Consider the following 277,715-nt stretch of genomic DNA (forward strand, 5'->3'; position numbering starts at 1 on the left):
GCAATCCCCTGTGCCACTCCCCAGGGGTATCTGATCTGGGGTGTTCTGAGTTTTGTGTACATGTTTTTGTGGTGTGTGAGAGCAAATATGCTGCTTTGGGCTACATGGGGCTATGTGGATATATTCAATCTGTGTGTAGATCCACAGATTTCCATGGCAGCAAGAGGTTACTGAAGGGAGTGCAAGAGTAACACTAGAAATCAATTCTCTGTGACAAAGAGAAAAGGGTGATGCAGTTCTTCTTTCAGGAAGACCCTAGGACATGTGATGGAAATCCAGGAATGACCTATCCTTTTGGTTCCTCTGAGGGTTTCAGTTTGTTTTCCTTTGTTACAGATCAGTAAGTGTGTTTTCAGAACAAGAAGGTCCTTTCCTTTATAAGTTTCCTGCATTTTTATGTTACTTTTCTGAGTTGGTAGTGGCAGGTTCATAGCATATCTTATTTGCTGGAGACAGTAAAAGTATTTTAAAATCCTATAATTTATTACAGAGGACACTGCTACAAGCAGCAACAGCAAAAGATATCAGTGAAGCTGCTGTCATTTGGACTTCCTCCCAAACTCTGGCATAAACTTTGGGGTTTTAGGGAAAAAGTGCAACGGCTCCCAGGACCCAGGGAGCCAAAATTACACCACAAGAAAGGCTATCAGCTGTCACAGGGTAGGTCTCAAATCTGCCTACAAATGCTCTCTTTTTGGTTGTATTCATGGCCTGCAAGTTCCATGCTGGGTATCTCAGAGGACAATAAACCATCATAAATTGAGAATTGCACTGTTGAGGAAGGAATGAACAAGAAGAATGGATGAATTCTTGAGCAAAATGTGAGCAATATTGGGGTGTGATGAAAGGCAGAATTGGGCACAAAAACCTTCATAGCACCCAGCTCTGCCTGGTCTGGAGAGGACTTTCTACTCAAATAACAGCTGAGGTGAGAAAAACCCTGATTATTTCCTTAAAACACAGTTCACAGCAGTGCTCTGAGCAGCTCTGAGGGAGCACCCATGCCAGGCTGCACTGCCCTGGGAGTGCAGGGCACACAGGTGTGATGGTAGAGGCAAGGGCACTGTGGTGGGGGCAGATAAAGCTGGAAATGGTCCCTTGGCTGTGGTTTGGCTTCTCCTGGGGATATCTGTGGTGTGAGCCCAGCCTGTGGCTGGGATAAGTTGGAGCCCATGAACAGGGAAGCTCCACTGGATAGGTGCAAGCTAGTAACACCCCCTTTCCCAGCCTGCATTCCTACCCCACTGACAGAAATTGTTCCCAGCAACAAAGGGCAATAACTGGAAAGACAGTGGTGACATGCAAGGAGGGAAGGCTTTCGAAGCAGAGCAATAGAGACATTTTCCAGATGACTGTGCTGCTAGCAGACCTGCAAGTTGAAGATCTGACTGCCTTAGCACCACTGCAAAGAAACACTTCCAGGCTGTCAGTAAGAGAGGAGAATATTGACCTGCAAGAATATTGACCCAATTCCCCTGTGGGTAGTGACTCCCCCATCCATGCCTGTGCCCTATTGACTCTGGAGTGCCTGCCAAGCCAGACAGTGAACAGTGTGTTTGGGGGTGGTCCTTCCTACTCATTCTTTCCATCAACCTATTGCCTTCTTCTCAAAAGATACTTCATGTGGGAAATCATTGGAGGCAATTTTGTGGACTGTATGGATGATATCCTTATTCACCCACTCTGAGCTTGTCCCTTTTCAGTAGCTCAGTGCAAGTGCTCATTATTTTCACAGGCTCTGCCAGTTATCTAACAGCAAGGACCTCTTTCATCTTCAAGGATCTCAATTTGTTGTGAGATCAAAGGTATTTCCACTTCAAATTAAGAACACTCATTACTAACACTTTCTAAGTAATATAGGTTCAGGAAAACTTTTCCAGTTAAAATAAATTGACTGGTTTATGTATTGAGTTGCCACACAAGAGGTTTCAACCAGTGCTAACAGACTTCTAAAAACTCTGAACCTATTGTTCTAATCTATCTGGACCCAGTTGACAAATAGAATAATGTTTTTGTTTGCTGTTATGCTTGCAGGCCATTTTCTTAGTAATGCTGGCTACATGTTTAGTTCTGGAAGGTTCTGCCTCTACAAGAGAATGAATTTCAGCTTAAATTAGTGTGATTTTTGTAATAACAGCTAATAAGATCTGACAAAGCAAAACCAAAATGCACAGATGACAGGAGGAAGTGTGTCTGGAATAAACTTCAGTGTGACATAGTCACACTCTCTTAGACTTTCAGAGGAGTGAATTTGTGCAGCGTTGTTTATTCCATGGCTAAAATGCTGTACTGGGCATAGCTGTGACAAAATGAGCTCTCTGTACGCTGTACTGCAGTGTGCAAGATGGTTGCACTCAAAGGAAAAGTTTCATTTAGATAAAATTAAATCAAATTTATGCATACCCCAGCTAAAAAAGAAGTATTTGTAGATGAAAATATTTTAAAGCTGTTGGAGTTTGTCAAAATTAGGTAAGTGGTACAAAGCCTGTTTTTCTGAGTCTGTGGAAGACCATGTATACAATCTATAGAAATTAGTTGTTTGGGTTGAAAGAGGCAGTGTTTGACACTGATGTGGAATTCCCCAACATACAACACACAGGCTTTGGGGAGGTGATCCCAGGTCCCTCACCTGGCCTCAGAAACCACCCCAGAGTATCACATTTGTCTTAAGTCATTGCCCAGAGATTGCTGATATTTTCTGACATGTGTTATTCACACAAAATGCTCCACTTTTGATGTTAATGCATCGTGATGCTAACTCCACAATGTTAACAGGTTGGTTAACTCCATCCCTTGGAGATCAGTGAATTTATAAGTCCTTGGAGTTGCTCTCCACCAAAGGCAGAATTTTTTTCTGGAGAATAAATGATGAACCATGGGGTTTCAAAACACTCATCATTAAATTATTCTTAATATCATCATCTAGGTGGGGCTTTAAAGAGAAAAACAAAAAATTCAGAGAAGAGAAATAACTTCCTGCTGCTGACCAGTAGTTTTCTGGGAACTCAGCAACAAAAGACATCTTCCTCTTGTGTAATCCATACACCAGCTAGTGTCTATACCCTCAAGTATGTACATTTACAATAGTAAATATTGCCATAAAAATGTGCCCGTGGACCATATATGATTTCTATCCTTTTTTGAGTGAAGATATCACAAGTTATTAAGCGCACTTTTGATTATTGCCAGCGCTTCCTAGACCTATAGGGAGAAAAAAAAAGAAGAAAGAAGTCTTTCAGAGTCTTCTTCAAAATTGCAAATGTTACCCTCATTTTCTCAGTTTTTCTTTCATAGTAAAAACATGTGAGTACCTAGCACTGACTGTCACAAGAATACAATATTAAAGAGTCTTTTTCACTTTGAAATAGCAGATAATTATTTTGGCAGTGGGCTACCTGGTTACTGTGCAAGTGAAACTATTTATAAAGCTAAACAGTGGAAAACCACTGGTGTCTGTTTGGTGCTTCGATGTCTCCTGTCTGGATGAATCATGTGAAGTAAACTGAGTATTTGCCCTAGTGAATGGGACAGGAGTTCATGTCACCTGAGTCGTGGTCCAGGTTCTGCCACAGGATCACTCCTTACCTTGTCCTGACCTTTGATTTTCACAGTCTCTCTTCCATTCAACTCCAGTGGGATTTTCCTCTGGGCAGGAGCCAACTGTAACACATCAGTTCAATGTCCAGTAAAATGAACCTTTCAGTCCCAGAGAACCAGTGCTGTTTTTCATGTTGCAAGAGCACAGCATCACATCTCATTTCTGAGTCACATCTCCATGGCTGCAGCCACCCAATCTGACAGGCCTCAGGACCAGGGACCTGCAGAGGAATGCCCAGCTCATTGACAGGCACACACTTGGGCTGGTGGATCTGCTTCCTTTTCTCTGTTTGTCCAGGAACCAGTAAGCCTCTGTACCCAGGAAAACATTATCATAGCAGATTTTCATCTGCTCATCAGTGCTGGAGGATTCAGGTACTCCTGTTCCCATACAGCTTAGTGCTCCCTGATTTGGACACAGCAGAAATGCAGATATGCCTTCCACCATCTCGAAAAAACCTCTGTGCACACAGGAACCTTTCAACTGGAAGGCATCCTTTATCCCAGGCATGGCAGAAGCTCAGTACTAGACTCAGTCTTCAAAATCATCTGTCAGTGACAGGAATCCAGAGCAGCTAGATGCTCCATTTAATTGAAGTTATCCAGGGAACCAGTACTCCTTTATGGGTGTGTTTTTCTCCTTAAGGAGGCAAGGAACCAAATGTTGTTTGTGGATACATCAGCATTTTTTTTTAAAAACATCCTTTGAGAATAGTCAGCCTAATTTAAGACATTTCCACAGCTGCCTTATGAGGAGGCTGTGGATCCATATCTGCATTCATCTTGGAGTAAAGCTGCCTTTATCCTCACTAGCCTCAGGAGGAATGCTACTGGAGCCAATTGGATTGCAACTGTGTAAAGCCAGCATATGCAAAGCCAGACATAGAATGCAAAGCATCATGATTCACTAGCTGGGGGAGCAGAGAGATGTGCAAGCTGTAAAACTAGTAAGGAATCAAGAGCCATGAGTTGATTCCCAGATCAGCTTGGGTGGTGGGAGCAGCTTGCTCTGGAGCAGAGAAAATGGACCAGAAAGGAGCCCTGTCCAAGGCAGCTGCTGGTACCCAGTGACTGTGCTGGGAGCAGGTTGGGGATCCCTGCATCAGCTCTGCCCTGGGTATCCACAACAGCAAAGTGTGAGGGGAAGTGATGTAAAGTTCTCTCCACGCTGGGATTCGGGACTTGGCTTTTTTTTTTACAGTTTTATCTATATATCCAGAATGAATGATAAGACAAAGCACATTCCAGTCTTTAGGGCATCTTTTTTTAAGTATCTGCCAGAGTTTCTTCTGACCTAGAAAGTGAAAAAGAACAAAATAGAACTAACAATCCCCACTGCACAAGACCATCATTTAGTTGAAAGTATCTCTGTTCTCAGGCATTCAGCTGAGAATAATAATATATGAAGTAAGAGAAATAGGGAGAGAACACATCTTTTCACATCTTTCACTATATGAAACTCTGACATTTTGCACTACATTTTTAATTAGCTGGTTTTCAAATATTTATGTTTTATACCAGATCTGGATTTTGGAACAGCTCATTTTAAAATGAGCCTCAAATCACCTCATAAAATAAATAGTGATGTAATATAAATTCTGCATCTCCCTGAAAGTTCTATGTAATTTCAGGGAAAAAAGAGCCCAAAAATGTTCTCTTGAAAAATGTAAATTTTTTTTGCTTTTGGAAGGCAGAAACCCTCTCTGCTTATTAAGGGACCTCGTAGAAACACTTAGATGGTGCTCATGCTCCATGATGGATTATGCCACTGCACCAGAGCATTATCAGCTCCATGGCATTCTGATAATGGATTAGTACTGTAAGACACTGGCACTTAAGTGCAGATTTTCCTTGACAAAAATGAAGGTATGATGTATTGCTCCAAAGTATGGTACCAGGAAGGATATACTAGTTATGATTGAAAGTATGTGAGGAAGAAAGCCCTTCACACTGTGCTAATATTTTCTACTATATCTTTAACTTCCTATTCCAGGGAGCCTCTGCAAACTGCCAGTTTCCCTGAAGATATAATAAGTATATAATAGAGCCAAGTCATGCTCTTAGCTGGCATGGTTCATGTATTTTACAGCAGAGTAAAAGGAGTTTGAAAAGAAAAAAATACCATTTCATGCATGTATGTGAAAAAAGTTCATTGATTTACATATGATCATTTCACAGTCTGTACTGTGTGTTTAACAGACAGCACTGTCTTTGTGATTGCCTGCACTGAATGGCTGCCTTTCATGGATGAGATGGCTGAGGTGAGGTGGCTTCAGCAGCATCACCTTTTCCTGCATTTGCATTAAAAGCTACAACCTGTCAGCTTTTATGTAGTAAAAAGGCTTATGGGACAGTGCAACTAACTTTGTTGAGCTATGTGTTTTCATAGCAGGCTTCCCCCTGCAGAGTGAGCACAGTAAAACTATTGGGGAGACTGATCAGCTGCCCAAAGCATTGTTTTAACAGCTAAGACAAGATGAATAACTGGGAAAGTGTTATCCTGTAAAAACCTGTGTTGGGCTACATGCTGATCTCATGCTACTGAGGAATAACCTGAGGAATAGCAAGGGAACCAAACTCAGATCTGTTTTCTCAAAAAGATACAACTGCAACGCTGTAAAATTCAAGTCTGGCCCTCTCGCTTCAAACTGGAGATTATTCTGAAGGCACTTCCCTGAGGAAACAAGAAATGTCTTTTAGGAAGAGTTAACACACTCTGTGTGTGTGCAGCAGCAGCCTGGACAGTGATTGGCACATGGATTTTCTACCAGAGGAAGGACAAGGGAATAATTTCATCACTAGTACTCTTTAACTACTGTAGGGAGAATATGAAGGAGCTGTGGATTCAAAATCCAGTTTAACCAACGCTTATGGTTTCAGGCAAATTCCAAATTTGCATCCAGGTGAGGTTTCTGTGTTATTGGATGAAAGATGTGACACAGTGCATCCAGACAGATGGCAGAAATGTAGGCAGAGAAATGGGCTCTACCATGGATGACAAGGAAGGAAGCGAGCACTGTGATGCTGAAAGCTTTAGCAGTAGACAGCCAGTGTGCCATGATTTCTGGGCTGCAGCTGGCCTTAGATGTAACCTGATGGAAGAGCTTTCCTTCTGTCTGAATCAAGAAGAAATTAGGTACTTTTTTTCCTTCTGGAGTCTTGGCTGGAGAACAGTGTTGCAGCCACAAGGGACTGAGCACAAAGTGTTTGGGGGAGAAGGACAGGAAGCTCTTCAAGCCCCAGCTGTGGAAGTTTGGGAGCTGCATGGATGAAGCCATGTGCAGGGAAGCAGAGTGTTCATCAAGAGAGGATGGGCAAAGAACTTGGAGAGGACCCAAAGGGCATGGCCCAACAGAGCTATTCCTGGTGCAGGCTGCAGAGGCTGACAGACTTGAGGAGCAAGGAAACTGTCCTGGCTTGGTTCAGTCATGCTCAGGGGAAAGGAAAGGATTTTGTAAAATAAGATACTTCCTCAAGAAATCCCTGATGGCTGCTAACTTCCCAAGAGAATCAGATGGGACACAGAACAAAAGTCAATAATCTACAGCATCACAGCACTTGGTAAATCTTGTATATTTTAGCAAAATTTACAATATTGGCTTTTGTGTTTTCTAGGCATGTCTTTGAAGTCACAGCTTCTAAAACTACTTAAGCACTGGCTGCCATGATAACAGACATGCTTAGACTTTTATGCAGCTTGGCAATGAATTTAGGTGTCAGATTTTAGTTTGTATTAATTGACAATGTTCTATGAAAACCAATGGAACTGCACAGCTTTGAAACACTTGAAAGCGTTGCCCTTCAGTAGCAGTTTTTAAGCAGAAAGAACAGTGCTCTGGTATGAAAAAAATGTCATACATGGGCTTTTTACTTGTTTCTTTCTACTATTTTGGAAATGTATGGTAAGGAAAAAGTGATTTCTAGAATAACCAAAGTTATTTATGTACTCTAGCATTAAAGGTTTGACAGTACTGGGAAATGCCTTTTTTTTCTACAGCAATCAAAATAGGTGTCTTAAGGGAGAAAAAAACCCATGAATGATGACATGCAAATCTAATTATGCATTGAAGTCCCTCTGCCATAATAGAAATGCAGAAGTCTCAAACTTACTGGTGTGCACAGATCCCTTTTACCAGTGCAAGGAGCCAATCAGGGAAACCATAGGGACCCTTTCTCTTTCTCTGTGAGTTTCTTACTGAAAGTTTTATTTCTAGAACCAAGGTTTTTTCAAACACTGTTGGTATCTTCCTGTGGATACTGATGCCTTGCCAAGAGAATTTGCTTTGATGTTGCACCAAGGAGAAATATGGTCCACAAGGGGGAACACTATTTCACAGTGTGCAGCTCAGCAATACCATACTTGTACATGGCTTGCCTACTGTATAAAAAAACCTTATTTTCAAAAACTTGCTATGTGCCTCACACATTTTCCCTATGCCAAGAATCAAGGTGTTCTGAAACAGTTCTCTGTTAAGGCAAAAAAGGTGTGCAGACCCTGAGTACTACTAATGGACCTAATGGAAAGATTGTAAAATTCTGCAAAAAATGCACGTATCTTATAGTTCATGGATTTGTGTGTGGCAAATTTAGTTGACAAAGAAGTTAAAACATGAGACACAAGGAAATTTAGCTCCCCAAAGTATAAAAATATATTTGATATGGAAGCATATATGTCATTGGGATTTCTATCCTGCTAATTCAATATTATTTTCCTATATACATTTTAGGATAGTGTATTAAAAAGTTGACGTCTGATTACCAAGTTTCTACTCAGTTTCAAAATAGTCTGATACAATGCCACCGAAGAACATCCCATCATACCTATATTTCACACAAGATAACCTGGCAGGGTGACATAAATTAGAACCCAGACCTCTTTGAAATGCCAGTGAGCTGTTCTTTTTATCCAGATCAGTGGAAGAGTCTAATTAATTTGGCAGAATTCTTGTGTCCTCGATTACAACATCTGCTCTGCTGTGGAATGATCCAACACAACCATCTGTCTTTCACCATGCAAAGCAAGTGGCTGAGGGAAGATTTAATATTTTTCGACAGCAAAGGTTAGAAATGAACACAATATCAGATTTAAAGCCGTGTTCTTCAGACAGTCAAGGTTAACTACTGGAGTTATGCATAGACCAGCATATTGGATTGGGGAGAGGTGGTTTGTGCCAGCACGTCATTAGAGAAGGACGAGCAGCAAAGGCACTCTATTGGAGCTCACAGGGTTCATTACTATTTTTGACTTGACTAGCTAATCAGCATCAATCCCAATATTATGCCTGAGGAGCCTTTTTGAGGCTCTCTCAAGCAGAGTATAATCTTGCAATCCTAAATGTGGTCTTCACTTTGAAATTAGCCAACAGCTCAGTATCAATGGAAACAGCAGGGGGAAAAAAACTTCCTTCTCCCCATCATGACAGCCATGCCAGCAAAACCCACAGTGTATATCGAATTATGCAGGCAGACAAGTAGTTCTGTCAGCTTAAATATCCTTGTTTTGAGAGACAGCTTTACCTTTACCAGTTTAGGGGGATTCTCCTGTGGCTGCTGGGTTGCATTACCCAGCAGAGCCGCATGTCCATGGAGAGAACATACCTGAGGTGAGCCTGTGCCCTTCATAGCTGTGTCCTCCATCAGGCTTTGCTTTGGCTCCCTCACAGCCAGGTGTGAATGGCCAGGTGTGCAGTTTAACAGCTCCTGTCAGAATGAACATGTGTGCTTAGTTCTTCTTTTAGAGACACAAATCCTGGTTTCCAGGAGCTATCAAGCGCTTCCAGTGGGAAAGTGTTGCTTGCACACACTGCCTGGAGCATTTTTATTGTAAAATTACTGGTGCAAAATACCTCTCTGACTGATGTGGAAAGTCTTGCAGTCTGTAGGGCTAATGTAGGGTGGACCTATTAATTTCACTGGTAGGAAATGCTGACTGCTCACAGAGCAACAGCATCACAGTTCTGCAATCGTTCCATGACTTGCAGCACCAGTTTGGCACTGGTTATGTAAAATGCATTAGCCATATGAAACTGCATCTTGTTCTGCCTGTCCACTAAAGGTAGACAGAGGCTTTAACAATAGAGCTTACCATTAATAAGTGTCTTCTTACCACATCAGACCGATGACAGCCAGCTGTGAAGTCACTCTGCTGTGCTGCCAAAAGACGTAAATTTGGGTTTAAGATAAAACAATCCAGCATTGTTCACTGGTGTATCCATACCTACCATAAAGTACTGATATGGAAGGGCAACCTGAGGCTTGTTTTGTCCATAGATTCAGTATTGCAACCTGTTCTGCAGGGATATAGATCCTGTATCCTTCTCTGATTTTGTCCTGTCACACTCAATTTGCAGCAGTGCAAAGTTTTATCCATGCAGTTCATTGGACTTTTTCCATGCATCTCATTTTCTTTCCTCTTCTTGTTTCACAGTTGTGCCTTTATTTTACTCTCTTACTTTGTGAGAGTTCTTTGCTTTTGCTGGGGTTGTTGGAGTTTTTTTATTTATTTGTTTATTCATTTGGCTTCTAAGGAGGGCCAGTGGCTTTCCTTGGTGGCTGCATTGGAAGCAGCATGAGGAGATGAAGGCAGCAGTCTCCTTTGGAGTGATCACAGAAAGCCACTGGGTTTATTTACAATTCAGTCCACCACTTTCATATATGTTGGCTCCAAAACAGCAGTTCTATCTGCCAATTGCTGCTGCCCAGACTAAAGAGGGAGACAATCTGGCATTTGCTGTGCTTTCCTAATCACATCACAGACGTCACCCAAAGTCCACTGAATTCAGTTTCTACAAACTTCACTGGTCTTCAGGGAGCATGGCAAGGTCCTCACACCCCATGGCAGGAGCTGCTGTACATGTACCCCCATCTTATTCAGCCTCACTTTTTCCTCTCCTCTTCCCAGAACAGGGAGACTGTGCAGACCTTGCTGCTTGTTAAAGCTCTGAGTTAACATTTTGTGGTAATTTGTTTGGCCTGAAAGGTAGCTACAGTAAATGTGTTACTGGGAACATGCTCCTTTTATTCCTTCCCTCCCCAATGCCTCTCTAAAGCTGTGGCTTGCACAGACTTTAATTAGAGAAGAGGAATTTTGCATGCTTTCCAGCTGAGCTTTCTTGGATTTAATTGTCATTTTAGCTTTTATTTTTATTGAATTTTTAGCAAAACAAATTGGTGTAATCCTCCAATCCAAAATAGATATAATCCTCTAAACCAAAAGGGAATGTAGTAATGGAAGGAGAGCTATGATAAAAATAACCCACTTTTCTCTGCCAAATACCTCCATCATTCAACAGAAGCTACCTGCTGTTATAAAGACCAAAATTCCTTATTTCCACAGCACTATTTTGCTTTCTTGAGTTTCTAGGTTTACTAAAACTGTTTGAGTGACACATTTTATCTGTTTTTTAACTTATTTTTTAAAAAAGGTAATAACATTGGTTTCAGTCCAGAGTTCAGGGTCATTGCTGACAGCCACAGACTTCAGCAAGATTTTGGCTTAGCTGTTGCCTTCATTCTGTGGTAATGAAAATCCCCCTTCTCCGGAATAGTCATTCCTCTTAAATCAAGCTGCCTCTGTGCGAGGGTCTGATGTCTGCATCAGTGACACATCTGGCAAGAATGAATGGGCTTCATTAAGGGACATCATCGGACAGGTGACATGCCAAAGCCATGGCACACAGATTACTTGTGGCCAGTGTCAATTCTTTACGCTGCCAGTTCAAATACAGCCCTGCTGGGGATGAGGGTGACACACATTGACACCTGGCATATGGCAACAAAGCTTCTGCATCTCCAAGGAGGGAAAGGTGAAAACATTTGTGTCAGCTATAGTGGAGGTAATCAAAACTCTTGTGACAAAGTGAATTAGCTTGTTTTTCAAATGTGGATGGCAGACATAGGTTTAGTAGGCACAGAGATTAAGATCTCGCTTAACAAAATTTCCCCCCGTGGTGGGGTTTAGGAAAAATTTAATCATCTAGGCCACAGGCAGCTTTCCAAACCACCCTAAATAACTCCCTTTAACCACTGTGTGCCATGGTGCACACACACACTCACACACAGAGTCATCCATCTGTCTGCTTTACAGACTGGGTGCTTGATATCCCAAATTCACCTGAAGAGTGTCCTCTGTCCCAACAGCCCAAAGCCTGTAGACTGAACTTCTGGGTGTGGGATCTGCGCCTGCTCTGGTTAAGGATCACCTTGGTCATAGCATCACATGCCTCACAAATCCTGCAGTATCTTCACCAGGGTATTTTTTGAGACATCATTGCTAATACAGATTAGTTCTTAAGTAGTCACTCCCCTTTACCTGCTCTGGATCCTGAGCACCTGGTGGCCACAGAGGGTGACCTGGGCATTTGTACATACTTACATTAGATATGAAGGGCTTTGGTGTCACTAGGGACTCATCAGCTCTCCTAACTCATGGTAGGTGTCTGCATCACCTACAGTAAGCCTACATCCTAAATCCCAGATATTGTACCAGCTGCTGCTGCTGCCAAGCTGGGAACCAATGAGACCTGAATTTGCATTTAGAACAGTCAGTGGTTCTCTTCGCCGTCCCACAGAACTAGTAAGAACCAAAGGCCTGTGCTATTTGTACTAGCACTGGCTGGGGCTCAGACAGGTGGAGGAGTCAGCTCATTGTTGGGGTTGAATAGCTCCTGGCCTGTGAGCAGCCCAGGGACTCTGCACCACTGTTACACACCAAGTTAAGGCTGGGGACAGAATGAGGATGGTGGCCAGAAAAAGATGGAAAAGTAACATTGGTGCTGGACCCTGTATGGTCTGCAGGCCTACTACAAGGTGTGCTGCCAGCAGTGTACAATGTGAACAATGTGTTGTTCAGCCTTGAGGAGGGGTTGGAGATAAGGCAGTGACACAGCGACATGTGTCAAAATTAGAGTGTAGGCTACCATGAAAGGATGACATAAGTTTGTTGGACAACCATCAACAGTTTACTATGGAAGGAATTATTTCCAGAAACAAATTACTTTCATTTAGGTATCTGGTGAAGATATACCCAGTGTTCAGACAGCATTTGAGTAAGAATTTAGATTAGTTTAGCCTTCGGGGAAAAAAGGCCAGAGGACTTTTTGATAGATTTTGAAAGGCCTGCAGAGACAAGGTGATGTTGGACAAATACAAGTGACTTTTGTTTGATTCCAAGATGGGCTGTGGCTAAGACTGGACCTATATCACTATCCCCATCCTGCTTTCAGGCAGTAGAAGTCTGAAGGAGGCTTGTTGGCAGGCCATGCCCATGTGATTGAATTGCTTTGGTTTTTGAGGATGCCTGTCACTTGTCTCTAATATTAAAGGTAGATTTTATTTGGGGCTATATTAGGCTCTGGGCTAGAGAAAATGAAAAGGTAGGTTTGCAGCTGGATTTCCATGGAAAATGGAAGGCTGGTAAAGATAGGATGAGGTGTGGTGTGGGTGAATTAAATGGTGTTAACAAGAGTCACTGGAGTGTCAAAAAACAGGTCAGAGAAGGCATTTAAGAGCACACGTAGTGTTAAAAGGGCTGAGCTACCAGATTTGTCACTGGGTTTTCCAGTTACAGATGAAAAGAGCTTTGTGTTAGATTGGTTTAATGAAAAGTCAGCCTTATATCTTTACATCTAAAGTTAGGACTAGAGAGAGATTTTTTTAATGGCAAAGACAGAAGGTGCAGTGTTATGTTTGGGCTCTACATTGTCCATTAATGTGTCTGGGCTTACTAAAATTTTATTGTACGATGTTATTTTCTTCTTTTTTTTTTTTTTTTTTTTTTTGCAAGGATTGCCAGTCTCTGATGTTAGAAAAAAGGTTAGATTTAGCTTTAAAAGCAAAGGTTTAGACCAGCAGAATTGAAGAATACAGTTTATAGCTTGTTCCCAGGAGAAGTGATCAACTTCAGTGAAATTCTTTCAGGGTGAACAACTTCACAGCCATTGCAGAATGTTGTCAGGTTTTGAGAGAGCAAAGGTAAAGGAGAAAGATTTGCTACTGTTACCTGGCAGGGCAGGTATTGACAGGCAAAAATGGCATCATCTTAGCACAGAAGATGGTCCCTGGAACGTAAAGGATAGGGTTTGTTTAGGGAGAAGACTTGCCAGAAAGGTTGCTACCAGCAGGGGAATTGTGACATGCAAAGTTGGGTGCTAAATGTGGATAATGGTGAGATGAACAAACACCCAGAATCTGCTAGAGGCCACTGGGTTAGAATGAGAACCGGTTGTAGTAGGATCAACTGGTGTGGAAATACTTTTGAAGCTGTTTGGTTTATGATAGAAAAATTTATAAAGTTTTAATATTTGAAAAAAAGTTAGGATTCAGTTTTATTGTTGTTAGGGGTTCCTAGAGCATTCACTGGGATATATTATATATAGGCTTATTACAAATGAGGTTAAAAAGCAAGGTGGTTTTATGTCTGCTGAGTCCCTCACACTACACAAAGACTATAACCCCAAATAAAACCTACCCTGAGACTGTTAACTAACCCACTCAACCTCTTCCACCTCTATCCTGACTGGATTCTAAAGACTCATTAGATCTTTATCCAGGGTGTCCAGACACCTGTAAGCCTTACAGTGTCAAGGATTTTGAAAAGGTCTCAGAGTAACAAGGCTGCAAGACCAGTCTGTTTTCTTTTTTCTGGTGGAATTCTGAAAGATTGGTTGACCAATGATATCAGCTTTTCTCATTTTTTTTAATAGTGTTTCAAAGATACTGAGCCTGGAGCCTTCAATGATTTATGGCTATGTTTCTCATTTCAGTCCATGGAGGTTACAGCACTGCTTTTTTATGAGAACATTTGAAACTAGTACTGCTATTACCAGGCATGGGAAAAATGTCTTGACTTTTGTGGGATTTAGGTCAGTATTCAGTATAAAAGGACTCGAAGAACAATTTCCTTCATGATTCCTCAAACTCCGGCAGCATAACAAATTGAACAGATTGTTGGGCTTGAGGTTGCAAACCAAACAGTGGAATTGCAAGATTTCAAAATGGAGAAACAGGGTTCAGCACAAAGGTGTTGAGCCAGATTAGGGTCTGTAGCTGAAGGTTGTGATTAAGTGCATTCTTTGAGAAAGCAGTTCTGATTATTCAACATTGTTCAGTCCATTAGGCCAGGCCGGGAGGTTAGTTCCCTGTAGCTCGTGAGAGAAACTTTATTTAGGGTGAGACAGATTTCAGATTCATGTTTAGAACTGGTTTTGTTTAAACAGAACACATTAACATTTTTTATGACAAAGATGAACAATGTTTTGGTAACCTGGCATTGACCATAATCTTGGTTTTGCAGTTAGGTTTTGTTAGTTGCGATGTGCTAGTAACCCTTGATGGAATCAGGTCACCTACTGCCCTGGTGATCTTGGAGGACAAGCTTCTGAACTACCCCTAACCCTAACTAGAGTCCAGTGGAACTGCAAGCCTGGGCTGAAACAGCTACATTTAGTACATACCATTTAGTCTTCAGTTTTCTCTTGCCCTTATAGCTTATTCCCTCTCCTCCTGCAAAGTCTTCAAAAAAAAAAAAAGGCTAGGATTATACCTCAGTTTTCCTAATTTTAGTCCCAATCCCAAAGATGGTTCAGTCACAAGAGCCACTTCTGCTGCAGAGCTGCTCATCAGCTGTTCTTCCCCTCCAGCACCAATCTTCACTCTGGCTTTACAGGACTTCCTAAACCAAATGGCTATATGGTATAGTTGATATCTAACTATTAGTTATATTATTTATATAACTTACTAAATTACTTATATAACTATATAATAATAAGTAATAGAACTATATAATATAATAGTTATATTACTTATATAACTATAAGTTGATATCAGTACTAAACCCAACCCTAAACAGAAATTCAAACCTGGCCCATGTCACATATACTATAGATTAATGTCTGCTGCACTGGGCTCATTAGGATTTTGTATCAAGTCTAGATTTTGACATGCACTTGTCATTCCCCCTTATTCTCCTTCCCCATCCATGGTACCATGGGATAGACAGTCTAAACCAGATTGTGGCCAAACCCAGATGTGTAACAAAACCAAAAACAAAACCATCAGAACCAGCCATGGAGTTTTCCACCTTTCTTATAAATTAAAATTCAGGAAAAGTCCTTTCTTAACGTTAACCTTTTTAACCCCTGTTAAACCTCCAGTGATTTTTCAGCACCTAATTGTCTTGGAAACAATATTTTCTTTCTGCCTTATAAAAGAAGATTGGGTACTGGACAGACACAGAGTCTAGCCTGTGAGGAATAACTCAGCAACCACCTGGATGCAAATGTGACATACAGTGTAGGAGTCCCAGCATCCCATGTTAACTTCAGGAAACATGGTGAAGGACAGGATGGGAAGAAAAAAGGTGGAGGAGAAACAGAAGCCTTCCAAGTCCCTCTGGTTCAACACTAGGATGTTTGAACACAGTTCAGTGTTTTGCTTGTATCCAAAAATGTGAGGTGAGGCTACTGGGCATTTCCATGGTACAGTGCTTGAACAAGGCTGGTCACATAATTTTGAAATTATTATTCTTTCTCCCAGGATGGAAAGGGGAGAAGCTTTGAAAGAGAAGCTGCATAAACCTTGCTGCACATCTTGCTCAGATGTATTATTCCAGGCAGTGTTAGATGGGTGCAATGGATAACACAGCCTTTGCTGTACATGAATTAATACATATTTTTGGAAGTGCAGAGGATGTAAAGAGAAAAAAAACCAAACAAATACATTAACTCATGTCAAAGATGAATTTGGGTGAGAATTGTGCAAAACCTAAGTTAGGTTTCAAAAAAAGACAGCCTTTCCAAAAAGAATACATGCAAACTTTCTGTCTGTCCTGTTTTGGTAGTAGTTGAGTCTTGAATGTCTGTTGGATTCTTTGTGTTACAGCATCCTAAAAGTCCTTACTCCCTTATGCATGTGCAGCCAACACCAAAACTTCCATTTCCCCCAATGTATAATTTGCATTGTAGAGATCTATCTGTAACTAATCCCTTAAGACCAAAGCAGGAATGGATTTGTGGATCCTGTTGTAAACATCCTGTTAGATAATGCTTAAGGAAGCCCTTTGCCTTTCAACAACGGGAGCCAGCTCAAGCATGGAAATGAAGGATGTGCTGCTGCTCTTGTCTAGCCTGGATTCTTGATTCCCAGGTGAATTAGAGGTTGAATCATTGTTCACCTTACCTGATGGCAGCTGAGAAACAGGCCTAAGGCCTGTAGAGTTTAGCAAATATTTCAATTTTCATATTTTCACCCAATTTTTGTGACAAATGAGTGCTGCACAGCTAATGTGGAGAATGTTCAAGAAAAGCTATTTAAATACTCTCCCTGATATGCAATTTTTGAAAGCCCAGAGGGAGTCCCTATGAATTGGAGACTGGGTGCATGAATGGCTGGAGTGCATGGCAGCCTTGGGGTATTGGAAGAATATGTGTGATACCAAGAGGGAGTGCTTTTCTGTGTCTTTCAAATGGAACTCTCACTGCACACTGCAAATGTAATACACCACAGAGACCTCTTCCTAATCCAGTTCATTTGGAGGAGTATTCCAGGTGGATATTTTCTTTCCCTTGGGATGCTTTGCATTTTCTCTTTGCTTGCTAGCTTTATGGCTTTGAAACAAAGGCTGTATTTTGTTCTGCACATCTCAGACTGGAAACAATACTGCTTGTGAGGAGTCAGAGAAAATCTCTCTGGAGGAGAAGACATCCTCCTCTCCCACTGTGGCCTCTGTAGCAGTCTGTGTGCTAAGGGATGGTGAGGGGTGCTGCTGTTCTGGCTGCTGCTGCAGTGATAAGCTGTAGCTGCACACAATTCACCTGGCTCATGGAAGTGTGTGTCTTCCTCAGGGATACTGGGAGGCACCAGCAGTGCACCCTGCACACACCAGCACCTCTCTGCTACCTCAGACAAAAGCACTTTATGGATGGACCATATGCCTTTTCCTTGTGGTGGTTTTAAGCTGTTGCTTACCACCTCAGCTCCTGCATGGTGGGAAGCCAAATAATTCATTATACAATTAATGTAAGTCTGACACTCTTGGGGGAAATGCTGTAATTAATTGGGAGTAATGTAACTGTTGTGTTACAGAGGAGAAATTAGCAATGTTTTGTCACTTAGTGTAAAGAATTATCAGAGGGCAGCTTATTACCATACTAACTGCTGTACTTTAGTTATGAAGTCACAAACTGTCTGCAACATAATTTAGATATTTTCTGCTGTAATGCACCAATCCTATTGTCCAGATGCCAAATTCTGTTTCAAAATTTTTTAGTCTAAATCCTTCAAAAGTCCTCAGATGACATTAACATTGAGACTCTGTCAAACACAGTTTTCTCAAGATGATAAATTATTTTAATGACATATTGACTGACTAGGAGAACTGATAACAGTTCAGTTTTATAAAAGGGATGCATACAGATATTGGGACAATTACTGCACACAAGCAGGTGTTACTCACACCCCATCTTTTCTGGATTTACTGGATAATTATGTGAAGATATGGATATTTCATCACATCCACAGAACCTTTCACTCCCGTGTTTTACTTTATCTAGCTTTGAAATGAAGTTTATTGTACACTAGGTATACTAATAAATACCAATAAACATCATATCAATGCTGGCACGGCTGAAGTTGGTTGATGAGAAATGGTACATCTCTGTACCAAGTGATGAGGCAATGTGAGGTCAACTGACCAGCTCTGCAAAATAGATAAGGAGAAAAATTAAGAGGAAGGAAAACAAGGAGTCCAGCACATGCCACTATGCACAGCTGATGGTGAGAGCATTCCTGTGTGCCACCCTGCTCTCCTCTGGGAAATCCCAGACTGCTTCAGCCATTGAAAAAGCTTCTTTTGGTTGCTAAGATTTATTTGTTGTTTTCCTTGTTATGCTGTTTCTCTCAGTAAAGACTCTAATAATATTCAAACATCTTCTGATATAGGAATTATTAGAGAAGGCAAAAGCCTGTAAATGAATAAAGCCTTGCAGACAAGAGCAGTGGCACTCAGTCCTAATGCTTCCACTTGATCTCCATGGTATCCTGTTGTGCCTAGTTATTAGTGTGTCAATAGATATCTGCCAGGGAGAGCTCTAGCTGCTGCAAGCATGAGCATGCTACTACACTTCTAAAAGACCTTCATTGCACATTTTTAAAAGACCATATTTTCTCCCTCCTCACAAAATCCTTTGTAGATAGAGACCCAGGGGATCAGTGGCCTGTAACAAGACATTATTTCTCATGTCTGTCTTCAGCTGCTTGTGCAAATTCACTACTCTGATTAGCAGTGCTTGAAATTGATATCCAGATACACAAGGCACAATTTAGTTGCTGAAACATGGGCCTCAGGGGGTTCCTGCCTGACCCTTAATGCTTCCCTCACGAGGACATGGGTGTCCCACATGCCTTATGTCCTGTGACCACATTTTATGCCAAAAAGTCCTGGATACCCTGGCTCATCTCCAAGGGCAGCAGTCATCTCCGTGCAGGTAATGGACTCTTACCCATGGTTTGGTGTCCCTGGGCTGGTGATGGCCTTGCTGGGCAGCTTTGCCACTTGTGCTAGTGGCAAAAGTCCCCTTCTCTTTGCATGGCCTGGCTCCACAGCTTTGCCTCACGCTGACTTCCAAACGCTGTTTCCATGCCAGGCAGCTGTGGCACAGCCCCAGCCTCCAGGGCCAGCTGTGCTTCCCCCCGAGGGCGCTGGGACCAGGGGCTGGCTACAGCAGGACATCTGTGATGCTGCTCCAAGGGCTGGGCACTTCCTCATCTCTGCCCCAATTACACAACACCACTGCAAACAGATTGCCTGCACGTGTCTGTGTTGTACCTCATAGCACAATCAAAACCAGAGCATCATCACAATAATATATGTTAACAAAAAAAACCAAACCAAACCAACTCTCAGTAGTGTAGTTAAGAGTTTTAATGGTCTAAGGGTAAAGGTAAATATTTTTAGACTAATTCCGTTGAAAGCAATGACAATACAGATACATAGATACTAAAAAAAATATTCTATTACTTTATTTTTCCGAGTCTTAAGTATGTCTTTACCTGTGAAATTCCCTTTGTAAAAATTACCTGTCATTCTTCTCAAGACCAGTAATTCATTTTGGCATGCATTTTTTTATTGCCCTTCCCATGACTTGATGCCTGCACATTGAGGAAAATATCCAAACCCAACAAAATTTTTATGCCCCTTGCTGTGCTTATTTTTATTTATGTTGTGCATATTCCATGACTAGCAGATACTATTTCTGCTAGTCATGGAATATGTGTCTACCACAGCATGCTACCAATGATCTGTCCAATCCAGCAGGATCAAAGGACTCACAACACTTCTTCAAGGGACTGCAAGGTCTAATGGACCTCTCAGGAATATTAAGGAGCCAGGAATGGGTGAGACATTTGTCTCTCCATTCTCAAATTTAGCTCATGTAATGACAGTCTGGATTTTTTGTAAGAGATCAGTATATAAAAAATTAATTATGCTTAGCATTTAGATGCACAGACATATGATAAATGGTACATGAGGTTTCCAATATTTGATATTAGAGAAGACATTAAATTTTTTTGTTATTACATATGAGGAATTGTCAAGTTAATTAATCTAGCCCCAAATGTCACAGAAGTTTGTTCCTTGCTGTCTCCTTTTCTTAAAAAATTTACTTGAAGGTGTTTTCACTGGAGTCATTAAGGTTTTCCACATAGTTTTGTGATGACAAGGACCTGTAGTCAAGAAACACCAACATTACAGTGAGTAGTCATTGTTTTTTATCATCTTTGCTGTAGGCCTGGTGAAAACAGCTCCTAAAAATGATAGCAGTGTTGCTACAGAAATCAGTGACATATCCCACAGGGAACAGCCTAGGAAAAGTCTTCCTTTGATCCTGTTAATATAAATCAACCTGACAATCAATGTCAAGGATGACTGTCAGCCACAAACTAGCATATAAGGGAAAGAAAAAGGCTTCTTAGGAAAAAAAATTGTGATGGACAATTCAGCTAATGTTGATATTATCCCTAAGGACAATTATTTATAAGTCTAAGGTCAGGCATTTGAGAATAAAATATTAGAAAATTCAGCTTTTATTGTTAGTGTCAAATCCTGCTTTTTTCCTTTGGGGAATAAACAGATTTTCACACATAGAGTTAAAACTGTGTGACAGCTAAAATGTAGGAAGTAGCGAAGTCTTTGTTTATATTACCCTGGGTTATTTGGTGTTCTTATTGCTAGTTATATAATAAAATAATGAAGTCATATTGCTTTGTTTATGTTCAGTTGTCAAGGAGAAGGAACAATATTCTCTGAGCTATCCAACATGCCTCCCAGCCTTTTTGATTAAAAAAGACAATTGCTCAAGATTTGTGGAAGCACCTCACCACCTGTATTAGGAAATATCTCTCTCTAACAAATTCTGTTGTGAAACAAGTTCCATTAAGAAACACCTTCTCTCCCTTTCCCAAAGAGGCAGTGGGGCTGTAATGAGTGCAGGTTGCCACCTTGTTCTGCACCTTGTGCACTGGTTCTGGTCCCAAAGGTTTTGACTTCCAGTTGTGATGCTGTTTATGGCTCATGAGCCAGGTAACTCCACAGCAGCACAGATCAGCCTGGTTTTTTGTTGTCTCTCAATAAAAATTAATATCCTTGGATGATAATAATTTTTCCTGGACTTACAATACTGTCAGTGATTTATTGTGACTCTCTGTAGAGATTTATCCAGGTGTGAGACAGCAGATATCCCCAAGCAGCACATCACAAAAGGTAAAAAAAAAATACAAAGAAGAAATTATGGCTTTTTTTTTTCACAATATAGCAATAAACAGAGGGTAAAGTTTTGAGCATTGAAACTTGCACTTCTATGACATTATCAGAAATCTAATGGCTGATGCTTGTATGTGCCTGCTTTTTCAGATTATGGCTCTGCCTTTTGGGTTGTCACTGCAGAAGACATTGAATCAATTACTTGTCTGTGGAAGCCATGAAAAGCAAAGGCAGCCTGGTACTCAGAACAGTGTGGTGAGCAGAACTCAGTCTAGGGACAATCTGCAAGCATTCCTCTCCTCCTGCCTCTCCCTTTGATCTGGGACAAGGGGTGTCACTTCATTATTGCCAAGAGGGTAAAGCACATCCTGAACACATGATGAACAGTTAGAAGAGGTGATCATCCCACTGTGGTCAGAGCTGGTGCAGCCTCACCTGTGTGCTGTGTGGAGTTCTGGGCCCCACAACATAAAAAGGATGTGAAGGAATTCAGATGGGTTCAGAGGAGGGCAGCAAAGATGTGCAAGAGGCTGGAAGCAATGTCCTGTGTGTCATGGCTGAAGAATTTGCGCTTGTCTGGTTTGGAGAGAAGGATGCTGAGGGAAAGTTTGGTTGCTCTCTACACCTTCCAGAGAAGGGGAAGCAGTGAAGGGAGGTGCTGATCTCTTCTTCCTGGGTTCCTGTGACAAGATGCATGGGAGGGGTTCAAAACTGCACCAGGAGAGGTTCAGACTGAATATTAGAAAGCATTTTTTTACTGACAGGATGGGAAAACACTGGGACAGGGTTCCTAGAGAGATGGCCAATGCTCCAAACCTGTCAGTGCTTAAGAGGCATTTAGACAATTCCCTTAAAACATGCTTGCTACATTTGGTCCACCCTGAAGAGGTCTTGCAGTTGGACTAGATCATCCTTGTAGGTCCCTTCCAACTGAGCTATTCTATTCTATTCTATTCTATTCTATTCTATTCTATTCTATTCTATTCTATTCTATTCTATTCTATTCTATTCTATTCTATTCTATTCTATTCTAATTCTAATTCTATTCTATTCTATTCTATTCTATTCTATTCTATTCTATTCTATTCTATTCTATTCTATTCTATTCTATTCATATTCTATTCTATTCTATTCTATTCTATTCTATTCTATTCATATTTTATTATGTTTCTGGTTATGTTCTATGCTATTCCCCAAATTGTCTGAGTTAGGAATTTTACCAAGCAGTTGGCAGCATCTTTCACAACACAGTTTTCCTCCAACTTAATGAAAGAGAGTAATGCTGATGTTAGAAGTGTTTAGAATGCTTTTCTTGTGGCATCATCAAGTGAGCAGATTTTACTCCATGTTTTAAACTGTATTATTGTACACAACACATAAGTACAAAATTCTGTACACAATACCCAGAGCATAATTTTGCAGAGTTCCTACATTTTAAAATTTTGGATTTATTTGCATCTTATACATTTTAGTAAATCATAAACATATTTTGCACAACTAATATTCTCACTTGTTTCAAGGTTACAAAGACTAAATGCTTTATTCCCTGACAGAGTCTTCCACACCTCCTCCGTGCCAGCAGGACACTGAGTGGACAAGACTGGACTCCTCATAAAAGGGTGGAGATTCACCTCAATTAGTCACTGGAAATGGAATTAAGTTTTAAATTACTTCAGCCTTGTGAATCTAAAAATTACCAATGACTCTAATATGCCTAAGCAGTTTGTAGAGCAGAACCCAGAGCCCAGTTCTTTTCCTTGGAAAATTAGTGGAGTCACGACAGTGCTTTTACTATCAAACTGCTGGCAAAGATTTGGGAAATGTTTCTCCTCTCTTTTTTTAACACACAGTTGGATATAGTTATTCTTGGTATGACCAGTGAACTTCCTTTGGCATCCTAGGAATTTGGGCACCCTCCTTTGTAGATCTTGGTAACCTGAAATAAAGCTTCTGACCATATTGGCTGACTAGACTTCACCAAATCTCGCATGATGTGTCCTAGAAAAGAGGAGTTCTTACCAAGTTGCAATGAGTTAAAGTTCTGCACTTTTCAAAATGTTTCAACACAATCTACTGACAGAGGTGATATCCGGGAAAAGTGGAAGCCAGAGCACAGAGATGAAATAAGCTCAGTGAGGTCTCACAAGAAGCCACAGGAATAGATGCAGAGGTTTCTGATGTGCAGCCCTCTGGTCTGATCTCTTGATGACATTGCCTTCATCTTCCTTGACCCAATATTATTTTCAAAGTGTCCTTGAGCTTCTTCTCTTTCAAAATTGATAACTATCGTATCCTACACAAATCAATGAAATTTAGACAGGAACACAAGACAAAATCCTCCTGATATCCGGACTCTTTTCTTTTTTCACAAGGATGCTGTTATCTTGTGCCCAACGAGTTTTCCCTCAGTTTTCCTGTTATTTTTTAAATGGTGTGTAAAACTACTCTAACTATGTCTCAATGGTGCTGCCCCAGCCTATAATCCTTGCTAGTAATATTGATTGCATGGTCTTTTTGGCCATTTTTGGTCTCTGGGGCTGCATGGCCCAGACTACTCTTTTCCCCCACATTTTGTGACCAGATGCATTTATATGCATCCATGTAACAACAAAAAATTTTTTTCCACAGTCCCCTTTCCCTTGCTGGTATCGCTATTTCTCATATTATTCCTCTCTGATTTTGTATCTGTTATCTGGTAATGTGCATCAAAACCAGCACTTTTAAAATTTTGTAAGATATCTAAAGTAGAAGTTATATGCATTAGGATATGGAATATTTATATTTTAATAACATTTTATTAAAAAAAAAAGAAAGAAAAAAAGAAAATATGTGTTACATGATTTATATAATTTTGTTTTCTATTTTAGCCATATTTTAGCCATATTTACTCTCTCCTTTTAGCTCTATTATAGATTCTGTTATCTCTGATTTCTCTCTGAGCAAAGTCTGGACACCAAAGAAAGGCAATACACTATCAGATTTAGTTGTGTTAGTTACAAATTACAGTTAGCCAGCCAATCCAAATACTGAAAGATCTTTAAAGTGATTATTAAGAGTATAATTTCAAACAAGCTCAAGTAAGCACCACAATCTTGCCTTTGTATTAAAATTCACATTTTGAATACTTTTCTTATCCAAGGGACACTAATGATTTCTTTTTCATGAATTTGATTCATCTGTCAGTGACAAATATTTCTGAACATGAAATCAAATACACTTTGCTTTCACTCATTAACATCAAATTCTGCCACATTATGAGTATCAGCAAGGGAATGGCTGTCCTTGTCCCCTCTACATTTCACACAGTTGTCATTTTGCCTCTCTGCTTCCCCTCCACACACACACACACACACACACCCTTTTTGCATTTCTTTTGTTCTTTTCCCATCTGTTCTGAGTCCAGTGGCTGCTTTTAGCACTGCTTTTAATGACTCCTTTGAAGTCTGACACTTCTATTAGGAGAACCAAATTGAAAGACATTTAACACCCCCTATTTCATTTTCACTAGTAAAAAAAGAGCATTACATGCAGGGAAGCACCAGAGAAAGTCATGCTCAGATCCACATGGGACTGATCCATGGGTCTGTGGCTTTAGTGCTCCATCTCCCTCCCAGTCTGGCTGGGGGATACAGGAGGCAGCTCTGGCCTTACCCATTGCCTTCCTGTGGCTGCCCTGGCTGCTCTGCTGTCTTTTGTTCACTTTAACGTAGAACATGTTTTCCAGTTAGACTTGTTCCATCCCGGGAGGTCCATCAGATCGCTGTGACTCCTTCCCTGTCTCATGCCTCTTCCCACAGCATCCCAGTCTGCAGTGGGACATCCTCCGCGGAGCACTCAGGCTCCACACCTGGCTCATCCCTGGAGCCCAGCCTGCAGAGAGATGCTGCACTCCAGCACCCTGTGGACAACAGCTCTTCAGCTGACAGATTTCCCGTGTTCTGCTCAAATATTTGATGCTCAGAGTTTCCCAGTAAATCCTTGCTTTAGGGGGTGAAATGAACAACTGTAGTGATAATCCTGCAACTGCCTTGCCCAGAGAACACTAATGGGATTGTAAATGGAAAACAAAAACAATGCAAAAAATGTGTTGAATGGCCACTAGTTCCACAAAAAATGCTGTAAGACACAGCTTTTGTTATTACAGCAAGCAAGAATAAAACCCCTACTGAAGATTTTAAAAACACCAGTAAGTTGCTTCTGAAGCCAACCTCAGAAGCAAGTATGCATAGGAAATATTAAAGATTGCCAGGAAGCAGAAAATACCTGACAAGGATGGTAGAGGCCATTCCCAAAGACAACAAACTTTATGTTCCTGAACTTGCAAGTGATAAAAAATCCACTAGAAGAGTATTGTGAAATAACTTACAAGCATCAGTGCAGAGGTCTCTGATGTAATTTTCCTGTCACTTGCCAGGCTTAGATAGAGTCATTATGCTGTTATAAACACTCCTGTTTAAGAAACAGGTTTGAACACATCCTTTTAGGGAAAGTGCACGAGGAGGCAGAGGAAATCACAACCTGTATTTGGTTTGTTTTTAGCTGGGTACATTCTTCTCAAAGTACCACTCTTGCCAACCAAGGGTGAAATATTGCAGGACAGTCAGAAAAAGAACAGTCATGACCCTGTTTAGGTGACAGAAGCAAGATAGACCTGAGCTATAAATTGTGAGAAACCCAGGATGGTTTTCTTTGCTTAGCTGATTATTTTTTATATATGTTTGCAGTTACTGCTTGGACCCCTCTGTGTCTGATTAGGATTGTCAAGCAACCAGAGCATCCAAATACATTCAGCTAATAGGATGTGCATGACTTTGCAAATAATGATGTCAGGTTGTCAGAGGAGAGATCATAATCCTAGAAATGTAATATTGCCCTTTCTCAACGTTTTGATTTTCATTTTCCCTCTACACTGTACATTAAATTCATATGAACTTGAATGATATTTCAATTTGGTGAAAATATAAATTATAAATAAGTCTGTGCAGCTGGAAGAAAATTATCCCATATAAGTGTCATGTTTGAGGTATTGAAATAAGGGAATTTGAACTCACTCTCAAATAAGACAAAATTATCAAGGTCTGTTCAGTAGGTTTTTGTAGCACACTCTAATGTGAAGCAAATCTGTGTGGCTCAGGCCTTTCCTCATCCAGTTGGAATCTCTATCCTTGGATACCATGTAAGTGGTTTTGGGTCATCCTGTGGAAAGAAAACCCCGTGCTTGCACTCACCCCTACATACCAGACTGATTCATTGATCTAAACTCACTTTCTGGTCTCCAGCTGTCTCCTTCAACTTCCTCCCATCTCAGGAGTTGTCAGTTCCAGCCTGCATCCCTGTGTCCAAAAGGGCCTGTCCCTCGCTCCTGCTGAGATTCCCTCTCCCCACCCTGCCCTCCATTTCACCCTTTGAAGAGAAGGTATTCTCACCTCCATTTAACACCCTCACCAGCTCACCCCAATGCCTTTGAACCTGTCTCATTGCTAAAGCTCTCCTGCTAAGGCTGTTCTCTCCCTAGCAATCAGATTGTCCTTGATGCCTCTTGAGACAGCAGAACATGAAATAAAGGGCTTCAGCTGCAGTCAGAATCACGTAAGGAGTGAGAATTGTGAGTGTCTCCAGAGGCCCTGGCATTGTTTGATTCCCTGTCATCACTGCAACCCTGTTAGACCAAAAATGCTGAAGGGACCTGTTCCCACCAGCCTCGCTGTGGGCTCCCAGGGGAAACAGCACAGACACAGCACAAACCTGATCGAGCTGGTGACACACAATTCTGAGCTGGTCTACAAAGCTGTTTGGGGGAAGGCTGGTTTGCATCTGAGAACAGCAAGAAAAGGTCATGTTTTGTGTCTGGTGCACTCTGCATATTTCTGCACCTCCTAAATAGCAGCAAGACACCATGAGTCTCTGTTATGAGTCTCTTGAAAAGGGATTTGAATGCTTTTCTCATACAATAACAGCAGAACTAGCGTGGTGTCACTGCAAAGGCATTTTCAGAGATACAGCTATTTCCCAATTTTTTCTGCTGATAGACAATGCCAGAAATCACTGACATTTATGCTGCAGAGTCTGTTGAAATGGGTAAAAATTAAGTATCTATACAAATAGAAGTGCACAGGTAAATAGAGACAGACAGATAGATATATGTGCATGTACCTGTATAATCATGAACAGAATGTACACAACAGCCTCGATGTAACTCTTCATTTCTTGCAAAACTGTAAGTTGATATGAGAAGAGCAAGGTTTGTTCAGGGTCTGGGGAAGAGGAGACTCCTTAGGTGTCAAACACAAGAAAGGATGAGCAGGATTACTTGGAGGTGCTGAGCATCCTCAGATCCAGGAGCAATAAACGTGCTGAGATATGTCAGCCTCCACCCTGGGCCCAAAGACCTTCATGTACTGCTCTGTCCTGGCACAAGCACCAGCAGTGCTGGTCACAGGTCATGCTGTTGAAAGGGATAATGGGAGCTCCTTCTGGCCACCTGTTCCACTGGGAGAGCAGGAGACATCTGACATGAGAAGAGGTGTGGATCTCCTGTGAGTTTGGGCTGAGAATTTCCACTCTTTCTCCCTGCTCTCTGTTCCTGTTTCACAGCCCCACTCCTGCCCTGCAGAATTTCAGCTCCTGCCAGCTCTGGAAGCTGCAGGACATTCAGTGAGCACTGAGCTCTCTGTGGCATGGTAGCACAGCCTGCAGCAGTGTGAAGAAACTCCCTCACTTTTTGTGTGTATGCTGGGAGTCTCCCCTCCAAGCAGATGCACGGAGTGTCTGGGGGAACTGCAGTCCCTCTGGAATGGAGCATGGACTTTAATCTGGTCTCCACAGACTGAAGATCGGTGCCTTTGCTGGGTAGGCCAACTTTCCACACAGCAAAACCTCATTTGTGAGCACCCATGTCTGAGGCAGTGAAGAGAAACTGTTCTTTGCCTCAGAATACTCAGGCTTGGATCTGAATGAGTTTAAGAGGAAGAAGTTTCATGTCCTAAAGTTTGTGGGGAAAAAAAAAAAACAACAAGTGATTTGTATTGCTATGTGGAAGTCTACATATTTTTGTGAGAGAAGGAAGTACCTTATGCAGCACTGCAAAAGGCAATCTCTCCCCTGGAGATTCATATTGAGCTCACAAAAAGAAAAAACAAATATTTGTGAGGAAAGGCAGCTGGCTTATCCACTCTTCATCTTCAAGTAGCCTGCAGTCTTCAGCACATTCACTCTCCATCAGAAAATTTAGCACTGGTTTCCTTAGTTGCTAGACTTTCCAAGAGCTGTTCTCTTTGACAGCCAACAAGGATTGCAAAGGAGCACTCATTTCCCCAGCTTGTCATTTTTCCAAATCTCTCTGAAATGAAATGCCTTCACACAGACTTTGTTGATTCAACAGAGAGCAGTATTTAAAATGTTCGTGAAACTCGCTTGGCACAAAGAGTCTCCTGGTGGACGTGGCAAGAGTACTACCCAGCTTTGGGTTTAAACATTTCCAGTAAAGCAACTGAGTAATTTTTGCCAATGACGCTGGGCATCCCATCTGTGCAAATCCCATCTGTCTAATTTAGATCAATCCACTTAAAGAACATTACTGGCTGTCATGCCTTTGAGAGATTTCCTCCGTTCTTCACACGTGTCAGAGCCCGCGGTCAGAGTGCTGAGCAATGGGAGACCCAACAGCTCTTCATCATACCAGAGTTTTCAGTCTCACACTGAAGAGATTCAGCAGCATCATGATTGTTATAAATTATGAATAGTGCTTATCCACAGCCAGGAAATCTCTGATTTGTGCTGACAGACCGCTCGACATCAATATATCACTAGTGTACATGCAAGTGTAATCCCAGTTGTTTACCAGGTTTGTGGGAAAGGGAACACTAAAACTGGGAGGTTCTACTTCACTCCTTGAAAATTTAGTCATCTGCAAAAATATTTTCTCTTTTGTGGCAATAAAATGACTATTATATGCAATATCTAGATAGACTGTTTACAGATACAGTATTAACAGAGCTCAGTCCTGTCTCCTTTGGAATTTTATTAAGACTTAGACCTTTTAGTCATGCTTCTTCCTCCTATACAATCAGATTACAAAGCAGACCTGATAGGATAGTTCAGATCTGTTTCAGCATGGATTTTGGAAAATTGCTGAATTTTACAACAGCACTACTGTGGCATGGATGTCTGGAGCTGTTCCCTTTCTCCAACAGGCACCAGCTTTCCCAGGCAGGGTAAATCACTTCCTTGTAATGTCAGCCTTGCATTTTTAAGCTGATACATTTGATCACCTAGTAATTATAGTACAATTTACATAAGTATGATGCAGAGCTATCAGGAAAAAATATTGCAGGCAACTCCCTTGCCTGCTGGGCTCCTTGTTCCACATGGCCTTGTGCTGCCCCCTGAGCTAGGCATGGCCAGCAAAGCTGCAGCCAGGGCCATTAGCCCCCATCCTCCCTGGGAGCCTGCCCTTTGCTTCAGCATCACCAAGTGCCCTTTGGCTGAGAGACATGGAACACAGGTGCTTATTGTTTTTATTTCAGCTGCTAAACAATTTGTCCTTTAGATTCAGTAAGCTAAAATTGCTTTCCAACCCCAGAATTCTTAGAGTACCTACCACCTTTACACAAGGCCTTGGAGGTCTAAATCCTAGCAACACACTGCCTTCAAGTAATCAAATATTTTCTCTAACTCCATAGTATTTTGATTCCCTTATCCTCCAGCACTATGTTGCAAACTATATTGGGAATTGTCTATCAGTTTCTCCCACAGCTTCTGGCAGAGTTGCTCTGAGTTATCAGATGTGTTCTGGGAGGAAATCCGATTGTAAATAACAGCAAAATATATCCCTAACTTCAAAGAAGACACAGATCCCTGCTCCAAAGAAGTATGTCTCTAGATAAGAGAGCTGGCAACTCATTTTCCTGATTCAAAACTCTATACCTATGCTCTATTTCCTGGAGAAGAAATACACCAATTTAGAAATTTTACTCACAAAAAAAAACCCCAAAACAACAACAACAAATCCAATTTAAAAAACCCCAACCTAATAATATTTAAGATATTTTAATATAGAATAAAAAACCTAGAAATAAGATTTGCTTACATTTTTGGCTATCAGTTCATATGAGGTTTAGCTTACTTTTTGGTATCAAGTTCTTAAGATGAGTATCAGTTTCAGGCATATCTCTCTTTCCAACAGCTGAAATGTTTCTGCAGTGTAAAATTACTGTAAAATTGAAAACTCCCCATTCATATTGTAGCTTGATGTGAATAACATAAGTATAGGAACCACCAGCTCTGCTAGTTACTGCTAAATACTACTATTTTTCTTTTTAGCTGAGTTAGATAGAAGTGTCATACAATTTGCAGTACTTACAATTTTTGTATGATTTATTTTTTCTTGCAACAAAAATTGTAGTCCTCTGTAGTCCACAGGCAGGTTTTTGTATCTAGTTATTACCTGCACTGATTTCAAGAAAATACTGAAAAAATGGCAGTTTGGTCACTAAATAGTCCCCTATTTCTGTTTTTACTTCTCCTGAAGATCAATTCATTATTCAGCCTAAAAATTGCCCAGTATTCCACATGTATGAATGTATTTGAAGCATCATCCCACTTCCAGGCTGAAATTTGTCTGTGAGAAAACACAAGAGCAGCCCTTCCCCCAGTGAAGCCAGGCTGTGTTTTGGGAGCACTGTAAGCCAGGTGTCCTGCCCACTGGTCCAGACAGGTTGGCAAGAAAGATCCTTGCAGTGATGAGTATGGTTGATAACCCTAACATGTATTTTGCTTTGAGAGACAACAAATTTACCTGCTAGGGCATTCATATGGACACCTGCCCATTATTATACAGAGATAACTTTGCTAGCCAAGACAGCACTTTCACAGCATGGATCAAAACAATTTTCAGTTTGGCTACTGAAGCAATTTCCACTTTTTTTTTTGTGACTGCTGCTTCCTGGAGAGTGTTTGATTTGCTCCACCAGGACAGCAAAGCTACTTTATGCTTGCACACAGCAAACATGAGGTGTCTCTTTTTCTTGCACCTGCCTTGGGCAAGTTTGAAAGCCTCTGTCTCAGTCGTGCATGAGGCCAACAAGCACAGGGCACACTCTGCCTGTGCAGGGACTTTCATAAGCAGAGCCAGACTAGGACATCTGGTGCTGGGTCCATTCCCAATGGAAACTTCACACATGTTGGCAAAAGAGTGCTTGGAACAGGTCCTGTAGGCTGGAAGGAAAGTAGGAGTCTCCCCTGTGCTGTGATAATTCATGTGATGACCGAATCCCAAATTACCCAGTTTGATGTAAATCTGTGTATGTCTCCTCTGTGTGGCCACTCTTCCAAGAACACTGTTTTCACTATTTTCAGCCTCTATCAGTGTATTATAACATAAACAGGAGAGGAAGAGGTTTTAGATGAGTCAGGTGGAAACAAAAGTTTCAGCAATAACTCCCTGCCCTGTGTCACTGGATTACAGGTCAGGGCATTTCCTCCAGTCTTTCTCTAACTGGAGCAACTTTTTCATGGTTTTCTTTGCATTAAGTCAACCAAATGAAATTCTTCATCTCCCCAGAGACTCCAGTTCCTGCTCTGTCCCTCCATGCCTGTCCCTTCCTGCAGCCCAGAAGCCCCCTGTGGAACACACACTGCAGTGGTACCACCGCTGCAGGCTCCCACCTGCCCCAGTGAGCAGTGGTCAAGCAAAACATTGAAGTACATTAGGTGCAGCTTTCCAAATAAGTTCATTTGTGGCTTGATCATAATGTGATACGCTCTGCTTACACTTTTTCTGTGAGATGGCATCCATGTGATTAAGGAACTTGAGATATTTTTCCAGAGTGAAATGGTTAATGGAACATAAATCTCACTGAAAGTGGACAAAGCATAAAATCAACTTGTCTACTGTGTCTTTTCAAAGTGCAGCTTAAAGTAGGTAATTCATTGGCTATTTCACCTCTTGTTGATCGTGTAATTCTTCAAGTTTTCCAACAGATGTGCTTAGGGAAAGAAGTGAAATTAAGCAGATACTCTTTTTCTGGTGCTTTTGCAATTCCTTCTCAGTTAGGGAACTTGGTGGAGTAAGTGAATGCTCTCTCTGAAGATGCTCAGAACAGGGTGGCTGTACCAGTTCCCCATATTCCTCATCCATATACCAGTATGGGGCAGCCAGCATAGGAATACTGGAGTCTACTTTCAGTGTGGGCTAGGAACATATGATTTAACACCTTCTCTCAACTTCAGCACACACCCAGAGTGAGAGGTATGAGGACACATCATGGCAATCACAATGCCTGCAGGAACAGCAAAATCTAGGGTTTTATATACATCAACATGCATTTGTTCAGGATTGTAGTTAAAATTTGCAGCAAATTAGAATGAGTGAGCTCTGCTCTTCAGAGGTGTCCCACCTAATCCCAGACTGCACTCAGGAGCCACATTTATACATTCTCTTTGCAGAAGAAAGCTTGTTAAAACATGAACTCAAGAAGAAAATACTACTTTCTTCAGAATGCACTAGAAAATCTTTTTGTGAATCATCACCATCAGTTGCAAGTTTATATTCCAAGCAGAGTTGTAAGAAAAAAAAAGAAAATATGATAAATGCTACTTGGGTACAGGAAAATGTACTGCAGAGCATGGAAATTATAATAATTCAGATACCAGGAGGTCAAGCATCAATCTGTAAGTTTTAGTTGCACCAGATTAATGAAGCATCTGTGGTGTTTGCCCAGATTCACTTTTCCATTCAGCAAGTTATCACTTACAGCATTCTAGCCAAAAAGGTTAAAGATATTCTATTAATGCTTCTTTTTCACATTATTCTTGTAACCTATGTTTATTTAAATGGTGTTTTTATTTTTTTCATTTTCCCTGCAGCTTGAAGAACAGGTGTTCAGATATAGCTCCAAGCTGTCAAAAATAAAACTGGCAATGACTTTTACAGACTCAGGGCTGAGGAAATATAAGTTGTAATTTTGAAAAATTAAATGCCACAGAGAATTTGTTAGACCACATCATGGTTGCCTAAAGGATATTTTAATTTAGATTTCATCATAAACACAAAATGGGATTGTGATTATGGTTGGGCTGATAGTGGAGACTTGGACTTTGGTCTTTTGTCTTGCATTTCTTTGCAAATTTAAGGAAAACACAGCGGATCAGAACCTGTCAAGATCGCTTTTGATCCCTTCCTGGAGGCCTAGTCAGGGGTGCACTCACTCTAGAGAGACCTCTTAAAAAACCTGCTGAGGGAAGACCATATTCTTATGTAGCATCTTCCACTTTGCCCCCCTGACTGAATGGGAAATATTGACCTATGGGGTCAGTTTTCTCATTGAGCAGCAATGTGAGTTTATTGTGCAGCCACTTCTCGGTATCCTACAGAGACGTACTGGAACAGTATGAGTAGATGAACCCTGCTATTTGTACCTGGGTCTGTAACAGAAAGTACTTATCCAGCTATCTGTTCCTCTTGGGAAGTTCCCACAGGCCAAGTTTTTCACTCCTCAGTTGAGTAAATTTGTGTAGATTCAGGAGGAAGTTCTTATCAGAACTAAAGAAAAGAGAAGCACAGTGAGTTGTGTTGGTAAACATGAAAAAAAAGAAAAATAATCTTTGAGTACTTTCAAAGAAATCACTGCTTCTTGCAAGCTGAATCACCAGCAGGTGCTGGCCTACCTTATGGATTTATCAAGAAGAATGAAACACATAATGTACCACCATTCTAACAAGGTATTTTTCAAAATACCTTCAAAAATTCTTTCCGTGAAACCACCAAGTGACAGTAAAATAATGAGTACATTCTATTGTTGCCTAAAGAAAATAAAAGATAAATAACCAAAGGTTACAGACTCTTGCTTCATATCCAGCTTTTCCAGCATTTCAAACTACTCCAACACAGTATAGCACAACTAGTATTAGGAGAATTAGAACTGAATAAAGAATTACTAACAGACCATGAGACCAACTGATAAATAGTTGGGTTTTTTCCCTTGAAGGGCTTTGTATAAGCACTTGATTATTAACATCAGAAGGAATTGCCTAATGCAATCTAAAAACAAGTGCTACTAGCTGCAGTCATACAGCAATAATTGAGCACACAGTGCTTCTTTCAGTGTTTGGGAAAACAGAAGTGACTTAGAACACAACAAACAGATAGGCTGATGCAGCACTCTTGGGAATAAAGAAAGCCAGGAGATGAGATACCTACTAGCAAAAATCTGTCCAGCTGCTTACTTTTTTGCTCACATAACCTGGGAATTTCAGTGCTTCTGCTCAGAAGTAGCAAAGCAGTAATTGCACAGATCTACCAGGAAACTGCCTGTATCAGGCCCAGAAAAGGCCAGCACTTCAGTCAGTTCCTCCACAAAGAAGCAGAACTCACCCCGCCATGCTCCTGGAGAGATGGATTTCCTGTGCTTTATGTTCTGAGTTGTGTCTCTGCATTCTATGTATATTGTATTACTGTGTGCAACCACTATGAAAGTGTCAAAAACAAGAATAGTGAAGTTCCAACTGAAAAGTGGCACTGAAACTATTGAGAAAACTGAAAGAAGGAGGTTATGTTTCTCATCAGCTGCAGGAGCACAGAGCCAGAAGCTGCTGACACTGAAATGTGCCAAGGAAACAGGGACACTGAGAAGCCTAATTGGAATCATCGCTTACCATCACATACCTGTGCTAGCACAAACATAATGGAAATGTAGCAGCTGCACAACACCAGGCTGGTAATTCCTCAGTGAGCCATCTTCCAGGGAAAATAAGACATGCACTGCAGAAACTGACTGAAATGTCTTACTTAACCTCAGAAATGAGGACACAACCTGCTCTTCCTGGCTGATTAGAAGTGATTAGTTCTCCCCAAATCAATACACATGCTGTACACAGACACCCTCGTCTCTTGACCACAACACCCTAGGGGGCTGTACCAGACCCAAACCAGTGAATTCTTACAGCAGCACGTGATGGGCTTTGCAGAATGCTGTTATTCTCACTGCATGCCTGCTTCCACAACAAAGCCATAGAAAATGAGTGAACTAACACTGTGCCCATCAACAGAGCAGCATTTCCATCCCCATGCTGCCTGTGCAATACACAGGACCACCAAGACATTGCACAGACTTCAAATGCTCTCCAGTAAAACCCCATAAAGTCAAAAAACCCCACAGAAATGAGCAGCCTCTGGAAATAGGGACAAACTGAGATTCCGAAGGCAAACAGCAGAGACAAATTAGTTACAGCAGGGAATTACTGATGAAATACAAAGGTAATTTAAAATTCCTGCTCCTGCCCCTGCTGCCCCTCATCCCCATGTTGGTTTTGGGTTTTTTTTCCTTTACAGAATGTCTGATATTTTAGATAAAGTAGAACAATGAAACTCAGAAGAGAGTACAAAAATTATTTGCTAGGAAAGAGATTATGTGCTCTTTTGGAGCACAAATTGCTGATTTTTAGGATTACAATCTTTTTTGTCTCTTAATTGTCTATAAAAGCCAAAATTAACTGCCAATCTGCACTGAGGGAAAGGAAAACTAAATCTTAGATCTTGATAGTTCATGTAATCAAATCTCATTTTGTGAATTGTCTATGTTCTAAAATGCGTCAGTTTTATAAAGTAAATTTCCCATACTGAGAAAAAAAAAATGTTTCTTTTGTTTCTTCTCTTGATTTTGGGTATAAATCATGCTGCTCTGTAACTTCAGTGTGTGCTAAGTATAAAAATTCCTATAGTGAGATCTTTTTCCAAGGGCTGTCAAGCAAAATCTGAAACTATTAACAACTGAATGCTTTGAAAATACTGGGAAAATACTTTGTGATGGTGGAAACAATCATATTCTCAAAGAAGGAAAACGCAAATTTACTCTTGTCCATTTCAAGTTAAAAAACACTATTGTTACTTTGCATTTTTTTTTTTTAACATATATTTTTCCATTTTGTGTATGATGTTTAAACCATAATTTTACCAAGATCCACATATATGTATTAGCATTGTATGGACTTGCATCCCTTGTGCCATGGTACCAGTGACATGCCAGTATTATGTCTATGTGGTAAGTGAGGCACTCTGAGAAACCATCATCAAACTATTTTACATTTGTCTGACAGGTACCACCACAACTTCTGTTCCACAAAAGACATGGGGTCATCACCATATTGATCCCTCCCACATTAAATACCTGCAGAAAGCAAAAACCTCAGGAGATGCAACTATTTTTAAAAGACTAAACATTCAAGATTATGTATTTCCTTATATTTATTTTTTTAACTGTATTTTTCTAAAACATATTAAAATAGAAAAGATGTTCATCTGATTCATACAAAGAAAATACCAATAATAAAATAAGTAATAAAATACTGAAAATATATGAAAGCACCAAAACATTAAAATATTCATATTGGCAAAGACTCTAAGAATATATTTCTGGTAATTTTACAGTAAAGTGCTATTCAATCCACTCAAATTAAGGAATTGGAATTTTAATAGCATGGTTATTATTATCTTAAGGTTACAAATTACTTTGTTACTTTTCTCACTAAGACAACAACCCATTTTGTTGGAAGCAAAGCATTTGAGTTGCATGCACATAAAAATAACCCAAGCAACAGCTTCGTTATAAGCAGTCAACAATATAAATTGCCAAATCATTAGGAATACAAAATACTGAGAAACAAACTAGGCAGAAATGAGATTAGTGAAAAATTAAGAAAAAAGCAGATGTGGTAAACCATTGTATAAATTAAGAGAGGACAGAAGACTGTGCACCAAACATTTCTGTAACCTTACTTTTTACATGGCATTTTTTTAGTCATCATATTGCTGTCTTTATTAGTTATTATTTTATTAGTTTATTATTTTAAACTGCCCTTTTCTATTTCTTTGCAATGATCCTACATCACCAACATACTGTGAGCAAAAAGACAGAAGCAGAGTATGACCTCTATTTTTCCTTAATAATCACTTCTCATCTATTGAAGTCAGCAGACAAAACAGATAGATATGTTACAAAGCCAATTTGTAGCAAAAATTAATTTGAGCAACATAATTATTTTAAATTTTTTAATCTCTTAAAGAGTGAAAATTTTAAATATATGAAAGATACCATCAGTCTCCTTTTAAGTTTTTATCATTTTAATATACATATTTACAACAATGAGTACAAAGAATCCTTGTTAGCAAAGTTCTTTCTAGCTTCATGCACCATTTCCACAACAACTTCTGTGAAATGGCAGATATAATACTTTTGTTGTCTTCAAGTGTATTTAATCTTCCTGATTTAACTTGCTTTTTTCATAATTTCATATGTAATTTAACCATATTACACAACTCAGAGTACATTCTTACACTGACTATTTAACAGCCTTTTTATGAACCAATAATAGGCCATCACAGTGAAGAAGTCAGCTCCCACACTCCTGTAATTTGAATACAAGTTACTTTTCAAGAAAAAAAAGAGAATAGGAAGAGTGTCTTATCTTGTGCGTATATTACTTGGTAAGAAATGTTTACAATAATTTTTTCATTTAGAAGAAGCACAAAAATAAGGAATTTAACCAGTGAGAGCAATGAGTCTGAATTACCAAAGTAGTTACTAACAACAAATATCTTCCTTTATGTGCATGTACATACACAGATTATATAAAAAATCCATCTGTACTACGTAATTTCTGTAAATTTTCCTGGATGAAGAGATTAACCTTGGAACACACTAAGTTGACTACTTGCATTTTCTGTGGGAGTGATTAAAAATGTAAGAATGAATATGATGAAAAGAAATGAAATACCATATTTAAAGTAGTTGAATAGAGGGGAAAAAAGCACAACAGTCTCAAATAATGTTGTATTTGGTTTCCTCCTTCCAGTTCAGTGATTTTTATTGAGTTGTACAGTGAAAAGCAGGTCCTAGCTTTAACATCTTCCTCATGCCCTATTGTAAGTGTCAACTTAGACAACAATTTCAGTAATTTTGTTTGCTGGTCATTCATTTCTTCTATCTTTTTTTCCCCCCAGTAAACTGTTCCTTGTTCATTGTTGTAGGCTCATAAACCTCATTTTGGCTGTTACAGAATCCAAGTGCAGCACTGCAATCTTCTTGACGCCAACAAACTGTGATAGGCAGCAGCACATCCAGGGCACAGCAATTCTGTTTAGCTTCTCTGGGCATAGGCCAGGTAGAAGCAGAAGGCAGCAACAGTAACTGATAGCAGTGATAAAACAACTGACAGCTGCTGGAACCAGAGGCAGTGATTCATCTGCTCTTCAAGTCTTCTGTTAATCTGCAGTAAATGAGTTAGCTGAAAATAGATCAGTTTCATTAAGTTAGAATTACTGCACTTGAAAGTACTTGGCAATTTTGAGCTATTTTGGCAATAAGAATAACCACAGAAAAGAAAAGAAAAAGCCTTCTCTCAGCGCTCCCAGCAATACCTTTTCTACCACTACATACTTCAGGTATCTGTTTCACTAAAGGAGCTTCAAATCTTAAGTTATGGATAATCAATATGGCCTGCATCAAGCAGGTGACACCCTTACAGTCAGAAGCAAAAGATACCACTGATACTCACTGATATGCCAGATCTGTATATACACAAGAAGAATGAGCAAACTACATTGAAAATTTAATGATTAATAAATCATTATCATTAAAAAAAATAATTAAATCACTATCACTGATGCAGTTACTTTCAATTGCTGAGATGTTCAAATAGTATAATTTACAAAATACCAAAAAGGTTCAGTACATATTATTTTTATCTCTAGCATATTCTGTAATTTTGTTGAATATTCAGCACAAAGGAATATGCTATTACCTGTATATGTAAATCTTCATTAGTTTTTGCTGGAATATTAAATGCATTGTCTTTTAATGTTAGAGAAGAGGGCTTACTACTTTCTATGACATGACACCTAAGCCTGTAAAAAGGAAACAGGAACACACACCAAAAAACACAAATTTAATGCAACATTGTATAATTCAGAGTAAACAATCCATCTTAAGTTGATAAAGTCCCTGCACTTTTAAAATTAAAGAGACAATAATTATAATTACACTGCATTTAGTTTAGGTTTACCAAAAAGTAAAGGTCAGGTTTGCATTCATCAGTAACTAATGTACACAGCATACTTGTAATTAAATAACCTCTATTGTTTCAGGATCTCTCTTAAAAAAAACCCAAATAAATTGCACCACTTATGCAAGGAAGCTTAAGGTCACTCACATGACCAAGATTTTATTCAAAAGGGAAGTAAGGGATAAGCACTTGAAGCAAACACAGAACAAGATTTAGGCATCAAGACTCACAAAATACTTTTTCCAGAGTAGTTTCGGCCATGAGGGGGTAAAGGCAGTTCCAAAAACAAAACAACAGAAAAACTCCAGGAACAATTTAAGGCAAAAAGCCAGTCAAAACTGTAGGGAACTTTTCCTAGACATGTTCAGTGATACCACCCAATGTGACTGGATGAGAGAGAACAGCAACAGGTGCATTTAAAAAAGTGTATGGTGAAATGTATTTTTCTAGATTACTTTTTTATCACTAAGTATCAAAAATACACATATGAACACGTGATAGGTTTTACAGGAATTTTCTAGAAAATTCTGGTTTTCCCAAGTATAAAATAAACATTTTTAATATTATCTAGAAAATAGTTTTGTATTTACTATGTCTGCTTTTCTTGATTGCTTCCTTTTAGAAAACTCAAGAGACACATTCTTATCAGAAAAGAACCCCTATTGTCCATGTGTATTGTCACATGCAGTCATATTTTTCTACTTAACTCTTAATCAGCACAAGAACAACAAGAAAAAAAGAGCATGTCCAAAACACCATTTTATACATTAAGCCCACATTTAATCAGTTAAAACAGAGCAAAAGTCTCTGTAATGTATTTTTGGTCTGTAACCACACAAGTGAGTTTGGAGAATCCTTCATTGATTGTGATTACACAAGTGCTACAAATCACCTAAATAATAAAAGCTAAAAAACTCCAAACTCCTGTTACCAGAAAACCATATGCTTACCTATGTTCCATCACTTTGGTCCTAGGGACTTCTTTCCAAAACTGAGTCAGTTCTGGCACACCTGCTCCAGAAGACTGGTCCATTTCTGCTGCCATTATAAGGAAACGATCCTGCAAAGAAGCTGCAAAACCTGCCCTCAAGGAAGACCAAAAAAAAATACAACAGTGTGCTTAGATAAAATGACAGTATTACAAGGATAGAAGTATTTTGCACAAAAGTGCCATAAAATGAGAACTTTTTTATTGCAGAACACCAGACACTGACTTACTAGAAATAAAAATAAGGAAATAATTCTCTAAAGTTCAGTAATTCTAATTACAGTTTTTCCAAAATTATATGGGTTCATTTTAACAGAACTAGTTTCATCTGAATAGTTCAAAGACAACCCTAAATTTTGTAAAGAATGTGTTCTCCAGCAGATTCACCTGTCCTTGCAACAATTTAGGAAACTGATTTACTGCAGATAAACTCCCACTGTAATAATGAACCAACGAGACAATTGCCACTCAGACTTTTTGTTTTTTAGGACAAGAAACAAAATGGGTTGCAGACAACAGCTGCTTATGCCTGAGTGGAGCAGTAAATCAGTACAGGCAGTTACTCAAATCCTTTCTGACATCTGTGTTTTTTTAACAAATGGTACCATTCTCAAACGAGAGTCAAGCAGACATGGGCATCAGTCAGTCCTACACACCAGCAAGCACAGCCAACCATCAGTGTCTAGAGCATGTCGAGTAATGCAACCTGCCCAGATCTCTTACAAACCCTATTTTACATTTTTACTTACCACCATGAAGAGAAACTATTATATCTAATGATGTGCCAGGCTCACAGCTGCTGTTACTGGGTTTAACCCTATATTTTTCAGGTGCAGTTGTTCTCACCTATAAACAAGAAATATGAAGGATACAGTGAGCAATGCACAAACTATGATTGCTTCATAACTTCTCTCATTCTGCAATAAAATCAAAATTTTATTCTAATTCTAATTAATTCTAAATCCCCAAAAGCTTGACTAGTACCATGAGTCTCTAAAATACATCATTTTGTAGGCACAACAGGACTCTTGCATATTCCTTTCTCCTCCCTCTCAGCTGCATTTGTCCTTTGTTTTCTTACATTTGCTATTTTTTTTCTTGAATATGTATTTGAGACCAGCCAAGAACATGTTACAATAAATATAAAAATATGAAAACTTTAAGTTATTTTAATGTACAGAGAATGCAAAAGATGAGAAAAACCCCACCAAGATGCAAGCAAACTCCGTATTTCTGAAGCAAATATAACTACTAATTTCTTTGATATTGACATTTGCAGATGGATCTGCATCATCTTGGAGCATTACTAACTTGTTTCCAGCCAATATTTTAAAATAAACATTCTAAAAAGATGACTTTTCAATGCTCAAGACTTTCTTTTTCAAGAAGTATTACTTTCACTAAAAAACTAACCATCACTTCAGCTCTTTTTTAGTCAGTGCTCCAAAGATCTGTAATACTAATTATCCCTTCTGAGGTGGTACATCACAGGCATAAAATCAGATAGATTTCTTTGATCTGCCTCAAACATCACTATACAATAATTTTTTTTTGTCTGTAAAATGGATTTAATAGTATTCTTCCTCCTTATAGAAAAAAAGAAAAAGTTACACAGTTAGTAAACCAAGCCACACATAAAACACTTACTTTAAAAGCCACTACATTTTTAGTGACGTTTGTGAGAACTATCAAACATTTTTTCTCTCCAATTTCTTTGGATCCAAAATACAGCTCTTCTGCTGGGCTAATAGGAAATATAAAAAGAGTTAGTTTCTTCAGATTATCTTTACAATAGATCAGAGAAAAAAACCTGACCACACCTCCAGGAAAATGAAATACTTTTTACCCTGCAGCTACAGTCAGCATAAACAGATTTTCATCAAAAAAAAGCTATGAAAACAATAAGCAGAAATTTTGTAGTGAAGCTTAGGGTTGACTCATGACAAGCAGAACTGGCTGCCTCAGCTGATTGCTGCCCTTGACTTTTGCCATCTGTAACAGCAGGAAGCCAACAGGTACACGGAGTCAGCCACTGCATCTTTGGGCAGTGTGGTAAGGGAAAGCATCACTGATTTATGCTTATGTTAAGGAATATAGGGTGTCACAGGGAGTAATTTCCACCTTGAACATCTATCCTTGTCATGGATATAGTGCACACATAAGAGAAGGCAGCCACAACTGGCAATCAATTCAACCATGACAGCTGAATTCACTTGTCCTTATGAGTCAGTCTTCACATACTTGTGGTACCACATGCATAAATAAAGTTATTGCTTGTTTTAAATATTCTTGTGCAATTAAGAGTGTCATGCATGAGATACTTTAAACCACATCAAACTAACACAACTCATTTTGGATAAGCATTCAAATCAACACTGGTAGGTAAAAGGTAGGGCATGCTCATATAATACAAATTGAAAGGAAACTTGAGTAGCAAGGGAAGAACTTTTCTTTCATTATGTCACATGAGGAGCACGCAAAGAACTGCTGTTCTACTCCGTGCTACTGAACTGCATATTCTTTTTCAAAACACGTGATTTTTTTTCCCCATGTCCTCTTTTTGCAATGCCAATTTCATGTTAGTTTGACCTCCTCCTCAAAAGACTTCCTTTTATGGTCCCAATCCTTCCTTCTTCTCCCACTTAAACCAGTGTATGAGCTGAGAAGAAAAACCCTTGGCACTGGAGGGCAAGTGTGAACGCCCATGCCGGAAGCAGATTGTGGTGGTGACTGTGATGTTGGGGTGCTGATGTTATAAAATGCATCAGTCAGTCCACATGACAAGACTACTTTTTGTGGTGGGGATAAGGAAGTGTGCCAAATGAGGCAGAAACCAAAAAACTGATGGGTTTGGAACAGCTTCATGGGGTAATTCTCTCCTCCTCTCAGTATTCTTTCACTTCCAAACTGTCAATTTAAGTAACCAGTGCCAGGGAAGGGTGGGATTGTAGCTACAACATAGTTTAGCTATCTCAATACTGTACTACTGCAGCTGTGTGCAACAGCAATTATAAGATGATTAAATTAAATAAAATAAATTAAACGAGATAACATTACTCAGCCTCAAAACAAGCCACAAACATGATCAAGGGAAGGAACATTCTGCTAGAGCCTGATCTTTCTTGTTCTACCAACTTTGACCATTGAACAAAGGGAGAAAAAAAAAGCTTGGGGACTACATGTGTATGGCTTTTGTCTGTGAAATCAAGTTCCACAGCGTTGGGGGCAGGGGGCATGTAGCTATTAGGAGGGCAGATTGTTTAAACAAACACCCAAGCTTTTTAATTTTTACAGATGCAGGAATTTCTTTACTCTGATGTATGTGACATAACCAGCTTGTACTAGAAATCCCTGTACCACAACACACCACGAGCTGCTCTTCCACCAGAGTGCAAGGAAACTGCTGCTTTTTGTCTGACCAAACAAATTCATTTATTGAGGAGGAAAGTCAGAGGCAGTCTTTCATTGTAAGGTATACAAGGCAAATACAATTGTGGTCGAAATGAGGGAGTCAGCTGACTCATGAGCATGACTGAAAATACAAGAAACAAGAGAACAAGGACCCAGTTTTGGCCCATGATTTTATGCTGCCAGAGCTGCAGTGCCTCAGCTGCGTGCTCAGGCTCCAGGCTGCTCCCTACAAAGGACAATGCTGGGAGATGAGCAAGGATGCAAGTTAAGCATGGTGGCAGAGCTTATGGTCTCTGTGATAGGTGCCTACAGCTAGTTATGAATGGCACTATATAATTATTGGTTCAATCACTTTCAGTTCTATGTCCTGAGAATCAGTGGAAGAAAATTAAAACTAATTCTAGCTTCTACAGAGGGAGAGCATTAATGAAGAGCAACAGCTGCACTCAGGATTTTACTTTAAAACAAAACAAACAAACAGCAAGGACAATGGAGAGACCAGTATTTTATTTTCCATTGACAGCAAGACTACAAATACTAACACCCCTATACTTGACTAAATTTACTCTTCCATGTGTTGCAGTCCATGTTAAGTTACTTCTATTCAATGACAGCTTCAAGTATTTTAAGAGGGAAAAAAGGAAGTTTCTGAGGGTGACAGCGGCGTTCTGCGTGTTTGCTTTTTTTTTTTTTGTTCTTGTTTGCTTATGATTTGTGTCCCTTTTTTAATTAAAAAGTGGTTGGAAAAACACATCTAGCACTTGTGATTGTCACAGAAAATGTTTAACATTCTTTTAGAATCACAGTTCTGCAATCTATGCCTTTATGTTGCTATACAAGAAATTAACGCTATACAGAGGAGGTTTTTAATTTCAAATTAGGAAAAATTTACACATACAAAAGTATATTTATGCTAATGAGCATGTCATTATCCAAATTAACTCCAAAACTAGTTCATTATAGCACTTAAAAAGTTAGCTGAGAAATTACCTAAAAATTAGATATTTTCTTCATTCATCTAATAGCAAACTGAAAGTGAAAATAAAAGTTAACATCTAAATCAAATTCTAAACAAGCATCTTAACCTAAAAGGCTCTAGAAAAAAAAGTGATATTGGCTAATTGATTTCTTTATTCTAATTTAGTGATAAAAATAACTGGGAGATGTAGCACCTTGGATGACAAAACTTCCAGGTAGATATGTCATTGTAGAGCCCTTTGTACACAAAATAAATTGGACTCATTCATTAAGGTTAACTGGTGGAAACTATCAGTGTAGACATTTATAGCATCATAAGCCAAAAGAATGCAAGCATGAATTAACAGTGAAAACTGTCTTGAAAAAACATTGGTTTTCCTTGAGCCAATGAAATCAAACAATGCCAAACCACTGCTCTCATTACAGATAAGGACAGGCTTAACTTAGATGGTTTCTCAATATAAACAGAACACTCCTACAATTCTATGAAATATGCACCTATTCATACAAAAAGTATGCCAATCTTTGGTGACACCAGAAGATTCACTAAAAACGTGTAAAATCAGAAAAACTGTTTGAGCTTTGTAAAAATCCTTCTTAAAAACTTGTTTATCATTTGTTTTCCTATAAAAATCTGAAAAAGTTTATTCTGAAAACTAACTAGTTCAGTACTCAAGTGTCCAAGGCTTATTCTTTTCTTAAAAAGAAAATTAAAGAAAATTATTATTACCTGATATGTAATAAAGGTCCTTTAAAAGTGGTTAATGCTTTCTTTGCAATTTTTGGTTTGACCTCTGTTTTGTCAGTTTCCTCTGATTTGGAAATTTGTTCTATAGAATTCATCTGAGTAAAAACGATAGTTATAATGATTAACTAGAAACCCAAATTACATGTTACAGAACCAAGCAGGTATTACAAACAATATGATGAGGCTTATTTCAACAGTTTATATATTACAGACCAAGCTTTAGATATATTCATTCCCTGAAGGTGCTTGAAGTCCACTAAATAAAATTATTTACTATAGAAGTTACAAAACACATTAAACAAACAGCTTTGGTTTTTTTCCACATATTTTCCTGCTTCTCAGGTCAGTTTTTGGATACGCTTAGCAGAGTTTAGCACTTCAATTATCTAATATTATAAAGCACTGGTATTATTCATCCATTGCAAATTAAAATTAAAACAGATGCCCCAGTACAATCACTGTACCACTCTAACAGAAAACACAGTACCAATTCCACACTTCATTGCAGGGTAGCTAAACATATCTTCATTGCTCACAGATGAAACTCCGAAGTATTGCAGAATATAAAAGAAATAATGTTGATTGAATTGGTGCTTTCAAAACTGCAGGTACATCTTAGGTTCTGAGGGTTTTCTTCTATAACATTAGGAAAATACATGCAAAACAATGCAGGTGCTAGGTGGGTACAGAAGACTGAAAGAATTAGTGACATCATGATTCCAGATCAGATGGCTGAATAGTTTGCTTAGCCTCCTATTTAATCCACTTTCAATACAGAGAAAAGACATGAAGAGAATTCAGTTCATGCAAGTCTGAAGTATGGGAATGAAAGGAATACAAAACTTTATATGAAATAAGCTGTATAAAAAGAACCCACACAGCAACTTTTTTTTATAATTATATAAAAGTAGTAGAAAAAGATTAGTGTGTAAATACACTGCACTAGTTATGTATTAGGCTTTGTTCTACATAAATTACAAGAAAAAGATATTACTATAGAGCACAAAAGTGGAAGTACCTACAGGACAGGCATTTACTAACCAAATTTATCACTCATGATTCTCTGTACTGAAAAAAATTGAGTAGCACCTTGGTTACATTGAGTAAAAGTGAAAACAATTATTTGCTTTATGTCATTTCAAGAGTAAAAAAAGCAAAGAAACTAAAATACCTCAAGTAGAAAGCTAAGTCACCCAAGCAAATTAAAAGCCAACAAACACTGAGACTTATTAAGCACCACAGGCAACTGAGACATTGAGCAGAAATTCTCCATGTTTCTGTATATGAGAATGATAGCTTGCAAAATGTACCCCAAGCAAAACAACCTACTGAGTCTAACCATGGTTATGTAATGCTTCCTTTTGACCTTCAGGTCAGCGAAATTATCCTTTTTTTGTTATAAGCTGGCCAAGTTGCAAATAACAGCTGGACTACTTAGTGAGCTGCACATTTCAAATTATTCTGACAAACCCGGAACAGTAAATGAAATTGTATTCTACTCCATTAAACAGAAGTTATGCAAGTAATATTCCAAAATTAATTATTAAATAATTAATAATAAAGTAGTGAATTTTAAGTTTTTTTCTACTATTTAAGAGCAATGTCCCCAGTTACTATCACTGCACGTTCCTAAATATCTCTTCATATGAACTTGTGTAAAATAATGCCTTTATTTCTGGATAAACAACACTAAAGGAAGATTATGTTGCAAAACATGATTGATGGAGTAGGAATACAATTTCCCCTGAGAATAAATAAAAACATTTATATGTTGAGATTTTATCAATAATTTAAGAAAACAAATTAACATCCAGTAGTGCATAAATATTTAACTTAATATTTTTTTCATGTGCATACTGATATAAGCACTGGAGAAAACCAGTTCTATTTCAAAATGGTCACCACTAGATATCCCAAGATTACAACCTTTGAAAACAAAGTACAGAAACCTTGTCCATTTTACTGTACAATTCACTATATTCCAAGAGATAGACTAAATACTTGGTGCACATTTTATGCATTCTGAAGCATGAAACTTGTCTTAACAGACCAAGAGCCAAGGCTGGAATTGCAACTATGATTTTTAAGTTTTCTTGTGTTCTTTTGCCAAATTAGAAGACAGAGAAACTTAAAAAAATACAACACAAAGATAAGTAACCAAAATTATATGCCACTTCATAACCATCTAGCTAGTCTTGCCTAAATCTTCACTTAGATACCTTTTTCTGATTAAGGTTTTGTGCTTCATTCAGCTCCCCAGCCTCCTTGGTGTCTGCATCTATCTCTTCTTTACTTTCATGCTCATCTTCACTTGTAATGGGACCATTTTCACATAAAGGAGTTTGAAAATCATCATCAACCAGTGGAGGATAACTGTATTTGAAAGAATCCTGAAAAATAAGGGGATTTATAAAAAGATGAGTTATTTGAAAGTATTAGAAGTGCCTTCTCTAGGGTTTTTTAAATGGAAATACTGTCATTGTTTCTTGTTTCACATTACTCTTATGTTTCATTTATCCATTTCAAGTTGCACCCCTGTACAGAAAGCTGACACCAAGAGTTTTTATTTTATCATTAACAGACAAATAAATACAATCATCCAATGAAGCCAGTAAACTGTAACTTTTATTTATATTTGCAGTAGAACTGCAGAAGCTGGTCTATCAAGGATCAGCATTCAGAGTCTTTTTGTTGAAGTTATCTTCTTAGTTCTCAAAAATGTGGTTTGAAACATATGACAAGCTATTTCTAAAAATATTTTAAAAGTGATGAAAAACATCAGTTGTTCCTTGTATGTTAGTTTCATAATGGCCAGTTTTAAAAAAGGAAATAAACCCCAAAACTATGAAACAATAATCCCTTATTATTAATAAACCAAAATAATCCCTTAAATTTAATATAATGTGTGGACCTTTAGCCAATCCTGCAATTCAGACCTCTAGTGTTTGGAATGCCAAATCAATTTAAAGACCATATTGAAGATACCTGAGTAATGCAGTAGTGTAATACCTAAGTTCTCAATGACTCTCCAATAAAGGTACCTTTTTCATTGGAAGATCAGTAAAAAAGAATTTTTGCTAACTAGAATTTCTTTTAGCATTCTCCAAATAATTTTATTACATGTAATGTTAGAGACAATGTTTGAATGGGGATTTCTATTCCTACTGTATTTTCAAGCAGTTTTAAGCATCAAATAAACTGAATTCGTCTGTCAGCTTTTCCAATGGAGAAAAATAACATTGCATTGATTCCTGTCCTGCTTCTGAATCAGAATGGAGCAATGCCCCTGCTTCCCAAATGATGCCTCTCTTAGCAGGGAGTTATAGAAAGGTGTTTCAAGAGAGCTCTCCATAAGCAAGTACATTTTCTCAAAACAAGGAATAACTTGATGTTAAGATAGATTAAGAGGGAAAAGTCTTAGATGGACCCATTCAAAGAAAGCACAAGCAAAACAGCATACTTCATGCTCATCTATAATCAAGGTCTAAATCTCATCTACTGTTCAGGCTGTAGCAACAGTCAAAGACCTCTAGGTGAATGAAAGAGCTATTCCCTGGCTCAAAAAATATCCTATTAAGGGCCTGAAGAACAAGCTTTAAGTATAATTTACAGACTAAATCACTATTAGAAGAAAAGACTGCAGTCTGCTAGAAATATTACGGTAGTCTTACAGAATACTGACATCCCACATTTGTCAGAAATATCCAGCTTCCCCTTCTCCAAACCAACAAAGCCTTGTCACTCCCTTCCAGCAAAGGATGAGGGATGTGTAACAAAGTGACCTTAATAGAGGGAAATTATTTTGCTGCACGCTTTACTTGGCCTTGTTAATCCATGCTGCTGGATAGGAGCTGAACAGAATTGCATCAGTGGGACAACTCAAAGCCCCACATTTCAGTCACAGTGCCCACATTTCAGTGGCATAGGTGTATCTACTAACAGGGTGAAAACCTCAGCTACCTAAACAAGACAGTTTTAGTCAATGCCTGATACATCCATTCTATAGACTTATGGATCCTTTTTATAGCAAATCTAGAGAATTCATACTACTATTTTTGACAGTTTTTGTAGAGGTGTCTTAATCATAGTAGTGATATTTTCTAAGATTACATGTACACAGTGGCCATGAAGGCATATGCAAGCTTAGCCACGTCTTAACTTCAGGCCACTTACCTATATAAGGTACTTCCAAGAAAACCTGTGGGCTATCAATTTTGATACCCAGGTGAAGAACACAGCAGTTGAACATATTGTTCAATACTGGCACCAGTTGAGAGAACCTTGATCAATTCATCCTTCTTAAATCCATGCTCTGACAAAGACTGGGCAAAACAACAAATCAAAACCCTACTGTGTGTACATGTCTTGCAGCTAAGTGTACACTGTATGTACATCAGTTTTGAAGAAAATATTACTGAAGAGACAACAAATATTCCTGCTCAGTCAGAAATGTGTATGCCTTCAGAACCGAACTGTTCTGACAGCGGAAATGGCAGAGTGTGCAGTACAACAGATAGGAAAGCCAGAAAACACCAAGTTAGTACACAGTTATTACTACATGAAAAATATTACCAAGTGGCTCTTGTACACCTAACTCTTATTTTCCAGGCTGGCTAGCATTAACGTGCTCCTAGATATTCTTTGGGCAATTTTGACAAGCCCTCCAAAATAAACCTGCTATAAAGAAAATGATCTCTCTGCACTATGGACAAGAACAACTCAAAGCTACATACGTAGTATGTAGCATGTATGGATTACAAAGATGGTAACAGCCACAGGAAACAGAATGATGAGGACTTGAATAGAACTTAGACCAAATTCATATTCCAAAGTCCTGCAAACCCAAGTTTCTGTTTTCCATAATTAGTTTTAATGCTCTTGGTACTCTGGAGACACCTTTGACCATTAGTTGTCTAAAATCAAGCATGTAATATTCCTCCTTTTGCAGCTGGCTGACAGTCAATCAAAGGATTTTAAAGCTATGGAAAGTTTCTGATTCATCTTTTAGTGACCCTGAGACCGACTTGAAACATGCTTAAAGGTAACTTCGTTGAGACATTGAAGCTTGAAGACTTCCAACAGAGACAAAGAACAGTTCCCTTAATTAACCAAAGTAATCATTAACTCAAAGTTCAACATTATTAATTCTATGGATTTGTTTTATTACTTCCAGAACTAGTCTCTAACATTCTTCTGGAATACAAAGAACATAAGTGCAGTGGAATCTAGGTATGTCCCCAAATTAACCTGCCAAATAATCTGCTCCACAATTTGCTTACATGTGGCCAGACCTGGCTCTTTGAAGTTGGATCCCAGTAGGGGACACAGCAAAGGATGCACAGATATGCTGTGCTCTTCACTGGCATTATGCTTGCTGTGAATATGAAGATCTGTAAATAAATGCGTGGAAATCTAAGATGACAGAGAGAGAGAGAGAATTTGAAGGAGGAAAAAAAAAAAAAGAAAAGAAAAAAAAAAAAAAAAGTCCTTCACAAACGAAACAACACTTGAGAGAAAAATGGAAGTAATCAATTTATGCAATTCAGATAGTGCATTTAAAAGAATGCCAGGCCTGACAATACTAATAATGGTGAATTGTTCTCTAGCTAGATGCCTCAAGAGAAGCCAAGGTTAATCACATCATTGAAGTTAAATTCTGAGAAAGGTCATTAAGTTGTCTGATCAGTGAAAAACTCCTTGCTATCAGATATGTAAAGATCCACTGAAAAAAATCTTGGGAAGAAAGATTCAGAGCATAATTTTGGAGTCTTGGTATTTGCTAACAATTCTTCCAAATTATGCCAGTTCTAAGGTTAAAAGCTCAGAACAGCCATCAAGTGAAATTCAGTAGTTAGATAAAGAATGTGCTGGTTCAAAATACAGATAATGTGCTGGTTCAAAATAATATGCAGAGATAAAGCTATTTTTCTGAAACTGTCAAAACCTCTTGAGTCCTTGTCAGGCAAGTTTACTACTTTCTACTACCTTATTTCTGCCACTGCAACTGTTTACCCCAGAAAAATTATTTGGATAAGCTGCTTCCATGATTCTGAAACGTGTTAATGCTCAGGAGATGGCCAACATGGAGCCAGCTTGATCAACGATCAGCAGGCAGCAGTGAGACCTTTCAAGCTCTAGGCAGGATGACAAATAACTCTAAGATTGTGTGTTCCATCAGATGATTCAGGAGGATACTTAGCAAAGCCACAAGTTCTTTCTTTAAAGACATAATGAACTATTAGGTGAGATAGTCTAAAAAGCAGATGGGAGATACTTAGCTTTAATGAAGAAAAAAAATTGACTCTCTATTGCAGCAACAGGACAATACCACAGGAGCCAGGCCCAGAACCACTGTTAAACAACATTCAATCCCTTACTGAAGCCACTTCAGACATTACCAGCCCTTGCCTCCATGTTCACTCTTGTGGTGCAGCAATTTCAGGTTTCTTCCATATGAGAAAGTTCTTACATGAGACTGAAAGCTGGGGCAGCAATTTTCCATAGAGAAAAAGGGTATATTTTCTTCAAGAGTAGCATGCACTTTTTAAAGGCTGCAAATCTCAGTCAAATGAAAATCAAGGTAACATTCTTTTATGTTCCCCAAACAAGTTTCTTATGTTCTGGCCACAATAACACTGCCCTGAATTCATATACAGAGAAACATGCCCTTCTCCACTATTGCTGAAACATAACCCTCCTTTTCTCCATATTACTGCCGAAAGTACTTTTCTAAAGTAGAAAAAAGTGGTGGAAAGAGAACAGAAAAGGTGGGAAAAGAACACTGAAACGTAGCTCCCCTGCAGTGGGCTTATTATACTACCAAAAATGGCCTATTAACACTTTAAAGCACAATTTTTCTGTGAATTTATTTTAAAGATTATGCAATACTGATCTACTAGCCTAGTGAAAAGTGAAAGCTGTTGTGCAAGATGCCTGTGCTGTTCCACTCTTTGGATTGCTCTAGAACTGGATTCTGGTTTTCTGTGAAACTGATGCTGCTTGTAGCACTTTGGAGCTCTACTATACTGTTTGAAAAGAATCCTCTACAGCCATGTCTTAAAATGCAGCCCTAGAGACAACAAAGGAGAGAAATAGCTACAATATAACTGTCTTTGTTGAATCATAGCAGGACTAGAACTCTCAGAGGACCATGAAACCTACTTTCTGTTCATAGAACTTGTTTCATAAAATAAACACCCTCTCTAATTCATCAGGGAGGGAAAAAAGTACAGGGGACAATGATACTTAGACGATTTTTCTTGAAGGTTTGAAAAACTAAGTGGTTTTCAGTGATTTATAAGGGGATGAATGATTCAAAAAAATTGTTCTGTAATTAAGAATGTACTTAAGAATGCAGATACCAAATTCTCATGGAGTTAACCTATTTTATATTATCGTGATTTTGAAATTATCATTGGCAAAACAATTTCAAGAAATCTCCCATCTGTGAAGAGCCAATCCTCAACCCCACATATGGAATTTATATAGATATTTCAATCTATCACAACAGGAACATGAAATTTTATACTTACAGTTCCACCCATGTGAGGTGGCAGATACTCTCCACTGATGTACTCCTGCACATCATTCTTATTTGTGAACTTTAACATGCTTATTGCATCTGGGCCAAGCCAACCCTTCACGATTTTAAAAGCAGCTTTAAAAAACAAAACAGAACACCAAACAAAACAAAAGGTACACATAAGTTAAGAGAGAAGTTTTGTTATTTTGTTTTTGTAGGTTTTTTTTAGTGTATTGGTAGATCTTACATAACACAAGTGAGCTACATCCCTCAAGATATTGCAAAACCTGCTCTGAAGTAAATATTATAATTGGAATGTGCAATGCAAGGGAAACAATGTATTATTTACAGAGAAAATGAAAAGAGTGTCTTTGATTTAATAACTGACAACTCTGTTGTCTTGGAATTTAGCCCTAGAAGTACTGAGGAGGTAAAAGTAATTGTGTTTCCAAATCTGTGTGAGGGAGGTTGGGAAAGATACCTACATTTCACCCTTGCTGAAATGTTTTGCTGATTTAAATGATATTTATTTAGATCTATGAAGCATTTACAAAGACCATTGTTATTTCAGTGATAGTAAAACATGAATATGCAGGAAAATATAAAGCCAACATAAAAATATGTGTTCATATGGCAAAAAGAGTACAAATCCTGTATATTATAGTAAGAGATAATTATTGATAGAGATAATTATTGAAGTACCCATATCAGAACAAATGTAGCCACATGAGCATCTAGTGTCACACATCTATCTTAAACTGTGTATTCTAGTTTTGAACTGGTTATAAGTCACGATCATTGCTAATGATAGGATTCCTACAAGGATTCTTCTTAGAAGCATTCAAATAATAGACTGTTTATGAAGGTCTCTTAACCTTTGAAAACAACAGGATGAGCACAGACTTCCTGTAAAGTATGATTCAAAATACAGTGATAGAAGGAAAAATTAAAGGTATGCAACCTTTAAACTGCCAGCTTTAAAGATGCATGTTTAACAAATTCCATTATTCATCTGTATCTACACAGAGTAGAAGAATGCTTCTTATTTATGCTGCTAAATTTTAAAGGTTATCACAATCCAAAAAGAAAAAAAACAAAACTTACCATTCATTATCCATGGCATTTCAAATATTACTATCTTCGCTGAAAAAAAGAAAAAATTAAAATCTGAATACCAAGTGCTGGGTATTTCTCCATTTAAAAGCAAGTACAGCAATAACATTCATGTAAAAAGTAAATACATATCACAAACCTCCATGTTCACCTCCCTGTAAAAGCAATTTTGTACAAACTTATTGCTATTTAGTAACATTAGCTGTTTGCTTGGAAAACAGGCAATAAAATTCCAAGTTATACATATAACAATATAGTTATATATATTGTTTATGTACTTCCTGGGATACTACTTTTCTGACATATTGTTATTATTAACTCATCTCAAAAATAAGGCAAAGAAAGGCAAGATCTCAACCTGACCTAGAAAAGCAGCCACTGAACAGAAAAAAGTTTAACAAGTATATTCAGCACCCCCTCCTTCACAAAGAAACAAATAACTGTAAGTCTTTGTAAATAATTTTTCTTCCAAATATTCTTTATTTAACCATAGAAGTTTGAAAATACTTTAGTGTCCCAATTTTTTTTCCTCCTGAATGTCAAAGTACAAAAAATAATGTTGCACTTGCCTTTGAGTTTGATATTTGAGCAAAGCTTTGAACTTTGATCAGCAAGCTAAAACCTAATATTCAGAGTTTAAGCAGTTGCTGTATGGAATTTCAACATTCATAGACATTTTCACCTAAAATTTACAACATATTTAAGAAGAACTAGAATAAATTACGCAGTGTTTGCCTATGCATAAAAAAAATAGCAGCCAAGTATGCAGGGTTTTTTAAGTGTGCACACTAAAATGCCTTTCCAGAATAATTTTCAGAATAAACCATTTTAATTTTCAGAAGAAATCAGTGATCCCCATAAATTTCCAGAGCCATTCATTCTTTGATCCCTGAAGACTCCTAAGGGATACAAACTGTCATGAAAGTTTGTAAAGTTTCCACCCAAGTAACAAGTAGCAAAGGAAAACAGATCAATTATTTTCTATTATATGCTTATAATATTTCTTACTATATATAAACATAGTAAGAACTATTACTTAGTAATAGTAATAAACATTATTACTTCACAAAAAGACAGTTGATTTTTGATGAAAGTAAAGTTTATTCACAAACAAGAGTTGTACTGATTTAAGAACATCTGAACTCTGTAACATGCGCATGTTTCATGAAGTTACCCCAGAAAATACATGAAAAAGAATCCTTATCTTTCCCATCTTCTATCATATAAAGAAATTCTCTTGTTACCACAAGTCTACAATGCTTGATATTTAATATACAATACTTACTGAGGAAGTTTGGGTAATAATCTGTAAAACAGTTGACAATAAACCGGACAAAATCCAAGTCCTAAATAAAAAAAAATCACAGCATAAATGCAAAGCAAGACAAAACATTAAAAATTACAGGCTAAGTTAAGGCATTTAATGAAACGCACAAGATAGATATATTGTAGCCAACCACGTTCAAATTTTACATGCACTACAAACATCCTCAAAACACAATGCAAGGCTTTTTCCTCCATTAAACCGCTGCAGGATTCTGGTCACACTGCCCCTTATAATCTAAGAAAGAAGGCAACAGACCTCTGATCAGTGCAATAACTAAGATATTTAAACTACTGCAGAGTATCAACATGACTTAAGATGTGCAGGAAAGATACAGGAAAAAATACCCTTTAGCACTAGAGAAGCTTGACAGATGGAAGAGTACTCAATATATTGAAATCCCCCTTCAATAGTTATCGTACATACTGTTCAATATACTACTGCACTCAGTGTTATATTTCCAAAAGAAAAAAACAGGTTTTCCTTTGAAGAGAATTGTTGAGTTTAGTATTAGTTGGTGGCATGCAGAGAAAATGTGGGCAGAGACAGCACACAAAAGAGCTGCTTCTATAATCACCCATTTTCCGAATGCCTCTATCCAATGAACAACTATACAGAAATAGTACAGTCAGTCTCCTTTGCAAAATCCAGGTATAATGGAACTGGTTACACAGTAAAGGGCAAGGAAGGCTTTTTGTGGAACAGGTACAGAAATAAAGTAAGAGATACCTCACCACAATAAGGTACTCAGGTGGGAAGCCTGCTGTGGGTTCTTTCCCCAGTCCTTTTAACAGAAGCAACCACTACTACTACTACCTTCAGAAATAGTACAGAGTGTTTTTGGCTATGGATCCAAAGCCTGCCATAACAGTAAGACTGGGGAAGGGGCTTCTAGATGCAAACACTACCAAAATATTTGTGGACGGAGTAACAAAAGCCCAAAAAATAACACTGTATAAGAGAACTACACACAACCTGAAAGCTTTTTCAGTGGCTTCAGCAACTAGAAACCAACTGAAAGCTTGACATCTTCACAAGCAGAAGGTGGCCTCTAACAGAAGTATTTATCTCAACTGTCTGTTGCTTGCACAAAATGCAAGATCTTTCATTTAACAGCACAAACACAGTGATAGATTATAATGATTAGAATCTCCATTAATCAGGATGCTGCTCTCTATTCCGCTGCCTATCCAAAAGAAGCACTACCAGACAGGAGAAGGATATATCCATTATTTTGATGAAAGTCTGGAATTAGAAGTGCAGATTTCACAGACCATTCAATAACTGCATCTATTCTAGTTACCTGAACTGGTGCACCAAGCCATGATCCATCAGAATTATCTCCTGCATACCAGTGATAAAAGTGATATAGTAGATGTCCATAGCAACTTAACAAACAAATGAAGCATGCTCTGGAAAAGAACTCAGAGATCCAAGTTCTTTTTCTTTTAGGATAGATTTATCAATTACTCCACAAGGCTACAAACAGCCATCAAAAATATTCCTGTTCTGTGATAAACATACTAACTACAAAGCAAGACTGTACAATGGGACAGCTACAGACAGCACTTGCTGCGATTTCGTCTCCGAGTCTCTAAGACACAAGGGGAAAAAAGCTGCTTCAGAATATAATCCATAAATCCTGAATCAAATCAGTCTTCCACATCAAGGAAATCATTACAATCCTTTACTCCTGCTATATAAAACTGTGGTTCCAGTATTATTTTAGGAGCATGAACAGATAGCTCTGTTACTGTACAGGTAAGAGCACCAACCTTGCAAAACAGAATCACACTGTATTTATTTGTCAAATTACCTCCTCATAAGCTGGTGGTCCTGTACTGCACAGCTGCAAGGTCCCAGTGCAACATTAATAATCTTGCCTGTGTTAGACATAAACAAGCTTTGGGAGTTGGGTTTAGGGGTGGGGTTTTTTTGCTTACATTAATTCTTGTCGTACCACCACCAGCAGACAAAAAAGAACAAAGATACAAGTTTCAGCCATTCCTGTAATAACAGGACAGCATGGCATTCAGTAAGAAAAATATAATTATTCTATACAAATACATTTTTTAACTTATAGACAATTGGTGATATTTTTAGTTGTTACATTAAATCAATATATATGTCCTGATAGGCAAGATCTCAACCTTGCAATCTAAACCAGCTCAGCCACTAAACTATAAAGCAAGTTTTCACCATGTTGCAGAAGACAAAGTTTAATATGTAACAAAAGGTTTTGGAAACTGCTCATGTCACGGGAAAAAGCTCTATCATATCACTGATCTGAATGACTGTTAAGTTTTTTATGTGTCAAGGACTGTAGAGTGATTTCCTTTTTCCTAGGAACATGGGCAAAATTCTAAAAGCAATCAAAACAAGACAGTAAAAATACTTACTATGTGACTGATTCCAGTTTCAGCCATGTCAAACACTACTGTCAAGGGCTTCCCATGATCTCTCTTGGCATAATGTTCCAACCAAAAAGCAACCAGTTTCTTTTTGTCAAGTTGCTGTTTAGGATCTCTTGTATGATGCTTCACTTTGAACCAAACTTGGGAAAAAAACACAGAAGAAGTCAAAACAATGACCCAAGCTAACAGAAAGCATCATAAAAATAACTATAGAGGATGCATTGAAATGTATTAATACTTTTGAGTTTGTATCTTACATTTGTTCTGATTTTGTGACCACTGAACAACCACAAAAACAACTGCACACTTCTTCACATACCACACTTTTCTACCTCACATTTTTTTACTGTAAATTTTTAAAAATTGAAAATCTAAAGAATTACACCCCAGAAGAAACATTCAAGTGGAAAGCCACTTTTTGTGTATTTAAGGCTACTCACCTAGATTAGCATTTCATAATTTAAAATTAAATCACATGGTCTTCAGACAATATTATGTTCCATACATATTCTAAGTATTGCTGTAAAATTAATGTTTCCTTTTCTGCTTAGGTTTCCTACAGCACTGCACTTGATGTGTTTTGAAAAACTATTTACACACACCATAAGAATTATATAAAAAGCAACAGATCCTTTGAAAACAAAATGAAAAATTCCAGGAGGTGAGCAACACTGTATAAATGAAAGCCTAGTATATTTTCTTCTGGGAAAAAAAAAAAAAAAAAAAAAGGAGTCTTACAGAGACTTGTTTTTCCATAAAAAAAAAAACCCACCAAAAAAACCCACAGGCATAATTCAAAGTAAAAGACTTTATAAAAATGTCTGAAAGTCACTGACTGTACAGTAAGTGAGAAAAGAAATATTCAGGGTAGTAATGTGAAGAGTAGCTTCCACTTTTATTGCCTTTACAGTATCCAAGTTTGATAAGCCTGAAAATAACTTTGGATATGCTCAATATTCTTCTCCCTGAAACTTGGAAAGTTGTAGTAAAAACCAAATTTTTCTCCATGTCTTTTACTTCCAATTGCAAAACTAAAGTAAAAAGTCACTTGTTTCATGTAAAGAAACAAATGTTTCTAAATATAGCAAGACTGTATTTCAAGGTAAAGAGAAACCCCTATTCAAACACAGAACATACATTAAACTATTATATTCTTGTTTAAGACCGTGATCACATCACCAAGAGATCTGAGAGTCAGGCCCATGGTGTGATTCTGAAGCTGTCCTGTGCAGGATCAGGAGTTGGACTCCATCCTGCTGGTTCCCCTCCAACTCAGTGGACTCTATGATAAATAAAAACTTTATTACCCAATCACCTTTTTAAGTAAAAACAGTAGCCAATGTATACCTATGTCTGTTCTTAAAATGCTTATTTTTCAAGATGATAAAATGCTGGAAACAAAATAATGATCAAAGACTGAAAATAGTCTATTCTGTATAACTTACATAACTTATAACCCTCTTTATCATATCCATGCAGAAAGAGAGCACCAATTTCAAATAACCATTTCGGAAGGACAGATTCTGACAAGTCTGCAAAACCAAATGAAATATTTCAGTAATCATATTAATAATCACATTGTAACTTAACAGAAGTCACTAAAAATTAAAAAGTATAACAAAAAAACCCAAAAAATCTTTATAACCCACTTTCCAAGGCATTTATTAAACATTAAATAATGCAAATATTGAGCTATTTTCAAATCTTTACTATCTTTTTCTCATGCTAATGAGTAGGGTCTATTTAAGAATGAAGCCTAATTGAAAAAAATCTACATAAGAAAACACTGCAAATGTTTATTTTTTTCATATTTTAAGATTCCCCCACCATGCTCTATTGTTTAATTCAATGTGAAGTCCTGTAGATAGAGTCAACATTCAAAGTATTTTCACAGCACAAAAATAAGATCTCTAATTTGATGTACCTCACCAGTGCCATTACAATGAGCAAGAGAGCCCTGTTTGTTGTGGGGTTTTTTATTATTAGCCTGTTTTTTTGGATTCTATGATGTAAAGAGACAAAACAACAGATAGCTGCCTGCTTTCTTTCCTTCCTCTTAAACTCCCTTTCAACAGACATATGGAATCACAATGAAACAGAGACACTACTGGTCAACATAAAAAGCAATACCTTTTCTCTTTTTTGAAAGTTCTTGCTCAGCTTTCCATGATACATGCAAACATTTAAGAGGTCCTTAATGAAACTACATATAGAGGTCACTGGTAGTTCAATAGCAAAGCAACACACACCTTCAAAACCACTGTATAACATAGCTTACCATTAACTGTGTATTCTTTCCTCCACTGAAAGCTTTCATCAATCATCTTTAAAGTATCATCCACAACATCATGACGCCAAATCAAGTAGTTTTCAACCCATTTATCATCTTGCTGAAGTCTTTCCACATCTCTAGAATCATATTTATCTGATTTATCTAGGAAATAAATAAGTTAGTGTCTATAACATTTGCTACAAAAATGTGAAGAGATTTGTCAAGTCTAGGTCTCTAAGCATCTACTTGGTACAAAGGATTTCTCTTACAGTTTCAAAGTTAAGCAAACAAAGCACAGCATGATAAATTAATGGAAACCATCTATCTGCTGCAATGATATTTAGGGACACCACAAGACTACTCTCACTAGAAAAATATTTCCTGTGATCCTTATGCAAAGAAAAAAACAAGGTGGATTTGGGTCAGGTGTAATTTTCCTAAAACTAATTCACTGTAATTAACATGAATTAGTATATTGTATTAGAATCTGTCTACTGATGAATGTATATATGAAACATCACAAGCATATGTTTGATTTCCCAAACTTATAGGTATAAGCTCGTTAGACTATAAAATGTCTAACAAATATGAAATTTGTAGTTTTGTGCATGCATCATACATAATTGCATTAAACAGTACTGTTTTCTTTAAAGAAAATTACAGTTTACACTTTTGATAAATTGTTACCCTACCCAATAAAAACTACATGCAACTCTAAAGTAGCACAAAAGCCCTCAAGACTTCTTGTATTTTCTTGTATCAGATTAGCAACATGACAACAGGCTTACATGATTTTGGAAGTACTTCAGATGAAACAAGACCTGTTACTGCTCTGGGATTTTTAGTTTTAAACAGGAAAGTAAAACATAAATGCTAAGCGGACCTATTTCTACTGTAGATATGCTTAAACAAAAGCTCACTTTTTAGATCAATGATCCCCTGTCTGAGAAACTGGCAAAAAATAGAATGAAAATTGAGCCCATAACAGAAACAGGCTTCTGAAAGCAACAGACACTGACACACATCTCTGCTAACTACTAAAAATTCCTAAATTCTTAAGCTATTCACTTAAATTCATGATTACCATGGTAAAAATAAATAAAAATAAATAAAAGAGATTTAATTTTCACATACTGGAAAGACTATTCCTCTATCAATAGCAATAAACTGCTTTCAGAACCATCTAGAACTGTAACAGGATGTTTCAGGAATGTTTATTTCAGTCAGACAACTCTGAAGACAGAGTTGAGAAAAAGGCACCATTAAATTCTGCTAATATTTGTTGTTTTACTGGCATAGAAAAATATGATCTACTTTACTTGTCTTTCAATTTATATTGTTTCCTGTTAGAAAGTAGTCAAGGTAACTATAAGAATGTATAAATTTATATGTGTTCATTCACTAAATTATAGTTGCACTCCCCAATGCATCTCTTCACATCTGACTGCTTCTTAAATACATTATCTACCATGTTCCCCTCTTCATTAGGCTTCAAATTTCTCCTTCCACTGATTCCATTCCACTACTTTACTTCGTTCCTTAGACAACCCTAGAATTTAATCCCACTTCCCTTAATCTTAGTTCCGTACTTTCTTCTCTGCCCAAAAGCCTCTAATCCACTAAAATATTTTTCAGTTACTTTTCACATCATTTCCATACTTGCACTGGACAGCTAATTTCCTATATTCTGACTAAGCCCAGTGAAGTGATCACTAGCACCAGACTGAAATGTTTAACTTCTCTGTGGCTCTAGAGGAACCACAGATGAATTGCAAAAATCCTGGGTGTGAAATTTTGTAGCCTCAACTGCTCATCTGAAATTAGTAGTTCCCCCAGTGATGTAGGAAGTTTTGTCTAAGAAAAGCTAACAGTACTTAGTTTCAAGTTAACCACTTCACCTTGGTCTAATAATCTCTAACACACACTGGCTTCCAGCTACAAGAGACTGCAGTTACTACTCAATCAGCAAAGTACTTTGCTGAGATCAGTCCCATGTGTATCTTATATAAATAAGGGATTAGGGTACTGTGTAATTAAAGAGAAAACCCACCACCAGGTAAAAACTAACAGGATAACATTTCACACCACTTTTTGAGGCTCTCTTTGCTTTCAGTATCTGTGTGAGAGCATAGCTGTAAAAATGAGAGAACTGTGCACCTTGTATCAAGCTGTCATACCATTACATGGAACATACCTCCAAACACATTTCTCAACCACTTGCAAGTCTCTCTAAACTCTGGACTTGCAGAATATTTTTAAAAACAGACATTTACCTTTGTGAGTATTTTTAGAAAATTAAAGTGAAAGAGAAACATAGAGAATGTTTAATCCAAACTGCCAACATCAATGGAAAGCAAGCTACATTCAGAGTTAAGGGTAGTTCAAAAGGTATCTTTCCCTCTCTTCTCTAACTAAATTCTCAATAAGGCACATGTAATCTGAACTTACATATATGTGCTATAATACACCCTAAAACCATAGGAAACAACTAGTCAAGTTCTGCATCTACAAGCACTTGCAGCTTGACAGAACAACAGTACTGAGTACTGAATGCTGTATGACTTTTACTTAATGGATCCAATTCTTGCTACAAAATAAGTAACATTTAGAATGAGAATGTGAATCCAAAAGAAAGGTGTTTTATGTCACACACAAAAAGCAGTGATATAAAACTGATGGAGTCCATCTGAGAACCCAGTGACTGAAAATGTGTCAGGTCAGAGGAGGAATTCCTCTTCAAATCTGTACATGTCACATAATTCTACAGACATCTGGAAACTTGTTTTCAAAATATGCTGTGAAATAATAAGAATGTTTCTAATTTTAAATCACTCATGGAACACCTAAGTGCAGTTACTAGATTACTATTATTAGAAACTTCTGGAGTTAAATGAGAATTAGTTGAAAGAAAATAAGACCTTTGGGATTCTCAATACAATTTAAATACATCCTGCACAACAACTAACTAAGAGGCCAAAAAAGAAACAGCCATATGGAAATTCAGATGGAACTATAACTGAAGTTATCAGACAATCTCCAAGCCTACACATTTAGATACTTGTAACCATATATTGATGCTTTTCTCAAAGGAAAATTAGGTGCTTGCTTCTTCACAGGACTAGCACTAGGACACTGAGACACTAAGTTTAGTCACCCCCTGCTCAGGAAGACAAACATCTATGTAATTAAGTCCATAATGAACAGAATTTTTTAAGGTATTTGGAACACCATCTCTCACTCCAAAGGTAACACAAGGAACAGCATTACCAGCTATTTCTGTTCAGAAAGAGCTACTGAAGGTTGTATATGTAGCAGCAGTGCCAGACTTTGTAACATCTGATAATCCAGAGGCTTGGAAACCTGGTTGCTCCCTCAGTCCAAGACACTCAAACCTTTCTGTATCATAGAATAGTTCCACAGCCCATGGCAGAGGAAAAACTGGGATGCTGCAATAGTTTTCCATTGACCCAGGAAACTGCAGAAACTAAGACTCAGATCCAAAAAAGAAAGAAAGAAAAAGCATAATCTGCCAAATTATAAATTACACATAAGGGAGTGACAGTAGCAAGGAGATGTGACCCTTATTAGCCCTCTTTATTCCTTTAGCTGAAAGTTCTCCAGCAAAATTTGAGTGAGCAAAACTGACCAGGGATTTAACCTAATTTTGAAAATAGTTGGTTAAAGTCACTTTCATTTTCTCATTGAGCATTTGAGGTCAAGAGAAAAGACTGGAAGAAGACAAAATCCAAAATCTGTTTGAACATCAACTTTTCATGTTACTTGCCTTCCTTTTTTTTTTGCACATTCACTCTGTCCTTTTAAAAGTTGTCTTCTTCCAGCTGAGAAGCTTCCAGTGAAAGTGTATCACTTAATTACTGTTTCAACATAAAGAATCTTCTATAACACCAGAAAACAGCTCTGAAAACAACTGCAGAATTACGCAAAACTAAATGCACACAAATTTCACTGCAATACTTTCACAAGAAGATTTCATTAACTTCTCTGAGGCACAAATGGTAAAATTCCTTCTTTATACGTCACTCTCTTTCAATGCCATCTAATTACCATGCCAGGAGCCCCCTGGAGCAGGTTCAGTGGAAGGCTGCAAAGATGATTAATGGTCTGGAGCACCTCTCCTATGAGAACAGGCTGAGAGAGCTGGGCCTGTTCAGCGTAGAGAAGAGATGACAGAGCAGACCTCATCAATGTCTGACAGTACCTGCAAGGAGGTGTCAGAGGACAGGCCCAGGCTCTTCTCAGTGGTGCCCAGCAACAGGGCAAGAGGCAATGGCAAAGACTGATGCCCTGTTCCTCTTGAGTATGAGGAAGAACTTCTCCACTGTGTGTGACCAAGCCCTGCAGCAGATCGCCCAGAGAGGGTGTGGAGTCATCCAAGGACTGCCTGGATGCAAACCTGTGCCCTGTTCTCCAGGATGACCCTGTTTGAACAGGCTGGACCAGACAAGCCACTATGGTCCCTTCCAACCTGATCCATTCTGTGATTACCAGGAGAACAGTGCTGTAGTGTTGTGCTGCTGTGTTTTCTTCTAGTGTTCATGCTTTAGGAAAAATACAAATTTGAGAATATTCAGCAGGAATATAGAAGAATAACTACAAAACTCAAAACCAGGCAGCACATCTAAGTCACACACTAAATTAATCCAGAGAAGTTCAGAATTAAAACCCTGAATGACCCCTTCCTTTAGGAAAAACTCTTATCTAGAAAAGTAGTGTTACAGAACAAGCCATAATAAAACTAAGTAGGGACAGCTTGTCTGCAGCTGCATGTCTTTTAATAGAGAAAAAAAAAACAAACTTCATTGTACAAAGTAGAGAAAAAAGCAACTTAGAAAAGTATGGCAAGTGTTACATTACACAAAGAGACTCAATTTAACTACTGGCTTAAAGCTATTTCAGCCAAGAATTCTTGGTCTAAAATGGTCACAATCATTTCTCTGACTTTGGCTGCAAAGAGCAAACCCATTTTAATTGGCTGTTGATGCCAAACATTAAGTTAAGTACTGTAACAATTCAGGTATATGCCTTCAGTTGATGAGAAAATCAGCAAGACTAGAAACAATTTAAGAAGGCCAGTAGCCATAAAAGGGACAGGGATGAAGAAAAAAACCAAACACTATTTCCATCCAAAAAGGAATTCAATAACCTTAAGCAGCAATAGACAAAATATCTGCCTCCACAAAGTGAGAGAAACAAACTTTTAGCAAAGCAGTGTTAGTGACAATATAGACTACTTTCAATAAAAAGCTCAATCATTAATGTTACAGAGCTTTCTTTGAAAGTGTTTCCCTTCTTATCCTTTCACCAGTCTCAGCCTGAAAGCCAAGAATCAGGGAAAACAGACTTTTCAGAGCATAAGACATATGCAGGTATGCAGAACATTACTTAAAGAATCTTCTACAATAGTCTTACCACTGATTTTTAAGGGTGCCTCATGTGTCTAAAAAATTATTTGCAATCAGCCCATATGATTAACAAAACAGCTTTGCTACTGGCTTAATCACTGGCCATGGCGAAATTTAATCCTTTACATTGGAAGGATGGGAAATATCTCTTTCAAAATATTTTTTTTTAAATTAAGATTTGCCTAAAGGAGAAAGGAAAAGTGTGTAAATGTGTAAATGGGGAGGGCCAGGAAATAACAGGCAATTAGAAACAGTTAATATATAAAAGGAAATGTGAAGAGAACTAGTTTACTGAAAAAATCTAACCAGACTTGATTGTAAATCATTTCCACTGTAACATTAAAATAGAAAATAATAGCCCAGAAAAAAAAAAAAGCTATAGAAATCCTCTAAGGAATAGAAATTCACTATAGAAAAAGACATGCTTGTTTGCTAGAAAACATTGTTACTGCCAGTCAGTGCTAGAAAACAAACCCTTTTGTTTTCATTGCTCCTTTCACCAGTAAAATCATTTACATCACCAACTCTCACAAAGAATCCAAACAGACAAAACAAAAATTAGGCCCAAAACCAGTGAAGACAAAGTGCTGTCTGCCTATCACATCAGACAGAGTTTGCCAGTCTATTTGACTAACAGGACCACTACTGGAAATAAACCTTTTAAATACAAGGGTTTCATTATTGGGACATACATTCCTCACAAGAACTGAAACTGTCTTTGAAACCAAGCTAGAAAGTTAACTGAAGAGAAAAAAACCACCTCAAGATTTCAGTTAATAATAAATACTGCTTTGCAGATAAGATCCGACAGGGGCCAAGCTTTCCTTCTAGAACACTTCAATGGCCAAATTAGCTGAACAACTCCAGTAAGAAAGTTCTCTTGCAAACCTTGGGAAAATGAACCAGTAAGGTCCTCTGAAACTTTCACACTGCATCTGACTATCAAAATCATTTTCTAATTTGGTCACATACATTAAACAGCTGCATAATTAAAAAAAACAGGTTTATGATGCTTTCAATTGTTGAACAGAACTTTTACCACCCACCTTGAAAATTATCAGGACCACAGCATATTACAATAATAATAATAATTATAAAATATGTTGTAATATTGGACTTCTCTGAATCAGCTATATATTATATTTTTGTAGATCCTACTTTAATCTAAAAATTGTATTCTGCCAATAAACAATTTCAATGAAAAAGCAGAATTTAAAAGACCCTCTAAGTTTCCATTTCATAACAAAAGTAAACTTTACTGTAGGGCCATCAAAGCATTTTTGACCATTACCAAGTCTTCCTGCATGAGGTGTCTCCTGCATGGAGAGAATCCAGTAACTATGAGTTATAGAATATGGAAGAACCATTTCATCTTTGATGGTCAGAATCACTGTGTTTCTAGAATAACTAGTTAAATTGTTTTCCTCAGAGGGAAAACAAAACAGTGACAGTTCCAGAAAAAAATAAAAAACTGCACGAAAACTTTTCTCCAACATCTGCAGTTCACCTCTAAATGGAATAAAGTTTGCTCTGTAGAGGCCCATAATCCTATGACCACACTAAACTTCACAGGAAGGATCAGGTTCTCAGTGTAGTCCTTAGTTTGAAAGCAGACTATAATTCCTGAAGCAATCATTTGTACCTTTACACCCCAAAGTCACAGGTTTGAGGGTGTCTGCATATATGCAGCCCTACATTCCTTTGATTAAGAAGCATAAAAGAAGACGCTTTAGAACACACACACAGTGAAGGTTGATAGACCAATACAAAATTAAAATCCTGTGTTTTTCACTCTTGATTGTGGTCATGAGAACATTAGCTTGCTTGTGGCATTCCTAAATATGTGGCAGAGTCTTAAGAACATAAACTCAAAAAAGTCTTAATCCTATTTTCTTGAAAGGGCCAAGAGCCTGAAACCATGACCCAAAAATGGGCTGGCTTACTGAGAAAAAGCATTCAAAACACTGCAAATAGGATTACAGTTTACCTTGCAACAGTATTCAATTATTTTAATGGCTGTATCAACCATCCCAACACAGACATTGTTACAAGTAGAGAAACTTGTGGAATTTCAAGATGTTAAGTGGTAAATCAATTGTAAGAGTAATACCCCTTTTCCACAACCACTGTCCCATAGCAGTCCTAGGCTTTCTGAAATGACTATTTATGAGTCTGACTCTGGGATAATAGAATATAAACCAAGTGGGACCACCTACCATATGAAAATATACACTAATTGAAAACATTAAGCAGCAGAAAAATTAAGAATTTAAGATGAGCCTCCACTCATTCAAGCCTAAGCTTTACAAAGATATCTTTATTTACTTAGAAATATGAAATGGTAAAATAAGCTCTCTCTACTTCAAGACTTTCTAATGAATTTTGTCAGCAGAAATAAAGATCATCTCTAACCAAGGCTAGTCTCCTTTATGGAAGTTAGCAGAGTAACACTGAGACAAAGTTGTACCACCCTCAAGACCTTCAAAGTTTTCCAAAAGCGTGTTTCAGCCCACTACAATGAAGAAGCATGTAACCTTTCCATAAAAGTGATGGACAGCTAGGCAAATTCAATAATTCTGATCAGAAACATCAAAGCAAGCCATTTGTTTCCAGAACTATGTCTCATATTAAAGGAGATGCAGGCAACACAACTACTGGACTTTTACTGTATTTGCATTAAAATTTTGCATTTTTTAGTAGAAAGTCTCTAGATAGTGACAATGAAACATAATGTTTACTGCAGTTATTAGCATACTCTATATTCTTCCATCATAAGCAATGCAAATCAACCTTAAATAAAAGGAAACTACTCTAGGCTTACCCCAGTCATCCCTCTCCCCTGGGCATCCCCAGCATCTCGTGGCCTTCATTTACAAATTTAAATGCACCTGCACTTAAGAACCAAGTTGGACATCTAAATTATGGCCTACATGAATCTCAAGTGCAAGTTACTTCAGAAAAACAACTCTTCCTCCGACAAACTCAGAGAGGTCAGAATGCCCCCCTTCCCCAACACGTTTTATGTCCAAAGAACACCAAGCACAGCAATGTCCCAGCCACGATCTCCAGCCAACCAAACACAACTGCAGGAGAAAATGACTGAGCGCTTTGCCCCAACACATCCTGCAGCCCAAGACAGCGACCCAGCAGACAAAGCAGTGAGAGTCAGCATAGAAACCTGCTGTGTATCGTACGTGGCTTCAGACACCCTAAGTGCACCAGGGAAGTTCAGGCTGGACATTAGGAAGAAATTCTTAACACAAAGAGTGATTAGATATTTGAATGGGCTGCCCAGGGAGGTGGCAGAGTCACCGTCCCTAGAGGTGTTTAAGGATGTGGCACTCAGTGCCGTGGTCTGGCTGACAGGTGTTCCAACAGGTTGGCCTCGATAATCTCGGAGGCCTTTTCGGACCCAGTCGATTCTGTGGAAAGGCACAGCCGCTCCCAGACCTGGGAAAGCGGGACACCTGAGGCCACGAGAGGAAAAGCGACAGTGGGCAAGCCCCAGAGCCCGCACCCACCGCTCCCAGCTCACCTGGCAGGTACTCCGCCTCGAAACGCCGCCGGGTCTCGCTTATCAGCGCCGCCTTATCCTGCCGCTGCTGAAAGGAAACAAGGAACAGGAGGGCCGTGAAAGGAAGGGAAAGGCCAGGGCCCCAGAAAGCCCCAGACCCTCACCTGCACGGCAGGGCCTGGACACCCGTCCCGCCAAACGACCAACCCCGAGCGACTACGGGCGGCAATTTGGCCAAGACCAGCCAGCAGACGGGCGGGAGAGTGGCAGTGAGGGGGCAGGGGCGCAGGGACTCACCTCAGCCATGATCCAGCGGGTCCGCCCGCGCCTCCCGCACTGAGGCGGCTCCGGCAGCGCGAGGAGCGGCGGGAAAAGGGGATGGAGCGGCGCCCGGGGGGGCGGTGCCTCAGGGACACCGGCGGCCGGCAGGCCCCGCCCCGGCCCCGCCCATCGCAGTGGCCCCGCCTGCGCCCGCGCTCCCGTCATGCTCCCCGCGGCGGGAGCTTTGGAGCAGCCCGTGCGGCCGGGAACTGCGGTACGGGCCCGCCGGGAGAGGGGCACCGACTGTCCCGTCCGACCGGGAACCGCGACACGGGCCCGCCGGGAGAGGGGCACCGACTGTCCCGTCTGGCCGGGAACCGCGGTACGGGCCCGCCGGGAGAGGGGCACCGACTGTCCCGTCCGGCCGGGAACCGCGGTACGGGCCCGCCGGGAGAGGGGCACCGACTGTCCCGTCCGGCCGGGAACCGCGACACGGGCCCGCCGGGAGAGGGGCACCGACTGTCCCGTCCGGCCGGGAAGCGCGGTACGGGCCCGCCGGGAGAGGGGCACCGACTGTCCCGTCCGGCCGGAAACCGCGGTACGGGCCCGCCGGGAGAGGGGCACCGACTGTCCCGTCCGGCCGGGAAGCGCGGTACGGGCCCGCCGGGAGCAGCCGGGAGCGGCGGGGCCCGCGGTCACTGCCGAACCCTCAAGTCGGGTGAAACTTGGTGAGACGGCTGTGGTTCCCTCGGGATCCCTGGGGCCTTCTCTGGGAGAAGAGGGAGCGGGGGAGGGAGTCTACTTGGTCACAAAATGACCGGATGCTTCCTCAGAAAATTTTCTCCTTTAAGGTTTTATAACTTTAAAATAAAGTTACAAAAAGTTATAAAGTTTATAAAAAATAAAAAAAAAAGAATTATAGCTATTGATAAGTACTACGCCCGAGAGAAGGCTCTTTAATTTGAGAATTCAAAGCACCGTTACTTTCTAGTGTGCTCTGTATATTTGTGGCACTGACACCTTCAATGCAATCACACGATTTGTGAGTGTGTGGTTTGGTTTCTATCAATCTACATTATGCCATGAAGCTGTTGATAACCGGAGAATTTCTACCTTGGTAAAGAAACGTTTCTAAAATGTTTCTGTTATTTAAATCTCTCAGTCCGAAGTTGTTTACCTTCATTATAAATCTGTGAGATCAAAGCATATACTGGCCTCATTCTGTATTATTGCTTTGCAATGCATAGTTATTCTTGACACTCAGTTCAGCTAGTCCCAAAACTATTTATTTTTTTTTTTCTTACTTGCTTTTGTAGATGGAAAATGTCCAGAAAGGTTAAAATTTCCATAAAGAAGTAAGCCTGACAGAAATAGGCACACATAGGATGTTCTTATAGAGGAATATACCTAAAGATAAATCAAGATGCTTCTGAGTGAGCAAGATCAATTCTTGTCTTACAATGGTGAAGTTCTTGTGTTTCAGTTGTCAAAAACAAAGCATGCAGAGGAAGCAGATGATAAAACAATGAATTTATGTGTCAGAAGGATGGAATTCAACAGAGACACTAAACTGTTTGTTCAGAAGTCTTCTGGAGTATTCAGCATGGGAGCCAGTCACTCAAAAATTGAAATTATTTGTTGTAGCTGCACAACAGATTCCAGAACTGGGATTATTCTTCCCTGCATTTTGATGAAGAAGAAAAAACGGAACAGTGTCAAATACTTTTTATTGTTGCTTCACAGTTCAAACCAATTTGAGCCATCCTTTTATTTTAAGTTGGATTATGAGCTGAAAGAAGACATCAGGTTGTTTGCTGGCCCATCATTGTTGTGGAGACATGCCAACAAGCTGTTCTACATCTCTTCCAACACCCGCGTGGTTCAAAATGCTCCTGTTCAGCTTTCTTCTGTAGTGTGGACAGGTGAAATTATGGGTGAAGGCACTGTTGTCTTAGGGATAAGAACTGCTTGCCTGCCAGAGACTGAAGATCCAGATGGGTTTTCTGTTTCAGACAGAGCCATCTGGGGTAGTGAGTTCTTTGGATACGCAGTTCAAACACAGAAAATGCTGCCTGGCACGTGCTTCATGCCTCATGCTTACAGCAGAGTGGTATCTTCTGTCTGTGTCTGCAAGAGTGAGAGTTTGAAGAAACAGCTCCAGATCTCGCTTGTTGCCATAACCCACAAGAACCAGCTTATTTGGTTCCAAAATGGTGCCCCTAAAGGTGTTTGTGAGCTTCCTTATGAAAAGCCATGTTCAGTAAAACCAGCTCTAACCAGTAGCAATGATTTGCTATTTGTTGTGGCTTTTGCCTCTGGAAATAGCTGTGTTGTACAGAGGAGAGACAGCTTACAGGTACTGGTGTCTTTAAACATCTCCATTTTACTGTGGTCTTTTTTGTATATATTGTCTTATTGAAAGTCCTGCAACTGAAAACCTGCATGTTTAAGTTCTTTAGATCTCTTGTTTATTATTGTTGCTGCTGGTAAAATAATCTGTCTAAAGTATGATATTGTTTTGTTTCCATTGCTTGCTTATATATCTGATAATGAATCTGTGATTCTCTCATTCAGTGATACATTTATGAATCTGACCAAAGCTTCTGTTGCTAATTGAAAACTGCAATGGTGTGAAGACATGAAGTTGCAGGGCAGTTATGAGTATGCCTGGGTGATTTGTGTTAGAAGTAGCCTCACGTCATTGCAAAGTATAAACTGCTTATTGGAATATCAAAGCTTTTTGAGCCTTAATTAGAAAGATTAGAAATAAGAAAAATAATTAGAAAGATTAGAATAAGAAAAAGATTAGAATAAGAAAAAGTTGCTTCTAGAGTATGTTGTTTTATGAAAATGACAAGAAAAGGCCTTGCTATTGTTTCCTAAAATTAGGAGAGACAAAGTTGCTGCTAGGGTTTTGTAGTTATCTGACAGGAAGTTTGTATAAGTCAGGAAATAAAAATTTGTACTATTTAGTTGCTGGCATTATTATAAAAAATTGTCCTTAACTTTCAAGCATATTTAAGTCTGTTGTGAAACAAAGATATTTCTCAGTGTCAAAGGTATAATGCCTTTAACTGATCTTCAGGTATTACTGCTTCTAAATAGATGGTACAACATTCAGCTGCTTGAATACACTGAAAAATTGTCATCTTCTCTGCAACCTGTAATCTGGAAAGTGATCTTTAAAGAGAAATAGCTAATTTTCCCAGAGTTGCATAGGATCTAAATGATAGGATGAGAGTGAGAGCTTGAAATCTTTAAATATCATTGTATTTTACACAACTGAATAGGCTCCCTCTTTATGGAAAACAACCTTCACTAAAATGAGATCTCAAATACTAGATTTATTCTAATAAATGTATTTTAAAACCTCTTCTACTGTAGGTGGCTTCCAAATGGCAAAAAGTGAAGTGTGTTCTGGTGGATGATTTTATTGGCTCTGGAAGTGAGCAGCTGTTACTGCTTTTTAAGGATGACTCCAATACAGACGTGTTAAGTACATTCAAAATAACAGATCTTGGGGAGGTCAACTATGCAGTAAGTTGAGCTTGCCTTTTCTCAGCTACTCAGTCTGTGCTTACTAAATTATGAAAATCTCAACAAATCATTAAAGTATTGATACAAAGTGAAATTGGATGTGTGCTGTGAAGTGCTCTGAAGTTTGAATACAATATTCCCTGCTGTAATCTTAAATTATCTGAAGATATTTTGATTCTATGATTATATCAACATTCTATTGGGAAATTAATGCAGCTGAAAATGCTTCACATACATAATAGTTTTGCCACAATTCTACCTTTTGGCTTAGAACCCTTAATTTAATTAAAGCCATAGTACTTGTTAATTATTTTCTCATAATTGGTTCTTTCCATTATGTACTATCAATTTCTAATTGCTTTCAGAAAATATAATTTTTCTTTTAAAAGACATACTGTGATTCTCTTGTCTTGCTGTATTTTCCCCTAGATTTTTATAATGCTGTGTAATAGCCTGTACCTTACTTTCAGCTTTTTAATTCATTTAGGGTTTTGGTTTTGTTTTTTTTTTTCTTTCAGAGTGGTATCAATTATAAACAAAATGTTCCTGCTGCAGAAGGATTGCAAGAGAATGGTTTGCTTACTGTCAGAGCCCTTGAAACAAGATTACAGGTTTGTGCTCAACAGTTCTACCTCTATGTTTTCTGTAAATTACTGTTCTGTATCTTTGCATTATCTGGAGGGTGAGGCTAATGATATTGTTATTATTGAAGAACTGGTTCAGGGAAAAGGACAATGTGGTTAAGTATTTATTCTGGAATCAGTGGTAGTTTGTGTTTCAGTTCTCTCAGTTGTTATAAGTGCATTTAGATAATTGTGGAGGTCTAATTTAATTTTAATTAAAAGGTTGAGATATTGTTGAAGCTATCTTATCATAGCAGTAATTTTACTCACGTTTAAATACCAGATTAAGAAATTAGAATGTTTACTTTTTCTCCCCATTACATACATAACTTTCAGGTCATGTAGTGGCAGGCTCCCAGTGAGTGCATTTGCACAAATTGGTGACAGTGGTTATTTCACCACCTTCTAATGTTCATGCTCCTATTACTAGCGGCTTTATAAGGATAATTTTGAAAAGTATTGTAGATAAAGCTAAAATGTATCCTTCTTTAAACTAGCATCATTTGTAAAACAAACTGGAGGAAACTTGCTGGAGTTTCCCACCCAGCATAATTCACCAATGTGAGTGCTTTTGCAGTGTGTATATTAGCCTATACCAGATGGGTAATAGTTGATGAGTAGGGACATTATTTAAGAAAAAAAAAAAAAAGCTTTAGGGGAGAACATGAATCTCATACTGAGTCTATTATGTGAGGCTATTGTTAGTTTGCTAAGGGTGCTTTAAAGACAAGATATAAGGTAATTATTCCTGTCATTTGAGAGTTAGTGAAAACTAAGTAGGTTATTGTGGCACTTTTATTTCCAGCCTTTAAAAATTAAGCAAATGAATGGACAATAGTTTACCAGTTAATAAATAAATAAAGGACATATTAGGAAAAGACTAAAAACAATTTTTCTAGTTCTAATGACAAACAAGATATCTAAAGAGATATAGTGTATCATCTAAAAGATAAAAGCTGTTTGGAGAACAGTGGACAAAATATTTTTTTCCCTTCTAGAAGGCCAAGAAAATAGAATTGGCATTAACTTAGAGGACCTCTTGAGGTTCCTTCCAGTCCTACTTTTTTTACAGTTTGCATGTTAGGCTTTAACATGCAGAAGTGCAATCTTCCTTCCAAATGCATCTTTTTCTGCATTTTTTTTCTTCTGGGACAGTCCTGTTTTACTACTGATTTCATTGCTGCATTCTTGCCTTCTCATTACATTACTCTTCACATTACTCTTCTACAAAGCAGAAATTAGTTTCTGTCTCTTTTTTGGCTGCTCCTTCCATGATTGTAATGGAGCTGCCATTGACAGCTGTACGTTCTATGTTCCATAACTTTTTTCTTTCAATACACCAACGGCTTCTACCTGTACAGCTCTGTGAATCCGTGTCAGGATCAAATGAATTATCTGGTTTGCACTTGTTACTGGTTCTGCTGGAAACAAGCCACTGGCTGGATTTTTTATCTATTGTGTTGTGTTTATGTTACAGACACAGAATACTTCATAAGACCTAACATTTCTGTGCTTTTATATCTTTTTAATCTCTGATTCTCAAAGCCACTTGCTAGCACTGTAGTGCTAGCATTGTAATATACAATGCATTGTAATCAAGTTGGAAATTTATTGTGTTTTAATGCTGTAAATCTTTGAAAATGTCAAGCTGATGAATTTGGAAGTGGGTGCAGATATTTCTTTTTAACCTTACTGTCTATATTATATTTGCTGAACAGTGAAGTACTCTTGCTGGCTTTTATAATCTGATGTATAATTGAATTTCAAGGATGCTTGTTTTGAAGCGATAGTGCATGAGTTCTGCTTAACTTGGGAATTTTCAAAGGTTATTTAGTCTTGAAGTGGTGCCTCTTGATATTTATCATCAAAATTCAGGTATTCTAGAAATTTGCAATCAAATCAAGTTTTCACTGTCTCCATGGAATCCTCTGTTTTAGAGAAAAATGAAATAGCAGATGCAGCCCTTTTTCATCCTTGTTGCTTAACCCTTGTTTCACATCTGCACAGCTCTTTTCTCAGCCACATGAGAACTTTGGCAGGAATGAATTATAGTCCACAGTGTAAGTAAGTTGTGTTTAAGTTATACACAGTAATATATATAAACCACATTTTGCAGGTAGTGACATTGAAAAATAGATCAGCTTGAGCAATTTTGAGTTGTCCTGTTTATTTTGTATACACTATTTTGGGCCTGAATCCAGCCTTTTCTCCTTTGAAGTTTTTTTTCCACTTTAACATGTGTTTTGGTACCTTCTGAAGAAGACATCCTTTGGCAGAGTACTGCAGTTACATTGCAACAACTGAGGTTACAGGGTTTCTCATGGTTTTAGTTTCAGCAGAAATAAAGTGTCTTTATGTCCACTGGTCTGTTCTCCCCATTACTTGACAGTTTTGTAAGGACTGTAATTCTGGATTTACTCACAGCTCTATTGTCTTTGGCTCTGGACTGTCTTGTTTTTATGTTCATGTTTATTTTCTCTTCTAAGGTGATCTAGTTTTATTTTCTTAGTTTCACAGCACAAAACTTTTAAGTCCAGCTGATGCTTGTACATCTTGGCATATAACAGAAAGGATGTGCCTGTCACTTGATGGACACAGCTCAGTCCTGGGTTTGCTGTGTGGTAGAATTCAGGTCTTGCAAAAGGGCTTGCAAAAGCCAGATTGGTCAGCAAGCATACATCAATGAATGTTTGGCCATCTTCACTTCTTCCACATCTGTGCTTCCCCATTTGCTTTCTGGTTCTCGGTTGTTTATTCAGGAGTTGGCTCCAGTGGGAGTAAATGATGGCTTAGTGTTCTGTTGACCTAAATTAGGAAGGTATTGTAGACTCATCTTTGTTCTTAACTCTTCAGTTCCATCTCTTGACTCAAGTCTGGCACTGGATTATTGTGTCAAATCTGGTGCTGAGATTCACAGTTTGATAGGTGACAATTTTTTTACAGGACTTTTCATGAGAGTGCTGTTGGTCTAAATGCCCTTTGCCATTAAAGCTTGAGCAGAGGACGTCACTTCACTTACAAAAACTGCTTTTTTATTTGGGCTTATAATGGATTTATGTGTGTTATGTGTTTGGGTGCATTGTCTAAGGGGACGGGAAAGAGGGAAGTTTGGTTTGCCATTCCAGGGTTGAGTTTGTTCTCTCTTTGACTGAACTTCTCAGGATCTTGCTTTCCAGATAATAAACTTTTGAGGATCTTTCTTAAAACCTTAGAAACTGCCATGTTTTTGGTTTTTTTTTTCCTTATTGCTTGGTTTGTGGGGTTTTTTGGTTGGTTTGCCTTGGTTGTTTTTTGGGAGGATTTTTTCATTGTGTTTTGTTTAGCTGAGATGCAATCAACATATGTGTCTGCTTTTGAACATGTCAACTCTTCAATGTATTTACTTGACCAATAATCAGTACAAATCTTGAGAAGAAAATGAAACTGCTATCCATGAAAAAGTGAAGCAGGATTAATAATAAAATATATCTACAGAAATATATCTGAACATCTATGTAATTTGATTAAGTTTACCTTAATATTTATCTTAAACTCTAGGTTTAGTATTGAAAGACCAAGATTCTGAGATTTATATTTTAAAAACAGAGTAGCCTGCCTTGAACATTTTTTGGAAATGTTAGTTGTGCTTCTTGCATACAAATGGAAAACTGAAAAGATATTTTGATAGCTTTAATATCCTTTCCTATGTGCAGTAGTCTAATGATTATCTTTTACAGGCTGGTTGGACTTCTGTTCGAGAGCTACGGCAGCATTTAGAACTCCAAAAGAGAGTTATTCTTGAGTCTTGCAGAGCATTAATAGATCTTGTTGAAGAAAGAACCCATATTCTACCAAACTCAAAAGAGGTAAAATGCAGGAGGCGAGCCAGATCAGTTCTGAATTCTGCCAAGCCATTTGTAGAGGGTGCTGCCCTCAGCCACTTACCACAGTCACCTGTAGGGGTTGCCACTATCAAAATTCATTAATCTGCTTTTTAAGTCTGGTTCATTTTCTTAACTTGCCAGTATGTGAGTTAGTAGTAAATTTAGTTGTTTCTACTTGAAATTGATGTGCACAATACCTACTGACAACTGAGTGGTATGGAGGAGTAACCTCTAACAGAGTTAGCAACAAACATGAGGGGAATGTACAGTTCTAATTGGCACAGTTGCCTAGATATTGAATAACTGTCTGTAATCTCACATGTTACAAAATGGGACTTGCCATAGAAGTAACTGAGCAAAATCGACTTTATAATGTGGGCAGAGTGAGCTGTGGGCTGAGAAGGTGATGGAGGCTGGGAAAATTTTATTTTAATATATTGCTCAAAAGTAACCTAATTTAATTGAAATGGAATTCATCTCCCTTTCAGTTACTGCTGTGATATCTTCCAAGTTTTCTAGGTTTGGACAACAAAGTATCAAGCAATTAAATGCAGTAATAGAAATTCCAGCACCTTAAATCTTTGGACAATTAATTGTATAGCAGATCAAGATTTTGACATGTGATGTTTACAAGAAGAGAATAAGTTGTACTTTACATGATAATATAATGTGTTAGGAAAATTCAATTCTATTTATTGTAGAGAATAAATACATTTATATATATATCTTTCATTTTATGTATCTTAAAAGCTCCTTCAGCTGTCACTTGTGGTAAAACATAAAGTAATGCAGTATAAAAATAAACAATATCACTACTTAATTAAAAAAACTTAAAATTTTATTAATTTTAAATTATTTAAATTAATTTAAATTAATTCTAAAAAAACACATTTTTCTGTAAGGAAGGCCTTGTCTCTCTCTGGGATGATGTAGAAAATCCTCCTGATTCTCTAAGTAAAGAGACATCATTGGCGTCTAAAGTCCCAGAGCACTTCACAGAGGAATTGTGGCTGCGTGTTGTGGGTGACAGCCTGGTAGTTGGAGTAAAACTAACTGAATCATTTTATTTGTGAGTATATACATTTACCTAATAATTTCATTGGTATTTTTATAGGAAATGAATGTGTAGGTTAAGCTCTGCCGTAAATTTGAATGTTCTTATTTTGAACATCTGCGTATAAAATGTTTTAAATGTGTCTTTGTCAGTACTCTTGCTGCTGCTGCTTGCTTGCTCTCTAGCACTGTGCAGAAAAATATATTATACAGCCAGAAATCATTTGTGTGAGTATAATTGCAACATTACTGGAGATTTTTTACAAAAGAGTTTCCTTTGACAAAAATTAGGGCTCTTTACAGTCTATGTTGACATAGCAATGCTGACATCAGTATGTGTTGTAAATAAAGCTCTTTCTTCGCTTAGTTCCTGTTGCTTTAGTGTTAGCTACTTGCTATTCCTAACTGGTTTGCTTCAAGAAGTACAAAAGAAAATATATTAAATTCACTTATCAACTAATAAATACTTAGCTTTTGAATTGAACTCTTCTAGTCAAGAACTTAATCAAAATGATTGCAAAGCTCGTATTTTATGTAAATTATGTGGAACAATCAGCCATACAATACTTAAACCTTCAAAATAATTTATTTTTATTATCATCTTTAAAATTATTTGTTTATTCTATTTATTTTAATTACTCAGTTCTAGTTGTAAATACTACTCATGTCATTTTCCCTTACAGATAGGGAACTAAATTGAAACTGTGAAAAAAGAGGATTACATAAAATATGAAATTACAACATGAATTGTGTAATGTAACCTGTGGTGGAATCAGAACTTATCTTTTGACCCATTTCCCCCAGGTGGTGTAGCTGAGGCTGTGTTAGGCTGAGCTCAAAGACTACTGATGCCACTGAAAATCATTCAGGTGGTTGTGAGGGAGCTGACCTGTTAGGCCCTCTGGCCATTCTGCTGGAGCTGTGGCTATATTCTTTCTCAACTGCCAGATTGCTGTAACTTTACAAGAAAGTTGACCTCATCCCTCTTGACAGCCTCTCTTAAGACCCACTCAGGCAAAAGATCATTTTTTGCCTTTTTACTGTTTGTTCTTTTAGCTTGGATGATGATGCCTTTGTTTTGTTTTAAAATAAAACGCTTAATTCCTGTATAACTTCAGAGACCTTCAGCAGATTTTAAAAACCAGCAGCAATCTAGCCCTCTCCCCTATTTTAACAGTTGAGAAAAAATCAACTGTGTGGAGAAGCCATTTGCCCAAGGTTACCTGACAGGCCAGCAGCAGAACCTCGGTCTTCTGGGCTCCAGTTCAGTACTGTGTACAACAGCCTGTGTTTGTGGGGAAAAGGACTTGCTTTATCTCCAGCCCCAACTCTGTAATTCTTGATAGGTTATTTTCATGCTTCCTACTAAGGCAAGATTGCAGTAATATCATGGGTTGCATTATGAGGTGGTGATACTTCTCTGTAAAGAAAATGAGACATTCATAAGACTTTCAAATGTCAGTGACATTTTGAGATTGAATTGATTGACAGAATAATATATTCATTGAAAGAGGATCTAGAACAGTAATACTAGGATTTTATTGAAAGAGCCTTGAGTTGAATAAATAAAGTAGTTCATACACTTCAGGAAGTTGCTGCATGTTCAAGGTAATAGTATCTTAAAACATTTCATTTTACTCTACATTGAATTTTGTTTGAATATCTATAAAAAATGTAGAGTATCAGAAGAGCTTCTAGTCCTCAAAAGGGCAGAATTGATATTTTCTGTGGTTTTTTATTAAAAAAAAAGGTTAAATCTTTAAAAAATAATCCATAATGTCATAGAGTATCTTTATAGGTTACGTAGAATTTTCAGCTTCTGGCTGAATTAAACATCCAAATTCTTATGGTTGAAACAAGGTATCTAACTCCTAGAAGCTCTCAGAAAATTCAGTGCACATTTTGAAAAATCTTAATACTAAGTTTATATGAAACAGTCATGAAGGACTTAGCCTCTTTGCAAAGTCTGATTTAATCTGGAGTAGTATTGGACTTTATGATAGTCTTAAATGTCTGTGTACATCTGCAGAGTTGTGGTTATTTGTCAGAAGGCAAAAATGTGAACTGGGAGTGCAGCCATATTGTATGGATTTTCACAGGTCACTGAGTGATGTCAGTTTATCTTTAGTGATGGATCAAGACTTCTCTTCGATTTCTCCAATTATCAAGTGCCAAAGTAAAATCATTAAGCTGAACAAAGCCTTCTCAGCATTGACAGTCTCCTCAAGTCAAATTGAACCTCCTCCAAAAAAGATGAAATTGGACTTGCGTAACAGCAATGATGTGAAAAAAGAGTTTCCTAAGAGATCTTCAAGGATTCAGCTGGATGAAACAAAGACAGTCACTGCTGTCACCAGCCTTTCACCACTGTTGGCATTTCATCGTGTGTGCTGCGTAGTTCTTCTGCATGCCAGGAAGCAAAACCATCAGAATGATAGTTTACAGCAGAGCAAAAAGATTACTGTACTCTGTGGGAAAATTTTGTTAACTCTAGAAGATATTTCAAATGGCAGATATTCAGTAAAGATGCCAAGGGATAATAGTTACTGTACAGGTAAATGGATTTATAAATATATATATATATATATATATATTTGATTCTTTTGTTTACTCTAGGTGATGCCAAGCCAAATTTCTCTCTGAACACAAGCTGCACAGACCTTTTGAGAATTAAAGCTGGGTGAAATAAGAGAGAGAACATTTTTCCAAATGGGAAAAATGTTTAGTGAGTTGTTGTAAGGTTTTGTTAGCATTGGTGATGAGGGGTATCTGGAAAGGATAATTTTGAAGATAAGTTTGAGTACAGGACGCTGAAGCCTAAGTTTTTTGTATAAATTAGATTCTGGAATTAGTTACAGAAGTTTTTTTTTGACATACAACTCTCTCTTAAATAATACCAAAGTAATTGAAGCTCTTCCTCATCTACACGTATATTAAAGTAATTTATTTTCATTTCTTTTAATATTCCTGATTGAATTGATTTTGACCTGGGCTTTTGCTCAGGTAATGAAATATCCTTTTGTTGTTTGCAATGAATTTGGATTTTCTTCCTTTAATGCTGTGTCACTGCTAAAGCCAACATCTCATCTTACTATCATAGGAAACTAATAGTCTTCCTTTCGCAAGGTGATGTTTATCTTAAGAGCTTTCATTATATTGGTGGTGCTCCATTAATCAACTGTTCTGCTTGACAGACGTAGGGATAAGAATTTAGGTGAGAAGAAAATTCCCAAAGAGTGCCTGAAGCCAGGTGCAAATCCTTCACAAAAAAACAGGGAGTATGAGCTAAAAATCTTTTAATGCATGCTGCATGATCAAAATATTTAGTTCAAATACCTTTTTTTACTGTATTTTCTTGCAGGTTCCATGGAAGATATACTTGCTGTCCTTGCAGTGTCTGTCAGATTTTCCTTTCAGATTAAGTCTTGTGACTACACTTTGACTCCAGTGAGTTCGTGGTTACTGGGAGAAATGGAGTGCACACCATTGAAGGGATGCCAGGACCACATATTCTGTCATAAAGCAGGAAATGCCCATGGTACAATTTTTAATTGGGCCCTGAAAAATCCATTTGAAGGAATTCTAACAATATTTTGCAGGTAAAATCACTTGCAAAGCATAGCATATTCATCTTCTGTACACCCTTTTTTATCTTTATGCCATTTCTAACTGGTGTCATGAACAGCAGTTGAAATTGTAACCAATAGGTTGCCAACTTGATGATAACAATCACCAATAACAGGCCTGTTTTCAGATCAGAACTATGGCAGAACCTGAACTGAGTTCTTTAATTTTGTCTAGTCTGGAACACTGAATTACAGATAAGTCTAATCTCCATTAATATCTGCTTGGGTACGATTCCTTCGCTTCATTTTGCTGCATCGTTAGTTTATATTCTTTTTTTCTTACATAATTCTTAGTATAATGTGTAATTTGTAATTTTTTTTCTTCAATGTGTGTTAATTTAAAAAAAATCCTTTAATATTAAATATTTTATATTAATATTAAACAAAATAACAACCAAACCACAAACCCCAAAATAAATTAAATTTCTCACTAGGTCATTTTTAGTTTAGTTGCAATATAAGTGTAGTCTCATTTTGTACATGTTTCTGCTGTAGTTATTTCCTATCTGCCATGATTATATAAAGGAAATAATCTGAAGAGTCTCACTGATGTCCTTTCTTATGCAGATTCTTGGACAAATATTTCCTAAACCAGGTTAAGCAAATTAGTAATACTGCCATAATTTATGACTTAGCTGGATAAGGCTTATAACATAAAAAGTACTTCTGGGATATTGACAAATGTTGCTGTTTCAAGGAGTTCAAACTAAAAAATAAAAAAGAAAAGGTTTTACTTTTAAGAGTGTATTTTATAGTGAGGTTCAGTCTTTTCCTCAAATTAGGAGTTGATTTCCTTTATGTAAAAGGAGAGGCTGAAATGTTTAAGCAATCAATCAGTAAAATTTTACATCTCAAGACTTCTGGTTCCTTTTCAAAAGTGATTTTACTTGGTACTATTCACTTTTGATCCCATTTTGTTAATAGTTACTGAGCCCTACGTTTATGGGCTGTGATTGTAATTTCTGTATCTTTTATTCCTGTGTTTGGATTGATCTTTTATCTGGCTAGGATATTTCTTTGATAGGTGGAAACTACAGTTTTTGGTTTTTGACACCATCATCATTTTGTTTTACAGAAATCTGACTGTCTTGTTCCAGTGCCTTCATAGCCTTACTCGAGTTCTCCCTCCAAGCTGTGGTGTAAAACTCCTGAGATCTGGAAGCAAAGGAGCACTTACTGAGCAGTTAGCACTGGCTCTGGAAAAGGAAATGCTCACCTTGAAGAATTCTCTTTCCTTAAAAAAGGCTGAAAACAGCTTGACATGGGGGAATGAGTCTGGCAAGAAAATCAATAATGCTCCTCTGGCTTCTTTACTGGACACCGAGGAAGGAGTCCAGCAATTCAGAAAGAAGCTTCAGAATGAGCGGGAGGAGTGTGTGCGAAGCATGAACCAAACAATGAATGGTGCCCTCTACCAGAAAATTGCTTTGAAAATAGCAGAAGCTCAGCTCAGTTCAGATATGATTGTGTGGAGACTGGCCAAGTCTTAGAAACTCTTGACTAAATTTATTTTGAAAAAAAATTTAAGTTATACCATTAAATAATATAAATATTTTTATGGGTACTCCTACTGCTTTGTATTTTATAGCATTTCTGTTTTGTTTCTACAGGTAAATAGTGGTATTTTAAATGATGACTGTTGGAAGAATTTAATATTAGGGATTGAGTCAGTATTTTGTTACATATTTAAAAATATTTTTAAGGTATTTTCTAATAATTCCTACTCCAAAATCATAATTCTTGGTCTATAAAAGAACTTTTTAGGAAAAAAACCTAATAAGTGTGTACTCTTTAAAATAGTTCTATTGAATTTGAAAGATGACTGTTTACACGTAAAATGTAAACATTTTTTAGAAATCTTAAAGCAGGTATAGAAAGCTATACAACCAATTATAATTCATAATTTGAGTGTGGAGTTCAACAAATTCAAAGAGGCAATTTATCTTCATGATATGTCAAACATTTTGAATAACTTCTAGTGATACCACTTGAGGAACAAAACTCTATACATTTCAGCCCTGTCTTCTAGAGTCCACCCTCAGATTTATGGAGTATTTATTGGAGGTGGAAAACCTGACCAGAACTCTTAACCAGATTACAAGAACTCATGAAGATTCACTGCATAATAAAGCTGCTTCAGGTTTGAGAGGTCCATTCCCAATTTAATGGTAGGGCTAATTCTCACTGGTAAGTCCTGGAGGAAACTGTCCTTCCTTGGATGTTAGCCTAGCTTCAGTGTCAGAAGATTGCTCAATCCCAGAGTCAGGTGATTATCTAGATGATGCTAGCTGCTCAGTGGTTTTGGCCTGTCTCAAGTAGTTTAAATAATATTGGGCAACTCTTATTATTATTCCTCTTTTTGCTGGCTTGAGGAAGATCCTGCTTATGTTTCTAGGAAAAGAATGGCCTGTGTTGCTTGCTGAGATAGTAATTTTTTAATCAATTTTTTCCCACTAGCTTCATGAGGGGCAGAAAGGTTAGAAAATCCCAAATCACAGTAATTCGCGTCCTTTTATCTCTGCTTTATATAAGTGAAACATTCTTATTGCTTGTCATCATTTTTCTGAAGTTGTCAGGATTTTGCTTTTCATTTTCTCTGCAAACAGAGTTAATAGTTGACATCTCCAGCATCTCTTTCAATAAAAGTCTGGCAGGAAAAGTAGAAGATATTTATTGACTCAAAGGAATACTGATGTTTCAGAATAATTTTTTGTCTCATCAGAAAGCTCAGTATGTATATCCTCTAGAAGCAGTAAGTGGTGATGTTTTTCAGTCTGAGGTATCTTCTCATTCTGGCAACAGGAGTGAACTGATGTACATTAAATGCAAAACACTGCCTAGAAAACCAGTAAATGAGAGAACTGTGCTTTGTAACCTTAACCCAGTTTAGTGATTTAGCTTCCCTTCTGATATACTCAAAGTATTAAATTACTCCTTTTTAGCTACAGAGAAGGGAAATCCTCCATTAAGATGTCAAAAATGTCTTAAGAAATTGTCATTTGAATCTCAGTATTTACTGGATGAGAAAGTTGAGGGTTTTTTACAATTCTTTGTTAAGCCAGAGTCAGACAATAGTCAAAGCTTAAGAACCCATTGTTAGGCAGTCAGTTGTCACTGGAATTTCCAGAAGTTTCTGATTATAAACACTTAAATGAAGCAAAGAATCTTAAGGTGCAATCCTGTAGCTTGCAGCTAAGGCCAAGTCCTTGCTAAGCCATCTGAGCAGAAGCCTTCAGAGTAACAAAGCTACTGTTCAGCTCAGGGCCCTTAAAGGAGATTTTGCAAATCGGTGTAAACCACTCCAGCAGTTGATTTCTGTCAGCATATTACTGACAGAACTCTCCTGTTGTAACTAACCATCATTGGTCTGTCTGTCTTTAAAGAGAAACTTCATTTGTGTTTATATCCCTTCATTGAAGTAATAGAGTGGGACAAATGAAGAAAAGCTGCTAAGCACAAATGTTGCCAGTTTCTAATTCCATGGAGTTGTTACTTTAAAGAACCAAACAGTGAAATCACAGCAGTAGAAGTGAGATTATTAGAGTAGAATAGTAACAACATGTTCCTACTAAAGAGACTTTCCTGAGGCATGAATGCTTATTTTCTAAATCATCAGATGAGGTCATTAAACGCTTTCTTAACAGCTCTAAGATTCCTGGGAGCAGTTCCTCAACTGAGTAGTAATGCATAATAGCATGGTACAACTTTCAGTGGTAGTGACGCAATTGCTGAGCATACTGCGTACGTGCCAAAATCTAAAGGTCTTCTGGAAACACTTGAAAGGTTTCTGCTGGTATGTGTGGGTTTTGGCCAGGAATAATGGAAAAGTGGAGCAGGGCATTAACAAAGATTCAGGCTCTCTAGAACCTCATCTTCAAGTGACAGCATCAGACATTTTGTTTAGAGGTATTTGCTTTCCTAAACTTGCCTTTCAGAAGTAAAAGCAACCAAAGGTGTTAATGTACTTATTTGGTCTCTTGTGATGATTAACATCTGCACATGCTGGTGCTCAAAAGAGAAGTCTAAATTGTATGGACTAGAAAAATAGTTAAGTTGGCTAACCATGTTTCTGTCATGAGCTGTTGGAGTCACATTTTCTGGACCTCCAAGAAAGTCTTGGAAGTGAGATCTTGCATAACGTGGATTTTGCAAGTACTTTTTTTAACAAGTCGTTTGAGAAATTAAATCAGTGGCAGCAGCAGTCCTAGGTCTGGGGGGAATTGGTATTGCCAAGAATAACTGATAAAATAGTTGGATGTTTGATTCCATAAATAAATTCCCCTTTCCATGATAGTAGATCAAGTTGGGAAATACACACATCCCAAGGAATGGAAGGCTTTTTGCTACTAAAACCATTACTAATAGCAGATAGCTATTCACACCACCCATTCACTAAGTCTAACACTCCTGACTACTCTGTAGGGATAGTCATTACCCTGGGAGGTCAGTCCCCACTCTGGGACCCCTGGCTCCTACAAGGTTACAAATTCCTTTGAAGAGCTCTTTGCTTCATCAGGTGTGTATGTGTAATCCTGTAGGGTTTTTTGTTTGCATGTAGCAACCACTACCTGTTTGTTCATGATCCAAGTTAATGCAAACCATGGTTGGTACTAATGTGTGTAGTGGCTTCGTACACAGCCAGCAGGCTCCTGGTGTTCTGAATTTATCAGTTCTGGTGGATTTAACAGAACAACTGGTCTCCAGAGCTTACCAGTCCTGGGAGATTTTCACATGCTGCTTCTCAGCATGTAATAATCTCCTCAGTCTGCTGCTTGCTGGTAAACATTCCTCCCTCCTGAGCTGGAGAACCCTGTCACATAAACTCACACAAAGGGGCCTTTGATAAGGCACTAAAATTATGCCCAGGATCAACTTGTCTTGATCCCAGTAGTCCTGATTTCTGGAAACCAGCAGATGTCAATGGTATCTGTAGTAATGGTTCAAGTCTTCTGGCCATGGCAGTGTTCTGTGTGCAGATATTTACTTTGCAATGACTCTTTTATCACATTTCAAAAGACAGCTATGCAAAAGGTAGGTCTGACATAGGAAGTATGAGCTATCATGCTTGGATGCACTCTTAAAATTGTAGCACTTTTAAAGTCATTATGATTTAAGACCCTAAGAAAAGGGATTGTGTGTCAAAGACCTGCTTTTTCTGGCCAAGTTGGTGTAATAAATATATTAACTTCAAGTGATTTTTCTCTGTCATTCTAAGGCCTCTCAGGGAAAAGAAACTTCTCTACTCTAGAGTGATTCCTGTTGGACAGTAATATTTCCTATTTTTGTGTCTGTATGTATTTCAAATCAGCCACAGGCTGCTCAGTTGCTCATAGTAAAAGTCAAGCTTCCTCTCTCAGCTGCTAATTTTTGTTTTCCCACATCTTTTCACAATCTGGGAACTGTGACAGTCATATGACTGCTCTCCTCTGAATCATACTGACTCTGCTGACAAAATAATAATGGTAGCATGTTTATCCTTGAGTGAGTTATTCATTAGAGGCTATTAACAAGGATGATAAGTGCAGCAAAAGGAGTATTCAAACAGTGGTAGTTTTCTTCTCCTCTCTCTACTTCCTAGGGAGAAATAAAGTTTTAAACAGTGGAAAGAAATTAAAAATCAATGCAAGGATTTAAAATCTCAAATATTTATAAATTTGAGCATTTAGTTATTGCCAAGTCTTGTTTATTTTGGCGTTTGGTTGTGGTTTTTTTTAGTATTTTCTGCACTCTAGGCATGCCATTGGGTAAGGACAAGGTGAATATCATTATGCAGTAGGAGCTTCTCGCCAAGAAAATCCTCCCAGGGAAAAAGCAAAAGAGTAGGAGGTTTGATGCTGCTGTTTAGTCATGTTAATTATTGCTTTAAGGAGGTGATACTACTTAAGTCTTTTCTGTGACCTCAGGTTTGTGGCATGTGACTAACTCATCCCATGAGATGACTTTCCCCTTGAGAAAGTCATAATTCATGGGTACAAGACGGCAGCTGCATGCTTGTAAAGCACTTGGTTAGAGCAAAGGCTGCCCAGCGCCAGCTTTGGATCAGTCCAGCTCCTGCCTCGAGTCCTGCATTCACAGAAGCCTGGTGCTTCACTGTGGTATTTAGGTCAGAGGCACAGGTTGGTAAAGCAGTCTCAGCTTAACTAATCCTCCTCCTTATTGTCTAAATGGAGAGGCGGTGACTCATGTGCTGGGCTGTGATCCTTACCTGCACAGGGAGGGAGAAAGGGAAGGCTTTGAAGTGAGTCCTTCAAAACAGCATGTGCTGCCTCTGTGCCTGCCCCTTCCCTCCCTCCAGAGCCCCAGTTACAGTTTTGAACCGAACATGTCATGTCTTCTTTTGTAATCCTGCCTTTGAAATGTTCTCAAGCATGAGGGAAAATGCAGAAGCTGCCAGAAACTTCCAGAATTCCTGGCTGGTGGGAGTTTGCTGTTTCTGTCGCGTTTGTACTATGCCCTCTGCACAGACTTTGCTGATTCTATTTTCATGCTTCTCTCTTCCCCTCACCTCAGTGATCAGTGAAAACCAAACCACAATCACTTCTAAAATGCAAAAGGAATAAACTACTTTGTTGTACTTTGTCCTGTAGGAGACGGGTGTATGTTCTTTTCCAAACTGCTGAATCATAGAATTTACACATAAAAGTCATGAACAAACTGGATGAAATTTCCAAGTGCTGCAAGTAGTTGTGCAACACAGAAAAAAGCGTTTTCCCTCCACAGCCCTGACCTATTGGAGCTTTCCATCAGCTTTTCATGGCTCTTCAGGCTGATAAGCTGCACATGGTTGTTGCTTTATACGATTTCTGCAGCTAAGTACCATCTACACTTCACTTACTGGTAATACATTTTAATGCTGCCTATAACATTTTAAGCTTTTGTTTTAATTTTGCTTCTTCTCAACCTCACGTAGAAGAATTCAGCTCTCATTGGATGGGTTAGTATACTGCTAGAATTTTTGAACTATGTTTGGATATGAATGGTTAACACACGAGCTTCAAGAAAGGAACCTCCAGAAAGGAGTAAATTTCTGGGGATTTTATCAGAATCTCCTTTCTTTTTCCAAAGTAGTATGAAATCTGCTATTTATCAAAGCATCCAGATGTGTCTGATTGCAAATAATATACCAGCTGCTTTACTCACCCTAAATCAGCTGCATGAGAGAGTTACATCAGAGAAAACAAAAAAAAATATATTACTTTGGAATTACATGTGTATTTCAACACAACTAAGGAGAAATAATACAAGACAGGCCAGTTCAGCAATCTTCCCTGTTTGACAGCTTTTGTTTGTTTGCCACCCTAGGGTAAAATAGTCCAGGAGAGCAGCTGTTGGATTTGAAGATCCCATGACCTTTCTTTGAATATGCAGTGTCTGTAAGAGTTAATTCTCATTTGTGATCACATTCATTAGATTATGAATTCTTGCCCAAGCTGGAGAGTCAGTGTGGCTGTCGTGTTATACACAGGAGTGGGCTCTTCTCTCACTGTCCCATCCAAAGGCTGTCTGTGAATTAATGACAGGAAGGTAAATACAACCAACCACCCTTTGGAGAACAGCAATTGTGACCTCAGCAGGAGCAGAGCTGAAATTACACATTCCAGTGGGGAATAATCACTGTTCACCTAATGCTGATGGCTTCACTGGGATTGTTTTTCCCTAATTATGCCCCCGTTTTCAAAGTACATGATTCCTATTTAGTCAGTTACTCAGAAAGGGTGTTTGTGTTGTGATAGTTTTACAAATCACTCAAGAATTTTATAATTTTGGTTTACTCCATAATTTACCAGGCACTTGGTCAGAGGAGTGCCTGTGTAAATGCAGAAAAGAAGAAAAAAAATGTTCCTAAGGTATTATCTTATTTGTTCACTTACTTTTGCAGTAAGTGAACTACTCCAATGCAAAGTACCTCAATAGTACACACCACCTTGCCAATAAATGTGATATTTTTTGGTTACAGATCAGCTTTTAGTAATTTTCTGGAAAGAATATATCAGTTTTGTTCATTTCAAAGTAACTCAATTTTTCAAAATGTGCTTTGAATATATGTAGACAGATGAATGTAACCCAGTGTGTAAAATCCATGGTACTGGGGTGTGTTTCAGAAGGAAGTAGCTAATTTTAAAACTTCAGTATATTTTGTATAACAGGGATAGTGAAATAGACATGGCAGAAAAAATAGGGTGAATAAATGATCCCTGCTTATTGCATTTTCCCCAAAGATAAATATATTGTCTTGTGAAGTTATAACTAAGTAATCGAGTGAAGTAACATAAAGTGTATAATCTTAAAAAAAAAAAAAATATGGAAAGGCTTGGGTGAAGAATAAATCCCTCCTCTATTTTCCCAGTAAAGATATAAGAATTTATGCAAACTGGTGTATCTTCTTGATAAATTGGCATGTTATGATCTAAAAGAGGATAAAGAATATAGGAGCCCTGCCATTCTGGAATCAATTTCTGCTACAATAAATATTCTTTTTTACTGGCTGTTGAAAACACTTGGAGTTAATTGAATCCTTCAACAATCCACATTAACCTTCTATAAATTAGTAGTATGTCAAAACCAGTAAAACGTTAACAGTATGAATGGTTCAGGATTTGAATGATTTAAGTGATTGTGGATAGCCTGGGGTTATAGCAATGGTTCCCTTAATACCATCTGAAGTGCTTTCTTTTTATTTTTTTGGAAGTTATGAAGAATTTGTTTTTGCATATCAATCTGCTCATACACAAGTAATTCTGTAATTCTACGCAGTGATACAGCTCATCTGTGGAGAAATCCCTTCTCACACTGCTGTGTGCCATTTATGAGCCATCATCTTGCCTAATATTACTTCTCATGCCTTCCTAACATGGAGTTTTCAACCCGCCCCATGTACACCCATGACAGCATTGCAGCTGTACACCTAAAAAAATTAGAGTCTTTACTTTAAAAATTACAGAATCTTGTCATCATTTTGCTTTCATGTGGCTGGGAGGTGTTGGTTCATCTGCGTACACACAGGTCTAACTGTCCTTTCCCTCTGCATATCAATTTTTAAATCTCTTGGAATCCAGTACAATGCCTCCTGTTCTCCAACACCTCCCCTTTCCCCATCCTCAACTCAATTTTATACCTCTTACACTCTTTAGCTTAAACCTTGACCTCATCCAAGACAGTGGGGAGGCTTCTCGAGGGCTTCTGCACATCCCTGTTACTTTTTTTTACAGAACTTATTTTTTTTTCTTAGAAGTGGAGTTAGTGGGTTTCACAGACCTGGATTCACAAATATTCTGTTCCTTTGCCCAGGCTTTTATCAGCCATTAGAGTAATTTTTCAGTAGGTATGACTTGGCTGCTTTTCTGTAGTAAAGAAAGAAACTAATAAATTCTAAGTGGAGCAATAAATTCAGATTTACATTTATTCTGCAGTTAGTCACTGTTTATTTGAGTCTCTGTTCCTACTTATATTTACATTGGCAACAGATGTGATGCTTCAATTTTATTTTGAATTGTTTGCAGTAAAGCTGGCCAATAACGTGTCCATATTCAGCAAGGTAACACCATACAGCTTGTTGTAGTCATTGGTAATGATATTTCAGGCTGTATATCTTCATGGCAAACTGCACATTTTGAGGATTGAATGAACAAATACTAAAATACAAGTGCTTTGAATGGCAAAGGTGTGCTAGAAGTCAGAACCAGATTTCAGTTATGAACTGAAATTAATGAGAATTTATTAGATTTAATTTCAGAGCAATGAAATACCATTTTTTCTTCAGGTTGTGGAAATACTGTAGAGTGCCTTTTGAATTCTAGGTTCAAGTTCTTTTAATATCATAATAAAGATATGCTTAGGAGTTCATGTTTCCAACTTCTGTCATAAAATTTTAGAGACACAAGGAGTAACTTGAAAGTTAAGTAGTGTTCACAGATATTCAAATAAACATCTCCAGAAGGAATTACCAAATCATTTCGAGTATGCCAACCAAAACATAAGGAGTTCTTTGTCCATCACCCTTCTACTCAAAAATCACAATCATCCTTGTGACAGGTGCTATTAAGTGAAAAAGTGAGACTGAAATTATGAATGTAGTTAAGCTACATGAGCTATTTTATGAGTCTGAAGAATGAAGAACAGAAACATTAGGCCACCAGCAAGCTAGCTGTAGGGTACCCTGAGGTGATTTTGATGCTTTGTGAGACTGCAGTTTGGGAATCAGCTCCCTTGCTTTGCAGCATTTTTTATATACTTTATCTGTAGTCTTGTGCAGATAGTGGTGTTAGTACAGAATCTGTTATTTAGCTTATGAAGTTTCTACAAGATAGCTGATCCTGATAAAATGCATCAAAGGCATCTGTTGGTTCTAAACAACATTGTTACCTTGGATTACTTACTAAAAAAAACCCAACAACTCCATAGTTTCTTATACATTTAAACAGGGTTTACTCTTCCCTTATCACTGTAGAATTCTTATTTTTATTGCAGGTGATGTGTACTGATATACCTCCCCTCTGTGCTGGAAACCCTTCCCACTCTATTCTGAGTCAGAGCAAATTTTACCTCAGTAAACTGTGCTGAGCTTCTCATTTCTAACATCCTGACATTTCAAAAACATTTGCAAAATTGTGTTTTATGAAGAAAAAAAGAGTTTAATTTGTATTGTCTTCAAAACAAGATTGTGTCACTAAAGAAAAAATCATGAAGTTAATTTGATACGTGAATATACCTTTTATTTCCAAAAGCAGAAGTGATTTCAATATATTACTTGAAACTGGAAAAATACAGCCTTTCAAATACTCTTGGAGGGGGAAAAAAATGTATTTAAATCTCCCTTTGACATTTACTTACTTTTAGCCTACAGCATGTCTGCTGATTGATAATCATTGATGGTCTAAGATGCCAGTGGGTGGAAGCACATCTGTCTGCACCTGGCTTTTGGGAACACATAAAATAGGAGCTGATGCCATGAAGTTGTTAGTGTCTGTGCCCAGTGGATGTCTTTCTTAAAACCGCACAGAGAATTTTTAAGACAACCTTTTCAAAGGATTCTCTGCTCTGGGAGAGTCTCCCCTGAGTCTGCACTCGGTGGCCCTGGGGATGCTCAGTGTGCCCCAGCGTGTCCCCAGCCCGTGGGGAGTGGCTCTGGCTGCGGCTGCGGTGGCACATCTCGGCTGGAGGCAATGCTCCAGGGGATGTGGTGGCAGAAATAGTGCTCCTGCATGTATAAATAGTTCCACATACTGCTCAAGTGATGGTGGCAGGGTACTACTACACTGCTGCTTTATTTATATCTGTGGAAGTGCCTCGAGCTTTGTAACAAGAGTATCAGGCTTGTGCTGTAATTTTGATTGTTTTACCCCTCAACACAATCTGATTCATAAAAATCCTTGTTTTTCTCCATCAGTCTCAGTTTCTTGCCTACAGTGATAGCTACCAAAAATGTTTACCAAATTAGGGAGCAGATCCCAGTTTGGGAGTACCTTCACAGGCAACCCAGAGTAAAAACTGTGCACCGATTCATCTGCACACAGAGGACCAGGACACTCAGGCCTGGACACCCCCATCTTTCCAGCTGCTGCCAGGCTGGGAATGACCTAGAGACTTTGTGGTTCAGACCTGAAGCAAAAAAAAAATTATTTATGAGGTGGGTGGTTAGATGTAACTTTGCAATGCTGAAAAATAAACATCTCCATTTCCAGTTTGAACAGGGAATGCCACCAACTGACTTTCTGTTCCCAGCAGCAGATGATGGATCCATTTCTGAAGCACCTGCTGCCAGTGGATGCATGCAGGTGGCAGACTGAAGAGCAAACAGGAAGGGAATGTTTCTGGCACCATGACTGGAGATTGGCTGTGTTCGTGTGATGATTAGGATGCAGCAGGAGTCACTTGCCCTGAGTAGGTTAATGCATTAGTCTCGTGCAGATGTCTCACCTTTAGATGGACATCCTGTTTCAATTCTTGCTTTTTGCCAGAGAAAAAGTCCAGCACAAGGTAGGTAAAGCAGTGTGTAGCAAATCATCATAATTCTGCAACTTCACTAATTCAACAATTGGTGTTCATGGCACTTGACTGCATGTGTTAGAAAAGGGGTGGTGATGATGGAGGCAAGGGAAAGAAATGGCTTAATAAAGGACTTGTGGCCACTTTTTTTTGAGAAACAACCTCCTTTTTCATTATAAAACATGTTCCTTTATAACATGCATTATGGCAGCAGCATTTCAGATGGAAACTGAGGGACTGTTCTCTTAAAACATATTTGTTCAGGGCAATAAATACACAGTAACTTACATCCAGGAGTACAATTTTTTGCAAATATTAGGAAAGGGACATCCCAACATTTATATATCTACAGATGACTGTATAAGGAAATACTGATAGGAGCTATGTACTTTTAAATGTTTATTTGTACTTTGTGGCTGAGTACAAAATCCCCAAGTTTCCATATTAGAGATGAGGCAGGGTGGATTCATGTGTAGAAAAAAATGTTTAATTCCCCCAATGCATTTTATTTGCTCATTTTTTTCCTGTACAGTTTCACAAAAATTTAAAGTTTGCTTGTTTTTTCCTATTAAGAACTGCCAGACCTGAAGTTAAAACAGAAAAACTTCTCATCTCCCTTCTCTTCTGTCTAGAAGAAATTCTAGAAGCAAAGTGAAGGAGGCAGTTTGTGATTAGTTTTTCTTCTCTTCAAAGAGAAGACAAAGCATAGTTTTTCTTTCTAAAAGACTTTTTATTCCTTGATTTTGTCCTTCAAATGACAAACAAAACTTGATCTCTTTCTTTTTAATCCTTTGCTGGAACCAGAGGGCACCTCATTATACACTGAATTCATACTTTCACAGACCACAAGGGCTCAGCAGCACTTACATTTCTGTCAGCATGAAGCAGTGGTTGCACAACAGAATGGAAGGGGGAACTTGCTGCCCTGTTGTTTCCTAACTGGCAGGGCCTGTTTCACTGTGATCTGGCTGCATTCGGTGAGGCAGCTACATTTTTACAGCCCTTTGAATCTGGTGAGGAGTGACCAAGAGAGATAAGCATGAGGGAGGGAAGGAGGGAAGGAGTGGGCAAGGAAGGAAGGATGGGGAGTCCAACCTGTACAGGAGCAGCATCGTGGACTGATGTAGCCTCTGTGTCTGTATGGGGCCATCCTGGTGCACCCCAGGCTGCCTGGGGTCAGTGTGGGAGCCCAGTGGTTGTTTGCTTTTCCATGGTTTATGTGAGCCTATGGGCAAGATGAGCAATGTACCTGGATCCCATCTGACCAGTGGGATGATGTCTGGGACACAGCCACAAGACTAATAGTCACTGTTCTCTCAAGAACAAGCTTATTCTGAGATTAGCCTTAATAACAATACTTATCATCAAGCACCTTACAGTAATCTTTCAGTATTTGAATAACATATGTATATTTATTCTAGAATTGTTATGAACCTACATCTAGCACTCACCTGCATTCTTATTTCTGTGATTGATCTGCTGCTTACATTTCGTTACTTCGTTTAATTTACCATCCAAAATTGAACTCTTCCAACACATCCAAATGCCACCCAGTGATTACAGCAGGAATTGCACTTGATCACCTATTGCATGCAACAAACTGGCTACTGGAATAATTTTTAAAGGCAGATAATTTAATGCTTAGAAAACTCTGTTATAAAATCAACAATTACTCTGACTAAATCAATTTCTTAGCTCCTCATTAGAACCCTATACAGCTGTGAAACACCTTATTATGCTCCTTCCCAAAGGAAAGTCTTCTCAGTCCATTTTAACTGTAGTTTTTATACATAGCATGTAAAGGCATTTCCCAAGATGCTTCATGATGTGTTGCAATGGACAGAATGGAGAACCAGCTGGGTAACCTGGCACATTTGTTTTACCTCCTACATAGGGGATATTTTGCCATTTCTGAAAATCCACCCAGAATTCTGTTATTGAAGAGCACGGTATTTTTGTTTGTGTATTCCTTAAATATGTTTGTGTTTTGCAAAGGTCTGTTTTCCCCACTGCTGTGTCATTCTGTTTGGTGATGTAATGTCGGGACAGAACCCATTTTGTTGACAGAAAATGCTTTGTTTTGCCTGTGACGATTTCATACCAGGATTTCCCTTGGAGGCTACTGCACTCTCAAACCTGCATTTTTAAACCAATTTTTCCCCTACTGGATACCAGCTAGCACCATTCCCTCCAGGGATCAGCCCTGTGGGCTGCCCTGTGTTCATGGGGGGTGTTTGAGCACTGCTGGCTGGATGCTCCTGTAGGGAGCCAAACCTCCCGTGGGGACCGGTCTGGGGACACCTTGGGGACACCTACAGCTGCATTGTGTGACTCTCAGCCCCGAGAGAGGAGGGACTGTGCAACCCAGGGCTTGGAGCTGCCTGCCTGGCACACTGTGTCCCACAGGGAGGGGAGACAGGCTGTGGCCCCTGGAGAGCAGGAGGGCCTCAGGGCTTTGCTGTGCCCCGGGAAAAGGTGCTGTGGGGAGCAGAGACAGCGGCAGAACTCCTCCCTGGCACCTTCCAGCACTGCCAGCGTGGGGTCACAGCACTCCTGCTGAGAGAGGGCAGCATGAGGCACCCCATTTCATCAAGCCTTTTGCAAAGAGTGAAACCAGTAATGCAATTTTTCCACCAGTGCACAGCTTTCTGTGATGCTTTACTAGTCACAGCCTGATAACTTGCCCTAAACCAGCCTGGAATACAAATTTAATGAATGTACAGAGTGACTGCTGTGATGCCAACAAATCCAGTACTTCTCCAGGTGTAAAACACTATCCCTGATCCTCTCTTGGTGTGAGAAGTGCTTTTGAGCACTGTACCTGGTGGCATCTGACTCTTTGCTTGGTCTCTCTCGATGCACCACTGTTCCTGATGCAATTTCCCGTTACTCTGCACTCATTTCTCTCGCACTGACCCACAGGAAGATGTTAAGAAAGGAATTATTCATCCACCTTTGTATGCATTTGAGCTCTGAATGGTAAAGATTGTAAACAAACCAAATAACTTGCCAAAATAAACTAGTACCCAGAATGCAGTAGATACTCTTCAGCAACAGAAGAAAAGGTGTAAACTCATCAAATGAACAGCACAAACTTTAAAAGAGACATACATGATTCCTTCAAACTAATTTTTATATTTATATCTTTAATCACATAGGAAAGAAAGAAATATTTATAGTTTGTTCTGACCAAACTGTTCTCTGTGCAACCTCTATGATGTTTATGAAGTTATAAGAAGAGAGAATTTGGCCTTTCATCTTGATAGTGTGAATGTGCTAGGAGCAGACACAAAGGATTTATCAAAGATGAGCAGTACACTGTACATGTATTTATCGGCAAATTTTTTTTCTTTTTTTTTTTTTAAATTTTGTTTTTTTTTTCTGGTGGAGATGCTTCTATACGAGACTAAAAGACAATTGTGGTGAAATCTTCTGAAAAGCTGGTTTACTTTTAAATGGTGTGGTAAAAAAGAGAAATCATCTTTACAGGAATCAGTAGTTACTTATAAGAGAGCTGATCTCACCCAACGGACTGTGAAGCTGATAATTAACCAGAAACAGGCAGGTTCATCATTCTGTAATGAGCTGCCTGCAGAACCATCTGATGAATAAAGGCTGTCAAACAAAATCTCTTGGCATGGCACATCCACCTGCAGGGCTTACTACAGATGGCATGACAGTTTCTGACCATCTGATTCAGTCAAGAGAGGCCAATGAAAAAATGGTGTGTGCTCCAAACAATATTTTATAATTCTTCACATGCTGCAGCAACAAATGACAGAATTTCTGTATCCACAACTGAATTTCAGGGTAGGGAGGGAAACACAATCTCAGTCCAGTGTTGGAAGGAAAACATAACATAAAACACCAAAATTACATTTGCATTATTTAACACCATTACTGGAGAGGATGCAGTGGTGGAGAAAAAAGCTACTCTAAAAGGATGAAGTGGAACCCCAGAGCATTTGTAATATCTACCTTCCCTGTGGCACAGACATATATACAACTAGACACTATTTGTTGCAATTTGTTCAATTCAAAGCTATTTTCACCCTTTTTTAAAAGGCCTTCTCAGTAGTCTTTACTCAAAAGAAAACTGTAAAAGACAGTTTCTGAAGGCTGGAGCTCCATTCATGCAATAATACAGATCTGAGTTGTACAATGACAATTTTCAGTTTGTAAGGCTGTGTTGCAGTGCTGAAGGCACCACAGATGTTAAAGCTTTATGGTGCTTACAGGGAACCATGCAGTGCATAAAAGCCAATTGCACAGAAATACAGGGTGATAAAAAAACATATCTTTCCTTTCTTCAAACCAAACTAAACCAAAGCATGTTCTGGCTATCATTCAACCCTTTCTCAAGGTGAAGGGTTTCACTGGCACTTAGCCTAAGTGAGTCACAGAGAGCTGACCCCAGGCAGGCCGTACAAATGAACAGAAAGGGCCCACGTGTGTGTTTGGCCATGTGGGTTTGCAGGATCAGGCATAGATGTGAGGTTCCCCAGGCCAGCTGCTTCCAGCAGTGAGGGAGCTGCCTGGGAAACAGTCCAGCTGTGTCTGCTCAGCCTTGGGGGCTGCACCATCCAAGGAGGCTGCTCTGCACAGACCCCAATTACTAAGGCTCAACACAGCTCCAAATACCTGTGAGCACCTTCAAATTTCTTTCAATACAAAGTGCTTCTCCACATCAGCTGTCAAAGAGCCTGCACAGGCCAGTCAGATCACCTGCTGCCATTGCCAGTGGATAATATTTCCTAGATCATTTAGGCAAAATGGGAGTCAGGTATACAGCTGCTGCAGTCACCTCTGTGCTTGCACTGTGCCTCATCTCAGGTAGGGAGCCTGCCTGGAGCCTGGGAGAGCCCCAGGGGTGGGGAGATTTGTAATAGAAACACAAGGATTGGCTGGAACAGAGTATGATTGAGTACCAGAAGGACTGGCAGAACAAAGGGTTAAATGCATAGATACTCCCCTCAAAAAAACCACTTTCCAGCAGTAAAATGGAAACAGAGGTGGATATACCAAGCCCAGAAGACCTGCACTGAAAGGCCCCAGCCCAGCTGACTCCCCAGCACACCCTGCATTCTAACACAGGAGAGTGGCATCATGACATGCCAACAGATCCCATGGAACATTGCATATGTGCTTTTTCCCATTAGCCCACGAGGAAAATTTTCCAAACAAGAAAAAAGACACAATGAGCAGCAACCTGGCCTAAGGATTAAAGACCTGAAATTAACAATGCTCGTACTAGAGACTGCTCTCATAAGAGATGATAGTTCCTAGCAGGTAATGACATCTGTCCAAAATGAGATTTTGTGTGGTCCTTAAGAAGAACTCCAGGGACAAATGGAGGGCTTGGCAGCTTGTGTTATTTGTCCTTGGTGTCATACACAAGTGATCCAAGTCAGACATCTTGTTGCTTGTAGACATGTGGAATGAGAGAATGGGTGAATAAAGTGTATAAGGGAATGGCTGTGAAGAAGTAACATCGGCTGTCTTGCAGATGTTTGTAAAGAAATATCACCTCCCCCTCCATCCTATCTCACACCAGGTGTTGTACCACTGATTTCCATTCAAGTATGCACATCTGCCCAGGTTTAATAAACCTGGTGCCTCCCAGGCTGGCTGGATATGGGTGAGTTGTGCTTCAGGTGCTTTTCCCAGCTGTAAGGGACCATGTGCCAGCAGCCCATGGATGGCTCTGTGTGTGGTGAGCTTGGGTTTGGTAAGCTTGGTCCAGACATCTCACCAAGCTGGAATGGCATATCTGTTTCCCAAGGCACTCTTAGAGACAATATAGTCACAATTATATATAATATAATATAATTATATATACACTATATAATATAGTTATATATAATAATACATATTTCTATACAAATACAGAAGCAATGTAGTTCACACCTAGTAAACATGGCTCTACACGAGATGCCTCTGATGGAGCTCGTGCATCACTGGTGGCAAGGGATGGGTATTTTGGGATGAGATAAAATACCCTACTTTCATTTTCTCTGGGGCATGATTTCCTGACCAGTGAAGGATACTGGCAAAAAGCAGGAACAGTGTCTGGTGTTCTTGTTCCACACCTGTGGGATTTCCTAGAGAGGGCTGTCAGCAACATGTTGACCTGCTGAATCCCATAATGGTCCATGATTATTGATTAACTCCTTACAGACCCACTTGCTGCAGCTTGAAAGGGCAAACAAAGAGATTGAAATTTTTGTTGTTGATGATATTGGTGCTAGCTTCATTCCAAGGTAATTCAGACTAATCTTGCAATGACTAGAAAAAATATTTCCCGTTTCCCCAGTGCCAGCACATACAGGACACACGACTGCTGTGGTTACACCATCTGTCTTGAATATAATTTAATTTGTAGAATTTCATACGTGCAGCAGTAAACAGTGTACTGACTATGTTATTTGATTGAACTCACAAACCTTGAGTTTAGATGTATTTTAAGATATTTTTTTTTTTTGACATTTGAGATAGTTTAATTATGAAGGTTAGGAGCAGCTCTGCAGGCAGGGTTAAAATTAATTTTGTACTCAAAATCTCACATTTTCTTTGTATGTGCCCTTCCCAAATGACATCAATTGTATTTTCTAAGGCTTTACAAATTAAGCATGCTGATTAGAAATTAAAATTAATTCATATTAGTATGCCAGGGCACGTAACAACCAGTGTACAAATTTTTTGTGCCTGTGCCCTTTATCTCCCTAGCAAAAGCACACAATGTTATCTCTTGCTTTGTACATGGCAGCAGCATTACGAAAGCACTCCCTCTCCCCTTTCCCCCAAGCTGAACTCACACCAACTGTGTTTACTCCCAAAAGATGAAGCCTGCAAGTTACACACCCCCTGCCATGTCACCTGGTCTCTGAAACAGTCACAGAATGGGTCAGGCTGGAAGGGGGCACAGCTGCTCCTCCCTGCTCAAGCAGGGTCATCCCAGAGCACATGGCAGAGGATTGCACCCAGAAGGTTCTTCAGTATCTTCAGTGAGGGAGACACTGCAACAACTCTAAGCAACCTGTTCCAGTGCTCAGTCACCTGCACATTAGAGTCCTTGCTCATGTTCAGGTGGAACTTCCCGTGTGTCTGTTTCTGCCCATTGCCTCTTGTCCTATTGCTTGACCCCACCAAAGTCCCCTCTCAGTCATCTCTTTCAGAGTCTGAACAGGCTCATCTGCCTCAACCTATCCTTGAAAGAGAGATGCTCCAGTCCTCAGTCCTTTCATTATCTTTGTTTCCCTCCAGTGAGCCCGTTCCAGAAGCTCAGTGTGTGGACTGAGGAGCCCAGAACTGCACACAGCACTCCAGGTGATTCTCACAGGGGCTGAGCAGAGGGGCAGGGTCTGCTCCCATCACCTGCTGCAAATGCTCTTCCTGATGCACCCCAGGCTTCCATTGCCTTTCTTGGCAACAGGAACATGTTGTTGGCTCAGGGACAGCTTATTATCCACCAAGAGTCCCAGGTCCTCCTCTGCAGAGCTGTTTTCCAGCAAGTTGCCCTCCAGCCTGTGCTGGTGCCTGGGGTTATTCCTCCTCGAGTGCAGAACCCTGCACTTGCCCTTGTTAAGATTCACTAGACCAAAGCCCCACTGGAGGTGTTATAAAACATTTTGAGTGCTCACCTGCTATTTGACCACACAGCACAGGGGTGCAGCTCACACATGTGGAAGTCTTAGGTGACTTCCATAGTCTTAGTCTCATTTCCATATGAATGCCCTTTGGAAAGAGCAGTGATCATTTGCAGCTGCTCTTCCTCATAAGCAGCAATCCCTCGGACACCTGAGATCTTTGGTCACTGTAGTTTGCTAAAACAGGGGACTTTTCCCCATATATTTGCCTCTGCACTCAGCAGAGGTGAGGCACATAGCCCTAAGTGGGGGGCATCTCCAGGAGCCCATCTCTGATGCCATTCTTGGCTCATATCTACAGAAAGTTTCTTGGACTGTTATTTCCCACCACTCCTGAGCATGCAACAAAAAGAAAAGGCTGATGAGTAGAAGAGGGACCAGAACAAATTAGCTCCCCTATGGGTGCAACCACCAGGCTGGCCCCACAACCAAATCTTCCAGGCCAGATCAGGCTCCCACAGGTCACCCTGGGGACTTCCATTGCCCTCCAAGAGGCTAAACAATTTATTCTATGGCACAAGGAATAAGAAATGGCCTCTTCTGGAAAAAAAAACCCAAAAAAACAAACCACTTTTTTGTGTAAGATCATTTTTAGTTGCAGAAGTAATGTCAAAACAAAATATTGATCCATTTGTGAAAATTATGAGATAATTGTATCTCCTCTGGAGAAGAGGAAAGAGGGAAAGGCAAGTGAGACTAGAATTATGGCATGTGTGCAAGAGAAGCTGAGAGGTAGAACAGCTTATCAGAAAGCTGTTTGTCAGGAGTGGCGCCATAAAGCCCCACATTGTCATGAGCTGCTCCAGGAGACCAGGCAGCTGTCCATCCAGGTAGTCTTGTGCTTCCTCTTTCTTTAGCATTGATTTGAAATTATCATTCTGGTTATTTATTTTTAATGTTTTCCCCTCAAGGTGTCACTGCAGGGTAGACTTAAGGCTATTTACAGGCAGCAGCTGAGTATTCTCATTCCTGAAATTGTTTCCCTTTCTTTGAAATAAAACATTAACTATAAACATTTTGGGTAAATAATGCATGGTTTGAAGGTGATGCAACGTCTCCATGTAATGTCAGTGTCACTCATGTTACTCTTCTTCACTTTACTTGTGTTTTCTCCATCTTGGTCTGGTTCATCTGGGAAGAGGAGCCTTGTGAATGTCTAAGGCATTGACTTGAAGGCTTTGTAAAAGCAGCTCTCTTGCTGGTACCAGAGAAAAGCTTGTCCTTCTTGTCCATGCAGCAGGGCTGCTGTCTGCACTACTGTGAGCTATTGACAGCCCTCTCCAGGAAGCCTTTAATTTTCTGTCAAAGTCTTAAATACAAGAGGCTATCAGCACCGACTGCCTCTTTACCTGGCATTGCAGGTGGTAAAAGGCTTAGGGAGAACAACACAGGCTTTACTTAGAGTGATTGCCTCTTTGCTGAGCAGGCATTGAGATGGACTCTTTTGTCATTATTTCGTCTTCAAGTGGTGCCATTGGTAGGATCCTTCAGTAGTCAGTGAAAGGAAAAATCAGTTCCTCTACTGGCAAGGAGAAATAAAACCTTATACTTGTAAACTTTCTCTGCTTTACAGGAATTTCAGTTTCCTTGTCTGTCCCTTGTGACAACTCACTCTGAAGGCAAGATACATGCCAGCTGCACAGCAAACAATTGGTACAAGTATGTGCTATACCTGAAATTGTCTAACTCTTCATCAGGGAGATGAAGGGATTATTTTTTTCCCATGAGATCTTAGTTTTCAGCTATCTCTTACAGTATTTCAAACATGGACCTTGCCACCACATTTGACTGCAGTTAGCCAGGGAGCTCAAAAGCTGTGATTCTTAGGCATCATTTTCTTAGGACACCAGATGTACATTTTTACTGCATAAAAAGGATCCAGTAGATGAACTAGGGAAATTTCTTCTTGTTTGTGTCAGATACTGCAAATTTACTTATCTGCTTGCTCATATACAGGTTGCAGAGGTGTGTGAGAAGATGTAAGCATCTCTATAAAGAAACTACTTAATTTATTAAGTTATTAAAGCATCCTCTATAAAGGAACTAGAATTCTATTGGCATGAAAGTGAATGGGAGTCTGCTAGCACTTGGGTTGGCACCTGCTCAGGACCTGGTTATTCTATGTCCTATATGCAATGCATCCAGCTGCTAGGGACAAGTGTCTTCATCACAAATGGTGCTTGCCAAAAATATTCACCTCAGTTTTAGCAGATACAGCCATAGAACCCATCAGCCATGGGCACTGGTCCACCTTAGCCTCGATTGCTTCATGCATGTCAAGATAAAATGTGTCTTGGTAGGAGAAGGTAGTTCTCACTTGCGGTTTTCATTCCACTCCTGTCTTCTAGATATTTTTACTCGAGGCTTTCTTGAATTTTTTCCCTGTCCCACCCACTTAGCCAAGCACACAATGAGTGGGAGCAAAAAGAATTTTGTTTCTACCTTTCCTCTTCCCTTGAATGCATTTTGCCTTGCACCCTTTATCTCTTTCTTGTGACATTTCCCTGTTGTTGACAATGATAAGATACTAACATTGCTCCTTTTGCTGTCAGAATCTCAGAGCTACGTCTCAGAAAAGTGATTAGATCAACAGTGGGTATTATGGGGGAATCTGAATTAAAGCACCCCAGGCTGATGCAGAGAGATATGAAATGAGGAGCTATTATGCTGAACATCTCCACTTGTGATGCAGTTGTGATGATGTTTTAAGCCAGCATCTGTGATCTAATTACATTCACTAACTATATTAAGGGAGTGTTTCAAGAGTGATAATTCAATCACTCTGAAGTTAGAAAATATCAGCATTTAGGTTATCTCTGCAATCCCAAATGCACATTATACAACAGTCTCCAATTACTTTCTTTTAAATATATTTATCTAAATACAAGAGCAGGACTTGGAGGCCGTTTCAGGATGTGAGCTGAAGTCTTTCCTGTGGCTGCTATCCTAGCTCACAGGGTGTACATGTTAGTGAGGATTTCTTCAAACCCCTGACAACTTTCAGATACCTCCAGCCACCTCTTTTCTCACTGTCTGGTTCTGTTCTCTCAAATAACATTACTCTTGTTCAGAAGGACAGTGGTGTATTGAGCCCAACAGCCCCTTCACAGAAAGCAACTCCTACCTGTGGATTTCTGTTCAGTGGACCCTCATCAGGATTTCTCCCTCCTGTCTTTACACATACAGGCACCCTCTGTGGCAGGTGAACTTCACAGTCATCATTTAACACAGGGCTTTTTGTGAAATTTGGTTGCTCCCTGGTAAGAGGACAGATATGAAGAATGGAAATCCCTTGGTGCGCAGAGCCTGTACCTGGACTGGCCCACAGTGATGAGTCTAGAAGAGCAGTCACCACCAGACCAAGAAGGCATTGATGTGCAAATCATTCAGAGGAAAACTCATCACAGATTACTGCCCCTGGACCCACAAAGTTTATGTCTAAATTGCAGCCACAGCTGTGATTTTTCTATATGCTGGCATATCCAAGCAGGATTAATCTCACTAATTCAATAATAGTGGCGAGTTCAAACAATTCAATACTGGTACAAGCTCGATCACAGCAACAGCAGCAGTGCAGATGCAGCAGCAATAACCTCTCTGTGCTGTTCTCCAGGCAGCCAGGCTCTCAGATGACTCAGACAGCTTGATGTTACCAGAGTTTCAGTTTCAGTGCAATGTTATCATACCTGTCCACTACATTAAAGCTTGCTCATATGTGCACCACAGTGTGTTCCTCAGATTTTATCAGAGGTGCAAGAAGCCACCTAATTTAAGAGGGCTAAATACCATTTAACTGTCCCTGACTATGCTTATAACAAAACAAATGCAAATACTGATAATCAATTAGAAAAGTTATGATCTAGTCTCTTCAGGCATGGCTAAATCCTCATTTTCAGTAAGGTGAAAAATTTGAGTAATCTATGCCATTGCTTTATCAAGCTCATTAGAGCCAGCCACTATGAAGTAACTTGCTCTGAATGTGAAAAAAAAAAAAAAGAAAAAAGAAAAATATTCATTTGTGAACATAAAAGCATCCTAACCCATGAAAACTCAGTATTTCTCTGAGAAAAAGAAAACCATGTATTAGATTTAAAAATAAAGTCTCTCAGAGCAACCCAGACTTAGACCACAGGGTAAAGTAAGGATAGTTTTTCTTTTCAGAAAATAAGGGCAGACCACTGAGTTACCCAGACCTGTTCCACTCCTCAGCACTGATGAAGGTGCAAATGTTGAGGTTCAGAGAACACAGCCATCACCTAGGATGTATAACTGCTCTATCCAATTTTACTCTCTCTGCTTAATGCTGTATGCCAATTCATGACATATTGATTCAACTCAGAGAAGTAATCTTTTTTTCCAGTTCATTTAAATTATAGTTTAGACTGTACATTTATGGAGGAGATGTCCGTAAATTATGTCAGCTTTCAGTAAGTCTACATTAAAAAATACAAAGTAAATCAAAAGTGCTAACTAATTTTTGTTTAATTATTGATTTAATCTTACTCTGCTTTGGAAAATGTAATTACAAAAGCTGAATTTGGCTAGATCTACAGAGGGTTATATGGATTCAAGTAGTAAAGGAAAGAATTCAGTCTCCTAGACTAGATCAATTAAGAAAATGTGTCCTTTGACAGTGGCTCCAAAGAAGTCCAACAGCATTTCAGAGTGCCTGCTTGTCCTAGCCATTCTCCAAAGGAGAGCAAGCATCACAGAGTTTCTGGCTTCTCTCCAATGGGGTATCTCACTGAAATACCGACAAGGGTGATGCTTTTTGAATTAAAAGGAGGTCAGTTAGGTATTGACCTGACATGAATGTCTATGCACAAATTCCCTATAAATCAATTATACCCTCCTGACTACTTATTTATTACCCTCAGGGGCTGTTTTAGTTTTCCTCTATACCCAAATATTAACTTCTACAGCAGGACAGTGGAGCCTTCTCAGAAGGGAAAGAGACACTCCTGGAAGCATCTCTGCCATCCTCAAGACTTTGATATAAAGAAGAACAGGCCCTGACATGAGAAGAGGCCCTAAATAAGGATTGCAGTTTAAATTGGGATTGTTCAAATGGATCCTTCATGTTGCCCAAGGAGAAAACCCCCTGGGGCTTTATACACCTGGGAATCAATCAGGGAATCATAATAACGATGCACTGAAACCCATGCTCTGGTAACTTCATCTGTCTAAGACATCTGAGAGCCTGGCTGTGTGGAGAACAGCACAGAGAGGTTGTTTCTGCTGCATCTGCACTGCTGCTGTTACTGTGATCGAGCTTGTACCAGTATTGAATTTCTTGAACTCGCCACTATTATTGAATTAGTGAGGTTAAGCCTGCTTGGAGATGTATTTTAACCAGGTTGCTCCCATTCATAATATTTCCTACAACTTAATCTTGCCAGACAAGCAGGTTATTAAGATTTAAACCAAAATTTTTAATGTAACTTTTTCAGACTACCAAAATATGAATTCAGTTTTCTTTAATGACTGCCATAGTACTACTGAAGCTTAAATTTATTAGTCCTAAAAGATTTTAATGCTGATAAAATAAATATCTTTTGCTGATACATTCTTGAAGGACAATATTAGGTTTGTAGGAGGATTTAAAAGATTATTTGAGGGATTGTGAAACAATTTATGGATAACCTGAAATTTGTGTTTTTGAATGTAGCCTCAGTGTAGAAACCACGGTGGGAAGCTTTCCTTCCACAACAATTCTTCAGCTTGCTTTCTGTCAGGAAAACAGGGGGCTCTGAAGGGATTTTCTTTCCCAAATAATTTAGGTTTGCTCATAGCCCTCCTTGAACAGGAGTTTGTTTTTCACTTGTTTGCACAGCTGAGCAATTAGTGGGCTGAGAAGTTGGGACCATCAAGGAACTCAGCTGCACTTGCTCTCCTCTGTCTGCTCAGCTCACCAAACCTTTGCCAATCCCAGCAATCTTTTTGGCAGGGCAGTGAGAATACCAGGAAACTTTGTAAAAGGATTTGAAGGTCAGCCAGGAGAATTTGACTGGGAGCAAATGTTGTGGAGGTCATTTGCAGCTGCAGGAATGCTTGTATCTGTTCAGGATCAACCGGGAAAATCAATCACGGGAAAATCCCTGTGCTCCTCGCAATGTCAGGGAGCTGGGATCGGGTTGTGTTTTGTTCAAGGCTGTACATTTGAGAGTCATTCCCTCTGTAAACCCTTGCTTCATGTGGTACCTAGAGGGAAGAGATTTCTGTGAGAAGCTGAGATAAAGCTGACACATCCCTACCAGGAGTTTTCTACAAACAAAAAGCAAACGTGCTCTTGTCCTGCGTGGTCGGCAGCTGGGGAAGAAGTCCCTGCTCACCAGGCAGCTGGGGTTGTCTCCTTCCGAGCTCTCAGCCAAGAGAAAACAGCTTGCAGCCCATGTGGCACTTCAGTGTGAGCAGTAAACAACACAGTAATGTTTGTAGGAGCCCAGTAACCTGTCACTGTGGGTTTGGCAGCGCTGCCTGAACTGCCCCAGCAGCTGTGAGCCATGTGTGCGAGGCAGCTGGAGCTCTTAGGGACAGCTTGCCCCTGCCCCTGGGGGCTGCACAGGCTCAGGGAGGGGGGCAGCCAGCATTGCCTGTGGCCAAGCTGTCTGTGCACCCACCCTGTGAAGGAAAGCCAAAACTGAAATAGGGGGTATAGCCCCCATGGCCTCAGCTCTACCCTGGCCCAGGGAAGGCTGGAGAAAATGGGGGGATGTTGGTGATATCTGACAAGTGCTCAAGGGCCAGGGCAGTGAGGAGGAGCAGGACAAGATCTGTCAGGCCCTACAAAGCCATGGGCTGGCAGCTACTTCCCAAAGCACAGATTAAAAGCCACTCCTGGCACTCCAGAGACTCAGTCTCTGCGAAGCTGCCCTGGGGCTGTAGCTTCATAAAAACGCATGCTTTTACCATTTTTTCTATTTTATTTATTAGTGCTGTTCTTTTCTTAAAATAGAGACTCAATGTCCTGCACAGGCCATGTGGACTGGAAAGCTGTACAGCTCTGCCATAGCCAGGACAAGGATATCTGCAGGGAAAGGCTGGCTGATGAATCCTGGCTGTGCTGTTTTCCAGAGGGGTGCTGTAGGAACTTCAATCATTTCAAAAGCATGATGTCAGGAGGTTTCCTTTTTCCCCAGGGGAGGCTCATCCTCTCTGCTGTGGAAAGTCCCATGTCCTGCCCTGTGCTGACACCAGGATGTGCCACTGAAAAAGCAGGGGAACAAAACACAGGGGAAGTGCAAAAAATGGTGACTTGGAGAATCGTGGTAGAGCACCCCATGGCTCCTGCTAGAGGACAATGGAGCTGGTGTGACAAATATATATATATATATATATATATATATATATATATATATACACACACACACACATATATATATAATATATATATACATTGTCCCAGGAAGGGGACAAAACTAAGATCTAAATCATGGTGGAATGACCTTCTGAACTGGCCTTTTTGCTAGGATGCTGTTCTTAGAAAAATGTCCAACAGACATTTTTTCCAGTTTTTCTTTTTCCCATTAAGGCAACTTCTGCAGTCCTCTTCTTACTGCAGAGATATAAAATACAACTCACCATGTCCCCAGGGGTTTTGGCCTCTGGTGAAAAGGCCAGGAGTCTGCTCAGAAACCACTCTTTGTGAGAAGAAAGAAAAAGATGGAGCCACAAGTAAGTGACCGGGAAAAACTCCAGGTAAAAGCAGTTTGATCATAATATTTAAGGCTGAGATTTCCAAAAGCACTTAATGATTTTGAGTGCCTCACTTCTTGGGTATTCCAACAGAGGTCTTTGGAGGCCTTATGCTCCAAGAATAAGTGCATGGCATTTCCTGAAAGTTATGTCTCCATTAACATATTTCAAGTGGTGCATGAAGAGCAGGAGCTATTGAAAAATCACAAGGCCAAGATATTCTTTAGTGACTTAAAATGGTCAAACAGAGCATATTGTCATGCCCAGACACAGCTCCTCAAGGATTTTGAACATTTTTTTTCTTTCTCTGAAAGAGATTAAATAATGGTATATCTGAAATCTTACACTGCACTTCAGTTGTGTCATGAAAGATAGAACTCATATTTGATATTAATGGAGCAGGTGAAACGTGAAATGATATTTCTTTAATCTTTAATGAAATTTCTGGTTTTAGCATTTAGGTTGTCTGTTCAATGACACAGAAGAGCTAATAATATCACTGTTTTTGAAGAATTCATTCACCACAGGCAGCCTGATTTTCTGGATCTGTTGGAAGCTCTTTAGGTGCTCCAATGATGCATGAAAACCGTAATAATAAAAAAGTCCTTTGTCCTTGAAGCCCAGTGATCATAATTGGAAACATATAATTAAAAAGAGAAAAAAAGAAATCTCCCAGTAAGCCACTACTCTGGAACAAAAATGCAGTAGTTTAGAAAATAACAATTCTACAGGAATTAGCAGGAACAATGGGGTTTCAGGAACTCTTCAACTAAGTACACTCTATAGCTTGGATAAACACCTGTATATTCAACACCAAAAAACTGAATGGTGCTTTCTGTAGCAAACTGTTTCTTGATTAATTAATTTGTTGTTTTAAAATTTAACAATTGCTTTTGTAAATCCCCATGAGGCGTGAAAAGTTAGTAAAGATGATGCAAGTTTTTGTGGGAAGAAACTGATTTTTTTTCTCATATAAAGATGAGAAAATGCTGTGCATGACAAAAAGTTTGCTATGAGACAGAGCAGGACTAAGAGGAGGTTCCAGGGAATGCACACCCATTATTCCATCTTCAACCAGTTCCTTTGAGGCCACAGTAGATCTTGTAGATCTCTTAAGAGACTTAAGTAGTCTCTTAAGGTCATTCACACCTCGATTTTTCATTATTTCAGCCAAAAATTTTTAATTTTTCTTTTGAGGGGCCAGTGCTGACCTTCTTGAAACAGAGGAACATTGGAGAAGTGTCCAAAGGATGCAGTTATATTTCCAAAAATCAAAGATGTTTTCCAGTACCATTAAAGCTAGCTGATAATGGAGATAATATAAACCTTGGCCATTCTCCCAGCAGACTGTTCTAATAATAGAAAAGCCCCTTGAGTGAGTAGCTGATACTGGGGATCTGCCAGGCAATTTTCATTAAAAACAGGAATTGATGACAATATCCTTGGAGAGGTGGAGATCTGCTTGTCTTACTCATATCACCACTGAAATGAGCAAGAGGATCCTTTCTCTCTCTTTTCAGTTCTCATTTTGATGTTAGGACTTTCTTGAAGTTTCTGACCTTTTTTGAGGCGTCTCCTAAACCTGTTCCACTTTGCTTTCCAGTTACACTATTTTTTATTTTATTTTATTTTTTAATTTTTTTTTTACACACACACAGTGCTGCACACTCTCGCCTTTCCATCAGCTCTTAGGGAACCTCCCAAGTCTGTGTGGCTGAGCTGGGGAGCAGCTCCCTGGGTGGTTTGGGGTTGGCAGGTAGGTCTCTTTCTCCATCTTTCTTATTTTAAAGAGGACCTGACTCACTTCTTCTGTCCAGCCTGATGGGAGAACAGCTAGAGGAAAGGGGGGCAGCTAGAACACCCCAGGGAGTGGCCAGAGGCGAGACGTGTGTGAGGCAGTTGCAAAAGGCACCAGTGTAACCATGTGGTCACCTAGCCACAGCTTGAAAACAGAAGTGTGAACATTAGGGCTTGGACAACCTTGAAAAGACCATTTGATCAAGCTATGGGGAGGAGGATAAAGCACTTCTAATAAAGTAGTCTCTTCTTGGGCTGCTCCAATATGAACATTGCTGATAGTGTAGTCTGGATGTCCCTGACCTGTCTGTTGCTGCAAGGTAGCCTATCTATGCCCTGCAGGATATCTGGGAGGTTGGGACTGCCTCCCCAGGCACTAGTGCCATGGAGACCTTCCTCAGTTGCACAAGGGGCTTCTGGTGTCCTGCATTGTTGTGGCTTTTGTGCCAGCACCACACAGAGGGACAGGTTAAAGAGTCCTCCCTTCTTAGTACATGTTTCCCTTATGATTTATTAAGGTCAGCTCAAATTTTAAGTTGCAGGAAAGATGTCCATCAGTAGTAACCACAATCTCAATTGCTGCTGAAGTCTTCAGATGTGACCCAGAAACCTTATCAGAGAGCACTGGGCAGAGTGCCTGCTTAGCAAAACCCACTGCAGGTACATCACAGTATTGCCATTTACAGGATGCCTGAGCTGTGCCTCAGCTATTTCAGATGATATATATATATTTAATCCATGGCAGCATATTAGCAGATCAGACTTGGATTAATCAGGCTAAAGATAACTTTTGGACCTTTTCCACATCTAGGTCAGAGAAAAAGAAGGTAGATATTTATCTGTGCCACCACACTAGCTAGCACTGTGTAGCAGATGAAATTTTCAGGGACATCAGTCAAAGACATACTGCAATAAGACTGAGGGAAGCAAAGTGAAAGGAATGTGCGTGTGTCTCTGTGTGTGTGCACAAATGCAATACAAGCTTTACAATTTACAGAAGCTATCAATTACCAGAGAAATTCTCTCTGCTATTACAGCAGCAAATATGCAAATTTCCTTTATGATAAAATATCCTCCTTTGTTTCCTTAGTGCCATAAAACAAGTCCTGCCCACTGGCATTATTGCAGAAAGCCACAGACAGAATAACGCTGCAGCTGTTCAAGGAAACCTTGCTGCACGTCAGGAACAGACCTCACGTTTTCAGCCTTGGTGATGCCTGGAATAAGTCAACCAATGCATGGGAATTAGTTCCTTTAAAAATAGATTAGGTCACATTTAGGATGTTTAATGTGAAATGTGACTGTGGGTATTAATGGAGCACTTCTTTTCTGCAAATTAAAAACTGAGCTAGTGTTAATAAATCAAAGGAAACATTAAAATGCTCTTTAGCCTCTGCCAGTGTCCTTTTGAAAAGGCCTCTGAAAGACCATTATTCACACAGATTATGATGAGAGAAAAATTTTGTTGAAATTCCAAATGTTCTTTAGCAAATTTTTCAGTTTTGACCTCACTGCACTTGCAGCACCAGAAGGGTCAGTGACAAAACCTCTCATTGTGGTAATTCAATGAAACAAAGTCTCTGGGCTCCTAAGTGAGAAGTAAATGTGCCATAACAGCAGACAGCTATGGTGTAGGCTGAGACCCTGCCCCTATTGAAGCTTTCACCATCAACCTGTAACAGCTTGACTCACACCTGAGGTCAGCATAAAAGTTTCTCTTGGTTTTGACTTGTGCAACTATAAAGAAAAATTGTCAAGATACATTTTCTTTTTTTAGCTTTGCTTCTTCCATGGATTAGTGGAAGATTGTGACATTCTTCCAAGCAGAGAACATGCTTTCAAAGCCCTATTACATGCAATGTAGTACACATGGAGGGGAACCCTCTTTCCCTGCAGCAGGCAGCTCTTTCAGCTTTTGCTTTTTAAGATAATGACTCATTAACAGCCCTGCTCTTCACCCCTCCTCTGAAGAGCATCTTTGGCAGACCCCTGTTAGGAGCCTCATTGATTATGTCCCTCATCTCTCCCAGAGGATAGAGTTCATTAGCTTATTACAGGAAAAATGTGCTCACTCTCCTTTTCCAAAGGTTAATTAGCTCATCACAGACATTTGTCCATGCTGCTCTCCTTGGTCTCCCCCAAAATCAGCCATACATGTGTCCCCTCTGAACTCCAAGCAATGGCTTGTAAAAGAGGACAACTTTAACCATGCATTGGCAGCTTCTTCATTGCCAGACTCTCATGCCTTTTCATAACATCTCTGCCTGACAATGCAGGGAGAGGAGGAGGAGGAGGTAGTGTCTCCAGTGTGAATGAAGTCATTAGTGCTCTCCAGTTTTCTCACTGGAAAATCCTGCTAAAGATTCGCTCTGGTTCCACAATGTTTCATGCATTGGCATAGCTCTTTTCTCTTTTTGTATTAAAGGGAAAACAGGGTGATGCTGTTTCCTGTTATGCTCCAGGTGATAAATATGTGATTTCCAAACATGTCCAGCCACAGGCCTGATCCTGTGATGTCAAGGGTGGCACTCTTAGGGAAAATGGATTCATGCCAAAGCAAAGATAGGGTGGAAATCTGCTCTGTCTAAAGCATTTTCATTAAGCACTGCTATGGAATATACTTCCTGTGTGCGCTCTCAGGGATCTTGCTGTTTCTCCTGTGGAAAAAGGAGGGGTGCACCCAGCTGCCATCTTCCTGGCATGGCACACACTGTCCACCATCTCCACAACAGATGTCCACTCTGCTGGACATCAGATTCAAACCTTGTGATAATCTGAAGGAGCTAGTTTTGAATCAATTTTATGGCTGTTCAGATGACCAGAGAGGATGTCATATAATTTGTCCCAGTAAAATCCAATTTTTAGCACAAGCAAAATGTGATCAGGATCCCTGGTATTCACCACTTTTTTCCTAATATTGCCTGACAGGATTTCATCATAGCAAAGATAATTATTTAGCATGTTCATTTCAGTGGCAATTTAAAGAACTGAGTGTATGTATTTCATACAGAGTCAGTTTTCCTAATTATTATCTGAGATGCTTATTTTGACTCAATTTTCTATTCCTCCTGAGAGGAAGAGAGCTAATCCACTCTGAATATTTTCCCTCTCAGATTATTTCTAGTGCTTGGTGTTGGAAACCAATCCTTTATTAGGAACTTATCTAGAAGCTATTGAAGATTTTTTTTCCCTTCTGCTTTCAGTAAGCATTGCATTGGATTTGGAAGTAAATTGGATGGATGAATTTGGAACTGGTGAAGCTTCTCTTGTTCTGCAGCTAAGCCCTAAATTTTATGATATTTCACAATTGCCTTGCAAAATTAGGAAAGGTATCTTTAACTGACAAAAATATCTTCTTTTTATCTTCCTGTTAAACTAGAAAAGATTAATTTTTAATGTAAAATCTGTGCGGGGCATTTATGGAGGAAACATGTTCTCATTTAGAATATTTTCTCAGGCGGAAGTTTCTCTAGGAAGCCTTGGTTTTGGTTTTCTAGTTTTACAAAATACTGTAAGACACAAACCTCTATGCCAAAAATCATTAGAATAAATTACTTTCAAAGTCTGGCAGGAGATAATTTTCCACAGAAATTTCATTATAGATAATGAAAATGAATATATTAAATAATATAATTTTCATACTACTTTGTGCAGTACAAAGGTGATCTTTGTACAAATATTTTGTTTCTTTTTTCATTGCTGTGTTCTAATTTTAAATTGATAAGAAAGCTGTGCATATACTTTTTATAAACACACATTAAATATATTCTTGTATTTAGAAATATATTTCTAAATACGGAAATGCCACTATTGGACTGAATCAGATCTTTTGAATGAGTTCATAAAATGTGACTTCCAGGTGCAGATGCAGAATCCTATTGCTGAGGCAAAGACACCAATTCAGCCCAATAAAAGCTCTTCCCAGGAAATGCCTGTCTGTAATCTTAAAGACTAGTTCAGATTCTTCCACAATATTTTCAGTCACATCAGCTGCAAAAGGCTGTAAGTTTGGGCTGGTGCCCCATGTTTGGGCAGCAGCTCCTGTGCCACCAATGTCAGGCAGGTTTGTGTAAAGATGAAGAGCTTCAGCAGTTCAGCCTGCAGTAGACAAACATTGGTTTTCCATCAGCTCCTTCCTGTTGCTTTCAACATCTCATGTTGGGAAATAAAGGAATCAAAGTGAGAAAGTCTCAGTGTCTGTGGATGAGGTTCACTCTTACTCCTCACCTCTGTAGCACATGAAAAAATCTGACCCCAGAGTCATTGCATATCTGGAGTTGTCCTCCAGCAGTTATGAATTGTTGATATCTCCTTTTGGGTACTCCAAAAGCCTCGATTGCTACACATTTGATTCAGTACATCACAGGTGATGGCTCTGCCACCTAAAGAAATCTGGAGAGAAAAAAAACAGGAAAGGGTAGCAACCAGAGGTCCCTCATTTCATATTGCACTATTTTTTTCCTTATTTTTCACTTTACTCCTAATGTAGTAAGGTTTTTTTAAAGATCTCTTTTATCAATTGGGCTTTATCACAGCACCTATCTCAGCATCTGTCTGGTGAGAGATGGCTAAACATTTCCCCTTGACTTCTGAATCACTCAGGTCCAGCCTGTAACAACAGGATGCCAATGACCTGACCTGATGTTGCATCCTTTAAAGACATACTTAAAGTTTTTTAAGCTTTCTTAGTAAGGTAGAAGTCATTATAATTGTCTTATAACTAAATTCAAGTAGTTTAAATGCCCTAGGGCTTAATTTTATTTTACCAGCTAGAATTCTACCATGCAGGCTTTCCAATATGTGTGGAATCTCTTCAGAATTAATCCTGGGTCTCTTTCCGTCCATCCTGCTGTGTCTCCTGTTTCAAAAAGGCTGTTTGTCTGGGATTTATTTTCTAAGCCATTCTTTTTCCTCTTGCAACGGTGTCTTGAAATAAAACTGCTTCACTATTTAATTCTGCTACTTCCCTGAGTACAAGGTGATCGTTTTTTTGAGTCCTTTTTCCTTTGTTAACCCTACTGAGAATTTGTCTAGAAAGTTGTATCCTGCTATCCTTGTTAATTGATGTTTTATCTGCAGGCAGTTTCTAAACCAGTTTCTGGTGCCAGCCATGTTCTTTGAGAGAAGGTTCTTTAATAGATGTTCACAGACCACCAGCCAGCATGTGGCAACTTTTCTGTATCATGTGGCCATTCCTAATTGTTGTGCTTGGTGGGCCTTGTCCATTTGCACACACTGTTTGTTTCCAAAATTTAGTTAGATAATTTCAATATTCATGACTAATTGAGCAATTGTCATGTGGCCATAAATTCTGTCTTCAAAAGAGAGAGAGAGAGAGAGAGAGCTATCCAGATTTCGTGCACAGATTATTCTCATGACTGGACCAAAGTTTATACAGCAGGCAACAGCAGAGCAACCTTCCCATGGATACTGTCACCAAACCTCTGTGCTGATCAGCAAGATATTTTATTGACCTGTTTAGTAAATGCTAATAGCCAAGCACTGCAAAGAGTGCAGGTGAATTTGTGGTGTGGATGCTGGAGGCACATGCACTTCCCCACAAAAAGGGATATAAAGATATCCATCAGCTGGGAGTAGGTTTGCATTCCTGTTGCAGTGGTCTGCAGTCATTTGGGGCAGCTGTGAGCAGTAAACTCTGATATTCATGAGAATCTCTGCAACACATCTGGGCACTGAGGATTAGTCCTGATTAATGCTGCCATTACACCTTCATTTGAAGCACTGTTTTTGGAAGAAGGGGTTAGTAAAAGTGAGCTCTGAATGTTTACACACCAGTGAAGGCTCTGAACTTCCCATAAAAATATAGTTTACAGCTGGGTATCCTCACCCCGCCACAGTTCATGGTACTAGGATTGTGATGGGGTATTCCCCTACTACATTATCTGTAATCAAATACTGTTCCACTTTAAGAATGAATAAAAGCAAATATGATACTATAAAAATTGCAAATACGATATTTAAATTTGCATCAAAAGCTTGTTTTTCAAAGCAAAATAGTTTGGACAGTTGTTTTGAGTTCTGACTTGTTACTGTTTTGGGGGTGTCAGTCACATCTGGATCCACAGTCTCCACAAGGTGGAGGTGATGTTGCCAGTACCATCAGAGGTGTAAGCAACAGAAGACTCTACAAAGCTGAGGAGGGTATGGGAATATAAAATGTATGACTGGATTTTTGTCACCCATTTATTATTCAGAATCAGAGTCATCACGACCTCCAGATTCCCTCCCCTGTTCTGGGGAGGAACAAAGCCTGGTAGCTGCAGGCAGCCATGTGGAGAGAGATGGGAACACAGGCACACAAGCACACAAATACAGGCTCAGACAGGCTGTGGAGCCTGTATTGTCTCAGCAGAAGTTGGACCAGGAGCAAAAGCAGAGTGAGAGGTGCTGAAGGTTCAGTATGTCTCAGTACCACATCTCATCAGAGGAGTGGGAAAAAATGTCTGTACTGGGCAGCTGCAGTGTGTGTGTTTGGGGCTCACAAGGGAAGGACAGAATGCTGTTTTTAGTTTGCTTTTAAACTGTTGGTCATTTCCATGTGTACCAGAGGCACCTGGCACAGGCCATCTCAGCATGCCCTTCAGCTCAACAAAGTGTTGAAGCCAGAAGAAAGTAAGAAAGCCAGAAGAAAGTTCAGGACTCCCCCAGGCCAGGCACAGCCCATGTGAAGCTGGTCTGTATTTTTTGCTGTGCAGGGATGGTGTGAGAGGGGAGCAGTGTCCCTCCTCCCCCAGACCTCGTTCAGCACATGCAAATGTTCTACAAATGCTCCCATCATATCCCAGACACACTTCTGACAGTCCTTGACATACTCCCAGGGGCTGCAGTAGTCCCTTTGCTGCAGGATAAATAGAAAAAATTTGGCGTGATAAGTCACGTCAGCAGAAGGCTGCTTTTCACCCTCTTTCTGCTGACAGAGCAGTGGAAGAGCAGGGCTGTAGCACGAACAGCCCTGCTGCTGCTGCTGCTGCTGCTGCAAATGAAGAAGAGTGAAGAAATGTTAGTACCACATTTAGCTTTATTGAAATTGAACAAATACCTTTTTTTAATAAACCCTTTTACAGCAAGTGTAAAATTTTAATGTTTTACTCATCTTATGTTACAGGTTGTCTTCTTCCATGTAAGCAAAAATACCATCTTTTTTTTCTTCTTTTTTTTTTTAATTTTTTTTTAAATTTTCTACTTTAAAACATGTAGCAAGGATTTGAATAACGCAGATCTGGCACCAAAAGGTAACAGGTTCTGAAAATCACAGTACAGTTTTAAAATTCTTAGGTTAATTAATGATATTTAAAATGATAGCCACTTTGAGTAAAGATATAAATTAGAGGTCTGTAAACAAGTTGTGTTTACCTATAGAGCTATTGACTGCAGCTACAATGAGAGCGGTAATAGAAACTCAATGCTAAACTGAGCTACACCTTTGAGGAAACAAGTTCTTACTAAGTAGTGTGGTACAGGGTAGCACAATAGGTAAAATACAGTTTGGCACCTCAAGTTGCATGTAAAATCAGCAGAAATAAAATTAAGTAAGTGCACTGTCTCCCAACAGAAATAAACCGGGCAGTTTCACTTTTTTTGGAGTGTCAACTATCAAATAAATCACATGACACACAAGTTCAACCCCAAAATTACAATTCTAGTAAAGCAAGATAATATTAAAATGCACACCCACAAGGATAGTAAAGTATAAATTTTTTTTCTTGGGTTTTTTTTTTCCCTCTCCCCTATCAGTAGAAATAATTTACAACCCACAAAAGGACTCCTTGGTGAAACCACTACCCACAGACATGATCATGGAATGTAGCTCAGTAGACTTGTTTCAAATAGAAAGGCAACATTATCCTGAAAAATTTTGGTCCTCTTATAACTCACTGTACTGTAGCCACCACAGTCTCTTGATAGATGTTTTAGGATAATTGTTTGTTTTCTGATTCTCTTTTGTTCTGAAAGGTAATATCTTGGTGATAAAGCTGGATAAAATTTGGCCCCAAATATAGATGTCTGATCAATGCTGGATCTGGAAGAACACACTAGGAGTACATAGGGGGAGCCTCTTGACCGGTCTCACAGCGTATTTTGTCATGGAATCACTTTTCCTTCTACACTTCTTTTCCTCTTTGCTAATTTTTTCTCCAGTGTTCTGGGGGAGTGGGGAAGAAATCCTTAGTCCATATGACATAAAGACATTTCACTGTTTATTTACATGTGGATCACTTTGGCTAAGAAGTCCTGGTGAACAAGAATTGCCTATTTCTTGTGAATGTCCTCATGCCGTATAATTTTGTATGTAATCCAGTAAAAGATGTTGAAAATGAGGAAGGCGAGTGGGAACGCAGCACGGGATATTGTATCAATCCTTTTTGCACGGTCTACAAACTTCTTTTTGATGGATTCTGAATCCTTTGGTGGTGCCGGAGGTGGGTTGGGTGGCGTAGCCTTGACTGCTGTGCCATCTTTGACTTGGAGGCAGTGGCCCATGCCATAGCCACTGAAATTGAAACGACTGTCACGAGCAACTTCGTCCTCCTGGAGGATAAAGAGGACAAGTAAGACACACAATCACCTGTCTATTGAGCATGCCATGTAGTTGAATAGTTGAGGTGCACCCCTGCAAAACACCTCCGCAAATTACCTGGTTATGCAATGAAACAAAGTCCTGGTTTTAAAGACAAACAAGAAGTTAAAACCCACATGAAAATATGCAGAAACCATGTGACTTCCAGTGTTTGTGAATCTGAGCTTTAATCTTCCTAGCTATGTCTAAATCAAGTGCCCTAAGCAGCAAGCTGTATCCCAAGCCCTATAGGGAAGAGATTTGACTCCATGAGTTTATATTGCTCTCCTTGAGCTTCCTGTGGGGGAAACACAGTCATGTTGGTAGCAGAGTGTCTGCTCCAGACAGGCTGAACTGAATGACCCAGAGATCCAGGGGCCAAGTTCATTTCAGTGTTTCCATTGCTCCATCTCAAACCTATGAAACAAGGGTAGATCATGGTCTCTCCTTGCTCACAGGAGTGCTCTGACAATCAGTACTTCAAATTGCACTGGGCACTTGGGTTTAGTGGTAGCTGGGAGTCAGGTGCAGTAACATGAGCTAATGTAGCATCACCCCGCAGAAATCCATTCTCTCTAGTCTGAGTGGCTGATATTTGTTTTTGGAGAGGTGAGTAACTACCACTGAACTTTATCACTATAATAACTGTGATGAAAGGCTTGTGACTGTGCTGGTAAATTCTCCCTAATGTTTCTGCTGTCTGATAGAACAATAGTACACAAGTCCCTGGCAATTCTCCATGAAGGATTCAAAACCAACAGACAAAGCAGCTCTATTCTTTTTCATTCCAGCAGGGATGGATTGTAAGTTCAGTAGCTTGTTCTAGTTAAAGACCTTTTCTTTGACCGACAGATACTTCACTGTTGACTGAAAATGACCACTTCTGGGGCTGATAAGGAGCCCAGTCCCTCACAGGAAATACTCCTGCCATATCATATATGACAATATATCATATCATATCTTTTACCAAACCACAGCCTTCTGAACTTAACAGAAAATCAAAAACTGCAAGAAAAAAAAGCATCACAGCAGCGAGATATTGAATAATGAGTATATTGGCTGAACTCGGGGGTGGGAAAGGAGGATAATTTGCACCTATTCAGGATGTAAATCACTGCTCCTTCACAGAAGAACCTCTTTCAATAGTAGCATTTTTCTCTCTCCCCAGCTCCAGGACTGGAATTGAATATATCACCCAACTTGCTCTCCCTACCTTGGAGCTGTCACGCAAAGGTGAATAACCAGTAGTGTGATTCAAGGATACCAAATGAGAAATAGTCACTCTGACTGCTTATGGCATTGAATGCTTATGGAAGGAGGGTAGGCAGTAAACAGTGCTTCGGAGACCCTGGCACTTCAGCATGAAGGTCTGTTCTACAGTGTATCCATGAGCAGGTGGAAAATTGTGTTATTGCAAGGCTGTTCGAGCACTTACCCAGGGCTTATAACCTTTTCATTTCAAAAGTTTGCCATCATTAAGAAAAAGAAGGCTGGTCCTCTGCTTTTTCAATTTTATTTATTTGCAGTTTGCAGTATCTCTGTGCAAACTCTGCTTGTCCTAGTGATTATAAGTATGTAAAGTATTTTAAAGATGAACCCACTGAGACCTAAGTTCTGGATAGCCTTATTAGGCAAGGCTTCTCTTGCATGACTTAATAACACTACCAGGTCCCCCAGTAACACAGGGAGATGCCTTCTTCACAGTGTTTTTCATTTTACTGAGTTTGAAGGATAAAATGCATGCCCAGGACATGAGAGGTGATTAAAAAGGGTAACAGATTTTCAGCAGCTGTGTTGCCATATGTACTTCATTCATTTTTAAAAAATTTAATTTCTGTTGCTCCTGAGAGATCTGTGGGAAGAATAAAAAGTACTGAGCTCAATGCAAGCTTGGAGAGTCCTGACTTCCACTGTGCCCTGGTGGATCACAGCTTTATCACATGGGGCTGAGCAATTCATCTCCAATGCCACAGCCTTCCTTTAGAGCTTACGCTGTAGCAACTTGAGTGGGAAGCCATCTGAAATTAGGGACAGGGATGTTTAAATCAAATTCTTTTAGGTATTCAGCACCCAACCCTTAACTGTAAGGAGCCACTTATATCCCAGTGGGATTTAGAGCCCTGCTTTTCCCACCCAGACAGTTGTCTGTGCCATTTCTTTCCCACAAAAGCCAGAGGAAAACAAGTCCAATCCCCATGTTAGTTTTTTATTTAGGACTGCAGCAGATTAGATTTACCCTGGGTACAAGAGTTACAGCATCCACCTGGGATATGAGTGATACATGTTGTTTCCCTCTCTGCTTGAAGAGATTTGAATGTCCTTCTCCCTAACAAATCTCTGGATTAGTTTGTTACTGTTTTCCCAACATGGAGCTATTTGCTGGTTGCAAAAACACAACAAAAGAAAACAAAAAAAAAGTGTTTATGAAGGGGGTTTTTAACCTTTATCAGAAAAACTTTTTTCAAAGCCTAAACAATTGATTAGGAGAATAGCACTGTCATTCTATACCCACTTGTTACTATACATGATATTATGCATTTGCACAAACACAGCACTAGAGACACCCAAGCTGTAGCTGTTGGGACCATTTAAGTACCATCAGGAGCAAGGAAAGCCAGGGACATTACAGTCCCACTTCCAGCTCTGGAGATGCCACAGCTCCATAACCACCATGGGATTTTTAACAATAAAATCCCCCAGGAGCCAAAGGAGCTTTGCAGTCTGGTATGTGCCTGCACACTGAGCACTGCCAGGTGTTACAAGCAAGACCTGACCCCATCAGAGCTCTTCTACCTGACCAGATACTGCCTGAAAGACCTCAGGGGGGTGAGATCTCTGCCCCTTGAAAGTGCCAATAGTGTTTACAGTTAAATGAAACCCTGGAGATAAGACCCACATGTCTGTGGTAAGAGGATACTTTTGCCATGAGACTGCCCAAGTGGGCTTGTGTCCTTTCAGCCCACTGAGCCACTAAACTGGTTCCACTCAAAATGAAGCAGAGGGGCAGAAAGGCTTCCTCTGTGCTGCTGAGGGGAGCTTGGGAATCAGCCCAGGTTCTGGAAGTCCATTGTCCATGCTGCTTGTGGGTTAGCACACTCTGTGGTAGATCACACCAAAAAGCTTTCTCCCAGACAAACCTGTTCCACTGGGGCTGATGCCACACACTGCTCATGATGCCATCATGAGCCATGTGGTGATATCTGGCTTCAGGAGTAATTTAATCCCCCATCTGATTTTCTTTAGCATTATGGATGTAATTAAAAAAATCTGTCTCCAAACCACCATAATCTTATGACAAAACCACAATTTGACATTTTAGACAATCTTCCAGCATCCTGTTACATATAAAGGACTTGGGGGAATAGTCACAAAGAAAAACAAATTAATACACTTTGATAAATAACCCTTTTTAGAATTATAATTCAAAAGGTGAGATGAAGAACTGACCTTAAGTGACCCTTAAGTAGTGGATATGTCTTCCTTTGACTTAGGGGTTTGGTGAACTACTGCACAACTTACCTTGGATACCCTTGGGTGGGGCTGCAGGGCCAGTCTTCATTCTCAAGGTCATGTTCAGTTCATACCCTCTGACATATCTACCATGGACACTCATCCACTGACAGTCTTCAACCTGTTCACTAGCTTAGTCACTGATAAAATAGTCCAAATGACTTTTCAAACATCTCTATCATTATTTTAATCAGACTATGCTTAAAACACATTCATTTCAAACTGGGCAGGATCTCACTTGCATAAATCCCAGACTATTTATGTGTTTATAGATTTTAAAACCAAAATTAAAGAGCAGCTGGAAGCCACTGGACATCAACTGGAGTGGCAGAATCTGCTGCCATTGAAGTTATTAACTTTATTTTTCTAAAGAGATGTGAAGTTAGGTGATACATAATACAGAGACACAAATCCATCTGTCATTGATTAAAGCATAGGGAAAAGGTTCATAAACTAGGATGAGAAACAGAAAAGAAATTAATGACAAGAGGAAAATATTCTTTTGATGGTTTTCTTTCAGATGTTCACACCCTGAGTATTTTAGAAGAATTATCCATTGTAAACTAATTCTATTTCCTGCGATTTGGACAAGTACTTTCCATAGATGTTTTTCAACAACATAAGTTTATGACTATTGTCTTATGATGTCATAATGAAAAGGCTTAGGTATTAGCTTTAAACAATTTTTGTTAAACAAGAATTATATATTTTTCTCATTTTTAATTACCCTTTATGAATTTAGTGATTTTTTTTGTGCTTTACAAATTGATGGCATTAAATTTTCTTGACTAAGCTTTACAGTAAGCAACATATAAATGGGGTTAATACTTCTGAAATTATTTTCCTTTTTCCATTTTTCATTTTTGTAAAGCTTTTATTTCTACTCCATCAGGGCTAGAATGTATTTCATACTACCAGTTTCACACCAAAGCAATCAGACATGGGGAAAACACTTTAGAAAATCTAGCCTATTCAATGCCTTACATGCTCAACTTTCTGTACAATGCATTTTGAAGTGCTTTGTCCTCACCACTTTTAAATGCTTATTGTCAGCATTGACTCAGCTTTAACAATGAGGGAAATGAGAGAGAGGCTGGCTTCAAACAGTGTATTTAATTTACTCTCTGATGTGATTTATTCTTTTAATTTTGCTACTCTTTTCCAACATATGGTGTAAAAACTATTTAAAAGACTATCTGGTTTAATTAAATTTCAAGGACACAGATGATTAATTTTAGGTATAGGATAGAGAACATCAGAGAAATTTTCTTTTTGGTATTCATAAGTATAAAGTTAGAAACCTGGAATCAATTGAGACTTGAATGCAACATGGAATCATTAGGGAATGGACACCAAAATATCTTTGGAGATTTCATTCTAAAATCACATTTATGACTTTGAGACACCTCCCATCTCTCAGTACTTTACATAATTCATGGTGTGGTTTTGCAGACAGTCATGCTTACATGGTTTCAATTCTCAGGAGTCACTGAGTGTGTGGACGAAGATAGTTCAGCTGAGAAGCATATTTGGACTTTCAAATCCCCTTTGGTTCCTCACAAAGTCTCTTACAAAATTCAATTCAATTAAATTCAATTGTGAAGAGATGAGAGGTAAGGTCCTTTCATAGATTAACTGTTTAAAAGGCAGTAATGGAGTTTAGGAGTAAAAGATCGATTTCATAACTGGGGGATTGCTGGAGGGGATCTCTAAGAATCTGTGTGAGAGCCACTCAGAAGGAACTGACTTATAAATAAGCTGGGACAAAGGTTCCCAAGGGAAGGCACACAGGTGAAACAAGATATTCAAAGCAGAAAAAGCTAAGCCAGGCTTTCCACAAGGATTCTAAAAGGTGAGTGACTAAGTAACAAAATAGCAGTAAATGAGATACAGGGTTGATAAGTGCGAGGTAAATCATTGCAGAAGATAAACCTAATTACACATGGATGATAATGGGCTCAAAATGTTTTTTGGTTTATTTTTTTTCTCATTTGTGAGTTTGGGAAATTACCACATATATGATTCTGACATTAGTCCTCTGCTAAGCAGCAGTCAGGAAATGGGCAAACAAAATAGAAAATGCTTCTGCCATCTACTCACAGTGAGATCAGATTTTGGACACAAGAGGTATTTCTAGTCACTCAGTCCTAGTGAAGACATAGCAGAAGTAGATAAAATACAAAGAGGGGCAGCAAGGATAATAAAGACCTTTTTTTGCATAAGGAAGAAAATTTCATCTTAGAAAAGCTGTGTTTGGAAGGTGATATCACAGGATGCTAACAAACTTCTCTGATTTCTTTCAGCCAGAAAAGCTCTGGATCTCAGCTTTCCTATGCCAGATGTGATTCCCACTTCTTCTTAATCCAGACTTCAGAGGAGCAGAAGGTGATGTAAAATTGTCACCTTCTCACCTCAATCCTGCCCAAAGTATAGATATTTCCCAGTTTTTGGTTTAAATATAGTTTTTCCTAAATATTCACCAAGATGTTTAATCAAAAACAGTCTCTGACCAACCCTACTGCAACATGACATTCCATCAGGACCCATCATTCTGCATGTGACAGTGGTGCTCACCCCATTCCTGCCTCTCTAACAGCGATTTTCCTGCTCACTGAGGTTTGCTTTTGCTCTCATTTGAACCCTCGTGCCTTATGGAATCTAAGTAAAACAAGCCTTGCATTATAAATAGACATTTTAATTAATGGAGGATAAATTGGTCATTGCTGTCTTTGGTGAGGTTTTCCAATGGACAAATTTAGGTTTGTTTTGGAAACCTGTGTTTAGTAGTATGTTCTGTCTCCAATAAACAGCAGAAAAATCTCTGAAGCATGAGTGATTTACTTACACAGTCTGTAAGAACAGCAAGTGAACTGTTGTTAATGCAATAATGAAATGGTAGTTAATGCGGCTTCGCCCTTTTCAAGTAGGAATTGAACATTATCCAACTGAAAGAGTAACATAATTTAAACATGTTGTGAGCAGAAATATTTTCCTGGCTTGAAATACCTATAAGTAGAATATAAATTTTTCAAGAATTACTTTAATATTAAAGATTATACGGTCGGTAAGGATGAGTGGTTTGCTATAAAAAAAAACAAACAACTTTTTCTTTAGTAAAGCAAGGCTTCTGTCTCTAAATTTTGCAAACACTATTAATGAAAATTTCTTATTCTATCTCAAGTTTTAGATATACTATAATGAATGTTTTAATTTTAGGGGAGGGAAAACCAGATGAACTACTCTTTTACAAACACCATAAATGTCACGATAGAAAGTCATCCCTCCTAAAAAAACAGCAGATTGATTCCTGACACAGTCTTGGTTTCTTTTTCCCCTTTATTTTAAATTAAAGTAATGCCTTAAAATACCCAGATACAGTGATCTGTTAGTCTTATAGGTATAATTTGTCTGGATATTAAATTCTCTCAGGACAGTAAAGTCTGGAGACTTGACTGCTCTTGGGTAATTTCTGCCAGTCTTTCTCCAAAGAAAGAAGAGGTTGGCAAGTTTATCAGTGGGAATGGCACATTATTCTGTTTTACATCAGACAAATACATACTGGTGACCTAGATTTGAAGGATAATCTGCTCTGACCAGAAGTCTGTTGGATAAAGGGCAACTGACTTCTGCTCATTCTGTCTGCATGCAGGGCTGAGTAAAATGCAAAGCTGGTGTTTAAATATGTGACTATTTCAGCTAGAACATGAAATAGCTGTTAATGGGCACATCAAACTAAACAATCTAAAGCAAGACTGCATTTGCTAAAATTTGAGAAGATCAAAAACCTAAAACATAATGGAAACATACCTAAAATTCACTTACTCCATTTTCTCTTGTTTTCTGCAAGTTGCCTGCCTCAGGAGTCATAGATGAGCAGACTCTCACCTTCCTCCTTTTCACCAATGTTCAAGCCTGAGCCTCAGCTTCAGTTCTCTCCCTCCCTGAAAGCTGCTGCAGGGTCAGTATCACAGGGCAAGGGCACACAGTGTCCCCAGGTGAGTGACAGGCATGGGGGAACTACCGTGAGGGGCACCTGTGCTCAAATACCCCACTCACAGACAGAAATATCTGAGCTACTCTCTGCACAGGATTTTTCCCATCAGGTTCTTTGGCCCTTTTCTCAAAGCATATTTAAACACCTTGGGGAAGATGATTTTTTATCACACCTTTGTGCAATTTCTCCAAACCCTCTTCCTTAAATGTTACTATCCTAGGAGATTTTGTTAGAGCACTGCTGTGCCCTGGCTGTGCCATCTCAGAGTACCTCATTAGTCAGTCAGTCAAAATTAAAAATGAAATAAGTGTCCATACAGGGCCCATAAACAGCACTTCTGATTGGATTCATGCAGATTACCCTCTGGAACAATATGTTGCTGGGGATGTTTTATGTCTCATGTTTTGATTGCCTCAGCTCCCCATTCCTTGGGGCTGATGGGCAGTCCTGTCTGGGCCAGGGGTGGCCATGAAGTGCTGGGACCTGAGGCATCCCTACCCCTTGCTGAGGTCTCCTACTTGGTGCCAGGAAGGGGCAGAGGAAGGGGACGGGAAAAGGGAAGGAAGAGGAAAAGGCTTTTTGCCTCTTTGGTGGTGGATTCTCTCCTTCAAGCCATTTTCTACAACAAACACCCAGAACAAACCCCAGCAAATGCAGACAGAGTTTACCAGGGCTTTCTCAGACATTCATGCATTTAATTTATGCAAATGCTGAACAAAATGAATTAAGTATTGCAAATTATATTAATAATTTAAATTCTTTAGCTAAAAATAGTCAAGAATATTTGAATAATCCTGAAGTGTTCACTTGCAAATTTTATAGATTTGGTCGGGGGAGGCTATGGGGCTTTTTGTTTGTTTCATTGTTTTTGGTTTTCAGTGTTTTTTATTCCTGAGGGGACAAGCCTTCCTTTTCCAGTTATCAGTTCTTAATACCAGGCTTCCGAAAAATAATGGTTTTGGGGTTGATTTTATTTCCTTATCTTCTATTACCCTTTCTGGCTTTCCATATAATTTATTTCTCGTAGTTAGTCAAGATCTCAATCTGGATTTCTTTAGCTATTCTTGCATAGGTCCAAAGCATCATTGGGGTAAAAAAAATATTTGCCAGCTATCTGCCCTTCAAATTTGTTTCCAAAATTAAATTGTTGCATCTTAGAAACACCCTGACTGTTTGAATGTATTAGAAATTTACTACACATATAGACTTCTGTATTTTCATTTTTCATTTGCTTCTGTGAGGGTTGCTCTATAAAACTCTGATATTATTTATTCTCAGGAAAATAAACACTCATCATGAGGTAAAAATCAATGACAGCGCTACAGCAACTTGACAGTGCAATCTCTACATGGAATTGTTGGGGTGTTTTTGTCTCATCTGATAAGCAATAAATCCACAAAATCTAGAAGGTCATTGGAAGCATGCATACAATGGAAATTAAATAATATTTCATTTAAAATGGGTTTGATAGTTCTTCCACTGTATTGCACAGTTTTCACACATAGACACAAGAGTGTACACACACACACACACACACACACACACACACACACACACAGTCTGCATGCACCAATCCATGGAGATATATGTACCTACTTACAGCTGTGGGCATCTACTTAATCCAGTCCTCTAATGTATTCCCTGAAGGCATTAGTTAGTGGCAAGTTCACCTAGTGAGAATGTTTTTATTCTATTTTAAGATTAAGAGCACTCTCCAGAGATTTTTTTAATTATTAATTTTTAATAACTTCTCAAAATGTTACCTTTTATGCTAGCTTTTCCCCTGCAGTAGTTCTGAGGAGCAAGGATACAGAACACACAGGCAATGGTCATTAAAACTTCCCAATCCTCTCTGCCCATAAATAGGCTCTTTGGTGGGATGCTGGCATTTCTCCAGGAGGACCATCTGCCCAGGCCAGTAACTAAGCAACAGATCTCCTGGTGATGGCCTTTTATTACTTGGCAAAACTGATAAAAGGATAACCTGAAACAAGAGATTTAACTGTGTATGAGAGAAGTCAGTACTGAGAGGTACAGACAGAGGAAATGTGGAAGCATAGCTATAGCACTAAGAAAGGTATTCTTGGGAGATCTCAGATGCTTATCTGAACTCAAGTGTTGCTCAGGAATATCAAGGGAAACGGGAGAAGAAATTCTGAATTAATTTACCTAAAAGAGCGTGCACAAGGATAACACAGAAGGGTCGCTATGCCAGCAGCCTTCCTGAGACCTGCACGCTGTATCTTTCATCTGGTATGTCCTGGAGTAATTCCAAGCCAGTGTTTGCAGTGCCAGAGCTCTGGAGAAGCCTGCCATGAGGTACATGGAAGAGGTCAGGACTCACTGTGACTGCCCACGACCTCCTGACTTGAGGTTCCACTTTTGAGAAGGGATGACACCAGGGGAAAGTTTGTATTCAGGAAACATCCCAATAAGCCAAAGAACAAAGCAAAACAGGAGCACCTTGAGGGACAGGGAGACCTGGCAGGTTTCTGCTTCACTGAACTTCCAAGAGTTTCATGAGTACCAGGCAGGAGCATTCTGCCCAGGTCAGACAAGATGTGGTGTTTGGTGACAACCTAAGTACTGCACAGCAGGGTATCACACACGCTGTGCAGTCAGACTGGCTGGGCATCAAACTGATTTGTTGTCCTCTGAGCTGGAAACATGAATGGGGTCTTAGAACCCCTAATGTGAAACACAGGAAAGTTGATATCTACTCTTGGTCTTTTGCTTCCCTGTCTCCTTATTTCTGCAACTATCTCTTCCCTTTTTAACTCCTTTTTAACTTCTTTTCCTCTGACACATTTTTTCTTGCTAATTCCCAGACCTGTTTTTGTCTACCTCCTCTCTGATGCTTTCATCCTCACTGTTTTCCTCATATGTGGCCTATACCTTCTGCTTGCAAAATTCAGTTCTTTCCTTAGGTCCTATCTGCTCTGGCCCTTTCTGCTCTTTTCAGCTAAATTATCTTCCAAAGAAGAGGCAAGCCATAAAAGTAAAATTCCACCTTGCCAAGACCACCTCTAAACTGAGTGGTGTTACTCTATTTTTTAAGAATAGACAGGAATTAGGTTTAGTTTTCTTTGGCTGTTTGTTTTTTTCTTTTGTTGAATTTTTTTTTAAATTAAAACCTTCTGCTTTTGGATATACACAGACTTGATAATTGCTCAAGGAGTTTCCAGTACCAAAAAGCATTTTGAAATGTGATGCTTCTCATTTGATCTACAGCTCATGACACACAGCCTGTCCCATGGCTGGCACAGAAAGCTGAGGATCACCAAGCGCGTGGGTCCGTGCAGCAATCTGTGACTGTGTTCTGACCACCCAGAACATGAAACACGAACATTTTGGAGGCTTTGGAAAATGATCACGAGTGCTGGAAAACCAGCAAATTGAATTTCGTTTTTATTCTAAGTTTAAAGCTCAGAAAAAAGAGTTGTTGTTTGTGCAGAGCACATGTTGTTCTAGTCTACTGAAAACTGAGTAATGTGGTAGTATATGCAAATAGTAATAAAGACTTGGCATGCTCCAGAATACTCCAATGACATGTCCAATCACAGCAGTACCATCTGCTTTTCCTTATATGTGCTAAATTTGTAACAGTCTGCTAATTTCTGTAAAAGTTTACTCACCATTTTCAGGAAATTATACTTAACAGACATGCAATATTTGGACTTTGTGACTTACTGTTAGCAAACAGTTAGTAAATGCCTCTTCAGTCACTCATCTCTATTCTTAGAAAAAGGACTTTAGAAATCAATAATATTGATTATGATTCTTAACCCCAAAGGAATGGCAGTGATTTGCAATTCAAATGTTATTTCCCTAATTTTTGCTCACACTGGAATTTTGACAGACCCTAAGGCAATCAGACTTTCACCTGGAGCTCAGAAACCAGAAAAACACAAATCTGGTATTGTACAGCTAAATTAAAATTAACTCCTTCTGTTTGGAGTGGAATTTTCACCAGGTTACTGAACTGTAACTTCTCTCCAGGCAGTGTTCAGTTTGATGCAATGAGACTGCACAATATTGGCAATATCTCCCTCATAATTCCTCTCTGACACTCTGAGACACAGGAAAATAGAAAACCAGGTGAGGAAAAGCTCCCTTCAATGGCCATCTAGGGTTTCCATGAGTATTTTGCCCTGTTGGCTTCATGGCTGGATGTTTTACTGACGATACCGGAGTTCATTTAGCATCTCTGCATGGTGCTATGCCGAATGATTTCTTCCCACAGGATGAAAGGCTGAGTTATCCCTCCTTTGGGTCTGAAGGGAGCAGGTATTTCAAAGTGTGAGACCATTGAAACATCACCTTAGGGGACAGTGGTCTAGAGGATATTTTAAACCTATTTGACACATTTAAATAGATGGTATCAGCTTGCCAATTTTGGAATGGATCCCAAAATAAAAGTTACTATAAAGAATAAAGCAATTTGTTTTGGATGATTAAGAGAATCTGGCTCATATAGCCAAGGTGTGACAATTCCAATCACATCTTCATTTCAATTTACAGGGAAGAAATAAACTAGGCTTCATTATTGTTCATACTGCTGGTGCTATATATTTGACATGATAATCTACAGTATTAGTCAGTAAATTGACTCACTGGACTGCCCTTGATCATATGCTCCATTTTCCACTCAGCAGGGCTCTCTCTAACAGCTATATATAACCAGGGAGGGGAAAAAAAGAGACAGTTCTCTCTTAGATCATTATAAAATGATGCTGCATTCAGTTTTCCTGTTGCTTCAAAGGTTATAAGTGATGTGATCTTTTCACCGTCACAGATAATATATGGCTGCTGTTTGTCTGACTTGTCAGCTCCTCACACAGAAATCCAATACTTCCCTCTTGTCACATATTCATTTCAGAAATGTGTTCTCTTGCAGGCCTGAAATGAAATAGTCTCTGTATTCCTATCTGCTAGTTTTCAAGTCTTGCCTTGTGTGGTCCCTCCTCGTCATAGTGCAGTTGTCACATTAGCAACCCACATGAGTACTCGCAGCAAATGTGAAATCTCCTGATTGTAATTAAAATTCTGCATGCTTTTCTATTAAAGAATGTAAATCATTGTGCATCATAATCCATAACTCTGCTCTTCTGCCACTGTTTTAAAATGTCTGATTACTGAGCTAATTGCTCAGGCAGGTTGTTTTTGGACTGTCTAATGCATTTACGGGTTATATATCTCTGTCAAAATAAGTATTGGATTAATCTCGTCTTCTCATCTGCATGTTGAGAAATTGCTCCTTTGGTCCAGACAGAATTTAAAGTCAGGGGCAGCCTCTAAAAGGGGCTAAAGGGTGAAGGGCAGCTGAGAAAGACTGAGATCCCAGAGACAGAAAGCAGACATCTCAGTAGAAGATTGGCATGAGTCACAAAATACAAACTTGTGCAGCTGTATTTCAGCAGCATATCTGCAGCTGTAATCTGTGTTGCTGCAGAAAGAAGGGGAACCAAACACTAACCTAACATTGTTAGGACAGAAAGAGCCTATCACTATTCCTGTCCAGAATGGTAAATAATTGTTCAGAGACTCTTTTACTCACCTTTGTTCCAGAAGTACTTGCAAGTCAAAGAGAATTACAGGATGTAAATCAGAAATACTCAACTATAGGTCAGCACATCCACAAAAAGATATAATTCAGCTCACACTCTTCCTTAGGAGCAATCCCTGACAAATCTCTTTTAAACTCACTCCTGATATACAGGACACATTACAGAAGAATGTTTAACAGAACTGATTAATATTTTCAGTAACTGTAAATTGTCCAGTATACTGCCTGGTGCTGGTTGTGCCAACTGGCTCTCAAGGGCTCTTCTGGTCCTGTTCCCTGCCGTCCTACAATTCTGTGTTTGTAGTCTGAAGAACATAATAGAACTCAAAAGCTGTCCAGGCCAAACAGCTTCCTTTAAATTGTAATGCTTTAAAAATGCAAAGAGGTTAAAGTCTAAGCCTCTTTGCTTTGAAGGTTTGAAAGTTGCCACCAGAAAAATCCCCATATTCATATGGTACCAATCTCTAAGACATCTTCACTTTGAAATTGAAGGCAAGAAGGGAAGGCTTATGGTAAAAGAAAGGTCAAAGTTTACATGTCATACTAATTACCCTTTGGGCACTCCTGTACCCCTGGGGTATGGTGCTTTTGCCTAAACACCTTTCCATCTCCCCTGAGATGAATGAGACCTCACCATGGGAGAATGGGGTTCTTGTCTCATAGCTAAAGGAGGCAAATATTTGACAGACTCACAGGAGTTATGTGTGGCAGCAAGGAACATACAGCAGTTACAGGAAAAAAGGTGAGGTGCTGAGAACACTGGCTGGGATGCCACATGCAATAAAAACATCATTAAGTTTTACACGGGCTTCAAAAAATATTCATGAAATAGCAGCTGTTAGATTCAAAGACAGCATCTGAGGAAAAAAATCTGTTGTCATGATATAAGTCTGATTTTCAACCCCAGCTACACAGATACCCACAAGAGAACTCACCAAACAAAGAAGAAAGCAGAAATAAACAGGACAGAGAAGTGTGACAAAAGTATCAGTCTCTATGCATCAAAAAATAAAATTCAAATAGATTATTTTTACAACAAAATAACATGATATAAGCCTCAAGGGAAAGTGAACAAAGATCAAAGAGCAAATAAGAGACAGGCAACATAAACAGGCATCCCCAGTATCTAGAAGTCAAAGAATGGCAGTATGCAGCACCAGAGCATCTTAAAAGAGCTGTCATGTATTTGGGGAAAAACATCCTTTGTGCAAACTTGAAAAAAAGGAGTATTTACATTTAGGCAGCAAGACAATACTTTCTGTGCCTGAAAAAACTACCCTCTCTGGACTTTTTTATTACTTTTTCTTCACACTCCTGTTTTGCTCCTATGTAAAAAGTACATTTTGTGTGTCTCCATTGCATGAACATCTAGCACAGGTAACAGTAAGGGCAGAATAATAAAAGACCGACCCATTAGCAAAAAAATACAAAACTGACTCCACCAGAGTTCATGACAGACAAATCTAGGACATCCTCAAGATAAGGAACAAAATGACAGTGCTCAAAGACATTTTAAAAGAGAACTGCAACAGCTAGATAATCAATTGCTTTTACATAAAATCTAAATCCAAGGTGAAGGAACAGCAGCACTGACTTGGTGTTTAATGATTTCCTTTTAAAAATGTTTTTAATTATGAGAACAAATAATCTTGTTTTCCCCATTGCTTTTTTTTCTTTGCATGGGCTAAGGACAGCCAGTTCACTTGCGTCAGCCCCCAACCATCATCTGAGAATCCTAAAATGGCAGAATGAAATTTTCCTATTCTAAATTCCTAAATGTGCTGGTTTTGTTCCTGCTGTTGTTTGTGCCATTGTGCAAACAGAAGTACATCAGATAAGGAAAAACTAGCACACCTACCTCGCCTCCTTTCTCTTTCAACGCTGCCCTCCTTGCAGGCACAGTCACTGAACTCAGGGTTACTTTCCTCGTGACAAATACCCACCAAACACTGCAAATATGCACTACAGTGTGCAAAACCATTCGTCATCCTGTTTGCTTTCATCTAATACACATCTTTGGTTATTTCTTTTTTTGGATTCATAAGATCTTCCTCCACTCCCAATACCCTTTTCCCTCCTGGCGTGCACTCCTGTTGACTCCAGTGGCCATACAGACTCCTAGTCCCACAGGTGCTGCAGAACTAATATGAACAACTCACAGCAAGTTTTAGAAAAGTATTTTAATAATTCATAAACCATCACATTGAACTGACTGCTCTATCCATAAATAGCAAAGGCTGCTCATCACAAAAATATCACCTCTGGTTTAGAAAGTCCTTGAGCAGCAAGGTCCTGGAGCCCAGGAGGATGCATAAAGGACGAATTGCTGCCACACAGAGCTTCCTGTGCGAGGCAGAGCCCTGGCCCAGCACAGGACAGCCTTCTTGGAGCTTGTCATCTCCAGATGGAGCTTCCCACAGCAAAGAGATGTGGCCAGTTGCTGAACAACTGCCTCATGAATTTCAAAGCCACACTGGCTATTTAACTTAAAAGTCTGGATAATGACCCAAATAAATGTTCTTGCCAAATCCCTTCCCTTTATGACTAAAATGCTGTGTGTTTTGCTTAAAAAGGTGACAAGTCTGTTTTTCTTTAGTTTTAAACTTGAAAATAAGAATCTAAATTCAATATTATGCCTTTCCATAGGCATTACTAAAACAATTGTTCACAAGCATTTTAATAAACAATCTGTAATAGAGATATATCTTATTTCTGATAGCAATCCATTTTTATGGGGTCCATGATAAGAAATTATACTGTTGCTAGCTAGAAAGGTAAAGCTAAAAACAAATGCTACATGAAAAACACAGTGAGTAGGTTGAAAAACCATAAAACAGCTTTGCAAATGAGGACAAGCAATCTAAGCCCATGCTTGGTAGGAAAGAGATGAGAAGTAATTAAGAAAAGAAGCTATATAGAGCAATATTCTTGAAAGTAGCAGATAAATTAAAAAAAAAAAAAAACAAACAAAAAAACCCAACCCTAATCCTCTTTAATTTTGCTAGAGAATTCATAGCTAGAAATATTGGTGAGGCTACCTAGAGTGAGAAGCATGATACCCAAATATAAGATGCTCAAAAGGAGAACCAGAATTAATGAAAGCTTCAGGAAAGGTGAAGCCCAGCCATGGCAGGATATGCCAATATATGGAAAAACTGGCAATTACTAAGTAGACAGACACAAAAGAAATCCAGAGACCTCTGTGGGAAATACAATGTAGAGCTAATGTAGGGAGAGTAATATCTAACATAAGTTACACCTCCTCTGCTTTTTTGTCTTGGACACACAACACATACATGTGTATGTTCCAAAAGAAATGCCTTAGAGGTATTTGTACCCCAGGAAGGACCTGTCTGATGGAAGATTAGCTATCATTATGGTAAAACAAGGAAATTGCAGTAAAATTGCTGCATAATTTGCCTCTATTCCTCTGGAAAGGATGGGGCAAGAGCTTGCAAATCTTGAAAGAAAGGCCATTGTCTTCTGCAAGAGCCACTGGAAGGTTGTAAGTAAAGCACATATAGTCTATTAATAGGGCAGGAAAATTACTGAGCAAGAGCACATAGTGATTTTTCAGAAAATTTGATTATCCACTCATTGGTGTATACACCACCCATTCTGGACATGCAGTGAAAAACCTGCACCAGACAAATACCCCTTTGTTCATCTAACTAGGTATGTAAGGGTGACAAGAAAGCATTAGGACCTTGAAGAACTTCCAGACAGAAGACACCAAGGGCTGTAAAAGAACATCCTGTGATGCACAAGTTCTCTATCTCACCAGCCTGTAGTGGCATCACGATTGTTTAGACTTACTAGAATTTCTCTTGCCTGTGAGGATCAGCACACAAAAAAAGCCTACAAGATGAAAATTCTGCTGATGGGACAAATGAGTGAACTTGGTGTCTGATCCCACTGAGGAAGTTACAAAGAAAGCTGGCATAAATTAACAGACAACATATAGATAAATTTCATTGAAAGTTTATGCTAGGGTGTCAAGGCTGCTACTTGCAGATGCCTGTAAGACTTTACATCCCGGAGAGGAAATGTGCAGCTTTCTTTCCTAGAATGGTGTGCAAGATCTCACATGTGTGCAGCTCAAATAATCTCTAAAGAACAGAGATTGTGATTGCTGTTCTAAAGTAGTTATTCTTTTGACAGATGAAGATTACAGAGAACCTGAAAGCAAGTCTCTGCAATCAGCAGGCTTGGGAAGGCTTAACAGAAAAATGAATGAGTCAGTCAGAAGCAGAACACTTCCACATGACTAGCAGAAAGGGTTATATCAGAACACACATAGAGAACCACTTGAAGAGAATGAGGTGAAGCATGAAAACAAAGGTGTCATGCCTCCTAAGAGTCCTGTCATGTTATTGCAGAGAAAATAAAACCTTGGACACTTGGTAAAAAAACTTGCGCTTAAGCCAGGTGGATTATTTGTATGTACAAATGCACACACAGTATCTGCATGAAAAATTAGATATACAAGTTAGGAATTGAAAGACTTTAGGAGTTATGTCCTTGCTCAGAGAGAAGCTACAGGATCAATGCAGAAATTCACAGGTACAATTCTGGACTTCTGGCACCTCATGTGTATAAGAAAATACAGCAGAGTTTTCTGACCTTTCCAATCTGTTTCTCCAGGAGCTAAAACCACTCTGACATGCTCAGTATGCCAGATATATTCAAGCAGCCACTGGAAAACTGAGTTTTTCAATAGAAAGTCCTTCTTGACATTGATCCTGCTGTAGTGAAGACATGTAGTGAAGAGACAGTGGACAGCTCTGAGATACCATTGGGAGTTCACAGAGTGGAAGCAAGTAAATTTTTAGTGACTTATGGTTGGGCTTGGCATGGAGTTTTCAGGTGCTCCCAACTCAAAATGAGTCTTTGTGAGGACTCTGGCAAGAGTCAGCAACAAATGCTCAGAATATGTAGGGTTTCAAGCTGTTTATTCCTTCCAGTGTATCTATCCCTAGCTCCCTCCTCATGTTGTAGAAAAGAAAATTTCCTTCCTCACTATCCATGTACTCCCAGTAACATGGAGTGCAAGATTTATGTTATCCAGCATAAAAACCATAAAAAAACCCAAAAAAACCCCAAAAAACCAAACAAAAACAAAATCCACAAAAACTACAAAAAACACCAACAAAAACCCAAACAAGCAAACTAACTAAAAAAAGAATTAAAATATCAGGCCACAAGAGAAATACCCAAGTACAAAATTATCATATTACAGTAAATAGCATCTTTCTCCAGCAGTGGATCAAGAGAAATAAGCACATCTGATCATTAAATCAAGCCACATGTGTCAGAATCAGGCTCTGAGTGATCAGTTTGCCTTATGAAAAGCTGTCAACTTGAACAGGAATGACTATAAACAAGGCTGTTTTCCCCTGGGGGAAAAAAAAGGTGGTGAAATAAATGGTTTCAACACTACTTTTTTAAAAATACTGTAAAAACTGGATTTTAATGGAAACCATGAAGTTTTTCAGACTTGAGAGAGAATGGGCTTTCAGCAGTCTGGTTAATACAATTTGGTAACAATGTCATTTGGACAACATCATTACAGAATGCTTCACAATTAATTACATTCAAATAGCAGCTTCTATCCCCTGTGGAGAACGGGATTAATTGGGTCAGATGTAAATATGCATTTCATGGATCCTACTGAACACTTGCCCATCTCACCAATTTACCATGTAATTTGATACAACTGGTGTAGAATGCTCTGGAGATCCACAGGGCGAGCACGGCTGCTAGTGAGAGTAGGAGTACACGGATACAGAGTGCTGCCATTCTCAGCCTGCATTATGCTTGGCTCTAACTGCTCAACCCCTTCACTCTCCTGTAGAAATAATAATTTATATTTACCAACACTGAAATACTTTGCTGCTGAACACGAGGCTTGGGACAGAACACAGAACTGACATGAAGCAGCACAACAAACCCCTGGCAATGATGGATTAGAAACTGTTCCCTTCCCGGTGTCTTCACTTCCTCCATTGGAAAGAGGATCTGGCCATCACAGCAGTGAGAAACCCTGAGACCAAGGCATTATTGGGTCCTGACTATGGGAATAGGAAGAGTACAAGATAAACTACTTACAATGAAAGAACAAAGGAACTAATTTGTGGCAACCAAGTTGTGTCCTGTCTAATCCTATATTTTGGGATTGTGATGGCTTTTTACTCTCTTTCTGGAGTCTTGGGTAGGAACAGCTTAAGTTAAACATACTCCTTCTGAAGTCTACTTTCCTTATTATTTTTTATCATTAACATATATTTGGCAATTTTTTCACTGCCTGTTTTTCCCCTCCCCTCCTGAAATGAGGTGGGACAGAACACATCCAATGAAAGAATCACCATTTTCTAAAATAATTTGGAAAACAAAAGCTGATGCCTGTGGCAGTTCTTGAAAAGCTATCAAAACATCTTGATTTGTTGCTTTAAAGCTTCAAAAATAAGAACACCATTTCCTGTCTCTTTCTAACTTCCTCTGCCCTATTTTCAGTTTGCACTCTCCCTTAGGTATAATAAGAAATAAGACATTGGCACACAGCTGGAGAGTACCTTTCATGAGCTAGAAAACTGCAGAGTTCATTTTTGGTGTGTCTCCTGCTGCTCATCAGTAACTACCAGGACAAACTCACTCAACTGAAGTGCAAACTTCAGTCCCTAAGGGTTGTCAGTTCAGAGCTGATCCTTTCAGCCACAGAGTGCTGGCTAGGTACAAGAGAGGACTCAGAGTTTCTAAAGCAAAGTTCCACTATTGAGCAAACAAGAAAAATCTTTATCCAGTACTCCTGACTTTTTCAGTCCTACCTGTCCCACGTGGTACAGCACACAGTCACTTCATCACCCCAGACTGGAAATACTGTAATATTGCTGTTCTGTAGCTCATGTGCCATTCCTATCTCATTTAACCACAAGGAATAATTCACTTAAGTATTTGCAAACTGGGAAGTGTGAGTCATTGTCCTGCTTGCTGCTTTGGTGCCATGCATGGTCCCTACAATTTCCATATCTGTCCCCTATCCCATAAAGTATTCCTTGTTGTGCCACTGATCAGTTCAGTGGGTATAAAGATTCATCATTCTGCAGCCTTACCTACTCCCCACTTCTCTGGTTTCCAAACTTTCTAGACTGTGGTTTCCCTATTCTCAGTTTTGGTGTGTTTCTCTTTATTTTTGTTTATTTGTTTACTGTGGTTTCTTTTTTGGTTTGGAGATGTTTGTTTGGACCTGTTTTCTCCTAGAAATTCTATATTTTTTTATCCTGATTTTGTTCTCCTGGTTTTTCTTCTACTCTGGTACCTGGACTCCATTACTCTAGCTTGTGCACTGGCCCTCTACTCACTTCAATTATTGTTTAGATATTTGAGACTTTACATGTGGAGATCTTTCTCAGGAACCAGTATGACATCTTTAATGAATTATTCTGCCATTTATTACAGAATGTTTAATGGCTTTTATTTGGTTTTCAGAATTCTCTCCCTTGAAATGCAGCTATACATTTTCTCTTCTGCTTCTTGGTTTGGGGTAAAAATCCACTCGACATAGTCCATCATATTTTTGTGTCTGAAGCAATAAAACACACAAAACACAGTAATTTGTTTAGAATTTTTAACCTTCCTTGCTCCAATAAGGAAGGGAAACACTTCCATTTCACTTTCAATTACCCTTGTAAACAGGACACTGTGAAACCCAGTTTTTTTCTTCCACTGTTTCTTTATCTGTGTTTGCATTTCCCTGAAAAAAAATTACATTTCCCGTAAGCTTAGTCTCTCTATCTGGTCAGACTTCTCTTATTAGAATTTTTTTATCCATTTCTTGGTTACCACCCCCATGGCTGAACTGCATTTTTCCTACAGGTTGCTTTTTCTTTGGGGACTCATGTCTCTAGATTTGTGCCTAGAGCTAGACTAAGGATTTATATCAAGATAATTTTCAAATTTGAGATGATTTTTTTTAATGTTTAAAGTACATGCGGCATGTCCATTTTATAAACAATACAGATACTTCCACTCATATTAACTAGGGCCATTCCTAGACTATTCATGCTCACAATAAAAAGACAGGCAAGGACATTCAGATGAAGCCACAAAGTGACATGGCAACATGATGCAATGAATTGTGTCTATTGTTTAACTACAGCTAAATATTCACTGCTGTTGTATGTGGGACTATAACTTCAAGCCAAATGATCATTGTGGTGTATTTATCTTCTGCTGGATTTTTTTCTGCACAGTTACATTAAAGTACTAATGCAATTGCCCTGGAGGAATAAAAGTAACCACAGTATCTTGAGGGTGTTTATCTACAGCAGAAGCTACATGCGCTTTAATCCATTAAGTAAGCAAGATGAGAAAGATATAGAGAGAGAGAGAGAGAGAGAAAAAAAGCCATTCAGACTCGGATTCCTATTTTTCACAATGAAACTCATGTGTTTGAGCTTGCTCAGTGAGTACCAAAAATAGCTCAGCAAAAGGGCTTTCCTTGAGCACTTCCATTATTCACATGATGCGGCACCTTACATAACACGGAGCGCACACATCCTCCCGCCAAATGCGGTGCACATGGATGATAGCAGGCAAACATTCCCACCAGGGACAGTAGTGCCAAGTGCTTTAAAGGCAAAGTCAGGCTGAAGGCACTGATTTTTTTTTTCAATGGGCAAGTCTGGAAAACATTAGAAAATTATTTGGGGGATCTGACAGGAATTTCAGTATGATTAAAGTGACCATACTGATAATAAGAGAGGGACTATTAAAGCTGGTGTTACTCAATGCATATCTCTTCTCCTTTTGAAAGATAGAAATACTGTATTTTCTCAGTAACTTTGGGCACTTGTGGTACTTGCTTCACCACTGGCAGCTCCATCTAAAGGCCAACAATTCTCTGGAGCATCCGACCAGGTGCTTCCAGCTTTGCTTAGAGGAGTTACCCTTTGCTTCTGGAATCACTTAGTCCCCATCCCAGCTCTTTCACTTGAAAACACCACTTGTGCCTCCCTTTGCTAATCTGCATGCATATGAACCTCCTTGGCTGCAACATTGTAATTTGTATTGCTCCGTGTTCCCTGCACACCGGATTAAATCTGTCACATTTTCCAGCGGCACAGTTTTTCATTCAGGCTGTAATCTATTGGTTTTAACACTAATGGTCCCAAAGTTAACCCCTAGTCTTGGTCACAGTGGTAACCATCACACATGCAACTTAGGAAGTCATCTTTTAAATGATGATGTGAATACTAGTGTACTATGACTCATTTTGACTGCTGATCATATAATATAATAATTACTGTTTTCAAAAAGGGATGATTGAACCTGTCTGAACAATTCTGCTTCCCTGAAAGCCCATCATTTTGAAAAATAAGAAATCATGTTTTATTATTAAAAATCATATTTTAAAATGAAGTTATTTTCTTTCGAGTGATCAGGCACCATAAAAATTTAGGTTTTAATATAATGAAACTTCACTACATCCTCAGTATCATTAGATTCCTGACTTCTGCAGCCTGTATTCCATCTATGTACCGTGATACACAAGAAATAGGCAACCATTTCTCTCAGCAATCAAGTATTGCTACTGATGGGTGTATTTAACTTGAGTAGAAAGACTACATGAACCTTCAGGACAAACTCTGAATGCTCCTTCCAAGAGAAACTGTATTGGGAAGACAGAGTGAAGCACTGATAACCTGAGGATATAGGGATTTTGTGCGTGTGGAAGATGCCAACAGGTCCTGATAAAGCTGTCTTTTCAAATGGTTCATCTGTAATACAATTTCTGGATGATCAACAATGCAACCCAGGTTTTTTTCTAGAAACATTAACAATCTGATGTTTGATTTAAGAGATTTGATGGTCTCTTAAGATGTGTGCTTTATGCACTGCTCTGGGGGTTGCAGCACTACAAACAAGACTCAGCACAGACAATAACAAAAGCAGTGCCAGAGATACAGGCCTACAAAACTGAGAACAGGTATTTTCTTGTTCTGTAGATCAAGCTGCAAATTCAGTAGTCATGGCCAGGTGTGATTCAGCACCTTTTTTCTCTCCCTAGGTTAGCACTGAGTGATGCAGTATAGATACTCAACCACACTCCTACACTGTATTCTTTTGACTACAACTTTCATGTTTGCACTCAAAATAAGTTTTGGTTTGGTGAGCAATATCTCAACAAGTCAAGTTCCCTGCTTGTGAGGCTCTTTGTGGCACCACAGGCTCTGTTCCTATGCTCTCCTCTGCACATAAACATCATTCTCTTGAGCAGAAAAGTACTAAACTGCAACCATGGTAGCATTGCTACAGAAACCTCTGCCATGCTACATCTCCTCTGCTGACCTCTCAAGTGTGCATCACTTATGTGATGGGAGATCTCCAGGGGAAAACAATGCCAGAGCAGCTCTAGCTCTTAGGGCTCTGCAGCAAAAGCACTGCAGCGACACGGGCTCTCTGTGTACTGCCCTGGCTGTTTGTGTAATGCACAATATTCTAAAGGAGAAGAGAGATTTCTGCAAGCTTCCCTAAAGTGGGGGATAAACACAACTTACAAACTTTAGCTGGACCAGCACTTTACAATTGGTGAGATATGCAGCACTGAGTACTTACTTGGACTGCTTTTGCAGTTGTATGGCATCAGCTTGTCAGTGGCAGCATACTAGTACTGGTCATATCTCCTGGAGATACCCTGATTTTTTTTTTTATTTTTATATTCAGTTTTTGTATATGTGTAAATATGACTATTTCTGCAATAGAAAGTTTCCAGAAATTAAGGCTCTCTTCTGCTGTTTGATATTGTAGCTCTGAAAGTGAATGATTTATTGCATTGTAAACCCTCTATCTTAATTTTGCTGTGAAATATGAACTATGGGTTTTACTTTGATTTTGAAAGCTACTAATTCCTTTTGCAGTGTACAAAATTCATTGAAACCATCATCATCTTATAATAACATGAATTTACAGAGTTTGATCAAAGTTAGAGGCCCTTTACATCTCAAGAGTGGCTCAAACAATGTTTTTGTTCTGGGAAATGTAGTCCTGAAAGATTAAATTCACAGTCCCATTTTATTTAAATGAACACATTTCATTCCTCAGCTACTAGTATCAAGCAGTGAGCTGCACACTAAGCTCATTTCTTTCTCCATCATTGATTTTATTACCTCCAAAACTCACCCTTAATCTGGATGTATCAGCAACTATCATATTGCTTCTGATCTGCTACATGTTACACTGTGTAAAAGATTTTAGCTTCATGGCTCTTCTCCAAGCAAATAAAAAGAAACCAATGAAATACTTTTTTTCATTCACAGCTATTCATACTCCACTAAGCAGGGCTCAGGACATCACGATGAGGAAGGCTGCAGGTTGACAGCTCAGGAATAAATACCACAGCAATAAAAACACATTTTGTTATACATACCACGTTCTGTTGGAATACGCTCGTCTGAAAGATGGCACAATGTGGGATTTACCGTCTCAAGGCATTTCCTGTGGCCCTCTCCCCCCACCCCATTCACTCTACCTTTACACAGGACCAAGCTGCTAAATACACATGCACTTCCCTTAAGAGGTTTGGAATAGGGGTGGCATAGCCCAGCCACGGTAAAACGCAAGCGTTAGGATGGGCCATAAGAATGTACAACATGAAACCGCTGCTCATGCTGGGGACAGTACTGTGCATTTTGTGGGGGCATTTAGCAAAGAGAATGCAAGAGCCTACTAGTGATGCCATCAAAATGGTCCATTTTGCTGATTTATGACATCATTGCACATACTAAAACTCTCTTGCTTTCTCTTTCTCGCTACAGTTTTACCCTCAAACTTGAATTGCCGATCTGATTCACTGTCCCGTAAGCTGACGACTCTTTGCTCCGCAAGCCATTCATGCGCCGCACGGACTCAATGCTCTCATTCCCAACAGTCACAGTCTGTGCCTGTCCCCAGAGTGTCAGCATAGACAGCAGCAGCAAGAATGGGAATACCACAGCAGTAACGTGAAGACACACACACACACACAACAGGCAAAGAGAAGAATGGCTTGGTTAGAGAAGAGCGTCATGCAAAACAATGAGAAAGACTTTCAAGCCAAAATAAACTGAGAAAATCGTGAGAGACAAAATCAAGTATAGAGATGCAGAAAATATCTCCTAAAGAAACTGCCTTAGTAACATTGTTTCCTATTTTGAAATTCATGCAACCAGATTCATAGGAATAAAGCAAGCCTATGCAAATGGTAAGTGTCTCTTACTCAGCTGTATATTTCCTTGTATTTGATTATGTCATTATCTATTTTGCAAAGCATCTGTGTACCACCTGGCTTAGGATAAACACAAGTCTTCTGATTATTTGGTTTTAAATAACTTTCTTTTCATAGTCATGAAAATAATAGTTTTCGAAGCAGATGAATGGCCACTTCCATGGACCAAAATTTCATAAACTTGAGCAATGTCACTGGATACTGTTACTTACCAAAGATGGCTGCTTACCTACTTGTCCACCTCTAAAAAAGACATTGCATCCAAAAATGAGATTTCAGATGCCATACAGAAGCTTCTGCTGTGCCATGCTGGGTTTGAAAACAAAGGGTTCCAGTGGCAGTGCATGTGGCCTGTGTGCCAGTAGACAGGCGAGTATCTCTGCTCTCTCCTGTAATCTAATCTTCATTGGAATCTCAGTTCATCTGGCAATAATATTAAACTAGAGAACAGCACTGGATTTCTTCCCAGAGTGTCCATCAGATATTACATTAGCTACAGAACATTTATTAGACAGACCTGTCAAAACACAAATGCCCTGTCCCGTTGTTTCCTGCCTCTTGTGAAGGAAACCATTACTTGTGGCTTCAAGCACTCGTGAAGCTTGACCAAATATTTGCTTTACCTAGCAAATGTATATGTACACTTCATAGTTCCACATTCCCTATACATGGGAATAATCATAACTCAAAATTCAATTTAATGTTTACTCTTGTCTTCCCGTTTACAGAAAAACAAACAAACAAAAACAAACAACCCAGGACAGATGGACAGACTTCCTAAAACTATTTCTAGACTGGCACCTAGGTTACAATCCCCTCTTCTACATTTCAGTCACTGGCATAAAATTATGTGATAATGACACTCACAAAGAGGTCTTTGCTAAAAATTTGAAGTTTGCATCAGTCGCAAACTTTGACAACACAGAATCCAGAGAGGAAATTCTCCTAATCCTTCTCCTTTTAAAAATGGCCATGTTTTCTCGTTTCAGCTGGGAAAGACACCAGTTGCTGGTGGTCTAAAAGTGAGGGAAGAACTGCCAATCATTGCAATGGGCTATCCTAAGGAATCTCCCATTTTAGCATAGCAAGCCAAGGCAGCACTAGAAAAGAAAGGTCTCAGGCATGCTCTGATGACAGCACATCTGCATAACCTTGTTCCTCTCTCTGTGTCATTGCACCCAACAGTTCCTTATCCACTGGTGGTGTCACATAGTAGCACAGTATTTGTAGTCCAGCTGCCTCAGCAAGTGCATGAAGAGAAACAAATTCTGGGTGACCAATTACTGACATTTGTTGATAACTTCATAAACTGCAAATAAACCCAGCAGCCAATTATCAGCTCTCCATCAGGGAGTAAATCACTCAAAAGGAAAGTTTAGAAAAAGACTCTCCTGCAAGGGCAAGAATTGAGGTTAGAAATCAACTGCAGATGAGCAGGGCTGTCAGGGCACATTGAGTCACCCCAGGTAAGGAGCAGCTGTACCTTGTTTTGTCTTCTTTGCCTTCTTCGAAGCCTCAGAAACTCTTTGTGCTGCCGTGAAACAAAGTTGACTGCTGCATATTCCAGTAAAGCAGCAAAGACAAAGAGAAGACACACAGCCATCCAGATGTCAATAGCTTTTACATAGGAGACCTAGAAAGAAATAGGACACAGCATGTTACATCTCAAATTACTACGTCCTAAGCTGAAGATATTGATGTGAAAAAATAAACACATTTTTGCACAGCACAAGTTCCATGAGGTGGGTTTCTGTGTTTTGATTTGTTAATTTATTGGCTGATAACAAAGACATAATTCAACTGTTAATGAATACGAGTGTCTCCAAAGAATGCACAAATGAGCCTTTAGGGAAAGATCAAGATTTGATCCAAATCAAAGTTTGGAAAAAAAAATGCAAGATACGATAAAATACCTACTGAAAAATAATTGCACAAAATTTAGAGGTTTCACCTTTTTAATTTTTTTATGAGCCAGTTACCATATTGCTTAATTAAACATATTTGGTATCCACAACCTCAAAGTAAACTCAGAGTATTCTATTGTGTGGGCTGATACAGCTTTACCAATTAAATATTCCATCCTAGTTCCTTGACCTTTACCCAACATCTCTATAAGAAAAACAAATCTTCATAGATACTATCTATTAAAAATACCAAAATACCAGCTGCCTCTGTTCTAGTAAAAATCTATTCTGATTTGACTTGACTGGTCCACAATAAAATCAGATACGTTATAGCACTGCAATGTCACAAGATTTTTATCATATTACCCACACTAGGACAAACAGTAGCCAATTAATGAGGAACACACTATGCATATCAAAGGTACATTCTCCATAGGTGTGTTTGGTCTCTGCCTTTCTTTGTAGTCTTGCAGTTTTTAAGCAGAGATCTGATGATTAGGTAACAGCAGGTTGTCTCTGTTGTTTATCAGGTATTACCTCCTGAGTGGAATTTCAATGATCTGACTTAATGTCTACAATGTACATATGAACTAGTTGCATAAACTACTTTGACATAAATAAATCAAGGAATGAGAAGAATGGGCATATCTAGGATGCAAGGCATTTGAACTATTTTACATGTCTTCTCTACAATGAGATTAATAACACCCAAATAGGGTTTCTTCTTATTCATGTCTGTAAGGAGGAGCTTAGAACACCTCTGTAAGCGGAGGCACCCGGGGATTTACTCAACTGTCTAAATAACAGCATCATAAATTGACACATTAGGTACCTAGCATCCACTTGCTAATTTGGCAGAACACAAATTTTCAGTATCTCACATTAACCAGTCTCCTGGAGATGTCTCAGATACTCAAGGTCACCTCAGTTTGACAGAGACCCATGGTACCCTCGTACATATGAATCAAGATAAGCAAAATGGACTGTACCTAAACCCTGAAATATTATAAACATTTGAATAATAACCTGCAGGCAAAACATTTCAATGCAGGCAAAACATATAGTGGTCTGCAAAGGCAGCAGAAATGGATGTTGTTTTCCTGACACCCATGTTTAAGAGACCATATCTCCACCTTGGAAAACTCCGCCTCTACCCTTTGCATACTATTCAAAATGACCTTACTCTTCTGGCTGGACACCCATTCCATGATGGAAGAAATCACACCTCTATCAGTGGGTTTTGCTCCTATTTGCCATGTGCATAAATAGCATAATTTTTCAAAGTCCATAGTAGATCAAATAGAATACACTGCACTATGTGCTTCAGCAAGCAATATAAGCAGAGGAACTGGCATTTAAAGCACAACAGAAAGGATACAGAGCTTCATCCTGCAGATCCTGAACACAGAGAAGCACATTTTAGAGGAGCCAAGCACTGTTATTCAGCCTGCATCAGAGGAACATGCTTTTCAGCAGCAATAGTGCAACTCCATGTGGCGATGCCCACCATACTGCTCGCATTGTAGCCCACATGTGGCAGGCTGAGGTGACACCACAAATCTGTGCCTTTCAATCAGATACACAGCAGGTATGCAGTTCACTCTCCCACGCATAAAAAAATTGGACAAGTTACATCTTTACTGAGCAGCTGTGAAAAAACCAGAGAAAACAACAATGTCCCAGACGCTCTGTGCCACAGGCTGAAGACCAGTAGGAATCAAGTCACTGTAATTTGTGTAAAATGCAGCTGAGATTAAATTGTTTGTTGCTTTCCTTGAAGGGGCAGCTTGTTTCCTTTACAAATGCCCTTAGGAGATGTATTAGACATGAATAAACAGCTGGACTATGCTGTCAGAGACAGCACAATGCAGGGAGCTGAAGTCAGAATAATCAGCATTTCTGACTGTGCAAATCCTGTCCTGGTGGGCTTAAAGCAGGGGAGGCAAAATGATAAAGGAATCCCTGAGTTAGCCATCCTGCCACTTACACTGTGCTACCATAAATGGCATCCACATATCTGCTGAGCCAGCTGGATTATTTTAACCCAGAGGGCTGGAATCAGAGAATCACAATATCCTTGGCGGATTCGTAGCTTGTCCTATTGTTTGGCCGGAGTCACACCATGGCACAGCTTTAAATGAGAAAACAGATAACAATTGCTTCCAGAACCATATTGAAAATAAATAAATAAATGGTAAAATCCTGCAATGAGTAAAAGCTGACACCTTTGTTTTCAAAACAATTTATGCAGTTTATGAATTTTCAGTATATACAGAATTGTGCTGCTCAAAGCCTAAAACATACAGAATTTTCTGACATGCTCATAGAAGCTGGAGTCTGCAAAACTGAGTAAACCATGATAGCCTAGACACATTGCTCAGGTAGGTTATTCCATCAAACTCAAAACCAATGTAATCAGCTAGGGGGTTTTCTGCCAAATAATAGCATAGCATGAAAACTTACATGTTTTTTCCACTTAAAGGCTTATAGCATCTTCTTTGATAAGGACTCATCAAACAGTAATGTATCTCCGGCTTCCTAAACTACCATGTCCATGCTTCATGCTCCATAGTCACTGCAGGGTACATGTAGGACAGTAGACTGACCTTTTGTTGAAGGTTTCTTCTCACCTGACTTAAAAAGCACTATGTACATGTGGGGATTTTTCTTCAATTAGTGCTAAGAAACAAGCAACTTAAGATCAAAATTCTTCTAAGTGGAACAAAGATGTCTGCATTATAGTCAAATAAACTATACCCTAAAAATGCCAGTCTCTCCTTTCTGACCAAGACTGGAGTTTTGGAATGCTATTTCATGTATACATGTATGTTTGATATACACTAACTTTGGCTAGATAAAGCCTATGAATTATCTCTGTTAGCCAGTGCCTTGATGAATAATAATCAGAGCAGAGCAGAATAACAGAAATGACTCCACATGAGCCTTGTGTAATAGAGACTGTTACCCAAGTATTTGCCATCTTTCCCATAATTTCACTTGCAGCACAGAATGAAGCAACAATACAAATTCCAAGTGGACATTATTAAGCTAGCATGTATAAAATAAAAAATAAGTGGGCCTGTTTTACAAAGGCAGACCTTGAAAAACTTCCTCTGAAAAGCCTGTAGCACCAACAGCACACTGGCTGCGTTTACTATAAAATACTTTTAGAAGTGGGTACTTGGAAACTTTGCCTTGTTGAGTATTATCCTGTTCAGAAAGCTCAATAAGATTTTCTTGTCCTTTTCCTTCTTTAAATAGCTGCTTCATTTTTTACTGTATGTTGCCAAGCTTCCTCCCTAATGCTGCTTGGGAGGAGGGGATTTAATGGTTCCCACCAATAAAACTATAAATTATATCAATTATTCAGATGCTTTGTAAATGTTTTAGGGTCAGCTATTGAGGGAACTTTTTCAGAATTAAAGCTGTCTGCATCAGAGCCAAGTATGGTAGGCTAAGTATAGTAAATGTGACAAAGACACTTTTTTCCCTTCATAATTTTCCTCATTTGTTATTTGGCCATACCCACTGTATAAAAAAAGACCAGTTTGTTCTCCATACAGCACTGCTGTAGCATCAGTGACCCCAGTGAAGTTCCTGGAAATGGAAGTAGAAGGAGAATTGCACTGTGAAGGACTTGCAGGGATTAAACCTTCCACTTCTCAAACCCTTTTTGTTTTGTCACCATGACTCTCCCACAGCTCCCAAGCCCCTTTCAGCACATTGCTGTGTGTCATGGACAGAATGAAGAATGTTTTTGTGGAGAGAATCCAGGGGAAAACCTGGTCATGGGTCCTGCAGCTACGCAGCTGGCATTTGTTGACATTTTTGAATCAACCCAAATATGAGCTCTGTTTTTGCTACAATGCCAGTCTCATGAGAATCTAGACAACTGCTTTAAATCTCTGATTCTGTCAAACAAGTATAAAATGGAAATAAAGATACATCCATCCACTCCCAGGGTTTTGCACTGTGAAAATAATATGCAGTGAAAAACTCAGTTTGTGTTAAAAAACATATATTCACTTATTTTGCTAGGTAGAATATTATGAAAAATCAGTTTTTACTCATGATATGAAGCCACAAATCTCTGTTTTTACACAATGCCATATTCTAGACAAGGTTTTTAAAGAATAAAATTTTCAGCTGCCATGGAATCTTACAATTTGAAATTAACTACTCCTGTGCATTAAAATAAACACTTGGAGAAAAAGGTTTCAAATAATTTTTCAGACTGGAAAGGTGGAAATAGAACAAAGTATCACTTTAAATCAAAACTGAAAGAAAAGTTACTTTAAATAAAAAGTGAGCAATTTTCAAAACAAAACAAGAAACAAACAAGAAATATTTAATTTTAAAAAGGTGAAAAAAATTCTACTACCTTTCCTCTATTATTCAGATTCCACATGAAAGTAACCACCTAGCTCAGCAGGGATTCACAAGTTGTTCCAGCCACCCAAAATTGCCTTTTTTTTAGTGAATAAACTATTCATCCAAAAATTTTTGCTCTATTTCTGTTGCTGGTTCTGCCAAGTCATGAGATGCTAAACCTCCCACTCACTGCTGATGCAGAAATAAATGCTGACTGCATTCAAGCCAGGAAATGTATGGGAAACATTTATGGCTTGTTTTTCCTTCAAAGATAAAGGCAAATTTTCTTCAAGTCTTTGAAGAAGATCAGCGAGTTAAGGTATTTCCAAAGATGTTCAGGGAGCCCCCTGGGCAGGGGCCAGGAGAAGTGATCACAGGCATGTAAAAAAATTCAGTAGTTGGGTTAATGGCTATTTTTGTTGTGCTAACCAGGCCAAGATGCCAAAAATACAGGCCTGGTTTGTGAGTGGTCACAGCTACCTCTGTGCCAGTTCCATCTGACACCCACTGAAGAGACAAAGCAAGCTGCTCCCCAACTTCAGAGTGGGGCTGGACCCCAAGAAACTGCAGGAATTATCCAACACTCTGCAGAACATGGCTAACACCTGGGTCAGATGACACAGGACTATGTTATAGTACATCCTGCTGGATGTAAAAAAGGGAGGACAGAGACTGACATTTCTTTAAGTTATCTAACTATATTCTATATGAAACATTAAAAAAAAAAAAAAAGAGTAAACTTGTCTTCCAGGTAAAGCCACTTTAGAAAAGCAATAAAATACTTCTTTCTAGCATGGGTAACGTCTATTGACACATTTTGATCTTTCTTCTCAAAAGGTGTATTTCCACCTTTGAAAAACATAATACCATGAATACAAAATCAGTTAGCAGACTGGTGAAATAAATACTGCTTGGGGTTTTCTCCCAAGGCCATATGAAGTATTGGCATACTCAGCATGTGTCATTTTGTGCAATCATATGCTGCAGTTGCCTTGTATTTCCTGTTCCTGACAGTTCATTCTTTCTGTACAGTAAATTTAAGACAGGATGTAGCATTTCCATTTCTTCCTGCTTGAGCAAGGAGCTTGGACCAGATGACCCACTGTGGTCTCTTCCAATCTTACCCATTTTGTGCTTCTGTGATTCAAAAGCCCTCAGCTTCTCTAAAAATAGTATGACTATTTTGCAGACAAAAAGAAAAGCCTGAGTGATAGTTTAAGGCACTTTTTCTAAAGGCAGGTTACAGCTGAAAAAACAAAGGCTTGTGATTTGGACAGATAATGGTGCTGTGCTCAGCTTGGGAGCAAACTGTGAGATTTTCTTGTGCTCTGATGATGCAGGGACAGGCTGACCTCTGCCACTGAGCACCAAGTAACACTAATTGAAATTATAACTGGGGTCAAAAGCCCACTTTTACACATTGATAGTCAACTGCATGTTGTAACACTTCTAAGGTGACAATAATGTCTGGAAATGTCTCATCTCTCAGGAGTTCAAGCCTAGCTCAGATCACTGCAAAAATAGTCAAGAAGGTATAGAAGTAAAATGCTAAATTATTTGGAACCTGGAGGTTCTGCTGGCCCCGCCCATGCGTTGAGTTCATGCCCTGTAAACTGTGGTAGAGTGGAACTAGGATTGAACAGAGCCTTAGCCCCCTGTGGAAACAGATTGAAACTACAGAAAAAAGAGAGGGAAAAAGTGAAATTTCTTCTGCTCATTATTTATTGACTTTGGCATGCACCAGGGCACTGCTGACTTTTCTCATTGCCCTGAAAAATGCTGGGGAGGAACAGGCTGGGGACACCACCTCTCCCACCAGCTCAGACACATCTTTAACACTATGTGTAAATAGCAATTTGTGGTTCTTGCAACTCTTCAGCCTGGTTGCCTCTCTCTGCCTTCTTGGTGAAAAGATTAAAGCTGACCTGGCCAACAGGTGCATGCTCTGCAGTAGTGTTGGAGACCAAGAGGCATCTCACGTCACCCAATGCCATGGGCAGAGGCAGTACATGGTCACTACATGGTCAGTACATGGTCAGTACGTGGTCAGTACGTGGTCAGAACATGGTCAGAACATGGTCAGACCTCAGAGAGGCCAGTAACACCCACAGTCTCTCCTTGAGCTGCCACAGGAATAAACCTGCAACATCAAACATCAGCTTCTCGTCACTTGTGTTCTGCACATCTCTGCTCTTTTCCTTGGTCTCGCTTTGTATGTTTAGTCTTCTTTTGTCTTTGAGTAATTGGTCTTGAATAAGCACTTACTTACATTTGATTAAGTATTGTTTTTCCTCTTGAAAACCAACCAGCCTTCCAATAAAGCTTTCTACAGTCAAAGAGAGAAGAAATATTCCTGCCCCACAAAAACCTTAGGAATCTCTGTGCTCACACAGCCCCCACAGGTTACTACAGCCCTACCATCTCAGCACATCTCAGGGCTCTTCATTTGTAAATAAAGCAGGCTCATATTGGCAGAAATAAAATAAATAATACAGATATTTGTGATGTTTCTTGTGTATGAACCAAAGAAGGTAATCGACAGATTGGTGCAGCCATGGTGATCAGTTTACAAAAGTGACAAATAAGGATTGATGTCTCTGCTACAAGGAAGCAGCTTCTTATTGCTAAGTAATTGAAAGACATTTATCACATAGAAACACCTCCACACATGAGCTGAGCTCAGTGCAAATTGGGAATTATATGTGGCTGCATTAAGACATGGGTAAAAACATATCCTGTCAGCCCTTGCAGAGAGATGACAATGTCAGTCTTACAATTATTTTTGTTTACAATGAAAAGATTTTGGTTCTTCTTTCCCAGTGAAATCAACATAAAACATTTCTTTAATGTCATTAAATGCTCTCTTGAATATTTGGACTCTAAGTGGTAATTTTTTCATCAGATGAGAGCCTGGATAAAAATAATCATTAAGAATAAAAAACTGAGAAAGATTGCATGTTTGCTAGCAACAACCACCAGCCTGGTCTTTGAACAACATCATTAAATTAATAAAGAGAGTCAAATGCTGATATTGACCAAAGAGGCATTTATATTTAAGATTCACTTGAAGTCAGAATTCAGTGTGGTTTATATCTGAACACAGCCAGAGTGCCTACTTCTGTAAGGCCAGCTTTCCTGCTGTGATCATGCTTTTCTGATTATTTTTTTTTTTTGTTAACTCAGCTTTAGAAAACTCTTTTTGTTTGTAGATCCAAAAGTTCTTCAGTTGCCTCAGGTAAAAAGTAATCTTCATTCAGCTCAGCCACAGCCATGCAGGTTCAGTTATTACCTCTGCCATCCAGTTAGGAAGAATTGCACCAAATTGCATTATTCACTGACCTTTGAAGAGTTAACTGACTCAGTGCATGACTGTTATCAAATAACAAGTCAGGATTCTATTTTTGTAGCAATAGGAACAAATCTCTTCCGAGTAAAGCAGGTAAGGATCACAGAAGTGGAGTATGGCAGGGTAGCTACCATGATCAATGCTAAGAACACGTGCACCTATGCATACATGTTCAGGTATAATTTCTTCATTGGATAGCATAAAAATTGTGTTAAATCTCACATGACTTCAGAACATTCTGTAACATCTTCTCTGTGCTGCATTTCCTGTTGCAGTCACAACTAAGTGAACCACCAAAAGTGATCCAATCCACTGAACCAAACAACTAAAACCTAAAATTATAAAAGGATGCCTAGGACAATATAGCTTTTTTCTCACACTCTTGGTCTCTTGTTTGTGAAAAGAGTTAATTTTCTAATTATTCTCTAAGATTATACTCCTAATTCTGGATTTCCTAGGATTTTCAGCAACGTAGTCTGGTGGGAAAAGGCATTTGTTTATTTTTTATGAGTGCCAGTCTCTCTAGATTAGAGGTGGGTAAATCACTGTAAACCTTTGGACAGAGAAAATTGCCTTATCAATAATAAATATCAGACTAAAAAAACTGAGAATGGGATGGGTAATTACATTACTCAGTAACACCATATGCTTCTTTCTTGACTATCACTTGATCAGTTACTTACTATTACTGAGCCACTTATCATTTTTATCTTAGCATTCTAAATTGTTGGATTCTAAATTGTTTCTTTCATCTGATTAAACTGGAAGGGGAAAAATGCTTTATATTTGGATAATTTAAGCAATTTGTAACTGACAATAATGGTATAATAAATGGGTCTGTACATACAGTCCATGAAAATTTTATCTTTTATCTTTTTATATTTCTTGTCTATCTTTGAAAGAAAAATCAAAATGAAAAATAAAAACATCTGCAAAAACAGATCTTGAAGCTGAGCTGATGTCAAAGTAAACATAGGTTCTGGCAGGATAACATGGTCCAATTCCAATTGTGAGTGTGTAGATGAATTGTGAGTGAATCACATTTCATCTACAGTCAAGCACTTAAGGAAATGCAGAATTGAAAGAGGATGTACAATGGGAATAATAGAATATGGCAAAGGTGAGAATGTACGTTGAAAGAGATTGATGGTCTGAATATTAATAAACATAAAGAAAGAAAATGGGATAAAGAGGGCAGGTTAGAGGAAAGGAAATGGAATTCAAATAAAGGGGAATGAACATCAGCATTTAGCAATATTCATGCAAAGATCCCTTTCTTTCATTTAACTGAATCAGTTTCCATATTCTAGAGGGATCAGCACTGCCACATTAATGTAAATGTACCTATCACACACCCAAATTAGCTGGAGCCTGTAGGCTCAGGACTTGGGATCAACACTGCCTGTGGTGAAACACAGGTTGCATGCTCAGACCTGCTTTTCACCTCACTTGGGATGGTGGAGAAAGCTGAAGGATCCATACTTTCCCGAGGACTCTTCCAACCAAGGACCTGCCTGGCCCACCCTTGGGTCCCTCTAACCAACTAAAGACCATCAACCTGCAGCACCTCTTTTGGAGAAACCTCTTGGCCTGAGGACTCCTGGAGCACCAGGCTTTGTGCTGTGCAGACCTGCACAGTTTGAAACTGCTGGCATGTACCTCCTTCCCTGTTTTTTCACATTCTCTGAAGAGTAATGATCTTTTCATCCTCTTTTCTGTAGTACTTTCTAATCTAGATCTCCCTGTCCTTTCCAGCCAGAGATGTCTGACCAATTGACATTGTTAAGTAAATTATGCTTTCAATGCCTTTGTGGAAGACCAGCCCCGGAAAAAACAAAAGGCAGGAAAAACCTGTGGAGGAATACATTAACACAGGCTCCCTTTTGTGTTCATGTGGAACCAGCAGGAACACTGCAAGGACTCACAAGGCTGCCTAAACACAGAAGAGACAGAGTCACCTTTCATGCAGATTTTGATTATTGTAATAACTTGGTGACAGGCTGCTGCACAATTTTCTCCTGGGCAATTCAAAAGACAAAAAGAAAACTTTAGAGAAAAAAAGAAATTTTATGAAAATTACAATTTTTCAAAAAGAAAATTTAGAGTAAAAATTGGTTGTCCCAGATCCTGAACCTTTCTTTCCAAGCAGAGTCTTATACTAAGGTTTTGTTCACAGCTATCATGTTTCTCACATAATTTCATTTTCACCTGAACTATAAATCCAAGAACTTTCTGAATCATACTGTGATGTTAAACTGTCTCCAGGACTCTTATACCAAGATCTTTGTTCAAAACATTGTCATCACACATTTCACTCAGGCTGAATGAAATGATTTTTAGTCACAATAGCAAGGAACGTAGTGCAAATATATAATCAAAGCAATAACTAAGAACACCATTGCTTCTCACTGAAGGATGTTTGTGCAGAAGCCTTTTAGTTATGCAGTCTCATGTATGGAGCACATCTATATTCCCTTCTCAAGTTAACTTTGAGCCAAAGTACTGGACTTTCATAACAGGAAAATTGTTTTCTGAAGTTTATTTGATTGCTTAGCCTGACGGCCAATGTTTATAAACTGCTCTTTTTTCCTTATCCCTTTTCTAAAGCCATGGTGGCTGTATTTGTTCTGTAGTCTGCAGCTGTAGTTAAAGCAGCCAGAGACTCTCCAAGGAACTGCACACCACTGAGCACCAGCAGCACCCACAACACTCAGCACCAGTGACAGAAGCAGTCTGGAGTACAGATGGGGAGCTCTTTGAGGGAACCTCTCAGAAAGACTGCTGGATGGCCCTCAAGGCTCAAAGCACTGCAGCATAAGAGAATGGTTTTCATGCCAGTCTGATACCACATGCTCAAGGCTTGTTGAACTTTCTTGCTCCATGGCAAGCAAAATCTTGCTGCCAGAATGACTTCAAGATACTGGCAGATGAATGTTCACCTTATGAAAAGGCTGGAGACAACCAGGAGGCAGCTAACAATCCTGGAGGGAGCTACTGAGGATATCTCCACTGCTCAGTGAAGATTCACAGGGAAGATTGCTCATCTGTCCAGGAAGTAAGGACCAGATAACTTCTGGTTTTCTTATTTCTATTTGCAAATGCTACAAGAATGGCATTATAATTGATGATATAGTCCTTTACTGTGCGTGTGTTTGTGTGTGTGTGTGTGTGTGTTCCCAGTTTGTGTCTGTAAAACAGTAAATGGATGAGGCTGAACCACCTACAAGGTGGAGAAACTTCTGCATCCTTGGGGAACTGCTAATCCAGCTCAAACAGAGAAGGTTCAAAGCCTTAATGATCTAGAGAAACTGTACTGAGAAACTCTCAGAGATGATGGTCAGAATAATTTCCTGAAAGCCCAGAGGGGACCAAACTGAGTTTTCTGCCACTTAAAATCATTGGGATGGCTGTAATTGAGGACACAGTAGGTGGGAGGAGGGCTGTGCATGAACTTTTGCACTCCTCCTTAGTCTTATGTAGTTGCTCTGACTTTTGTTCACTTAAAAAAAAAAAAAAAACAAAAAAACCCAAACTTTTCTTGTTTTATTCATGTTCTGATGAAACATGGTAACTTTTAAGTTCATCTAAAACTTTTAATCCCTTGTGGCATCTCATTGTGAAAAGAAGATAAAGACACATCCACTTCAAAGCTCTGGGTTGGGACTGTCCCCCTGCAAAGCCTGTTTTCTGCTGTCCCTCCGATGGTGGGGACAGCTGGCACAGCCACTGCACGAGCCCAAGCTCCCCATGGGCACAGCACATGCCAGAGGTGGGAGAGGAAGGGAAAAATGGAACAGCTTTTCTGACTCTCAGGCAATTCTGGCATGCTCAGCTGACTCGTGTAACTTAAAAGAAGCTGCAAAACCGAGTCAGCCTACGCAAGAGAAGAAAACAGCCTATATATAAATAACAACCTATATAGCTTTCCCCCTGTCAGTTCCATAAGTAGCTGGAGAAGAACAAAGCTTTGAAATGAGTCATGTTACCCCCCACCCCACCCCCAGTCTCTCTCACTCTCTCTGTCAAAGTTCTAACAAAGCTCAGAAAACACATTGGTTAGAATTTTAAGTCATGAAGATCAGGGTGGTCAAACGACAACTCTTCCAGGAGATTTTAATGAACTTCCTAATTCTATCTGCATAATTGGAAATGAACATGTATCTTTCCTGAAAAATTCTGTGGGCATTTGCCTTACTGGTAGATCTAGGCTAATAGTAGCTCACCACCAGGTTTCTTTCCAGCACTAAATATTCTTACAACATTGGTCTGTTCCTGCTACTAACTTAAATGTAGGAATTCACACCTACATAATTTATATCAACATGGTCATTACAACCTCCATTTTCATTATTACTTAGCACATATTATACAGATTTTACTCCTTTTACATCAAAAAAGAGTCTGCTGGTCCTGTACAGAAGCCTGGATTGTATTGCCTTGTTACCCAGTGTTCACGTTCAGTGAAAATAAACAAATATTTTCAAAAATCCTACCTCTTAATAACTCTAACCCCACTAGCAAGTTTCTTAGGAGAGTCACACGTGGCTAAAAATACAAAGAGACACACTTCATATTGTATTTCAGATCTCTCTTCCAGTTTGATAAGTTATTAATAGAAGTCAGAAATTTCAGTAACACTTTCTCCATCAGTATTTGGAGCTGTGGGGAAGTACTTGCCTGGCTGGTGAGCCCTGCTATATGTTACTCACATGAACTGACATTTAATCACTTCCAATTGTGGTGGAGATAGAAAATAAAACAAACAAAAGGAAATTCGAGAACAGTTTTGCATGGAACATCGCAAGTTAGCAGAGAGTAGATTGCATCTAATGAGACTCAAAGACTAGAGAGTATTTCAAATGACAAGTTATTTCAAAAAAAGGAGTATTTTTGCCTCTTTCCTCTGAAAGATCTTGATGACAAGTCTTAAAGAAGCTAATCCACGTGCTTCTCAATGAATGTGTGCAATGTAGGGAAATATTCTCAGCTCCATTTTACAAATAGGGAAATTAAGGTGTATATATGGTAAGTACATATATGGTAAGTACATTGCCCAGGTTTCCAGGAGGAGCCAGTGGCAGAGCTCTGAATGAAATTTTAATCCATGTTTTAGAGTTCAGATCATCCTACCCAAATCCACATTGCTGACTGTTCCACAGAACAATCTAAACCACAAGAATTTTCTTGAGGAGACTGCATCAACAACATTCTACAAATGGCATTTTGCAAAAAAATGCATATCTGTATCACTGTCAGACACATCAGGAGGAGAACAGGAGATAGGCAGGGAAAAAGTGTGCAGTAATAGTGCCCACACCTTCTTGGCTGCGCTGTCAGCTTAGTTTTGGACATAATAAAAAGCAGTGAAGAGAAATTAAAACAGATTTAGGTTTTTTCAGGGTAGGCCATACTCAGGGATAAGGTGAGGGGAGGGCAAGGGAGATGTTCCAGCATGTGCAGCTGCAAGGGAGATTTTTGCTTAAGTTGTCAATATAATGTTTATTTTGTAAACATATTTGTCAGTTTTGCAGCACTTACTCTGCCTAAAGCCTACCTTGAACGTAATGTTATTTCAGCAGCCATGACTTTGATTGATTGCATATCAGGAAGCCTAAGTGCAGCAAACTCCTACACAAAAATATCTTAAAGTATGGAAAATAAAATGTAAAGGTTGCTTTTTTAACATGCTTTGTGTGCCAGAGCCCCAGTCTGAACTGTGAGGGCAGAAAGGAGGAAGGGCATCACACCACCCAGTCCTACTCACACAGGACGTGTCCTAGGTACAAATTACCTTAAGTGGTGGTAAGGTGGGAGGGGAGCAAAGGAACAGAACTGGCAGAGCTTCCTGTTTCTAACAAACCCACATCTGTTTAACATCCCCAGCTGCCTACTAACTGCAGAAGAGCTTAGAAAAAGCCACAAGCAGGGCCTGCTTCTCCAACAAATAGGCTCACTACATTCCTTTTCATGCACATCCCATCAAAATCCATCAGTGCCATTCAGTCAATATTAATATGCTTTTACCAGAGGAAGGGGATGCACAAAGCATCCTCAAGCAAAAGCTTCTTATCCTTAGTGAATACTGTCAGAGCTGCCTTGCACGTTTGGCAGCAGCCATTCCTGCACAGAATGGTCTTCACAGAGCTCTTGGGAAGCTCTCTGCATTCTTATCTGAGGGCTGTTATTTTTTGAGTACTCCTCAATGTATCTTTGGAAAGGCTGGAAGTCAACATTCCTCTTGGCACTGGTGTTGCCATGCAGCAGGTGCATTGGCACTGGTTTTCCATTGCTACAATAAAACCTCACAATCTCTTTCCTGAGGAAAATAACCCGTTTTTACAGGGCAGGTAAGTTCTCATGACTGCATTAGGTCCAATGGCCTTAAAGTAATTTGCTGTATCGTAGTATGCTCTTCCTTTCAACTCGACTCAAGCCATGTTCCCCTCTTGGCCTTAACAATCCAGTTCTTGTAAGTATTTACTCTTTTCTTTTTCACCCAGTAGCTGTACAAAGGGATAAAAATTAACTGGAGGGGAGTGTTTATTTCATCTTTCCTCTCTATCCAGTCCCTTTGATCACAGGTACAGAAAAGATCTAAGTGCTTAAGCCCAAACACTTTGCCCTTGTTCAGCTGCTGCTTAACTCTGGAGATAAATTCAGTAGGTCCTTCATTGTCTAATTTCAACATTTTCTGGGCAGCTGAGTTCTGCTCATTTCCAGAATTCCCCCTTCTATGTGCAGGGAGGTATCTAGCTCCAACCTGGGTCAAACATGATTTGGGAACTAGAATAAAAGCATCGTAAGGACTGTGCACAGGAGTTTATTCAGAGTCCACGAGCACATATGGACAGCCTTGGGTTCTTTAAAGAAATGCCACAGTAACTGGGGGAATAGTAAAACAAAATCGTGCCAGTCTTTCTGTTGGAAGGTTTGTGGTTTGTGACACTCATCAAGGAAGAGGGAAACACACCTAAGTGCCTTTTCAAGCCTGATAGGATATTAGTGCATCTCTTCTACCTCCCACAATATGAATAGTAGGCCACAAGCAAGGATGGGAAGAGAAGGGGTTTTAAAGCACAAAGGGGAACAGTTCTGCTGCACAGAAAAGAAAGGAAAATTCCTGAATTTTGTTTCAATGAGAAGGAGAAAAAGAGCTACACTCTAGTTGGCTCTTGTATATTGTCACTCACTGGCTAGAATGAAGAAGCAGTTTATTTCATTGGTAAGTTATTTGCTCTCTGTTCAAGCTGCTGTCCGAGGAAAGGCCCTCAGCTATGTGAATGATGGGGGGCAGGATTCAGCTCACCATTTGAATAGATAGGGAGCTCCAGGGGAGACTTTAACACATCTGCTTTAGATGTTGATTGGCCATAGGGATGAATTGGCTCTCTGGAAGTATCCATTTCTGCCCAGTGAAGAGGGAATTATGATCAAGAATACCTGCTGGCCAAATCGATTTGAGAAACCAGGTCATGCATTCAAAGGGAGAGGAAGGGGAGGATAGAAATATAGGGGAGAAGAACCCAATTAAGTTAACTTGGGGTTCAATTCAGAAACTACAAAGCCATAGGGTTCCCTGAATCATTCTGCCCCCCTTTCTGCTGTGAACGGTCTTTTAATTGGAAAAGAGGTTCTCATTTTTTATACTGGTTTGTCTATAGATCTCCAAGGCTTAACAGATAAACATTATTAAAACACATTTTGGAAAAGCTTTTCAACGCTGCCATTTATTTTAAATATTATTGTTTAATCACTGATTTCCCTCTGGTAATTATGCTATCTTTAGGCTTTGGAGTTTTTTAATTGGTGTTTTCCTGTGGCTTGGGTGTGATTCCTGCAGAAGCCTTGTAATAACCAAATAACTAGGACAGTCTAATCTAATAATTTGTGCATGCATATGATGTTCAGGGGGATTATTAAAGTTATTTTCTCACTAAAATGTTATCAGCTTAGAAAGCTGAGCTGTTCCAGGCCGATGGCTTTTTATTGCAAAAATGTTTAATACTGTTGTATGCACCAGACTGCAGTTGCACACGTTAATGTCATTTATTCCATTGATTTTGCCTTTTGAAAGGTGCCTTGCTGGTCCCTATTTTCGCTTAAAAATATCCTAACAACCTAACCAATTTTGTTCAAATGGCAAATTTTTTCTGAAACTGGAGTATTTGTTTAGAATAAAAGTGTTGGATAAGCTTTAGTTTGACAGGACTTGTTATTAGCTTAGGACATGAAGCCTTGAGAATTTCTTCTGCTATAATAGCATTTTATTTCAGGCCCCCAGCACAACTAATTTAAATGGTTCCAGGGGTAGAACATAATCAATTTTGCAACCAAGATGGAAGTCAGTTCCTTAGCAGTAATTTCCCTGCAGGATAAGAACACTGATAACAAAACAAAGAAAAAAAAAAAAAAAGGAAAAAAAAAACCCCAACATCATGAATGCATTCAGCATTACTCAGACTTATTTGTTCTGCTGGAATAGTCTAAATTTCAAAGCCACCTCCCACACATATACTTATATATAACATTTAGAAATACAATACTTCCTTAGCTGTTGCATTCATTGTCATACAGTTTGTTCCTAGATATGGAGTATTTTGCTACAGAAATCAAGACTACATCAGTATTTTTCTGCACTGATGATTCATCCTGGACACTGAAAGAAAGAGCTGGTATACGATAAAACAGGAGCACAAGCAAAGAGAAAGAGATAAAGATATGGGCAGACAAATGTCAAATACTATTCAGTTGCTTGGGCCATGATATGCACAATATGTCATGACTCTGCAGTTATACATGCCTCATATTTCACATTTGAATGATAATCCTTCTTGGTGTAATTGTAGCAAATATAGTCATGCTGCAATTAACATTGTATCCATTATTCTTTCAGTGAATTATTTTAGGATTTTTTTTTTAAAGTTTCAGAACCCACACTAAGAAAGCTGTTTAATCATCTACAGCAACCACAGCAAACTGTGACAAGCCTTTCTTAGATTCTCTAAGGAGACAAAGGCTTAACCTGCTGTTCATATACCATTGTTACTTGGCTTTGATGATTGCAGAAATAATGATTACTGCAGAAAAGTTCAAATGAAGCACTGCTTTCTAACATTCAGCTGCAGCTGAAATGTTGGCCCATTCTTTTCAGAGTGTTTTGTTTAATAAAGCCTCTTCATAAACAAGGTCAGTAGCAGATGTGGTAGGGAAAACGATGACATCTTCTGGTCCCTGGAGGCTCTGGGGATGTGGGGACTGGTTGCCCTGACCAGTCTCACTTGAGCCCCCAGCCCAGTTTGGGCTGTGTCATACACAGGCTGTGGTCAGCCAGGTCTCCTGCTTGGACCTCTGACCAGTGACCTGTGTTAGAGCTGGCCCTGCCACCAGCCCGGCCTCCAGCTGTCCTTGAGCCATTGGCTACACAGATTCATGTATTAGTATGCTCAAAACAATGTGTCATGAGGTGACTTTACCTTTAAGGCAGTTGTGAGAGCTAAGGAAGTTGAAGTTGCTGGGGACTGAAAGGAGTCCCTTCTCCTGACCAATTATCAGTCATTACTGGGGATTGACAGCAATTTTAACCATTGAAAAGGGAGATCAACTTGTGAACCCTACCTTAAGATGTAAAGTCAGAGCACTCTTGCTCTCTTTGTTTCCTGGCTGTAAAAGGTAACAGAGCTCCGGGCCTCCCGTTCCCTGCCCCGGCCATGAGGCCCGGGCGGGGGCTGGGCTGGGCCCAGCGGCTCCCGGCCGGGAGATGGGGCCTGGGGAAGGTTTTCCCCGGGCTCGGGCTGGGCCGATCCGAGCCCGATCTCTGGCTCAGCTGCAGGTTTTGCCGTGATGGAATTCACTAGAAACTGCTGAGTGAAGAAAGAAAGGGACTCTGGACCTGCAGCAAGAAGAGACAGCGACTACACTCTCCAGAGCAGCTATGAAGAACCTTCCATCGCAGACAGCTCCAGCTCCTGTTCGGCAGAGATCACCGAACCAGCTACAAAAGCCTGGGCAAGATGTTAACTCTTTCATTACCCAGATGAGACTTGCGGATTAATCTTTTTATCCAGAGAGAGAAAAAGAGAGTGATCAACATGAAAAGAGACTTTATAAACTACCAGTGACAGGAAAGAAAAGAAGCTTCAGGAAAGGTACAGAATAAGGAGATGCTTTAATTAAGCTGAAATATCTTTCTGTTAAAACTATGGAGATGGACAATGAAGTCCTGAAAAGAACTCCTTTAATTCATGATACAGTATCTAGGGAGGAATGAAGTGTTCAAAGTGTAAATTTGAGTAAGAAGTAGAGTAACTGTGATACAGTGAAGTGCTAGAAGATTTTGAAGCCTTGGGGGGCAATGAGAAAAACTGTTTCCTTGTGAAGCTCACAGAAACAGATGAAGAAGACTTTTGCTTTTGAATAACTCATCCTTAAAATGCCATCTCTAGACTCATGGCCCATACACACCTCAGAGTAATGTGAAATGGGAGGAGTGAACTCTGATAACAGCAGTTCTGAGAAACTAACATCAGAGCAATGGAAAACTATAACAAAAATAGTTTTTCTTGTGAGAAACTCCATAAATTAACAGGAAGAAACTTCTGTTTCTCTACAAAGACTGGTGAAAAGACTGTAGCAGGAATTGGGACTGTTTTAACCACCAAAGTTCCAAAGTTTTTGTCTCTGTTGTCATGTGAACAAGGGAATAGTGGGTAGATGAGAGATGGAAAGGTTTTTCTGGAAGTTTATTCTTGTGTTCTTATTATTGTAGTTTGTCAATAAACTTTCTTTATTCCTTTTAAGTTTTATGCCTGTTTTGTTCTTGTTCTAATCCATATCTCACAGCAAGAAATAAGTAATTTTTTGTTAGTTACTGGTTTAAAACCATGACACAATGACATTGAAACCATCAGATTCCATAATTAGTTGGTTTTGGTGGGGTTTAAAATGAATTACATTAAAATCAGAATGAAATTCAAGAGAAGAAAAAAAAAGGGGTCAGAATGATGATTTTGATCCTATAATATGAAACATACAAGGGGTAGTGATGAACATTTATACCACTTGTAACATTTACAGGAACATTTATTTTATATATATGTAAAAAATGGGAAATCACTTTTCTTACTGGACAGTTCAGCTATGTCACAAAAGAGGAATATCAGCAATTTGTTAAGAATATCAGCATCATCTTTCTAAAAGTAGTCATCGGTCACAAATCTGGGGTTGAATATAAGAAGTTCCAAACAGGGCTGTTTTCAAAACTTACTTGTGTTTTCCAGTGACCTTACAGTCACAGAAATTTCTACTGTCAGGTAGAAGCTTTTTTTTTTTTTCTTTTTTACTGAGCTCCAGCACAGCAGAATTTTTTCCCTTAATTCCTGTGAGCCTGACAGAAATTACATGTGTGAAAAGAAGTCTTAACTGCAATTTGTAAGGCTCTGGTGTAGCTTCTTTACCTGATCTTACATTTTCTGGCTCACTGAAGTTCCCTTTCGATCAATGCCAATGTCATTTCTAGACTCATGTTCATTTACAAGCAGAACCTCCTCTCTCAATTTCCATGCTTAAGCAAAGGCACAATGTCCATGATTTTCGGGTACTGATTGTTTTGCACAAGACTAGAGAAATGCAACATAATATACACATCACTTCTTTGGTCCTGCTCAGACAACTGAAACAACATAATGCTACATCTGAGGAGCGTGGTGCTATGGTAACCTGCCTCATGAAGCATCCCTAGGAAGCCCCTGCTCTGCAGCAGATGGGAATCAACTAAAGTCTCCAGCAACACACAGTCTCCACATAAACGCTCACTGAATCCTTGAGTCAGTGCCCAGCTGCACTGCAGGACTTCAGCTTCACAGTTCACATGATCCAAATTGAAACATGCCTAGATTTGGATAAAGGAGGAATGCTCAGCACCTGACACAACAGATTCTTACAAAGCCATCTGACAAGCGGAAGCAACTTCAGTTTTCTCTACATTATTATTTTACATGTTTTCAATAAGAAATTTTTAATTCACAGTTGCATATGAATATGCAATTTCAAACCATTATATTTTCCCTGTAAAAACATGTAATTTCCCTGCCAAAAGGAGATACAAAGAGCTTGAATCCCTTTGAATCTATATTTGGTCAACACAAGAACATGGTAAAACCCCCAAGCACATCTTCTGTCTTAGCAGCACAACAGATGAAGAAATGTTATTTAACCTTTCAAATGTTGTATTTATGGATATTGATCTCTGATTTACAAGAAAGCCTTGGTGCACTCTACACTCCTTGCACTGAGACACAGAGTGATGGGGACATGGAAACCCCCTGATCTTGGAGACACAGGAACTGCCCATGTGTGACTGGATAGTTTGGCCACTCCCAGGCTTGCCTGAGCACAGTCAAAGTCCTGAGCCATCCTCAAAAGTCTTCTGCTCTCTACCAAAATGAAGTGCAATGCTTAGCAGACTGAGGTACTGTCTAATGTTCTCGGGGTGTAAAGAGTAGTCAGGGAGCATGATCTGAGCAGGACCACACACTGTCTCCACCATTTGCATGCAAATCAATAGGGAGGGCAGAAAGGATTCACCTCTCAGACAACTGATTCTTTTTCCCATCACTCAGAGTTAATGACCAGGTGCTTATTAGCCATGATCCTGTAAACTTCTTCTATGGAGGTGCATTATTTGGAATGGAAGAGTGTTAAACTGCTTGGAAAATCCTCTTCTAGCCCAGGTCTAATTGGCATGGTGAGCACATGCACTTAACAAAATGTCACAGTTTCACACTAGCCAGTTCCAGAAGCCTGCATTCCCCCCATGGCCCTGCAATTTTAAAACACTTGAAATGTATTTGTATTGCATTTATCCTCTCCATTTTCACATCAAGGGAGCCTGTACAGCAATTTGCTGCACAGAAACACTAGAAAATCACCTGCCATCTTTGTCAGCTGGATGCAAAACAACCTCTCAGGCCAAGCCCAGCTCGCTGGTTCTTGCTCTCAGGACAAGACAGAGCTGTGGCATGGGCACCTAAAGGTGGGTGGGTGTCTATAGGTGGCTGTAGGTGTCTGTAGGTGCTGGCTGCACCACCTCAGCATTCAGCTTTTAGTTTTCCAGTTTTAGGCAGTGTTAAACTAGGCAAGTGACCTGTACAACAATCTTGTCTCCTGGGAATGTGCAAACTGGCTTCTGTAAACCACAGGTCTGACCCAGGATCTTTCTAAGGGCCCTGTTCACTGTTGTTGACAATGGTTTAGAAATAAAGGCACCTTGTTATCAGTGTCTTTACTCCAGAAACTGGTACTCTTAAAGTTCCAGTATATACAAGGAATTCCTTTGCCTTCACTGACATTCAAATGTGTTGCATGTTTTCACATAGTCAGTTGTGTGCTGATTAGAGTGGTCACAAATGAATGTGTCAGTTTGAAACCTTATAACATGCACAAGAGAAATGAGAAACACAGTGTATGTGTTTTCTTGATTAGACAGCAGTTTTCCTTTGAATGTGGAGCCAAAAATCAAACTAGCTAACACAATGCTCTGCTTGACTGACTCTTCTGAGGAACTTGACATCCAGTATTGTCAGCTAGTTATAGTTAAATAAGTGACAGAGTTCTTGTCAGTTAATATTGAAAATTACTGGCTACTCTGTTGAGTCAGGTTAGTCATGCCATTAAATTGTGATGAACCAGGTTCCATTTTTGGGAAATATGCACGACACACATGGATGTGCTCCAAATGACGGAGCTGGCACTATGTCTTCTGTCAGGGCAGAGTTAATGAGAGAGAACTGGAAACTTGCTTGCTATTTTAATGTTTCTCTGAAGTTGATAAAACATAACTGTGACCAGTTTTGGTCTTCTAGAATTTGACTGACATTTTGGGATACTTACATAGACGCCCTTCCAGGGTCTGTAAGGCACATAAAAGTCATGGCAGAGAAAGGTAGTGAGTAAACATGGTATCCAGCAAAATTACATCATGTTAGCATGTGCAGATTTATACTTATTTTTCTAAATTCAGGATCAGAACACAGTAAAAATGTCATGATTGAAGCAAGAATTTCAGCATGACATTTTTCAGAAAACAGAAAACAATGAATCAGTCTTGTAAAGAGTAAATAAGTTCTTCTTGCCCTTCTCAAAGTATGAATAACTAGTTTTGGCCTATTACTCTCATTTTTGTAAGGAGATTATAGAGTTGTCATACTCTTTCTCTTCCCACAACTCACCCACATTGGGTCATGCAAAAATACTTGTGCAAAATGCAAGAAACATCTTACAAAGCATTTGCAAATTATGTGCCAATGACACCATCATTGATCTTTTAATTCAGCATGCATTCATGTAAAAAACCTAAAGGAATAGAAGGCCTGCTGTGAATCTTAATGTGATTACCCTTTTGTTAAAGAAACTGAAAAAGTGCTTTTTATTTTTTCCACAAACTGGTATTTGAAAGGTACTTTAACATGAGCGTCATAGATTCATAAAACTCTTTTTGAGCACTACTTGATGGGCACTTGCTTAACTTTTTCCCCATAGTAACATGAAGCTTATTTCTTGGAAAGAATAGTTTCAAAATCTGAGTGATTTAAAGATGGGAATAGAGAAAGTTTAAACCTGGAACTGTCTGCTGTACTTTTCCACAAGACAACAAAATAGATGGTATCACTAAGGTTCAAGATTGTCCTCCTCCACAGAGGAACAAAAGGGCAGGAATTTTCTAGTCTTCCATCACTATCCCACTGAAAAAACAGGCTTTATTTTTGAAACACTGCCATCTACAATGATCAGGCTCTTAGAAAGATTCTGGGTCAGACCTGTGGTTTACAGAAGCCAGTTTGCACATTCCCAGGAGACAAGATTGTTGTACAGGTCACTTGCCTAGTTTAACACTGCCTAAAACTGGAAAACTAAAAGCTGAATGCTGAGGTGGTGCAGCCAGCACCTACAGACACCTACAGCCACCTATAGACACCCACCCACCTTTAGGTGCCCATGCCACAGCTCTGTCTTGTCCTGAGAGCAAGAACCAGCGAGCTGGGCTTGGCCTGAGAGGTTGTTTTGCATCCAGCTGACAAAGATGGCAGGTGATTTTCTAGTGTTTCTGCGCAGCAAATTGCTGTACAGGCTCCCTTGATGTGAAAATGGAGAGGATAAATGCAATACAAATACATTTCAAGTGTTTTAAAATTGCAGGGCCATGGGGGGAATGCAGGCTCCTGGAACTGGCTAGTGTGAAACTGCGACATTTTGTTAAGTGCATGTGCTCACCATGCCAAGTAGACCCGGACTAGAAGAGGACTTTCCAAGCAGTTTAACACACTTCCATTCCAAATAATGCACCTCCAGGGGTTAAAGGTATCTCCCATTGTTTCCATCTCCATAGTTACTATCTCTTTACAGGATTGCATGTATTGGAGCCTGGAGTATGAAAACCTAAGAGTAAATGTGGAAGTCCTATGTTTGCAGTGTGTGTTAGCTCTCTTGAGCATGGACATCCCCATAATCCTTCTGCTTCTGGACCTGAGCCCTAAAATCTCAGTGAAGTTGGGAGTAGGTACTCTGAGTATGAAAATACTTGGCCAAAGGAACATTGGAATTCCTCATCTGTATTTGTATCTGTATCTATCTGTATCTGAACCTGTACCTCCTCTGTTTCCAGAGGACCTCACACTGAAGAGATGCCCTTAATTAGTGTCAAGAGCTGAACAACAGGATCTAAACCCTTGAGCCCAGAACAGAATAATCACCAGGAAAAGAAATTAATTTTGGTGGGGATGCACAGTAAGTACTCCTCAGTGCCCAGATCAGAGACTGCTAGGCTCAGAGCCATTCCTCAGGAGGCATCTGTTTCTCACTGACTGCCCTGTCTTCAAGCACCTCTCCTGAGCCTTTCCTCTCTCCCAATCAACTAATTAATTTCCACAATGGAAAGCAAATTGAATCAACCTGGGATCCCTCTTACCTCCTCTTCTGATCCCTGTGCATGTAACTAACACTCTCTGCTGCCTCTTTTTCTCCATTCCCCATAGCCAGGTCCCTGCCCCAGTATCTCCAGCCCATTTGCCAATTCCCTGCTCTGCATACACTCTGCTCAGGAGATGAAGAGTCCATCAGAAAAGCTCTTGGCTTTCCAGGGAGCAATGTGGAGTGATGAGGGATGCCTCTAAATGGCATTTACCTGCTGTCTCCATCTAGCCCCTGCAGCTGAGACTGCACATTTGCCTTTCTCATTTGGCTTCCCTCTATAATAGCCTGCAGCAGATGTTTGATATTTCACTCAGCACTAACTAGAGATGCATATTGTTTTAATTTCCATTAGTGAATCCCTGACACTTTCAAAGTCTTTTTCTCATGTATTTTATAACTCAGCTGATATTAAACACAATTAAATGATCCATCTCACAGTGTCTCTTCAAAATGGGTAGTGAAACATGGATTTTCTCTTTCTCAGAAAAAAAGTAATTAAATTGACCATGCAGCCTACACAAGGGTTGCCTTGACTGCACAGTTTTTTAATACTGAACCTGCAGAAGATAATGGTGGCAGATCTTTAGTCAGAGCCACTCCAGGATATTTTTCCAGGATCATCCAGAAGTAATCCCATCAATACTGAGGAAGGACTTAATTTTTAGCAGCTGAGAGTTTAAATCTACTGCAATTCAGCAGAATACAAACAAATAACAGCAGGAGAGTTGCTGCAGCCATGATGGGCTACAGATTTAAAAGGAGGTGGGTTTGAGGAAATGAATTCTCTCTTATTAGGGCAGGCAATGTTCCTAAGAAGAGATTGGTTTTGGAATGAAAGACCCCTTATAAGCATAATGCTGACAAGAAGCATCACCGTCCAACAAAGCAGCACAAGTACAATAAAGGTGCCTGTTGAGCCATTCTCCCTTTTCCTGAGGTGATTCTCTGATCTTACCTCTGTCATGCTGTAAGTCTAACCTAGAAAGGCTCTGGTCCCTGTCTCAGAGGCTGCCTCACCAACTCGGCTCTCAGCTGATCTGTGCTCATGGAGGAGAAGGAAAGATGTCCCCAGGGCATGCAAGAACCAGATGGAAAGGTGCACTGAGGTACAGGTGCCTGTGTCATTCCCCAGTCTTGTCTTCTTGAACCCTTTGATGGCAACAAGCCAATATTCCCACATCCTCCCCTACTGTAGCTTTGTTGAGATGCTGCTGGAAAGGGGTGGCCACAGAGTGAACACAGCCAGGGACAGTGGTGGTCCAGAGAAGTTTCTGAGATGAAACGGGGGCATGTCAGGGAGGGAACTGGAAGGCACCTTCAGTGAGGCTAAAGAGAACTTTAGATCCACCTTTTCTCTGACTCTTCCTCTGACTCTCATCTCAGCTGGAGCAAGGATGAGGAAAGGAGGAAAAGTTCTGTAGCTGGAGAGTGGATGGCATGGCAAAAGAAAACAAAAAGGGCTCCAAAAGTCTCGTTAAGACCAGCTTCTGCATACCTGGCAGATTGATATGAATGTGATGATATGAATCACATATGTGAGCTAGGATAGCCTTCTACTTTCAACTGGAAAAATGTGATCTATTCCAAAGGAAAGGAAAATGGAAAGGAAAATGGTTCTCTCTGCCTCTTCTTGTCTGCCCTCATACTGGAAATTGTGTTTTGTCCTCCTTCAAAGTGTTTAAGTTGCACAGCACATAGGTTTAAGTAAAAAATTGTCTTTATCCTGATCAGGAATGCATAAAATTAGTTTCCCTCCATTTAATAGTAACAGCAATAAAGTAAATATGCCAAAACATTAACAGCCATTTCCCTGATACAGTAAGTGGGTTAAATCTCATTAGTGATATCCTTTTCTTATAAAAGTATCAATTTATTTTGTCTATTATCCCAACATTTGCTTGAATTTCTGTGCCAAAGAAATACTATATGTTTAGAAAAAAGAATTCTCACCAAGAGCTGTGTATATACCTTCTATAAGGGAATGGTCATAAAAGGCTTTAAAGAAAGTTTCTTGAAAGAGTAAAAACAATTTCAATTATATGAGTTTCTGAATATTGTTCCTCCAACAGACTTTCAGCACAGTATCTGCCATGGCTCAGTGTTCCTCCAGGTATTTGCCAGACTGTCCCTGCTTTTGCCAACCCTTCTAAACACTTTCCCTACACTCACATGCAATTTCAGAGTTCCTTCCAGAAAGTAGAACTTGGCTGAGTTGGGGAAGCAAAATATGAACTTCAGGGTAAGAATTTATTTAGGTTCTAAAAGTCATGAAGCATCATTAAAAGCATTATTTGTAGTCAGGAAAGAACACTCAGCTGTTCTTGCAGGGCTTTTCTGTACCTAAATCATTAATATAGAGGCAAATCAGCAACAGACATTCTGTTGGATTCTGCAATTTCTTTTAGAGGGGGCAAAGGGCAATTCACTTTCCCTTTTCCTTTTTTTCTGAGACTCACACAGTTATTAAAAATTCATGTGTGCAGTTGTCCTAATGATTTTGAAGAGGCACAGATCTGTCTGACAAAACAAAAAGAGGTGAGAGATGCTGTTCATAATTCTTACATAAAATCCTACCTATCTCAAGGTGTTTTCTGTCTTTCAATTTGCTTCTATCAGTGTCAGCCATGGGAACTCAGCAGTTAATGTGGCTTATTTTCACACCTTTATAAAAGTCACAATCAAAAGCAGTAGGACCTCTGTCCTGAGGGCAGGGAGGGGGACCGGCACATTGCAAAATAGTTGTTCTTTTTCTCTAAAAGGTGAAGTCACCAATTATTCTTGTCCCTTTGCACAAGACTTCCATAGCTCAAGAAGTTTTAACTACCATAATCTAAACCTCACTTTCCTGTGTCATCCTAGCTAATGTGCAGTAGATAAGTTCCCTTCTAAGGGATTTAATGTGAGTGGGCAGGACTGACTCCTTATACAGGCTAAAAATATTTGCTCTCCTAATGCCATGGTAGGTTCTGTCCATAAGAGGATTAATTAAACCATGTCTGTGAATATACAGATATGGTGACCAACTGCAGAGCACATTTGCACACACCCACAGTGAAATGAATTAACGTCTCCAGAGAACTGTGTCACTTTATCTACCAGCAAACTTCTCCATGCAGGCCATGTTTGGTTGCCTCTGAAGTGGGGGGCAAGGGACCTCAGCCCTGTTTTGGGTCCTTTCAAGCAGGACTGAGTCCCAGCACACAGAAGACAGCAGGGAGTGCTCCAACCCTCTTCTCCTACCTCCAGAGGGACCCAGAGCATGCCCAGAGATGTCTGCCAGGGACTCCTCAAGCAGCCCTCAGGAGACTGCACCCACTGGCAGGATAAACCCACACTTCACCAAGGAAAGAGTATCGCAGATGAGTTTGCAAACCAATTGCTTCAGAGCTGAGGATGCCACCAGGTGTTCTCTGCAGGGTGTCTTGGTAACCTCAGGGTGTAATAAGGTGCTAGTAGCAGCAAAATCTTTTTTTTTTCCAGTGGACATGCAATAGCAGGTTGGTCAGAGCAGAGGGCAGCTCCCCTGCTGTATGTCAGCTTGTGATTATGTTATTCACTTGAATGGGTTTGGAGTAACATTCTGTGATGCAGAGCCTAGTACAGATGTGTTAACCCAGCCAGTAAGGAAGTCTCCTGCAGCTGCTCACTCACTCCCCACTCCCTGCTGTGGTGTGGAGGAGAATCAGAAGGAGATAAAACACATGAATTCAGATAAGAACAGTTTAATAATGGAAGTAAAGTAAAATAACACTACTACCATATAATTAATAATCACAGCAGTTGTAGTAATGAAGGAAGAGAAGGACAGAGGAAGAGAGGGAGGAACAAAACCCACAAAAGAAAAGGTATGCACAGTACAGTTGCTCACCCCTCACTGACTGACAGCCAGGCCCCAAACAGTGATTGGCACCTCCCAGCCCACTCCCTCCAGTTTATATCCTAGGCACAACACTGTATGGTATTGAATACCCCTTTATCTGTCTTGGCCATGCTCCCTCCCAGTTTCTTTTGCACCTGGTCTCTGTCAGAGCATGCAAAGCTGAAACTGCCCTGGACTTAAAGTAAGTACTACTTAGCAACAGCTCAAGCATCAGGGCCTTATCAATATTATTCTCATACTAAGTCCAAACCACAGCATCACAACAGCTTCCAGGAAGAAAAGTAACTCTATCCCAGCTGAAACCAGGGCAGAACATAAGGTACATAGAGAGCTCGTCACTCATTTCTGAAGTGAAGTTCAGGGCTCCTTCCACCAGGGCAAGCCCAGGTCATCTGGTCCTAACAGAATGAGAGAAAAACAGGCACCAGCTGAACATCTTTCCTCCCACTTACTGCCTCCTCAAGGAGATAGGAACAGTGCCAAAAGATACTGGGAAGGAGAAAGGAGGAGGAAAAGGGCCAGGTTTTTCTCTGCTACACAAACAACAGACTTTTAATGAAACACATTTCAAGAAGCAGCTTCTTCCCTTTAGCTCCAGGCAGTGCAAGAAGGTAATTCCAATGCAGGTAAAGTTTCATGTACCTGAAGCATCGCTGGCACTGGGACAAGCCTGTGTCTCTCCCCTCTGCCAGTGTTTGCAGCACCTGTGGGGCTGGGGAGACATTCTGGCTCCGAGAGCTGCTCCCAAGGCTTCGGCAAGAGCTCTCTGTCACTCTTGGCTTGGGTCACAGGTGACCCAACTGCTGCTGAAACAGCATAGAGAGCTTAGACTTCTGAAGGATTAAGCTGCCAGTAATGATGTGTGGGGGCCCCTAAACACATAATGCTATCAGTCCTTGTCTCATGGCATGCTTTTTTAGAGACTTATAAGCAAACTCTCTGCTTGATGCTGACCACATGATATCACAAGAGCTGAGGGGGACACTGGCAGGCTCCACGTGATTCACTCACAGAAATTGTTCTGTCATATTCTCTTGCATTCATATACACCTTAGAGGACCACAGAGCAAGTCAGGCTGAAGCACAGGACTTAGGAGTTTGATGTGGTTTCCCACTGGCTTTTACTGTGCTGCTCCTTGACCGTGTCCAAAGTTAGAGTAGCGCAGCTGAGCTGGACACTGAGCTGGGGCATTGCTGGCACACTGGAGACAGCTGAGCAAACAGATGTTCACACTGGCTGTGGCTGGGAATTTACTTTCACTTATCAAAAGACAAAGTAGAGAAAAGAGAAGTGGAATTCTTGTAAAACAATTTAGCCATTTGAATTTCAGTCCTGGATCACATCTTAGGACAAATAAAAAGGGGAGGGAACTCTGAAAAATTTTCTTATCCCTTTTGTCAATGCCTGTGCTGTTGTTGTCTGTATAAGTGAAGTGTGTGTTTACTAATTGCAGCTACCTGCATGAATCTATCAGGCCACACAGCTTTATTGTATAAAATGGCAGGACAATGCCAAAGGGTTTCAACACAGAATGTGAAAAAAAGAGGCCTGTAATCTCAGCAAAAGCCAGATGAGAGTAAAACAGCATCCAGGACCATTTCACAAAAAGAATTTTAACTAAAAAAATTTAGTTTTATAAAGTAGGTAGCCCTATTTTCCCTGGTCACATAAAAAGGGATTATACAAGTGTTAGTCATAAAAATGCTATATAAAGACATAAAGTTATCTTTCCATTTTCATTCACAGCTGACATGCCCATAGACAATTTTAGTCCCTTTTAAATGGTATCTGTCTGTAGTCCTTGTGTAATTGCTTGTCTCCTATAGTTTCTAAAACTGGGATTTACTGATTTCTAGAACATATTTCCTGAAGTGTGAGCATGTAAGTGTAATACTCTGAATATAAAAATTTTGTGTTGGAAATACTTGGAATAAAACCAGATTTAGAGATCTTTATTTTCTGGTTTTGTGCTTCAATCTGCTAGCTGCTCTTGGATCATAGAACAGCATCTTGTCCCTAGGAAAGTTTTCTGAATTGGACAAATCAGGTTTTTCAAATAAAAAAATAAAATTGTGCTAAAAAAACCCGAACAACCCAGTAAGATCAAAATCCATATTTACCACCAGACAGGCCTGGTGCTCGGTTTCATGACTGAGTCCACAGCATCACTTGGACCTCTGTGCACTGCTGGGGGTAAAGAGTAATTGACATCATCCCCTTCTATTTGCTCCTCCAAGAACCATAAATGCTTGGCAGCCTCCAGGTCAGCGAAGCTTAACTGAGAGAAATGTGAAAGGCACATTTCACATTCCGTGAGAGACTGAGCCAATCTCAAGAAGCACATGCTCCAGCATTCTCCTGTAGGGATGTGCCTCACCCTGAGAGTGCTTGTGGAGGTGCTTCTTACACACATCTCCTGAGCCTGCCAACACAACATGGAAACACCACAAAGGGAAGCCCTCTCCAAAGCAGTCCCAGTTCTGTACCTGCTAACAGCTGGGGGCCCTGCAAAACCAGCCTTGCCCACAGTATCCTGGCAACTCTGGATGGAGTGTGCTTATGTGGAAGGGAGGAGACATAGGAGGGGGAATGATGTGGGGCTGTTTGGAAACACTTGTATAAATATCTTCACCTCAGGTTCATTTTTACAAGTGACATGTACAACAACAGATCGCTTTACACTTTTTTTTTCCCCATTGCAGCTTTGGTTTTCTATGAAACCACCAATTTGCAGATTTTCACCCAAGTTCCTAGAATCAGAAATGACAGTTAAAAGCAAAAAGGATGCAGGATAATTACTTTCCTTCAGTTCCATTCTAACACTGAAGTCACAGTTGCAGAGCTCTTATCTACTATTATTGCTGGGCATTGGTAGCAATGGTGAAATAGTTAAAAGCTTTTTGTGATGTAGCAGTAAGCAGAATTGTTGAACATGCACAACAGCCTTGATAAAATTCTCAGAGGAGAGGAATGTTTTCTGCAGTTGGCAAAGTATGTGCTTGTTTGTTCGATAAAATGTAATTTCACTTCTGGTTTAATCTCTTCACAGAATTCTTGCATTTCAATCCATTTTGGAGAGTCTGAATTACAAAACATTCTGCCTTCATCACCAAATTCATGTATAAACAATGACACCTGAAAGTTTAAATATTTGCACATGAAAAGTTGTTGGAGTGTGTTTTTGTTCTTAATGGTTTGTTGCCATAATGTTTGTTTCTCCCATGTATTGTTGGTTTGTCCCAAGATGTATCCTCCCATTCAATTGTCCATCCTGCTGTACACCTGCCCCTTGTTCCTGAATGTTCCCTGTTCCTCCTCTCACCAAGCTGTCAATCTTGGTGCCAATTTCCCCTGCCTTGGAAATCCTTTGGAAATTCCCTAATCCTGGAAGCCCCATTGGTTTGCTGAAATTGTTCCCTCCTGCTGTGTCTCCTCATGGGTTTAGGAATTGTGAATGCCACCTTCTGCTCCTCCCCAGTCTTCCCCCAACAGATTAAGAGTTTGTACCCCTCCTTAGACCTCCCCCCTATAAAGGTCCCTGCTCACCCAGTTTCTGTGTCTTTCATGCCTGGACCCTCCTTGTGAATAAACCTTCATGCAAACCATACAAAAGACCTCTCCCTCATCCTTGCCTCTGCCTGACAAGACCCAGAGTGGGCTGGAGCTGCATCTCTGATATTAACTTCAGAGAGCAGCCCACCCCGTGACTCGGTGTCGGGAGTCAGCTGGGGAATCCAGCACCACGACAAAAAGTGAGGTGTAATGTGACCACTGCTAGTTTTAGAGATAAACTCTTGCACTGGAGATTAACTAGTAGAATAAAATAAAAGCAAACATTTTCACAAGAACAGCATGTTGGGAACTAGCTGTGGTTTGACAGATCTGATTTCCTTAATCGGCAAAACTTCCTGCAGTTTGGGATCCTACATTTAGAAGTGATCAAGGGACAACACAGGGAGATGGCAAATCACAAAAATGATTGTGTCAACAGTGGTGAAATACTAACAGCAGATTCTGCCTAACAGAGCACTGGAACTAGCAAGAGCACACACAGCAACATACAAGTGTCAGCTTTCAAATTTGGACAAATCCAAAATAATTCAATAAAGAAGGACTACCACATGTTTTCTGGGGGATGGTTTGGCTCTTTGTTCTCCTGGGTTACTCATGAACCCCTAAATTTTGCATTTAAAGAGTACACTTATCTGAAGAATGTTGATTTAATTAAAGAAAAAAATTTTCATTAAAGAGTTAATATACTCAAATGAGTTCTCAGTTGGTAAGTTAGTCAGAGGTTTTGTGTAATTTTAAAGGAATTGAAGATTTAGCCTCCACTCTGAAAAGCAGACATCAGTTTAATGGTGTGTGCTTGCTCCATGCATATGAAAAATCCACGGAATGACACAAAGTACTGCAGAATTTAACCAGCAAAGCTCAGCTTTTCATCTTCTGTCAGGTTGTAGCTCCCCATGCAGCCTGTTGGCACACTAGAGCAAAGGACTCAGTTAAATACTTTATATTAGATTCTGAGACACACTTGTAAGCTTGCTCACGAACTGACCTCTACTACATGCCTTGGCACAAAAAATAGCAAAATAAAACCTGACCTCAGTGAGCAAAAAGCTCCAATATTATATATTGGACACAAGCATTGATCACAGAGGGAAAGATACCTCCTGAGTCAGAGACTTGGATCTTTCAAACATGCATAATCACAGTGACATCCACAAAGGCCTGAAAATCCACCATGTGAGTAAGTGCAACCCAGAGCTCTCATAGAACATCATATAAATGCTCAATGCATGGCAGATATATGCACATATGTAAAAAGTGGCATGGGTACATAACTCTAAATGATGTAAAAAACCCATTATTGGCTCCAGTCAGTGTTAAATGTGTATTAAATTTCATAAGCAGGAGGATTTGATAAGTTTAGTTGACGACAATCCCTTCTTGAAATGGTTAAATCATTTTTATCCAGAAATACATGCATTGAAGAAACCACTAATATCAGCCTCTGATTTCCTCCTAGAATGCCAGTTTATGTTGAGAATTGATTTTTTAATCCACTGTGAAGTCACATGTTTGAATTATTTTTACTTTGTATGTATTCAATTTTCTTTTTTAATTTACAGCTCCAAGAGTCAAACTGAGTCTTTGTGATAGCACAGTTGCAGTTCTTTGCCTAGAAAACTGGAACTGGAGACAGAATTATGGCCTGTGGGCAGCCTCACTGTCTCTGTGCAGGGGCTTACAGTCACCTCCTGTAACCTATTTGTCTTTAAGATTAACAAACGTGTAACAAACTGAAATGGAACAAGTTTGGATACCACCTCATCTGCAACTAATTTCTTCTAATCCCTGTTGGTATGGCATTTGAATAAGAGTGAGAAGGAAAAAATGAATTTCTTTTCCTAAATACAGCAGGTTTGAGCTTAATCACACACAAATAGTAGATATAGGTAAAAAGATTCTTGTATAGCTACTTGTCTGATATAAAGTTTTGAATATTTCTTTATTATGATGTGCTTCTTAGTATTTTTCTTACTGCATGTTTGGGATGGGATTTACCTCACACTGCTTCAGACATCTGAATTTCAGACTGGTCAGCCTGGCATTGCTGGTTGACACTTAAAGCAAGAGGTCACCTAACCTGCTTCACGTACCTATGTGAGTGTCAGAATTTGGCAGTGGAGGTGCCTCCTTCTCTCAGGTGGCTAGAAAGAGTCCAAAATTACTTTCAGCCACCTCAGTTTTCACAACTGAATCTCACTACAGGTTTACAAGTCAGTTGTTTACTTTCTGTTTTAAAATTAGTGCTAAAAACCAGATGCATATAATAAAATAGCCATTACTAGTAAAAGTAGAAAAAATTTCTCTGGCTTTCTCTGGACAAATTCAGAAGTGCAAATGGAACACAATTTCTTTCCATTATGGGCTATTTTACTCTTTCCTCAATCTCTTATTACAAGCCACAGCTGAAAAAAGTCCTCTATTCATAATTACATGGAACTACACATGAATATTTTAAGTGCATGCTTAGAACCATAGAATCATAAAATTTTTGAGGCTGGAAAAGACCTTTAAGATCATCAAGTCCAACTTTCATTGCACCACCACCATCTTCACTATTCAAACATGTTCTCAAGTGCCACATCCACATGTTTTTTGGACACTTTCAGGGTTGGTGACTCAGCCACTTCCTGGACAGTCTGTTCCAAAGCTTTTCAACCCTTTCTGTGAAAAGAATCTTTCCTAATATGTAATCTAAACCTCCCTCGGTGCACCTTGTGGTAATTTCCTCTTGTGCAGTCGTTTGTCACTCGGCTGCAGCCTCCTTTCAGATGGCTGTAGAGAGCAATAAGGTCTCACCTCAGCCTCCTTTTCTCCAGACTAAGCACCCTCAGCTCCCTCAGCTGTTCCACATCAGACTTGTGCTCCAGACCCTTCCCTGGCTCCTTCTCTGGACATGCTGCAGCACCTCAATGTCTTTCTTGTAGTGAGGGGCCCAAAACTGAGCACAAGATTTGATGTGTAACCTAAACATCACTAGGGTTGTACACCACTGGTTAACTTTAAGCTATTAAAGGTCTTGTTACATATTTCTTCTCTCTTCACCCTGCCCCATCTGTTAAACAGGTTTTTCTTTCACCTTTTTATCTTGCATGGATGTGCAAGTGACTTGTTACATCATTACAGTTCATCTAGTCCTAAAGGAGCTCTACATTTTGAATTTCTTACTATTTTTAACATTGTCTTATTCACTTTAATTGGTATTAGAAATTATTACCTATCCACTTTTTCTCTCTCAGACTAATGCTGTCACTGGAACTCTTCTATCTTATAATTAAAGAAACTCATATATTTATTCATTCCATACAAATCCACATTGTTCCCATTTGATGATACAAAGACTTCTTAAAGATTCTGACTTCACCTCCCCCATACACCCAAACCATCACTTGTTTGTCTGGCTGGGACCTGGGAGGCTCTCAGGCAATCACACTCTTTCCTAGACTCTACTGCTATTTAAGTGGCTAAAATGAATGTAAACTACCATTTTTACAACCCTGTCTGATACTCCTTCTAAGTAACCACTCATTTTAATCAAACTTTTCCATTTCTATTTCAAGAGGTACAGAAAGGGACTGGCAATGGAGCATCAGCTCTGGAAAGCTGTGGGGAAAAGATGAATATGACTACTGAGTCTATAAACAGAACAGAGGAGGAGGAGGAGAAGGAAGAAGAAAGCTATATCAAGAGTTTCCACGGTAGCGTAGTTGTGGTTGCTGTATTTTGAAAGATTATATTGGCACAGTGAGAAAGACACAAGATTGAAGGCTGACAAAGACATTGAATGAGTGAGAGACAAAAGAAGCTCAATTTACAGTTTACAAACAACAAAAAAAGTTCAAAAGGTCACTTGGTTTCATCACAGGATTTCTTGAATGAGAAGACACGGGCTCTGGACAGCATTTGTAGACCAAACAAGAATTGCATAGCAAGGAACACTGGCTGGAATGCAAAGCCAGAGATTCATGCCTTAAAAAACACTTCCCTTTAAGAGTGTGCCTGGGTAATTACCGAAATAAAATTCCAAATTCCATTTCCAAAGGAAGACCACACACTTTCAAGACAAGTTTAAGCCGAATACAGAGTATCTACAGAACACAACTGTAGCAGAAATTGGATGCAAAAAAACAGTGTTATCCTGGAAAGTCACATTGTCCCTTCTGGAGTTGGAAAATTATTTCTACGAGTCACTAAGCCACATCAGAACTCAAACAGGCCAAACTATGCCCCAGTGACCTGAAGCTTCATATGTTATCTACAACGAGCGTGGCTGGAGCTCAGTGTGAGGAAGTTTGATTTTTTTCTCCTCAGTGTTTGTGTGCTTGAGCTTACTCTTATGTAGTAAGGTTTTAATTAGAGTAATTTTTCTTTGAACTCTTAGTATTATTCATGTTTGAAAAGTACCTACCAATATCTCAGTAAATGTGAGATCTGAGTAGGATGCAATTTTTCCTTTCCCCTCAAGATTTTTGACATTTCAGAAATGTCTTCTAAATTAGAATAAAAAATGAAAATGTAAAAAAGAATTACAAACCAAAAATTTAGGGTTTTAAAATAATTTCAGTGGAATAATTTCTATAATTTCCATTTTTATGTCATACCTTTCAGATATTTTTAGACTGGTTAACTTTTGATTTCCAGGTATAAGGCATTTCAATATTAACAACAAAAAAGGTGTTTTGGAGAAATCAGACAGTGTTGGCTGGAAGTCAACAGAAATTATTTGGGAAATTTTTCCAGCAAATGAAAACCTTATGCTGAAGTATCCTTTTCATAGTTCTAACAAAGGGACGTGCATTTTATCAAAAGCAGCTCCTCAGAGAAAATGCCTGACCCCACATATAGTGTTTGTCACTGCTGGAGCACAGATCTAATACAATGTGTACTACACAAAGAGAAGGTAGGAAGAATTATTTATTTGATTTTAGCTGTAAAATTCAAAATTTGTTTTTAGCTGAAGATAGCATATCTGAAAATTCACTTTCATTCTCTCTTCAGGGTGATTTTCACTTGCCTTTTCTTTAGAAGAGCATCTCAAAAGAGTATTGTCATGGGGTAGCTAAATTTAAAAATTAAAAAAAAATAAAATTAAAAAAAAGTAAATTTAAAAAAAAAAATCACAATGAGAACAGCTAGCAGTGCCAAGGATGTGTTTTAAAAGTCTCTTCCACAGATGGCAGACAGAAGAGCTGGGTAAGATGATTTTGAACTCTACTGTGGTCAACAGCTGCTGTTGAAAACACCTTGCTTTAACTAAGAGGAGAGTACATCTGGAGGAAGTCAGTCTAATCACGGAAATTATGAATGAAACTGGCAAGAAGTGCCCATGAAGTGCAGTTCCCATATTCAGGCAAAGCATAGCCTTTAATTAGATATGTCTTTCAATCTGGGAAAAGCTTTCACTGAAACCTCATTAATGTAAGAAGCTAATCAACTCTTATAACTGCAATCACCAAGAGAATTTTACCTTTAAACAATTCACCCTGAAATCATTTTCCAGGCTACATGTCTTTCCTGGAAAGATGTGCACTACACACATTTTTAACTCATGAAACATCTGCCTCCTGTTCCAGTCCATGAAGACTGTTCCAGTCTGTTCCAGCTGTGTGGTTCACACATAACACTTCTAGTGTGAGGAATGCAGTGCTTATCCTGATTCTAACAGGGCACTGGAAAATTGTTAGGGAAAAAAACCTCTCATTTCTTATTTACCAAAAATCCTTAACCATACCTAGTTAAAATCAACACTACACCATTACTAAAACATGATAAATTAACCTACTTCAGAGGGAATAAGTAACCAATTAAGAGAATAATTATGTGTTTTTCTTCCCCCTCACTAGATGGAGTAGACTAAAAAAACAAGATACTAAAAAAAAAAAAAAAAAAAAAAAAAGGACCACATTGCTTCCTAGAGTGGTATTTTATACTTTTTGAGATACATAAAAACAGTGCTGGGCTGGGGTTTTTTTTCATATCCAGGCATAGATATATGCATAAATGAGTTGACCTGTGCTATTTTCATAGCATAGCTCTGTCATCATTGACTTTGGGAGCCCTGGTAAAAATAAGGGCAGCAGTAAAGTCTGAGCATCTGAATACTTTAAGTCACATCATTCCCAGTGACAGGATTTTGTTTTCATTCTGAGCAGATTCTGTTTGTGCTAGAAGGTTCAGGAGATAGCAAAATGCAGCCAACAAACTCATAAAATAGATACTGTCAGACAATTACAGCTTCCCTCAAAAAGAAAGCAAGTATCTTTATTGTTTGAATTAGAAACAGAACAGAGTGTCTAACTCTACAGAGCTTATATTATTATCCTGACATTTGGGCTGCTTCACTTTCTTAATTTTTCATATATTCTTTATCAGTTCAATGGAAAATTGAAGTGTTTTTAAGTCATTTTTTTATGAGCAGAGCACACTCAAGCACAGAGTGGTCCAGGAGGGTGGTACTCTCATTGCTGTCTGTCACCAATCTATACGGTTCCCTCAGTAATTAGGTGATGTTTTCAAGTTGATCACCCCTTAAAAAAGGATGGACATCAATGCCTCCTGACCACAGATAAATTTAAAAAGTAGAACTGTTAACAAAGTTTTAGTACAAATCAATCAATAAAGTGTTTCAATTACCATTATACACAAAAAGGAAAATGCCCTTCTGCAGAAAAGACAGAAAAAGCAATCATTTACATCAATGAAGTAATTTATGGCAATTTTTAGTTTCTCAGTAGACAACTTTATAACAGAAAGGGTTTCTCCAATAAGTGACAAATATTGATGTATTCTTCTTATAACAGTGTCATTATCAATAACTATTTGTAACATAATTGTACTCTCTTTTCTATGAATCACTGAACTGAGCAACATTTGTTATGTGCTCTCTCTTTTTTTTAACTTATATTTTCTGCTGTGACTTAGTCATTATTCCCCTCTATAGATGTACTGAAAGCTCTGGCTCTATTCTCCAGAGCCTTAACCTTTGGTAGAATGAAGGAAGACGGCACACTGTCTCTTTCTCACAGGCAGGGCAGTCTAACACCAGATAGAAGCTACTGAGGATCAAAGCTTTTTATTCTCACGCTCTCTTCTATTTGAGACATCTCAATTAACTCTAAGCTTCTAGGAAGAGGAAATAAGAAGAAAAAGGCACCATTTCATCACAGTTAAAAACTTTAATACAAGGGTTTGTGAATAATGACACATTCTAGAACGCATGACCATGCCTTAAAAACCAAAATTATATCATTTTCTTGCCAATACCTAGTTAAGAATTGCTTGATTTCCAAAGTTGATCTTACTTCAGCAAAGACTATTGTGCCACACTATTGGTGAATTAAAGTTATAGTTTTGTCATAACACAGATCTTTTATGTAAAAACAAGACACATTGAGTCATTTAGTTACTGCTCCTGCAGAACATGGTTTGATGCATTCATGAAAAAGTAAATTGTCTCCCTCTGTTTTCCTTGCAGGGAAGAGGGAGAGGAGAAGGAGTTAATACTTTCAGGTATCAATATCAACAACAAACTATTTTTTCCCATGAAAATGTTCCCCAAAGGGAAAAGAAAGACCTGTCATTCAAGTAACAGAATCCAAATGGCTCCATTGTCACTCAAAGACAACTTTTGGGAGTAAGATGTCAATGGCCCAGCTGCTTCAGCAGCCATGTGCAGTGAGCACTGATATTCAGACTGGAAGGCAGCAGCCTTGAGGTAAACTGCAAATGAAAATGGTTTTTGCAGACTCCAGGGGGTCCCATCAACATTATTTCAAATGAAATATTAACAGAACATATTCATAAGTAATAGTTCTAGATGATCTAATAGAGTCAACTCTTGCAATTACTTGAAAGGAATGAGCCACAACAGAGTACGTCATTGCTTCTGAGCGGGTTTGCAGTGCTTATGGCTGTGAAAGAGCAGCACAAGGCACTCCTCAGAGAGACACTAAAAGCCACCAGAAAGTCCTGAAGGGTGTGACAATGAAGCTGAAGGCTCCAGTATCGTGCCAGGGTTATGAAACAATCAGCAGACTGGTATGCACAATAACTTCAACCCTTCTTTGATGCTTGAAATAGGCTCTGCTGAATGCCAGCCCTCCCAGATGAATGCATTATAAAACTTGCTGAGGAAGTGCCAGGAGTACTCAAACTACATCCCAGAGGTATTCAGACACATCTTATTGCATATTTTTAGCTGTCACACATGACAGCAACTACTGCTTTTGTTGTACAGTAAATACCACTGTCTTCATTATAGAGAAAAGTAAACTTTGAAGTTTATATGAGTACAGTGGAAAAGGTGACTGATTTACTCAGTCATTCATTTTTCACTTCCATAGAGTAGAATCTGCTACAGATCCTAATGTATTTGTATTAATCAGACAACATACCAGTCGTATCTCATCAGTCAGCTTTGCACAGAATGAAGGACAGAGAGAAACACTAGAACCCACATATAACCATTGTAAAACCCAAAGATTGTCCAGGCTACCCTGTATCTGCAGCCAAACTAAACAGAATAATGTGATAATTTCTAGCATCAGATTTGCTTTATTTAATGTTTATATTATTCTTCCTCCTGATTTCTCACAAGTAGCATGCATTCTGCTGGGTTTTTGTCTTCTTACCTATGCAGAATACTGACAACTTCAGTTTTATAGAACTAGAAACAGTTCTGAAAGGGAGGAAAAAGAATTCTTCCTATTATGGATTCATGCATCTATAACTGTGCCAAAGCTCATCCAACATAATGTTAATTGGATTTTCTGCTCCCAGTGAAGTTGTAACTGCACAGGGTAGCTCTGTAAGTATCTACCTATATCTCAAAGGTGCAAAATTTGCAAGAAAAGAAAGTGTCTTTAACAAGACCAGCTGCTGTAGCTGTAAGTAGCAGAGAAGTTTCTGGACACCACAGATTCTTTTACTCGTGGCCAAGGGTGTATTTTCAAGCTGGCACTAACATGGCCACAGGGCTGTTAATATTTGAAGTGGCTGGGGAGTTCTCCCTGGTACTCCTCATATCAGCTGATGCATGTACCACATCTCCCAGTGCCGTTCAAACAATCTCCTGCCCTCAAACACACACACACATTAATATCCTGCCTCAAAACCACTACTGAGAAAACATAAATAGAGAGAGAAGTAGGAATAAAGAAATGGAATATGAAAATTTTTAGAGCAGAACCAGAGACCACCTTTCCTGAACTATAAGTTATGAGTAGGTGCTTAAAAACTACTTGTTATGAATAATTTTTATAGCATTTTGTAGGACTGTTTATTTACACGCCAAAGTCTATATTTAGTCCCAATCAGTTTGTACCAATTTGTTTCAATAAGTCACAGTGTGCAAAAAAATGTTCACTTACTTAAAAGATTTTTTTACTTTAAGAACTTTTTTGTTGAAAATTAGGTTCAGTCTATAGGACTTCCTTCATCATACAGAGTAGAACAGCTTTCTATATCCAGATTCAAATACTGTATGGAATATGCCAATAGATATAGAAAATATTGTCTCAATACAAAAATGAATTGCAACTAGCTTTGTCAACCCCTACTATCCCCCAAAAAAGGAGTTAAAGTGGCCTTCAAGATCTTTTAATACTAGTAAAAGAAGGAATATATGTTGTATGATAAAACTACAGTGTGAATAGAAAAGAAAGTTATCTAAGAATGCTGGAAATTAAAAAAATGAGCGAGCCCTAAAACATTTCCATGTAGGCACATGACTGAAGAGTTGCTCCTCATGGCTACCTGACAGTGCAGGATACCCTCTTCCACTCCTTTAGAAAACTGATAACCAATAAAATACTCAAGGGTCCTGAACAATTGTTTTTTTAAGTGGAAGTTTGTTTACAGTAATACTATCAGGATACATAAATATGTCATGAAAATCAGACACATTAGAGTATCAAGGGTTAGGACCATTAGGTATCCAACAGAAATTTTTAAACAGCTTATAACAATAGGGTTGTCTTAATCATTTAAGCAGTGTATAAAATTCTCAGACACTCACATAATCCAAGTGCCAAATAACAAATCTCATGATTGCCAAATTACTTCCATATCTCCTCTTCAGATCCTGAGACTGGACTAAAAGTAATTTGTCAAAAAATTGCTTCCATTCCAAAATACTTCATTATTGCTTTTTTACCACAAAGCTGGACCACAATGTATCATCTCTGTGCTTTGCTAAAGACACAGTAAGTGATCCCCTTTGTTGCTCTTCTTTCTATGAAAACAAATGTACACAGAACAAAAGCAGCACTGATAATAGCATCTCTTTCTTTGTCCTTATTTTTATGGTTCCTCAACGGCTTTTTATGGCTTATTTTTTTATTTTTTTATTATGGTATTATTTTAACCTTAATTAAAAAAAAAAAAAAAAAAAAAAAGTGCCATATTCTTGTATCTTCTTTACTTGCTAGCTTCTGGCATTCAAAAAAAAGGAGACTGGCCTGCCAGAAGTCAAAGAATCTGTAAAAGTCTCCAAATATGCAGGGGAGAGCGGATGACAAACAAAAACAGTCATTTACTGCCAAAGGGGATAGACTTCTTTGGCTTTGGTTTTGCAGGTCTCTGTACCTATGCTTTTATTGCATTTGGTAACATATGTAGGGATTTAAAGCAAAATGAAGTGAATGAAAGGACTCCCAGAAGTTTTGGTGAGCTTTGAATGTGACTTTTTTCCTGCACAGATTGTTCCCTGGGGACAGAAAATGCATTCATTTAGTTCTGTGCATTAAAGAACACAATATGAATGCTATGCAACTGTGTAAAATACAGTTGCTATCACTCGACTTAAAATATCCTGAAATGTTTTGCTTTATGGCATTAAAAGTAACTCATTTTCTTGGACTGTTGTTGCTAAGGTTTGGTTTATGTAACTGTTTTAAGAAGAAAGCAGTCTGAAAAATACACAACTAGCACAGCAGAGAACTCATTATTCTTTCAAATGCCTCTTTTAAAATCCTTTCAAACTTTTTATTCTGTTGATTCAACAGGAGAGCCATTTACAAGTAAAAAGAATAGCAAGGAAATGGTGCTTCAAAGCTCTGAAGAAAAGAACTGTTTTGTAACACTTCTTAACAATTCTGCACTACCAGATCTTGAATTCCCCCCAGCTTATACACATCTGGGACTGTGAGTAAAGACAGATGTCTAGGTGTCCCTTGTGGTGCCCAGACGATCCTCAGCCCCTGTTTTGATGGGTGTATAGTGCCCTCTGTGTCTGTGGGTCTGATACTGCCAGAGGACAAGCATTGGTCCTGCATGGGTGCACAGTAGATGACATCGGGTTCGTAACTGGTGTGTCCTGGAGTTCCTCTGCACACAGGTAAAGCCCAGCACAGCCCAGCTGCAAGGGTTGTCCCTTCCTCATGCACAGGACTCCCACAGAAAGCTCAGGGCTTCGTGGGGATTTCAGTGTGGCTGTGTGGTCACAGTGATCACCCAGCTGGCAGCCAGGATTTCTGCTCAGCTGGATGATCAGCAAGAGCCACTGCTGCAGCTGGGTGCACAAACATTACCCAGATGGAGCTTCTGAGTGGAAAGTGATGATGTGACCAGGGAATTCAGACATAAGAGTGTCAGATGTGGGTAAGATTTATACACACGAACATGTGGGAAGAGGAGCTGATCATAGGAATCCTGCTATTTTGGATCACCATTCCTGGGCATCCCAGTGGGGGATTAGTCAAACTGGAAGTAGGGAATTCCATCCCAGCTTTCTGGATGAGTTCTTTACCACCCCCCAACACAGACAACTAGGGCACTTCTGGTTACAGGACCCCTCACAAGTCTTCTGTAACATACACAAAATAATTTCATCACTTTAAAAGAGATTGGCTCCATGATGAATATTTCTCAGCAGATACTCCCTACACAGAAAATCATTATTTCATGGGCTCACAGTGCATTATTGCTCAGCTAAAAATTTGGAGGAAGAGAACTTTTCTGCTTTCTGAAACAGGCACTGCAAGTCACCTTTCCTAGAACAGTAGTTTTGCTGTGATGTAATCTGTCTCAGTCTACTTTTGCTTTTGGTAAGAAAGAAATTGACTTTGCAGAAAAATAAGGAGAAAAAATCATAGTGATTTCTTTATTACTATGCTGCTGGTATTGGAATTTCACCCTATATTCTTGGACAGAATTACAAAATACTGCAAATATAGTAATTCCACAGAAATACTACAAAATTTACAAAGAAATACATTTCATTTAGAAGAGTGCTTTCTAGATACTTCTCTTATATGCAGCAAATACAGGCTTCAGATTGAGTGAATTTCATTCTTTTCTTTTCTTTTTCCTTTCTTTTCAGCAATCTCAATTTTATGTTTAATTTTCATCATCCGAGTGCCTAATGTCTGTGTGGCCATGACCTACTATTATTAAATCTGTGTATGGAAATGAATGTCAGTTTTTAATATGGAAAAGAGCAATTTTAAGCAAACAGAGCATTGTTGTGTTATCTTACACCAGGGTTGAGAACAATATGTAGGTAATTACTTTTAAACAGTAACACTTTAGTCATTTAGATTGTAACTTGGAAACAGACAAAAAAACCTAGGAAATTTTATCACAATTCTTTGCCTTTCTCTAGGTAAAGGAATTATTTCCTTTAAAGTTGGCAAGTTTTGATACTTTCTTGTTTTCTGTGGTAAAGCTCTATTAAAATAGAGATGAATAGAAAGAAACTCTTGGCATGAAACTGGGTAAATTAAAGTTAAATTGCATAAATCTATATTAATAAGAACAGGACACAAAGAAGGATGGGGAAATTATAGCTCTTGTATTCAATACTAGGCAGCTTTCACAAAGCAAAGTTGCATCTGTTTTTTTCAGTATTCTTGCAAAAACAACCCTCCTGAAATATCTTATTCTGTTAGACATTCATGCTTGGAGCAACTTTTAAATGGATGTGTCATTGGCAGCCTAACTTCCTGTGTCTTGGCAATACGTAGACAGAGCTTAGAAAACCATTATTTTTAAACAGGGATTTTGAGACTTCAGCTCTGGCACTGAATTGATTCAATTCTTTTCATATTTTTATTTCTAAGTGCATTTCAGCTGGACAGATTTTATTAATAAATACAATTTTGATATTAAGTTACAGATGGTGTTTTAAAATCGCTAAGTGCCTGCAGCAGCAATAGCAAGAAAACCTTTTTCCAATGTATGAGGAATCAGGTACTGGTGATTGAGGACCTGAATGGTGCCCATGTTTCTCCAACCACCTGAGTCATGTGGGCTGGGAGGCAGCTGGCTGGAATGATGGCATTTACTCAGAAACACATTTTTAAGTCAATTGACACACCTTTAAAAGCCCCCACAAGGATTAACTCACATACAGAGATAAAAGATATAAAACAGAGCTCAGCTGAGTTACACAGAGAAAATGCAAGAGCCAGGTGCAGCCTGACTGAAATTAGTGTAGTGGGCTTTCTGGTGAGATACTTAGTGCCTGTTTTCTGGCAAAGGAACACAGCACAACAGAAGATGGAGTATGGACAGAGAAGCACATTCTCTGACAGCTAATGAGAGAAATGTACTTAATTCTGAGGCTGGAGAAGAACCTCTCTGATAATCAACATACCACAGTCAACGTATTTTGCATCTTCCCATTTCTTCCACTCAGCAAATACTTTTCTACTCAAACACAACAGAATGCAAAAAGGAAAAGTTTTCATGGATCAAAAGCTTATGATGGACACTTCTCCTAAAGCATTAGCATTTGGGGCACGCTGACACTGCAGAACCTTTTGTCACCATTTGTTTGCCCAGTAGGAAATGTGGGTGGGAATCTCCACTACAGTGACTGTATTATCTATACTTCTCAAGCCAGATAATTTATAAGAAACTTGGAATATTTCACACGGATTGATGTTGTGCCATCTAGACACAATCTTCAGCAACTCCAAACTTGCTATTTAAAGAGCCTGTATGCTTCTTGCCAAAATTATCTTTTCAGACATTCTTTTTGGAATGTTCACTGGTAATATGTACTGAAACATCTGAACAAATGTTTAATAAATTTTCAATTTTAAATTCTCAGTTAATATATGAGAGGCTTTCAGTTTGCATGGAAAATTATGCATATCTCCAAGTGAATAAGGGAAGCTGAACTAAATGCTGTACTCACCAGATTTGTAAGTGATACTTTCTCATTACTAACAAAGGAGTAACACAATCTGTGCACTTTTTGGAGTTGCCCATATTTTTGTAGTTGCCCTCCACTTGAACAACTTGCATGTTTGGAATGAGACAAAATGTAATACTGAGGGTGAAGCACCACAATATACAGCCTGCTTTCTTGGAATGGATCATGATCTACACAAACAGGCAAAATTTGTGCTTTTCATTGATACCACAATCCCAGTCCCTTTGATGCTGGACTGCTGGAAAAGGACTCTTCAGGGAGTGCATCTCATAACTCCTTAGACTATTGCAAACTTACCTACTTCTGAGCTCCCTTTCAGAAAATTGTATAAAGCCTGAACTTGCACATTAAATTCTGCTGGGAATGCTGCTATCAGAAGCATTTGGGCTGTGCCTATGCTGAAAAGAGCTGTCAGCCTGACCAGAGAATCCAGTCTGTAATCCCTAAATTCAGCTACAGCATCTGGCCAGGATTAAAAAGGTCACAAAATTTGAATGAAAGGATATTTTTGTGCATAGTTAGGATGAAGGTCTTCAGATGACACTTGAATGAATGGAATATGGACAAATTCTGCTGTGAAACAGAGGGATCAGCAGTTCCACTCTAGAAAGGTTCTCAAAAGAAATATTTTAGTTGCATATATGTTACATATGTGTGTTTTATATATATACAGTTTTGGGGAATATATTTATGTATTCATTTGACTAAGTGCTAGTATCTAGAAACATCGAGATGTATGAGTCTAATAGTCCAGTGTTTTTAAAGTCTTCAGTCTGAAAGAAATCCAGTAAGATATCTAAATACCTCAGAAAATCTGGTTTCTAAACACTCAAAAATAAGTGTCAAAACTAGTAGAAACTCATTAAAAATTCATACTGCTGCACCATTCAGCCATCCACTAAAACAGCAGAAACATTCCTTAATCCAAATGCTAGGGTATCACAAGTTTAACATCACACTGTTACCACTTTCTCATGTATCCTTATCAGATGCATATTTACAAAGACCTTTCTGAAATTTAAAACAGTAGAACAAATATTTCTTATTAAGAACAAATCCATGGTACAAAATTATTTCCTTACTTTTGGGAGGGAAGCTCTGGATCCTGAGCTTTGGGTGGTCATTGTCAAAACTGTAGTGATACCCAGTGCAACTCTGGCTGGAGCAGCATCCATGTTGATCCAGAAAGAAACCCAGGATAAAATGACAATCAGCAGGCTAGGAATGTACATCTGGATTAAATAGTATCCCATCTGACGCTCCAAATGAAACTTGACTTCAATGCATGTAAACTTTCCTAGAACATGAAATTACTTTCATAAATGCTTTTTGCACATTTTTATCTTGTTTTCTGAACATAAGTTAGATGTGTGGCCTGTTTCCTAACCTAATACTGTAAGCAGATCCTGATACACAAACACTGGTCAGTCACTTTTTGCATACTAGCTTGGGGAGATCATGGGACCACTGAAGTATACTGCATCCAGTTCTTCATATTAACTGAGAAAATGAATAATTAGCACAATTGTTTCACCTCCAGAAAATATAACATAATGTTTCTTTTCTCAAAATTCAACCAGCTTTTACATTAGTCAAATATACTGCTAAATATTAAAAGGGGACAGCATTTTGATTTTTTACAGGCATGAGAATAAGAAATCATGTTTGCACAGACAAATTATAAACTACTACTCTTACAGTCCTAGGGTAGATCATATTCCTCATTCTGCCAATGTCATTTGCCTCTGTCTGTTGATTATGTCTCACAGTAGAATCAACTCAAAGTCTACTTTGAATTTTGCTAGAAGTCTGATTCCAGGAAACCTAAACCAACCTCTTGTGGGAGGTGAGCGATTCTCCAAACAACCGAGAGCTGCTGCACAACAGTCCTGGAGGACAGAGGTTTCGGATTGCCTGACAGTGGAACTACAGCTGTGCAGCAGGAGATGCAGAGTCCTGAGCTGCAACTGCTCATCAGCTGCTACTGCAATCACCCTGTGCTGCTCTCAGAATTACTCTGGGTTAGGTACTGTGAGGGCTCTCCAGGCAGACTAGAGGAAAGCCTCTCTTTCCTGAAGTGTCATGCTAGTGGTTTCAAAGGACCCCTTTTGTGTTGGTTGGAAAATGAACAAAGATGCATTTTTCCTTGTTCACCCTTTCAGGGGAAATTAGATAATTTGCTCCTTTTTGTGATGTCCCTATACTTTTCTGGTGGTCTACAATGCTGAGTGGTGGGTCCAAGAGTTAGCACACAGGGGAGTGCAGAGGCTGTTTGACAAAGAAAGGAGTGGAGACAGAATCAAATCCTCTGACAGCCGAGAAGTTCTAAAATGAGTGAGCTGTGACTTGAAAGGCAGATGCTGAGACCTGGGCAGAAGCTGTTCTTGGCCAGTCTGCCCATACAGAAGGGGACTGGGAAGGGGTGTGGTGGCCACCTGTGGCACAGTGGCATGAGTGGCACCTTCTGTCAGAGGCTCCAGACTTTTGTGGCACATCCTGGGCAGTGAGTTTAGGAGAAGGCTGAATAATGAGTTTTATCCACATTTTAATTTCATACCAAACCTGAAGGAGCAAACTACAGAGAAGAAAGTAGTGGGGATGCCAATCACAAAAGTTTTCCTTCCTTGGTATTTTGGGCTCCAAAATGAGAGCATTTATAAAAATTAAACCAAACAATTTTCACGAGAAGCAAATGTGACGTTATTTTTTACAGAGGCAGAACCTCTCACATTATTTCATAGAGTGAAACAAATGTATTTGATGCAACCAGATCGGGTCTTATGCTGAAATGATGAAAAAGCTATTTTAGATGAGAAGGATTACATTTAATCCCAGAAAGCACCCAGAAAACTGTTCTCTAAATGCTGTCCCCATTAAATAAACTCCAAGCAGCTAAATCAAAATTTTAACAGAGTTTTCTCTTCTCTGTAAAACTAAAGCTAGAAAACACCGCACTATAAACTCCTAAACAGCAAATGGAAGAAAAAAACTTTAGAGTATTAAACAAAAAGTTGATTTCCCAACATGTCTGTACACTATTCAGATCAGCAATGAAAACATTGTCCTTTCACATAAAAGCTGGTGAAAAAATAATATTTTCCTCATTAGCAATTTGATATGCTGGAGAAATAAACTAGGTTCAGAAAAATCAGTACTTTAAAAGTGATGACTCAATATTTAATAAAAGAGTTAGTTTGTTAAAATGTTTAATTTTATGGATATCAGAACAATTAGATTTTTAATCCAATTTTAATATTTTAAGTACTTCAGTTTTAAGGACATTAGAACACTAATGAAATTAAAGGAAATTTTGAAAATAAATCTTTCAAAAAAATAACAGAGAAATTTTCTTTCTATTGAAATTTAAAAATAAGTGTGACTGAATCAAATCTTAATTATTTTTTTTTTTAACCCATATTTTTCCATTACGAATTGGCAATAGATACTATTGGAACAATTGATAGAAAAAAAAATAGAATAGTTCTCACCAGTGTTGTAATGTTTTGTGCAATAACCAAGTTCTTTATCTTCTTTCAAAATAAACTGTGGCAAGGTTAAACCCTCTGCAACTTGCACAGGTCCATCACTTAGCCACTCAAATATCAGGTCATTCATGGTGTAGCCAACTGCAATAAAGGAAGCAGAGTTTATTAGATGGCAACTGACCAGAAAAGAGCAAAGGTTCTTATGTCTGAGAAGCATGTCTTTTATTGCAATACATGTTATCTCAGTTACATTTTCAAACTGTTTGGTTAACGACAGCACGATTCCTCTTAGTTGTCGGTTGCTATAACTACACCATTACTCTATTAAAAGCAAGATGTAAACTGCTATATTCTGAAGTAGTGCCCTGGTTTCCCACCAAAAACTAATTTAGCTGCCCCAAACCAGTCTAAGATTCTTCAGGCACAAAGACAGGTGGCAGCCCACAGTTCACAGCCGTACAGCTAAATCCTTTCCTCCCTAAATAAAAAACCAAAAGAGGGTGGGCTGGTACCTACCGAATATTGGGAACGATCACTGTCACCTGCCACAGTCTGAGCCGCTGCTGGGTTTGCCTGGGCAGGTTGAGGCAGTGCTGTGGTGAGGAGGGTGTGTGCTGGTTCCCCAGTCCTGGCCTGTGTTTAGCACACCAGCTTAGGTACCACTGAGAGGACCTCTGCTTCATTGGGTGCTCTGCTTCCCTTTTCCAAAAGTGCGCCTAACTCAGTCGGACACAGCGAATCCCTGGCTATGTCATAACTGTTCTCACTTTCCTGAGATTCAGTAATTTCTCCCACACAGCATTGTTGTATTTACCCCTGGAAGTGATGCAGCTCTGATGGGTAAGGTGATGTGACCCAGGAGGGAGAAAGATAAGCAGCACAGAAACAAACAATCCTCACTTTATGGTGATAAACATAATTCCCTTACGAAACAGGAATAGTGAGCCTCACCACACAAATGTGATAATGTAAATACAATCTAATCACTAAATGTTAGGCTAAAAACCTGTTATTTGACCAGCAGAGCAATTGGGTACTCACAGCTCTCCAGTTGCATTGTACATGTCTGTACATCCATAGGAAAATTCTTCAAGTCCATGGGACAGGACAAGGTTAAAGTAAGCCTAAAATTAGAGGGGGAAAAAAAATATGTTAGACATCTACAAGTTGCATCTAGAGGCCCATACTTAGAGTTCAAAGGATCAAGACCAAATCTTAACATCTCAAAGGCTGGGCTCATATCCCCTTTGAGCTTTTAAGCAGGTGAGAACGGTGGAGACAAAAAGTGTGAGCAAAGTGGTCACTTCCTGGCTGAGCAGAGCAGAGGAAGAGAAGACAACATCAGGTTAGTAAGACATGCTCTCCACTAATGCACCAGTGAATGTTTTATGTACAATACTGAACCAAATAATGCAAAAGCTGAAATGCCTGGTCATGGGACACATGTTTTTAAGTTTTATTTTGTAAAAGCAAAAAAAAAGGAAACAACAAACATGGGGGTTATTTAAAAGAGTGCTTTTGCTCTGTTGGAACAATGAGTCCCATTTCCAAACCTTCATTCTTACTGCATAGACACTAAAAGATGGAAAAAACCATTATACAGTAAAAGAATCACATTGCATTAAACAAGCACAGATAGAAGAAAGTAAGCCTAAAGGAACATAATCATACAAAATATATTTATCTTTTAATTTTTCAGTTGTTATTGTCCCAGATAAAGCATAACTTTACTTAAATGGGAATACTTTTAATGTTTCTTTCTTTCTTCCTTTTTTTTTTAGTTGATTTAATCTTTTAACATTTGATAGAAATCTATTTCAAGACTGTCTCTTCAGTTTTATTTTTTTTTTATTTTGCGTGAGAAGAAACCATTTTTAACTAACCAAGATATTGGGATGGTCTAATTACAAACAACTAGCTTTGATAAACAGTATAAATATCAGGATTTTGTTTTAAATAATATTTTAAAAGTACATTTTTATTTCTGATTACATTCAGCACAAAAAAAAAAAACAAAACAACACTCTGAACAAAGAGTGCAAAAAAAACAACCTTCTGTTGCCCATTTATTATGAAGGGCAGTAACAAGACTGATTTGAAGGGACACTGAAACACAGAATAATAACAATAATTTTTAGTTATGTCAGTGAACCCACAGGTCAGCTTTTTAGAAGTATAACCTTGAAACTATGTTATCCCACAAATGTATGTGATCTCTGCAGAGAAATACTTGAATAAATTCTGTATCCCACAATGATTTTGTGGTTCTTACCACATTCAGCTGATTCAAGGTCTTTTAGTCTATTTCTACACTATATGAAGTTTTGGGGACATCTAGCCACATCACTGTGACAAAAAGATGATATTTAGGTAACTGAGATCAAAAAATCTCACCCAGATCTAAGATCCCATTCAAGATCATTGCTGTTGCCTACATATGGGCTACCTAGAAAAAGCCAAACCATTTTCATCTTTACACAGTCTTCAGCAAACCAGGTGATAGTACCAGGAAATTAGAGATCCCATTTATGTGCCAGTGAGATGAAGAAAAGTCCCCAGTACTCTTCTCAACATCACCATAGGAAGTAAACCCACATTTAACCTTTGGGACCAAATAGCAGAAATATTAAAAAAAATAAAATTGTCATCTAGAGAAGAAAAGTGTATCTAGTAGGCATGTGTCATTGAAAATCTGTCCTTTCCTGATTTAAATATTTTAAGTCCTTGCAAATGTTAACTAGTCTTATTTTTGCTAGGTAATTTCCTGCATTAAAGATTGAGCTAATTAAGTTGCTAATCCCCAGCATTAACAAAACAGTGCCTCTGTCTCTTTCCTGAAACATTACTATATCAAACTCCCTTCCTGTCAGTCATCTTCTAAATATGGCTTAGATGTTTTAAGTTCTTTCCAAACATGCCTTTATGCAAATGCAGCCTTTGTTAATATGTCATTTATTTGCATTCATTGTAGTAGGCATGGGCTATTCTCCCCTTGGATTTTACTGACTGCCGGGTGTGGACTGAACACTGACTTTGTTTCCTTTCTCCTTCATCCCTTTCTACACCCCAAAAATTCAAGTCATCTGGGGGTTTGACTAGAAACCTGGTCAGGAAGGTCCCTTGTTATTTTAATAACAAATTTATGAGAAAGCAAATATACCCAGTGACAGCTTTCAAGTTTCACAAGGAAAAATAATCTATTTCCATCAGTATAAGGTAGATAGATCATTTTTTTCCCCCTGGAGGTGAGATGAGAAAATTATGTAGGCTTCTTTTGTAGGTCCACACAAAGCCTAATGTCCTGCTTTCTCTTCCTAACCATTGATGTCTTTCAAAAAGACTTAATTATTCTCTCATCACCCTGAAAAATGAAAAATAATTTCTATTCACTGTGTTGATGAGACTAGCTCAAGACATCATGTTTATAGTTAGTTATAGTTCTACCTCTACCTGTTGTTCACCTCAGCACAGTAGTGATTCAGAATTAACATCTTTGCCTTTAATCCCATTTACCAGCAGAAATGCAAGAGGTTAGAGCTTTGTATCATCCACAGATCCACTGATTTTCAGCAAGATTACTACATACTAAATGTTCAGCAGCTGGAAATTTGAAATAGATCCACTGAAGTCCATGGTGGTGGGTCAATTTATACCAGTTGACTCCTTTTCAGTAAAACTATGAGCTTGCAAATGTTTCCAAACCCTGGTGCCATGTCACTATCTATATATCTATGTTAATAAGGACATAGGGTCATAAATAGAAAATGTAAGGTAGATGCAGCTACCCACACTGCTGATAATAAATATCATTGACAGAAAATATTTCAGCAAAAAGAATGTCTCACACTTGGCAAATTTAAGAAGGACCCCTGGAGGTTGGGAGCAAAGATCAAATTTAATGGGGAATTACACTGCTGAATACTTTAATCGTTAATAAAACAGAACAAACTGCTACAGAACAATTATTTTATTTTCCAGGCATCCCGCCACCAAGGCATTTGAGATGCATAAACAACAGATTGGTAGTGGAGAACCATAAAACACTGATGGGAAGTGCTTTATGAACCATCTGTAAAGCTGAAGTGAGAAGAAGCTGACCAGGGACTTGATTTTGCTTTCCATTGTGTGAGCACCCTCCAGGCCAGGCCAGCCAGGCCCAGGTGGCACAGCTGGCTCACAGAACGCTCTGGGGCTGAGCACGTTGTGTTTTCCAGCTGAGCAGAGAGGGCTCACGAGGGAGCAGGAGAGAGTCACATCTCCAGTGCCTCAGCACACCAGGCAAAGTGCCAGAGACAGCAAGCTGCCTCAAAGAAGAGGCAAAGCTGCTCTCTTCTTTCCTTCCCTGCTCCCTCACCCAACTCACAGCCAAGGAATAATCAAACCCTGGAATAATGCAAATAAGAGCATGAACAGAACAAGATACAGAACCAGAGCCAGAAAACAAAGAATGAACAATTAGCTGTCACTGTGACAAAAATAATAAATAAATAAATAATGTCACTAAGCAGCACTGTAGCACAGACAGGGCTGTAATCCAAGGACTCCAGGGCAGCATTCTCTGTATTATGTTTTGGAACCCTCTTCCTGAGGATTCCCTTCTACACCAGGCAGGTCCTTCTGAGCAGCATCTGCTGGCACCTAAATGCCTTCAAAGTGCAGCAGGGATTTCTCCACTCAGGATTTCATTCAAACTCCCCCTTTTCATCCCCTGGTCTCACTATAAAGTGCTGAGATATCACTAAGACTTGGCTTGTGGGCTTTTCTCTCTTCCCAGCCACACTCAAAATGTTTAATTTCTGGTCCACTTATAGCATCATTGAGAGGTCTGCATTCCCCACATTCTGCAGGCAGGAAGGCAAGGTTCTGTGGCCTCCATCACAGAAATCAGAATAAGCTGTCTCATGGGAAAAAATAAATAGCCTGACTGCTTAATCAGAAACCCTCATGCTGGTTATCTTTCACACCTGAACTTGTTTAGCAATGTCAGTGTTTTCTCCTGGTGTGAGCAGCCACAGCCCCACGTGGGCCAGCAGCAGAACTCAGCACAGGCACTGCTGCTGCCCTGAACACAGCTGCTGCATGCAGCATGCATCCATCCTGAAAAGGCAGCGGAGGGTGGCACACACGTGCAGCCAAGGGGGCTCAGAGGTATTTATGTGCAGCACAGACAAGTTCTGGGCTCAGTACCGGCTGAGATAATGTGTTGCCTGGTCATGCTTCCACCACTCCTGCCTTTATCCTGTTCTTTCTTCAGCCTGGAGACATTTTCCTCACATCCTGCTATGCCTGCCCATCTACCCTACATCTCTCCCAGGGACACCTTCATGACACAGAGCCCAGACATTTTCCTTTGCCTTCTGGTCTGTCCTCACAGCCTTTCCCCCTCCTTCTCCTGTTTACCAATTCCTGTTAAATGCCACTCCCACCTGTTTCAGGGTATTGACTCTTGAGGCCAGTCTGCCTTTGACAGCCAGCCCCCAAAGCAGCACCATCAGTAGAGGGTAAGGATCTAGAATTTTAAAAAAATAAAATCATTCAATAGAAATAAAATGTTTGCAAATAGATTGTTCTCAAGATGATTTCTAATCTCATTCTTTCACTTGAATGCTGGGGCTCCCCACCATCACACCACTTCTCTGGTAATCTCACAATGCACAAAAACACCTCAGAGTACCACACGGACAGGCTGCTTGTGAATGGACTGCAACACAGATCTGAAGTAATGAACTGCTAGTATTGTGCTGAACACTTAGGGAATTGTGTTTACACATTACATAATCCAGGAATGTACATTTAAAATAAATTTAAGAGAATATGTAATTTTAACTGAGATTTGTCTGCAGCAACAACTGAACTGAATTCTAACCCACTCCTTTACAAGCAGCTATCACTCCTTAGCCTGATGTCTTGCAAGACACCCTAAACTTCCCTCGATCTCAGTGACATCTCATCCCAGAGGAGGACACTGGTTCCACAAGAGAAGGGCCCTGGGGACCATAATACATGGTATATCATGACAGGGGAGTATTCTTTTCATTAGTTATTCTGCAAGAAGGGTTGGTTGTGAGTGGGCTACAGAACAGCCTCCTCACAGAGTTTTTTCTAATGATAAATAACTAGGATCAGCCCTGTTACATACAGAAATACTGTTGGGAATTTAAAAAGTCCTGTAGATAAGGGTACAAATCTCTTCCGTCTGCAAAAAAAACCCCATGATTTTCTCCTCACTAGCATGAAAAGCAACAAATGCCTCACCATGAGTAGGCATCATGTTAAAAATAACATTTTGTTTCTATTCTAATCCCTCCATTCTTTCACACTACCCCCATCTGCACCTCAGCTGCTGGGACAAGAGATTTCACAATCTAGGATTTTATGCTGCAAATACCAGAACATAAATAGCACATGCATGATCATTGGCAGCATTGGCTATGTGCCGTTTTTGTTAAAAGACTAATACCTGTGCAAACCCCTCAGTGTTGGATTTAGTGAGAAAAGAAGGATTTTTTTTTTTTTCCAGCATTGTTAAATCTAAAGATTCTATTGTAAATTATAAGGTTTCTGATATTTTTCTTAAAGCTCCAAGCTGACAATAAAATTAAAGATATTTTAGCCGTACATTTTTTACTTAGAAAGATTAAACTCCTGATCCTTCTAGCTGCTGAAATAACATTAAAATATTACCTAAGCACAAGCAGACAAAGTTCCCTATTAAACTGGCAGGGAAGATGAAGTTGCACAGCAACCATGACAGCATCGCATGACACAGGAGCAAATGCCATTCAGGCTAGTGACACTGAAACAGGGAGGAGAATCTAAAATCTCTTTATATTCCTCCCAACCCCCTCCCTTGGGTGCCTAAAAGAAGGGCACACACACTGATCCCTTATCAGAAGGCAAGAAAAAAAAAATTTCCCAGTGGCATTCTCCTTTTAAATGTCTTTTCATTTTGTAGTCCATCTTATTATTTTTTTTTTCAGGGACCTGACTCATCATTTTGAATGTCAATTCTGGTAATTTTCACAGTCTACATGCTTTGTCCTGTTAAATGGAACAGTCAAACTGACTGAGTTTTTTTCCTTATTTTTAAGGGAATTCCTCTCTAATATTTGTCATGTTCTGTAGCTTCATTTCTGCCAGGTGGGAATGGGCTGAAGTCAGGCTTAGAGGAGAACATGGAATTCTCCCTGCTATGGAAAAATGTGAGTTAGAGGCTGGAGTTTCACCTACTGCTGTTTCTGAGCATGTTCTCACTCCCTCCAGTGCTTTGCTTTGCTTCATGTACTGCTTAACAACACAGGAGCTGGCATGGAGCAGGGTGGTGGATTTCTCATTTCAGGCATCCCACTTCTCATTGTAATGCAATCACTGTCTGCAGATACACAATGCCAGCACATGAGCTGCCAGAAAATGATTTTCCAATTATTGCTCAAACAAATTTATGAAATTAAATTCAAGTGTGATTGTATGTAACAGTTAAATTCCGTAAGCACCTGTTTCCTTTATGTGAGAAACAGTATTTCACCTTTTCTTTTTTTTTCTGTCATTTTCTATCTTATTTTTCTTGCAGTGTGTGTTTGGTATGGTGTTGCTTTCCTCCTGGCATGATGACATCTCTGTTCTAAGCCATATATTTCAATCCAATTGGCAAAAGACCTTTATCCCTGGGACCATGTTCTAGGAAAACATGCTTTTTTATACCATTTAGGAAGGGTTCCTTCACCTACATCATTTTACACCTCACCTTTAACTGCCCCAGTGTGAGTTCAATGGTTAAATGAAGTGATTGATCACCAGGAGTGGAGGACAGGCATTGCCAATGGCCATAAGGAGGGTGGTACACACTGTATTGGCTGTGCAACCATCCCCTTGGCACAGATATCCACAAGTAGCCACCTGCCAGTATTTCTGATCCTGCCAGCCAAGATCAACTTCATGTGTACAAATTTGTTCTGCAGCAGCATTTCTCACTTTTTTTACTTAGAACAAAGTCTTCCTTTTTAATTGAGATGCAGGAATATTATTTTCTAATATTATTATATTATATATATTATATAATATTAATACTAATAATTCTACGGCTGCAGAAGTGACATTTCATGCCATCAAATCTGATCATCAGCTACCACCCAGAGTCACATCCTCCCAACCCTTTCAAAAATGATCAAAGTTCATTTCATGGTATGTAGTGTGTGTGTGTGTGTGTGTGTGTGTGTGCGTGTGTGCCCCCGTTTCTGCTGGAATATTGTTGCAGGAATTCAAGGTATATAGGGCTGTAAACTTTGTAACTTCCTCTGTGAGCTTACTTGTGACCAGTTGAGAGCCATTTGCTCTCCTGGCAGCATTTTCCTTCAGTCTAAGCATCTCCCTTCTTGTGTTTGTATTTACCTCCAGTGCTCTTCTGCCTCATCTGGGGACGTGTGGGGCATTAGAGGAAGAAGTGAGGTAGTACATGCTCAGATACAATGTTCATATCCCTGCTTTGCTTTAAATGCCTTATGAAGTGAAAAGCAACTAATTTTGTGTCATTAAAATGTAAATTATTCATTTCTTAAGCAGTATAATCAATGGGGTTTTCACAGTAGCTATGTTAGTTGCATAACAAAGTACCCACATTAGGCTTTATTATTTATTTAGTAGAGTTTGGTTTTTGTTATGCAAAGCAAGTTCTTTAAAATATCTAAATACAAGAAAGTAAGGCTATTGGAGACCTGGGGCTAGATCCTCAGACTGAATTTGTAGACTGGGAGGGAATGAGAAAGGGAATAGTTGATGCAGTTAAGAGAATATTTGGAAACAACCCCAAAGATGAGAATAATCTGAGTTAATTTATTTAAAGGGTCCCAAATGGAAGGGGCTGGAGTGAGGCTGGAAGGAGAGGGAGGAGTAAGGACAAAAAGGAAAAAGAAAGGAAGGGTGAAAAAGAGAGAGTTAATGATAATCCAAGGACATTGGGTTCAGCCATAATGAGAATGACTGCTTTTCCCACAAAAGGCCACAGTTTTTTAGTTTCTGAAACCACTGCTATTATTGTAATCATGCTTATGGGAAGACAAATTTGTCAAATTCACTGGATTCACGTAGCATACAGCCACATTTTGGGAAGTGTCTATGTCCCAGTAACATTCTGCAGCATAATAGAGTTTAGTGGCTGTAGCTCTATAAGGTCTCAGCCCACAGTACATGTTAGCTGTCAAACACCAAAGTGTTTTAGATGTTCCCTGTTTCAGTTAGCATTTTCATTGACTATTCTTCAATGTTTTGTTTTGGTTCAAATGTAGAAAATGAAGACATTTTATGCTTTTAGAAAGTAAGGGCACTTAGAATGGGGTAGTGTACCGTGTTGCCAATGCAAGAATAAAATAATTTTCAGTGAAAATGTCCCTGTGATTATTGACATTCACTTCCAAGGGAAAATTGCCACCCTGTCAATACCAGTGTTGTTCTGCTAGGACCTGAGGTAACAGATATGTTTGTGTGAGGTGGGAGTTTAATAAGCAAGCAGACATGTCAATCATGATAAACATCCCCATGATCCCACCTCTGCCAATCTGTCACATGGAAAGACAATGCTGCTACTAAAGTCCAAATCCTCTTAAATCCCAACACTAGACTGTAAAACAAAATTGAAGTCATCAAATTAAAGCACAGAATGCACACAGAGCTGTAGAACATCAAATTTTCTACCACTCTGCTAGGATAGACTGTGCTGGGACATGGATGTTTTACACATAATGAGCATAAATGGATCCTCAATATGATTTAGCTGATAAAGTCTGTGCCCCAAAATTGTTTTAGAAAACCTACAGCTGACTTCACTGTAAGATGGCAAAATAGTATAGTAACTCTATAGTAGCCATGCAGAAAAGCAAAGACTGTATCTAAATTAAAAGGAATATATTTTAGCAGGATAGTGAACCTTTTGCCATGAGAAGTCTGTTGCAGAGGGACCAGCAGTGCTACCTATATATTTCCTTAATCTGCTTTTCTTTCCCATAAGGCAAAGAACACGAGTACAGAGGAGACTACAAAACACACAAGTTTCTCTCAGAAAAGCTGGATTATAGAAATGCTATGGATTACTTCTGATGATTTATGTGATGGACATGGCAGTCATAACTCCTGATCTAACACCAAGTGGTGTGTGGGGGTGCAGGATGGAGTTGCCACTAGGGAGAGCTGATTTTGGGAGCTCCTGAGTAAGGCAGCTGGCGTGGGATGCAGGGTTGCAAATAGATGTACTGTTTTCACAGATACTCCTCTTGGCTTGCATAAGCAGGTGAGGCTTTGGGATGTACCAGCCCCCCATCAGCTACTTGTTGTGGAAGGGAGGGCTGGTAACCATTCCCAGAACAGCTGCACAGACAGAGCAATCCAGCAGCTCGAGCCTTCTCTCTTTCCTAGTGCCCTACAGCACAGAAGTGCTTTCCAGCAGACACTCGGCCCTCAGCCATAGTAACACTTACAATTAAAACTAGGTCGATAGTTGAAACCACAAGGAACTAATTGTCTACATAACTAACAGTTCTGGCACTGGGAAGACAAAGAAAGACAGAAAAATATTTTGAAAGACTTGAGGAAATTCTTCCTAGGTAATTAATTGCTCTTTGAAGAGGAATTGCAAAAATAGGGGAAGAAATGTAATTTGTGAATTTGCACAGATCTCCTCCCTAGAATTCCAAGTGCCCCTCTTGTCAAATTATGCAACACATTCTAAAATCTTCTCATATTTAAAATATATGTAGTAATCTGCTTTGTAACTATTTCTGGCTAAATACACTGGCACTACAATTCAGAGCAAAGCTCAACTGAGAGTGTTTTCTGGAGCAGCAAGTGAAAAAAAAATAAATATATATATTTACAATGCTTTTACCTTCCTGACCAATATAGTCTAGATTCAATGCTGTGGATCAATATTATGGTTGAATTATATCACCTTCTGAATCAATCTCATATGGCTGAGATGCACTGAAAATATTAAAAAGAGAAGAAGGCAATTAAGGCAGAAAAAAAAATCCACAAACCTTAAATAAAGCCACTTTCTATCACTTTGCTAAAATAAGCTTTTAGGCAGATGCTAATATTCTGAGCTGGCTGGCAGCCTGAAATGAGTTTGTGGGAATCAGGTAGCACAAATGGGGGGTGTCTCGGAGAGAATATAAAGCCTTCTGTGAGTTTATTTAGCATTTTCCTGATGTCCCAGGTGTCCTCAGGGGGCCAGAGAAGACATGATCCCTGTCCCTGGAATATCAAGCCCATGCAGTGTGGTGTGCAATGCAAAAGGCAGGTGTCATACAGAATGTGAGTGCCTGGAACAGGATTCTTGGTACCATCACACAGTGCTGCGACGCTTTCCAAGTGCAGAGCCCCCTCCAAAATCCAATCCATGCAGAAATTAGTCAAGGGCTGGGAGCAGATGAGTCACAAGTATCTAGGGGGTGACATTGTGTAGGTTATGATTTGAACTCTTATTGTTTTTTCAGCAGGCAATATAAACACAAACTAATTTATTCAACACTGCTATTACAAACATTTCTTGTTGACTGCTCTCTACAGAGTGCTTTAAAATAAAAGTTATAGCTATTTAACAGTTTTTCAGTTGTTATATATGAGTGGAACTGAGATTGATCTTGACTAAATTGAAGTTGCTTGCTGAATATAACTTTGCTGTAATTGCAGACCTCTCAAAATACACGTGCCTCTAAGAGCTGTTGCTACATCTCCAGTGGCAATAGCATATATTTGCAGTATTAAGTAGTTCTGGTTTCCCTCCACGTGGCTCTAGTTTCCCCTGCAGCAGCCAAAGGTGCAGACCAGTTACCCAGCTATAGAGCTTGAGGCTGTATACAGCATGCTGAGATCATAAAAGGTATCAAGGTAATCATCTGAGCATGCAGCAAACATAAAAACAGGGTTGGATTCCTAAAGTTATGATTCAGAGGTGGGTACATCAACCATCAACAACTTTTTATTTTCTGTAACATCTCCCAGGGAATTATATATAGTTGTAGGAATCTGCAAGCATGAGCATCATGAGTATTATAAAACAAACTCTGATGGGAATCTATGCCTCTTCTGTGCTATGTTAGGCTTGTTTCTTTGATACAAGAGAAGGACAAAAAGCCTCATGCTTACCACAGGGTGAGATAATTCCCTTAGCCAAGCACTGCAGTGGAGGTGATACAGAGCCCAGACTCTCACTCACCGTTCCATGATTTTTCTGACTACCCATATCCTACACCAAATGTCTCATTTTAGTAAAATATGGATCATGAACTGTTGTCTCAGGTGACTTTCCAAGTTCTGTTCAGAAAGGCAGGTTTGGCCTCTGAGAGCATTTAACAGCATAAGCCAGGTCAGCCTCCTGCCCAGTGTATTCTCAGGTATTTGGTGCAGTATATAGGAAAGAGGGATACCACAGCTTGTTTCTCACCCATTAATTACCAGGAGAACTACTAAACCCACTTTATGCAAAGAATGGTTTGTATTTATGCATGATTAATTTGATCTTGATTTTGTTAAATTTGGAAATAAGACAGAACAGCCTGCCTGCTACATCCCAGAGGCATTTGTGAAGTGTTTTAAACACTTAAAGCATAATAAATGCTAAATGTTAAATATCACAACGACAAGCAAAGTGCTATTGGTGCACTAGTGAACATCCACAATGCTCTGAAACCAACCACTAAAATATTCTTCTTTGTTTCTGCATAGCACAACTACAGGCAGCTGACATTGAATAGAAGTGTCTAGCCCCATATCTAGAGAGTAAAGACAAGTATTTCTAATTGCTCCTGATTTCAAGTTTCCATACTCCAGAAAGTTGTCTGCACTGTAAAGTGTTAAAAAATTATATGCCATGTTAGATGTGCTGAGTGCTGTCTTGCAATACTGCTTACTCTGCTTCAAATTAATTTGCATCTAGGTGTGGGAATTTTACAAACGTGATATGGCAGCTCAAAATATCACTTTTGCCGCATGAGCAAATGTCAGGAAAACTATCCATCTGCATTCAGAACAGCACCCAACTGCACTGTTTCCTCCAATAAGATGGTGTCTGATGTCATTCAAACAAACAGATGCATTCATTTCTTTCTCAGGGTGAAACAGGAAATATTTGTAAGTGACAGCATATTTATCACTCTGCTTGTGCTGGTAACATCCTTGTATCCTATTATTTTTCTCAAACTCTTCAGGTAGAGAAATTTGACACCCTTCTCAGTAACCCCACTTTATCTGTCCAAATATTACTGGACTCTCATCAAGGAATTTCCACAAGAATTTTTTTAAGTGCATGAAGTTCCATGCTAATATTTTTTTATTTAACATCCTAAAGAAAACACCTATCCCAAGCCTGGATCAATAATAATTCCTTAATGAAAATGCAGTCAAAACCGCAATACCCCATCAGAAATAACTGCTTTCTAAACTAATTTTCTTTACAGATGAGAAAATTTACTAAATAACCTGTTAAACAAATACTATCGTGTTTACTTTCCACAATGCAAGAAAAGCAAAAGCCAAGAAGCGTTCCCAGGAAGAAAAAAACTCCAGTAATTACTTCATTTTAAACAATCCTAAGAGCAATAATAGAGTGTTTTGCATCTTTGGCTACCTCTGTTAAGCAATTAATGGCTCACAGTAAGCTGAATGTCAAACAAATACTGCAGGTTGTTTGCTGCTATTTATGCCTGTGGAATGCAATTTTGTTTTTCTGCTTATGTCCCATTTCATCAGGTCACATCAAATCATATTTTGTCAGTGTTTATTAATTCAGCTAAATCTAGTCACATGACACACACTTCAGTGAACCTAGTATTAAAAACAAATGCTTTCCATTGTTCCACGTGTATTTTTTCTTTTTAAATGTGACTAGATAAATCCGATTAACCAGTGACTTCCATGTCAAACTGATTGCATTTCAAGCATGTTTTTACTTCAAGTGTTAGCAGTCATTTAAATTAATATTCCCCTTTACTTTTGAGTTGCAGCCCACAGACTACTGAAGAGATGATTTCCTCTTTGCAAGAGGAGTGACTTGAGCTAATGCTAATGGGAATTACTGAGGCATACCATTAAAGTTCTAGAGAGTACCAAGTTTTCAACAGGACCAAGTACCACTGTGCCACTTAGAGACTATTTTGCAAAAAGTAAAATGTTAGCAAAGAAACACAGGCAAATTTTCCTTCTACCCTGCTATTACTAAGTCTCATTTTGGTTTTATACATGGGACAACAAAAAATTAAACATCTACATTGCATCCAAAAAAACAGGGAGGGAAAGAAAGGGATGAAGAGAAAAAATAAAATTAACTGGTTTACCTGATACTGTACAACACCTTTCCAGTTTTAGAAATCCTCAGCAACTTGTTGTCTGTTGTGACATCATGGAAATTTGCTCCCTTCTCATTGGCAAAGAATAAATCTGGCTTCCAAATAGAATCCAACATAGAGGGATCCAAATCCAGGGAATCATCAGGATATTCGCTGTAAGCCAGACGTGAATCATTCCACTGCTGTCTCAAAAAAATGTTCACTCTGTAGTCCTACAGAAATGTCATGTAAAAAGGTTACTAAGCCACCAAAACTGAAGCCCACTGTAGCTTGCTTTATGTTCTTAGACTTACTGCAGTACCAGCATTACAGCAAACATTTGTGTTATCCTTTGAACATCAGAGTTGTCATTTGAAAATAAAGTTGGCAAAATTCTGCATTGAACCAACCAAACACAACTGGTACATTTTCCAAATCAAAATTCCTTCAGTGATGAGAAAAATATTAACTGCAACCTCCACAATTAAACATAACCCTCTTTCAAATGTTGTGGATTACCTAAGAGATATTTGGAAATTCAAAAAGCATTGTAGCTAAATATATACAGTTTCATCAAAGATTCTATAAAATTACAAATTTAAATAAATTGATTCCAATATGTCATTTATGTGTAATGTACTCATGAATAGTTTTAAATTCCAATGAAGCCAAAATTGTATAGAAGAAATTAAATCACCAGTTCTTATTTACTATTTGTTTCCTTTTCCTATTTACTGTGTGATTTCTGTGTCTGTTCCTTCATTTCCCTGTCTGCATCCCATTACAATTGGCTTGATTATGTTCCTCTGCTTGGTGGCCTGCTAGTCCCAACTGGGCAAGGCAGCAATTACTTAGAGGCTCATTTAGAACCAACATTAACACTGTGTCAATAATTGGTTATTAAATGGGAGTGCAAGAAGAGCTTTCAGGTTCTATATTCTCTTCAGGGAATGGAAAGAAGCAAATGCTTACTCTCCTTATCCCAGGTCTCCAAAGTCAGCAAATAAGATCATCTCTCTGAAATTGCTATTTTTAATTTGTTTGTGAACATTAGAAATTAGAAATACTTAGAAATACCATCTACTCTTCCTCTAAAAGAAAAAGAATAATATATGTATTGATTATATTATCTGAAGGAATGCTTTATCAAATAATTCTGCTTACAGTACAAAATATTAACATTTAGGATTTGCTTTATGGTTGCAGCTGTACATTAAAATGGCAGCACTGTGCTTTTGACTTGGAAAATGTATGATCTGACTGGGTTTTAGTCAGGTAACTGAACTGCATAGAAAATACCTTATCACCCTTGAAATGTAGATAAATATTCTCACTCTGATCACAGCTGCAGAAAGCAGCTTGCCCAGTGTGCAGACTCTGAACGAGCCCCTCCGAGCCTCAGTTCTCACCCTCTTTGCTCCATGGGCTGGTAGTGAGGTGTGCTGCTGCCCTGACAGAATTTCTGACATACAAACTGATGCACATTTTGAACCCAGTGGGAAGATGCTTTACAATCTCAGTAGTTGAGTAACTTTTCTTTGTTTTTCATTTTCATCTTGCTCTTGGGTAGATGTGGTTCAAAACGGGAATGTTGACTAATCAGAGCACGACAGACCTTGAGAAAGGTCTCAAGAACAGCATTTATTAAAGATACTTACAGAAGCCTGCATCTGTTTTTCACAAGTCATTGTACTTTTTATTATGATCTTGTTTCAGACATTTAAATATCAAATAGCTACTTGTAGTTCTGAGCTCATAAAATGTCATCACTTCTTGTGAGGATACACCATCCACAATCATACTATCCCTTATTTCATGGTCTTAGAAACTGAGAGTGTCTTGTGTTTATAATGTGACTTTAAGCTTATATTTATATTTAAGTATATATGTGTCTCAGAGTTTATATGGGACAGCTTTAGTTACAAATCCAGGAACGCACTGACTCTAATTCTGCAGAAAAGCAGGCAGGAGCAGCTGCTGATGGAATAAAATTGGAACAACTAGTTGTGAGACTGCCTTTTATTCTTCATTGTAATATGATATCTAATGTGGAAAACAGAGGGATTTTTTTCCTCCATGACATAGAAATCATAAGTCAGATCAGTAAAATAGATAGAATTATATAAAATATTGCTTTGATGAACTTCACTGTTTGGTGATTTAGATAATAAAAAAGTCTGAAAAATCTTCATTCACAGAAGAGATTGCATATGATAATATATATTATACCAAAATCAGAAATAGTGCCAATAAGATTACACTATATTTTTCAATGTATCTCTTCATAAATTTATCAGATTCATCACACCAATACAGTTAGAAATGCTTTCCCTCTGCAAGCTTTGTTGTTAGAAGCAAAACGGAGCTGAAACCTTTGTTTAAGTCTGATAGGCTTTGCATATTGTCCTGTGGTGACTCGACACATATATATGTGTAAATATTTTAATGAGAAATAAAAATGTAAATATAACATGCACATCACAAGAACAGCATTATTTTTTCCTCCTATGTTTGCTGTATAAGCATTTGAGAGGGACGTGTGTTTACACAGTCAGACTTAATCATGTACAGAATTTTGAATTTACTTTTCCTGAGCTACCATTGTCACTGTGTTTTGAAGGAAAATTCTCTTGAGAATGGTAGAACATGTTGCTGAGGCAGACTACAGTGTGTGTTTTGCAAGGTCCTGAGGGTAGAATGGTGGGTGGACTGTAGTAATGCACTCCTACACAACCACAAATACACCTACTCTGCAAATTCCTTCTGACAGCACCACCACTCTGAACAAGGAGTGTGGACCTGAAGATTCAATCTCAGATGCAATCCTAGTGTCAGCAATAGCTCAAGGCAACTCAGATAAAGAGTTTTCCTCTGTTCTCGAGCCATAAGCCTAGAGTAATACAAACATGCTTGAAAGGATATTAGTCTGATTAGATTTAGTAGCTCTATCTGAAGATTTAGGGACTTGATCCGCAGACATACTTAGCTTGTATTATAGGAATGTAGATAGATATCATTTTCCAGCAAATCTAAATCCAGATTCAGTGCCCAGAGCAAAGCTCTGGATCCCTCTGGTCTCAGGCACTGCTGTGGCAGGAGAAGTGCAGGGGAGCCCCCTGCCCCATTCAGTGCTACTCTCTGTCTGAACCAGCACTTGTCTTGGGTCTGAGCTTCCCTCCCATCTTCCCCTCCCACAGCAGTGATCACCCAGGAGTTCACCTGGGGGTCTGAAACAAACAGCAGACTTAGCTGGCCTTCCATGAATAGGAGGGGTTTGCTAAAAACACTATTCTGTCTCTCTCTCTAAATCCTGAAGATGAATTCTAACTGAGACATAGTGGTTTGATGACCTATTCCAAAGCTGTGCAACAGAAAAAGAACTTGGCTACCTATGGGCATAAGCATAAGCAGTGGCTTCAGTGGGAGCCTTTTTATTTAGTTAAATGTGTACAAGTGAAATAATGAGGATCTAATAAGCTTATTGGTAATTATGGTGGTTTTTTTTCCCTAGATGGGACATAGTATCATACAACCAGGCACAGCAAAGCTTTTAAAACTAAGAAATGGCAATTTTTTTTCTGCTAACATAAGTACTAAAAACACAACTGGAGTTTGAATCATTTACCCTGACAGAGAATGTGCTGCATAGTGTCAGTCATTGATTATAGGGCATAACGACAATAATAATGTTCTCACAGTTAGTCATTTCTGTAATTAACAATTAGCCTGTCAATGTACAAACCACTCTTAACTTCTCTTACAGCTGATAGCTAAAAAATCCTGGTCATTAGGAACAGTGAACATTTGAATTCTTTGGGACGCTGCCCAGGCTCATGTAGATTACTCATCTGTGATACTCAGCTGCAGTCATGCTGTACAGTGAATTTTCTGCTGAGTACTGCATGTGTAAATACTTCCAAAAATAGATACAGAATTTACTCTCATAACTGCTTTATTCAGTGAAGTTATTCAGAAATATCTTTTTCTCTTTCTTTGCAAGTTAGGGCTTAAATTAGAGACAAATAAATCAAAGAAAATTTTCAACTATATCATCTTGACTCTGGCCTTTTTTTTTTTTTTACTATTTTCATTTTGGTATAATATATATAATTTAATAAGAAATAAAATGGTTTCTTTTGCAGGAAAAATAATCTTTTGGGATACTGTTCCATATATGCATTACAGAGCAGAAAGACAGTTACATCTGTATTTTGTTTCTCTAGATCTTCAGGAATAAAACTCATGAAAAGTTTGTGGAATTCATCCATCTGAATCAGCATTAAATCCTGTTTTATTTCTTAATGTAAGGTTTTAGCTTTTAGAAGAGTGTGCTGGACATTGGTGCTGTGTTGGCCTTTCACATAGGAAGGAATTTTGTTCTGTACTGTGTGTCTTATTCAGAGAACAAAAACTACTCCTGACAATGTTACTGAGAACCTGGCTTACTGAATTTAGTAGGTCTGGGACTGTAATCCTGTTTGTCATGTTAATTTCTGCTACTGAATGATTCTCTGAGCAAATTTCCATCTTCCAAGTGAACTGCTCTAGATGGCCCAAGTTATATTCTGATAATGTCTCTTCAGTGAATGTACATGGTTTCACTAAGTATTCCTCTCCTCTGAGACAGGACTGTCTCTATTGAATTTGCAATCCAGGCTTTAAAATGAATCATTTAGTTTTATGTCAAAACCATCAGGAACATTTACAGGGAAAAATGATTCCTAGGAGTCAAACAAACTTGTTATTTATCACAAGGGATGTCAACAACTTTACCACATGATTATATCTATTTCAGAAAGGCAAAGTACTTGGAACAGTTATTGATGTCTGCCTCTCAGAGCAGACTCCTATAACTAATCACAATAGTCATTAAAGAAGTGACAACATTAAGGAAATCAATATCAAATAATTGAACAGCATCTTATAGAAATCTTTCCACATTTTCAGCAGATATAATGAACAAAGCAAAATAAGAAAGCCAATAGTCTTTGTTTTCATCTACTTGAATGTTTAGCTGTTTTCAGAAAAATGTGTTAATGAACATTGGAAAGGTGCACATTAACATATTTGATAGAAGGCAAAATGCAATGAGGGGATTTAATCAAAGCAATGAAGGAGTCTAATTAATGCAATCAGCATTAGGTCGTGCAAATATTTTCATTGAATGCCATCTTGTAAAGCTAGTGACGTGCAGGATTTTTGCTACTTAATGCTATGCTGATATCTCTACACATTGAGATCAACAGACATGGCTGGGTAAAAATGCTATATTCACAGCTATCCTCAGAATCCTTAAAATACAGGAAAACAATTAATATTTTCAAAAAATTATGAAAATTAAGTCTGTTGATAATTATGTTATGTACTGATATGTTTTATTCCCTGTCATTTTAAAATTTATTTCAGTTTTCTTTTAAGGTATTTTTAAAATATTACAGATACATAGTCTGAAGCATTAACTTATCCGTTTGTGTTACAGCTCTGCATGCTACAGCTCGTCATTTATAGAAAGTCTTTCCCACAATGTTAAAGAAAGCAACCTGGCCTAGCAATAACTTGCCTTTTATCTCCTGAAAACATTAAATAACAGAGTGGGTTTTTTTTAAATAAAATTGTTTAGGAGCAGAAGATTTGTGATCCTACATTCTTTAATCACTGCCTTCTAAAATGATGGCATGAATTACAATTGAATCTAAATTAATATTAAACAAAATACATAAGTCAGGCTAAAGATCATCTCTTCCTCCATAAAGCAAGGCCTGCAAGGCAGTATCTATTCCATTTTATTAAACAAGCTAATTTTTTGGTTTACTTCAAGTGGGTAGCAAGTTCATTCTTAATTACCGAGTTCTCAGTCCTACAGGAAGCCAAGCACCATTATTGCCCCTGGCTTCAGCAAATCCAGAAACACCTGGGTCATGTGTAAGAATCTCTGGAAATCAGAGCTGTGAAACTACATTGCAGTGTCTTCAAAAGTGCCATAGATATGAGCACCTCATAATTACTATTTATCACATTATTGTAATAAATCTGTCAAGAATATCTCTTGATTGGATTAACCCCCATAGTCAGGTGTATGTAGGCTTGAATAAAAAACCAGATCTTTTTTATTCACTTTTAAAAAAGATTTAAAAAGTCAGAATCTTTTTAAATAGAATAAAAAATATTTTGTTTCTTAGCAAATATTCAAAAAATGTAATAGACTGATGGAATTCTAGACTAAAGTGTTTTTTTTAAAGTTGGATGAAAATTTTAGTTTTAGTTTTTCTTAGTTTTTGTTTATCCTATATTTTGCAATTTTCAACATTAAAATCTGACCTTTTATTTTTTATTTTTTTTTACTGTATCCTTTGCATTCAGTCAAAATACAAATTTCAGTCAGGTGGAATCCCATCATTTCCTAGTACTAATTTCACTTCAAAATACTTAAGTCTTATAGCCACATGTTCTAGCCATTTGACTCAAGTTTTACACTTCTGTGACTGGTGTGGCTGCAATTCACAGAGATCTATCTCAGTTAAACAAGACCATTTTCTGCAGCAGCAGGTAATTCAGCATGTGGTGTAAAACACACTCAAATATGGTGCACTTGGCAGGGAAACCTGCAGCTGAGCTCCAGCTGTTCCTCTGCCTCTTCAGAGCTAATGAAACCTGAGAAAGCAGGTTTGCACACACCTCTATTTGCTGCCATCACTGTCACTACAGACTGTGGTGCAGTCCCTATGTAGGTGTGTTTAGACTTGATAGGTGAGTTTAATTATATATATATATATATAATATAATATAATATTTCTATATATAATTATTATATATTTATTTTATATTATTTTATTTTAACTCAGGTTTTCAGTGGCTTCATAACTTAGTAAAGGTCCCCACATCCTGAGCATCTCTATCCTACATCACATCCCACTCCTTCACAAGATGGCTTCAATGATCAGTCCCACTCACCATTGTAGTTTCTGCTATTGAACCAAAGCTGTTGATAAATATGTTGCAGGTAACATTTACAGGAGGACCTGCAAGTTGAACAATAAATAGAAAAATTGACAGGTTGTGCTCATGACATATATTAAGTACTGTTGTTCTCTTGCCAATGGCATCATAGCACTTACCATTGTGGTTTCTGTGACTGATCCAAAACTGTTGATAAAAATATTGCAAGTAACGTTTACTGGAGGACCTGTGAAATGCAATAAAAATGTTGCAATATACATTGAAACAAAAGTTCAGATCCCTCAGCCTCCGTACAATCTGGTACAGATGTGGCTGAAAACAAGTAGAAAGTGAGTTTTCCCAAACAGCTCACGTAAGTTTTGATTTTCTTTAAAAAGAAAAACATTATCAGCACTAATTTATTTAACTTGGTTTCATTGGAAGTTGTTATATAAACACACAGAACTACATCCTTGCATTTAGAGATTCACAAGAGAGTTGAGTGAGGGCTTTTTTTCTTATCCACAGTACCAGCACAGAATATACTTTAGCACTGCTACCACTCCTCTCTCCCTTCTCCCAGAATTTAAAGTAAAAAGGCTATCACTCCACATTTACTCCACTCTGCAGGGAAAGGTTTGCCACTGAAATTCCCAGCAAGTGAAAATTTTCACATTGACTCCAGTCCACAAGCAGCTCTTCATGCACCTAATCTGGAAGCATCTGGCTTGCCATAACCAAATATTTTAGCAATATCTGTTCTTGCTTGTACATTCCATTAAGCAGCTACTTGTATTCTCTTCCCTCCCACCACCTTTGCTGCTGTTCATCAGTCACTGATGTGTGGCAGAATGAATAGGGACTTAATATTCAATTAGTTGCCTATTAGCCTCCTTGATTTTTTAGGTGTGATGAAATAAACAGGGGTTCTCAACAGAATCAAAAAGGATTAATGCTAATGGCCTGAATTCCAGTGACACAGAAGTTGGTACATGCATTGAGTATCAAGTAATTTCTTCTATCTTTTGCCATTAGTATTTTTAATCACTCCTTATATTTTTAATGTACTTATTTTTATTTATATACTTACTTTTAATCATAATCCTTATAAATTAAAATAATTCAGTGCAAAGAACATAAATAACCTGATTTGTTTTGTAATTCAGATCTGAAATTTATTTACAAAAGATGGAAACATTATTACTTTTTTTTTAGAAAAACGGGAGAATAAACTAATGAGTTCAGTGAAACCCATTGTCAACTACCAAATGCTTTACTACCCACCCTAAAGGAAACAATCATGTTGGTTTTGGGATTAAAAACCACAAGAGTAACATGTTTGGAGGCTGTTAAGTTCCAATGAAGTGTGTTGTTCAACTCGTCTTTTTACAAGAATTGTTTTTGAAACACCTCCTTTTTTATCTTGCAAATGTGTTTTCATTTCCAATACCAAGTCAAAACCAAGTCAAATAGTCTGCTATTTTCCCTCCATATTATCATTTTTGTTCCTTTGAATTTGTGGTATTTCTACTGGCTAGGCACCTTGAACAACACCAGACATAGTGACTCACTGTATCATTGAAGCTGGAAGGAGCCTCTGGAGATCACCCAGTCCCCACAGCCCATCTTTTTCCAGAGCAGGATCAGCTAGAGAAGGTTGCTTAGGACTGTGCCACATCAGACTTAGAATATATCCAGAGATGGACACTCCACAGCTTCTCTAGGCAGCCTGTGCCAGTGTGCAGTCACCCTCACAGCAAAACTCTTTTGTTTAAGTGGAATTTCATGTGTTTCAGCTTGTGTCCACTGCCTCATGTCCTGTAACCAGGCACCACTGAGAAGAATCTGGCTACTTCTTCTTTACTTACACCTCATCAGTTATTCATGCACATGCTTGAGATTCCCCAGAACCATTTTTCCCCAAGCTGATCTCAGCCTCTTCCTGTATGACAGATCCTCCAGTCTCTTAACTACCTTCAAAACATTTTTCTGGACTCATAGCAGTAAGTCAATGTCTCTCTCATACTGGGGAGCCCAGAGCTGGTCTCAGCATTCCAGGTGTGTCTCACCAGTTCTGAGCAGAGCAAAGAATCCCTTCCCTCAACCTGCTGGCCATGCTCTGCCTAATGCAGCCCAAGAGTCCACTGGCTGCTTTGCTGCAGGAACACATTCCTGGCTCATGTTCAACTTGGTATCCACCAGGAGTCCCATGTCCTTTTCTACAAAGCTGCATTCCAGCTGGGCATCTCCCAGATTGTTCCTTCCAAGCTGCAGGACTGCATTCCCTTTCCTGAACACAGTGAGGTCCTGTTGGCCCATTTCTGCAGGTTTTCCTGGTCCCTCTGAATATCAGAAAACTCTCTACGGCATCAACCATTCCTCCCAGTCTTCTATCTCCTGCAAATTAGTTGAGAGTGCACAATATCCCATCATCCAGGTAATTAATGAAGATGTTAAACGGTACAGGTCCAGTACCTGTAGTACAACAGTAGTGACTGGCCACCAGCTGGACTTTGTGCTGCTGGTCACAACCTTTGAGTACTGCAATTCAGTCAGTTTTCCATGCCCATTTGGCTGCTCTGTTGCAGTAGTCTGTTCATGTTGTGAGAGACAGTAACAAAAGCCTTGCTAAAGTTGAAATATACACTCTTCTGCCCTGATTCATGAAGCCTTTCCAGTTGTCATAGAAGGCTATGAGCATTCCAGTTATTTCATCTTCAGAAATCCATGTTGACATCTTCCTGTCCTTCACATCCAGAAATGCCCTCAAGAGGATTTACCTTGCCCTAAGCTCAAGGCTTCAAGGTAAGGCTGGACAGCCTGTAACTCCTGTATTCTGCTGCTTGTCTTTCTTAGAGATAGGAGCGACTTTTATTTTTTTCCAATCTCCACCAGTTGCCATGACCTTTTAAAGATAATTAAGAATGCAACCACCCAACTTCCGCAGCTATACTAAGCACTTGTGGGTGTTTCCTATGTGGTCTCATGGATTTGTCTGTGTCCAGTTTGCCTAAGTGTTCTGTAACCTAGTTCTTCACCACTAAGTTTCTATTGATTTGGACTTTTTCACAGGTCTCAGTGTCATGGGATTCCTGAAGACCATTCTTGACAGTAAAAACTGTGGAGAAAGAGGCTCACAGCTGTTGTCTTGCCAAGGCCATCATATATGAGCATCACAGTTCCAGCTCCTGAGTGCCAGCAGAACCTAGTAAACATGCTTAACTACGTTAGGAAAACATGGTTTATGTATGTAAGGAAATATGCTGCCACATCACAGACTGCAGTCCAGATGTGCAGGAGTAGGTATGTGCCAGAGCACTGTATTTTGCAATAAAGCAAATACCTCCCTCTGTTTCCATATTTAATTATAATGTATTTTACTTGCCTTCTGCTGGTAGGAGTGGAATACTAGAAGAACTATAAGAATTTAGTAAACTCAGTAAAAAAATAGAGAGATCAGGTTTGTTCCTCACCTGAGGAACTTGAATATAAATAAGTCTATGAACCTGATTAGATGCATCCCAGAGTCTTGGCTGATGTAGTTGTCAAATTATTCTCCATGATATTTGAAAAGCCATGGCAACCAAGTGAAGTTATTGGTGACTGGAAAAAGCAAAGCATTGCACCCATTTTTAAAACTGGAAAAAAGGGGACCCTGGGAACTACTGACCTGTGAGCCTGACCTCTGTACTTGTGAAGATCATGGAGCAGATCCCCTAGGAGCTGTGCTAAGGCACGTGGAGGACAGGGAGTTAATTTGGGACAGCCAGCACAGCTCCACCAAGGTCATGTCTTGCATGGCCAACCTAGTGGCCTTCTATGGTAGGGTGACTACATCAGTGGTCAAGGGAAGAGCTACAGATGTCATTTATCTGGACTTCAGTAAGGCCTTTGACACAGTCACCCACAGCTGGGAATTTAAAAGTTGTGTAAAATTTTTTCAGCCTTCAGGAGAAGAGAAGGTCCCAGGGACACCTTATTGTGACTTTTCAATACTTAAAGCAGGACTTTAAGTAAGAAAGATGGGAACAAATTTTTTAGTGGGGCATTCTGCAGTAGGACAAGAGGTAATGGTAAACTAAAACACACTTGAACCTATAAGATTTTTCAAATCTAAGAGTTCAATTAAAATGAAAGCAGCAAACTTCTGTGAAGCATAGCCAAGATTTCAGGACACAATCTAAAAATCTTCAAAGGCAAAGGAAATAATTAACTTGACTTTACTGCCTAAAACCTAAAAAGACTTGACATTACCTACAAAAAATTAAGCAAAGTGTACTTTATAACTAAATCCTTTTCTCCCCCTAGTTTTCCTTTTGTCACTTCCAGTGCAACAAGGTAACAGTCCAGGTGCCTTTCAGGCACATTCAAGATAATCAAAGTGTTCTTTGAGTCATAAGGAAAAAGTTTCTCAAAAGGACACAGGCAAAAAAAACCCACTAAACCAAGTCCAAACCAGGCAGCTCATGCTCAAATCAACCAGAAATGTCTGGTATTCTGATAAACAGCTAAGATATTGCTTCTGTTCCCTGCAGCTCCCCTGCTCCCCCAGAGGGGCTGGGGCTGCTGCTGCTGCCAGTCATCAGGGCTCTCTGATACACTGCCTTCCTGAAAAACCCTGACATCAGCATGTGTCACACACCTCCTGTCACTTCGGGGCACTTAACACTCACAGAACGTCCCTGGCACTCAGCTGCTCACCTTGCCCACAAGAAACCTGAATACACAGAATATTGCCCTGAATGTGCCGCTGCATGTCGCCTCATGTATGCCATCATTCCTGTACCCAAGGTGTCTGTGATCTTATTGCCATCTGGCTAGAGAATGAATCTTTTCCTTATCAGCTGCCAGAGGAGGTGAATCCCTTCCAATGTACAGAACAGTCCCCATGTGGAGTGATGAGTGCTGGAAGAAATATATTTGAGCCCCATCCAGCTCCTGACTCCAGCCTCTGCTAAATATTCTTCAGTATTGATAACACACGGTCACAAATCTTGCTTCATTTGGTATGTTTTTGAGATTTACTTGCACTCTTTCCCTGAAAAAGGAAAGTAGGAGATGATCCTAACTGCAACTAATCATATCTACTTCCTCAGATCCATCCCAACTCCTGTCTTTTTTTGGTGTAGTTTCCAGGTCACACCTGGCAGCCTTTTCTCTTCACATTAATTCCAGCTATATAGCTAAATTGTCCTTAGTGGGAAGGGAATATTATAATCATACAAGAGATTTAAAATGATGCCTCTGCACTTGCCAATTTTCTTTGATATGTGTATTTATTAAGGGATTGTGTAAGGCAAAATTAAATGCAGTACACATAGAGAACTGTGGGCAAAGGAGAGACATGTGGAAGCAAAAATAAAACATAACAAGGCAGAACCACCTTATGGAATGACAGTGGAAATATTGGCAAGATATTTACAGATCTGTGAGGAATCTTTTATCTTTTTCTATACATAGTATTTTCTGGTCTACCTTCTCAATTCACCCCTTGTGCCAATGCAGTCTTTTCTCACTATCTCAAATGGTTTGTTTTGTACATACAGAGGAGAAAGATGAGCCAAACCTCCCTTCTCCCCTTACCTCAGAGAGCAGGGTAATCTAGACTATCTGAGAGGACTAAAATCAATCCTACCTGAGTGTGGAGATAGAGCAGGAATCCAGGAACAGAACCAAGGGGCTAAGTGGGGAGGCAGTGATCCCAGCGGGGACTGAGAATCGCTTTGTCAGCAGGACAGGGATTTCATGTCAGAGCTCAAACAAGGGAGGTGATCAAAATGTGGATGGTGGCAGGGCAAAGAACCACATGCTGACTTGAGCACCAGTAACACACATCCTAGGACAGCAGGGGAGGACAGGGGAACTTGCTGGAGATAGTTTTTAAAATGTGAGTTCTGGAGACAGCTGAGGTTTTAGAGACCATTTATCCCCAACCAAACTGAACAGCCTCCAACATCCATCGGAGTCCTCATGAAACCTGAAACAGGGCTAACCCCTATGGAGGCCTCTGCTTCTGCAGGTGCACTACTACAGGTACTGAATTACCACTTTAAAGTTTGCCAAGGCACCTCTCCATGGCCCTGCAGGCACATCCCTCTAAGTCAGACAAGGATGAACTGCTGCTGGGACACCTCAGCTGGCCATGGTCATTAGACAGGGACAAGTTGTTCATCATCCTAGCTCCTTCCCTGCTCAGAGTGTAGCACACAGGAGAATGACAGGAGAAGTTCTATCAAAGGCAGCTCAGTCCTGTGGCCAGTGGCCATGGCTATTGGGCCAGGGAGACAAAGGCAGCTTTGATGCACTGAAAAAGTTCCTCTGAGACAGAGGGATCCTGCAGCTACTCCAGAAGAAGTGCAGCTGCACGCTTGTTTCCAAGGACACATATAATGTGTAGTCCAAACTGTGATGAGAAAATTCACACAATTTAATGAGTTTGCTTAAGGTTATAGTAAGAAATCAGGAGGCAGACCATAGGTAGCCTTTTTTGCAAGCACCTAGGTAAGATTTCTCTCTTTCCCTATCATTCTGCCTTTGGGCAAAAGCAATCTTTTCCTCTATTTAAACATCATCATCTCATTAGAGTCTTAACAGCTCAGTCACAGGAGGCAAAATTAATGGTGCCAGGACAACATAGTTACCTTAAGGCTCACAAATCAAGGTGACATTTTTTTGCTGGTTAGTGATGCCTTTCTTCTATGAGGTTGTTTTTCTATGGGATTTCTGTCAAGTTCATCACCCTGACTACCTAAGTATAATCAACCAGTAAACACAGGATTCCTTCTTCCTTAGAAATGTTCAAGACAATACAATGTGGATTATTAAATTTATGTAACTTAGAATTAATTCATGTAGGTAATGATACCTACTAAATAAACAAAGAAAAAAAAACCCTCCATATTAAAAAACAAACAAAAATACCAGAACAAAAAAACCCACACCAAACCCACAAAAACCCAAACCAAACAAAAGAAACAAACATAAAAACCCAAAGAAAAACAAACAAAGAAACAAAAGCAACCAACAAAACCAAACCAAACCCAAAAAATCTGTAAGGCCAGAGGTCTCAAGAAATGCAGTAATTGTATGGTATTTTGCACTGATTCAATTTGCTGGTAAACTCAAATAAAGACAAAATTATTGTTCTGCTCCACCAAGCTAAAACCAACATCCTCTGAAAGTTCATCTGTCATATATAATAACTTAGCTTGCTGAGAATGCCATTTGCCCTGGTAGGAATATGGCAATGATTTTGGGTGCTTACTGTTGCATTCAAGACTCAGAATCATATTTTGTGTAATCAATATATATTTATGACCAACAGACTGAGGCTAAGAGTCACAAAAGCACTTATAGAACCAGAGAAAAACCTGAAGAGATCTTTAGGTGTCTAAAGTCTTTTTAGGACTCTCATTCCCATCAATATCACTCAGTCCAAGAATTACCAAGTGTCTGAGAAATACATGTGAGCAATATCATTTATGGAAATGGTATCTTTCAGGCTGGGGGAGGCACAACATGCCCTACCCATAGCAGGTGAGAAACAGAGGCAATGCTGCATGGAATCAGCAGGAAAGCATGACAGATAGCAGAAAGTACCATTTTTCCCTAGTTCCAGCTGCCTATTTCCAGAAGTGCACATGCTGGCAGGCACACATGAAAATATATATGAACAAACAAACAAAAAGAGAACTCTACTCTCACATCCAGATTTAAGCTGCTTCCCTTCACTTGCTTGAGAAAGCATCTATTCAAGAATGGCCATATGAGATGACCTGGATGTAAAAAAGGCATGTGATATTCCAGAACTTTTCTCAGCAAAATACCACTGAGGACTCCCAAGACAAATTCTCCAGTGATTGTCAGGTCCAGGTGATCACAGGAAAAATCACAGAAAGAAAATTCTCTGGAGTAAGTACTCCTAAAGCCATCTCTCTCTATATATATACATTGACACAGTTAGAGCTAAGGGTGAATAGTCAATTCCTGAAGTGGTATGTGAGTTTTCAGCTGTGGGACTATTGCAGAATGTAACTGGAGTCATGCTGGTAAAATCCTATCAACATTTCAAGGAAGGAGAATCCCTGCTAAGATGCACTTTTTTGTGCCTTAAAGCTCTTGCAAAAATTGTTAGATTGGCATGCTTCACATTCAGTGAATGCTTTTGTCCATAGACTCAGTTCTGGCAGAGGAAGGTAAGTCTCACTCTACAAAGTCTCTTCAGTTCTGCATTTGGCATTACAGGATAGTCCATATGATGTGTTCATTCTTCCCTGACTCTCTCTGCTGAGGCTGATAACAGAAACATACATTACTGTCAGCTCTGGGTTACAGTGGGATATATCCACACAGGTTAGCTAACAGACACTGAACAAGAACAATTTTTGGGCACCATTTAATTTTGCTTCACAAACCAGGAGTCCAGAAAAGAAAAGCCCATTAAACAGCTGACATGCTCCTGATTTACCCAGATAACCTGAGCTAGTCTGCAAGGAATATATAACCTGAGCAGTCACAATGGATTTTCTAAACGTGCTAGAGCTGGCTTTCAGGTAGGTGGTTTGAGGGATGGTACCAATGCAGTCATGGCAGGCTGGAATTCACTGGAGGCCATTAACCCCAGACATTATAGCTTGTGCTGAGCTCTATATCACCACAGTGTTGTGCAGCATATCTCTGAGCAAATCACATGAAAGCTCACTCAGATATTTCTACACAACCCTCAGTAGCACTTGTCACTGGGTGCAGCCACTCCCAGAGCTAAAATGTTCCATGTGCAAATGAAACTGTGGAAATAAGTCTAAAACACAGTAAATCAGAAATCTTACATCTAGAAACTTCCCACTGGAACTACAAGATTACAGTGCAAAGTTATTTAGAATTGATGTTAACTTTGAGAATTTTCAAATCAATCCTTTAGTCTTTCATATGTCTATCAAATTATTTTTCTTTCTCTGAGCTTTCCACTAATCTTTCAAATTTCCAAGTCATGACAGGCACCTCTTCACAAGGCACCTCTTTTTGAAGTTTTCCTTCTTCCAATGCAATAGAGCAATGGCTAGTATTTGGGCAAATGGAATTGTTTGCTTTTCTTCTGACATGAAAGATCTGGACCCCCATTTTTCTTCTTATCACAAAACAGTGCCCAAGGTGTATCCTTTGAAGGCCTTTTAATACATACCTCCTTTATTCCTTTAACACTGTCTAGCCTCTGTTCCAGGTAGCCTCTCAAGGCCCCACTGAAGTGGTTCTCAGCCTCTCTGGGAGCAGGTAGCAGAGATGCTCCTCACATCTGAGCCTGGGAAACTGCTCAGCTGCTCTCCCTTAATGAAAGCAGAGCTCTTCCCTGCTGATTGGCATGTGAACTGCATAACATGTGAAGAAGCCTGGGACACTCTTGTGTTAAATAAAAGATGGTATGACATCTATAGTCATGAAATCATGAAATCTGCACACCAGCATAGGGTCAGACAAAGTCCTTCTGGGTAATCTTATTAATAATGTTTTATGAAGCCAGGGTAGCCAACGCATCTAAGTGACTGCATGGAACCACAAGATATAAATATGTTCACTGAGAAGAGAAGGCAGGAGGGAAGATCTACTTAATGAAAGGAGGAAAAAAAAAAAAAGAGAAGTATTAATAATAATATTAAAATGTCGTACTAACCTAGGTTTCTATTTTCAGTCAGAATGAACTGATTGCTTTTTCTTGGCACATTCATTTCAAAATATTTCTTTTAAAAGAAATTTTACTTTGCTCATTTCTCTATAAATATGTCTTTGTTCCTTCTCTGTGATTCTGATTTTGTGTTGCAGAAATTAATGGAAGCTCAGCTATACGTGTCAATATCTATAGTCTCAAATACAGAGCTTAGACAATACCAATCTCTGTGGCTACAGAAAGGACCCAGAATCGATTTTAACTCCTTTCTTGTTCTTCTGAGCCTCAGACATTCACCTTATTTAACAATTCTGCCAGCTTTTCTCCATAATGTTCTTTCTTTTACTGACTGAAGGCATATGCAGGACTTGAATTATAAAAGCAGCTTGGGTGACTAATATTAGAGAGCAGATATTGATTCATGGCTGATATGGAATTATACACCAAATGATACACGGGACACAGGTGAACAATGGGATTTAGGCAAATAGGCTGGCTCAGTGATAGGGACAAATGACAACAGAAATGGTCAGGAGCTAGTATAGATCACCAACAGGTCAGAGACGCTGATGCCAGCACCCACGACATCTTGCACTAATGAAATAAAATTGTCCTTTTATTTTTAAGTATTTCCTATTTTTTACCTCCTTACAATTCAACTAATTTCCACACAATGTGTGCAGAAGATTATTTTGAAATTAATTCCTCCATACTGACTCTCATCTTCAATGCTCCCATCAGTTAATTTGTTGCTTGTCTATCTCAGCCTCCCATCCTGCTCTTCACACATCTCCTTTCCTTTGGGAAATCTCCTATTTTAAATCCCACATCCTAAATACAAAAAAGCATCCATGTTTTTACTACAAGACATCCTTAATGTACTTCTTGGGTGTCTTTCACAAGCATTTTTTTCTGTCTTCAGTTCTTTGTATATATAAAATGACTGGAAGAATGGGGAGTGAGAATTCTTTTTCAGTCTAAAAAATAGGCATCTCCTAAACTGATTACTTTACTTTTTTCTCAATACCAGATCTGCTCTTTGATGCAGGATGTTCACTGCATTGCTCTGAGGAGCACCACACGGCTTGCACGTACGCTCAGAGCTCTGCTGACATAAACCATCTTGCAGGGTCAGGGCATATGATCTTTTTCTGTCTTCTACCACCAACAGTCATGCTGAGCAGAGGTCTTCTACAAAGTCATCCAAATGAGACTATGTCCACATTGAGGAACTTATTGATCTAAATTTAATCTATCCCTAATTATTTTTAACTTTGATAAGTCAAATTTATATTTTAGTAAAAAAACAATTCTGGTTTTAAGAGATTGTGTGTGCTTTACCTCACACAAAACACACCTCTGAAGTGTGACAAAACCAAAACTCTCAGGGTTATGAAGCCAAAGAGTGCAAAATTATTCACAGGGATACAGAGCCAAAGAGCTGAAAACTTCTCACAGATGCTTATTTTTGGATGTTTCCTATAACCAGCCTGACCAAAGGCTTTAACACCTCAGACTGCTCCAGCTGATGGGATATCACTGTCTGCAAAGGAAAACTGCTGCAGTCTGAAATTTACATGGAGTAAACATAGCTTCAGTTTTAGTTTAACATGAGGGAGAGTATGCACGTGTGTTTATGCACAGGCAACAGGCAAATTCACAACTGGAAAAAAAGGAGTTTTTACATATGCTCCTGCTTTGGCACCGTGCGTGTAATTTGCATCTCTTCAACAGCTGATTTAAATTGCAGTGTGAGAGTTTATAGCTACATTCTGAGCAAGCTGTTCTGCTGCTTTATTTATTATTTAGGACTAATTCTTTATCAGACATAGTAAACAGTGCAAGAAGAAATAGCAATTCTGATACGATAGTTTCATAGCCTGAGACATAGACATAAAAACAACACCTATCAGGAGCGTAGTCATTAGAGACAGCCTAACATAATGAGTATTGATCTGGTAAATTTTAATCCTATGTTTTCCCTGACTAATTATGTCAGTTTAAGGAAAGCATTTAGCCTATTCTCAGATATATTTCCCCAAAGACAAAGGCGAAGGAGATAACCCATAGTTGTGTTCCTGGGGTGAAGGAGGAATGAGTTTGTTTGTGCAGCATGAACCAATTGAGTGTTGGCTACCATTCTTTAATGGAGAGTGCCCACAATTCAGCTGGTCACAGCTGTGCCCAGTTTCTTCTCTGCAGCCCTGGGCTTTGGAGACACAGAAATACACAGGTAGAGGTTATTAGATTTTGGAGAAGAGCATCATTCTGCTGCTGTGCTTCCCCGGACAGCCCGCTGTTTATTACTGCCAATACAATCTCCGGCCTGTGGCAGGCAGAAAGAGCTGCAGTGGCTGCTGCTTTGCTGCAGAATAGCCAGGCCCTGGTGGAGGAACCATGTGGTCCATGGGGTACATAGAACATGATGCTTCAGCACAGCAGGGTTCTATTTGCAGAGAGCAGGTAATCTGCAATGGGCTCTTTGTGTGCCCTCCTGAACCTGGGGTCACCAGTTTCAAAATGCCCACCTCAGCAGGGTTGAGGTGCCTCCTTCAGGATCCACTGCTCAGACCACTCAGCACCAGATCAGTATATACAACCTTACACTGAAAAATCAGTCAAGGACTTCAGTCTTTCCTTATAAAACACAATCAGTTTTGTGGCCAATAACAAAACATTGAGAGATTTCATGCAGAAAGGGTCCTTTCCAAAAGCTTCTATGCCTGTCTCAGATTGAAGGGATGCTGACTTGCATCTCTTAGACTACAATGCTGTGGATTTCTAGGAAAATGGGGTGGGATATCTCTGAATGTCTCTTATTCAGAGGAGGTGGGATTCATACTAAAGTGCAGCTGTGGTCACTGCTAAAAATATTTCTATCTTAGCAGTCAGGGCAATGTGAGAGAAGTTGCCCCTAAGGTCTCCTGGCTACAACAGGCACTTCTGTGCATCTCATCAAAGTGGCCAAAAGAAAAGGCTCTCCTTTCTCAGACAAGCAGCTATGTCGAAAGGTTAAAAAGTCACGCTCCCTTTGCATTTTTTCCCTGGCTTAGTCAAGTTTGAATTCTTCGCTTTAAAATAGACTTCTCAGAATCATTTATACTCCTTTGGATCAGATAGAGAACTCTTTAAGCTGAAGGAAAACTGGACCAGAAAATCTTCTATGTTTTGTAGAGGATGGCAGACCACCCAGAAAACACCATTTGTTTGGGGGTGGCAGCATGGCATGTTAAGTGAGTAGAGATCCGCACGGAGAGGAATCTTTTTCCTGTGGAATATAAGGCAGGCTCTGAGATGCCTGGTCGATATAGAGAGATGGAGGAGGAGCAGTGCCTCATCAGAGAGTCTGAATTTGGATTAGGAGAGAGGTGGGTGATCTGTGAAGCAGACTGGGGAAGTCCTGTGCACACTTGAGAGCAAAACTGAGAGAATCTGAGGAACTCTAAGTAGAATTAATGCACTGCCAAGTGTTACAAGCAGATGGGTCAGAGATTTCTAGGGAGGGGGCACCATATTCCACCTAAGTCCTATTTTAAATGCTTTCTTCTTTTATTGACTCATGAAGTGCTAACATGGAGTTCAGGCATCTGAAGTAATCATTATGTCTTCATTCCCTGGCAATACTTGAGTTGGTTTCTGGCACAGTTCAAATAAGCTACTAGGCTTTTCTTATTTAACCCTCATAAGTAAATGAATGCTTGGTGAATTGCACTTCTCTCTCATATACTGCATGGCTTAGATCTTGCACAGTTTCCAGTATTAGAGCCTTTATATTTTTATAAATTTAGAATTTTAATCATGGACTGGGTGTTTATGACATTGGCAGGTCACTATTTATGTCATACATGGTGCATCCTTCGTCTTAGAGTTCTACCAGACCCTGTTTGCATCATCTGGTGGGCTCCTCTCTGCAGGACTTAAAATCACACGTTTCTGTGGAATACTGGGAAATGCAATTTGGAAGTTGAACTGTAAACATACATTTTCTGACAATTTAATCCGAGATTTATGTGGACCCACAGTCGAGAACCCTCCCCCACCATACAACACACAGGGGCAGTAATGCAGAAGAGTGGAAGTTTGAACAAAAGGACCTGCAGGAGGACGAGACCTCCCCTGAAGGCTGAGGTGCCGCCACAGAACCACTTCACTGCTCTGGAGAGTAAACACCTGTCAGATCAGGAGTGCTGCTGGAACTGAGTAAGGCAGCTCCATCTGCTCCCTGTGTCACAACCTGTGCTGCTGAGAAAAGGTGACAGTGGGTGACTCTTCCACGAGGTATGGAGGGAGGACCCATGTGCTCTCAAGAGAGGTGAGCCTCTGACCCTCATGCAGCACACCATTACCCGCTGCTGCTGGTTCATGTGGGTACCAGTGACAGCCAGGAGCAGCCTGAGGAGTACCAGGAAAGATTAGAGCCCTGAGCATGGTGATAAGGGACTCTGGAGTGCAGGAACCCCTTTCATCAATCCTGCTAGAGCTGCAGTCAACTGAGCTGCAGCTCTATGTCCAAGGCCAAGAGCTCGTGTCAGTATTGGGACTGGTGCTGCTTAGTGTCTCTGCCAGTGACATGGACAGTGGGACTGAGTGCACCCTCAGCAAGAGCTCTCAGGGCACACAGCTGGGTGGTGTGGCCAACACACTGGAGGGAAGGGACACCATCCTGAGGGTCCTTAGTGGCTTAAGAGGTGAGCCTGTGTGAGCCTCATGAAGTTTAATGAGGCCAAGTGCAAGGTCCTGTATGTGGGGCAATGCCAAACACCAGTAGAGGCTGGGCAGAGAAGGGATTGAAAACAGCCCCGAGGAGAAAGACTTGGACATGACCCAGCAATGTGTGCTCATAGCCCAGAAAGCCAACCCTGTCCTGGGCTGCATGAAAAGCAGTGTGGGCAGCAGGGAGAGGGAGAGTATTATCTTCCTTTGCTCTGCTCTCATGAGACCCCACCTGAAATACTGCATCCAGCTCTGGTACCCTCAGCACAGGACAGGCATGCATTAGCTGAAACAGGTCCAAAGAAGGGCCACAAATGTGAACAGAGGGCTGGAGCACCTCTTCTGTGAGAAAAGACTGAGAGAGTTGGGATTGTTCATCCTGGAGAGGAGAAGGCCCTGGGAAGACCTTACAGCAGCCTTTCAGTCTATCTAAAATGAGGGTACAAAAAAGATGGAGAGGGGCATTTTACAAGGACATGTAGTGACAGAACAAGAGATGAGGTCTTTAAATCGAAAAAGAGTAGGTTTAGACCAGATATTAGAGAGAAATTATTTTCTGTGTGGTGAGACACTGGAACAGGTTGCCCTGAGAAGTTGTGGATGATCCATGCTTGGATGTTCTCATGGCCAGGTTGGCCTGAGATCTGAGTAATCCTGTCTAGTGGAAGGTGTCCTTTCCCGTGGCAGGGGGGTTGGAACCAGATGATCTTCAAGGTTCCCTCCAACCCAAACCATTCTAGGATTCTATGGAAATCTACAAAGGAAAAAAATAAAGTAAAGAATCTGCCTAATAAAACTGCATATTTCTGTTTTATGAATTCACTTTTCCAGTAACTGTGTAAAACAGATTTGAAGATTATACATGTATATACTTACAGTAAATTTAATGTACATGTTTTTATATGTTCCAAATATAAACTGCATGCTTTCTAAAACCAAAATACAACAAGATCTTTAGTGAGTGACCCAAGGGCCTTGGCTTCAACTGCATAGAAAATTTAAGTATGAACATGACACTGTATATGATAAAAATACTTTATTTGTATTAGAACATGATCAAAACAATAGCATCTCCTCCTTTGATATCAAAGGTCTTTGACATTTTCATAAATCCCCTTTGCAGTTTATGTAGCAGCAGAATAATATTCCATGACAACAGCCAAATCTATTGATATCTCTTAATTAAAGAATTGGTTCTGAATAAAGGCAACTCACCAAAACAATACGGAGGAGTGTGGCTAAACATTTATACATAAAAGAACTGGACAGATGAGGATCTGCTTGGATGGCAGGCAGCATTGGTTAGCTTGTGCTTTACGCTGCTGCATGCTCACAGCCTTTCTGGCTTGCCTTGGAAGCAGCTGGCTGTGGAAAGCTCAGAGAGAGATCCAGGGAATGAGCAAACAGCCAAGCAGTGTATCAGGGGTGCCTTGAGCTTGCTGTCTGACCCCGTTTGTCTGCTAGCCTAGACATGACCTAACTAGCCATGCAACTCATCCAACCTATTCATGTTCTGAGAAAGAACCTGAAATTAAAGTAAGAGAGTTCCATAGCCCCCTTTTTTCCCCCAAGAAGTTTTAAAAGAAACACAATTAAAAGGATTCTTTTGCCTGAAAATGTGCATACCTAGGGCAGAAACTGAGAATTATTTCCTTAGCTTCATTTCTGCAGTTAAAGAAAAATAAACTGAAACCGAATAAACCCCTTGTCCTGTGGATAAATATTCCTGTGCAGCATCTTACTGTGCAATAAGGTGTGTGTACATGGCTTTATCTGAAAACATTGCAAAGTTTTAGATGTGTTTCAAGACAGAATACAAACCAGAAGCTTAATTTCCTAGTAATATGTGCTTGGCCATCCCAAGCAACTACATTTAGGACTGCAGTGGTCTGGCCAGACCTGAAAACTGGAATGGTAGTCTCCCTTCTCCTATAAGGAATCCTCATCCCATGCCCTAAAACCTGAATGCACCAATAGTGTGCCCTTTCTTACTACACTCTGCTCTGCCTGAATGAGATTTGAGTCTCCATTGGACTTGGCCCTTTGTGAGGAATAGCCCAGTATGGGACATTCACCACATCAGACTTCAGGGCCAATAATTATTACCAACTGAAGTGTAGTGGGAAGGTTGTTAACCACTAGAGAACAAATTGCTACAGTCCCACAGCTTATCTTCAGCATGTTTTTCAACTTCTATATGTCTAGATTAAGGTCAACTTTTGCAGACAGATCTTCTTGTCATGTACATAGAAACTGATTTTATTTATTAAGCTTGATGCCATTAATTTCACCCTTTAATGTCATTTGGTGTTTTCCATTCATGTTTTTTTTAAACATTTCATTACTGGTCAACTCAGGGGCCAAATAAGTAAGCAATGGGTTTGAACATATGGGAAAACCTGATCCTTGCTGCCAAGGAGTTAAAGTATTAAAGTGCATAAGCCATTTCCTGTAATAGTTATCAGGCTAATTGTCAGTAAATTACTTAGTCCATGCGTTTATTATTCAGATATAAACCCATGGACTCGGCATGAAAATGACATTACACTGCTATAATCACAGACTAATCTTTTACAACTATGGCCCTACACCCCCAAATTGCATCACTAACAAAACAGCGGCTTTTGAGCAAGTTAATTCACACTGTATTGCGACATCCAGTGATGAGGGTAACATTAGCAGGCACTATTGCTGCACACCTCCATGTAATCCCATAAAAATCTGAATAATCTTCAGTAAATAATGATTCAATGGGAAAGACGGAATTTAGAACATGGAATGAAATTCAATACAATGAAAATCACTATCGTCTTCATTGCAAAATTTTCTGTACCTGAAGATAACACACTTCTGCAGTTCTTGGTGACCAATTCCCCTGCTCTGTACCCAGTGCATGACAACCAGCCTATTACTTAAAGTATTTGGCATAAGGGACATAGCAGTGCCTATAGATAATGTGTTTGTTTTTTTTATCTGATAATTTCTAGATTGCATTTAGATATTTAGTGGTGATAGATGATGAAAGTGTAAAAAGTCGAAATAATTTAGTAACCTCTGAAGATCAACACCTGCTCAGAAATGTTAAATTCAAGTTGGCATTCCGTGAGCCCCAAATCTCACAGTGTGATTCAGTTTTAGACTGATCCCTTGTATCCTGGCATTACACACAGTGCTCTTGAGCCTGAGCTGAATGTACACTAAGCTAAGATACCACTTCACTATCCCTGGTTTCTAGAAATGAAAAAGCACATTCTTGGTTAGTTTCATAACAGAGGTGTCCTACACTGCTATTTCTGTCTTTTCTTTAACTTTGAAAGCAAAGTGAGCACTAGAGAAAGTAAAAGACATTACTTCTCTTGTGTTTTATCATTTAAAAAAAGTATACAATTAATATTAATAAAGTAAAAATGCATTGTACAAGCCTCACCTTTTATTATATTTCAGAATCCATGCTCAGCTGGTGTATAATTGAAGAAGACACTGCAAATGAACTCATAGGACCATGAGCATACATTTGCTGTCAACAGAAAGACTCTCAGGGACTTCAGTTAGTTCTAGATTGCAGTCTTCATATTTATATTTAAAAGTATTCCCCTCTGTGTCCTTACACAAAATATTAGCCTATTCAAATTCAATGAAAGATAAGTGGAAGATGAAAAAGTATGCATTAAATATCTGACAGAGTGATTAAAGAAGGACAGTTATGAGAGCTGTCACTCTGGCACTTCCTTCTGGCTTTTCATCAGGGGGACATCCCCTCTTAGTGTCTGGACATTTTGTATCCAACCACTTGAAATCAAAAAGAAAAAGAAACACGTTCCTTTGTGTTCAAATGATTGTATAAGACAGAACAATACAAAAGAGAAAGTATCTTTCATTATACTGTACTGCTGGGAAAAAAAAAAAAAAAACAAGCACAGAACCAAAAAAAAAAAAATAATAAAATAAAAACCACCAAAAAAATCACAACCAAAAAACCACTGCTGTTGATGTCGAAACGTTTATATATTCACCTGTTGCTCTCCCACTATCTTCCTGAATTTTTTAATTTGCAAAAACAAGATAGGAAAAAGCAGTCACTAATGAAGAAATGCTTTATCTGGATAAAACACCTTTTTCTAGTAAGTGGCATTTTCCTCTTTCTTTAGAGTGCACAGCCTTTATTTCACAAACTAATCTAATAGCTGCTGTTTTCCAGTAATTCAAGCTAGTCATAAAAGTATATTTAATTATTGTATAATCAGAGGCATAAGATAAATGTGTTCTACTCAGTTGCACTTCCATAGAATCAGAGCTTTCTGACACTTTAAAATGCCTGTAGTGGACTCAGAAAAAGCTGTGGAACTGGTCTAAAGCAGAAAAAGCTGGACAAATGCATCGGTAGAATCAGAGAATCACAGTATGAACAGAGTTGGAAGAGACCATCAGGATCATCAAGCCCAACTCCTTTCCCTGCACAGGGGCCAAGAGGATCCCACCATGAGCCTGAGAGCCTTGTCCAAATGCTTCTTGAGCTCTCTCTGGCTTGGTGCTGTGACACTTCTCAAGGAAGCTGCTCCAGTGCCCCAACCACCCTCTGGGTGAAGAATTGTATTCTAATATTGAACCTAAACCTCCCCTGCCACAGCTTCAGGCCTTTCCCTCAGGTCCTGTCACTGGTCACCAGAGACAAAAGATCAGTGTCTACCCCTCCACTTCCCCTCGTGAGGATGTTGATGACCACAATGAGTTCTCCCCTCAGCCTCCTGCTCTCCAGGCTGAACAGACCGAGGGCCCTCAGCCACTCCTCAAACAGCTGCTCCTCAAGACCCTACGAGGAGAGGCTGAATAGTGGCACAACTATCTTGATTCATGTCTTTTCTGAAACACAGTACGCAATTATCATCCCCAGACTAAAATCAAAGCCAGATAGAAGATCCCTAGCTTAAACCATTTCTCCAGTAGCCTCTTTTATGATAAAAAGTTAATTCCTTAAAATACAAAAAGTGTTATGAATCAGGTACTCATTCAGCATTTCATACATTCTTCCATTTATATGATTTAGAATATCAGTATTGTACAATAGGCCTTAATCCCAAAACTATATTAGACATATTTATAAATGTTAAAATTACCAGAACAATTTATTATGGACACAGTAAAGTCTCAGTTAAAAAATAATAAACTTTATCATACTAACTTCAAGCAAAATAAATTTATTTTGACTCCTTTGCAGATGTCCTTATTCTTTAAAAGGAAGAAGTATGCAATATAGAACAATAAGTATTTTCAATTTTTTTGAAACATTAATGAGACTTGGGAAACTAAAACATGGATGTTGACTAATAAACAGGGTTATTAGCTGACAAGGTTTTGATGTGAAGTTCAAAACTGTGTGACTTAACTCTGTAGTTCTAAACCCTGAGGTTCAAAATACCATCCAAATGAACATAGCAAAGAACAAGAAGAGCTTTCAGGCCCCTCACCAGATGACTGAGAGCTCTGGGAGAGCTCACAGACACAGAATTATGAGAAATCATTGAAGATCTATTTATGAGTTCAAACTGCCGTGAAGTGCCATCCTGCTCTGGAGTGTGACTTAATAAAGAAATCATAAACCAATATATGGCAGATGCTTTCCCAGTAAGGTCTCATATGTGTCAACAGGCAGCAACTTCACTTTGGGAATGCTAACAAGATCCAGGACTCAGAGGGGAGAAGTGTCTGTGAAGCAGCCCAGCGTGCACCACACGGTGCAGCACCAAATACCTGCTCTGCACTTCAGTGTCAGGGGAGCAGAGCTACGAACCTGCCTCCAATGCTTCTCATGAAATGGCTGTAGACACATCCTGGGGAGCAGTAGAGAGCTGTCTCTAAGTCATGTATGTACATGGGACTGTTGCTATTGCTGTTTTTTGTCTGAGATACAAGAGATGAAGATTTTTTAGTGCAAACCCCCCTCCACTGCACCATTTAAAGAGCAGCAAAATGTTCTTAAGGATTGATACCATGCTCAATTTAGGCAATTTCTGCCTTCATTTCCATTCTCTAAAGTTTCACTGATACTCATGCAAACACACAAAATGAATGTGAGAGACTAATGCAATATTACTTACTATAAACTGATGTGGACACCTGTTCAGGAACTCAATAAGCACTTTGAAAAATACTCTGAAAATAAGACTTTAGACTTCACTGCCTCGGGTTTCTTAACTTGCCAGCTTTCAAACCTTTCGATCTGAAATCCATACTGGTTTTCTCCTTTCTCAGGCATAGGAAGCAGTCAAAAAAAGGCCCTTTGTTCTAAATCTTGTAATTTGCACTTGCAGAACAGAGAGAAGAAACTGATCTTTGATCTGAATTTAATTAAACACTTTTCTCATTGACATGTGAGCTTCTTCTCTCCTTACAGTTCATTCACTGGCTAAGAAATGATTATTTTTTCCAGCCATTATCAACTTTCACAGCACTGCAAAAAAGGCTTAATGTCAGGAAAAAATGCATTTCAAGGGCCAAAGCTAACAGATAGGAGTTGCAAATGTACATTGCCATGAGATTTGTTAAGGGAAAAAGCATTCTATCAGTTTTCAAAGCAAAACCATATTCTGAGCTTTAAATTGACATAGAGGAGATGATTTTGGTGGAATTATTGGACTGTCTCAAAATGCTAAATATTGACAATGAAAACTTCTCTCCCAATTCCTTTCATAGAAAGCCACAACATATTCTGTGCTCTCTTCTACAGGGATTTACAGGACTACAGCAAGGAAAACTTGCATTGAGTAATAATGTTTGCAAAAGAAGCTTCCAGTACACAGCCTTCTTTGTGCTGGGATGGTGGTGATGATATTCCACAATTCAGTCAAAATTCTTGAAGAAAAGTGGGCTGTCATGGAAGTGCCAAATAGAATACAGTTTGTATATTTTGTAGGGATCCTGAGACATTAGTTCTTATCATTCATTCAGCATTTGCACCATAAAATCTTCTGTGCATATTCCTTGAGTTCCCCCTACCTTGGGGAATAAACTTTTACTTTCTTCAAGTTGAAAAAAAACATAGATTTTTTTTATTTCTTCAGACACTGCTACAAAGAAGACAATATCTCAGCATGGAAGGTTTAATGATATTGTCTTTGTGGCTTAAAAATCTTAGGAACAAGTCATCTCATTTGGTTTCAGTCTGAAGCTCACAATCCAATTCACTATATTCAATTAGTAATGTTTTCAGAAGCATTTTCTGACAGCTGAACATTACTGTCATGTCAAAAGAGGGTTTTCAAGCTCTGGACCCTTATTATCAATACTGCTCCGTCTCCTAGTCCAGCCCATGGATCAGCTGTTTTCCATGGCACTATAACACTGGGAAAGTGAAGTTATTGGAAACATAAACTAAACCCAGAGTTTAAAAACCCCTCAAAACCTATAATTTATCCCAAACTTTATCAATTAATTAATTAGAAGTCTTAGAAAGCTTACCTTTAAAATTTGGTCTGATTCTAGCATCATACCCCGATGTCCTTCCCATCAATTTGTCCAAAAAATCTGAAGGAGACAGGGTCTGTGAGGGGGATTTTCCAGATCTTGAATCATGTTCTTTACAGAAAGTCGTCCTAAATAAATTATTAGCCACCATTAGCTAATATTTAGCTCGTATTGTATACAAGTCACGGAGAAATTACATCACTAAATAAAATCGTCTCAACTCAGTGAAGGTAGAAATTAATATTTTTAAAGAGCAACATACTCTACCTTTCATCTGAAAACTTTATTCTAGAAATAAAGATGAGTTTGAGGTATCATGCATGAACACAATTTTCTATTCAGGAAAAACCTTAGTTTTAAAAATAATTGCATTACAGTTTTAAGCTTTTAGAAGATTCAATTTGCTCTTCACCTTAACATGTAGATCCACCTTAGAGTGATTTTGATCTCCTATTTTATATCATTATTTTAATTCCATGAATGCTGTTAAAATGTTATGTTAATATTGGTTTAAGGTGGTCTTAAACTTCCAAACAACAGCCAGCAACACTCAGCAAGCAACACTGAAAAAACCCAGATTTTTTAACATTGGGAAAGGTGCAGATAGAAAAAAAAAAATTAAAATTGTTTTTTACAGATGCTACCCCAAAAAAGATTTGAATCATTCTAGTGAGTGTCTGGATTCTTTCCCAACATGGCAAAAAGGGTTCCAGAGTCAGTCACAACTGATCTTAGGGGGGTTTCACCCCCATTCCACGAGCACTGAACAATAAAATTTAGTATCACCAGGTAGTATTCATATACAAGTTCTTTGAGGACCTCTGTTTCAAGGATTTAAGAGAAAACTTCTGGTACCATAACATGTGTGTGAAATGCTGTGTACATAGCACATTACATATTGCAAGCACATAATGTATTGCAGAGAAAGACAGTTTAGGAGTTCCCCATGGTTGTTCCCCAGGGAGAAAGAAACTAGAATGAAAATGGTCATATTTGGTGTGGAGAGGCTCAGATTTAATAATAAAACATTATCTTAAGTCTTAAATAATTAATTTCTTTGTATCTGTTTCCACTTTATCTTTGAGCTAAATTAAAAGTAATTCTGACTCTAACTTATTAACCACTCTATGTTTAAATATTTGTCCAAAGGGAACCTCTCAGTTTCAGGAGTGTTTCATGGGGTATTTTCATGCGTCTACATGCAAGTATAAAAAAAATCAGATATACATGTGATCATCTGAAATGAGAAGCAAATATCAAATCCTTTCTCTCACTACAAAAGGAAATTGCTAAAACGTAAGGTAATAGTAAATAGTAATTTCATGTGGTGTGATTCCACACTTTTTTTTCAGGTTCCATTTATAGGAGGCGGTTGCTTCCTTTTGCTTTTGTCAATGACAGGGTACCATTACAAATATTTTTAATATTTAGTACACAGCAGATGATGTATCCAACTTACATAATGAAATAATTCAGTAAAGAAAATAGAAACTGGAAAATTAAGATAGTACACTTATTCACATACAAATTACTTCTGTTTTCATTCAGTGTCCAGTAGTTACGAGTCGTGTTGTGAACCCAGGCTCACAAATATAAACAGTGTTTCACTCTGTCATTACATGATACCTCCTTACTCTTAGAGAAACACTTTTATATGTAGATACATCTGTAGGTGCAGATGCACAGCAGCATACAGTCCAATAATGCATCTCATCTAAAATGCTATTCTGGTTAAAAAGACTGACCTGTTTGCTTAGTACCACAAAAAAAGTCAATAGCTGAAGCAGAAGCTCATGAAACGTTAAGAAAAAATCAGGAACATTGTTACTTTTAAGTGAACACAATACTAGACTGATCCAGGGCTTTCCAAAATCAGAGGGCTTGTTCCCTAATTTCAAATAACTACATCCCTGGCAAAACTGTTACAATCTTTTAAAAAGATTGAAGAGAAGGGAATCAAAGCAACTTCCTAAACAACCTCTGCCAGGAGCAGAGAATTTGCACTTGGGAAGAAAAGCCGAAGAAAATGTTCTCAGCTACACTGATATATAGTGAAAAAAACCCACATCTTTGCATCAGAAAATGGAAAATAGATCACCCAAACTTGAGATTATTATTTTTTGTGTTTGTTACCAAGCAACGAGTCTCTGAGTGTAAAAGGGATAGTCTATATAGAATGAACACAAAACATTCTCAAATACAGCAAACAAACTAGGTTATTGTGACGTAGTATCTTTATAGTTATGATTCTCACAACCTTTTGACAAATATTATTATAGAGTGGTATCACCTACCTGAAGTGGTTTGTCTCTAAGAAAAATGCAAACAAGGTTGTCAAAATTTTCACTAGCTGCCGGTTCATTCCTCCTGCTTTCTGTGATGATTTGGAAATATCCCAGAAACGATTCCAGAGAGATGAAGGGGAAAAGTAAGCTGCTGCTGCCTAGATTTCCAAATTCAGCAATAATTTAATTTTCTTGACAATCAGGAAGAGAAGGTCTGGATCTCTACAAAGTGGGGGTAAAAGAGAAGTGCCAGTCCTTGGAATCATGGTCAGGTCAAGCCTAGGCTCATCTCCAGCAGTCAGCACAAAAGATATAAGGCATCAGACACAGTCGTTCCCCCGACTTGCTTTTGGTGATGGAGAGGGGAAAAAAGAATAAAAAGAATTTAGAAAAACACCAAAAAAAAACCCAAAAAAAACCCCCACCAACAAGCAAAAAGAAGAAAAGAAAGGGAAATAAAGGGGTAAAAAAAAGGAAAAGAAAAGAGGAGAAAACCCAACTATGCGAGGAGCATCAGGCAAAAGGGAACAGCGCTGAGAGCAGTTCTGCTGTCGATATGTTTTATTCCCCTTTCGCTGAAAATTAGTATTTATGAACGCTGGTGGGGCTACTGGGTGGCTCTGCTTTTCCCCTCTTTGGCTGGGGAAGCGTCGGCGCTGCCGTGGGGAGGGCGGGGGGGCTGCGCGGCCGGAGGGAGCGGGGCTGGGGGAGCCGGGCGCCGTGCGGGGCTGGGGCGGGCGGGAGCGCACGGATTCAGCGCTCGGACAGCTCCGCGCCCGCGCTGCGCATGCGGGGCTGAGGGAGCGCGGGGCGCCCGGGGGCGGCCGCGGGGGCGGGCGGGGACCCGCGGGCCTTGGGGGCTGCGAGCTGCCGGCTGCTCCTGCGTGGGCTGGGGGTGTGTGGTGTGTGTGTGGGGGGGTGTGTGTGTGTGTGGTGTGTGTGGGTGTGTGTGGGTGGGTGTGTGTGTGTGGGTGTGTGTGGGTGGGTGTCACGCGTGGGGCTGCGGAGCGCCGCTCTCAGCGGGGCGCGGGTGCGAGTGCGCGCTCCCGCCGCCGGGGGCGCTGCGCGCCGCGGGCACGGCCCTGCCCGGGCGGGAGCTGCGCCCCTTCCCTCCGCCCTGCGCCCCTTCCCTCCGCCCTGCGCCCCTTCTCTTCTCTTCCCTTCTCTTCCCTCCTCTCTGATCCCCTTCTCTTCCCTCCGCCCTGCGCCCCTTCTCTTCTCTTCCCTTCCCTTCCCTCCGCTCTGATCCCCTTCTCTTCCCTCCGCCCTGCGCCCCTTCTCTTCTCTTCCCTTCCCTTCCCTCCTCTCTGATCCCCTTCTCTTCCCTCGCCCTGCGCACCCAGCCCGGACAGAGCCGGGGCTCATGGCCGTGCGTGAATAGCGAAATTGCGGGTGTGGAGAGGAAGGTGCTGCGTTCTTGCCGGTGCTGCCAGCCGCTAGGAGGAGAGGCACCAGGCAGAAGCTGATGCACAAGTTCCACCTGAGCGTGAAGAACTTCGCTTTCAACAGTGTGGAAATCAATTCCTGCAGAGAAGTTGGGATTTTTACCCATCCTGCGCTCACAAAATAAAAGGAACTATTGTTCCTTCTTCAGTTTTACGTTCCTCTATACTCTCTTGCCAGCAGAATCAGTCCACCTGAACAGTGCTTCACTTCCACAAGAGTATTTGCACATGCACACATTTTTCTTACCTCCAAGTAAAAAACCTACAGCTTCATGACAACTACTGTTACCATGTGTCTAGTCATCTTAAAAAAAATGCTTCTGAAAAAGAGTTGTTCTGTTCAGACATTAGCAAGAGATCAAAGCCACATACTGTTCATTAAATGAAACTCAGTTGTTGCATTTTGTTTATTTATTTTAGTTTAATAAGGTAGAATGTATCTGAAAAAAATAGAAATAAAATAAAATATAGAAAATAAAAAAGTATAGAAAATCATAGAATTGTGGTTGCAAGGGACCTAAGATATCATCTAGTTCCAACCCCCCTGCCATGGGCATGGACACCTTCCACTAGACCAGATTGCTCAAAGCTCTACCCAGCCTGATCTTGAACACATCCAGTAATGGGGTGTCCACAACCTCTCTGGGCAACATTTTGCAGTACCTCACCACCCTCACAGTAAAGAATCTCTTCCTAATATCTAAACTTGCCCTTTTTCATTCTAAGGTCTACCACTACATGTCCTTCCAAAATTACTCTCTCCAGCTCTCTTGTACGCTCCCTTTAGGGATTGGAAGCTGCTGTAGGATCTCCCTGGAACATTCTCTTCTCCAGGCTGAAAAACCCCAACTCTCTCATAGGAGAGGTGCTCCATCCCTTGGATCACCTTTGTGGCTTCCTCTGGGCTTGCCCCAACAGGTCAATGTCCTTCTTGTTCGGGGTACCCCCTGAACCTGCACACAGCACTCCAGGAGGGCTCTTACAAAGCAGAGAATCAGCTCCCTTGATCTGCTGGTCACGCTGCTTTTGGTGGAGTACAGGATGTGTTAGGATTTCTGGGCTGCAAGCACACATTGCCAGCTCATGTCCAGCTTCCTGTTCACCAACATCACCAAGTCCTTTCCCCAAGGGCTGCTCTCAAGCCATCCTCTGCTCAGCCAGCATTTGTTCTTGGGATTGCTCTGATCCAGTGCAGGACCTTGATTTTTGTCATATTGGACTTCACAAGGTTCATGTGGCCTCTCAAGTCTCTCAAGAATCTTCTGGATGGCATCCCTTCTCTCCAGCCTGTCCACCACACCACACAGCTGAGTGTCCTTAGGCTTGTAGAGGATGCGCTCCATCCCACCATGTCCCTGTCAAAGATGTTAAAATCAACATTATTAGTGATCCTTAGGCATGAACAGTAGACAATGCAACATTTTATGCACAAAAGATTGAAATAAGTGAAAGGGCAACCCAAAGTTGCAAATGTAAACTAAATTCCTTATTGTCTTAGCTGCTGAGTCTGTGTCAGTCACATAAATTGAGGTCCAGCGGAAGGAAGGGCACTATATTTTCTTTTATTAGAACTATCAAAGTTTATCATTAGACACTGAGCACTGATGCTGAATCACTGCACTGTAACATCACCTAACCCCTTCAAAGGACAGGTCTTCCTACTGTCATATTAAAGAAGAGAGGCTGAGTTTTGTCTCTTACTGCAGTGTCTCATTCTGAGAAATAAAGCTCAAAAAGCTGCATCTGGAAATAATGGAATACTGTTGAGTCAACAAAGAAGTGCATTTCAAAGTTCATGCCTGTTCCCATCTAAATAGGAACCCAGTAATAGTGCTGTGTATTTTTACCTTAAGTTGAGATAAATGGGAAAATTGGAAAGCCTGATTTCTATCAGCTGCAGGAAAAATCTATCTCTTTAACCTACACTGCCACCTGCTTAAAAGTGTGGGGAATCTCAGAACTGCTTGCAGGGCTCGTAATGCAGAAGTCACTGAATACAGCAGATGTCTTTCCAATGAGTCTGTTAATATGGATTTTGTGACATGACATGCTTTTAAAGACCTATAAGTGTTCATTACCCTTCTTGGTAACTGCAAGTAACTGAACATTTCTTTAAGATTTCTAACTGGTGAAAACCTACTTAAAATGCTGCTTTCCAGGATTTAGATGCTACTGGCCATTTTCTGCACTCCATGGCTTATTTGAAATGCTAAATAACTATATCTCTAAGCTAAATGAAAATTGCAAGAAGTTCTTCAAAGCATACTTCCCTTAATTGGTGTGGGCTTTTTAAAAACATGGTGAGAGATTTCATGATGAAAATTTAAAGTATCTACTCCACCATTCCTTACAGCACCAAAGATCTAGTTTTTAGTGAGATGTTACTCAGCATGGTAGTTACATGGAAGTGCCAGGCAAAATTTAATTATTAAGGGTTGAAAATAGTGTGTTTTTAAGTCTTTTTAAACTAACAGCAACAGTCATTCAAATAGTTCTCTGCTTGATATTCTGTGAGAAAGCAGATGTTTTTTCTAATCAATGGGTTCCAGGCCAAGCTCCCATGTATACTGGAGGTAAAGGGGATCAGATTTCAGTCCAACACCACTTTTTCATGAATTAACACACGCTTTAAAAACTTCTTACTTCCATATATTCTTGCAATGCAGTTTCTCCTCATCCTTCTCTCATAAAAAAAGAAAAAGTTGTTTATGGCTGTTTTGAGTACTGCAAGTCTCCGAGCTGTCATTCATTCACAATTAAATGGCGTTTATTAAATGTGCACCTGATGGCGAGGGATGATTCAGAACAGAGCAAGGGAACTATTTGGGAGCACAGTTTCCTGCATGTCCATGGCACTTTCTGGTGTTCCCCTCCTGTGCCAGAGCCAGAGCTATGAGGAGTAGTGCCACTGATGTGCAGCAGGTTCTGGGTGAACTGCATATGTTCATTTGCACAGATGTGATTCTCTTCAGTGTCACTCATTTGTTATCTCCCACAACACATTCCTGACAGCAGAAGGGTTGCAAATGAATAGGAGTCAAAAACTCCCACCTGGGATTGGAGGGGAGGCTTGTAAAATGGCACAGGGATGTGCACGAAGACAAGATGGAAATGTTATCAGGTGAAAAGACTAAATAACACATCCCTGTGGTTTCCCAGGCATATACAGAAGCTTAATAATCATGCCAAATATGGCATATTATTTCAAGTATGAGCTAATTCAGTCCTATTTCTCTATTCCACCTGAGTTTCTTAAGCACTAACTTACTGGGCAGAAAATAGGACAGAATTACTCTGTTTCCATGTAAATGGTTTTATAACAGTTAGCTGATGGAACAAGATTTATGTTTGTTTGCACTGTTTATGCATTTCTGAAAACCTAAGAAATGGAAGAAATAAGGTCATACTGCTTTCTCAAATTATGATAAATAAGGGATCCAGATGCACACTTCTGAGAGAACAAGATCCATCACCTCAAATATGCAATTAGTGTCTATGAGAAGAGAAAATCCAATATAACTTTCAAAATGGTATGACAAATTATCATAATTGTTGGATGTTGGTTAACAATGGCAAGTGTATTTCAATATAGTGCCAAATATAAATGAATCGAGAGTACAGTCTATGTAAAATGTCCAATTATAGCGAAAGCAAGAAAAGCCAAAATAAAAACCTGAAGGTAATCTAATGTGACTGCATGTTGAGCTAAGGATAAGAAACCAACTGGCCTGGATTTTGAACCATACATAACTGTGTATGAACCATAACAAACTGTGTAAAGGCTCAAACAATGTAATTAAGTTCTGTTTCTCTATAATTTTGGAAACTCTGTTAATAAGTCTCTTTCAGTGAATGATAGTGATAACCTTAGTTGTCAGGAAAAGGCAATGGCTGGATTTCCAGTGTCCAATATGAAAGCAAATGTTTTATTTAAAACACTTTTATACTTGACATTATACAACAATGCATTTGTCAGTACAGTTCCATTTTGTGTGAATGCAAAATATTTTCACATCCTTCCCTCTGGTTTTTTTTTTTTTATTATGACTTGCCTTAATAGCTCTAAATTTAAAAAAAACTTCCCACGTAGAAATTCCTAATTGTTCTATATTATGTCGTTTCTCCTTTTAAATAGCAACAAAAAGAGCTGGAAAGAAAGCATAACAAATTTACTTTTAATGGAATTAGATATTTTAAATATACTACTAGTATTGAGTTTATTTTCTGTATCTGAATTTTGGTTTCTGAAATCTTGAATTTATATTATATATTATATAAATAATAATTTATAATATATGCATGTATTTGTATTAAAAAACACCTACAAGATCAATTCATGGTGTAATTTTTTACACAACAGATATAGGAAATAAAGAATGAACTAAATCTCATTTGAAAATTTGTTTCCTCCATTAAAGGTAGTTTTACAGTGTAAAATTATGTAGGGAACTACATCAATTTCACCAGCTGGATCAAGTAGGTCCAGCTACTGAGCTTTAACTTTATTAGATTCTTGATTTGAATTATTTGTAACACTTTACTCCTCATGTGCTACCAATGGTACCATTACAAAATAGAGGAGAATTTCATACAAATAAAGTAAAAATATCTGGCATTTGGAGTTTGATAACATTGGAAATAATGAGAAAATATTAATAAAATGTTACTGATGTTTCAATCTGACTGTAGGAGAAGGCAGGAAGGAGCAACTCATTCAGTCCTTGACCTTCAGCCCCAGTATGTGATTCATACTGTTTGGTCAGATACCAAACAGGAGAAAAAACAGTAGTCAGAAACAGCAAAAATTGTCTTATTTCCCCTTTTATATTTCTTTCTGGCAATTTAGATATGAGTTGAATAATTCCTAGCACTTTGTGTAATTTATGACTTAAATTCCTTAAGACAGCATGTACCATATATTGTATTTCAAGAAACTATGCAAAGAGGACCCTTTCACCCCAGGCAATCTAGTCATGATGGGAAAATCTATCTTAAACATTAAACTGGTGTCTTCTTTCTTTAAATCTTCTCTTGTGAGACCAGAGCCTCCTTACTTGGAAATACTGGCTGGCTTAGAGGAAGGGATTCCAGTAGTCAGAAGTGATTCCTGACCCATTCCAGCAGAGCACTTCTCCCTCTCTGCCCTGTGATACTTCAGTTCATGATAGCCAGGAGGCAAAGAAGGTGGCATGAATTGACAAGATGGTGTCCATTACCTACCTTCATGTAGGGTCCAGGGACAGGGAAAACAGAAAATAATCTTCTTTGCTTCTGCACACTTACACCCAAAACAGTTAAATGAGTTGTGAGCTAAGTTCTTGTTCCTCTGAATGAGTTTGTGTTTAGGATCACCACCCTTAAGTCATCATTGCTGCAGGAAGACAGGTTAAGACTCTTGTTTTGACCTCACTTGAAGGCAACACCAGTTACAATTTCTACAAAACACTCACTTAGTGGGGCCACTCTAAAGGAAAATCAATTATTTGAACTAAGTTGTGTTTACATTTACTGTATATGAACCTGTATACAACAGCTTTATTGTAAATATATGCTATTAACCCCTCTGTTTACTTTTTCTGAGGTAACTACAGCTATGAGAGAAACTTTTCACAGATTGCCATTCATTTCTTAGAATTTAGTAGCAAAAATTAAATGTCTGACCAGCATTCATTCTTCTTTAATATTTCAATTTTTTTAAGTCCTGACAGCAACAGCAGCAAGAAGAAACTGTTCAAGAGTTTTATCTATGTATGTCTGATAGGTTGACTAAAAAAGAGCTCTGTTATGTTGAGAAGATTTCCCTGGTGAACACTTTCTTCCTATATATATGTATAAATACATGAAAATTCCATTACACTTCTCAATTTCATTTGCAATAATTATTTTGTGCCAGCTGTTATATATTAATATGATGGATAAAATTTCTTACTTCTACTGTAGATTAGATACTTCAGCAGACAGCAGAATTGTATAGTAACAATGACTAATGCTGTGCATAGCAATCAGTTTAATCATGTCTTCCCTTAATGCTTGTAAGCTAAATTTGCTTCTGTTCTCATGGTATTATTTTGTAAATGTTGGTCTTTGATATTTAATCAAGTATTCATTCTTCCTGGATTGCAACAAAACATTTTTTTTACCCCATTTAATGCTTATCAAGCTTACTCAAAATAACATTTTTAAATAGGTTTTACAATATGGTATCTGATCTAGCCATAAGGGTGCTGTGATCTTGAGTGGTATAATCATGTTTGCAGACTGAAGAAATCTGTAAAGCTTAATTTATTTATAAATGGATTATAAGAGTTTCTTAAAATTGATCTTTTAATTTTATATGCCTGCTGAAGAGCATGATGACAATAATCATGATAGAAAACATAGACGTTTTAGATGATTATTTGTGTCCTGCTTTTGCTGGTTCTACCTTGTGAGGATTAGCTACTCTTTAGCAACTCCAAAATGTAGACACATATTCATATTCTAACTACATGTGTACTGCTAACACATGTAAAAACCTGACATAATAGGAAGGGGAAAATACTTGACCCCAGCTGAAATATGGGACACTGACCTGTGGCATAAGAACCCCTATAGCATGGAGTATGCAATAAGGTATCAGCATTACAAAACAAAAACACAAATGTGTGCTCTAAAAACTTCATTTTGTGATTTTCCATGCCACAGAAGTGTCTTATTTCTATTTTTCCCCCTAGTGTTTACTAGAGAAGAGTATCAAGAGCAAATGTGTGAATGTGTGGGTGCATAAATTCTTTGCCCATTTCTCTTCCATGGTTCTGCTTACTAGGAGGGAAAGTGTAATTTCCACCTCAGCTGACAATCTCTTTGGCTTCTGTGGTGCATCGTAGAGAGGGAGGGGTCTCAGGTTCTGCATTCCAGTGACTCACTGCTGGCTCTGCAGCAGGCAGAATTTGGGTATTCCTGTGGTCAGGAGTCTGTTGAACTTCAAAAGCAGAGAAAAGACCTAGCTTGTTTCTAGTATACATATTCACAGCTGGTTTTCTCTATGAATAGAGATGTCTGCAAGGTGTTGTCTAAGTCATTAGCAATATTAGAGCTATGATTGTTTCTTAACTTTAGAACATGTTTGCTTTTGCCAATAAGGTATGCTGTGGAGTGGTCATGTTCTTGGGACCCAGAGGAATTAAAATTCTGCTGAGGTATGTCTCAGTCCCCTGTAAGGCTGTCTGAGATCCAAAGAACAGTGTTGCAGAAAGTGGTGATTTATTTGTAAATGTATTGAACAGCATTAGCATGCTATGTCATTTTATATAAAAGACTTTCTTGGATTCTTTCTAGCATATACTGAATAATAGATAGCGCAAAAAAAAAAACAAACCTGCATAAACCAGTATTTAAAACATGGTGAAGAAAATAGTTTTATTCAAGAAGTGGCACACAATCATATAGTTAAAGGACATAACATAATGCATTGCTCATTCTGGGGTAAAATGAAGATTGCCCATACATTTCCTGAAAGGCTTAATAATGCAGGTCTCTCACCTTGCTTTTTATATGATTTTTTTTTATTATTCCAATGGTTTAAATTATTTTCTTACATGTGGTGGTATTCAGTGACAAAACCAGGACTAAGTAACAGAGAGCTACAATAAAGATTTTTTTTTTAAAAAAAAAATATATTACCTATGCTCTTTTTTCTTTGGAAAGTAATTAAAAACCCAGTTTCTATTAAACATTTTGCCTATATTAATCCTACTGCCCTGGCAGGAATTTTACTAATGCTTATTAACCCACTGCATTGAACAGTGGCCTATAGAACTGTTGTAATAAGATTTTATGAAGAGTTACCAATTTAAAATTTCATTCCTTCCCAGTGCATGTACATAATTACTATCGACACCAACGTGAGTTACAGATTCATTACATAGTGTGCACTGAGAGAAAGGCTCCTACAGAGAATGTAGATCTGTTCATATCTCTCTATTGTTTACACTCTAGGGAATAAGTAAAGGTCATTCTCCCAGGCTTTTCTCCTTTCCTGCCAAAATATGAGCCAAATTAAAGTCAATTGGAGTTTCATTGGAGCTTTCAGACATCGTAAGAATTCAGCTTGTTAAACAGGTTTATTTCAAAGATCTTATAAACAACCTCTCCCCCACCCTCCAAAAACCCTAACCTTAAACAAACAAAAACAAGAACAAGAAGCCTGCTTTGTAAAACAATAAAAGCTTCAGTAAAAGCCACTTTTACTGAAGATGACTGAAAAGGTTTCAGTCATTTCCACGTTAGGTAGATAGGCTCTTCTAAAATCATCTGGGTGATGGTGTATCTTAACAACAGCTCTCAGAATCTCCTATTCATAAAGGAATACATATTTTTCTAAACTGCAGTGATCAGGTTTTGCTGCTTCAATAGCTATTAATATACAACAGAAGAGAAAAAGAAAATAAAAATAACACACCCAAAGCCTTCCTAACAACATAATCTAAAAATGCTAAGATTGTTTTGCAGCTGTTGATCTCTATGTTAAAAAAAGACAAGAACAGCACTGATGTTTTGAAAGAAAGATATTAACCACCTACTAGTTAAATTTATGTTGTTGTGGAATTAATCCTGTTAGCAAGCTAAAGGTTGACACCAATACAGAAAGACAGCCTTCATATTGCTTTAATCAAATACAGATCCAGGAGTATTCAACACCTAAAGCATAGCTACAGAGCCTTGGTGATACACTTAGACTGTTTCCATGATCCAGTTACAGGCATAGGGACCCTACACTTCCAGCACCCTCAATCTTTGCCCTTTCTCTTTAACATGAGGTCTTCCAAGTTAAAATGTGCAATCTTCTGTCTAATGTTGAGTGACTTAGTCACATGAACTCCACAGTACTTTAAAACCACTGGAAAATACCTTTGGAATAGTACCAACCAAACCCTACAAATTATGGTTTTGTTAATGACACTGAGAAGGAGGCACCATTAAAAAAATTACTGAGCCTGGATATTTGTTTGTTTGTTTGTTTTAAGGAAAATCCTCCCCATAACATGAATAAAAGATCCAGTACAGTGTAGAATGTTCTCCAAATTAAATCTGGAAAAACAGGATGCAGAAAAGGTTTGAAGCCCGTGAAGCTTTACTGAGACTCAGAAAACAGCAAGTTGTCACTCAGGAAAAAATAGCAACTCTCTTACATCCTCTAACCTCTGTCTGCCAGTGCAAGCCAAGGCAGCTCTTGCACCTGGCTGCCAGATGTGGTGTTTCAATAATTCTTCAACACTTCTAACTCTGATCTCTTGGGTGCCAACCAAAAATTTCTTAGAAGAGTGGTCAAGAAAAAGAGTATTTCTACTATAAATACAGGGGAAATACCACCATCACAGCAAATGTGTAGCTATTCCATAGCATCTCCTAGAAGAGACCTTGGAGCAGAAGACAATGAATGTGGCAATTTCCCCTGTGTTTAAACCCAGAATTGCAATTCACTTGCATGTGAAGCTTTTGAGAATCTGAAGGCAGACTTCTAAAAGACCTTCAAATAACTTAAGTGAGCATCAGCTTGCCTTAGCTGCCCCACCTAAGCCATTGCAAACAGTGAATTTCAGCTGTGTCTCATGAATCCTCACACACTCCAGGACACAGACAGCTCAACGCAAAGTGCACGTGTTCCCCCTGTTTCAGAGCTGTGGATCTGGAAATTCACAGCATGTATTGAGAAACAATTAGTGTCTTTCAATTAACCAAAAGCTCATCTGTTTCAGTTAACTCTCTATTCCTTCATCTTCTAAGAAAAATTTGCTAGGATGCTGAGGTCTTCCTTTTGGCAGTATGATTATTTGGAATCTTAATGTGGGCATATCCTCATTTGTTGATATCAGTTTTTAGGATAACCCAAAGTAACTGGAGCATGTTACAAACTTAAGATAAATGGTAATCAATATATTATTAATTAATCATCTTCCCTCTTGTGCTTAACCTAGAAGGATAATCAAATGTGCTTCAGGCCAAACTGAGGTGTGATATACTTTACCTAAGTAAGTAAGCAGGTAAGGTGCTTGCAGACTGTTAAAAATTTCGATAAATTTATAGAGTGGACCTAACTGATTCCTTTAGAGTATTAATGAAGATGTTAACTAGATGTTTATTCAACCTGTTTTGAGTATTTGAATGTTTATTGTGTATCATGGATATCACTTTTTGTAAATAAGCAGAGCAGAGACATGAAAAGATTTATTTGGTGTATACTCTGACCACATCCTTCTATTACATTACTACCTAATTTTTTCTGGAAAAGGAGACTACCCTCAATTAATGAGAGACTTACACAGTTAAATTCACTAACATATTCCTTATCTTGCTCATGAATCAGTGCTGCTTTTTATTTTCCCTACTTTTTCCCCAGAACCACTGATAGGAATATATTTCATATGCACTTAGTTTTGGTTTTTTAAAAATCTAAATTATTTTCTCTGACCTGCACCACTGATTTATACACATCTTCATACAGAACTACTATTGGTATCAAGAGGAATTATGAATATTTAAGACTTGTGTTACTTCCTAATGCAATCAAAATAAGTGTCTGTTCTGACTTCAATTAGAACTCAAGTTCCTTACGAAAACTGAAAAAATGCATGAAGGAAAGAAAGGGAGAATTCAGATCTTTGATGAATGTTTTGTATAATTGCTTTTGAAGCAACTTCTTGGAAATATCTATCAATAAGACTACTAGTCTTTTCCATTTAGCAAACATCAACCTTTTTGTTCTGTATTTTCTTTAGAGCAGTATTTCTTCATTTAATTCCCTTTCTTGTGATGAGATATTGCTCATGATGTCTTGACCCTTCACAAAAAATTCACACAGAATTGTAGTCCTTCCACATTATTTATTTGCTTTCATTTTTTAAACACAAGTCCTCAAAGTAATTTCCCACTTATTCATATGCTAGACACTGCTACAGTCCCACAAAAAGCACTGTAACCTTGAATAATCTTCACAGGAAGGATCATCTAATTCCTGTGTAGATGTGAACTTCATCAAGGGTTTCCTGCTTCCTAAAAAAATTTAGAGCATTTCTGAAATGCTGTGTCTGTTCATGATCTAACAAGATGTAGCAAGAAATGTCCCCTTTCCCAATACAGAGCTATAAGGATTGCTCCCCATGGAGGCAAATCAAGCCTTACTCTACAAAACAGCTTAAAAGGAAGAGGAAGATCAAGCTAGAGGGGAGCAATCCTATATGGATAAACAAAGGAGTATAATTTATGTGTGCCATCCTGTATGGATCTGGGTAAAGGTCTGTAAGTATTATCCAGATTATGTCATTACTAAATCTGATGAACACAGATTGCAGAGCAGCGTTTCTGGTTCATCAGTGCAATAGTTTACCAACAGAAATCTTGTTTCAGGACAGCTGCCTGGGAAATCTCCCATGTCCAGTATGACATCGCAGTGACACTTGCGGTACTTTGAAATAGGGGACAGTCTTATAATCACTAATAGTAGTTTATCGAGACCTGTACCATTCATCAAATAATTTTTTGTTTTGCTTCTCATCATACCTCTAGAACAATGAAGTTAACCTTTAACTTAAAAGATGTCCTTTACACCTGTTTTTTATTAACACAGGAAACACAGATGCAGAAAGTAAAAGTTACCATAACTATCTTACAAAAGACAGATAAATTAGTATCTATAGATAATATAATGGAATTTAATGGAAGATGCTGATAGAATTTCCATTCCATGAACAAATGAAATATCTAATCTGATGTTTAAAAACATGTACCCACTGAATTTACACAGTACTTTAAATAGTGGTATGATACTTATTAAAGTATTAATACTTAATAATAAGTACTAATAATTAATACTTATTAAAATAGTATGATACATATTAAAGTTTTAATTTCTCAAATCATGAACTTCTTTTAAATTAGAAGAACAGATATCTTGCTTTTTTATTTTTATTTTCTGCTGAGCCATGCACTCTGCTAGATGTATCCACATATTTATTCAGCTTATGACTGTCCCCATGTTCTTTTTCAAAAGACTAACTTTGACACCTAATGCAGTTCTTGGTCAGTAAGTGGAATCAAGTAGTGAAATCATGAGGGACAAAATGACTGGCTTGTTGAGATGTTTCAGGCCATTCCCTGCCTGCAGACCGGTTCATTAACCCTCTAAGGTCTTTGTGTGTGTGAGCAGCTTCATCTCCTTCCTCCTGGGCTCTCTTGCCCTGTCTGTTCTATCCTGCCTCCCCAGTTGCAGTTCACAGTTATTTTCCCAGTTACAACCACTGGGACACTCTGCCATGTGTATATGTCAGGGTCAGATATCATAGAGTCTTCCTTTTATCTGGACTTTGTAGTGCTTTAGTGATATAGGACTTTAGGATGCTTAACATTGAAGGAAAAACTAATTACTACAGCTTATTGTATGAAAGAATTGAAACAGGCAAAAGGAGCAGGGGAAAAGAGTAGTCTGCACCAGATTTTGGATTAAACAGTTTGAAATGATCAGTAAAGTTACTACTGTTTACAAAGAAAATAAACCTCCCTAATACAAACTGAACTGTAGCTGTAAGTGCTTAGCATTTTTGATGCTAAGTCCCAGAAGTTATCTTATCCATATTGCTGGTATAAGTATGTGAAAATGACAACATTGTGACACATCTGTTCAGACCTTTGCCTTTTATACCCACAGGAGACTTTAAGAGCTTTGTGATATATGTCTCCTTGTATTAATGACTCCACAATTACAATCCACAGTCCACTGGTGTCTGTGAAATGGTCAAAAGATATGTTTTCAGTTAAATGTTTGAGATAAAGAATGCCCAGTAGTCCATGAAAAGTCATGAGAGTTGGCAGTAATTTATTAAAGGACTCTGAGGATCACTGTTATAGACAACTTATGAGATGAATGGGAAGCTTTGCTTTTGCCTTGAGTTTAGTAGGAGGTGCACAGTGCCAGCACTCCTGACATTTGATTGCTTTCCTGTTCTCATTAACACAAGCTTCCTTCATTTGTATGGCTTCAAAAGAGTAAGTACCTGAACTTAATATTGCATGGCATGTCTCATTTAGCTTAATAGTCAAATTTTGTCCTTCAGTTTTTTAAATCAGGAATAGCTCTGCACCATTCAGAGCAGGATTCATTGGATGTGCCCCATTTTGTCATAGATCTTTTGCAGGCTGGCCTCGCAATTCCCCCTGGTCTGTTTTCCTCATGCAGGAAAGCATCCAATTACTACTAATTTGATGGATTTGAAGGACCATATCTCACTGTATTTTTTACTGTAGTTTGAGATATAAAGAACTAAATAAGGTTTATATAAGGCATAATTATTTTACGTAATCTGAAGTTATCCATCCTGTGCATAGTACTCTTGAGGCATTCCTAGAAGCATTCATTTAAGTGACAGTGTTTTGTTGCTCGGGAAGGCAGCATTCCAAAGCTCCCTCATTATTTCTAGATGTCCCTTAGAATATGACTGTTAACAATTGTATTTCATTGCACAGAGCACAGCATTGAAATTACAACGTAAAAAGTACTGTAGCTAATAAGGAACCAACCAAGTACGAGAACTCTGTTTTTTGGGTTGTTTTTTTTTTAACTCCTTTTCAATGAGTAGGAAATTTAATGCAGCCTGATGTTCTTTCTGATAACAGATAACAAAGCAACACAAAGTGTTTGCAATAATTAACTGAAAGCATATGCTAAGATATTATTACTTGACTGTAAGTATTCATTGCTCTTTTCAGAAGAGGTCATATATTTCTCTAGCAAAGGGGATATTTAGGAGAATCCATATTCACATTTTTTTGTGAAATATATCTCTTTGGAGTACCACACCATTCCAGCCAGTGTTCTCCTATAATTTTTGTTCCTTGTTGTAGAGACCTTTATCTCACCAAAAGCCACAATAATGGAAATGTGATAATGGAAAAATGTTTGAGAACACTTAGACTGAGGATCAAGCTTTAAAATGCTCACAGCTGAAGCTGAGTCAGTGATATTATGCTGATTTTAAAGTGGCAAAATTGTATTGTGATTTACTAAGTGGAGGCTGATTGCTAAAACATTTAAAATAACCTTAGTTCTGCTCAGCTCTGGGAAGGTCTCACCTGTAGAACTAGATCCAGGTTGGGTTTTTTTCCCCTGAGATCTATGGACTCATTAGAGAAGGTTCAAGGGGAATAGCAAGAATGCTCAGATGTCTACATGCCCTGTGGACTGAAAAAATCTGGGTTGCTTAGTCTAGGGAAAATGACCCCAAGGTGACGTATGGCTGACTGCAGCTGGAGAAAAGGTAGCTGCAAAACAAATGATTAATGAACTCTTCTTTGCCAGAGCTGAGGTTAGGGCAAATATAATCAGCTTAAATTACATCAGGAGAGATCTAGATTTGATGTCAAGGAAATGTTCCAAATAGTAAGAATTTTTAGATGCTGGAACAGATTTCTGTGAGGCTGTGAAAATAAATGTCTATGCACAGAGAAATTCCCAGTGCTTCAGCCCTGAGAAACAGGAACAACTGAGAACAGGTGACATTGAACTGGGAGAGGAGGGACTAAATGGCACTGAAACCTTGTGCAGAGAACTTCTCTATGTTTTTTTATGTTATAAAAATACACCCATGGAGTCAAAGAGTAGTTTACTTTGTAAGAGATCTCTGAAGGTCATCTGGTCCCATTCACTTGCTCAAACAATGCAAATTTATATTGCAACTGACCTATTTGGTCAAGCCCCTTGGGTCCTATTTTTTTCTTATTGCTTGAAGAGGAAAGTATTCATCATGCTTTGTATAGTCTTTTCTACATTTAATATTCTATCTCCTCTATCTTTCATCCAGGAGTCTTAATAACTCAGAACTTAGTGTCTCCTTATATACTGGCATACTCATGAAAAGGACAGTTGTCTTTCACAATCCATGCATGTGAGTAAAGGCATCTTCAAATTCCTGAGTCTGGAGCAACAGCAATGGACACTACTGCAGATGTAGACAGAAAATTTATCAAAGTCCTATCAAGACAGTAGTTTGAATCCCATGATATGTGGAAGCTGTGTTTGAAATCAGAGTACTTCTGGAAAATTATTTTTCTGAATTTTTCTTGCAATGTTCATATCTTGAAAGAAACAGGTTTGAAGACCAGAGCTGCAGGGAGCAGTTCCAGCAATCAGTGAACTGCTTTTCCTGGAAACATCCATTGCATTTTGTGATTAACAGCTGAGAAGAGACAGATTCTGCTGTGTTTCAAGCACAGCTCAGCTCTACAAACACCACACAGCACTCTGAGAACATCTCTTATAATTTCCCCTGTGCAAAGTGTAAAATATCTAAAGCTATAGGAGATAACACAGGTTTCATTTTAGATGCAAAACATTCCTTCACAAATGCCAAATCTGTAACTGTTAGTTTCACTAAACTGAATGGTCAATTAAATTGGAGCCTGGAACTTCAGAGCACAACAATATGCACAGCTACCATCCAGCACCCAAAAGACTTCCTCAAAGCCTTCCCATGCCCTTTCAATAACCTCTGTAATGTAATTATTGAGAACACCACAGAAAGTAAATGTTTAGTTATGGGAATGCTCAAATTTTCACAGACAACATGAAATGTATGAGAATTGTTTCTAGCTGGACAACAGCTTAGTGTTAAAGATTAGCTGGGTTAGGAATTGAAACTTTCTCTCTTACTTCTCACCCTGAGAAGCATTGTGATCTGATTTTCAGTATGAAAGCAGAAGTCGCCCACCATTGCCTTCCCTGCAATTTGGGGGCATTTAGCACTCTGGGAACTCAGCATAAACCAAGTTAGTCCTGCACCATGTTTGTCCTTAGACAGGTAATAGTCTCCATTCTTAATATCTGAAGGTAAACACTGTTGCATAATGCCTTGAAATCTTCATCATTAGATTTGGATGTAGACAAGATAAATGTCAGTTAGGAAAGATGAAAGGTGAAAACTTTCTCCCTGTTCTTTGGGACAGGGATTGGACTTCCTGACTTTCAAATCTTTGATGATATGTCTAAAACACACAGATTCATATAATCTGATATTTGTTTCCTTTGGCTCATAGGGGAAAAAAAAAAAATGGTTATTACAGATTTTTCTAAGTTCAGTTTTCTAATTTGATGCGTATTCTTGGGGTAGCTCTTCAAAGTATTCTACCATTAATGTTGTACCTTTTGCAGAATTATAGTATAGTCCCAGAGAGAGAATCACTTTGAATTAACTTACTTTTAATTTGCAGAACACTGAATTTAGGAAGAACAGTTTTAGTACTTTTAAGAAACTGGAGGTGTGCCAACATTAATGCTACCAAGATTTTTTTTCATAATTACAATGTTGAACATAGTTAATTTCTTACCAGTCGTGGGATTTTACAATAGTTTGTAATATACTGTGAACCTACACTTCCAAATTATATCAGAAGTGGTAATTGCATTGTACCATCCTACAATAATGGTCCAATTAACCTATCATACTCTACTCCTGTAGATACCATTTTGATGCAGTAGATTTGTCTAGTTAAATACAAAAAAAAAATAATAAAAAAAAATCTTCACTCTAGGAATTAAATAAGTAAATAATTCCCTACTTCCTATGACAGAGAGAGCATTACATCCTAAATGAAATTATTATTTTTTTCCTACAATATGTGTTTTCCAAAGAAGGATACCCTGGGGCATTCTGGAATATCACCAATAAAAGTCTATCTGTGAATATGAAGTAATTAAATGGAGGAGTCTTGCCAGCAGCCTTCCTCTATTTGTCCAAGGCAGATATAAGAAAAATATCTTGGGTTTCCATAGCTGCCACAAACATATTGATTTTGGGTTTCAGTTCCTCCAACTGAAAGTTGATTTCTGTAGACCAATTTCATGGTGTTTTCCCATTTTCTCACGATGTATTTCCCTTTTGGGATTTCTGAAGTGCACTTGCATTTCAAATGAACTTGCACTAACATCAAGTTCCCACAATCTGCCAGAAGCAGCGAATTGTTCAACGTGGGCTACCACAACACTGCTCTTCTGTCAGTGCTCCCACCTTCATTTATGGCTATGCCTAAAGGAGTGTTTGTGGATCATGTCCCCTGCTTAACTCCACCTTGACTTTTCACTCAGGAACCTGGTCCTACACCCATCTTAGAGCTCCTGTAGGTAGAAAGAGAAGTGTCTATTCCAGTGGACAAACATAGATTGAGAGAAGCAGAACAATTCAGTTCTTCAGGAAAAATGGATCAGTGTTTGTATAAAGCCTTTTCACAGCAAGTAAATCACAACAGACAAACATCCACGCAGTGTGGCACAAGAGTGCTGGGGAGAAGGAGTGGTGACCTTTGTGTCCTTCCTATGAATTGCCCTCCTCAATTCAATTCAAGGTTAAACTTAAATCTATCCTGCTTGACTTCTACTCTTACAACCACTATAACTGTTACATATCAATCCACCACCATGTCCATGAGTGAGATAGATTCAGCGAAAGGCTTCAAAAGCGTTGGTTCTTTTTCCAAAAAACCAGCTGCTGGAAGGAACTAATCCTCCTGCTGGTGGGAGGCTGAGGTTGACTTTCAGTGGAGCCAGCTTTTTTAACGGGCTTTAATACAAGTGTGGATCCTCAGAACTTAGCTGAGGGTGATTTTTTTTCCTGTGATGAAACTTCATGGAACTCTAGGAACTGTAACTTAGAAATAAGTTTCATTAAAAGGGTGAGAAATCATTCAGGGAAGATGAGCCCTTCTACTAAGGCAGAATAATGAAAAGTGAAACTGGCATGCACTGGAATTATTTTGGCAAATATTTAAGAGGAAATAGTCAAGAATTAAGGGACACTCAAAGGTAAATAAATTAAGCTATTGTGCCAAAAATTATTTTAAAACCAAAAAAGGGTGGTATTTATGCTTTACAAATACATACTGACTTGAAATGTGGAAAAAAATGTTTTCTACAAAATAGAAATGATTCACTTGTTTTTCTCATTACTGTCACTAAGCAGTATCTAAAGTCAAGTTCACAGACTATAACTGGCAGATTTCCATTTATGCTAGTTTCTTGTTTCCTTCACATTTCTGGTTCTAGTATCAGCAAAAAGAAGTGTTAATTAACCTTAGCAGCAAAGCAATGTAAGACTATACTCTAGATTCAGAATGTCATCTGACAGGAGACTGCAATCTGTAATGCTGGCCTGCCAGTTAAACAGGACAAGACAGGGCAGAAGATCTTCATATTGTTTCCTTGAACCGAAAAGATCAACAACTCAGTCAGCCAGAAATAATTATCTGCATTACTCTCTGCAATTACTTTTAATGGGACTGAGATAATAAGTGCACACTGTGCCTCTGCAGTACTTCTGAGCTAGAGAGATGAAACAGGGTTTGTTCAGCTCTTTGAAAGTGAATCAAGGAGAGAAGTTTCACTGAAAAATTGTAGGTGTGTTTCAGGAAGAAATGCGCAGAACCATGGTGCTCTGTGTGCTGTCTGGACACTGACATCACACACTTGTGAAACCAGCCAGAGTTATTCAGACTGCTTTACTGGGCTTGGATAGCAACAGCAATGCTATGCATGGACTGGCAAAATAAAACCTGGACAACTGCCTTTCCATGGAGGGGAAATTCCAATTCCAGTGAGAACTGACAAGGACTTGTATGGTTTGCAGGGGTTTTTTTTTGGGGGGACGGGAGGGTTATGAGAAGAGATTGTTCTTTATCCATTTAGAGTTAAAAAGTCTGGGTTTTTTTACATCCTTTTAGCTTTTTATGCATTTTTCATAAGCAGTTGATGTTTTCTTGTTTGTTCACAAAGTTCTTATTAATCAAAAAATGGAAAAATAACATTTCTAGAAAAATGGTTCCAAAATTTGAATTATATTTTCAATGAGTAGAGTCAAGAATGATTGGGATATGTGAAGGAGTTTGTTTGTTTGTTTGTTGTAAATAAGTGTTTAATTATAAGTTCATTATCAAATTAAATTATCAAATTAAATACACAATAATTAAATTTTAATAGCAAGCTATAAAAATATTGTAAACACCACAGGCCTCCTTAGTTTTCTAATAATTAAAGTTTCACATACACAAAAACAAATTATTATAAAGCACATGCACAAATGGTATGATTATGGATGGCGTACTTCTCCGTTAATTAAATAAAATCATCATCATGAATTTCGATGGGATTTTTTTTCTTGAGGTGTTTTCTTCTTTATTCTACCAAAGACTTCTCTCATAAAGAGACTAATGCTTTTTGTCCAAATCATCTCATGATTTTTTTAATAAATAACAAAACAATAAATAACAAAAATGGGGAATGTGCCAATAATGAGTAGAATTTCAGTTCTGAAGCTGCAGACTACTAGTTTCAGTTCTACAGGAATATATTACTCAAAGTAATTTTTTAAAATCCCATTTACCAACCAGTGATGCTCTCTGTTCTCTCAAGGGTTTTCTCCACTTACTGCCAGAATCCAATTCTGCCACCTTCCACCACTCTTGAAAGAACCTATTTAATTCCTCTGGGAAGGGTGTTCAGTGTAAACACAGTCTGCATAACATCCGTGCATTGAATTTAAGATATCTACTAAAAAAAAGTCACCCCTTTTACAGTTTGACTGCTGCCAAAGACAAATTCTGCTTTTCATTATCATGGCCCTATCTGCAGATTCATATTAAAGGTATGAAGGTATTTTTTACCATACATGCCATCCATTAACCAGAAATAAATGCCTTCTGGCATTCATATGACCAGTCCAATATCTTATGTTTCAGAAACAATTTGCTAACATGTTTTGCATGGGCAAGGAAGCATGAAATGACTTGTCCATAAAATCATATTAAAGACAGGAGAGTTCACAGCTTATGCTGGATCTATCATTTGCATTTCTAATAGCTGAATTCCAGCACCATCAACTCTCCCTCTAAAATTATTTAGAATTGCCTGCAAACACTTGTGGTTTTCTTTCTCACTCTTAATAGAAAGGCAGACATTCTGCTTAATATAATTTCCATGGTTCAAGTACCACTATGTTTCTGCACTCACTAGGATGCCATCCAAGAAATTCTGTGTAGCAGCTGCTCTACACTGATTTAAAAAAAATAAAAATACAGTGCTGAATTCCTGCATCCCAGGACAAGTTACACTGGAATAATCCTGTCACTAACAGCAATGCAGGGTAACCATCCAGCACCACCTTCTGGTAAACAGGGACTGAGCTCGGTGAGCCCCTGCCCTCCTGCGATGAGCGGAGGGAAGGAGGCATTGATCCATGTCTGAGGAAAGATTAATTGCTATTTTTTAATCCTCATAAATTTGTGCATTGCCATCTGTTTTCACTACAGCACACATGTAACAGGAAGGATTATCCCTTCATTTTCTCTCCATCTCCCTGCAGTTCTGTTTCACAGAGGCTGTACCTTTGGAAGCTTTTGGGGGCTTTTGTGTGGATTGTGAAACCACTATGCTTCTGGATTTGACTTTTAGACTTGACTTTTCTGTTGGAGTCTGAAGCACAGTGTCCCCTTGTCTCTGATACCAAGCTCTGACATCCAAGAAAACACCATGAAAATAACTACTAAAGTTAACTAGAAAAGCTAAAGGTGTGTGTAGATTAGAGAGTTTTCTTAAGTCACTAGGTGAAAAAGTTAGTTTAGAGTTTAAACTAGTTTAGAGAGCAGAAGACAAGATGGGGGATTTATGGTGTTGTCTCTTTTCCTTCTTCTTTCTTCTTCTTCTTCTAGAGTTTTTTGGGTAATAGTAGGTGATTGGATAGAAAATGCCACAGTGCAGCACACAGGTGATGGGTCATTGGGTCACTAAGAAAAATAATATACGTGTCTTGTTAATTGGGTAAGAATAAGTATAAAGATAAAAAGGCTGCACAGTTCAGGGCCATTTTGTGCCTTCAGAGCCAAGGTGAGCCAGGTTATGGCGATTTGAACTTGTGCAGAAAGTCTGGGAGGGCCTGCCAAGTATTTTGATAACATCCTAATAAACGCGAGAAACAAGATCCTAACGAGTGTGGATGCTAAATGCAAAAAGAAGGGAACAGAGCCTGTGTGAAACTAAGTCACAAGCTTCTCATTCTGGCCTGAGAAAGCATGAGAAAAAATGGATTCTTTCGAAGGACAACAATCTTTGCAAGTGGTGTTTAGGAAAACAATCAAGGGGTGATGTTGCACTTAACCAATGATGGTGATGTGTTGCTTTAATGACCAATGACAGTTTTACCTCTTGGGCTTTCTTGAACATGTCTATAAAAGATCAAGAATAATAAACTTTGCTCTCCTGTTCAACACAAAAGAGAGTCTGTGTCATTCTTCTTGCCATTCCCAATAGAGCTTTGGAGTTTTCTTCCTGCCCCGGAGAACTGAGCTAAGCAGAGCTCCCCGTGAAGGAGCATCCCGAGGGAGCTGGGCCCAGAAGAGACCGAGAAATCCGTTTTGAGAAGTGCAGCATCAAGCAGTGAAAAAAGCTTCATTTTGGACTCAGCATTGTTAGCAGAGCTTGGTGCTAAGGTGAGCACAGATATTGGCTCAGTGAGCAGATCCCTGCTGGCCAAGCACTCTGAGACCAGCTGGGGTTGCAGATTCCTGTAAAACTCCATAGCCCCACCTGCTCCTCCTGCCTGGTGCTCCTGTGCCTGCTGCCAGTGCCCAGCAGCTGGCAGACCATCACAGGAGACTATCCTGTAGTCTGATACAGTCACCCTGCACACCCACCTCCCCTCAGCTGGAGAGCTCTGCTCAACCCTCAGGGCTGTACTCACTGCAGTGGTAGCACCTATCTATCAGAGCATGCTCAAGGTGCTGCCTTTTATACCATACTTTAGGCATAAAAATGCAAAGAAGGCAGCATTTTTTGTCTCACTGTATTACTGATAACTAAACTGGGGTGACCAGTTCTTGAAATGAAGAGCAGAGATAACGCATTTATTTAGAGAACAAAAAACAGCAGTTGCATCAAAGAATCAAGTATCATAAGTATTAGATCTTCTATTAAAAAACACAGATGGTAGTGGAAAAGTCTTTGGCAGTCACACCTTTGCTCTGGCTACCTGAGAAATAGATGAAATTGCACATTTAATGATATTTCATTTTTCAAACCCCAGTTCTAACGGTTTGGGGTTTTTTAGGGTTGTAAAAGACTCTGTTATTCTTTTTGTCTATAACTAATAAGGAGTTGTTTTGGTTTTTTTGCTAGACCTAGAGGTCTCATGAGATTTATAAATAAAAAACATCTCTAGCATTGAAATAAAAGCAGCAAACTTTCAGTGTCTCATCATACCCAGGGACTTCGTTTTTGAGTTAGGCTGACCTCACCTTGAAGAGATAAGATTTATTTGCAGTTTAATTAAATAAAAGAGAAAATAAAACCCAACAGCAGACAGGTCTTCAATTTCTATGTACCTCACGTAAGAAAAACAAAACAGTCATTAGGTTGGGAAAGACCTTTGAGATCATCAGGTCCAACCTATGACCCAACACCAGCCTACCAACCAGACCATGGCACTGAGTGCCACATCCAGACTTTCTTCAAACACCCTTGGGGATGGTAACTCCACTTCTTCCCTGGACAGCCCATTCCAATGCCCAGGCACTCCTTCTGCGGAGAAATTCTTCTTAATATCCAACCTAAACTTCCCCTTGCACAGCTTAAGTCTATGTATGTCCTCTTGTCCTATTCCTTGCTGTGCTTTGGTTGTGTACACAGCTTTTGGTTTCCCTATTTAAATCTGTCTTTATCTCAAACAACGAGTTTTTTTAACTTTTCTGTTCCTCTTCCCCATCCTGCTGGGAAGTGAGTGAGTGATTGCATGGTACTTACTGGGGTTAAACCATGACACTTGGAAAAACATTTTTAAAAGGCTTTTGCAACTCTAAAAATACTCTGTTACTCATACTGCATTTGATGGCCACAGGTGCAAGGAGCAGCAGTCAGCAGCAGAGTGCATCAGGGAAGGCCAACTTTTAGAATTTTTAGGTGAGAAGAACGAAGGACCCTTTAGCCCAAACTATTCTCTACCCTGACCTTTGCATATTTGATATTCTCTCTTCATGTTGTTCCCTATTTAGCTATTAACTTAGCCTTGAAAAAATTTAAATTATAAAATTTAAATTATAATTTAAAATTGAAAAATCTTTAAAGAAAATTCTGCTGGTTTTCATTATGTACTGAATCTGAAGCTTGGTGAACTTTGTCCTACAACAGCATCTGACTCCATATGCCTCTGATTTACTGCTATAGCACCCAATGGCATCTTCAGAATCTTCTCAGTCACCATCAGCCAGTTCAGCTCTCAAGGCATCTACGTGGACTCTCCTAAAGCCCCAGCCTGTGATACCTCCCCATGTCTTGATGATGAGCACAGCAGGGCCTTTGGGAGACGATCTGATTTCTTCTCCTGTGTCACCATTCTGTGAGGGGGAAGATGAGCTCCTTCCAGCTGCACCCTGAGGAAGAGCCATGCTGGTTTTCAGTCACAGTATAAAACCTGTACTTTTATACAAAGATCCAAGAGAACAAGAGAAGATCACACATAATCACACTCAAAACCAACCAGTCATCACTGAAGCCAGATGCACTGTGCACTATTTTACTCTGTAAAACACAATGGAATTTTATAAATCCTGCTACAAAGAAACAAGATTCAATCCCAGTTACTTCTAGAAGAGTCTTTCCACTTCCTCTTTTTTTTTGTTGGAAACTTATTCCATTCTCTACATGACTTAACAGTAAACTTCATTTCCTGTTCTCAGGACAGGAAAAATTGTTCACAAGTAGAAAGCAAATACTTGAAATAATCAAGCCTGAAATACAGTCAGCAGGCTTGAGCAGGGACAGGAGCTAGGAAACTACTGGAACTATTTGTGCAGAGAAAAGCCTTTAAGATTACACAAGCTTAGGATAAACCATTGGGAGCAGAAGTCAATTTTATCCCTTTTTTTCTCAGTGAGCTGGAATATTACTTCTACATTATACAAGACAAAATAGCTATCTATACATTTTATTGTTAACAGCAAGTGAAACAACACTGGCTCCATGCCATAGAGATAACTGCTCTGGCTTGCTCTTCTCTGAACTAGATTCTTGTCTACCAAGTAACACAAGCAGTGCATGTCAATGCCAGCCCATTTTCAGCAGAGTCCCAGAGCAGCTGGCATCCCTTTACCTAAGCTAGAACAGGTGACCAAACAAATGATTCATCCTTCCATCTCTTCAGATTAACTGGATAACTGGCACTTCCCCAGATAACACAGAAACTGTTGCTGCCAAAGGTAGTGAAAGATGAGAGAGATGAATTAAAGAATTTCAGTTTGAAAAAGAAAAACAACTGCCTATAATGATCTACCAGAAGAAACAATGGCATTGGAAAACTCTTTTTCATGCTTCTGCATGCTGTCATAAACCAATTCATGCTGAAAGGCATTCAGAGTGAGCTTTTAAATGATTTTAAGCTTTATTGCATATTGCCCTGAAGATACCATAGTATGACATGGCATAAGTTTGTTGCCCATGACATTTATTTTAATTCCCACAATGTGACAGTTTGCCATTGCATCTGCAGTGCAACTGAAGAATGGAACAAAGTGCAAATAAATGCTAATGTGTATGCATACCACAATTAAATTTGCTGCTGGCAGTATAATTTGAAACATTTTTCAGGGAACTTCTGGTCATGGCCCCTATCAAAAATGTCAGTCTGCTATAAAGTATTTGCATGTACATTAACAGAAGTAAAAACACAGGCTTTTTAAAATTAATGATTGGGATATGCTTAAACTTTTTAACTTATTGCTACTGACACCAGTGTATATTTTCTAATTTTGATAAAGCCTACCTTTATTAATGGAGTGTTGAACAATATACTTTATCCTGTGAACAAGATTGGCTTCCACCATTAAAACAGCTTAAGATGCAGAATGTTAATTTGGTTTTTTTTTCCAGAATTTCACATCAAAGTTGAGAAAACTTGGCTTAAAAAGAATAAGTACTCAGAAAGAGTAACTACAGTAAGTTAAGCCACAATCCATGTAACCACTTTATGTTAAACAGACTTTTTGTTCAGGAAGTGTCTCCTAAAACAACACACTCGTTGATGTCTGACTGGTTGATGCCTGACTTCTGATAAAAGTCCATTTCAACAAAAACCTTGTTTTTGCAAGATATGTCTTTGTAGAAGAAAGACCTGATGTACTGGTGCAGCCAGTAGAATATACACTCTCAAATGGTTTCTAGTAAGAATGAAGCAATTCTTACTGTTAACCTCAAATGAGAATATAAATCAAGATCCACAGTGTTCATATGATGAATGTGAAACTAATAAGGAAGTTCTCAGGGAAAGTGTGAAGGATGATCCAGCAGCTGTAGCCCTCCTTTCATGTCCAGCAGCAATGGAGATGCTCAGCCCTGTGTCCTCAGGCAGTGAGAGTATCACCACAACCCTGATATCTATCTGCCCACTGTAATTATTGCAACACACTGGACTGGTCAGATATCTACTTTCTGATGTTATCAAATCAAAAGTTTTCAGTCTTGTCAAGACAGAAGTAAATGTTTACATTTTTCTTAATGGCTTGTGACGGCACTATAAACATATAGAGTCAGCACTTTAGATAGATGTGTGTGCATGCCTCTTATGAGCTTGTGTGTAGGTGCATGTGTTTGACCAGGAAAATCTTTCATCTGAGGTTTATCAAGTAGCAATTGCAGGACATCTATATCTCTCTTTAGTCAGTTTGTTCTAATGTTGTTCTAAATAAAGCCAAATGCAGCCAGCAGGCTTAGATCCATAAATATACATCAGAAGTGTCTGTATAATAGTTATTCCTAACTGGCTATATTTATGGGTTTTTTTTTTATTTATCAACGATGTGGCATTACAATTTAAAACCCATCTATCTGTGTATAGTTCAGGTGGGCTTTGTTTGTACTGAGGTGGAACTCTAATTACAGTTTAAGGTTTTCAATATGTTGGTTACACAGACTGGTTGGGGTTGCAAGGGAACCCTGAAGATCATCTAGTCCAGCCACCCATTTCACTAGTGTGAGCTCTGTTCCAGGTAAAAGGTGCTAAACCTGTATTTTCAATGTACAGTATTTTCAATCCAGGTAAAACCACAACATCCTTGCAAAGATACAACCATTGATTTCTGTCATGGCCAATGAGGCCATTCAAATAGACCAAGTCAGCAGAGCTGGGCACAAGACAACTTGCATTTAATGATTAAGGAATCTCATTCAAGAGAGACCCTCATAACTTTTTGAATTTTGAATCTAAAATTTACCACCAAGTGATCTTAACTTTGTTTTTTTTGTTGCCCAGAGAAAAGGGTCATATATAGGTACTGTGCAGGAGCAGATTTGGGAACAAGGGGTGGGTTCAGACCCCAGTTCCAATACTCAGGGGAAGGTGAAGCTGGAAAGCTGCACAGGCAACAGACAATGCCAGCTTCCCACTGATGATGAGCTCAGAACAATTCCATTAGACTGGGGAAAGTTTCAAAAGAAAAAACTCTCAAGTCAGCGTTAGTGAAATTCTTCCTGTCCTTTGGGGGGAAAAAAAAGATTAAATTAAGATTTCCATATAATTTACAGCTTGATATTACTAGGAAAGTTTTGGGACATTCAGGCACTGAAAAACAATGAAAATGCCTCTTTCCAGCAGAGTAGTCTGTGAGAGGGGAGGTGGATGGCCTCTGGGTGCTGAGGCTGGCGTGGATGGAAGACACCTGAGCTCAGAATTGAGGGAGAAAGTCATCAGGTGGTAGTGTGATCACCATACTTGGTCCTACTGTATAGCAAGTAAAAATTCCCTTCAAATGACAGCAACAAAAGAGCTTTAAGCCCTGGAGGCTGTGCATCCTGAAGAAAGATGTTGGTAGTAATGGTTAGAAATGTAGTCAAATGTGCAATATGCCCAAGCAGCTATACATAAAGTCCTGCACCTCATCCACACAGATGCTGGGATAAAACCAGTAAGAAACACTTAATATGTGCGGCTGTCTTTGCCTTAGCCCTATTCCCAGTCACAGCAATGGCACTATTCCAGACAGAGTTGCCTTGCTTGAAACACACATTATTTCTGGGAGTGTCTCGTTTCTCAGGATGTTCATTGTCACACTCACAAGCGCTGCACCCCTCCTGGCTCACTTCAGCAGGCAGCTGTGTCCTTGGGCACAGCCAGGCCCACCCCCAGCTATCAGTGTGACAGTGCTGCTGTCCCCTTCTCAAACACTGCCACATCACTCAGCTTTCAGGATACTGAGCAAGGGCTCCAGCAGGCTTTAGACACAGGAGACTTTGAAGCTTTGTGCAGGAGTAGGAGAGGGTGTCAGTGAAAAAAAAGGAGTGTGACCTCCTTCAGTCTCTCTCATCCTGTGGGTGCCAAGGCAGAACATGCATTAGCCTTAGAGTGTATTGAATTAATTTGTACAATTGTGGATCATAATGATTTCATGGTGCTTTACATGCATTGTTCTTGAGGTGCCCTAAAGCAACACACATGTTCTAGCATCATCTGCACCTTTAAAGACAGCTGCAAGAGCGTTGGTGTATCAGCTCCCTGTTGTCCTAGTCAGACAGTAAGGAACAGATAGCTGGAGCTTGCAGGGGTTCCTTCTGGTCTTTCACCCAAGCAATGTGCATCAGATCTCACCATTTATATTCTAACAACAAACTGTCACAGGGCATAAATGCTTTTGATGTCTCTAAATCCTAAGTTTATTAAAATAAGTGAAGAGTGAAAAACGATGATCCAAATCACAACTCAGCTGTCTGAAGCTGTGACAGATCTCCTACCTCATGATATATCATTTTTCTAAGTGATCTGACACCCCTGCAGGTATGACACATACCCATTCTGTGATTCCTCATTCTTTGGGAAGGCTGTTCAATAAATCCTTTGAATTTTCATCTGCATGGTTTGGCGAGCAAAGTAGGGTGTTTGGTAGTCATCGTTCATTAGGCAAAAAAAGTAGGTGCTCATTGGGTAGCATCCTTTCATTCATTGCTCACAGAACTCACCTCAAGAAATGTGGAAGATGAAGGTGTGGGAAGCTGTTCCTCTCACCTGGGGTACATGAGAAGAAAAGACCCTTCACCTCTTTGGGTGTGGACAGGAAGACAAGTGACCCACATCTCGTTCACACTGGCCATGTTTGTCTTTTGTTCAGACCTTGTGCTTCTGGCAAGTGTGATTGCTTCCATTTAACACAGCCCAGTGATTTTGGGAGGTTCCATGGAACTTCTCTTTCAGTTGGTTCAATGTCAAGTTCTATCTTCATTTTTATCCCCACAGAGAACATGAACTGTTGGTTTGATCAAGGAACATAGTGGCACCTGATTTTTCTGATTGGCTTAGAATAGGGCCTTTGAAAGACTCAGCTCTTCACCAGGAAAAAAAATCACAAAAAAACCAAAACAAATAAGGAAACAACCTTTTGATTAATTAGGTTGGGGAAACAATTAGTAAAAATAATGAAAGCAGTAGAAAACTCTTTCCACTTGCAAGTGCCTTTTTGCACCACTTCACATGAAACATTTCAATACATTTATTTTGTCTCCATGAAAGAAAAGGTGGATCTTCAAAGCTTTCTGCTCGCATTAGACAATTTGCTGTAGAAAGAAAAAAAATCTTTTTTTTCTCACTTGCTTAGTTCAAGCTAACTGTTTTGAAAAGCCTGTTTTTTACTTCTGATTAAAGCTTCTCTAAAATTCCTATCAGTCTGAACATTTCTTTCCTCTTGAGTTATAATTTCTGTTCTTATTTAAAAGAAATTTATTTAAAATTAGTCCACCATTTCAGGGAAAAAATCTGATATTTTGGAGATCTAATATCTGATGTGAAATCCTCTCTCTCTGAAAGTCAGTGGGAATTCTACAGGGGTGCAAAAGTTGTTGTAAACGTTGTAAATGTTGTAAATGGGGAAATGAACAATGAATGTTTGAACCTCATCCCTTAAAAGATACAGGGGAGACCTCTTCTGAGACTGCTTTTCAGCCTCTCACTTCAGGAACAGAGGCTGACACCCTTAGACACAGACTCATGAAGTCTCTTTAAGTGAATATGATGGGAAGAGATGATACCTGATGAATACTGTGTCTGAACATAACACAGATGTTTGTTATTCCTGCTCTAGGTAGCGTGGGATTATGGATTGCACATTTTAGTCTTACTAGGTTCAATTTTTGTCCCTTGAATCAAAGTTGCTGCCACAATAAACCACCATGAAAATTCTCTCATTTGATCTCATAGTATAATTATTGCTCTTGTTATGTCTCTGTTTGCTTCTGCAGAAGATGTTGCATGTTACCTCCTTGAAATCTGTGTAAGGGCACAGCCTGCAATGATGACAAGAGCTAGAAAATTACTTCTGGACACCATACTTAGTACACATACAATAGAAAGTTGTTCAGGAGCTGTAAGCACAGGGCTGATTTTCCTCATTGCCAAAGGGCAAGGCTGTCAGGGTTTCCAAGCTGATTTCTATTTAACTAAAAAACAGTAAGTTCTACCAATTTATATAAACTTTAAGACAAACTTAAAAATCGTCATCTTATGGCATTTCTTCCATTTTCTTTCCAGCAGGACTTGGGGTTTTGGCCCTTGGTTTCGTAATGATGTCAGGTTGTATTAATTCATTTTCACTTTTCAAAGGAAAAATTCTGTCAAGGCTGTCAATCAAAAGGTAATCTGAGTGGTTCACTTTGCTTCTGCCTTTCTCCTACCTCTTTAAAAAAATCAAATCAAATACACACGTTTCAGATGGAGATTGTGTATATTAGGCAATTGTGTAATATTGTGTATATATGTATTTTTTATTATAATTTTCCTGAATTTTCTCTACCATCCATGAACATTTTTAAACATCTCAAACTATGTTTTATTTGGTAATGACTATGAGCTTCCCCTCCTGAAGAAATTCTAACAGCAGGATCCTAAATCTAATTTGTGTTTCTTGCCTTGTCCAAGAATATTGTAAACAGCCAGTTTCATCTCATGGGAAATCACTTAAAAGAAAAAACTGCAGAGAAGTTCCTTTCAGATGTGTAGTAAGGTGTTCTGCAGAAAAAAAAAAAGTGTAACCCCACTTTTCTCCTAGCTGGAAGCTACTGGAGTTGGCAATGCATGAATAAAGTGCTTGTGAAGGCTCAGCCAGCCGAACTTGTATTCTCCTTCCCAGCTATGGCTGTGTCTGAGGGAAACCAGGTCAGCTCCCTCTGTTCCTCTGGCAGGTGAACAACTTGTTCCATCCTTTTTCTGTTGTTTGTTTGGAAATCAAAAGGAACACTTTTCGGAGAGGAAGCTGATCATGTATGCATTAATCATAGCAGTTTGTGGGGGAATCTCCCCTGGGGCTGTACAAGGAGAGGAAAAACAAGTACCTGCTTCAGGAAGCAAGCCCTTTGGGACATTCTGCAAAGGCAAGGCAAGGCAAACAGTTGCCTTGCTGGTGAGGGTAGGCTGAGGAAAACCTTGCTGTAACACACTCCAGCAGTGGGACTTGGAGGAAGCTATGCAGGGCAAGAGTATTCAGAATATTCCAGCACATAATAGATACAATCAGGGGCCACTGGGATTTTATAAAGCATTGGAGCTACTCAGGTGCTTTACACCTGCTTACTGGAAATTCCTATCTTTTTCTGATGCTTCAGAAATTTTAAATCTGTTTGATCATCTGAGCATTATGGACCCACAAGTGCCCAGAGCTAAGCGGGAAAGAGATGGCCCTAGAGACCTTCCTTAGATGTAGATCCAACTTAACAGGCCAAATTGCAACTGCACCAAGGTAGCTTGCTCAGCCACGTGCCCCATTGCCACAGCCTTTGTGGCAGAGGGGACAGGTTGCAAAGGCATCAGTAAAAGTGGTTTTAATATGAATTTGTAAAAGTGCCACCTAATAAAGCTTGATGGCAAAGTTCACTCTGTTACTCCATAGATGAAATATACAAAGGAAAATCAAGTTTGAATTGAGCTAGAATAATTTACACAGAGACCAAAGACTCTCCCATTTAGTCATGAGCCTCAGACTGGGCATCCTAAACACCTGATAGAGCATAGTTGCAGTTAGGTCCAATCTTAGTCTTAGGTTTGGACAATTATTTATGTCTAAAGGAATTAGCTACACAGTTATCATTGGTACTGATTTAGCATGCTCTCAGCCACTTCCCAATGATCTGTTGTGAATAAGGCACCTCTCCACCTTGGATAAAGAAATTTTTTCAGTTCTCAAGTAAGGTATCTCAAAACTTGAGAGACATGCCAGCCCCAGGGGAGAGTCACTGGAGTGCAGTCCAGTTGAAATTTAGAGGGAACTCAAAAGATCTGTCATTAGTAGAAAGTGTCTCTTCCCTAAAGATAACCTTGATAGGCATCCCAACTCAAGGCTAGAGCTCTGCCCCTCAGCCAGAGTGTCTGACAGGGAGACCTCAAAGGCATCTCCTTTGTCTGTCATAGTTACAGGGTAAGAGGTTTCTTTGTGGTTGGATTGCACACATTGGAAAAGGTGTGCATGAGACTCCTTATACCTTCCTCTTTCTTCACTGAATCTTTAAAAAGTCACCTGCTATTAATGCACAATCAGCGTTCCAAGCTCTTATGCATGTATGTTCTCTGTGTCAGGGCTCCTTTTTGGGTTTCCCAGAGGAAAGGAGACCTAGGAGGTTTCCTTAGCCCAGCTACAGTGAAGCCCTTTGCCGCCTTTGGAGCCTGTACCAAGCTACAGCATCCCCTTCCCACCACCCTGAACCAGCCACCTTGCATTGATCCCAGCAGCACTCCTGGGAAACTACAGAGATCTTGTTCACTTGGACTCCAAAATACCTTTTCTTCTTTTCTTTTTTTTTTTTTTTTTTTAATATGTTGAAGGTGCCCTTGCAATTGTGCGTGGTCACATATAATTACTGTTTCAAAACTGCTGTGGTTTCATATCACCATTAATCAATGCAACACATATTAACTAAGTACTTCATTCTGCTTTTGCATGATTTATTAGGTCTTCCTTCATTAATGTGTTTGATCAGAAAACTAATTAAACAATGAACTGTGACAGTAACACATATTTTGCATCCATTATTAAAAACTGGTTTCTTGGAATAAAAATGTGGTAATGAACACTTGAGTTACCATGGGCTACACTTTATTTCCAATTATCTGAACTGTTATTAACACTAATCCTTGGCTTTCCCATCTATTAGCAAGCTAGATATGACAGTGCTAAAGACAAGTGTGCTAAGTTTATTTCCAACACTAGTACTTTAAATACCATTAAATTCCAAGAGGTGAATTACTATACAGGAATAGTCTATATATTAACATCTGCTATTTTTGAAACAATGTAAGGCCTCATTTTTCATCTTCATTACCAGTCTCTGAGTATACTCATGATGCATCTGGAGTTTGCTATGCTGAACACAAAGATATTATTATGTCTTCATGGATAAATCAATATTTAGTTGTAGTACATAGAATTATAACTGTCCTGGTTTTAGCCAGGAGAGAGAGTTAAATTTTTCACAGCAGCTGTGAGGGGGCAGAGCCTGGAGCCATGTGGGTATATCTCGGTTATTATTCTATCCCACTCAGGTCACTGCCAGGGACAGAAGGGACTCTTCCTTCTGGGAAGGGCCCCATTAAGGCTGTTGTAGTTCAGGAATGGTATTCCCCAATTTAGTATTTCCACCTAAAAGAAAACCAGGAGCTGCTCCCCTTCCTCCTCCAGTGAGAGAGACTAGAGGCAGAGATTATTAGTTAACAACAATTTACAGTAACAAGATAAGAAAAACAAACAGTAACACCAACAGTATTAACGACAAAAGTGTACAGAGGAGGTGATTTACATGCAAAGTGTTCACTAAGGACCCCACCATAAATAATGGTGGAAGGGTTTCCCCCTCCTGCCACTCTTTCTCCACCTGAAGCCACTCCCTTCTTCCCAAAAGCAAGAATCTCTTATTCCCACAGTGACAGATGCTATAGAATAATAACCTAGACATGCCCACATGGCTCCAGGTTCACCCCTTCAAGGCTGTTGCAAAACATTAACCCTGTCCTGGCTAAAACCAGGACATTATTTCAACAAATTTCAGAGCTATTTGCTTACTTACTCTTTAAAATGCATTGGTTTTGCACCATTGTGATTCATTTTCCCATTGTTTATTGAGTTTGGTTCATGCCAGTCAAATTACCCCTGCTGTCAGATATTCAGAGCTCACAGACAGCAGAGCTGCTTACCTGCCTGAAATTCATTCCAGGCACATTCCACCTTCTCATATTGAGAATAGTGCTCAGGGGACATAGTCTGCATTTCTTTCCTCACAGTGTTTTCTGAGGAGAGTCTCTCATATATTTGTGAAATGGAAGAATAAGAATATATAAAAATAAATATTCCACAGCCCTAAAGAGGAAAGTACTCACTATCACTTTTCATTACATGCCACACTGCTATTTAAAATGACCTCTTCCTTGTCATAGCTGGGGATTGACACAATAATCCGGCAACCTGGCTTTATTCCTCAAACCACAAACCCAGACTGCTTTGAGAAATACTGCATCCCTGAAACCATGCATTCATATGGGCCTTATTAAAATGTCTAATTTTGAAAAGTAGTTTCCCCTTCATTCCCATGTTCATCCAGATTTAGCATTCTACACCATCAGTAGGTAATTGGGAGTGGATTTCCTCAGTGGGAGTTTCAGATACTGCTCAGATCATCTCCCACAAGAGGCTGGCCATGAGCTGATCGACTTCCTGACCAGTAGGACATTTGGAGCAATACATTTTTGTAATGGGTTTTAGTTTGTGCCAGGGAAAGTGAGTATTCCAGTGAGGGAGTTTCCCAGCTTTCCTGTAATCAGCTGGCAGTGTACAATTGCCATCTGACTTAAAGAATGCACACTTGCTCCATCTGGGTGAGCTAGTGAAGTACTTGCCTGCACCTATCCTTCACCTCTAGCTGACTACCACATACTTTGCAAACCCCTGTGCTCTGATGGAGAGCAAAGATTAGCAATAAGAAATCATCAGTTTATAATCAGTGTACATTTCTTAGAAAATCTGTTTCTGAACAGACATCCACCTTCCCAATGCACTCAGCTGAGTGTAGCAGTGATCCTCCTCTAAATAACTACTTAATCTCTAACTCTTACCAGCACCTACTTTCCTCTTTTAAATTGGTGCTTCACTAAGAGAAAGATGCATCTGTCTTTTTCTGTCTTGTGAAGAAGCCAGAGCACACATACCCTATGTGTGTATGTAAGAGCCATGCATGCTTCTGTGTTTAAAAAAATGGGCTGCTGTTCTGAATAAGGGAAGGACTTTAAATTAAAATGGTTTTGAAATTCATTGATTCATTCCACTGCTACTCTCATAACATTAAATCTTTTTCTCACTATGAATTTAGAAATATATATATTCTACACATACTCTCCATTTCACCTGAAAATTTTAACACGATACAATCAGTATCACAGCCCAACCCAATTTTCATGTCACCAAAAGAAGACTTTTATCCAGAATTCTCTAACAGATTTAATTTCATTAAATTGTATTGTGCAAGTACCAGGATGTTTTGAAGCATTCTAATGTTATAGTAGAACATGTTATACTATGACATGCTTAACACTTATGTTATACACTACTAGACAAAAACACTATTTCAACACTACCTGGATTATGGTAAATATGTTATCCAAGCTTTCTGGGCTTTCCAGAGCTTGATAAAGCCTCACAGCTCCCTGATATTGCATGTTCTAGAAAGCATCATTAATTATGATGAAGATAAAAGAGCACTATTATCTGCAGGGAGTGGGGGGAAAGAAAAAAGAAAACATAAAACACCAACACTTCTTCATGCAAGACACACAATCCTTTTATGCAAAGATAGTTTAAGGACACCATTAGCCGTTATCTGAGATTAGGACTTAAACGTCAAACCTATGAAAAATTAACTCTGATAAGTAGGCAGACATGCCTGTACCTGACCCCCAGTGCTCTCACTTGTTTCACTTTCCCACAGTTTGCTGTGTCACTAGCTAAGTCTTGTTCTGCGTTATCAGCTCCCAGCCTCGGGCTGAGCTTTCAGGCCCGTGTGCTGTTTGAACCCGGTTGGTGTTGTACTTC

At 39.1% G+C, this 277,715-nt stretch overlaps 3 protein-coding genes across 15 annotated transcripts; 1 reads left to right on the forward strand and 2 right to left on the reverse strand.

The window, feature by feature from the left end:
• Positions 1-36,581: 36,581 nt before the first annotated feature.
• MOSPD2 (motile sperm domain containing 2) lies at positions 36,582-69,537 on the reverse strand. Of its 2 annotated transcripts, none has more exons than XM_086880035.1 (15): positions 69,417-69,537; positions 69,141-69,204; positions 60,189-60,344; positions 59,356-59,442; positions 57,896-58,050; positions 55,458-55,518; positions 54,164-54,202; positions 53,070-53,194; positions 47,757-47,927; positions 45,520-45,632; positions 42,048-42,144; positions 41,150-41,246; positions 40,363-40,492; positions 39,152-39,254; positions 36,582-38,635 (listed from the first exon to the last, which is right to left on the reverse strand). In XM_086880035.1, exons 1-15 carry the CDS (start codon positions 69,423-69,425, stop codon positions 38,489-38,491), a joined length of 1,554 nt encoding a protein of 517 aa, XP_086736161.1. In that variant the 5' UTR covers positions 69,426-69,537; the 3' UTR covers positions 36,582-38,488. The 2 variants fall into 2 exon arrangements, with proteins under 2 accessions (XP_086736161.1, XP_086736162.1); XM_086880036.1 differs by having other exon boundaries at positions 69,141-69,207; positions 69,417-69,473.
• Positions 69,538-69,574: 37 nt separating this feature from the next.
• On the forward strand, positions 69,575-88,666 carry FANCB (FA complementation group B). 5 transcript variants are annotated; one of them, XM_086880037.1, is made up of 9 exons: positions 69,575-69,654; positions 70,697-71,736; positions 72,765-72,917; positions 73,436-73,528; positions 77,257-77,385; positions 78,306-78,472; positions 80,556-81,010; positions 81,818-82,055; positions 83,158-88,666. In XM_086880037.1, the coding sequence occupies exons 2-9, from the start codon at positions 70,804-70,806 to the stop codon at positions 83,570-83,572; spliced, it is 2,583 nt and encodes an 860-aa protein (XP_086736163.1). In that variant the 5' UTR covers positions 69,575-69,654; positions 70,697-70,803; the 3' UTR covers positions 83,573-88,666. The 5 variants fall into 5 exon arrangements, with proteins under 5 accessions (XP_086736163.1, XP_086736165.1, XP_086736164.1 ...); XM_086880039.1 differs by having other exon boundaries at positions 69,604-69,762; XM_086880038.1 differs by having other exon boundaries at positions 69,606-69,816.
• A 29,556-nt stretch (positions 88,667-118,222) lies between these two features.
• On the reverse strand, positions 118,223-241,847 carry GLRA2 (glycine receptor alpha 2). Of its 8 annotated transcripts, none has more exons than XM_023918402.2 (10): positions 241,177-241,847; positions 238,877-238,942; positions 217,063-217,130; positions 210,121-210,344; positions 196,841-196,923; positions 195,803-195,940; positions 193,397-193,611; positions 146,599-146,748; positions 144,673-144,792; positions 118,223-119,755 (listed from the first exon to the last, which is right to left on the reverse strand). In XM_023918402.2, exons 2-10 carry the CDS (start codon positions 238,923-238,925, stop codon positions 119,477-119,479), a joined length of 1,326 nt encoding a protein of 441 aa, XP_023774170.2. In that variant the 5' UTR covers positions 238,926-238,942; positions 241,177-241,847; the 3' UTR covers positions 118,223-119,476. The 8 variants fall into 8 exon arrangements, with proteins under 8 accessions (XP_023774170.2, XP_086736167.1, XP_023774169.2 ...); XM_086880041.1 differs by lacking the exon at positions 217,063-217,130 and adding an exon at positions 217,227-217,294; XM_023918401.2 differs by having other exon boundaries at positions 193,397-193,473; positions 238,877-239,010.
• Between the last annotated feature and the right edge of the window lie 35,868 nt (positions 241,848-277,715).

This window comes from Cyanistes caeruleus, chromosome 3 (assembly GCF_971803275.1).
Source record: "Cyanistes caeruleus chromosome 3, bCyaCae1.hap1.1, whole genome shotgun sequence".
NCBI classification, from domain to species: domain Eukaryota; kingdom Metazoa; phylum Chordata; class Aves; order Passeriformes; family Paridae; genus Cyanistes; species Cyanistes caeruleus.

Coding starts and splice junctions, on each gene's coding strand:
- FANCB (XM_086880037.1), top strand. CDS start 70,804: ATGCTTCTGAGTGAGCAAGATCAATTCTTGTCTTACAATGGTGAAGTT. Junction 78,473..80,555: donor CTAACTGAATCATTTTATTT/GTGAGTATATAC, acceptor GGATTTTCACAG/GTCACTGAGTGATGTCAGTT. Junction 81,011..81,817: donor GGATAATAGTTACTGTACAG/GTAAATGGATTT, acceptor ATTTTCTTGCAG/GTTCCATGGAAGATATACTT.
- MOSPD2 (XM_086880036.1), bottom strand. Junction 55,519..57,895: donor AAACTGGAATCAGTCACATA/GTAAGTATTTTT, acceptor TTTTTTATTTAG/GACTTGGATTTTGTCCGGTT. Junction 53,195..54,163: donor AATGCCATGGATAATGAATG/GTAAGTTTTGTT, acceptor TGTTTTTTAAAG/CTGCTTTTAAAATCGTGAAG.
- GLRA2 (XM_023918397.2), bottom strand. CDS start 241,244: ATGAACCGGCAGCTAGTGAAAATTTTGACAACCTTGTTTGCATTTTTC. Junction 146,749..193,396: donor CCAGAGCTTCCCTCCCAAAA/GTAAGGAAATAA, acceptor ATTTCTTTCTAG/GTCTCCTATGTAAAAGCTAT. Junction 119,756..144,672: donor TCGGCAATTCAAGTTTGAGG/GTAAAACTGTAG, acceptor TTTATCCTCCAG/GAGGACGAAGTTGCTCGTGA.